This window comes from Pteronotus mesoamericanus, unplaced genomic scaffold, assembly GCF_021234165.1.
Source record: "Pteronotus mesoamericanus isolate MK-2021 breed Mesoamerican mustached bat unplaced genomic scaffold, CSHL_Meso_final contig_20, whole genome shotgun sequence".
NCBI lineage: Eukaryota > Metazoa > Chordata > Mammalia > Chiroptera > Mormoopidae > Pteronotus > Pteronotus mesoamericanus.
The window spans coordinates 15836118-16124475 of NW_026555085.1; the positions used below are offsets into that span (position 1 = coordinate 15836118).

A 288358-nucleotide genomic window follows, 5' to 3' on the forward strand; every position below is an offset into this window, starting at 1 on the left:
TTAAAGATCTAATTGGCTATATTAAGTGATTTATGAATTGGGCAGCAACCCAATCAGCACCTAGAGAGATGTTCCGAAGGGCTGTACAAAATGAAAGGTTTTTATAGGAAGAAGAGTGGGACAAAAGAATTATTAACAAAAGAAAAAAAGGATTATTTTTAGACCAGGACACCTTTTGGGGGTAATGGAATGACAAGGGTTTTTATCATGGAGATTGACACTTTTTGTTATGGAAGATAGAGAGGGTCCATATGACAGATTACTTCATTGGCATTGTAATGGAGGTGCAGAGTGGGGTCCCCTGAAAATAGCAGAACATATCCCCCACAACCCTCATTTGAGGGTAGGGGGAAGTGGATGATATGGTGTTTAAGATACTTTGCACAATGGCAAGTTAATGGCTGTGTATCTCCTTAAGGGAAGAGGACTGCCACCTAGGGCGAAAGGTGTGCCTGACTTTAAGAGAGTATAGTGACTTGTGACACAGCCCAGAGGAGCCAGATGCCCAACCCGGATGCCCCTATATCTCTGGTAACCCTTGCCCTGACTAAAGATGGCACCTGAAAAAAGGTAAAAGATACAGGGGAACTGGCAAAAATGGCAGATGCTAACACATCATAGGAAGAGCTAGATATGAGGTCACATAGGAAGTTCTGGGTTGAGCATTTAAAATGAGGGCAGGCTGAATGAAAAGAAGGAGAAGCCATGCAGTCTGGAGTGAGAGAGGAGATACTTCTGCTTCTCTGAAGGACGTATGAAGAAGCCACTCTCTTGGGACGTGTGCCTCCCTGGATGCCACCGTGATCCAGTGTAAAATGGCACATGTTTTCCTGAACCATTACGTGGAGGCTGAGAAGAACACACACCAGATCCTGAAGGAGTGAGCTGCTGTGAGAGGATGGCAACTTTGAAACCCACAAGTGCACATTCCAGAGAGGATGGAGACTTGTTTGTGTGACCAGCTGATGGACAGATAAGGATATCTGGGCATGGTTTTGGTTTTTTGCCTTTTGGGAAGCAAGTGAGGCTCTGGGTCTTGTGCAAAAGAAGGGCTCTGAGCAAGAGTACCCTCAGCCCCCCAAGGTTGGAATCCTGTTAATAAAGACCTCTTTTCTTTAACACTAATTGTTGCGTCAAGTGTTAAGGCACCATGTGGTTGAGCCCTGGTTTGCCTGGTTACAATTTGATCAGAAAATTCCACACTAGTTGATTAAGATTATATTTCTGGGAGAGGTTGAAACAGCAAGTAGGTCAGATATTAATTCTAGGTTTAGTATCAAGGGCTTTAACATAAGTGATGCAATTTTGGGCCTATAATTTCCTCTTTAACACTTCATAGCCCTCAGATGGCACTAATTCTGCTGACAGCTTGATTTCAGACTTCTATCCTTCAGCACTGTGAAATGATACATTTTTGTTGTTAAAGCTACCCAGTTTTTGGTACTTTGTTATGGAAGCTCCTGAAAACTCTGCAAACTAATACAGAAGTCTTTTAAATGACAGCATTTGAGATAGTTAATTCTATGTGTCACCTTGACTGGATTGAAGGATGCCCAGATATCTGACTATCCATTATTTCTGGCTGTGTCTTGAGGGTCTTTCTGAAAGAGGTCAACATTTGAATCATGGACTCAGGAAAGCAGATTGCCCTCTCCAACATGGTTGGGCATCATTCAGTCCACTGAGGGCTTGACTAGGACAAAAGGTAGATGAAGGAGGAAATCACCTTTTCTTTTTCCTGACTACTTGTTTGAGCTGAAACATCAGTCATCAGTTTTTTCATGTTCTTGGACTGGTATTTACCCCATCTACTCCCCTGGTTCTTCGGCCTTTGGATTTGGGCTAGAATTACACCAGCAGATTTCCTGGGTCTCCAGTTGGCTAATGGCAGATTGTGTCCTCTGAAATCTCATGATCCAATTCCTCATAACAAATCTCATAATAAATTTCCATATATCTGTATATAAAGTTCAGTGTCTCTGGAAAACCCTGATATAGTATTGATCATAGAATGAGGATATTCTCTGATTATTCACTGCCATGTCTCTAAACACAGTTACCTAGCATATCAGAAGGACTTAAATGTTTCTCTAATGGCACTATATTTTTTTTAGTTAATAAATTTTATTTTTGTCATTACCATTTAGTCCCCTTATACCTCCCACCTCACCATAATCACCACACTGTTGTCTATGTCCATGAGTCTTTTTCCTTTCTTGTTCAGTCATATGGTATTTATCTTTCTCTGACTGGCTTATTTCACTTAGCATAATGGTCTATGGATCCACCCATACTGTCATAAAGGGTAAAAGTTTCTTCTTTCCTATGGCAGAGTAGTATTCCATTGTGTAAATATACCATAGTTTTTTATCCACTCATCTACTGATGGACACTAATCATCAGAAAAATGTAAATTAAAACTGCAATGAGATATAATTTCAATGACACTATTAAATACAGTGTATTTTGAAGAGTAGACTCAAGATTATAACCCAGAGCTTTTGACTCTTAGTTCAGAGATATTTCCAATATATCAAAAGGATAAATAACATTGTATATTTCAATGAGCTTCAGCATAGCTATTAGGTTTTTATTTTGGCCAATGATTATTTGAATTACATGAAAGCTCTTCTGGCTATGGAAAATTTTTTACATCTTATTTTTATAAATCAGTATTTTTTTAATACATTCTAAAAACTGTACCACAGGACAAAGCATTCAGAGTATATCTCCATAAAATAAAAGCAACTAGTTAGATAATGCAATCAAGAATCTTATTGTGGGTATGGGGGGATAAATGGTGATGGACAGAGACTTGACGGAGTGGTGAACACACAATACAGTGTACAAATGATGTATTTTAGAATCATGCAACTGAAACCTATATAATTTTTGTTAACCACTGTCACCCCAATAAATTCAATAGAAAGGAAAAAATAAAAATAAAAAATTTAAAAATTTATCAAAAGAATCAATGCAAGCATAATTTTCTTCTCTGAAAGTTCTATGACTTTTCCATTAAGGTAAAATTGTTCTTGCATTCTTTGTGCTCCCACTGCATTTGTGCCCAGCTCATTGGAGTCAATATTATTTAATTTCCAGATTTAGGTGAATTAGCTACAAAAATAAAGAAGTGAGTGTCTAAGAATATAACTGTTAGATATTATGGCAGGCAGCCTCAAAAATGGCCCCAAATAACCCTGTCTCCTGATATTCACATCCTTGTATAATTTTTTCCCCTTCAACGTGGACTGTACTTACTGAGTTGTTTCAAATGAATAGAATTTGGCAAAAGTGTTGAGATGTTATTTCTGAGATTAGATTATAAGAAGACTGGGGCTTCTTCTTAATTGACCTCTCTCACTCACTCACTCTGAGAGAAGCCAGCTGCCACTTTGCAAATGCCCTTATGGAGAGACCCACATGGCTAGGTGCTGATGTCTGCAGCCAACAACCAGCAAGGACCAGAGGCCACGTGAGTGAGCTTGGAAGCAGATACTGTCCACCCCCTAATCCTCCCATCCAGCCTTGATATGATTTCAGAATGAGACACAGGGAAAGTCAATAAATTGTCAAGTTCATATACCTAGCAAATACCGAAGCCAAAATTTCTGTCTCTTCTTTGCCTCTCAATCCAATTGTTTCTTGCATGTCTTTAGTCTTCTCCTCTTCTTATTCTCTCTGTTCCCTCTCCCTTGGTTATTTCATCCATTCCTATAGAATTATTTGACAAGACTATTCTTATGACTTCAAAATTGGTATCACTAGCTTTCTGTCATTAAAGTCCAACTATGAATGGTCAAGTGCCTCTACTAGGATGACCTGTATCATCTCGAACTCAAGATTTCTTCATTTATAAAATATGATAGCTATTCCATGTGGCCTGATACAACGTGTCATTTAGCTGTGAGATTCAAAGGAATTTAGGTCCCAAACTAAATTCATCATTATCCATTTCTTCTCCCTAAATTCTTCCTCCTTCAGATTCCCTGCCCATCTTCTTGCTATAAGTCTCTTATCAGCCAGGTTCAAAATTTTGTAAAATTCTCATCCTTTCTCTTCTTTACCACCCTCATACATACAACAAGTTCTGGACCTGGAGAGCATTTTTCTAAGTGAAATAAGTCAGTCAAAGAAAGATGAGAGCCGTATCATTTCACTCATATATGGAATCTAATGAACAAAATAAACAACATAGAAACAGACTGATAGAGAACAGACTGACAGCTCTAAGAGGTGAGGGGGTTGTGGGGATGGGTTATAAAGTTAAGGAATAAAGAAAAAAAATTCATAGATGCAGACAACAGTATGGTGATTATCAGAGGGAAAGTGAGGTGGAGAGAGGCAGAAGAGGGTACAGGGAAGATAAATGATGATGGAACAGCCATGGCGTGGGGTGGTGAAAACACACAGTGCAATGTACAGATGACATATCATGGAATTGTGCACCTGAAACTTACATAATTTTATTAACCAGCGTTATCCCAATAAATTCAAAAACAAAGAAATTTTTTTTATTTTTTAATGACATTTATTTTATTTATTTTTTGTATTTTTATATATTATTTTTAATGTTTTATTGTTTATGCTATTACAGTTGTCCCAATTTTTCCCCCTTCAGCTCCCTCCACCCAGCTCACCACCCACTTCTGTAGTCAATCCCCACTCTGTTGTCCATGTCCATGGGTCTTTCATGTATGTTCTTTAAACTAAAAAAAGAATTTTATTGTTTGGTATTTATGATATTAAATATGTTGGTAGGATTTAATTGATTACATAGAAATTTTCACCCCAAAGAAGCAAAATACACATTCTTTTCAAATGCATATGAAACATTTTCAAAGATAGACCACATGGTAGGACACAAAACAAGCCTCAAAAATTCAAGAAAATTGAAATCATATCAAGCATGTGCTTAGATGACAACAACTTGAAACTAGAAACCAATATCAAGGAAAAAACTCAAAAACAGTCAAATACATGGAGACTGAATGATGTTTTTAAATAATGAATGACTCAGCAATGAGATCAAGGAAGAAATCAAAAAGTATCTGGAAACAAATGAAAATGAACACATAACCACCCAAAACTTATTGGACACAGTGAGGACAGTACTGGGAGAGAAGTTTATAACAATACAGGCCTACCTAAAGAAGATAGGAAAATATCAAATAAACAACCTGACCCTTCATCTACAAGAACTAGAGGAACAACAACAAACAAAGCCTAGAGTCAGTAAAGGAAGAAAATTATCAAGATAAAAGCAGAATTAAATGACAGAGAGATTCAAAAAACAATTCAAAGGATCAATAAATCCAGGAGCTGGTTCTTTGAAAAGATAAACAAAACTGACAAGCCTTTAACCACACTCATCAAGAAATATAGAGAGAGGACCCAAATAAATAAAATCAGAAATGAAAGAGGAGAACTTACAACCAATGTCACAGAAATACAAAAAAAATTGTAATAAATTACTATAAACAACTATGTGCCAAGAAATTGGACAACCTGGGTAAATGGACATATTTCTAGAAACCTACCATTTTCTAAAACTGAATCAAGAAGATGCAGAAAGCCCGAACAGACTGATGACAACTACTGAAACTGAAGCAGTAATCAAAAAACTCTTGGCACACAAAAGCCCTGCACTAGATGGCTTCATAGGTGAATTTTACCAAACATTTAAGGAAGCACTAACTCCTATCCTTCTTAAACTATTCCAAAATATTCAAGAAGAGGAAAGACTCCCAAACTCTTTATGTGCCAGTATCATCCTAGTTCCAAAACCAGATAAAGACACAAGAAAGAAAACTGCAGGCCAATATCTCTGATGAACACAGATGCTAAAATCCCCAACAGAATATTGGCAATCTGGATTCAGCAATATATTAAAATGATCATACAATATGATCAAGTGGGATTTATCCCAGGGCTGCAAGGACAGTACCATGTGCACAAATCAATAAATGTTGATATACATCATATAAACAAAATGAAGGACAAAAACCACATGATCATAACAACAGATGCTGAAAAAGCATTTGATAAAATCCAGCACCCATTTATGATAAAAACACTCAGCAAAGCGGGAATAAAGGGAGCCTACCTCAACATAATGAAAGCCATATACAAGAAACCTACAGCCAACATTATACTCAATGGACAAAACCTAAAAGCTTTCCCCTTAAGATCAGGAACAAGACAAGGGTGTCTGCTTTCACCACTCTTATTCAACATAGTAATGGAAGTACTAGCCACAGAGATCAGACAAGAAAAAGAAATAAAAGGCATCCAAATTGGAAAGGAGGAAATAAAACAGTCATTATTTGCAGATGACATGATACTATACATAGAAAACCCTATAGTCTCCACCAAAAAACTACTCAGCCTATTCAGTGAATTTGGCAAAATAGCAGGATACAAAGTCAATATTCAGAAGTTGATGGTATTTTTGTACACCAACAAGTGGATTTCAGAAAGAGAAACTTGGAAAAAAATCCCATTTACTATAGCAACAAGAAAAATAAAGTACTAGGAATAAATTTAACCAAAGAGGTAAAAAACCTGTATGCAGAAAACTATACAACACTGAAGAAAGAAATTAAGGAAGGTACAAATAAATGGACACATATACCATGTTCATGGGTTAGAAGAATTATCATTAAAATCTCCATTCTACCCAAAGCAATCTATAGATTCAATACAATTCCTATTAAAATACTAATAGCATATTTCATTGATTTAGAACAAATATTTCAAAAAATTCTATGGAACCAAAAAAGACCCCAAATAGACTCAACAATCTTGAGAAAAAAAGAACAAGGTAGGAAGGATCACAATATGTGACAACAAACTATATTACAAGGCCACTGTAGTCAAAATAGTCTGGTACTGTAGTAAGAATAAACACATAGATCAGTAGAACAGAATAAAGAGCCCAGAAATAAGTCCATGTCTCTATGGTCAATTAATATTTGAGAAAGGGGGCAGGAGCATAGAATGGAGCAAAAATAACCTCTTCAATAAATGGTGTTGGGAGAACTGGACCGGTACATGCAAAAAAAGAAAAAGAAAAAAGAAATTAGACAACCAGCTTATACCATACAGCAGAGTAAACTCAGAATGGATAAAAGACTCAAATATAAGTCATGGCACCATAAAAGTCCTAAAGAAAGACAGGCAGGAAAATTTCAGATATCCCACATAGCAGTATATTTGCCAATATATCTCCTACTAGCAGTGTCTAACTTTTTGGCAGCTCTGGACCACACTGGGAGAAGAGATGTCCTGGGCTACACATTAAAAACACAAACACTAACGAAAACTGATGAGCAAAAAAAAGGTTTAAAGTAGGTATATGACTTTGTGTTGGGCCACATTCATAGCCATCCTGGGGCACACATTGGATACCCCTACAGCTAGGACAAGGGAAATAAAGGAAAAAATAAACAAATGGGACTACATCAAACTAAAAACTTCTGCACAGCTAAAGAAAGAAATCATCATCAAATTGAAAAGGGAACCAACCACATGGCAGAACATATTTGCCAATGATACCTCAGACAATGGTTTGACCTCCCAAATATATAAAGAACACATACAACTCAACACCAGGAAAACAAATAATCCAATTAAAAAATGAGCAAAGGACTTAAATAGACACTTCTCCAGGGTGGACATCCAGATGGTCCATAGACATATGAAAAGATACTGAACATCACTAGCCATCAGAGGGATGCAAATTAAAACCACAATGAGATATCACCTCACACCTGTCAGGTTGGCTATCATTAATAAATCAACAAACAACAAGTGCTGACAAGGATGTGGAGAAAAAGGAACCCTAGTGCACGGTTGGTGGGAATGCAGATTGGGACAGCCACTGTGGAAAACAGTACAGAATTTCCTCAAAAAACTAAAAATGGAACTGCCTTTTTGATCCAGTGATTTTGCTGCTGGGAATATACCCTAAGAATCCCAAATCACCAATTCAAAAGAACCTATGCTTCCCAATGTTCATAGCAGCACTATTTATAATAGCGAAGTGCTGGCAACAGCCTAAGTGTCCATCATTAAATGAGTGGATCAAAAAACTGTGGTATATTTACACAAGAGAATACTACACAGCACAAAGAAGAAAAAACTCCTACCTTTGCGACAGCATGGACGGAACTGGAGATTATTATGCTAAGTGAAATAAGCCAGTTGGTGAAAGACAACTACCATACAATCTCATCCATAACAGGAATCTAATGAACAAAATGAACTAATAAACAAAGCAGAACCACAGGAATGGAAACATAGAACAGACTGACAGTGACCAGAGGGGAGTGGGGAAGAGGATAATGGTGGAAAGAAGGGGAAGGGACTAGTCAAAGAACATGTGTGAATGACCCACATACCTGGACAACAGCGTGGGAATTAACTGTCGGAAGAGGGGGTGGAATGGGTGGAGAAGGGAAAAGGGGGAAAATTGGGACAACTGTAATAGAACAACAGGAAAAATTATTTTAAAAAGATTTTGGTAGGATTTATTTTATAACAGCACACATTATTTGGTATTGCTTGAGGGAGAGAGTCCCAAATAGCTTTGTTTCTGCCAAAAAGATTGCTAAATTTTTTTTCTTACTGGTGTTCCTGTTGTTGGTGCAAAGTCTATGGGCCTGATACTTGAGAGGTCAAAACTTACAATATCAGAGTAAGCAAACTTATGGTGAAGGAACAATTGTTTATCCATACATAAGAAAAAATGAGCCTAATTCATAGTGCACTAAATATAAAAATATGAAAAATGAGTCATAGATTTGAAAATAAAGCTGATATTTCTATACAAAAAGGAATGTGGCTTTGGGTTAGACAAATATGAATTCCATGTGACTCTGACAGCATGATTTGTAATAGAAGCAGTAGTAAATAAGAACTGCTGCTATTCAAGAGATATATAATTGCTGATGTTCTTTCCAAACTAAACATTCTTGCACCTGCACAGAGCTTAGGATCAATGTAAACGTCTCTGGGGGAAAAAGAAATCTTTACTTTTATTAACTCTAACTGAAATTTAGCATTTCCTTGAACTATTAAATATGGGTAACAAAGTTCAAAAATATTAGCAGTTCCTGTGACTTTGCTGCACTCAGACATCTCAGATATCTTCATCTCCTGTTAACATGATATTACAAATCATATAAAAGATTATAAAATATTGGATAATATTTCAGATATCTTGAAATATCATCATGACTAATCATCAGATGGAAATTATGGTAACTATTGTAATTATCCTTGTGTCTAGTCATATAATATGTTAATAAACATAGCTATATCATAAATTATTTTTGAAATTAATTTAAAATTTTTGATCATTACATTTTAATAAAATTGGTTTCCTATGTAATTTTCTGCATTTTATTTTGTTCATTTAAAAACACTTTCTCTAGAAGAGGTACAATGCTTCACCAGATGGCCAATGAGGCCAGCAGACAGAATATTAAGGCACACTTATGGTAAGTCTTCCTGATTTGAAATGCAGTGGCTCCCAAAACTGCAGACACACCCATATTTAAATGAATACAGAGGGGGAGAAAACTAGTCTAAAGTACAAATGGTGACTGGGTTTTGGATTACCTAAGGTACTTCTGGTGAACCGTACCCCTCTGCTCAATCAGGTTTGAGCCAAGCTGACAGGGTAGTAAGCTTGGGTCTAGAGAGAATTGTAGATCAACAGTGTGTGTGTGTGTGTGTGTGTGTGTGTGTGTGTGTGTGTGTGTGTGTGTATGATACAAGCAATCCTACATCACATACACACTATGCAGCCTGGAGTAACTTTCTCTTACTATTTCAAGAGTATAACAAAAAAGAAAAGAAAAGAAAAGAAAGAAAGAAATAGCCAAGGTTGCAAACTAAGTCAAAGGCTTTGGTTTGTAAAAGCAATAGATATTGTGGAATACACACAAGCACACACGTACACACATGCACAAAACCAAATTAAATGTTAAGCTCTATGGGAGAAGGGCCACGTAATTTAAGTATCCTCTTTTAAGATACTGTATTTCTTGTTCTGGTCGTAGCAGAGTGAATAAACCCTGAGCTGTTTTTTTGGTTTTGTTTCTTTTGGCTATAAAAGATGTCAATTGCCTGTTGAAAAAAATGCCCTGTAGAAATAGAGGAAGATAGGTGATAGTGAAAACTGAATGCTCATGCTTTAGAAAAGTGCCCTGTCAGAGGGCTTTAGAGCACAAGGCAAGAGTCTAGGCTTTAGCCTGAGTGGGACATGGGCTCCAGTGCTTCCCTGCTAAGTGACACTGAGCCAGCTGCTAGCCTTTGTGAGACTGTTTCATCATCCATAAGACAGGATCCCACCTACTGCATTGGCAGCTGAGATGATTAAATGGCATGTGGCCAGAGAGAAGGATTGAGAAAGCCTGATGGGAGTGACTTCTCTCAAAAGTAATCAAAACCACATGATGCTACAAAAAATAAGATAGATTGATGGAGGAATAGAGGCATGGCTAGATGACTCAGTGTGTGACAAAGCAAGCAGTCAGGTTCAGTAGGACAGATATAAAGGTGTTCCTTATAAAACTCTATCAAGTTTCTGTGTGTTTAAAAGTTTTCTAAATACAAGGCTATGGGAAATCTAAAGGCTTTTCTATAGCAGTGAGTAGCCTTGGAGGTCTGGATGTTCTTCCTTTTTATGAAAATGTTAAGCTGCTATATAAGATTTAGAGATTTTTTTTTTTTGTCATCAGAGAAATGTCTGGAACTGGATGTCAAAACAACAGCAGACATTAGATGGGTTCTTTTTCTTTTTTAACAAATTTATTGAGGTACAAAGTACATGCCTTAAATGCTTTCATTAAATGTATAATTTAATTATTTTTAGTAAACTTACAGAGTTGTACAACTGTTATCATGATTTCAACTTCAGAGCATTAGATCCATCATAATGTTTAACCAAATATATGGGTACCCCATGGCCTGGTGGGCTTGACACACAAATTTAGCCATCACTTGAGTTAATTGGAAAGGTAGTAACTGGGGGTGCCATTTTATAAAGGGAGGATCAGGGGCGGTATCTCCAAGGAGAGGCCATATGAACAGTGACCTTAATTAAGTAAAAGCAAGAAGCTGTGGAGCAGGACCATTCCAGGCAGAGGGAACAGCAAATGCAAAGCCCTGTACCTGGGACCAACTTAGAATATTGGAGCTACAGGAAGAAGCCACCATGGCTAAAGCAGGAAGTAAGCAGGGGGTGCTTTAGGGAAGGAGCTGAGGTTGGAGAGTTGGGCAGCAGGAGGCTCATGTAGACTTTGAGGGCCAGGGCAAGAATTGGGCACTTCATTTTAAGCGTCATGGAAAACTACTGGAGTTTTAACTACATCTTTCTGGCTACTATGCTGTAAATAGGCTGTAGAGGGACAAAGCTGGAAACAGGGATACCAGTAACTGAACTTATTGCTGTAACTAGGCTGGAGATGATGGGGCTTGGAATGTAGTGGCTGCAAGGAAAGAGGTGAGAAGTGGCCTCTTATGGACACACTGTGGAGAAAGAGCAGAAGGCCGGTTGAGGAGTGAGTTGACAAATTAATAGATATACTAGTGAAAAATAGACAGATGCTCTGAATGTGCCCAATCAACCCTTTTCACAGACTTTGATTTTATTTGATGACAATTCAGCTTTCATGGAGGGAACCTTCCACTGGGGTGGCCTCTGTCAGCTGACTGTTTTTCTGAATGGTAATGCAAGTTCCCACTCTTCTGGAAAGTTGCTCCTGCTTTTGCATCACTGTGTACATCTGTCTGTTTGCCAGGGAGACTGTCTCTGTATGTGCTGCCTTCTTTATATCTTGGTAGCTCCACTTTGCTTTGTGAGCCCTTTTAGCTAAATAGCACAAATGTGTTGTTTCATTTTATCTATTTTTTTCAAAGAACTAAAATGTTATTGGGGCATAATTTACATAAGGCAAATGCAGAAAGTTTAAGTGAAAAGCTTCACATGTATACCTGTGAAATCTACCCCCTAAATAGGATTAGAACATCACTATGGTTCGTGAACGTTCCCCTGGGCCACTTTCCCTTCAGTGCCTACCATCCTGGTCCCTGTTCTGATTTCTGTCACCATAATTATTTTGGCCTCTTCTTGAACTTCACATAAGGAAATCATTAGTGTGCATTATTTAGTATCAGGTCTCTTTCATTCAACATAATATGTTTGAGATTTATCTATGTTATTGACTATGTCGGTACTTTGTTCCCTGGGTGAATATAGCACAATTTATTTATTAATTCACCATTTGATGGACATTTGGGTTGCTTCCAGTTTGAGGCCATTATGACTAAAACTGCAATGAAGCATTACTTACAATAGCCAAGATCTGGAAACAGTCTAAATGTCCTTCAACAGGTGAATGGATAAACAAAAGGTGATATATACACACAATGGAAGAGTATTCAGCCTTCAAAAGGAAGGAAATCCTGCCATTTGTGTCAACATAGAAGAACTTCAAGGATATTATGTTAAGGGAATCAAGCCAGTCACAGAAAGACAAGTGCTGCATACTTCCCAGTTAAATGAGACGTCTAAGAGAACCAAACTCATGGAAGCAAAAAAAATAGAATGGTGGTTGCCAAAGGATAGGGAGCGGGGGGAATGGGAAGTTGCTGTTCAATGGTAATAGTTTCATTTATGCAAAATGAATAAGTTCTAGAGCCTGCAGTACATCACGCCTATGGATAACAACATTGTATTGTACACTCAAAACTGTTAAAAGGATAAATCTAATGTTAAATGTCATTTTACAATAAAAATTGCAATGACATTGAGTGTGTGACTTTTTATATACACATATTTTCATTGCTCTTTGGTAAATACTTAGGAGTGGAATTACCTGGTTACAGGTAACTGTATGTTACACTTTTTCAGAGTTTTGTTTTTAATTTAGTTTTCATGCATGAGAAGCCATAAAAGCCTTTAGCTAGGTATGTCCACTTAAGGACTTGCATCATTAGACCTTAGAAGGAAATATTTGGTGATAATGATGAAGACAAAGATGATGAAGAGGAGGACAGGAGGATCATGATAGTGGTTGTGCTTTTGTAGTACTTACTGTGGGCAGCTTTATATGTATGAATTTGTTAAACCCTTACACAATACACAAAAGTACGTGTTATTATCCTCATTTCACAGTTGAAGAAACCAAGGTTCAGAGAAGTTAATTAACATTTTCAAGGTCACTCATACCCATGTTGAAAAGACTGTGTGCTCTTTCTACAAATTCCACAACCTCATGTAAGAAGTCTTTCTCATGGATACCATTTCTCACGTCTTCTCAGGGCAACCTGACCAGACTTCTGGGTGGCAGCTCTGCTTTGCATGACACTTTCTGGGTCCTCCTGGTGTCCAGTTTGCTTGACAGGTGTTCTTGTGGCTGAAGTGCTGACCTAATGTTTACCTATCTACAGGGTCCCTTTCACTATCAATTTGTTCATCCTTCCCCATGACCTTCCATGAAATCTCCCAACTCCTTTCGCTACCTTTCCCTTATCCCTGTCAACTTTGTCACATCTCCTTCATCTCCACCATTCCATCACCAAACCCTGTTACAGTTTACCCAAAGCCAATAAATGGACATCCTTGAATCAACTTCTCTCAATAAGTGGTTAGAAGAATCTTCTCTCAATACCAATATGCTCTCCAAAGTACTTTTTTTGGTTCATTTTTGTGAAAAATCTTTTTTGTAATGAAAATATTTGACTTGGTGTCCTTATTCTGATAAACCACATGTAGCATAAGAGTGAAGCAGTTGAGTGCAGGCATGGTATTTTTGTGGGTATCTTTCTTTTATTTGATGGGAATTTCAAGTAAATACATTTCAAGGAGAAAGATGTATCTTTTATTGTTTCATTTTATATTTTTCCCTTACAAATATCTAAGTATAATTACACATATCCCAAGTCCTGATTTTTTTAAGCAATAAACTTTTATCAATAACAATAGCTTACATTTAGATACTGTTTCAAATCATTTTCAAATACTTATTTTCAAATATTTATTTCCATACAGCCCTCTGAGGTAAATCAAGCAGAAGTAATTAAGAAGAACAGCCATAAAGTAGAAATGTGGTAAGTTAAGTAATTGAAAATTCTCTATAGTGTTGAATAAAACCTCAAGTCTAGCTCCATACAAATTTTATATATTTCATCATTCCAATATCATAGGTAAAATCACAAAGTCCTTTGTGGAGATTCTCCTCTTTTAAAAACTGAAATAAATTCGTACTAATAATTGTCTCTGAAACAGCTAAGTAAGTTATAAGTGCATTTTAAATTGTTTATAATCTGTGCTTGCTGGAATTTTCCTGAGACGAGAATGATTTTGGTGACACCAAGGCCAAGTATTGGTCCAATTTGTTAGAAAGTTGGCGCCCTCTTGTGGATCATATAATACCAAAGACAGATTTCTGTCGGGAAATACTGAACAGTCTAAACACAGTAATCCTCACCAATGTACACAGTGAGTCCCTAGCTTTGAATTATGAAAGCAAATAAAAGTGGATGGTAAGTTTATTCAAGACATCAGAGAACCCTAGAATTTGAGATGTCGCATCATCAAGATGTGACATCATTTTACAGGTAAGGAAACCAATGTTCAAAAAAGTGAGTTGTTCTCAAATCATAAACCATCACAAATCTGAGGTCCTGCTAAGAATTTAGGAACTTTCATGAAAACATCATTAACATGCTGAGTATCCATAAAAGGCCATGTAGAGACACGTGACAATGGAAACACATACATGTAGCATGGCAAATATAAACAACTTTTAGTAATCTCTTTCTGTTGTTCATTCCTTGAAACTTCTCGAAGTTTCTCACCCTACACAGAGTGAATTGATGGGAGGTTATTGAGGAGGCTGATGCAGTCCTGGAAGGGAGTGTTGATTGTGACCAGGATGGGATAGGGCCTATTGCGAAGGGAATGGTTTGGAGAGTCGTTTTTGAGGGTGAATCCACATAACACTGAGATTGATGTCTATGAGAGGGAAGAAGGAAGAACAGTTCTTAATTGTCTAGTTTGGGGCAGTTGGGTGAATGGTAACTGAGTTAGGGAATATGAGTGCAAGTGCAGGCTCAAATGAATGATGGCTGAAAAAGTTAACAGCTGGGTTGTCTATGTGTTTTTGTTTGTTTGTTTTTGATTTTTTTAGGATTAGAACCAGTGTGTGTGTGTATGTGCGTGTGTCCACACGGATATATATTTGATAACAAGGGGAATAGAGAGAGTCCATGCGTGGCTCCCAAGTGTTGGTGAGAGTTAAAAATAAAAACTTTAAAAGCATAATGGAGGCTTTGTTCTTCTCTGTCTTATATTTACCAGCAAACATTCATAATGCCCCCAGTTAAGAGATAATTACAGTAAAATTAAGTAGCTCTAAATTATGTAAGCACATTTAGTTTTAATTATGATCACTTATTGATTCCTTGTTTGATGTTTGTAACATAATCACATTGGTGGACAACTGATTAGGACTGATTGGTCTCTTTATTCATAGTCTAGGTAATTTGACTCATGTTCTGAAAATTTCAGGTAGGCTATACCTTTGGGAAGGGGGCTACATGTCAGATTCCTTGGCTTAAAATATCATTCTTACTATGGGTTTCAGAATTTTATAGGGGGTTCCAAAAGAGAAAGAAGACTTTAGAACACTGGGCAAAGATTCTGTAATGTCGGAGTTTCAGGAACTGAGACAGACAGTAAAGAGCATGTCTTGGGGTTTTGAAAGACCGCATAGAGTATCTCAAGTCATGCTTGAGACACAGCCACCAATTTTCCCTCTTGTAGAGTCAAGGGGATAAAACTGATATCAAATAGGCTGTGACAGAAGACATGGATAAATTTAAAAGTTAATTACCACTTACAGTGTGACCTTGTATAAATTATTAACCTTTCTCAATGTTTTCTTCTCAATGGGTATCACCATCATGTGGTATTAGCCTGCTTGAGCTGCTATAGCAATACCACAGACTGGATAGCAAAAATAACACACATTTATTTTCTCACAGTTTTGGAGTGTGGGAAATCTATGATCAAAATGTTGGCAAACATTTTGGCTTATGGTGAGAACTCTCTTCCTGGCTTGTGGGTGGCTGCCTCTTGCTACCACCTCACATGAATTTTCATGAGTTCATGCTTGTGGAGGGGAAGAGTGAGCTCTAAGGTGTCTCATCTCATAAGGATCAGGGCCTCATCCTTATGACCTCATTTAACCCTAACTATTTATTTAGGGGACCAATCCTCAACTGTAGCCACTCTGGTTGTTAGGGCTTCAATATATGAATTTGGTGGTGGGGTGGGAGGAACAGTGCAAAATATACAACACAGGGCTTGAGTAGAGATTAAGCAGCATAGTGATGCTAAAAACAGGCTCTCTTCTGGTGGTAGCATACAGTAACAAAAGTCAACTTCTTTTGCTTTTAAGAGACCTATCAGGTCTACTGTGTTCATAACCATTATTCCGTTTGAAGGATCTCCTATAGGAAGCTTATATTTTGCCCCTCTTGCTAAATGCATTATTGTTTGTATCACAGCATCTAACAAAGAATGGACATTGCTTTGTGCATGTTATTAGTTCAACTATCCCTCACTTTTGTGTTGTTTTGCCTTTTTTAATCTAACTTTTTATTTATTTTTAAATATTTTCATTGTTCAAATACATTTGTCTCCATTTTCCCGCCACCACTTTCCCCTGCCCCACCCACCCCCACCTCCCACCCTCAATCCTTCCCCACTTTAGCTTTGTCCATGGGTCCTTTATACATGTTGCTTGACTTGACCCTTCTCATTCTTTTCTCCATTACTCACCTCCCACATCCCCTCTCATTACTGTCAGTTTGTTTTTTCTTCCAGTCTTGTTGGTTATATTTTTCTTGCTTGTTTGTTTTGTTGGTTAAGTTCCAATTATAGGTGAGATCATATGGTATTTGCCTTTTGCCCCCTGGCTTATTTCACTTAGCATAATGCTCTCCAGTTCCATCCATGCCTTCACGAAGGGTAGTAGTTCTTTCTTTCTTTCTGCTGCATAGTATTCCATTGTGTAAATGTACCATAGTTTTTTGATCCACTCATTTATTGATGAGCACTTAGGTTGCTTCCAGCACCTGGCTATTGTAAATAGTGCTGCTATGACCATTAGGCTGCATAGGCTCTTTTGAATTGGTGTTTTGGGATTCTCAGAGAATAACTCCAGCGGTGGGATCGCTGGGTCAAAAGGCAGTTCCATTTTTAGCTTTTTGAGGAAATTCCGTACTGTTTTCCACAGTGGCTGCACCAGTCTGCATTCTCACCAACAGTGTACTAGGGTTCCCTTTTCTCCACAACCCCGCCAGCACTTGTTGTTTGTTAATTTGTTTATGATGGCCATTCTGACTAGTGAGAAGTGGTGTCTCATTGTGGTTTTACTTTGTATTTCTCTGATGGCTAGTGATGCTGAGCATCCTTTCATATGCCCCTGGTCCCTGTGAATGCCGTCTTTGGAGAAGTGTCTGTTCAGGTCCTTTGCTCATTTTTTAATTGGGTTGTTTGTCTTCCTTCGGAGTTGAGTTGTGTGAGTTCTTTATATTTTGGAAATCAAACTCTTGTCGGAGGTATCATTGACAAATATATTTTCCCATACGGTTGGTTCCCTTTTCATAGATGATGTTTTCTTTAGCCATGCAGAAGCTCCTTATTTGGATGAAATCCTATATGTTTATTCTTTCCTTTATGGCCCTTGCTCTAGGGGACATATCAGTAAAAAATATTGCTGCATGGAATATCTGAGAATTTCCTGCCTATGTTCTCCTCTGGGATTTTTATGGTGTAGCAACTTGTTGGGAAACGCCCTGTCTGGTTTCAGGAACTGTAACTCTGCTGACAAGCTAGAGGGCCCCAAGGCTGGAAATAATCAGGAGGCCTTGGAGAAACAGGCTCCTGAGGAGACATAACCTGTCGCCCCTGGCAGGGGCATAACTCTTGCCTCTCTGCTTTGCCCTGGATGATTGGTGATCCGTGATGGCTAAGTTATCTCGAGCTGAGGTATACAACCTAAGACAGAGGTCAATCGAATATTGGCAGCAGACAAGAAATTGGGGGACATGGAGAAAGGGCAAAAAGGGCCACACCCCTCGGCTCAGCTTGAACATGGCTGGATTCCTCATTCTATCCGAAAGAAGTCTCCTTGTCTCTTGGTGGCTCCCTCCCCCTGCCTGGCTCAGGATCGAAACAATACCGGAGTTTGTCCTAAACCAGATCTGGTGGTTCCCAGGGAAATCAGGCCTTTAAAGTGTGCTTTGTTCTTCCCTCAGAAGCTCTAACCATCTCATGCTGGGAAGGAAATTTACATTATTCACGGACCCTAACCCTATACCCTTAGGCACTCTAGTGTTTACTACACTCTCCTGTTTAGTCGCCTCTCTTGTTTACCAGTCTCCTCTCAGACCCATGTAAATTGGTGTGTTCCTGCCATTTGTTTTCTTTAAAACATCACCCATTCTCTATGAACATCAACATACTGATGTAATGAGATAACCTGTGCATTCCTGTTACCTAGCCCCACTGATAACCTTTTCAATAAAAGCCTTTGAACAAAGGGATTCGGGGCCTTCCCCACTAGAGAGGTGTGCCACGTCTCCGCTTCTGGCAAACAGAGAAGTGTTTGTGATGACTCATGTTTATTTCCCCCACCTGTGACAACCCTGGGATGGGCTCTGCGGGATTCAGAGCTCTGCTTCCATCTCAGCTGGCCCAGGAAGGTAACCTTCAGATCCGGGAGTGCCATGCTCCCTGCAGCACACTCCGTCCCCGCCCGCAGCAGTTACTGTCCTGGTCCAGGAATGAGCGGCGACCCGAGTGGCGCTCTCTGTGGCAGCGCCGTGCTACAACGACTTATAATTAAGTCTTTCATCTATCTCAATTTTAGTTTTGTGTGTGGTGTAAGTTGGTAGTCAAATTTCATTTTTTTGCGTGTAGCTGTCCAGCTCTCCCAGCACCATTTGTTGAAGAGGTTGTTTTTACTCTATTAGCTGCTTCTATCCCCTTTGTAAAATATTAATTGACCTATCAGACATGGGTTTATTTCTGGGCTCTCTATTCTGTTCCATTGATCTATGTGTCTGTTCTTATGCCAGTACCAGACTGTTTTGATTACAGTAGCCTTGTTATAGTTTGTTGTCAGGTATTGTGTTCCCTCCTACCTTGTTTTTCTTTCTCAAAATTGCTGCAGCTATTCAGGGTCATTTATGATTCCATTTAAATTTTTGAAATGTTTGTTCTATATCTTTAAAATACATCATTAGTATTTTAATAGAGATTGTGTTGAATCTATAAATTGCTTTGTATATTAACATTTTGATGATGTTAATTCTTCCAATCCGTGAAGACGGTATATGCTCCCATTTATTTGTGCCTTCCTTAATTTCTTTCTTCAGTGTTGTGTAGTTTTCTGAGTCTTTTACCTCCTTGGTTAAGATTATCCTTAGGTACTTTATTTTTCTTTTTGCTATAGCAAATGGGATTTTTTTTTCCTGAGTTCTGATTCTGATATTTCATTGATGGTGTACAGAAATGCCTTCGATTTCTGAATATTGACTTTGTATCTCACTATTTTGCCAAATTCATTTATTAGGTCGAGTAGTTTTTTGGTAGAGTCCATTAGGATTTTCTATGTACGCTGTCATGTCATCTGCAAACAATGAGAGTTTTACTTCCTCCTTTCCAATTTGGGTGCCTTTTATTTCTTTTTCTTGTCTGATCCCTGTGGCTGGGACTTCCAACACTATGTTGAATAGAAGTGGTGAGAGCGGACAACCTTGTCTTTTTCCCAATGTTAGTGGAAAAACTCTTAGTTTTTGCCTGTTGAGTATGATGTTGTCTGTAGGTTTTTCATATATGGCCTGTATTATGTTGAAGTATGCCCTCTTTATTCTTACTTTGCTGAGTGTTTTATATTGTAAATGGAAGCTGTATCTTATCTGATGCTTTTTCCACATCTATTGATATGACCATGTGATTTTGGTCTTTCCTTTTGTTTATGTGACGTATTATGTTTATTGATTTGAGAATATTGAACCATCCCTTCATCCCTGAGATGAACCCCACTTGATTGTGATGGATGATCTTTTTAATGTATTGCTGGATGCAGTTTGCCAACATTTTGTTCAGGATTTTTAGTGTCTATGTTCATCAGTGATATTGGCCTATAGTTTTCTTTCTTTGTTGTGTCTTTATCTGGTTTTGGGATTAGGATGATCCTGGCCTCATAAAAAGGGTATGGGAGTCTTCCCTCTTCTTGGAATTTTTGGAATAGTCTGAGAAGGACAGCAGTTAGCTCTTCCTTAAATGTTTTATAAAAAGCTCCTGTGAAACCATCCAGTCCAGGGTTTTTGTGTGCTGGGAGTTTTCTGATGACTGCTTCAATTTCACCAGCTGTTACCAGTCTATTCAGGCTTTCTGCTTCTAATTCATTCAGTGTCGGAAGTTTATATTTTTCTAAAAATTTGTCCATTTCAAATTTCTTGGCATATAGCTATTCATAGAAGAATTTCTTACAATCCTTTGTATTGCTGTGGTATCAGCTGTAATTTCTCCTCTTTCATTTCTGATATTATTTATTTGGGTCTTTTTCCTTTTTTTCTTGATGAGCCTGATTAAAGGCTTGTCAGTTTTGTTTATCTTTTCAAAGAACCAGCTCCTGGATTTATTGATCCTTTGAACTGTTCTTTTAGTCTCATGTTATTCACTTCTGCTCTGATCTTGATTATTTCCTTCCTTCTACTTGCTCTGGGCTTTGTTTGCTGTTGTTTCTCCAGTTTTTGAAGATGTAGAGTTAGGTCATTTATTTGAAATGTTTCTCTCTTTTTTAGGTATGCTGTATTGCTATGAAGTTCCCTCTCAGGACTGCCTTTGCTGTGTCCCATAGATTTTGGACTGTTGTGTGTTTGTTTTCATTTGTTTCCACAAACTTTTTAATTTCTTCTTTGATCTCATTATTGACCCATTCATTGTTTAATGGCATGCTATTCAGTCTCCATGAATTTGAATGTTTTTGAGTTTTTTCCTTGAGGTTGGTTTCTAGTTTCAAGCCCTTGTGGTCCGAGAAAATGCTTGATTTCATTGTTCTTGAATTTGTTGAGACTTGTTTTGTGTCCTATCATGTGGTCTATCTTTGAAAATGTTCCATGTGCATTTGAAAAGAATATGCATTTTGCTTCTTTGGGATGAAAGGTGTCATATATAAATATACATATAAATAAATATAGCTATATGCCAATTATATATATAAAAATATGTATATAAAATCAGTTAAGTCCATTTGATCTAATGCATCCCTCAGTTCCACAATATCTTTGTTGATATTTTGTTTGGAAGAGCTATCAATTGTTGACGGCGGGGTGTTAAAATCCCCTCCTATCAGTGTTTTGCTCTCTCTATCTTTCCTAAAGTCCTCCAAAGTTTTCCTTATATCTTTGGGTGTTCCTATATTGGATGCATATAGGTTTACCATGTTTATGTCTTCTTGATAGATTCTTCCTTTGAGTATTATGAAGTGTCCTTCTGGGTCTTTTTTTGTGGCCTTTGTGTTGAAATCTATTTTGTCTGACATAAGTATTGCTACCCTGGCTTTTTCTTTCCTGTCCATTTACTTGGAATATTTTTTTCCATCCCTTTACTTTCAGTCTGTTTATGTCCTTTGCTCTGAGGTGGATCTTTTGTAGCAGCATATGTGTGGATCATGTTTTCTAATCAATTCAGGTACCCTATGTCTTTTGATTGGAACACTTAATCCATTTACATTTAAAGTTATTATTGATAGGTATTTATTCATTTTTTCCCCCCTTTGTACCTGTGTTCCTCTCTCTCTCACTCTTTTCCTTCATATTCTTAAAGGGTCCCTTTAGCATATTTTGCAATGCCGGTTTGGTGGAAGTGTATTCTTTTAGCCTTCTTTTGTCTGGGGAAACTCCTTATTTTGCCTTTTTAATTGGAGTTTAATTTAATTAACTCCATTTTAATTGAGAGCCTTGCTGGGTAGAGCAGTCTTGCTTGCAGGCCTTTGCTCTTCATGACTTGGAATATTTCTTGCCATTCTCTTCTGGCTTATAGTGTTTCTGTTGAGAAGTCAGCTGCTAACCATATCGAGGCTCTCTTGTATGTTACTACCTCTTTCTCCCTTGCTGCCTTTAAGATACTTTGTTTGTCTTTGATATTTGCCATTTTAATTTTGATGTGTCTTGGAGTGGGCCTCATTGGGTTCCTCTTGAATGGGACCGTCTGTGCTCTCTGGACCTGTGTGACTTTTTCCCTCATCGAATTAGAGAAGTTTTCCATCATTACTTTTTCAAATAGGCTCTTTATCCCTTACTCCTCTTCTTCTCCACATGGTATCGCTACTACATGGATATGATTACGTTTCAGGTTGTTCCGCATTTCCCTAAACAACTCTTCATTCTTTTTGAGTCTTTTTTTCATTTTCTTGCTCTTTCTGGGAGCTTTTTTCTCCCTTGTCCTCCAGCTCGCTGATTCGTTCCTCTAGTTCATTTAGCCTGCTTTTGATTCCTTCTACTGTGTTCTTCAGTTCAGAAACTGTATTCTTCATTTCCTCTTGCCTCTTGTTGATTGTTTCTATGTCCTTTTTCATGCTGATATAGTTTGCAGTAAGTTCCTCATAATTTCCCTATAGTTTTTGGTAATTCCCTCTGAGTTCACTGAGCTCATTGAGCTTCCATTGTTTAGATCTCAATATCTGATAGCTTACTTGCCTGTATTTCATTTAGTTCTCTTTCTGAGGATTCCTCCTTTACTTTCAGTGGGGGGGGGGAGTGTTTCTTATCTTTCCTGTTGTTTGTGAGACTCTCCTTTTATGCTTCTGCTTCTTAAATTAATCTATCTTGACTTACTGACTTTGTGAGATTCATTGGTGTTGTCTCCTTGATCTCCTGAACTTGCTGCTCTTTGGCTGCCTTTTATGCTGTTTATGTTGGCTCTCTGGAAGTAATTGGGTTTTGACTGTTGTTTGGTCATTCTTTGGTGGGTCCCACCCACCAACTGGTTGACTCAGGGTCACCCTGCCCACCACATCTTATGTGTTTCTGTGCAGGTGCTGTCAGAACAAAACTACAAAGCCCAGGGAACAAACTTACATCCACAAAAATAACTCTCCCCTGTAATCCCACTATCAACAGCAAACATACCAATATTAATAAGGCTGTAAAGAGATTAAAACTATTATAAGAAAGGAGAGAAATAAACCATTAGTATAAAATCTAATGACTTAATATGCACACACTTGATGGACCTGAAATGGATGTTAAAAAGCTATGTAGTAAAGAAAATATCACAAATCATGGAGAAGACCACAGTGGATTTCATCTTGGTAGCCTCTAGTATTTACTGCTGTTTTTGTTTCTGGATCTACCTCTGGTTGTGTCAGATGTTGACCCTGATTGACCTTAGGCAATCTGTTAGAAACTTCCAGGAATCTACTGTCTGTGGCTGTCTCCTTCAGTTGTTAATGTGGTCACTCTGCACTCAGCAGTCAGGCTTAGGCACCACAGGGGGAACATAGTCCCTCCTGAGGGTGGGGTTATTGAGTCCTCTCAAGCTGCTGCTGCTCAGGGGAGTGGTCTGCCTGAGCAAGATGGCCACTGCCCTATGGGGCAGGAGTCAGCACCAGGATTCCACAAGCTACTCTCAGTTCTTTCCCAAAAGCCTCCTTCCCCAGTCTCTTCTCAGGAGTCTCCAGCCCTCTCTGCCCCCACATTTGCCAGAGCCCAGGGTAAGTGGCTGCAAATAAAAATTTATGCATCAGCCTTTAAATGGCTCTTTGTGTCTCCAGCCACCTGTCTCTGGCAGGGAGCAACCCTGCTGCTTTTCGCAGCTGGCTATTATCTATGTACTTTTTGGGCTCTGGTGCTGTAGGCTGGGGATCCCTGCTTATGATTTAGACCCCACTCTTTTCATGGGGATCCAATTAGCCACTTAAATATCCCTCTGGCTTTGCTGCCTGTGGGTGCCCAGCCAACCTTCTCAGTCTGTACTGCACTCCCTGCCAGTCAGGTTGTGCTAAAGCTGATTCTTCTGCCTGTCCGAGGTTATAAGGCTTCTCTTGCTATTCAGTTGTTTGTTCCAGGTGATTTCTCCACAATTTAGTTGTAATTCCAGATTGGCCTGGGAGGAGGTCAGTGTGACTCCTTTCACTCCGCTGCCATCTTGAAAAAGCCTGTTTTGCCTTTTGTTAGTTATCCAAACACAGTGTTTTGCTTTCCTCTGAAAGAGTTAATTCCTACATTATTACTGTCTTCAGCTAAAGACATTCAGACTCCCTGGACGTTTCTGTGACATGCTTTCAGAGGGTGGGGTAGTGAAGATCTTTTGTAATTGCACTTCTTTAAAAAAAGTAAAACAACTCAGTATGTTTTGACTCAGCGATTCCACTTATTGGAATTTGTTCTAAGGCAATAACCTGAGATATGTATAATTGCAAATGCAGTATATTTACTGTAACATTGCCTGTGCTAAGCAAAGTCAACTAAATCAGCTCTAGATCCACAAAAACAGGCTTGGCTAGTTAAACCCATTATACCATTATGCTCACTAAACGGAATTATATGTCATCACTGATAAGCCTGTTGTTGAGAAATATCTCAACATTTGGAAAAACATTTACAAGCCAGCCTATGTAACTAACATTTTTATGAAGAAGTATAAGCATGGGGGAGAAATCTAGAACCAAGATGCTAGCAGTTGTTGTTTTGTAGTGGGATTAAAGTTAGTATTTTCCTGCTGTGTTGCCCAGTGTTTTTTTTTTCTTGCATTGAATAACTATTAATTGTAAATATAGAAAAACTTAATGAACATTATTTTTTAAAAGATGAGGTATCCAAGGACCCACAGTGTTTTTGGTGGGGTTTTGCATTGGTGAAAGCCTGTTGGAGGAGGGTTGAGCACTGAAAAACATTCTCAGGAGGAATAATATAGGAAAAATAAATGACCTTTCTTCTCAGTGGTTCCATGAAAGCTCTAGCAGTCAAAATTTCAGTGGATAAAAATTTACATTACTATAAAATATGCATGTGTAAATAAAAATAGAAGGAAACTGTGTGTCAAGAAAGGGATTCATGGTGATTTTTCTTTTCTTTTTTATATGTTTTAATTTTTTAAAGATTTATCTATGTATGTATTTATTCTTAGAGAGAGGGGAACAGAGGGAGAAAAAGAGGGAGAAAAATATTGATGTGTGAGAGAAACATTGATTGACCCTGATGGAGGACCAGTTCTACAACCCAGGCATGTGCCCTGACTGGGAATCAAACTGGCAACATTTCACTTTGTGGGACAGACAACACTCAGCCAACCAAGCTACACTGGTCAGGGCTCTTCTTTATGTTTTTAAATTCCAAAAATATTTCATAATGGACACACTTTAATGTTATAAACATTTTTTTCCTGACCCAATAAATGAAGAGGCCAAACTCCCAGGAAAAGTTAAATTGTATGCCCTAGAGGACAAGTAACGTACAGTATCCTGGGCTTCTCTCTCAGCATTCAGCATGGGCTCAAGTGCATATTGGTGACTGGCTAAAATACTGGCTGGATGGTTAACATGTCAAGATGTATTATTTGTGCTACTCACATTTCTCTTTAGTGTGACTAGTCTCAAAATTGTTAACGTATTGAACTGTAAAATGAGTAAAATAAAATAACGATTTGTGGCCTAAAAATTGCTTTCAGAATTGAGACGAGAGCATTTCTGCTTTTTCAGGAAAACAGCCAGTATTGAAGAAATGGATTCCAGGATGAGAATCAAGGAGATTTTCTAAACACACAGTCAACCATCAATTGCTTATTTTGTTGTGACCAGGGTCCATGGATCCACCCTCAGCATTTGTCTTTCATCTGATCCAACAGGGGACATGGACTCGTTAGTTATGTGGGGATGTGTGATCATTGGCAAAAGCTTCAGAAGAAGATGTTTCCATCTGCTCAAGCAATTCATGGTCCAAATCCAAAGCAGATGGTCGGGTCTTCTGTAAAACATCCTGCCCCAGGACTGTGAAGCCCTGTCTTAACCTCCAAGGCTGCCCTTCCTACAAGAGGTCAAACCCCAAAATGTTATGAAACCTATCAAATTAAATTCACTTTAGGCTCTAAGAACTGAGATGGAATAGCCCTCAGTGAGGGAACAATAGCAGTGAAGTTCCACATTTACATAGCATTTAATTCATGGTGAAGTCTTTCTCCATCACTTTTGAAATTCTCTTGACCCAGTAATAAAAGAGGCAGAAGAGTTCTCATTATCCCTATATTATAAAGGAAGAAACCAAAACATACATTCCGTGTTTTGACCAATGTCACCTGATATGTCAGTGGAAGAGGTAGGATGTGGACCCCAGGGTTACTAATTTTTTAAGTCAGCCTTATTGAGGTGTAATTTATGTACAACAAAATTTACCAATCTTAAGTGTGTAATTCCTTGAGTTTTGGTGAGTTTATACAGTTACATAACCACCAACACAATCAAGCTATAGAATACTTCCATTACCCACCTCCAAAGTTTCCTCTTATTCTTTGTAGTCAGTCTCCTTCCATCCCCAGCTCTGGGCCTTGGCACTGCTCATCTGGATTCTATTATTATAGTTTTGCCTTCTTCTATTTTACATAAGTGGAATCACATAGAATATAGTCTTGTATCTGGCTTCTTTCACTTAGCGTAATGCTTTTGAGATTTGTCCGTGTCATGTGTATCAGTAATTCAATTCTTTTTTTATTTCTCAGTAGTATTCCATGGTGACAGTATTTTATTGTGTGTTCTGTTCTAGTAGGAGCCTATTGTGATCTATAAATATATCACAGTTTATTCATCTAAGTACCTGTCAATCTATCTTTACTTTGGAGTCTACTAAAATGCGGGCGGGTGCTTGCCTTTCCATGATGTCCACCTCTGTCTAAGGCCCATGAGAGCAAGGGCAGTGTCTGTCTAGTTCATGGACATTTCCCCAATGCCTATCACATTGCCTGGCCCAGAGAATGGACTCCATAAAAACTTTACAGATGAATTCATAGATGAACAAATAAATGAATTAATATACTATGTCAGTCTAACTAATCAACTAAGAACGAAGACCGCTCTAGAAACAGAAATAACATCATTAAGCTATTTTCTCCATTTTGATATTTTTTAGGTTCAGGGTACCATACAGGGTGTGGCAAAAGTAGTTTACAGTTGTTTGTATTAAAATAGTACAATAATATATGATCATATAAGAATAAACTCTTTGTTTCATGTATTTACAACTGTAAACCTACTTTTGCCCCACTCTGTACATAACCTCTCTGGGCTGAGTCTTTTACAAAATGAGGGCAACAATTTTTTACCTTATTATATTGTTACAGGAATTAAATGAAATAGCTTATGTAAAACATGTTATATAGTGCCTGCCAGGTAATAAGTGCCCAATAAATCATCTGGTTGTTATCATATAATTGTTATTATTTGAATAAGAAGCAATACCATTCAAGGTAGGGATCTTTCTAGGGAGTTTGCAAACTGCTCTTCCCAGACATTCAACTGAAAAACCAAGATGTGGCTAGTTTTCTTCCTTTCCTGTTAGATAGAGTCATTTAGCCCATCTATTCACAGGCCATCAGTGACTGACATTCTCCCTTGCATGTTTGTACAAAGCTATCCTCAATAGTGTGTGATACATGATGTTGTTTTGGAAAGTGGCTGCCACGGTTGTCTACCCACTCCTACCACTGGTATTAGAAGATAAACTTATGTTTAAAAATTTCATTCATCATGTGAATGGATGTAAACAGACCTACTAGGAATTCAGGAAGCTTTCTTAGCTAGTCTATTTACTTTGACCAATTACCCTTATGTAGAATATATATATATATTCTATAGAATTTCCAATAGTGCCCCCATACTAGTTGTTTTATTATTTGTCCTTGCACTAACTCAGAGTCCTAGTGAAGTGTCAGATAATGCAGCTGGCCCTGAATGGAGCTGCTGGCCACTTGCAGAAAAGAATCAGCTGTACCAAAAACAATTTTGAGGTTTTCAAAGGGAAATGGGATTATGATCCTCATTTATTTCCTAAGAGGGCTGAGCCTCTTGTTCTCTGAATCATGTTATACATGTGACTTACCATCATCTTGCTTCCATTAAATGGCCTCAAAACTGAATGACCTCTCCCAGGACAAAAAAAAAAAAAAAAAAATCCCGAAACCAAGCAACACTCATCTTTCTCCAACGCCACCTCATTCCTGTCCATGCATGCCGCCCCCGCCACCAACAGTCCCTTTGGCATTATTCCCTATGACTAATACTGCCTCCCTCCTTAAAACACTTTTAGGATCCAAGAATCCTTAGATGACCAAGAAGGTCTTTATATATAACAATTAAGTGTCCCTTTTGCTATTTAAACCACTTTCCTTGTACCCTTAGTTCAGGGACAGTAGTATTGAAATACATTTGTAGGCCCAAGATAGAGCTACTCCAGCAGGAGGCCTCATCTACAAACCCAAGTTGTATGACCCTGCTCTGCCTGACCAGAACAGAGTTCCATCAGTCGGCCAATTCCCAAATGCCAAAACAGCTCTTGGATCTATAAGGTACTTATTTTCTTGTTCCTTCATCTTTCTAAATAATGTGAAATACACAACCCCAGCCAGTCATGCCCTGTGCTGTGTTGTAGCTTCTAACGCTCTATAAAACTCACTCTTACACAAAATCCCTCAGAAAGAGGCCTCCACTGCTTGTGAGGCATGGCACTCCCCCAATCCATGGACTGTTTCCCCTTGAATTAAGAACATCAATGTCATTACTCCATTCAGTTAGCTTTGTCATTTGATAGTAGAAAACAACTAGACCTCTTCCCTTTTAGAATTATGTTTCCTTTGGGAGAAAAGCCCAACCCAATTGGGTCTTCCCTTTACTCTTTTAGCCTTTCCTCCCAGAGACCCTAGTCTAACTTGGCCTCTTGGGCATTGATGACGCTCATAATTAGCAGAAGTTAGAGACTTTTCCTGAAATCAGAAGGTAATCTTGTAGCTTTGAGATGAGTCAGCTTCAATTTCAAGTACGCTATGAGTGTTCAATAAGTAGAAAGAACTGGGAAAAAATGAAGTAAGCTTCTTTTCTGATTCTTCCCCACACCCTAAAAGATGGGCATACTAGGGCTGATACAGAAAACAAAACGTGTACCTTGCCCAGCAAAATGCATAATCTTCCTTTTATCTGCAAAGCCATAAACCCTTCAAATCTAGTATTTAAGGCTCCAGTCTCATTCGCTTTACATCTTGGGACATAAAGTGCCTAGGATTGCAAATAACTGGTGACTAATTAACATCTGCAATCAAGATCATGAAAAAAAAAAAAATCATCAGGGGCGAGTTGTGCCTGCTGAAGACCTATGCTCCCAGCAGCAGAAGTTCTGCAGAACAAGGAGTGTGCTGCATAGCTCTGTCTTCTTGTTGCCTATCTTTTGCCAGGAGGCAGTGTGTGTGAATAAAAAGAGCTACAGTGTACCAAGTGTTTCTTGTATCTGTGCTATACATAGGTTACCTCATTGAATCACGTTAGCCCCGTGATGTAAGCGCCCCTACCTATTTTGCACAAGGAAAGCGGATGTTCAAGATACCACAGTTGTTAAGTGGTAGAGATGGGATTTAAATTCCTGTTATCTGACTCCAAAGCCATCATTATAGAACTTTGTTCAGATATGTTTTAGAAGAAGGGGAAAGATAAAATCACATCAGGAGGCAGGGGAAATTGTAGAGAATTAAGCAGCCCTTCTGCTGCCTGTTTGAAATACTAACCACTGAGTTCTAGTAGGGAGTGGTACCAACTCAGGTGTGGGGAGGAAGAAATGCTCCTCTACTGCCCTAGGTACCTTCAACTGGTCTAATAATTAAATTGACAGAGCAGATTGACAAGAGAACCAAATTGAATCACATACATACACATGGGAACCCTTCATACAGGAGTAAGTCCCTACACATACGCATTTCCAAGACAGAAAAGGAAGTGAGGTGTACAGGCACCCTAAGCTAAGGATGAGGCAAAGCGCCTTGGGTCTCAAAGGGTCACGGCAGGACAGTAAGAAGGACAGATGCTCAGTAATTAGTAGTTTGCCCTGTCATATAGATAGTTATCTCTGATTATCTCTTACTATGGACAAGGTCCCTAATTCAAATTCTTTAAGGGAGAGGTAAAAGTTTCCAATGAGCCTGCAGGGTCTTGATTGCCTCCAGCTCAAAATAATTCACATGCTAAAGTGGTACATTTTGGGAAGGACTCTTTCGAACTTCCAAGTAAGAATATTGCCTTTTTCTTTAGAAAGCATCATAACACAGTCTTAAATCCTGCTTTCTGGTCTCCAGAGTTAAAAAATATTAAATTCTGTCATAATTATTTCAGAATTTAAAAAGAATTAAATAATGCATTAAAGAAATAAAACTCTCCCGTGTTTTATTGTGTTTTTAGAGGCAATTATTCCCATTAAAGTTGGTGTTTATCAAGTCCCTCCCCGCCCATTTTTTTAATAATAAAGATTATATTTGCTAACCTAAATCTAAGCCATTTTAGCTGTCAAGCAAGTTCCGATTCTTTTGGAAAACACTGGTGCCTTCCAGTGGTTAGAGAAGCTGAAACATGACTCTGCACCTCTTCTACAACCTCACCCACAATGCCTGAGATAAAATGGAAATCAGTCTGGCTGCCACACCTCCTCTTTTAGGTCAGGAAACCCCACTATCTGCCTCTAAAAATGCTTTTCTGATATGAAGTGCTCTCCTGTCAACAGAACAGGCCCACCTGCCCCAATAATGGATCTGAGGTGGAGATGTGCAGGCTCTAGACCTTGAGGATTGCTGATAACAAAAGATTCTTATACCTCAGGCATGCAAGAGCAGGAGTGTGTAAGTATATGCAGTACTGTGCTGGGGCATGTAGAACAATGGTACACATCTCTTCCCAGTACTGCATTCAGTGGCATAGTATTGATACCTTGAAACTGATCATGGTGGGAATATTTACATCATGGAAATTAGCAAACGCTGAGGGCTGTTTTTGCAGAGAGCTGGTTTTTAAACATTTATCCGCACATGACTAAATATACCCCATAATTTTTTCCAGTATAAATGTATTTTCTCAGTTCTTTATTATTACAAAAAAATAACACAATAAATAAAAATAAAAATTATGTGGTACAAAATACCACATAAATATATTTTATGTACCTATGTATCAATTTATTTAGGTTATATACCTAGAAGTGGAATTCCTAGGCTGATCAACTATGCACATTTCATTAAATGGATAGTTTTGAATTTCTCCCACTAGCAGTAAAATATTTTCTGTATCCTCACATTCTTATCAATACTTGGTATTGTTAGCCTTCTTCATTTATGCCAATCTGAGGTTAAGGTTGTTTCATTGTTATTTCAATTGATATATTTCTGATTACCTGTGGCTTGAACGTCTTTTTATGTGTTTATTGGCCATTTTGGTTTCCTCACTTATGAATTTTGTGTTTATATTTTTCCCCATTGTTCTTTCAGAAAATATCTCTCTCTTGCTCTCTTTCTTCTTATTGATTTGTAGGAATTCCTGTGTATGACCTAGATGACTTCCTCTTGTTCAATTATATGTAGTATCAATGTCTTCTTCCACATGTGGCTTGTCTTATGAACTATGTGTTGTTGTGTTTTTTGTCATAAAGAAGTTTAAAATTTGATATAGTCAAATTTATTATGATTGCTATTTTTTCATGTTCAAACAACATTTTCTGACCTCAAAGTTAAAAGTATTTCCCTATATTTTATTTTTTAAGAAAAGTTTAGATTTCAATATTTACATCTTTAATCCATTCAGAATTTATTTTTGTTAATAATGTGAGAATTTAATTTTTCCTCATAGAGAAATGTTATTATTTTCCCAATCGTTATTTTTAAACAAAATAAATTTTTCCTATTGATTTTTGGTTCTTTCATATATGAAATCTCCATATTTGCTTCCATCTGTTTTGATACTCTCTATTCCATTCCATAGACCCATTGCCCTTTTTTGACAATATCCCCCTCTCTACCATAACTTTATAAAAATTCTTGATGTACTATTAAGACAGTTTCTTTCTCCTTGTTCTTTTTTTTAGAGTTTTCTTATCTATATTTGGAGATTTATTCTTTCACATGAACTTTAGAAAATTTGTCAAATTGTCAAATTCCACAAAGACCATGTTAAGATTTTTATTGGAATAACATCAAATTTATAGACTTATCAAAGTAATAGCCATATTTATTATACTGAGTCTTCTTATATATGAATGTTTATAGAAATAAATATACATGTATCTATTGTATATAGATAAGTTAATTTTTTATGTCCTTTGATAATTGCTTTATCATAAGAATCTAATTCCACATTTCCATAAGAATATAATTCATTTTTCATTAAATTTAAGTCCTTCAAAATCATTTTATAGATTATTTTATTTCTCCTGTGAAACTGATCTTTTATCTGTTATATTTTATGAACAGCTATTGCTGGTATATATATATAGAAATGTTATTGATTTTTATATGCTCATCTCACTATTAACTTTTTCAAACTTTCTCCTGGTCTCTGGAGGTTGAGCCTTTATGTTAAATTTAGTATCTGTCCTCAAAGGGGTCAATGGCATTTTCATTGACTACTTTTTTTAGTGCTATTGTGCATATGCAAGGGTCAAAGTTTCCAATGTGATGGTCAGGGCAAGGTCCAAGAGGCATTTATCACAAGGTGTCTTTGCTAACATCTGTTCACTTGCAACGATGGTTTGGACTAGATCCACTTGTATTCTCTCTCTCATCTTGTTTTTTGCTCACATAGCAGCTGTATCGGTAAGTTGAATTTGCCCTTCTGGGTGTTTAGAAATATTGATTCTATTATGTGTTATCCATTTTCTGTATATTTATTTTCTTTCAGATTAAGCATCGTTCTAAAGGAAATGGTAAGGCTCAACTGAAATGCATAGAGAATGTTTCTGAACTTTCTTTTGCTCAGCAAGGCTAATAACAATTTCCCCCCCTACTTTTTAACAGTCCATGATGCAGATTTTGGTGAACAAAAGGATATCTCAGAAATCAATTTAGGTGGGTTCAATTTCTGCACTAGTAATGCCTTAAAATAATTTTAAATCCTGCGATAGACTTTCTAAAAATTCTGTTACCTTCATAATACAGTATTGAGTAACTTGGGGGGAGAATTATTTATTGGTCCTTCATTAGAATTTGTAGAGTTTCAGTGAAATGGAAATCTAGAAAGAGAATGATGATTAGATCAAATTTCCAAGGATAAATAGTATGTGCTTAATGGGTCTAAAAATATATAACAAGATTGTTGTTTATAAATATTTCATTTTACCAGTTTCCACTTTGAAAAAAGGAAAGAAAAAAATGGATGATTATTGTGTTTGCTAAAAAACATATAAGGAGCATATCTATGTAGTATTCAGTAGAGGGAGAAACCCAGCTCTTCTACTGAGCCATCGTATTCACTAACATCTGTTTACCTGGGACTTAGAGAAGGGTGCAAAGGTGTTTCTGTTTTGACATGTTGTCCACAAGCACATTTCTTAAAGAAATCCATCAGTCTCCCTGGTTACTGAGAGGAGAGAGAAGCTTAGTTATCATCTCTCTTTTTTCTTTTTTGCCCTGCTTCCAAAATCAGGGAGAAGCCTCTACATTTCTGGTGCTTTTAAGATTGGTGGGAAACAGAGGTACTCATGGTTGTAGATACCTGTAGTTTACAAAAGCTTTCAGAGCTAATTGCACTTTTGATTTGTCAAATCCTGTAGTGGAGTAAAGTGCTATTTTCATGTTGCAGGAAGGTACAGAGGGCTTTTTGGAGTTGAGGTGACTCACCTAAGATCACAGATGGATATTATGGTGCTCACCTCCAGGTCTTCTAACCAATAGCCCAGTGCTAGCTGAAGACTACAAAACTAAAATACCCCATACTAGGGGTTAAATTTCTCTGACCTTGTTGCATGCACAGGCAAGGCAGGCTAGTTGATATTTAATTGGAAAAGCTTGAGAATGACTGCATGGGCAGAATAGAAATAGTTCAACAAGGTAGGTGGGTGAATGGGTCCCAAGGCTTTACAATGAGGCAACAAATGATTGACTTCTTGTTAGAGTTAGGTAGTCAAGGTGTAGTGATTGAGAGATCTACTCTACTTGAAAACAGGCTGGGGTTAAAATTAGAGTTTCCTACTCTCATCCTTATTTATCTAGAAAAAATAGTTGTTTTACCTGACAGCCATTTCTCACTCTTCATCTCTACCACCACACCTGAACTATGACCCCAAAGAAGAAATTTTCCCATGTGTGTCCTTTCTCCTTTTAGGTCATTCCAACCAAGCTATCAAGATTCATTGGGTTAGCCATGTAGCCAGAAACCACAAATTGTTTGGGAAAATCATAAAGAGAAAAATTGTCACCTTTTTACTCTCTTCTCTCCCTGCCCCACGATGCTGATAATAACCTTTTTTACGCCAAGACCTGCTCCTCTCATTTCAGCAAACACATTTTCCTCCTTCTAGGTCTTTAGGCTCAGATCCTCAGAGTGTCCCTAACTCTCATCTTTTTCTCATACCTTATACACCATCTGTCAGCAAATGCTGTTAGATCTACTACCATCAAATTATGTCACAAGTCATCACTTCTCAGCATTGCCTCTTTTCCTGTCCTGGTCCAAGCCATCTCATCTCTGGCCTGGCCCTTGCAGTGGCCTGCTAACTGCTCTTCCCTTTCTGCCCTCCTCCCACCCAGGCTGTTCTTCACAACGGGACGGAGCTCCCCTAATGTCAGTGAGGCCATGTCGTTTCTCCCATCGTATTCTAATTGGAAGATTCCAATCTCTCAATCTTCCAACACTACCTAGAGTTAGTTGACATCTCATCTAACACAAAATAAAGGCTCTGGGGTCTTGACTCTCCAAGTGTGGTCCACAGACCCATATCACCTGTACAACCTAAGAGCTTTCTTAGAAATGCCGCCTCTTGGACCCCACCCCAGACCTACAAAATCAGCATATCCATTTGACAGACCTCAGACTCCCCTTAGGGTATTAAATCTTGAGATGACCTGACCCTGGCCAGCTTTCTCACCCCATTTGTAACTACTCCCCTCCCCCCCATCACCTTGACCTCTTAGCTATTCCTCTACAAAAATGGTTCTCAGTGTGTGGTCCCCCAACCAGCAGCATCAGCATCACCAGAGAACTTACTAGAAATGAAAATTCTCAGGCCCTGCCCCAGACTTACTGACTCAGAAACCCTAAGGGTGGGGCTCAGCGATCTGTTTGAACAGTCCTCCAGGAGATTCTGATGCTCACAGTTAGGAAGCAGTGCTCCAAGACAGCAAGGCTTCTTCCTGCCCCAGTGCCCTTCATTTGCTGTTGCCTTTGCCTTCAGTACTCTTCCTTCGCCCACTACTCCATCAGATTCTTCAGGGGGGCATTCCCTGATCATTCTTTATAAAATACCAACCCTCCCCGACTTCAGCACTCTTTTTCCCCCTTACTGTTTTATGTTTTCTTTCTATTGCCCTTTTCACCATCTGCCATCATCTACATTTTTGTTTACCTGTTCGTTTCCCCTCCCTTCGCAATCAAGAACACAACCTCCCTGAGAGTTTTGCGTTATTCCCTGTTATATCCCTAGCACCTAGAACAATGACTGGGATACATCAGGCACTGCTAAGATGAACAAACTGGGTGGTGATAGAGTGAGGCTGGCTTTCCATAGATATGCACTGCTTTGGGAAGTGCTCTTCTTGCTGCACTCTCTCATCCACCTGTGACCCACCTATTGGGGTTGCTGACCAACCATTGGGGCCCAGGTCTCAGTGGGCTTGTTCATATGACTCTGAAAGAAGGCCCCCTTTCCCCCACCCCTAACCTTCAGGCCAGGTGTCAGGAAGTGCATACTGTTTGTTGCTCATGACAAACCTAGGCAAGGGTGAGGCCAAACCAGCATGTAGTACCTCTACTGAGAAGGCAATTCAGACCCTGGGTCCCAGTGCTCTGAGGGGAGTAGCACAGTGAAACTCTGTTGTTAGGATTGCAAAAGTTAAGAAAATCTAAGGAAATGTGGAAAGGGGTTATGCAGGGACAGCCTTGTTGTTTGGCTAAGGAGGGTTCCATTGTTTTTCATTGGAAAGAGCAAAATCAATCCATTTGCCTAGGTCAGGCAGAAGGATGGTATAATAACAGAAAGGGCCCCAAGTGGGAAGTCAGGAGTTTTTTGTTTTGTTTTTAAGATTATTTATTTACTTGTTTTTTATTTATTTATTTTTTTAGAGTGAGGAAGGGAGGGAGAAAGAGGGAGAGAGAAACATCAATGTGTGGTTGCCTCTCGCACACCCCGTACTGAGGATGTGGCCTGCAACCCAGGCATGTGCCCTGACTGGGAATCACACTGGCAACTCTTTGGTCTGCTGGCCAGCTCTCTGTCCACTGAGCCACACCAGCCAGGGCGGGAAGTCAGGAGTTTCAAAGCTCAGGAAATGCTGACCACCTGCTACATTACTTCCTGTCTCAAGAATCAATTTCATCCACTGAAGTATAAGAAATTTAGAGTCAATAATTAAACCAATCTCTTCTAACTTATCTCTTACTTTTAAAATTCTTGGATAAACTTTCTTGTTCCAAAAATGAAAACAGAGGATGTGAGAATATATGATCTTTATTGGCTACATGTATCTACTCTATTTGAGGGAATTTTTGCATTGTTTTCAAAAGAGTTTCACCATGTAAAGATGAATAATTAAAGATTTACAATGAAAAAAATTAATTTTATGATAAGGGATGCCTTTTAATAATGTTGATTCAAATACTCCTTTTCTTTTTTTAAATCCACGTTTAGCTGCCGGGTTGGACCTCTTTCAAGGGGACATCCTCCTGCGGGTGAGCACCTGCCGTGACACAATACCATCCCTCAAGACTGAGGGTCACGTACTGTGCGCCTCCGCTCTGTGAGCCCCAGGAAGGGCACAATGGGGGAGATGAAGAAGCGAATCTATAATCTGTACCCACAAAGACTTCCCCTGTGATCACGGGGGACAAAAACAGATAAAAAATTAGCAAGCATCACAAAAGGATCTATAATCATTAAGATGCTTTGTCCACCCAATTTTCCTAATAAGTGAAGAATGGGAGAGAAGAAAATGTACTGATATATTTAAAGTGGGTATTTTGGATTTGGAGGAATTGCAAATCTCCTTTATTTTGTTCTTAATAATTTCACTCAAATTTCCAAATTGTCTGTAATGAACTATCCCTTTTGTAACCAGAAGACAAATACTAGAAAATCATTGACTTGTGTGACAGATTATTTGTGGTGTGAGTTTAGTGGAGGAGGATACCTGGAGGATGCGCGTGCCCAATGATTCTTGCCTTTGTTTTTTCACAGAACTCCAGGAATGGCCTGAGAGACCCCAGTGCCAGGTGGAAGTTCCCCATTCCTTATATCTTGGCGGACAATCTGGGTAATACTAATTGTTCTTCATTAGGAGCTTGGGTTTAGCTCTTCTCCCAGCCCCTCCCTCCTGTTCATCAGCTTCAGAATGGGAGTAGCCAGCAAAGTTTAAGAGGGTTTCCAAGCCCCGACGTTTCATCTCCTGGGGTGAAAGGCATGCTATCACATCCATGTGATGTAAGTCTCATCCTTCTTCTCCAGTCTGAGACAGAGTGTCAAATAATAATTTTGAAGAGGTAGAACACATTAACATGTTAATAATACCAGGAGCACCATCAAGAAGGAAAACACAATGAAATATAATGTGGTATCACAGCAATGAAAAATTTGCACTTAAATAATAGTTTGCTTATGTGAATCTAAATATGGTGTAAGGATAACAGTTTAAGCGTATTGATCTTCCCTTTTTTTTTATCCTCACCTGAGGACATTTTTCTCATTGCATTTTTAGAGAGAGGAATGGAGGGGAGGGGGGAAGAGAGAGAAACATCCATTGGTTGCCTTCTTGCATGGGCCGCGACTGGAGATCAAACCCACAACCTGGGTATGTGCCCTGGCTGGGAATCAAACCCACGTACTTTCAGTCTACAGGACAACACAGCAACTAACAGAGCCATACCAGCTTGAGCATATTGATCTTCCCTTTTTGTTACAAGACAAACATGCCATGTTTTTGAGAAACAGAAAAGTCTATATTCCACAATTCATAGTCCTTGTTCCTCAATATTAATAAATTCTATTCTTTTTTCTTTCTTAAGATAAAGGACTCAGTTATGTTTTACTCATTGTTGGAAATCATACTTGGTGGAAATAAGCAAATATTAGAAGCCACCTGTGGACACTGGCTGACCTCAAGCAGCTGACTGATCCCTGAGCAGCCACAGTGATGCAGTGCTTGCGAGGCCCCAGGGCTAGACAGAGGAAGATCAGAGGGAAGGGGAGGCTGGGGCAAGCCTGCTCAGTACTGATGGGCTGCTGGGCTGCTCCCAATCTCGGGAGATGTTACTAGGTTTCAGACTTTTTCGTCACTATTGTCAGGGCTGCCTCCAATCCCTTTCCTGGAGAAAAGTTTGATATAAACAAAAGGCGCAGTTCTCAGTTATCTTATGGAAAAGTGAACAGAGTTGTTTTTCCCAGGCCTTTGCCAACACACTTGCAAATGCATGGAGCACTCGTATTTATTGGAATGTGATTTAAGAAACAAAAGTTGCTTGTTCTGTCCCCATTCAGGACAGGTATGAGAGGCAACCAATGATGTTTCTCTCTCACATCAATATTTCTCTCTCTCTCTCCCTTCCCCTGTCTCTGAAATCAATAAACATGTCCTCAGATGAGAATGAAAAACAAAAGAAAAAATGCAGAATAGGTGTAGGTGGGGCCGAAGATTTTGCATGTCTAACACTCCTCTTGTATCTGGCTTCTTTTGCTTAACATGGTTTTATTTATTTATTTGTTTGTTTGTTTGTTTATAGCTTAATGTATTTTAATAACAAACTTACAGGAAAAGCACAGAGACGGAAAACATTAAAAACATGTACTTGCATGTAGGACAACTCAAAAAAGTATAGTGAATGGATGAAATCTACTATATGATAAAAATGCTACAAACACCATTTGGTTGCCATTAATAAGAAATTTACTTGTTTTAAAAAAAAATTCAAATGCTGACATTGTCCAGAAAAATTTAACAAGTTTATTTATATTGTTATAATGTGGAACTGCTGAAACTTGTTCCCTGAAACATGTTGACTTGCATTTATACTTTATGTCCCTGCATTTATATTTTAAAAATTCACACACAGATAAAAATGGAAAAACTGCCAATACCTGATTTCTGTCCTCTATTTTCTACTTGCAATCATATACTTAGGTACTTTTTGACCCCATGGAGTAAAAAAATCTCTAACATTCAGAACTACCAATAACAGGAAGAAGAGAATTTTTTTAAAGAATGAAATGTTTCCCATCACAGAGGATTCTTAAGCACATTCTCCATGTATGTGGCATGCTAGCTGGATGCCACAATTATGCTTTTGGCATAATTGTTACACATTTGGCATGGATAACATATAGGTTGGTATCTTCAAAAAGGCCAACCAGATAGGTTTACCTTGCCTCCTGCAAAGCTGTGCTCTGGAAATACCAATCTGTTTCGAAGCCCTGAGCAATTTCTCACACCAGATGCTGGAAATCAGAAATTCAGTGGAACTCTGATAACATTTAATTTCATTGAATGCCACAGTACCAGACCTGTAACAATGAGGTTTCTTCACCCCTTCAGTAGAGGGCACTCTCTTGTGAGCAGCTTTGGTAGCCAGTTTCTTCCTCAGGGCTTTACCACTCGTTGATTTGTGGGCAGTCTCTTTTGTACCAGCCATGCTATAGAGACATCTTTACTTAACCCCTTTCTCCTTTGGCTGGAGCTTGGTGAGCTAGAGGAGGCGCTGGCTTTAGAGAAAGATGGCGGCTGTAAACACAATTCGCTAAACATGTTTTTAAATTTTTTCCATATTGTTGTGGATCAGTAGTTAATTCGTTTTCATTACTCAGTAATATTCCTTTGTATGAATTTATTGCAACAATCCATTTTCTGGGAAAAGACATTATTGTTTCAAGTTTGGAGCTATTACAGAGAAAGTTGCTGTGATCATTCTTATACAAATCTGTGTGGATATATGGTTTTTATTTATCTTGGGTAAACATCTAGGAATAAAATTGCATGGCTATATGGTAAACATGTTTAACTTTAAAAGAAAATGTCACATTTCATTCTCACTAACCATATATGTGTCCCATTTGTTCCACATTCTCACTAACATTGGTGGTGTTAATCTTTTTAACTGTAGCCCTTTTAGTGGTTATAAAATGGTATCTCACTATGATTTTAATTTACACATTTTTTGCTTTTTATAAAAATAAATTTTTGACTTGTTAATTTTCTTCCTCTGCTTTCTGTCTTGTTGCTTTCTGCTCTTATCTTTATTATTTCCTTTGTTCTACTTACATCAGGTATAATTTGCACTCTTTGTTTAATATTTAAGGTAGAAATTTATATCATTGATTTTAAATCTTTTTTTCCAATATAATATAATGCTATAATATGGCATCTAAAGCTTTAACTTTTATTTGGAGCACTGGTTTTACTGCTCTCTATCAATTTTGATATGTTCTATCTTTATTAAAGTTTATTTCATATATTTTCTAATTTCTTTTATGATTTTTTAAAAAAATCCATGGGTTGATTAGAAATGTGTTTTTAAATTTCCAAATATTTGAGGCTCTTCTAGATAGATAGTCTATTTTTGATTTCAAGTTTTTTTTTGAGGTCAGAGAACAGATTCTATAAGAGCGTAATCTTTTGAAATTTACTGGGACTTGTTTCATGGTCTAACTTATGGTTTATCTTGGTGAATGTTGTGTGTGCCCTTGAAAGAATTTGCATGCTATAGTTTGCGGGTTACTATTATATCAGTGTAAAATAGGTCAAGGGGATTGTGCTGGTTATCTATTAGACATTACAAATACTATGTTTTAGAGATTCTGCATTCTGTTTTTCTCTTCTGAAGAGTGTTAATTTTTTGTTAGAGAGTTAAATTACTAACAGATCATCTTGGAGTTGTAGAGGTTGTTTTGATTTTGTTTTGATTTAGTTCAAAGCAACACCCTTTGTTTTTACTCTTAAGATAGCATGACCTCTCTGGAGTTTGAAAGGAATGCCTAATATTTTTATCAGCCCCTCTAATTGACATGGCTCAAACATCAGATTCGCTCTCCACTATGGTGGGAAGCCTCCTATCTGCCACTTTTCACCAAGCTCCTTGGCGACCTCTCCCATGCATGCAAATTTCATGGGTCAAAGGCTGGAGAGATGTTTATGGACATATTTTAGAGCCACCAGTCCCTTTTCCCGCCAATCAATTATGGCTCTTTTTTCCCCCTTGGATTTTCTATTTTGATTTTCAGCTGCTCAAGCAATCCCAAGCTCTCCCCTGTGATAGATATGTCAAAAAATACAACTGCAAATTTATGCTTGAGTTCTCTCTTTCTTGCACTAAAAGAATTGCAGTGTGCTCTCATGCACAAAACTGTGTAAATGTGATCCTTAACCAATGATATTTTCTCCTTACAAGAGTAAACTCTCCTACAATTTCTGTTTTAGTTATTTCCCAGTGCAAGTACTTTCTTTCCTGAAGTTTCCTAAAGTTTAAAATTGTTATCTGTGAAATTTAAGATCCTCCACCATTACATCATCAAAAACTCTCTGAAAGGATTCATAAACTGAAAATAGTTAGCCTTCCTATGCTCATCCTCTAGTGTGTGAAGTTAACTCTTCTTCTATTATTATTTGAACCAGGGTTAAGGAAGGCTAGTGGTTTTATTTTTATTTTAAAAAAGATTGTACTTATTTATTTTTAGATGGAGAGGAAGGAAGGGAGAAAGAAAAGGAAAGAAACATTGATGTGAGAGAAACATCAATTGGTTGCCTCTTGTAAGTGCCCCACCCAGAACTGAACCTACAACCCAGGCATGCACCCTGACTGGGAATCAAACTGGCAACTTTCTGCTTTGCATGCCCAACCAACTGAGCCACCAGTGGTTTTTAAAACTAATACAATTATTCAAGACAGAACTATGTAGAACTTACTATGTGGTGGCAATGTAAAGAACTGAGAATCAGGAATACAATGAAGCAAATGATAAGCTCTGTCCTCCCAGGGAGCTAACGGTGTCCTAAGTGTGGCAGAACAGCTGCATAAAGATGGCACACAGAACATCAAGTGTGGCTATCAGTGGAGGCATACTCAGAGCTGGCTCCATGGTGAGGGAGGCTTCATGTGGGCATCATTTCCACTTCTTCTTCTTTTTTTTTAGTGATATTGGGACAGCTTTTACAAAATTGTTGCAGACTTGTTAATTCCTTTCTGACAAGTTATTCAGGTGTAAGAGATCAGGAATGGTGTGATTTTGAAATTAACCACTCTCAGCATTTCCACTATTTGGCTTGATGGTAACAAAGACAACATAACCTTACAGACAGCATTAATGTAATAAAATCAAACTTTTTCCTCACACTTTTATGAATTCCAAGCTTTGTTGAGTACATATCTTGATATTATAGATGTCTGTAAGAAGAAAGAATAGGTAAAATCCATGAAAATCATCTAGTAAGTTTAATGCATGTTCTTGTTGTCTGTGTTGTTTCCACAATTAATTTCCTGATTTTTCCAATGACCATTTCTTTACTGACCTTGATATGACCTTGTGACATTTGAACTGTGGACTCTCCAACTTGTTTATTAAATGAAATTAAGGGCCAGGATAATATGAGAAAAGTACTTGGTAGACTACCAAGAATTATAAGCTTTTTGAGAGAATGCACAAAACAAAATGTGCAAGAAATGTAATTTAATTTTACATAACTTAGCTTTATTTATTTGTTTATATATCTTTTTTTTACTCCTCATACAAGGATATGTTTTTATTGATTTGAGAGAGTGAAGAGAGAGGCATCAATGTAAGAGTGAAACATCTATTGGTTGCCTCTCATACATGCCCTAACCAGGGATCAAACCCACAACCAAGACATGTGCACTGACTGGGAATTGAACCCAAGACTTTTGGTGTATAGGACGATGCTCAAACCAATTGAGCCACTGTGCCAGGGCACTTAGCCTCATTTTTAATTTAGAGACCTATCTTCAATGAGTTGACGGGAGAGAAAAACCACACACACAAAGTCAAATATAATCTTCATTCCTCTGGAGCATCTTTGTTTCCAGCCACATACTTGTCTTATGCAACACTAAAGTGTGAGCATGTTAAGTGAAAGGAGAGGCACTTGATCTTTGATCATCAGTGTACACTGGTTATTGGTGGGCTTCTGTTGTCCTTGCCTTCTCAGATTCACTAGGCTTCTGTTGCTTACAGCAACCTTTTCTAAGGCTGCCTGCAATACTGCTTGTCTAGCCAACTCTCCAGGGGTCTTTCAGGGAAGCAGGGTAATACACCCTATGCACTTATATTTTCTAAAACCCACAAACTCCTCTACACTCTTCTCTCACCCTCAGCAAGAGGGGATGTCTATTTAGACTGGGTAAGGAACACCATTATCATTGCTTCTCTCCTGAGACAATGAACCCTGAGTCTCTTAATTGCAGGAAGGAAAAAAAAGCAGAGAAGTTATTTTATGATTTGGTTTAGCCACATACACAAATATATATGTATTTTTATTTTGTAGTTACAGTTACATCATATATTTAAAGTATGCCCTAGACATTTATGCCCACAACTAATTTTTCAGTTTTACTTTTCAAGGAATCTACTTACTACCCAAAAAATCTATAATGAACTTCTGTGGATTTCATGCGGTAGCATGATCTTCTAAAAACTATGTTACATACATTATCCAAGATAAGCCATAATGCTTATTGATATTTTTACCAATTTCTGCAGAACTGAATGCCAAAGGAGCCATTCTCTATGCCTTTGAAATGTTCCGCCTCAAGTCCTGTGTGGATTTCAAGCCGTATGAAGGAGAGAGCTCTTATATCATCTTTCAGCAGTTTGATGGGTTAGTATGAAATTTTACAGAGTGAAGATCATGCATCTTTTGGTTTATAAAAGGTGACATATCTCTTTCAAATCTAAAAAAAGGAATTGGAAAGAAACAAATCAAATTCAAATCTTTTACTGTAAATTTTTTAATTAAACAAAATTTTTAACATATTATGCAGAGAAACAGCTGTTTGGATACCTCTGGGCCCAAGGGAGATTTATTTCCATTATCTCTTAGGTTTAGGTCATATTTTAGATCAGTGGTCCTGGCCAAGTAGCACAGCTAATTAGAGTGTCTTCTTGATAAGCCAATGTTGCAGGTTCCAAACCTGGTCAGGGAACATACAAAAAGCAACCAATGAATGCATAAATAAGTGGAACAACAAACCAATGTCTCTCTCTCTTTCTCCCTCTTTCTCTCTCTTCCCCCTACCCCTGACCTCTCTTTCTAAAAATCATTACATTTTTAAAAAGCTATAGTGTTACTCTTTGGAATACACTTTGGGTTTGTAGAGATGAGGAAGAATGCCCATTTTTACATCTTTCTACTTGATGCATTATTAGTAATAATTTGACACTTCTATGGTGGACAGTCATTTTTTGAGATTTTTTAAATTGTTACTCAATTACAGTTGTCTCAATTTTTTCCCCCTTTTCACTCCTTCACCAGGCCCATCCCCTGCTCCCATAGTCAATCCCCCCACCATTGTCCATGTCCATGGGTCATTCCTACATGTTCTCTGACTAGTCCCTTCCCCTTCTTTCCATCTGCCTCCTCCCTCCCCTCTGGCCACTGTCAGTCTGTTCCATGTTTCCATGTCTCTGACTCTATTTTGCTTGTTAGCTTATTTTGTTCATTAGGTTCAACTTATAAATGAGATCATATGGTATTTACCTTTCACCACCTGGCTTAATTCACTTATTATAATAGTCTCCAGTTCCATTCATGCTGTCGCAAAAGGTAGAAGTTCCTTCTTTCTTTCTGCTGTGTAGTTTTCCATTGTGTGCATGTACTAATTTTTTGATCCACTCATCTACTGATGGGCACTTAGCCTCAACAACCTTGAGAAAGAAGAATAAAGTAGGAGGGATCACAATACCTGAAATAAAACTGTACTAGTAGGCCACTGTACTGGCACTGGCATAAGAACAGACACATAGATCAAAGGAACAGAATAGAGAACCCAGAAATGACTCATGTCTCTATGGTCAATTAATATTTGACAAACAAGGCACAAGCATACAATGGAGTAAAAATAGTCTCTTCAATGAATGGTATTCGGAGAACCGGACTGGTACATGCAAAAAGAAAAAAGATAAAAGAAAAAGAAACTAGACCACCAACTTTCACCATACACCAGAATAAACTCAAAATGGATAAAAGACTTGAACATAAGCCATGACAACATAAAAGGCCTAGAGGAAAACATAGGCAGAAAATTTCAGATATCCCATGCAGCAATCTTTTTACTAATATATCTCCTAAGGCAAAAGAAATAAAGGAAAAAATAAACAAATAAAGGAAATGTTTCTTTCTTAACTAGTCTCTTATCATCAAACCATCAGCATATGAGAATACTATTGATAATTTCTTTTTAAAATTAAACCTAACTCTTACAATTTGTGTTCTGAAATCCTATGAATTACAGCCACCTAAGCATTATCTAAGAGACAATTTTCCTGTTCCATTTGAAGGTGCTGGTCTGAGGTTGGTGACCAACATGTGGGACAGAACCTTTCCATTGGCCAGAGGTGTGACCATAAGGCCATCATTGAACATGAGATCCTTCATGCTTTGGGATTTTACCATGAGCAGTCAAGGTCTGACCGGGATGATTATGTGAAAATCTGGTGGGATGAAATTATTCCAGGTGTGTATGAACCCAAGGTGGATGATGAAATGTGCTATTACCTTTATCACTTGCTGAGACCAGCCCTGGGATGACCAGGTCAAATCTGTGTAGGGACACATGCTTCAGATTCTCCAGTGGGAACACAGATATAAAGAGAGTATGATTTATTGACCTGTCCGATGGACTGTGCTGATCTGATCATAACTGATCCCACACAAGAGTCTCAGGAGATGGTATATGTTGAATAACTTTAAGTAGAGGTTAATTGAAACTCAATTAGAAACTTTTGCTTAGATTCAGTGTTTTTGTTGAAAATCTATCTAAAGTGTTGTCTATTTTCCTGTCTTCGTGAGTAGAGTGAATTGAGTCTCTGAGATGCTTGGACCATTTTTCCGGATATGAAATTTCATATACTTGTAGGAGCATACAGAAGGTTTAATTGAATATGATGGTCATAAGATATACTCAAGAATTTTCTTTGATGCTTTACCAATCAATGATAGGTGTTTAAAAACAAAGAAAAACAACAACAAAAGCAAATACTTTTTTTCTGAAATTGCACCCCAAATCCTGTTAATCCTGGCTAGTAGTCTGAGTTTTTGTTAATCAAAATTTACTGGTCTTACCTTTCTTCTTTCTAAGGACCCCTCTTCTTCTGCCGCAGCCCAAACTATACACAGGATAACACTGTTTTATTTCAGTACTATCATGCAGTTATTATCCTAACAATTTCAATGTTGTTTAATTTTTTTAGACTTCCTTGGATACTACTTTCCTTAATTGTTTGGGACAACTAAGTAGAGTGTTTCTGAGTAAACTAAAACATAATTTATTGAACAGTTTCCCAGTGTATGGGGAGAAAGAGTCAATGCTCTTTCTGAAAACACCAGTTTTTAGTCAGGAATTAGTTCAGGGAGTGGGAAATCATTACTTTTTGCAGCAATAGATTAGTGAAACTTTAATGCATGAGAAGTGTCTCAATTATCACCACACATGGTTTTTATGAAGCAAATAATTGCCTTGTAATTATCTATTTTTTTAGATCCCAGTTTCATATATAACTTCATATATTGAAGTGAATCTTTAACAATTTTACTTTAAGAAACTTGGGAGAACTGGTCATACTTTAAAATTAAATATGAATCCCCAAAAACTTTGAACAGAACTAGCTCATTCTGCAGCAAGATAGACCAGTGGTTCTTATATGGTGTTGGGAGAGAATGGCTAAAGCAAATCAAAGTTACCCATGGGTTTTCTTACTCTGTGTGCTTCCCAGTACCTCTTATCCTAATATTCTTATGCATGTGGAGTGTTGTAGGAGGGAAATGGGTATGATCTGTAAACACCAAATACATTTCCAGAATTGGACCCACCCACATTTTCACCCATCCTACCACCTAACCTCTGAGCAAGAGACCAGGTGGTACTCTTCCCTGCCTGCCAGTTCAATCTAGAGAAGTATTAGAGAGCTGACACATTTGCCATGTTACTCAGTACATGTTCGCTCATCTCCTGTCTCTATTTTCATCAGGTATAATTCTGTATATTGAAATTGCTTGCAATCACTGAAGAATGGTTCTCAAATGAGACATCAAATCCAATAGGATCATAAGCAAGGGCAATATTATTGCTCAGGGTAATTTATGAATTTTATTGCATCTCATCTTCAGTCAATGACACATCATTTTACTTTAAGAACACACTGTACTGGCAGTGTAGTTCTCACCCCAGATTCATCTCCATTTTTTAAGTCAGAATTGTGTTTTCTGGACCAGTTTCCTTCCATTAAGAAAAAAACTTTGAAGTCTACTAGGACCTCAAATGAGCCATATCTACTTTCTTTAAAAAATAAAGTTTTATGGGAACACAGTCACATCCTTTTATGACTGCTTTTGTGCTACAATAGCAGAGTTGTAACAGTGACCCTATGGTTTACAAAACAAAAAAATGTTTTCTCCTTGACCTTTTACACAAAAGATTTGCTGACTGACCTCTGATCACTCCCTCTTCAAAGCTCACAGCTGTGAGTTTGCTGAAGGCAAGACCGTGCTTGTCCTACTCACTGCCAGGGCTACCACCTAGCACAGCTCCCAGTAGATAGTGGGCATGAAAAAATGTGTTATATTAAAATTTTAAATTACTCAACACATTTATTTGGTAAAACAGTCTAATAAGAATCCTTGAATAATAAAGAATAAAAAGATCTATTCTAACCTGATGACTTGTTGAAAGTTGAGGAAAATATACCCAGTGAGTCAAAAGTGCCTCACTAAGGTGCCACCAAGAGTTACCAGGAGATCCCAGACCCAATGCCCAATCCTCACAGCACGTTGATGCTCTTTATAATGCCACCCGCTCAGCTGACATCTGAATCAAGTGCTCTGGAAGGTGTTACATTCCCCCTTCCCCGTTTGGGTCATTTATTTCTTGCAGTCCTGTCTCACTGTTGAAAATGCTTGGATCCCTCTCAAGTCCTCATAAAATTCCCATGATTTAGGAGGATGGAACATCAGTATTCTGGTTTTATAGTTAAAAGATCTTGATCAAAGGGGTTCACTGGCTTTTCCAAAAGCATTTGGAGATTCCCTCCAGCACCCGGTGGACCACCCATCAGGTCGGGCCATGCTCACTCAGTCCTAAATGTATGTGTGTGGAGGTCTTTGAGAGACAGCTACATTTTCTTCTTCCTAATTGTTTAAAGCAATTGAATGGCAAGCAACAGAAGGAGAATATGAAGGTGGGAAGTCATGAGCATTTTCATTCTGTTTTTCTATCACTCCCTAAGAAGGAAATTAAAACAATAAATTTCTGACAGCTGGTGGAGTAAAAGAACATCTGATTGGTTTCTCATTTCAGCATTTCACATTGCAGTGCATATAATATTGCTTGGGCTAATCTCAAAGAAAAGATTTTCCTTTCGTATTTTGAAAGAAAAGTCAATTTTCTTCTTCCTGTTTTATTTTATTTTATTTTTTTCTGGAACAGAAGGATGTAAGCTCTGATGGAAAGGATGCCTCTTTCCTGACAGCTGCTTATCTTTCCCCCTGACCTTGGATTCCCTTTTCCTAACCTGTGGGAGAGCTGGCCAGGTACAGCTCTTGGGGTACCTAGCTATTAGTAAGATGTATCAATTCTGAATATTTTTCTGAATCCAGAAATTCTGTTTTTTGCCATTTGGAATACCTGCCTCCACTTTGATATTTTATCTTCTCTTTCTTAAATATATATAAATATAAACATATATATATATATCTCCATTTATTTACTTATAAAAAGAATCTTTAATTTAAACATATACATATATTTAAAAATTATATATATTAATTATAATAATATTTGTGCATTAATTATGCTTTTAATATTCATTATTATAATTTTGCATACCATTATATAATATACGGTTATCAGTTAATATTAGTTAATATTATTAATTTTATATTGCAATGCTAATTTTAATATGTATATAATTTTCCTTTTTTTCTTGGTCTCTGGTTGAATATCTAGCCAAAGAGGGTAAGACAAGAAAATAATAGGACCAAACAGGACCTGTGGTTTCTCTCATTGACAGGTTTCGAGCACAACTTTAACACCTATGATGACAACTTCATCACAGACCTCAATACACCCTATGATTATGAGTCTCTGATGCACTATGAGCCTTTCTCATTTAACAAGAATGGCAGTTTTCCTACCATCACAGCCAAGATCCCTGAATTTAACTCCATCATTGGGCAGCGTCTGGATTTCAGTGCCACCGATTTGGAGAGGCTAAACCGAATGTACAATTGCAGTGAGTATTTCTGGGGCTGAGACTAGGTCAATCAGCCCCAACAGAGATTCCTGGGCTCTACAGGTTTCTTGTACATTTTTGTTTACTATTCTATCATGTTCTGGTTAAAGAAGATGGACAAACTATATAACCTTATTTCTCTATCTCTAGAGTGGAAAAATCATAACACCTATATCACAAGATGGTTATGACAATCAATTATGTGATTGTGTTTCGTAAAGTGAAAGTTTTGGAACAATTTAAGGAGCTGAAATTGTTCAACTTCTTTAACATTTTGAAGGGTGCATCATTATGTAAAGCTCAAGACAGGTAGTAGGCTTAAAAGTATTTTGTATCCTGCAAAATTCTTTGCCAAGGTAGTTGTTCTTAGAGTAATCTAATGCTCAAAGATGGGATATTTTATAAAATGACACTACTAGTCTTCAGAGGCACATTCTTTCATTCTCTCCCATGTACATAGAAAGGATCTACTAAATAGAAAGTTCAGTGTTATAGGTAGCTTGTTCTTGATCTCAAGTGTGGGTTGGCATTTATAAAAAAAACATGATGAGAGGCCTTTTTATTATTTAACTCTGTGACTCTGTGGTGGGTAGGACTGGATGTATGTTGGCATGTTCTAAGACCTAATGGATGACAGTAGGATTTGCATTTGAGAAAAAGTCAAGAAAATGAAAGGGTCATGTTCCAGCTTATGAGGTCTTAGGTGCCTAGGACATTAGGTATTTGGAATGAGATCCCTTTAGTTTGTAACCAGGTGACGAAAATGTCATTTGCAGCCACAACTCACACCCTTTTGGACCACTGTGCTTTTGAAAAGGCAAACATCTGTGGGATGATTCAGGGTACCAGAGATGACGCTGACTGGGTCCGTGAGGATAGCACTCAGCCTGGACAAGTGGATCACACCCTGGCGGGACAATGCACAGGTGGGTGAGGGCAGAGAATAAACAGCTGAGGTGGTTCATCAGGTTCAGTTGGTAATGGCAGCCAGCATGTTTTGCCTCAGTGCGAATGTTGTTATCAAACAAGGAATTCTAAACATGGACAAAGACCATTTATCTTTATTAAGCACTCAATAAAAAGCATTGAAGTTCTGGACATGCAAAAGAAAGGTGCATTTAAGTGATGGCAAAACTGATATGGTTGACAAAACATGACTTTGTAAATAAGGCTAATGTCTCTAAAGCAGTACCCTCCAATAGAACTATAATGTAAGCTACATAATATAAGGTAAAATTTTCTAATAGTCACATAAAAAAGAAACAAGGTAAAGTCTCTTTTATATTTTATTTAATCCAAAATATTTAAAGTATTAACATTTCAATGTGTAATCAATATAACAATTATTGTTGATCAACTTCACAGTTTTTCACATGAGGTATTTAAAATCTGCTGTGTAATTTACCCTTATAGCATATCTCGATTTGGACTGGCCACAGTTCAAGTGCTAAATAACCACTTACATTTGTAGCCACCATATTGGATAGCATAACTTCAGATAGTTCTTATGTATGGTTTGTGTATGAAAAAGCTATAAGTTCAGACAGACCTGGTTATAAAATCTGGCTCTACCACTTGTTCATGGTGCCCACAAGAAGTCATTTTTGTTTTCCAAGTCTTTGTTTTTGTAGGCTTTTCGGCCCAACAACATGTTGGTACTTCACAGTGAGGATGGAAGAAGAAGATAATGCAGAATCTCCAGCTGCAGCCAGCAGCTTCACTCCCTGTTTTTCTCCTAATCCCTTCCTCTCCAGAGGTTCTATGTGTATATACATGTTCTAGTTCAGCATACTTTCATTAAATGCCAGTCATTGAAGTCATCTCAACCTTATTTGGAAGTAGGTGGAGTTATAGATTATAATCACATTATAAAGACTGAACTATATTATAAAGTCCCTTAGTCCATGCCTGAATAAAAATTGGTTAGATTTCCTTCACAAAAGGGACCCAGCTTGTCACTCAGATTCCAGGCCACCAGGAAGAATATCCAAAGTTGTTCCTTTGGCCTTGGCAAAGGGTAAAAGTCTCTGTCCCACATCAGGTTATTAATACATATGATCTCAAGTACCCAAAGGGTTATCTAAGCCTAAAATTCTCATGAAATTTTCATGCTGGACTCTAATCTGACCTCTCCTCTGGGCTCGCTGCTAAGCTAGTACACAATTTCCGGATAAACAGAAAGGTGATCTTCATGTGCGAGGAACCTGCTAGAAGAATGTTCTAACACCTTAATATGAAAAGAAAGGATCACAGCGCAGAAGAAATATCTAGGAAGGCTTTATCAGGTTAACGTGACTGACCATTCTGCTTCTTCTACAGGAGGCTTTTCATGAGACCATGTTCCCTCTGCTGGTGAGCAATGGCATTGTTCAGGCAGATGCATAGACTCAAAGAGCTTGAGAGGAGAAGCCATCTCCCATTTAAAGTCCAGAAAGATGAATGAACACCTAGTTAGTGGCAGAGCCAGGGTGAGAATTCAGGCCGCTTGACTCCCAGGCCTGAGTTATTGGACTTTGAGCTCACACTTCTGAGCAGACCTGGGCAGAATTCCTAAGTAGGGACCATCTGGAGACCTTAACTGTGTGAGTTCTTGCTTTCCTTAATGCAAGCACTCTAATTCATAATGCAGGCTAGTAAGTTCAGGTATTGAGAAGAACATACAAGAAAACATGACTTTGTCTGGTATAATTTTAAAGTCATTACAACATTTTAAAACTACATGGAAAACTTATTTAAACATCGATGCTCACTGACAATCTGAAAGGCACATGCTGCATGTGGGAGGCAGCATGAAGCAGGAGCCCTACTGCCTCAGTAACTAGAACTGTTCTAGGTGCTCACTTCATTTTCACTTTGGGGGAATTCTGGAGTACAGTTTAAGTGACTCCTTAATATGCAAGAATTGCTCATTGTGCTTGACTTTGAAGAGTGTGTTGGTTTTTTAAGTGATATGTTCATTTAGCAGCCTGCTCATTTTTGGGGAGAAAGTTTTGAGATATCTTAATTGGGCAAACCCCAATTCTGCCACAGATGTAGACACTCTTCCCCCTCTCTTCCAGTGCTCTTTCAAAGCTGTTTTTTTTTTTAATCCTCACCAGGAGACATTTTTTTCTTTACTTTTAGAGAGAAAGAAAGGGGGAGAGAGACACACACACACATCTATTTGTTGTCTCCTGTATGCTCCCACTGGGGATCCGAACCTACAATCTAGGTATGTGCCTTGACCGGGAATCAAACCTGCAACCTTTTGGTGTATAGGATGATGCTCCAACCAACTGAGTCACCCGGCCAGGGTTCAAAACTTTCTTTATATACAGGAGAAATCCCCAGTTAGTCCCTACTATGATATGAATGCCCCGTCCTAGGATTCTTTACTACTGCTAATGCACCCAATTATTAGGCTAGACACAGGTGAAATTGAGTGCTTAACAATATGAATATTGAAAACACTAAACCTTTGAATCCCACAGTTTCTTATACAACTAGGAGACCAGCTCTTGTCCTTGAAATGAATCTGTAATTTAAACAATGAAGTCAATGAGGAAAGTAGAATTCTCTCATAGATAGTAAATTCCACCAAACTTTGCTTAAAGCCCCTATTTCCTTCAGCCAGAGGTCTACATTTCACCAACTTGGGAACAAAGTCAAACAAAAGAAGCAGCAGAGAGGCTGTGGCTCTAGCCAGCGAGTCTGTCCACAGAGACAAATGGAATATATCCTGACACACAACCCTCTTTTGATTTTTCCCTAGAAGAGTCTAGCTTGTATTGCCTGGATAGCAACTTTTGTTCACTATCTCCCTTGGCAAAGATAGAGGGCACCCTGCAGTGTGGGCACCAGAAATGGGACATCGGGTGTTCTCTCTGTAGGTGCTGGCTACTTCATGCTCTTCAACACAAGTTCGGGGCTGGCAGAAGAGGCAGCCTTGCTGGAGTCTCGGATTCTTTACCCAAAGAGGAAGCAGCAGTGTCTGCAGTTTTTCTATAAGATGACAGGAAGCCCCTCAGACAGACTCGTCATCTGGGTCAGGAGGGATGACAGCACGGGCAACGTTCGCAAGCTGGTCAAGGTGGAGACCTTCCAAGGTACCTGGAGGCATTCACACAAGGACTGATTTGGCTTCAAATCTGGGACCCTGATTCTTTTTATCTAAGCCCAGTGCTAGGGTACAGCCTGGGCACAGGGTCAAAGCAGGAGTGGGGGCTTTAGGGAACCCTGAATGGCTCTAGCCTAACAATTTCCTCTCCTTGCCCCTCAGACTCTTCTCTGGCTTCTCACGCTGCCCAGCCCAGGACCTATGTTCTAGAACAGCCTTCTCACTTCTTATTTCAGTTCTTTTTTCAAAATTCCTTCTTCCAGTTCAAGTTCAGCAAAGAGGTAGACCAAATTTTCACTAGAACGTAGATATTTGGATAGTGCTATCTCTTTTTGGATTATTTGTTTTTTAAAAGAAGATAGACTCCCTACTTGGTAGAATTTCAGGTACTATGAGGAAGTGGAAAAAAAGGAAGTTAGGGAGTGTGTCGATTGTGCACAGGGGAGATCGCGCTTGTCCTGTAAACAATCAGTTATGCTAGGACCTTCCATGTGTCTCTGTGGCATTAAGTCAGAGGTTGGACCATATGCATTTGCCAGTGTGGGAATTTTGGTTGACAAAATGACTTTCATAAGGTTAGGCCTAATATTTGGGTATTCAATGCTAAAATGAGGAGTTGGGGGTGTATTTTTTTATACTATCAAATCCAGGAGGAAACCAGAACCTGTAAAACTGAATGATAATGGAAAAGAATTTTATGATGAAGATTTGAATATGAATTTTAAAATAAATCATAGTGTGTCTTTTTATAGCTACTTTCTGTTACTAGATAATGTGACTTGGGAGAAGTTCTTTAATCAGTTTATAAGAGTCCCTATCCTGTAGGGTTGTTGTGAGGCTTCAATTAGATAATTCATGTAAAGTAATTGGCACAGTACCAGGGTCATAGTTGGTGCTCAATAAATGTTGGTCATAGTTGTCACCAATCTTATTCTCTGTCCTCAGGAGATTTTAACCAAAATTGGAAAATTGCCCATGTGACTCTCAGAGAGGAGAAGAAGTTCCGTTACCTTTTCCAGGGCACAAAAGGTGACCCCCAGAATTCGAATGGGGGAATTTACCTGGATGACATCACCCTGACAGAAACACCATGCCCCGCAGGGGTTTGGACAGTGCAGAATTTCTCCCAGATCCTTCAGAACACGGTTAAAGGGGACAAGGTCCTGAGCCCTCGATTCTACAATTCAGAGGGCTATGGTTTTGGGCTGACCTTATACCCTCATGGCAGAATAAACTCCAATAGCCCTGACTACTTAGGACTTGCTTTTCACCTGTGCAGTGGGGAGAATGATGCCATCCTGGAGTGGCCGGTGGAAAACAGACAGGTGATAATGACAATACTCGACCAGCAACCTGATGTCAGGAACAGAATGTCCTCAAGCATGGTGTTCACTACCTCTAAGTCCCAGACATCTCCAGGTAAGTAGCCCTAGGAGCTTCCCCTCAACATGGAGGGCTAACAGATGTGATTCTCCTCTGTGTAAGAGAAATGAACATTCCTCTCACGTTTTCTCCCTGGGCATATTAATAACATAGTCATGTTGGAGTATTTGGTTAACATTATTAAAGTCATCTTACCTGCCTTCTCTTTCCTGAATTCACTCAACAAGTGTCTATGAAGGGCTTGCAATGCACCAAATTCTGTGCCAGGTCCTTAGAATACAAGCAAATCAGGCAGTTCCTGCTACATGGAGCTCGTTTATCAGATACTCAGAATTTGCTAGGCTCTATGCAGAACCAATTCACTGTCTCCTAAAGTATTTCTAATCATCAGTACATTCATGAAACAAACTTGCACCGATACATAAATGGGCAAACTATTTTTTTTTAGTGAAGACCCTTAAGCCTTAAAAGGAAGAAGCTATATCTGCTCCTCCCTCTTCACTGAGGAATTCACTCTTTAGTGGACAATTGACCATTCAGAGCTGTGGTTCTCTGCCCTTCCAGCCCTCCAATTCTGAGTTTTAATTATCCTGGGAAGAGTGAATAATCTGAATTTTTCAACCTTCTTATTTTCTGATCAACAGAGCTTTATACGCTCATTCAAGGCAAATTGGAAAGTGAAGTATAAAGAGGTAATGTGATTTTGTGTTACCCATAACCTTGCAGCGATAAATGGCTCCGTCATCTGGGACAGACCATCCATCGTGGGATCTTATCATCAGGACTGTAATTGTTACAGAAGCATCGACTGGGGTTGGAGTGCTGTCATCTCCCACCAAATGCTGAAAAGAAGGAGTTTCCTTAAAAATGATGACCTTATCATTTTTGTGGACTTTGAAGGTACTTCTACTGATCTTCCTGAATAAATAACCCTATCTTCAAGGTGTTCTACTGGTTATATACTGATTTTTAAGCATTTCATGGAGGGTGAGGATTTCTTTCTTTCTTTCTTTCTTTCTTTTTTTTTTTTTTTTTTTTGAGGACTAGGTTAAAAAAAAAAAAAAAAAAGGTGTGCTCTAAGAGAACAACATTTTACTCTATTGGAAAAGTACTCCCATCTTTAGATTAACCATCCTTGGGAAAAACTAAGATTTTGGTGTCATCTTTTTTGATAACATCAAATAGGACAGTTCACTGACTTCATTTTAGTTCCCATCAGTCTATCAGTGCTAACTTTATATTCTTTTTTCAAGTTAAATAAAAATATGATTGGACTACTTTGAAAGGAAAATAACTAGCATTATGAGAGTCAGCTGTGTTCAAAGCCATTTTCATGTCATTAAAAATGATGTCCATGAGGGATAGAGGCCACCCAGAGGACTTTCTCCAGGAGTGGAAGTCAACTATAGTCAGATATTAATCATAGATCTTCCTCTTTAGATATCACTCACCTTAACCAGACCGAAGTCCCCACTAAAGATACACGGCTGTCCCCACAAGGCCTTGTTCTCCAAGGCCAGGAGAAGCAGGACTCAGAAGACAGCTCTACACAGGCCTTGTTAGAGAAAGCCCTCCCCAGCAACCTGGGTCAAGGGCAGCCGGGCCGACGGAAGCGGTCCGCAGACAACACGGGCCCCATGGAAGACCACAACTGGCCACAGTACTTCAGAGACCCGTGTGATCCGAATCCTTGCCAAAACGAAGGCATCTGTGTGAATGTGAAGGGGATGGCGAGCTGCAGGTAGGCTTCGCGGCTGGGGAGGCAAGTCGGGGGTCAGCAGAGGAGAGCTGAGTGCTTACCGTGGTAAAATGCGCTGCTCTCAGGTTAAGGCCAGGGCACCGTAGTCGACTGGACATGGATGCCCTTGTCTCCACAAATCCCTGCCCTGAATGGGTGGGTTTACGCTGTCATAGCAGAGGCCTCCCAAATCTCCTATCACTCAACTTTTTTCTTTTTCCCACCTCTGGGACATTATCAACCACATGAATGCTGATTGGACGTGGCAACTTCACCACAGCCTCACAAACGACCAGAAGCTTTTAGGCCAGGGGCTTTCCGCCCCGTGACCTGCCACAGCGGGATTCAAGACCGAGCCCCCATCTTCCCTGACTGCCAGTGTTCTTAGTTATGACTTACTATTTCTATTGTATATCAGTTCTGTTGTACTATTATTATAGTTATTTTTATTTTAGTAGTAGTAGTAAGAGTACCTGATACTTTGGACTGCGTGCTATGTGTCACATGCTCCCTGGAGCAGTGTGCGTGCATCACCTAAAGTGATCCTCACAGTCACCCTGTGATATGCTGGCCCTTCTTATCGCCACTTAGTGCATAAGGAAGTTGAAATGTGAAAGGTTAAGGAAACTGCCTAAATTTACCCAGGTAGTAAAATACTGGAGCTGGGACTTGTGTCCCGGTCTGTCTGCATGGTTTGCTATATTTAAAAGTTCTGTTTGTAATGTTTGTTATTTGCATTAAAATACTTCATAAAAGGATTTACATGATGACAGAAATGTCAGTTTTATGTGACAGAATAATAGCAGATGTAGGAACCATTCTCCTTGACTCAAAATATCTACAATTCTTCTGAGTTCTTTTTGATTTCCAATTGTTTTTTTCTATTTTTGACCTTTATTTTGAAATTATTTTAGACATATATACATTGCAAAAATACTACATAGTTCCCCATACCTTAATGTTAATATCTTATCTTACATAACCATAGAACATTCAGCAAAGCCAAGAAATTAATGAATATTAATGAAAGTACAATAGATATTATTAACAACAGTATTCACTAAACTCTAGCTCTTATTCAGATTTTTCTGTTTTTCCACCAATGTCCTTCTTCTCTTCCAGGATCCCATTCAGGATACTACATTACATTTAGTTTTCAGTCTCCTTAGTCTCCTTTAATCTGGGGCATTCTTCAGTCTTTCTTTGTCTTTGATGGCCTTGATAATTTTGAGAAGTACTGGTCAGTTATTTTGTAAATTATTCCTCAATTTGGGTTTATCTGATGCTTTCTCATGATTATATTGAGGTTGTACATTTTGGACAAGAATAACAAGATGAAATAAGCCCTTCTCAGTATATCATGTGAGGGGTATCTGATGTGAAAATGTATTACTACTAGTGATACCAATGTTGGTCACCAGGCCAAGGGGATGTCTACCAGGCTTGCCTCCTGACAACTTAACCATTTTTCACTCTGTAATTAGTGGATATCTTGAGAGAGATACCCTGAAACCATATAGGCATCCTAATTTTCCTCAAATTCTTATCCACTAATTTCAGCATCCATTGGTGGATCACGCCAGAATAATCACCACTTCAATATTTTAATGGTGATTTTCTATTTTTTCCATTCTCTCATTTATTCATACAATTATTTATTTATATCCTTAAAGATTCATAAATACTTATTGTATCCTCTGGGCTATATTTCAATATACCATATTTATTCTGTTGCTCATACTGTTCCAGATTTGGCCTCTGTGAGCTCTTCCAGACTGGCTCCTGTGCCCTTCAGCACAAACTCATTCTTTCATGAACATGGTATTACTTTCTGACATCATAGGATGTTCCAGGCTCATCTTTTATATGCCCTGCTCCAGCTCCGGAATCAATTACTTTTCCAAAGAGCTTTTTTCCCCCAAAGTTCCTGTTATTGGAGAGTGCCTACCTTGTTTCTTGAGGGCTCCACAGACATGGGGCTGCACCTCTGTGTGGATAGGTCCTTGGGTACCAGATTTCAATATGTGTCTGATGGGCTTCATCCTTCTCAGGGTAAAGAAGGTCAAGGGTTTCCACTTTTGTGTCGGCCTCTCATCAACAAAATTATTCCTCTCCCACAAGCCTGCAGCTTGGAGTTTTTGTAAATAATCTCCTCTAAGGTAATACTAGGGAATACAAGGTCTGTCTAGGACAACGTCCAATCATTGTTAATATAATGAGAACAGTTTGCACAACATTGATGTAACTTGGCAGCCAAGGAGAGTGGACTAGAATGTGCATGCATGAACATTGATGACTTTACTATAGTAGTCAGTGGGGGGAGTAGATGCCATTGAGTGAGCGTGTGCACAGTGTGGCTGTAGCATTCAAAATGGCTGAGTAGAGCGACGAATCTGCATCACATTTTGTGTTAAGCTTGAACATTCCTCCAAAACTATTCAGATGATTCAGAAGACCACAGCTATGGGAAGCTGGTGATTGTCACCTTCATCATGACAATTTGCCCACTCATGCATCATATCTTGTGCACAAAGTTTTTTGGTGAAACATCAAATCACCCAGGAGACTCAGCCCCCCTACAGCCCAGATTCAGTGCTCTGTGATTTCTGGCTTTTCCCAAAACTAAAATTAACTTTGAAAAGGAAGAGATTTCAGACCATTGATGAGATTCAGCAAAATATGATGGGGCAGTTCATGGCAATTGGGGGAACTGTGTGAGGTCCCAAAGTGCCTATATTGAAGGGGACTGAGGCATCATTGTCCTATGTACAAATTTTCTTGTATCTTGTATCTTCTTCAATGAATGTCTCTATTTTCCATATTACATGTTTGGGTACCTTCTAGACAGGCTTTATATAACTGAACTGTATTTGAAGGAGACTGGGCCAAAGAAAAATTGCACAAACTTGCTATTATTCACTGATTTTTAAGAAGCCAATTCCTAGGCTAGAGATGAAAACTTTAAAGGTGAAATCATTCCAGAATTAATAAAGGAAACCTTAACTTCTAATCATTTCATTCTACTCTGGGGTTAGACTTTGCGACAGGAATGTTGTTTGACACAAAGGCTAGAATTGTACGAATGGAAGAAATGAAACACCACCCTTAACACTCTGGTTCTGAGATGAGTTGATTTTAATAACAGATAACATTCCTTTAAAAGGAGCACCAAGGAACGCATATCTGTTACATGCCTATTATGTGCCAAACACCTCACCTTACATGAACACTTTGATTGATTTTGTCTAGAAGTTGTCAAAGTCCAACTAATGCACTGAGACTCTATCTGAGATTTTCCCCTGAAGCTCATAGTCTGGGCCAGTGTCAAGCAGCATATTCTTTAACTACCCCAAATCTTCCTCCTGAACTTTGTACATGTGGGCCAAGAGTACTGGGTCTGGAGACAGACCTCCGGGATTAAACTTCATGTGCAAAACACTAACCTTGTGACCTTGAGCAACATATTTTAACCTTTCTGTAAAGTAAGGATGGTAAGAATGGCCTGGTAATAAATGCTGCCTCAAAGGGTTGTTATAGGACTCGATGCACTCACCCATTTAAAGCACTTTGAATGGGGCTAGGCACGTGGAACCACTCAGTAAGCGTTCACTGCTGTTGCTGATGCGTTGGTGCTTGTGGCTGGGAAGTGCTAGAAGCTCCAGCGGCTCCCACATGAATCCTTGTGTCCTGTTCCCCAGGTGTGTCTCCGATCACGCTTTCTTCTACACGGGAGAGCGCTGTCAGGCCATGCAGGTGCACGGGAGCATCCTGGGCCTGATCATCGGAGGCACAGCTGGTGTGATCTTCTTGACCTTCACCATCATCTCCATCCTTTCCAAAAAGCTGAGGCAGTGACCCGCCTGCTGACATCAGCCAGACCAAAGCTCCTCCTCTACTGACACCTTCTGTTCCTGTGCTGAGCACGGCTTGGGATGGTCTTTGACAGCCTTGTTTAGAATAGGCCTCCGAGGACCAAGGTCTCCAGCCTCCTATGTGACTGGTATGGTTTTTCTGCCTCCAACCCTCACAAGGTCCTGTTCCCCTATGTGCTCTGAATGAACCTAGTCCTGTGGTAGCACTCACTCCACTCTTTTGTAAATCACTTGTGTAATCGACTCCCTTTCCCGTGGACTAAGCTCCCGACGGGCAGACCCTCATTTATCACACCAGCTCCAATGCCTGGAAGCATGTTGGGCTGGGCCATTGTGGGCATTCAGTGAAAGTGAATGAATGAACCAATAGTTGAATAAATAACTAAGACATCTAAGCTCTCTCATTCCTTCTGTAGATGAGATACATACAATAAAACTCATATGTCATTTGTATTAAAATTAAATACTCACAGTAACGTTACTACTCTTTTAAGGTCTCCTGTGTTGACGAGTTTCAAATAAAGATTCCTTCTGAAAGTGGGCTTCTCAGCATTTGCTTTCCTCCTCTAATTCAAAGGAAGGGTTTTTAACAAATTCAATAAATATTTAGTCAGTACTTTTTATGTGTTCAGCATTGTGTGTTTGTGTGTGTGGAGATGGGTGGGGGAGGGTGATCCAAAGCTCTTTCTCAGGTCCTTTTAAATTTTAAAGTATATTTTGTATGATATTCATATATAAAATTATTATATTAGTAAACTGAAAGTATCATATAGAAGAAAGTATCATTCAGATACACATCTTTTCCACAGTTACTAAGGAGGTAAAAGTCTAGCCAGGGCAAGAAAGTTCCAAGATAGTCCAGCCAAAGGAGGCTGAGGCTCCCATTCCCCCTGGGCACGGAAGAGCTGGCTCTGGAAGTTTACACAAAAAATGTTTTAAGGATCCTGAGCAGTCCAGGCTTTAGGAGATTATATATACTTTATGGACATTCTGGAAGCAAACAGGAGGGACCAAAGAATCGCTTTAATGCAAAGGTGTGGGAAGCGTTTGTAGCAGGTGCTAACAGCACCCATCAGGCTCTGACTCCCCAGCCTGGGTGCATCCAGACCCCCTGGAAGGCTGGTTAGAACACACATTGAGGGCCCCACCCCCAGACGTTCTGACTCCGTGGGTCTGGGGTCTAAGAACTTGCATTTCTAGCAAGTTCCCAGGTGATGCTGATGCTGCTGGTCTGGGGGGGTGGAGGTCACACTCAGAACCGCTGGTTTGGTGGATGGAAAATGGATCTGAAAGTCAGGTACCCTGGCTGCAGGCTGGGGTTGACCATTTAATAGCTGTGCAGGTTTAGTAAAATCACTTAAGCTCTTAGGCTCAGTTTACTAACCTGTCAAATGGAGGTAAGAGTCGATTATTTTCTCCCGCCCCACCTTAACACCTACAGGGGTTCAGGGTAATGAAATAGGATAAAAGGTAAGAATATATTTTACCTATTATGTGAGTAGTGCTGTTAAATTTTCAGACTTGACAAGAAGCTCTCCAGCCACTGCCTAGTCTTCTATCCTAAAAGACCAAATCGGAAACAAACTCCAGCTCCACTTCTCCATGTACTTCCCAGCCTGCAAAACCACGGCTGATGCCAAGTGGGGCCTGCAGAGCATTGTTCCCTCCATACTCTGTCAGTGTCCTACCCAATAAGGGGCTCTAGACATTCTTGCCATCGCTGTTGTTTTTCTTTTATTTTATTAGAAGGACACGTGCTCTGGACCACACTTAGTTTGGACCTATCTGGTACAATTCAGAGGGAGAGGTCCCATCCCAAAACAGGACAACATTTCTTTGCGCATGAGTTCTGTCTGAAGGAAGCAGAAGCCTGAATTTCAAGGGTAACCCAGTATTTTGACCTAGTACTATAAATTAAAACTGCTAAGTCGAAATAATGATAAGGAGACACCAGACTGTGGGTCAAACATTTCGATATTTCTCTGTAGGTCCTCAGCTCTAGCACTTCAACCTAATCCCTAGGGGTCTCTCTGAGACGAATGGCAGTCATCTCTGTGGATGAATTAAGAATCTGGCTCATTGCTCTGGCTGGTGTGGCTCAGTTGGTTGGAATATCATTTCATAAACCAAAAGGTCGTGGGTTCGATTCAAGGTCAGGGCACACGCTTAGGCTGCGGGTTCAGTCCCCAGTTAGGGCGTGTATAGGAGGCAACTGATTGATGCTTCTCTCACATCGAGGTCTCTCTTTCCCTCTGCCCCTCCCAGAATCAATGAATATGTCCTTGGGTGAGGGTTTAAAAAATTTTTAAAAAGAGTCTGGCTCATCAAAAATCAGACATTACATTCAGCTTTTCTTTGAACCTGAAGCCCTGAATCATTCCATGAAGCTTAGCAGATTTTTTTTTTTGAGGTGTTGGGGTGGTGATAGAGGAGTGGGCATATGTGATGGGGAGGGAGTAGAGAAATAAGCGTTCTGTTATCCCTAGGCAGTGTGTGATTTGGGATTTAGATGAGCAACATGAAAAAGTGGAAAATTCTCTCTGTATCTGGTACTTGGGTTCCTTGGTCTTACACCGCAGAAAGAAGTCAGAACAGTTTGAAAGTGTGAACATGTCTTAGGCCTCCCTCATCCTATCCCTTGTCCTTTCTCCTCTGGTTCATTTCCTTCTGAGAACTGACCTAAGCCACACTGGCCATTCACAAATGTCAGGGGCTTTAAATAATATCTGGAACCTCTGGTTAGAAGTGGATGGGAACTATAATCCCCTTGCACACAATGTTAAAATAAATCAAGATTCTAAATTCTGCCTCACATTCATGTATTTTTTAACTATCTAGCCCCCCCAAAGTCATTCAACCTGTTTTATAAGTGTACTAGAGCCTCTATTCTGTGATTTTAGGCTCCCCAGCAAACATCTTAGGTTAAAGGTTTATTCCAGACGTGCAACCAAATAATCTGAAGGCCTGGATCAGACAATTTCCTACTCCAGGGTCTGTCAACCTTGACACTTGCTATTTTGAACTCAATACTCTGTTGTAGCGGCTGTTCTGTGCATTGTAGGGGGTCAGCAGCATCTCTGCTCACGAGATGCCGGTAGCACCACCTCCCCAGCTGTGAAAACCAAAAACATCTCTGGATGCTGCCAATGTCTGTCGGGGGCAAAGTCACCCTTGCTTGAGGACCTCTGATCTAATTAAAAAGCCAATGGATTAACCCGGTATGTGAGGGAAGTCAGGACCAAACAGACTTCTAGTTGAAGATTCTACCCCCACATTTAGTCCACTGGGCCTGCCCGAGTTTTGTATCTATAGCTGTTTGAACATTCCATTTTACTAATGCAAAGACGATTCCTATCATCCTTTATACAATAAGAAACCTCTGGTATGGCTTGAGATAGCAATTTTAAAAGTGTTTGCCATAGGTATTTCTGCAGTACAGACTTTTGAGTAGGATTGTTCAGTGCTAACTGCCTCATGGTTTGGGGTACTTTGACTTCCTTCTAACTTTCCCTAGGGGTGGAGTATAGTCAACCTGCCCACAGCCTCCAGTGCGGCATTGATGCTGATGTTGTGTACAGGCAGATTGCAGACAATCCAACACCTCCCCTTCCCAAGTGCTTACTTCCTGATGAATTATGTCACCCACTTTTTGGCTTAAAGGAAACCCAGAGATCCTGACGTTCAACTCTGGTCTTTGAGTAAACTGAGGAGATTCTGGAGAGAATGGGTGCCTTAGGAAGGTCAAGAGTCACTTAATAGCAGGATTTGTTATCTTTTTTTGGCAGCTGGGGAACCTTAATAAGGTTAGTGGTTGGGGGCAGGGAGCTATAAAATGCAGGCTGATCTACACCTAACACTGTGTAAAGACAATTTGTGCTTGGTTCTCTTTATTTTGGAAATCATTTTGTATCTAATTAGTCACCTACTCACATTTCCATGTGTTTATGACTATGGCTAAAACAACACTCTTAGGTTAATTAAACATAATATACTTTACCAAAACCTTCATGCAAAAATAATTTTCAAAGGGACATCTTACATCTATTCTATAGTTATGAGTGCTGTTTAGTGAACTTTTGAAAACCCTAGTGGTTGGGGTGTGAGAGAGAGTGGGGTGGGATGGAGGTACCCTCCCATGAGTACTGACGTGGAAAAAAATAACACAGATTCGACACAGGTAGGGGAGCCCAACAGAGTGTGTGGGTATATGTGTGTATACACGCGTGAATGTGTGTAAGAGATGAGGTTAAAATTGAGATGGGACAAGGTAGTGAAAACAAAACTCATCTCTCTCCATCTCTCGCATTTTGCTAAGCTCTGGTCCTGGAACCCTAGAACAGACTGAGGCATGGCCTCATCCAGGTCACAGCTTCCCTCCGGGTCAAAGCCAGTTTTGGGCAACTTGACCCACATGTGACTCAATAGCTAAATGAAAATCATCAGTAACATTTAAAGATTTCTATCTGCTCAAGAGCATAAATAGAGAGTGGGGGGAAATGTGGGAACATGAGAAAGGTAAGAGGAGAGACTAAAAGGCAGGAGAGACATTCAGATTACCAGCCTCAAGCAAAGATGGTCACCAATATCCATTCTCTTTCTCTCCACTCTTTGTGACAGAATCTTCAAGTCCCAGCTGGTCCAATGGCTACCCAGAATCTGGCTTACATTCTCCCCTTCCCTTGCTGGTAGGTGGGGCTGTGTGGTCAAGTTCTGACCAATAGAACGGAAGGAGAAATGTTGAATGACAGCTTCTGGGAACTCCTTTTAAGAAGCCTTGGCACACACATCTTTAGTTCCCTCCTCTGTTCTAATGACTGATAAGGGGCCATGATGGCCAAAGTAAGAAATGCCATGGGGAGCTATGAGGTATCCCTGGGAAGAGAAGAACAGAAAGAAATTACTGGATCCCTGAGAACTATGTGGAGCCAAGTCTACTATACCAGTCTCGAACTGCTTATCGACACAGTTTCATGCACTAAAATAATAAATTTGTTGTATAAGTCCCTGTTATTTTGAATCTCTGTAGCTCACACTGATATGATGGTTTCTGCAGGGTTTCCATCCCCTTCTGGCTTCATAAAGGGCATGAGTTAAAGTCAAGCCTTGGTAAAATGACAACTTAGGTTGTCATGTACGTTCAGGGTTCCTTTCAAAGGCTCTTAACTTTGAATTAAATGCAAAAAAGTCATTCATATAAGTATTGTGATTCTGAGTAGAGGTTGTGTTTTAATCTGGTTCTGTAATAGAAAATAATGGATAACTTCATTCAATAATTACTGTGGACTTTTACAAGGATAACTCTTCACAACAACCTATATCATTTTATCTTCTGTTATGTTGTGGAAATTGAGTCACGAAAGAGTTACTTTATCCAAGGTCACAAAACAAGAAGTAGCAGGCTGACAGTTGGAAAGCATAAGATCTGGCTCTGGAACCCACACTCTTAACCTCCTCTGTATCTTCAGCAACTGGCTGTCAATCAGTTTTAAAGACAACCCAATGAGCCCACCCTTGCAAAGTGAAGCAGAGCCTCCAAACAATCCAAGTAGCCAATGAGCTGCTGCTTCAGTCCTCACATCACAAGAGATATCATGAAGCAGCCAAGTTTATTGGGACAAATGTCTCAATTCTCCACTTGTGTTTAAACACAGCCTTAGAAATACTTCATTTCTGGGAAATCATATTTTCCTCTTTTGTGTCTAAATGACATCCAACAGTCTGAGAATGCTTGCTGGATCTCTGGCAAGAACAATAATAACACTACCAGTGATTGGAACCTCATGGAAGCTCATTTGGATGAAGACTAAAGATGAAAATGACATGTACAGTCAAGCTCCTCCATTTGGAAAGTCAACTAGTGGCCCATGTGAGGTCTGCTTTCAATAAAGCAACACAGCAGGAGTCCTTTCATGCTCCACTAGAGACGAAGAAAGGAAGTGGGCCGACTCCACCGTTTGCCCAGAACACAGGCCGTTATGTTCTGGGCTGCCCCTAGGAGCAATTATAAAGTGAGATGAAGATTAGAGATGGCTTAACTTCTCCACCCTTTCTGTTGCCACTGTTCTCCCTCTGTGATTTTGTGTACTTGGAACCCTCCCCACCCTGGAACTCTCTATGCCTCAGGTTGCATGGAGAAGCAGTAGAGTGAGGTGGCGATGTGTGTCTGTTCCAGGTCAGACACTCTGCATTCAGCACCTGGCTCTACCATGCTGGAGCTGTGTGACCTTGGGCAAGTCATTCACCTCTCTGTGCTTAGTTTATTCATCTGTAAAATAAAGAGAAAAAGGAAATTAACTCAGCTGGGGTTTGTTGTAAGGCTTAAATGAAATTATATGTATGAAGAGCTCAGGACAGTGTCAAACATATGGTAAGAATGCTGTAAATGGTAGTAAACATAGTTAAATAGTTATCAGTCATTTTCTTTAGAGGGTAAATTGCATTTCATTTGCCATGTACCTATCCCAGAAGTTTTTGCATGTTAAGTCCCAACCCACCTTGAGGTTTTATTTTCTGTTTGAGCAGCAATTTTCATCCTTTTTCATCCCACAGCACATTTTACCTGATTACTAAAATTCTGCAGCACATCAAAAAACTTATTATATTTTTTTCTGATCTGACAAAAATAAGTACAGTTTTGCTTCATTCACACTGAATGGCTATTGTTGTGTTGGCTGTCATTAGTTTTTGTTGTTGTTGTTGTTGTTGTTGTTTTTAATTTGACAATCTAAAGGGAAAGAGGTCGGTGCCCCTGACTACATGGTCAGGTATTGCCTGTTTTAAAAATGTTTGCAGCGTACCTGTGTGCCTCTTGAAGCACACTTATTGAAAATCACTGTGTTAGAGGAATGTCCAACATAAGGGAAAAGGTGTGAGGGAGATTTTGAGGGGTTGTGAGCAATATCCTGAGGCACAAGACATTCTCCCACAGTGAGAAGTTAGTTGTATGCTACTTGCCACAAGGCCAGGTCAGCTTGTCCCTCTGCCCAAAGGCTGGCCCTCCCAGTGTCTGGTGCTGTTTACTTCTCCTGGGGCTTCTTGGACCACACTTTGGCTGGCATGTGTGTCCTGAGGCCAGACTTACCAGCTGGTCTCTCTGTGGGCTGGTGTGTCAAACAGCCCTTGGACAGCTGCGGATTCAACATGCATTGCAAAAGAAAACCCAGCCCAGCAGTAGTTCTCTATGGGCGAGTTAGAAAAGGAATCAGACCATCCTATTTCCTCCTTTTGAAGGTGTGCTGATGGATGGGAAAAGTGTTGAAGTCCTATGAAACACAGAAGGTTCCCATTTGTTTCTTCAAACTACTTTATTGACCTTGTCGGGAAAGGGGGATCAGGTAATTTCCGGAGCTGCTTTTAGCTTTGCCTTTGGTTCCAAAACAAGACTCAGCCAGTGAGGAAAGAAAGAAACAGGCAGAGGCAGCTATTCTGGCTGGTACGCCTCAAAAGGGGACATGTGCCTGGACATTAATCTTGTTCCGGGAACTGTGTGACTGGGATGCTCGCCCGCCCCGTGTTTCTAATCTCCCTTTCTGACTTCCCTTTCTCCTGCCAGGCCCGTACTGTTAACGGGTCCGGAGGTGGGGAGTGAGAGTGATTCATTCCTGGTTTCCGTCATCGAACAGGCCTCGATTCCACCTTCACTCTGTTCATACCCCGCGCCGCCTTCCCGCCCCGCGCCCCGCGCCCCGCCGCAATTACTTCTCTGCACGCCATCCATGGGTCTAACGCTTTGTGCCTTTGGTTTTCTATCCAGGGGGACCCAGAGGAGGCGCCTCCTCTTGATGACCACCAGGTGGCGATCAAGCCTCAGGAGAAGCCCGCGGGTGTTGAGACTCGGAGCCAGAGGCCAGCGGTCACTCATTAGCCCAGCTGGAGACTCCTGGCCAGGACCGTTCTGTCTAGGACAGCTGTGGCAGTGGGAAACCCTTACAGCTCCAGCAGAACAGTAAATGGATGTTCGATTTTCCTCGGTTAATCAAAATCAAACATGTCTTTCCACCACTACTCGGGGTGGGGTGGCGGACGATGGAACCAATCAAAACTGGTTACAAAATAGACCCAAGGTCATTCTTGGGTTCTGTTGTTGAACGTCGGAAGTAGGCTGTGACTACAGTCTTCCCATGACTCCCCCCAATCAGTTCCTGTTGCTCTTCATGCTGAGAAAAAGCCTTTTTTCTGGACTCCTGGGTTTGTCTGTTTAGATTTGAATAGTCACCAGCATATGTCAGTGGGAACTTGGCTCTGGATTAAAGAATAAAAACCCTGGGGTGTGAAAGGGCTCACGTATTCCCTGCCCACAGCCATTTGTGCAGAGGCAACACTCATGACCTTTGAACTCTTCATCTCAAAGTTTATGGATAAAAGAGAAAGGACAGATTCTAGAAAATCATTTTTAAAATACACAAGAGGACTGTCTAAATCATAGGAGACCATGCCCAGCCCACACAGGAAAATGGTATTTGGAGGTAAATTCTAGGGCTCTGGCATAGGGTCGCTCCGGCACTGTGCCCACCTTCCCTTCTTTCTTTCTGCCTGCTCCACATTCACTAAAAGACTTACGGGAATTGTTTCCTCTCTAGAGTGTGCTTGAGAATAAATTTAGATACCCATCTATACAGGACAGAAGGAAAGACTGGGGGCGGTGGAACCCTAGCCTTCCGAGATTGGTGAATAGGAAGGCCCAGGTGCTTCACAGCAGCCCCACGCCTTCAGTACCACTGACGGGCACAGAGAGAGGGTCGGGACATCACAGCCAGCCCGGGGGCCAATTCCATGTCTTTATTTGGGCCCACTGCCTGGCATCTGCAGGGATGAGTCCCCTGGGGGTCCCGGTGGGCTATGAATGCTGCTGTTGCTGGCCGTCTCTGGAGGAAATGGGCACCTGGAAGTCTGCCATGCAGACCTATTTGGTGCTGGGGAGGTATCACTCAGAGAAGGCCTTCCCTGGAAACCCACTAGTCACAGTTGTGAAGTTTTCTTCCTCCCCAACACTTTCATCCTTTGGGGACATCTGGTCTCCAGGCCTGAACTTGGAGGTTGCTGACGTAGTTGTAGCCAGAAGCAGATCTCCAGGAGCTCCGCATCCTCAGAGGGGTTGTGAAGGAACCTGGGCTGTGCGACAGGCCTGGGTCTCTGGCAGTCCTTCCTATGCCATTGGGCAATGGGGATCTGATCCGTGCCCTGGGGTCCATGTAGCCAGAAGCTGAGTCATGCCCCATGACTCAGCATTCTGAGGCAAGGAAGAGGGGTGGACTCTTCTGGGAAGCACAAAAGGTCAGGGTGAAGGCAAGTCTTTGGGAACAGTATTAAAACTCTGCCACTTTACAGATGTGCTTTGGGGACTTGTAAGAAAAGTCATCTCGTCACATACTGAATTACTTTGAAGGAAGTCTTCAAAGCCAACAATTCTTCCAGTGCTTCCTCATTCCTTCAGGGGTACCTGATGAACTGTCCCACCCTCCCTGATCCAGGGCGCTTCTGAAGACCCCAGGAGGCAGCCGGAGCTTAAAGTGACCCATGGAATCCCATTAGAGTCATGGGGGCTTAATGCCCTTTCCCCAAAGCTCCCCTGGGGTCAACCTCTCTGCTTTCAAAGAGATACAGAAATAATCTTCTATTTGCACACTACTTAGTTTACAAAACATGTTTGTATAAACTATGCTTTTTGAGCTTGACAACAGCCTTGAGGGGTAATTAGAATGATTCTTATTTTTCACACGAGCACATCAAGGGTCAGAGTTTAGTGAAGGGCCCAGATGAGTTTGGAAAGGCGTCTGCCCTGTGCAGGAGCCTTGTTCCTTCTGCTTCGCCACATGAATAGTCCTCCAGGACGGAAAGCTGATGGGAATCCCCAGGCACTTCCTCCTTCCTGGAGAAGATGTGGAGCTGTGATTTTCAGGGGCCAGTGCCCTGTGCGAGCCAGCGGTCTCCGAGGAGTGCTGCTATCAGTGCGGCTTTCAGGCCAGCTCAGAGGGCAGGGCTTCTATGTACAGAGCCTACACTTGTCCCAGCCCAGGTGATGTGATACAGGCCTTGTTTTCATTTTATTTTCCTACTCTGCTGTCAGTGTATAGGAGGCAGCAGAAGTAAGTAGCAGGAAGCCTTTGTATCTGGTTTGCACTCTGGAGCTACGTTATCTGATGCACTGGCCTCTGGATACGGGGGTCTGGTAAGACATGGGAAAGAGGCTGTGGCAACTGAGGTGTGCTAGGAGTGTAAAGTGCGCTCTGGATGTAGTACAAAAAAAAGTAAACCATCTCATTAAGTGTACATTAATGATACACAATGTACCGGGGCAGTGCCCTTCGCGCCCAGCGATGATAACTTGTTTTCATTTTATTTGGAAACAATATTTCATATTTATTTCATATTTATTTCATATTTATCTTGGAAAGATATCTTGGAATAATGATGTGGATATTACTGGGTTAAATATAATGCATTATTAAAGTTAATTTTATCTACTTTTTAAAACTGTAACTACCAAAAATATTAAAATGCACGAGGCTCACACTATAGTTCTGTTAGGTAGGGCAGCTGTCTAGGCCTTACCAAATCGTTCAAAGAAAGCTGCACTCACTTCCATAGAATATATTCATAGGAAGCATGTTTTTCTCCCTGTTTCTATGAGTAAAGTATGAACTTCAGGGAAACGGTTCTTCCAAATACAAAAATACACATCTTTCTTCTTAGTGATTTAATATTATTACACAGGAAAAAAAGCACAACAACCATCAACTCAAAAGAGCAGAAAACTTCAGACAGGCAAGCATAGGATGGCAGAGGTTGAACTCCACGGTAGACCCATGGCCTATTGAGGTGTGACAACTCCCCAGGTGTGGGCATGAAAGGCAGACTGCAGGCGGCAGCATTTCATGGGGCGATCTGAAAGGTGAGAAGCCTCAGCATGAGAGGGACATTTTGACTTTATTTTTAAGGATTGTAAGGTCAGATGCACAAAAGCTCAGAACATGGCTGGGAACTGTGTGCTCAGGCCGCTGCTCTGTTGGCCTGAGTGTCCAGGCCACATCATGAGCCCCTGGCCTCACTCCCCCGGCACATCGGACACCCACTGCCCTGGGAGAGGTTGTCAGTCCTGGGTCGCTGCGCCTCTTGTCATGTGAGTAAATCAAGCTTTTCAAAACTGCACCCTTTCCCTGAATTTCCACACAGCTGGATGTCATTCTCACAGCACAGGCGACTTCTTTCTCATTTGCATATTCAGCAGACAGAATATTTGCAGCATGAGAGATTTACTACCGATGCTGCCAGGGAGACCCTTCTGAGTGTGATTACCATCACAGGTAAAGGAATATTTACAGGCCACATACCCACAGCTAATGCCTTGCACGGATTCTGCAGAGCAGTAGTAGGTCCTTACCTTTGTAGTTTGTTCAAACAATCTGATGAAATATCCTGCATAATTTTCTCCTCTTGACTGTGGACAGGACCTGTAACTACGATATCGCTCGCAAGGGTAGATTACCGGTAAATTAAATGGCAAAGGTGAAGGGATTTGGCAGCTATAATTAAGGTCTCTAATCACCTGACTTTGAGTTAATCATAAGGGAAGGGCCTGCCCTAATCAGCTGAGTCCTTTAAAAGACAGTCTAGAAGTCAGAGACTGAAGAAGTCCGAGGGATTCCAATCAGCACAGTTCTCCTACTGACTTGAAAGAAATAGTCATATTGTGGAGAGGGACCCGTGGCAGGAGACGGCAAGACACCCCTAGGAGCTGAGGGCCTCAGTCCCACAACCCAAAGGACTGAAATTCTGCCAAAAAAGCCATGAGCTTGGAGAAGGACTCCCTGGTGAGACCCTGAGCAGAGGACCCAGTTAAGCCATGCCCAGACTTCTGACCTACAGACACTGTGTAATAACAAATGAGTGTCATTTTAAGCCTCCAAGTTTGTCGTAATAAGGTACACAGCAATCGAAAATGAATACAGGAGATACGGGCTGTGTTGCCAAAGCTATCTGTGGCTGACAACCCCTGGGGCTCTGTTTTCATCTCTCCATAAGAATTCCAGCCAAGCCACCACAGTTGTGAGAACAAACATTTGTTTGTCCCAGAAAATTAGGTCCTAAAAAGCTTTACTTCAAGGACCCCTGTTTAAACCTCTGCAAACTTCTGGGTTCCACATGCTGAGGGGCAATGTGGATGATTGAGGAGAAGCATCAGCGTTATCAGTCAGCCAAGTTCAGCTGTGAGCTTCTGGCAGCCCCCACCCCCACCCCACCACAGACCTGGGGAACGGGAGGGATCATTCACTGTTTGGATCATGGAGTTAAATTGTGGTTGACAGTGGGGGAAGCCTGAGACAGCAACAGTAGCAGATTGCCAAAAGAGCAGACAATTTATATATTTTACCAGATCTTATAAAATATTTTATTGTTATAAACATGGAAAAGAACCGTAGATGTATACTGGCATATGAAGACATGATTTTCAATTCTAAGTTCTAATTTTAGAAACCTATAGCATCTCATTTCAAAGCTAACATCTTTGAAATGTTGAGACAGTATTTTCACCGACTTTTAAAAATACATCAGAAAGATCCACCAGAGGCCCCTCTTTCACTGTGCACACTCAGGGAATCCAGCTCCTGTTGGCCTCAGTCACTGGCTTCCTGTCTGGGATACAGAAGTCCCTGTTTGACGTCACCATCACTCGTCACAAGTAATACGCATTCCACCTTCTCAGCATTTCTACGGCCACCCTCATTTCCTCCCTCATTTCCTCTCGTCTTCTCAATGCTTGTGACTTCCCGTTCCACTCCTCTCAGAATAACTCTACCCCCTGCTTCTGCATTTACCGGTTGCTATAATCTTTCTCATCTCTATGTAACTTTTTCTTTAACCTTCCAACGCAGACCCCTCTGAAGTTTTCTACACAAACCACCAAAGGCTGTGACTTCCCATAGTGTTTCTTAATTTATGGACTGAGTAGCCTACATCCCCCAAAATCCATTCATCTTTATTAAGAAACAGGGAAGTGGATGGCAGACAAGTGTTCCATTCGAGAGCTGGTGTGTTCCACTGCACTTACAGTCTTCGCAGAGAATATTTCTGTAGTTTATATTAATTGCTTGCTTGTGAACGCTTCAATCTCACAATCTCTGAACCATTAGCACAGGTCCCTTTGCAAGAAACCAACTTAATGGATGGTCCCCTTCATGCAAGAAAATTTAGTTCAATGCAACTGACTTTACGCACTGAGAGAGTCAGGAACCTGGGGAAGCATGGGGCACTTTATAAGTGAAGTAGACAACACAGCTCACTTTGCACCAACATGAGAGTTAATGTTCCCTCTTCCTCTTCCTTCCCTGAGGAATTGCTGATTGAGAACTGGTGACCTCAGGGCCAAGAGGGGCCCCTGATTTCGTAAACTTTACAGATTCATGGATGGTCTCCCTTAGAGTTTTGAGTTCCACTGCTTAGTTTAAGATATTCTTGGCAAAGAGCAGAGGTTGAACTATGTGTCTTGTGGGAGGGCAGACAACCAACAAGTATTTCTCCAATTTTTTTTGTTTTCATAGCTTTCCTGGAATTTGCATCCAGTGGTGTGGCTCGTAAAGTGGGAGGCGCGCGCATGCCTGCGTGTGTATATGTGTGTAGTAAGGGAACGTGCCTCCATTAACGAATATGGGCAGAGGGCCAGGATCACATTCTATGGAACTCTGCCGAAGGTTCCTGCCATTGCATGGGTTCCTTTCACAATATCAAACACAATAATTCCCAAAGGACCCTTACAGAAGTGAGTGGAAGTTCAGTGTTTTTTGTCCCATTGTGTTTCTGAACATGAGAACCACAGCCTCCTCCTGAGTACTGTGCTTTCCTTGGCCATGCTAATGTTGTGCTATGACCCTGCCTCTGTTCTCCCTGGTCCAACCCCAGGAACCAGATCAGTCAAAGCTAGTCTTTCCCTAATGCCTAACTCTACTTCAATGGGTTCTCCAGGTTCTCAGTACTGAGCTCTGCCCAAAATGATCATGCCCTGGAGAATATCATAGCCTAACAGTCATTTCCTTTAGGGACTTTAAATAATGAACTCTTCAGTTAGAATACTGAAGTGACAATTTTCAGGCACATGTGCGAGTCAATGTCTATGTCATTCTGACATTGCAGAAATAAAGAGTTCATTTACTTTAAACACTGTCAATATTTCTATCTGTTCTACCTCTCCCAGCCCCCATCCCCCACAAAGAAAAAAAAGCCAGGGTAGAATTTAGAATTAAAAATAAAAGGAAGAGATTTTTAAAGAGTTAAAATATTAAAAGAAAACCCCTTTGAATCTCAATAAATTAATGGTTGTTGAGTTTCAGCCTCTTTTGTCCTACCTCCTGACAGGTCAGCTCTCAGTCCTTACAGAGGGCACCCGACGCGTACTTCCCAAGTGTCCCCACGTTCCTGTTGTCTCATTATGACTTTGGTTTGGAATGTATGGCTGCTGTAGCTGCAGTGCCTGGTTAACTTTAATATGGATGCAATTTTAATAAATATTTATATTTGTATGAAAGGCGCACACACACATAAATCACAAATAATCAAATTCTTGGAAAAACCTCCATCGCCTGTTCATCAGGGGAAAGTGTCACGTGAGCACAGACAAGCCAGCTGTGGCACTGCTTTCTGGAAGATCTCCAAGTGGCTGCAATCAACACAAGTTGGACCGAACAGAACTCTAAATGTATGTTGCTCTGGGAACTTAAAGACTGAAAGAGCTAATACATAGAGAGCTCTACAACATGCCAAGGCCCACTAACTCCACAGTAATAACAATAGTAATACACAATGCCATAAATTATCCAAATCTATTCTATAATGCACAGAGAAGTACCTGGTTAAAGCTGTTACATACAATATAGACAGTTGGGATCTGTTTTCAGTGCAATATATCACATTTGACAATTAATGGATATAAAAATGTGTATTTTTTGCTTTCCAAACATGGAACAAACCAAAAATAAGGCTTTTCTGATAAACTATAGAAATGTAATCGGCAGTTGGATTTGCTTGGAACTCATAAAGGATGGTTATCTCACTTCCTTTGCATATTCATCCTACTTAGCTCAAACCTTAAATGCAAATATATATATAAATATATATGTATATATGTGTGTGTTTAACATCAGCAGAATCATGTCTCCTTTGATGCATTTCTTGTAAATATTACTACCCACTTCAAAGCATTCTGATGATGTAATTTTCTCCCTTTTTTTTTCCCACTGATTTTCCCCCTTTCCTTGCTGAGAAAATACAGGGAAGATATTGAACTTTCCCCATGGCTTATTTTCAGTTTCCATTTTTGAGCCACTTTTTAATTCACAATGTTGCATTATCTGAGTAATTATATCATGAACATGGAAATCTTAAAATGTGGTTCTTCATGTTATTTTTCTCTCTTTTCCCCTTCTCCCCTTCCTTCCTTCCTTCCTTCCTTCCTTCCTTCCTTCCTTCCTTCCTTCCTTCCTTCCTTCCTTCCTTCCTTCCTTCTCTCCTTGAATTCACTGAAATCTTTCCTAGGTATTAGCCTTTTACTTATTATTTTAATCAAAGCTCATCTTTGTGCCCAACTTGTGAAAAGTGAAAATGTCTCTTTGAAATTCTATTTTACAATATAGACAGGTAAGTTGGGCGTTGGGAAACTTGAGTTTCATTTAAATACTATACATGTTTGGTATGACACCAAGGGTGGGGGTGAGGCAGCAAAATAAATGGAATGATAACTTTTACTCTATCTTTACAAAAGAAAGCCTCTTTCCTAATGAAAAAGTCTCTTCAGTGTTGCTCCCAGAAGTCTGTGGAGGAAACATTTTACCCAGGGCTTTGATGGGATCTCTTTTTCACAGCACATCCACTGCTCCTCAAGAGTCACATGGGTTGGCTTTTCCTGTTTTTAGTTGAGCAATGAATAAGCACTGGAAGTGTTTTCCATGGAGGTGCTGGTTGTTTCTGGGGTAGAAACATTGTACGTTCCTGAAAAACAGAAGAGCAGCTTAGCCTGAGGACCAGCCTGCATGATCACCTGGGTGTGAACCTTTTCTAAAGATCTAGGAGGAGCTCTAGTCCAAGAGCCGGGTAAGCTTGCCATGCCCCAAGGCAAACCCATGCCTGCCCTCCGCCCCAGACCCAGAGGTGCTGGAGAACAAACAAAGCTGTCTTTCTCAAGCATGCGTGGCAGCCGACAAGACAAGCACTAACTACTTCCCATCAAACCAGCAGCCAGATTTCTACAAAGGACAGAGGGGTCTCAACATGGACAGCCCTCCACATGCCACCACATGCATGGGCCTGGGGATATCCACATGAGGGAACCTCCATGGTCCCCTTGGGTTGAGGTGACTTGGGGAAGCTCTTGGGGAGGGCCTGGAAGCTGAGCTGAAGGTGAGGAGGAAAAGAGAGAGATGGAAAGAAAGAGAAAATTACAGGGGAAGAAAAGGTAGAAGAAGAAATGAAGCAGAAGTCAGGAAATGCCAACAGAAGTGCTGAGAGCTAGGGCGGCAGGGAGGACAGCCCTGGGGCTACCATACAGGCTGTGCCAGCAGGAAGGTTGGGGACTGAGCACAAGCACAGTAGGGAACATGTGTCGAGCAAGGGAAGGGATACAGTGGCCACCCTACCATCAGATTGCTGAACTGCCACTGCTAACAAGGTTTCCATCATTGCCTGGGGGGCCCCGTGGGGCTGCTGACAACATAAACCAAAGTCACAGTGATTACGGAACCCTTAAATAGGCCAGCGTGGATCCATGTTAGTGATGCTGAGAGTCTATCAAGCAGCAATGACTGGGAATGTCAGGCCCTGGGACATTAGAAACAGAGCCCCAACTCCAACTTTTATCTGAGTGATTCAGAAACAATGAACACCTTTTCTTGGCCTTACATAATGCGTATAGTCATTTCATAGATTTTTCACTATTTTTATTTTAATGCAAATCACAAACATATTCCAGTGATAATGATGGTCAAGTGCAATAGATCTAATACACCCTGAAGATCTCATCATATCACAGTAGGTCCAAAAGCCATGTCCTCCAGTGTAATGCTTCAGAGAGAATCCCAAAACACCAAGTCTCTGGAGTTTTAACAAAAAAGAGGCATTTTTAAAAGCCGTGGTCCAGAACATTGACATAGTTCTACATCCCACATTTGTGAGACCTGTTTGGTTTCAAGAAGCTGAAGGGAACTGTGGTGCTTATTTTCCTGAAGCTGACAGTGGCACGGGACAGGAGTTTTGACTTGCCGATGGCCAAGACTCATTGCCCAAAGCCATCAATGTTATTTATTTTGTACCTCCAAAGGTGGACATTTTAACTGTCCATGTTTCTGACAGAATAGTTAACTTGGGTGATCCCTCATATATGTATGCCTAATTTTAGAAATATCAACATGTAAAACAAGCATACTCCACAAAGGGGAAAGGAAAAGAAAACCAAGGGGGTAGGAACCCAGAGCATGGCTCCTATAGTATGTTTTTTTAAAATGTATTCTTGGCTGCATCATAACCCAAAAATATGACCCACTTAGTTGTATTTCACATGAATAGAGAAGGGCTCTGTGCTTGATAAGGCCAGCTGTTTATAGTGCCCATTTTTACAGCTGACAGGCCGCTCTCTGTAGGCTTTTCTAGATCCTCTAAAGCTGCTTCTTCCTAAGTTATTTGTTGTCCACTGGAGGCAGTTACCCTCTGTACCAGCCTCCTGGTGGTTTGTGAAAATATAAGCAAGTTCTTTTATTTAATATCTTCCCTCAATGAGGTCATGAAGGGGGAACCAACTGAGAAAATAGCGTCTTGAGACTCCCCATCAGGGAAATTTTGGGGGGTCAACACAGGGAGATCCTAGTGTTCACTACATACCTGTTTTTCCAAACAAATTGTTAAATCTTCTTGATATTGGAGAACTCATGGAAAATACTGGTGTAGATGAGCCTAGGGATGTTGACTAGAAAAGAGGGAAAAAGACATTTAGATGCTAAAGTGTTAGAGCAGGCCCCTGCTTGGTCTAGTAGGACTTACTTTCTGCCCCCTAGTGGTCACTGTCTGACTAGCTCTCAAAGCACTTTAAGGTGAGAGCCTGGATAAGCATGAATTTCTACTTCAAAGAAATTAAGCAGAAGCACCTTGAAACACTGGAATCTCATCATCAGCATTAGGAGAATAACTTCCAAATATTTTTTACTGTTATAGAGTTTAGTATCTTCCAACATGTCAAAACAGTGAAATATATTACTATATTTCAGAAAATTCTATTCCTTGTTATTTCTCAAATTGTGTTCTCTACTGCCTTGTGTTTCATCAGAAACCTTTTGTTTATTTCTTACTGAAATTTTATTTTAGCTTCCAGTTGACATTTTCTGTGTTATTTGACCCCGTTTAAAGATGTGGGGACAGCATCTCTTTTAAAAAATTATATTTTATTGATTATGTTATCACAGCTGTCATAATTATTTCCCCATTTGCCCCCCTTCACCCAGTATACCTTTCCCTCCAGCAATCCCTCCCTTAGTTCATGTTCATGGGTCATGCATATAACTTTTTTGGCTTTTCCATTTCTTATACTATCCTTAACATCCTCTGTCTATTTTGTACCTAACAATTATACTTTTTAACCCCTGCACCTTTTCCCTCATTCTCCTCCTTCCTCCTCCCAGCTGATAACCCTCCAAATGATCTCCATACTTAGGATTCTGTTCCTGTTCTGGTAATTTGTTTTGTTTATTTGTTTGTTGTTTTTTAGATTAAGTTGTTGATAGTTGTGAATTTGTTGCCTTTTTAATGTTCATAGTTTTGACCTTTTTATTAAATAAATCCCTTTAACATTTCATGTAATAATGGCTTGGTGGTGAACTCCTTTAGCTTTACCTTATCTGGGAAACACTTTATCTGCTCTTCCATTCTAAATAGTAGCTTTGCTGGATAGAGTAAACTAGGTTGTAGGTCCTTGCTTTTCAACACTTTGAGTACTTCTTGCCAGTCCGTTCTTGACTGTAAAGTTTCTTTTGAGAAATCAGCTGATGATCTCCTGGGAACTTCTTTGTAGGTTACTCTCTGCTTTTCTCTTGTTGCTTTTAAGATTCTCCATCTTTTACTTTTGGCATTTTAATTATGATGTGTCTTGGTGTAGTCTTCTTTGGGTCCAACTTATGGGATTCTCTGTGCTTCCTGGACTTACATGTCTATTTCCTTTCACAAATTACAGATGTTTTCTTTCATTATCTTCTCAAATAAATTTTTGATTTCTTGCTCTTCCTTTTCTTCTGGCATCCCTATGATTTGGATACTGGCGTGTTTGGATATGTCCCACAGGTTCCTAAGCATATCTTTGTTTTTGTTTTTGTTTGTTTGGTTTTTTTTAATTCTTTTTTCTTCTTTCTGTTCTGGTTGAATGTTCATTTCTTCCTTATGTTCCAACTCATTGATTTGAATCCCAGCTTCTTTCCCATCACTGTGAGATCCCTGTAGAATTTTCCTGTATTTCACTTAGTGTATCCTTCATTTCTTCCTTTATGTTGTTGTTGTACTCGAGTTCTCTGAGCATCCTGATGACCAGTGTTTTTAACTCTGCATCTGACAGGTTGATTATCTCTGTTTCATTTAGTTCTTTTTCTGGGATTTTGTTCTGTTTTTTCATTTGGGCCATATTTCTTTGTCTCCTCAATTTGACAGCTTCCTTGTGTTTGTTTCTGTGTATTAGGTAGAGATGTTCTGACTCCCTGTTAAAGGCACCTATAAATTGTGTGGGGTGGAGCCACAGGTAATCACTAGGGTAGAACAATCCACTTCACCACTTTGTGGATCTGTATGGGGGAAGACCTCAGAGAGGGGACTGTGCTACTGCCTGGCTTTTGGGAAATTGCTCAGCATTTGCTATTTCCAGTCACTTCACCTACTCCCTGTATGCAACTGGTACCCTTCCAGCTGTTGCCCTGGTGTTGAATTCCAGAGCGGATGGGTTTGCATATGTTTTAAGACTATGTGGGCTCTTCTAGTGGAAAGTCCTGAAAATTCAGCAGTTTCTTCCATTGCCCCAATTCCCACTGGATTTTATAACCAGAAGCTATGGGGATTTATCTTCCAAGCACTAGAACCCTGGGCTGTGCGGTCTGACCTGGAGCTGAGATCACTCACTCCCAAGCTATCCCTCCTGATTTTTATCTACCATATGTAAATGTGGGACCATCCATTCCACAGCTGCTGCTGCCGCCTCTCCATACCACACTGCATCTCCTCATCTCTGCCCCATCTCTGCATCTCAGCCCCTCCTACCCATCTGGATGAATGTGGCTTCTTTAAATCCTTGGTTGTTGGAATTCCATACAGTTTGACTTTCTGACAGTTCTGGGTGTTTTGAGATTTAGTTTCAATTCTTTTTCTGGTTGTACACGGAGGCGAATCATGTCTATCTATACTGCCACCTTGACCAGAAGTGATAACAGAATCTTAATGACAGTTCTATAACTGTGTTTAGTAAGCCAAACCAGGTTAGAAGCAAAAACATTGGGATAATCTTTGCTAAAACTGGTTATAGAGAGAGAGGGTTTTTCAAAAGTCTCTACAAAGGGAATAGTTACCTTTGAGTGCTGTGAGGACCATCTTGACAGTGAAAACTTTTTCAGCAAAGCTTCCTGTACCTGCATTTTTTAAAAAAAAAACCAACAAAACTACTATAAATTCAACATGCCATGAGCACTTCACACTTTTCTAGGACCATAAAACTGTCATGTTCTTACCTTCTGATCCCAGAGGCATCCAAAGAGTAAAATGAATAATCCCTGAAAAAAATAATTGGGAAGAAGTACATTTTAATCATATTCTATTGTCCAGCAAAATAGGAAGTATTGTTAACCTGGTATTGAATTTTTACTACCTCTTTCCACATCTGTGTTTATGGAATGAGTCCAGCAGATGATAATGTTAAAAAGGATGCAGTAGGTCCTCACCAAGGGACTTTAAATGTTTGAATGTTATAAGGATATTTTCTATTCCCCATTTTCCCCCGATTGTGAAGTAGAGGTCTGCTGGTTGTGCTATCAGACATACCTCTTATGTCTATAGTAGTCTTCACATAGTTGTGATAGGCCATGGGGTAGAATAATCAGTCCCTTTTAGTCAAAGCTTATTAAAAATGTCATTATACATGAGCCCTATGATCTGGAGCCATGGGTGCAGTTGCAGAAATTAGAATTTTCATGGTCTTTGTGTGAGCATCCAGGGGGCAATGAATGTCTCAGCTTCACCTCCAGGCCCCCTGCCACCTCACCAGCTCATGGGGAGGTCCATGTTTTCTACCCACCTACTAACTAAATCAGAATTAAGCACTTCCTTCCTTGTGCTCCAAAGTCTTGTTGTCTGTACCTTGGCTGAAGCTTTTCTAACAAATCTGTTTATATTACAATGACTTATGTGCTTCAGGAGAGCAAAGAGGGCAGCTTTTCCATTTTCGTGTAATACACTAGAATGTGCACCTTATGTAGGACACTCATTCTTTCATTCTTTAGCAAATGCTTCCAGAGAACATACTATGTGATACAGCATTCATTTCATTCAACAAATGGTTATTGAGCACCTACTTTGTGCCAAGGTCACATTTAGGCACTAGTGATAAATAAGACAGATGCTGTCCTTGACCTCTCAAAGACAGAGCTCATTTAGTGCTTGTGAATATTAACTGGAGAGATTACTTGGTAATAGGTGGCATCAAGATAATGTTGGGTAAATAGCAAATCCAGTGTAGGGAAGGAAATTTCCTCCTACTTGGATTATCAGAGCATTTAGTAGAGAGTTGCGTGTGCAACTAAATTATGATGTCGGTAATAAGAGTTATGAGGTTCCATGGGAACAGAGGAATGTGTGCTTTCCACCTCACTGAGTTCTCATGATTACTGCTATTTAGGGCTTGGTCCTCCTCTGAACTAAAATCCTTCCCCATTCCTACTCCTGTTTGTGTTTCTATCATTAATTTACCCATGTTCATAGATACTTTCTGCAAGACTGGCAATACAGAACTTACCTGGAAGGCATTGAGGAGGGTAAATACAATATGGAACACAGCATTGCTTCCCTGGAACACAGTGGCAAGACCAAAACCCCAGGTGAGCCCCAAGAGTGGCGTGAGGACCCCGATGCTCTTGCTGATCTGAAATAGGCTGCTCTTCTCCTGCTTGTTGGGCTTGTCTCCAATGGAAGGTCTCAGGATCTTGGTAATGACCACAACCGTGATGGTCATGTTCACCACCACGATGATCAGTGCTGGGATGACGAAGGCTAGTAGGGCCTTGGTATCCTCCCAGTTAAGCCAACAGGCATTCTTTCTTGTGTAGACTTCCTGGGGCTGGGTGACCCCCACTGTGATGACAGAGATGATAAGAGGGCAGCCATAGCCAAGAGAAAATGCAATAGCCTTCTGAAAAGACTTGCTTGCATCATGCAGGATGAAAACCAGGCGGTAGAAGAGCATGAGACCCAGAGTCAGCATCCAGAAAAAGACACTGAGGTAGAAGAAGTGGATGAAGAAGGTGGCGGCTACACAGGCTGTCTCATTGAGTACATAGTGATGGTCCCGGATGGTGGAGGCCACAATGAACCAAATGTCAGCGACCAGAAGGGAGGCAGCAATGTTGACTATGCAGATGTGACGCATATAGGAAGTCCTATTCTTGGTCACTGACTTCCATACCACAGCTTCCACAACTAGACAGGCTGCTAAGCTCAGGATGGAAAAGCACAACCCAATGTAGGAAATGATATCCAGTAGTATTTTCAGGAGAGAATCAGGGTCTGGAGAGTCAGGAGACATGAGGATGGAGAATGATGTCAGGTGGTCACAGCTGCAGAAGACACTATCCCCATCAACTTTCATATAGCACCCACTGCTATCCCACCCGCCTGTGTGGTTGGCTAGGGCAAAGTTCCAGAAGACACATTGTGGTCTCCCACCTAAGGAGTTGTTGTTCTTAAAAGTCATTGAAATCCTGAACGACGTGGTTATTTTGTGGCTGACAGTGGTTGTCATCACTAAGCTGTTTGCAAAATTGTTTCTCTGAGCATCCCGGGCAAGGATGGTTTTAAGAGTTGGAAACGCCACGGTGACAATAGATGTATCTGGCTGCAGGTGTTCCAGATGGCACTTGTCAATAGCCACTTCACCCCTGAGGTCAGAGTCTGAGAAAACAAAGGTCTGCTTGTAGGGTTTTGGGGAGCCAGATTTTATGACCATGCTCCTCATCTGTACATTAGTTTGGGAGATGGACAGCACGCTGCTTCCTTCTGGCCGTAATGCTCGGGAAAATCTTTCCACTGAATCCAGTAGCTGAGAGCTGTGATTGGTCTGTTGCTGTTGTAACACCTTCCACGTATTCAGAACGGGCTTGTCAAGGATGATATTAATCGTAGAGAGAACGTGCTGTAAATGACATGACATGGGATCAAACCACACAAATTCTTTTGATCATAAGAGAAAACAATACCATCTCCCTGGAAACTGGTTGAGTGGGTACAGGTAAGAGGAAAAGAGAAGAGAAAAAGGAGGCATCACAGGCTGTGGTGATCTGGGACCCACCATCTGATGGCAGGGAGTTAGCAGAGATGGGTTGGTCCCCAAGACAGTGAGACTTGCTTAAATGTTTAGCAATAGTGACAGTGAGAACCACCCACAATCACTCACTAAGGCCAATTCCACAGGCTGGACAAGATCTTCATTGATTGTTTTATTTTATTTTTAATCCAAAGCTTGTAAAGGCTTTTTGGTGGCTGGTCACCCACATGGTGGTCACAAAAGACATTCTCAAATACTGAACATCAAATGAGCAATGCCATTGTTGTCAAAAGCATCTTTCTTTTATGCTAAACACTTTGATTCTCTATCACAAATTTGGGCTTGTCATTTTCCATTTTTGCCTTCCATTGATAAAATTTCTCTACCCTTTTTCACCTTGTTTCGTTCTCTGAAATTATGAGCCCTGCAGTTAGTTGAATGGTTGATCCCCAAAATGACATGTTCTGTACACAGACCCTGTGAATGTACCCCAATTTGGGCTTTGTAGATGTAATTAAGTTAAGGATCCTGAGGAGAAATCATCCTGGATTATCTAGGTGAGCCCTAAATCCAATTATAAGTATCCTTTTAAGAGACAGAAAAGAAGAAGATAAATGGAGCAGAGGCGGTCTTGTGAAGACAAAGCTGGAGATTGGAATGAGGCAGCCACAAGCCAAAGAAAGCCTGGAGCTACTAGAATCTGGAAGAGACAAGGAAAGATTCTCCTCTGGAGACTTCGGAGGAAACATGGCCTTGCAGACACTTTCAATTTGGACTTCTAGCCTTGAGAACTATGGAAAAATAAATTTCTGCCATTGTCAGCCACCCAGCTTGTGGCAAGTTGTTATAGCAGCCCTGGGAAATCTACATAACCCTCTTAGACTCTTATTCCCCAAAAGGCTTGCCAGTTGGCCTCTGGTTGAGTTTGGCCAATGGGAAGCATTGACAGGGGATGGGATAGTGGGAGAAGAAAAAAGTTGAAATATATTTTTCTACTACCCACCATACCTATTCCCTCATCTACACTCTCTAAGCACATCTTTGGCAGCAGCTATGATGCCTCCTCCAAGGATTCAGCTTTCCGTCAGCTGTGGGTACGCTATTTCCTCTCCTTTTTCCTTTAGTACCAGGGGTAGTAATGACTCCTAAATTTGCTGGTCTCTGAATGCCTCACCACCTATTTTTTAAAAAATACTGGCTTTATGTCTTTAAACATCCTTTCATTAAAGTCTCTTCTTAAATATTCTTGCAGGTGAATTCTCTTTCTTTCCAGAACCCTGACTGCTTCAAAGTTTGTGTTTAGTGCCAGACCATTGAGAATCCTATTCTGAAAATCTTTAAGTTTTACTTTTCCTAGAAAGAAGATAAGAATTCATTCTACTTTAATGAAGTAACTGAAGCAGAGATTCACTAAGGAAATCTCCTTAAGATCCCAAAATGAATATTGGAAACACTCCCTGATATCTTAAAAGCCATACATGGCAAAGCATGTTATGTGATTCATACCTAGGGCATTGCTGTGGAAATGACAGAAGTTATATTGGGAAGGGGCTATTTTTCTTGACCACAGGTCTTAAGGGGTGAAAAGAAGAGACCCCCAAACTCCTGCAAGTCTTAAATAAACTCACCTTCATCATTTCTGAATTCACTTGGCCCGGAATTGTTGAAAACAAATCGAGGATGTTAATAATGGCTCCCAGGTTCCCAGGACATGAACTCACTTCATGTGCCACTTTGCCTGTGTTATCAGAAAGATCCTTCAGGTATGTAGGCAGCTTCTTGTCCTGAGAGGGGCTCTTGATCAAAATCTAGTAACACAAGCCAACGCAAAAAAAAACCAAAAACTTGCCAATCAGTCCAGTCAACAAATCCTGCCAGTCCATCCATGACAAAATCTTTCATACCTGTAATCACCATTCTTTATCCATTTCTATAATTATATCCCATAAAATAACTAACTTTTCTCTTAAGCTGGGTATATTCTTCAGAATAGAATATTACTTAATACCTCACCCACAGGAAAACAGAAAAATATATGTCAATCTGGTGACTAATTTTTTTTTAAAGGAAAAGTAGATGTGATTGCTAGTGAGTTACATCAGAGTTGAGTAAAACTGATACTTAAATGGTCTGTATGGAAGCATATTTGCTACTCTTTCTTTTTTTATTATTACTTTGTTAGGTGTTAGGGTGACCATCTGTCCCAATTTTCCTGGGACAGTTCTGGCATGTATCTGCTGTTCCTGTGTAATTATTAACAGTACCCTCTTTTGTTTTCAAAACATATCCTGATTTTGATGATAAGTAATGTTGACACTCTATCTATAATGAGCACACTTATGTTTTCTAACTCATGGTTAAAATTAAAGAATAAACTCAAGTTTGATCTTCTCTATGAAAACCTTTGATGAATGTTCTGACCCAAGGGAATTTATTCCTCCAAATGCCTAAGTATTCATTTTATTTAGTATACTTCACATCTGTAATATCTCTACCAAAGTCATCTTATGTTCTTATTTCAATGTCTCAAATTAAGTCAAAAGCTCCTTAGTAATGTGAACCATGTGGTATATTTTTTTCTGTTTTCTCATATACCGTAATACCTAGCATAGTACAAGTCATCTTACTTGGCACATAGTAGGTGTTCAACTGTATATGTTGAATGGATAAATCAAATGGACCATGAGAGGCCAGCTTCTCTCTCTTCCATTGAAAATGTATATAGGTGTCTAGACTTGGGACCACTGCCCACCACTGAGTTCAAATTATAATTTCTGTCTTCCCAGTTAGGATAATTTATATCCTCAATGTTTTGTCCATCATGATCCAACTCAGATGCCATGTTTTTCAAGCAGAACTTCCTGATTATCCTAGCCAAAATTAATGTGTATTTAATATGTATATTTCCTATCAAATCAGATTTGGCCTCTTTACCCTGATAGCACCTATAATAATGTTTTGCACATAGTAGGTATTTTTAATGAATTTGGTAGAAGACAAGAGGAGACACAGAAGATAACTAGATAAAAACAAATTCAATATCACCTGTATTCCTCTAAGAGTAAGGAGATTTGGAACCAGTTGTCTGAAGAAGACACCATCTGCTATAACTCCACCAGTTGCCTTATCAGTATTTATTTATTGCAACTCATGGAATTCTAGGAGTCTCTATCTTTCAATGACTTAAGTATGAGGTGGCATTTATCTATTTTGGTAAAAAGAAAGGAATTTTCCCTTACCACATGGCAGTAACCTCTATTCTAGGGCAGAGAGGCAGTGAGTCCCTTCTCTTGTAACTATAGGTTACTTCTAAGGACTGAGGAAATCTCAGACCTGTAAAAGCATAATGTCCAACTTTTTTCTTTTACAGTGAACACCATTTTTTATGTGGTTCCTCTTTCTGAAAAGATGAGAGCAATATGCTTGATATGAAACTTATTCAAAGAAGAGCAAGTAGAGAGGATGATACTACTTGCCCCTTACAGGAAATGGATACAAGAGAAGGCAAGGTAAAGGTATACGGCTGATTTTACAGCAAAACGCATATTTTGTTATCACCCTATTCGTATTTGAGCAACTTTTAAAGGATTTCTAGTGTTGCATCTTTTTTGGAAATAAACAAATAAAAGAGTTTTCAAGAGCAACTCAAACCAGCTCATGGCCCATTTTCCTAAGTGCTGAGAAATATGATAAGCTACAACCCACCACAAGCACAGAGTCAAAGGTCTAAGGATCACCTTGGCCTGCTGGAGCAGATTGTTTATTGGTGCAGAGATGCAGTCGCTTCTCTTCAGCTGCCATTGGGAACCTACACATTTGTAAGTCATGGTTCCACCCATGGGACTTCCAGGGCTGCTGGGCAGGTGTGAGAACTGGCAGAGCTTCTGAATAACTTTCCCAGGCTCCCCAGCACCTAAGATGGGATCTTGGCATGTGACATTCTCTCCTGCATTGGAAACATGGAAACAAAAGGGATATCTGAAAGGAGGAAAAAAGACAGTGGAAATGGGGTCTGGCTTAGGTAGGATTTTGATGTTTGATGTTTGAACTCATCTTTCCCTTTATTTTCAGTGACCTTTCTGGAGGTAGCCAATTTCTTCATTTTGCCCCTGATTCTCTAAAGCCTCTTAGTGTTTTCCATACATATCTGACTTTTATCTACACTTACTTTTCCTAACAGAATTTATATCCCACCTCCAAACCCCAAGAATCTTCTCTCTGCTGTCTGGAATACCTAAGTCATGGAAAATAATGAGCTTAATATGCACTTGTCCAAAAAAGAAAAAAAGATATTCAGGTTTCCAGGAGTCACAGGGACATAATGCTTCATTCAAGGGATTCTCCACTTTCTCCTGTTAGAATCACCCGGGGAGCTGGGTCAAGGCCCACGTTGAGGCTCACTCCAGTCCAAGTAAATCCGAACCTCTGGGGCCTGAATTCAGGCATTAGCAATTTTCAAAGCTTCCCCAGTGATTCCAATGTGTAGCCAAGGTTGGGAAGCATGTGTTTGATCCAAAGATATAGTTAGTAGTAAGTATTCCAGGCTCCACAGCCTGAATATTTTGGCAATATTTGTGAGAATTCGTTCCTTCTGGTCTCCCACAAGGGTGACTCTATTTCATCTCTACTCAAGACAAGATGTGACTGGGAAAATGGCATTTGTCACAGAAGCTTTCATCTCCAGAAGACCCTGATTCTCTAATGAGCAGATCTTTGTCCCACTAACTTTTAAATTTATCATTAATGGAGTTGGCAGCCATTGTATAAAATCATGGAATACGTGAGTAATGTTCTACTTGAGAAAGAAAGTGATATCAGACTGGGTATGAAGAAAGAGAAAAAGAACAAAGGTCAGTGAATAGAACATGGTACAGTCTGGGCTAAGCTGGGGAAGTGAGGAAGGGACTTTGGCCACCCCTGGAAGAGGTATGCTCAGAATGATCCAGGGACTGTGACTCAGAGAGACAGGGGACTCAAAATGGCTTCCTGCTTTGGTTCCAGGGCTCAGTTAGCAACACATGTGGGAATAACCATAAGTCACTCAAGGAACTCAAATAAGCTTGGTAATAAAGACATGGATCCTTCTCATATCAGGGGTCCTATTACAGAGAAGGTTTCTGGGGAAGGGAATTGCTTAGGATGGAAGCCCAGGACCATCAGTTATCCATTTGTTCTTCTGTTGCTACAGAGGAGAGCTCTTTGGAACAGGCTATTATGAAATGGTTCCATAGTTCATGACCTTTTACACTGAAAACATTAAGTGAGGGTGTATTGGCTCAGCGATAACAAAGGAAAGACAGTTACCTACCTATTTTCAGATGGATTCTTTTCATGTAGGCCTGTCTTAGGGAGACAGTACTACTAGGGATACCTTTCCTTTGCTAAAATCTCAAAGGAGCCTTAGCTCCACACAGACACTACCCATTCTTATGCACCCAGCGCAGTGTGCAGCCTCCCAGACTCAGCTGAAATATGACTTCATCTGCAAGGCTTTCTTGATCACTTTCTCCCCACCTATCTAGAGCCCTCAGGATACCAAGCAGCCTCTTCTGGCCACCCACAAAGTTTAGCACTTGCCCCATTATATGTGATAACATTCTTTATCACATCTATCTCTCCTCTAGTTTGGGAACAGGAAACTTGGCATATTTCTTTTCAAATTTCCATAATTAGCCTAAGGCCTGCAATGTGAAGGTGCTTAACATATATTATTGAATAGATGAATGAGGGAGTGAATGGATAAATACATTCCTGCTCATGATTACATTTTAAAATAATTGAAAATGCTCTCACCAGGCACCAGATTAAGCTTCATAGATGGACTCTGGACTGAGTCACCAGCGACATTGGTAAAGCGACAGAACACATCAACATTTTTTGGACACCGGGAAACTATTGAGTTTGCCATGAAATTGAATTTGTAGCACACTTGCTTTCCATTAACTTCTTTGGCTAAAACAGAATTATTGGAAGAACCGAGTCACAACATGAATATCCAAAGCACAGATTTTGTTAAAATGATTTACTATGGATACCCTCGTCGAGCCTTTTCCCAGGAATATGCCACATTCATTCTTTTATGTGGTTTTAAAAATGCTTAGTAGTAAGTAAGCCCACATTTGCATGCATGCTAGCCAAAACATCACCATTCGTGACTCCAAATCTGTGTCCACACAGGTTTGGACAATCAGAATGGCTTTCAGAATGCCTTCTGCCTATCTAAACCTCATCAGGCCCTGTGCATTTATCCTATATTGCCTTCACCACATTGGTTTAGAGTCACCTCTTTACAGGTCTGCCCCTCCACCAGATCATAAGGCCTTGGAGAGCAGGTACCTGGCTTCATTTATCTTTCCATCATCCACTTTCTAAGCACAATGTTTGGCACATGGAGAGAACACTGAATATATGCATGCGGAACAAGGAATGTTGAAATGTTAGAATGTTTCAATATCCAGACTGATTCAAGATTGATACCATGCAACCCCCTCTAAACTTTCCAGACTTTCTGGGTCCCTACTTTCCTGAACTTCCAGTGTTCTTTTGACCTATATTGCTCATTTTGGATATTTAATGTTATATGCATTGTCCCTATGACATGAGCCCTTCTACATATTAATATATGTGCCCTAATTCCTTTTTCTCCTTTTCATTACCTACTTTGGTGTTTTGCATTGAGTGGGTCTTCAAGAATAGTTCATGAAAGAATAAATTAGCATGTAAGTTGCTTATGATGATGTCTGTGTTTTGACATTAGGAATGAGAGCTCACGTTTGTTTGAACTTATTCTGTAGGAACTTGAGGAATCTAGACTAATGGTACATTCTACCAGAGAGGAATTAATTTTTTTTTTTTAACCAAGTGCCATAGGGCGTTACCAATGGACCATTTTACCCTGAGTTTGAAGTTCCTGGAACACACAGGTAGTATAAATTCAAACCCAATACCTGAGTGAGGGCAGGACAGTTATCATTCTCAGGGAAAATTTTTGTCCACCCAGAGACAAGACCAAGTTCTTAACCTGGCAGGTGAATTTTGCTTTTCTGTTCTGTTTTTAAAATGAGCATGCCACCTTCTGAGGACCCTGACATTGTGCTGGTGGGTTGGGGTTGCCTTAGCTACTGCACAGGTGGAAGACCTTTACTTTCATGGCCTTCAGCATCTTAAAACCCAAGGTTTTGGGTTCCTTATATTGGCAGATGCCTTCAAGGAAGCTCTAGCATTAACTAAAACATTATTTTTCTTTTCCTCTATGTTTGGTGCTTGGATATTTCCCTTATTTTCTTGCATGCTCAGCTATGCATTTAAGAGGATTTTTGTGGTACTGTCATAGCATGCTGATTCGTAGCTTGGAGGGAAGTCCTATTAGAATATCCACTCAGCTACAATAAAGAAGTAGAAGACCTGTGAAGGTATCTTGACACTGTCTTCAACAGCGCCCATGAAAACCAATGGGCTCCACTATCACAGACTCTCAAGAGGTTGCCACAAGCCAAATATAGCAAAATAGAAGATAATAATGGCTTATGGGATTCACTCTGTTATGTTCTGTCTCTGAAGAAATGCCTATGTCTACTTTAAGACTAAATTTTTAGGCTCCACATGTAGGAAATACTATGGCCTAAGAATTCAGCCGCTGGCATCTTACCAGCAGGAAAGGACAGGAAATCCACGTGGAAAGTTACTCTGTAGTCTTCATCTTCCTCGACACAGCACTTGAGGGGATGGGAACCTTTGCATGGAATTGCAGCTTCCAAAGGATCAACCATGATGTTCGGCTCCAGAGGCAGCGGGTGAATAGTGACATCTTTGGATGCAACACTGTATGAATTCTTATATCTAAACACACAGTGATAGGTTCCTGAGTGGAAGGAAGCAAAAAAGAGATGCAATTAAATCATCATGCCACAAAGGCATTTGCTGGGAAGGTTAAGAAGAAGCTTAGTTGACCCTGTCAAGCTTTCACAAGGGCATACCACACCTTCCCAGGCAGTGGGTAAGAAAATGCTTGATAGATTCCCCTCCTGGGTGCTCCATGTGTTAAAAAGACTAACCAAGAGCCACCTACTTATTCACTCACTTTCAGATAAAATTAAGTGGCTTATCTGGAGTCATACAGGCTGTTAGGGTGGAATCAGTCTTCAAATAAGTTTTCCAATACCTACTCCAGGCTCTTTCATTAACCAGGGAAGAAATGGGGATGTCGGTGTGTGCTGGGATGGGAAGTTCTTTGAAGAAAGTTGTCACGCAGGTGGAACACTGCGATGAGATGCCCCCTCTTTCCATCTCTAAGCGAGAAGGCTCCTCAGTTTCCAGTAGCACCCCCAAGGAGTGTGTGTGGGGGTGGGGAGAGAGAGAGATTCTTGGGAAAGCTTGACTTGTGGACCCTGGAATGAGATATTGAATGTCTCACTTTTACCTAGAAAAGTCTAAAGATAAGCGGCTGGCTGACCTTGCTGGAGTAAGAGAGAAGGCAGCAGCAGGAGTAGCCCGTATGCCTAGCGCTGGGTGAGGCAGAGTGGACTGTGGAAAGTCCTGGGGCTGAGCTTCTTGAAAGGACCTTTTCCTAATGAGTATTATACTAGGGCACATCAGAGGATGAGCCACCATTTAAGCACCTGCCATGGGGACAGTGTAGGAAGATGATAACCTACAATTTAGTAAGAGCTTTTGATTTTTTTTTTTTAACATTTCTTCTCTTTGCCCGAATTCTGGACAAGCCAGAGCAGCAAATAGCCAGAGGAAGCCCAGGCAGAACAAAAACAGACAAGAGACTCTTTTCAATTGTGTTGGAAGGGAAAGGAAATTTAAATTTAATATTAAATGAAAGTGTAGTAGTTGATTTTAGATAAGACTAGGTTATTTTACTACTTGAGTGGGAGAATGTTTACTAGGTGAATGTGATGGGGAAGCTATGGCTTCTCCTAAGTAACTGCTTCATGGAAGGAAAGAGCAATTTGGACAGTTAGGTGTGAATTCAGCATCAGAGAAAAATATTCTCATTTCCTGATTTTTTACTACCAAGTCCAGCCAAACAGTAACGTGTTCTGTTTACAATGTTGCCTGGTCTAATGAAAAAAAGAAGGAGAGCTGGGACTCACAGAATCTGGACTGATTAACCTTACAGTTAATGAGAGACCTCAGAGTGAAGTGGTTCAGGGGCGCCCACAGAGCCAGGCAGGCTCAGTTTCACCCTGGTGCTGTTATTTACAAGATATGTGACCTCAGGGAATGTATGTAACCTCACTGAGCCTCAGCTTCCTCTGCAAAAATGCTTCCCCATCAGCAAAATGGGGATAATAACATCATTATCCTCTCATTTTATTGTTTTAAATGAATTAACACACAATACTTAACACCGTGTCTGTCCCATAGGAAGAGCTCGAGAAATGTCAGCTATTATTGCAGTGGTTCAATCAACTTCTCTCTCTTCCTCCCACCTAAAGATTTGCATTTCTTTCAGACATGGCTAATGTATAGAAATAAATGGGAAATAAAAATGTTTCTTTTTTTGGAATCAGGCATACAAACTATTTACCTAGATTTTTTTTGATACCACAATTGGGCGAAACACTCCCAAGAATCTGATAAAAGTACCTTTAATAAATATCCTCTTAAATTCCTGTCAAGAACACAGGCTCTAGAATGAGAGAGAAAAGTTCCGGTCCTGGCTTTGCAACTTAAGGTGTAGAAGCTTAAGTGTATTTATTATAGTCTCTGAGCCTCAGTTTCCACATCTATAAAATGGGTATAATGACATCTTGCCTGAAAGGGCTGTTGCATGAAATGTGATGCCATACTTAAGATGAAGTGGCTGGCACAGACAGGTCCCAGGACAGGCCCTCCATGGACGGTAACTACCGCAGTGTGTTTCCAGGGCTCCAGGCAGCAGAGTAGGGTACCAGCCTTTCACTCACCATTCCACTCCCTTGTTGAGGTCTTCACTGTCAGCACCGACTCTGCTCCATCAGGATACCTTCTCATGGTGTAAAACTTTTGGTATATTTTAATTCCAGCAGAAGTGTTCCAATACACCTCATCATAGTTACTCACATCACTGATGCACTTTATAGAAAAGTTTTGTCCCTCAGAAACAGAAATTGGGTCCGGGGTTATTGTTATGTTGGCTGAAAGAATGCAAACAAAACAGACAAAAGAAAACCGACAACAAGTACAATGTTTAGTCTTTCTGGTGCCATCGACACAGGAGTGAAATTTAAGATAGAGACAGAAAGTGTGGACCATCCTGACTACTTGTGTCAATGCGGGATTGGTACCTTGCTGCTCCTGGGCTTTACTTGTTTCTAGGCTGTTCCCGGTGGTGCTCTGAACTGTACTCATTTCCATCACATGCCTTAGGAACTCGTGCACTTCCCCTTTGTGGCTGGATTTATCTCCTGATGATCAGCAGAGTGAAAGGTTGCAAACTTAGGGATGTTGACTTAACCCAAGCTCCCCTCCAATCTCTTCCGTTACACCTCAGGGGCTGCTAGATGGCTCAGTTTGTATAACAAGTTCATTCTTTAGTTTTTAAAAATACTTGAAAACAATTATACCACTTTGTATTTTAATTTCTCTCTTTCTATAATTCTTCTCCATAAAAATGTGAGTCCCTCAAGAGCAGAGCTCTCTCTTCTGCGTCTTGGCATCCCCAGCATTTAGCACCTAGGCCTAATACCCAGTCAGTGCTTACTAAGTAGGAGAGATTTCTTGGAGCTACATTTTAAGTAGGGGGATCACAGAGTCTACTGCTCAAATAATTACACCATGATTGTCTCAGGTGAATCGAACCATAGAAATACCCTAACTATGTCCCTGTATAATTACTTGTTTTTCTGAGAATTTCCGCCTATGTTCTGAGGATGTATTCACTGAGAATGTTAACAAGACCTCTACAAATATAAAAACTTATATGAATGTCCCACTATTTTTGCCTCTGGATCTTGGAGCATGTCTTTTATAAAGTTGACATTTCAAAATGCCATTCACTTCTGTCTGCAATCCGTGAACAAGTTCATGCCTTGAGTCCACTGAGGCTGACCTACTTTTCCAATCAGTATAAAATCTTATCTTTAGTCATAATCAGAAAAAAAAAATCAGGGTTTTCCATAGTGGTCTTTAGAAGCTGGGATTCAACTGGTCAGCTATAGCTCCAAAGTCACACAAGCATGGATTAAAGTGCCCCTCGCGTTGACTTTACTGGCTGCAGGGACCTTGAGATGATGTTCAAAGGTTTAGTGGATTCTGGGAGAGAAAAGGAAAAGGCTCCTGGACCCATGAATCCTGTTCTCTTGATTCTCAGATGAGGTCCAAACTACCAGACCAGCAAAGGCTACACATGTCCCTAAGACAACCAAAAGCCCACCTAAGGACACAACTCTTGAGTTAAAACTTGCTGTGTACAACTGTGCACACTACTGACAACTAGTCAGTAGTTTTTGGACAACTGCAAGTTGCTCAAAAGATCTATGATCCTATGACAAGAATGTTTTCAGATAGTCTTGCTAATCTTGCTCTTTGTAAAAATGCCAAGTCACGATAGTAGAAAATGTAAGAGTAACAAGTATATTTATATTAGTCCTTTCTCCAAATTGTTCAGGTGAGGTGGTCTTATGATATATTGTAAAACTCATTTTTGTAAGATGGGTGGAAAAACAAATTTGACTGCTCTATTTTTGCAGATAGAGCTGAAGTTATAACACTTTATGATATGAGAAGAAATGCTATTTTAAGGGGCATAAATAAGCTGAATGAATTGAAATATTTAAAAACACTTGTTATAACTGTAACACAACTGTAACAGGGCACATCCAGGGCCCCTCCAAAGGGTATTTGTCACGTGGTCCAGAGATTGGGGTGTCCAAGAAAAATATATTCTCCCCACCCCAGGGCAGGCCGCCATGGGGGATGGGAGCTTTGAGCAGGGCCATTGAGAGTCATTTTGTATGTCAATAACAGTATAGCTTCATTCCTCATATGCAAAGAGGATTATGGAGACTGTAACTGGGAGAGGAAGGAGAGAAAGAGGCTTGCAGGAGAGACAAAGAGACATAGACTCTGGGGAACAGTGTGAAGACCGCGCGAAGAAAGAGGGGAGAAAGGACTCTTGCTAGTGGGCCCTGAGAAGGTGCCACATGGTTATGGATTAAGAGCTGGAGATCACAGCGACACAGTAGATGGTGCTGAGACCCGAGAGAGGCCGGCCTAGCCGAGCCCCGGACTTCTCTTCTTTTTCTTCTGAAGGATGGTATCCCTGACTGGCCTAACTGGGCAAAGCTGGGAAAGCAGGATGGTGTGTGTGCTGGTGATTTAAGGGGATTTTTGAGATTTAAGAGCTACATTTAGCCATTAATCAAACCTGTATAACTTTTGAATAAATAGTGCCTTTCCTTTTCACCAAACTGCCATTCAGAGCCATAATTCCAAGGGCGGCGGGCAAAGGACCTACAACCGAGGGACCCCGGGGAAGCTGCAGGCGGGGGTGGGGGGGTGGGGGAGGTCATTGTTTCAGTAATAGCATCTTGACACCTCCCCCCTCACGGGTCCATTTATTTGGTAATGCTACAACAAAGTATGAGATTGTTAAAGCTTCCTGCAGCATTCTTTCTAGAATAGGTGAAATGGGAGAGAAGGGAGGACAGAGAGGTGAAGGGTGATGGGGACTGAGTCAGGCTATTGTAATTCAAGGGAGGAAGAAGAAAATTATGGGAGGAAAAGGGGGAAAATTAGGAGTGTTATCCTCATTTTAAACTCAAGATTAAATAGGACTAATCTGAGTGTGAAGCTACTCTCAGTCCACTTCCAGCCCTACCAGAACAGGCAGACTGTGCCTTCCCTCTAGTCCGATTCCCACCCTTCCGCTCCCCTCCCCTATTTTAAAGACTCCATCTGCACTTAAATGGGAGAGAGGGAAGTCCTCTACTGTTTCCCATTTTGTGACTCACCCCTACCACACTCCAATCATTAGTGAAGGCCCTGCTTTATGGCTCATGAATATTCCCAATTGATTGGCAGCCCTTGTTTTGAGGTGCAAGGCTGAAAATCCCAGTAGGAGTCCTTACCCACAGATGTGAATGTCACTTCTATGTCCTTACTGCCTCGAGCTCCATGGGCGCTGATGAACTCACACGTGTAGACAACTGTCCTTCCGGCCGACCCACTGGAACACTGAGTTCCATCAGCCTGGAGGGTGTACCTGCTGCAGCTTGAATCTGAGTCTGTTTCAGAGTTTCCTGCAATGACAAACCAGCTCTTTTGCTGTCACAGTTGGCTGACTCTCTGAGGCCAAATTAGTGAAAAAGAGTTGTTAATTAAATTAGATTTCTTCTCTTTGAATGAAGAGGTGGCAGGATGTATAGTGGTTAAGGCTGCGGACTCAGGAGACAGTTTGCCTGGCTACTGGTCCCAAACAATAACTGGCCATGCATTGTTGAAAACGTCACTAAACCATTCTGTGCCTCAGTTTGCCCAAATGTAAAATGAGGAGAAATAATAGTACCTCCAGGATTGTAGTCAGGTAAAATGAGTCAATACATAAAAACACTTAGAGCAGTGCATGGCTTGGACCTGCCCCATTACTGATGGTCATTAGAATGTGAAAGATAAAGAAAAGCAAGGTCTTCGGACATGGTTTTCACTAGAAAGAAAAAACTGTCAGATTATTTAGACTATTATTATTATTAAAAGAAGAAACAAGACTGGAACATCTGATATTCATCTCGTCTGAGAAACATTTACATCACTTGTTCCCTCTTATTAGCATATACGCTTTATTGGAAGCTTCAAGTTCATGCTTTCTTGGGCTACCAGTTGTTTCCCTTTCAAAACAGCTCCTCCCAGATGCTGTGCCCTCCAAGCCATCTTTACTTCTTGCCTATGGCTCTGTAACACCCTCCTGATGAACATTTTCTACTCCAGTCCTCTCCTCTAACACTGCCTATGCCATGAACTCTTAAGGCGTCCTTCAAACACTGTCAGTCTTTCAAAAATTAAAGAAGAAGAACCCGATTAGCTCTAACATGAATGTATCCTTTTTTATCCTTGGCTGGATAATTGGTGACATTTGAAATATTTTGATTGATAGGTAATCAGCTTTTCTCCCCAGTCCCCAAAATGGCTGTTCAAAACATAAAATTGATTTCCAACTTCACTCACTTGGCTAAATGACCTGCTAGCTCTTAGACAAAAATGTCCCTACTTATTTCTACAGCTCACCCTTCCACTTAATTTTTGTAAACCTACCTCTCCCAATTCTCCCAGGCTATATGCTATTCTTTATCTTTCCTGTCCCTTGTGTCTTTAATCTTTCCTCAAGTTCTTTCATGCTAACCAACAGGTATATTTGTCTTCCCTTCCTAAAATAATCTTCTTAATCTGGAAGCTTCTTTAGCCATCACTGAATTTCCTTCCACTCTTCACACCACAATGCTTCTGCATTCACCATCCATAGTCTTTTACTCTTTATATCAAATCACTGTCATTCACCTTCTTCCCTATACTTCACTTGAAGTGTGATTCCCTCTTTCCCAGGTCCAGTGGCTTCTCAGGCTACCTAGACAGCAGCAAGCCATTCTGCTGACCATCTTCTCTGTGACCTGGCCTGCTCAACTCCACAGGTCTCTCCTGGTTCTCTTCTCTCTTCATCCCTCCTTTAGGGTCCGCTTTCCAGGCTCCTCTCCCTTTGTCCCCTTCATAAATACTGGTGTTCCCTAGGACATTGGCCTTGCCCTAAGCACTCTGACATTGATTCTTTCCTATCCTTCTCTCTACTGTCTCACTGGACAATGTCATCTATACCATGACTCCTATTATATCCTGTATTTGGATGACTCTCCAATCTAAAAGAAACAGTCTTGCTAGAAACTCTGCAAGCAAATTTCCCAAGTGCCAATTTGATATTTGAGGTACCTCCAATTCAACATGTCCTACTGGAACTCATCTTTCTTCTCCCCAGAGAAATCTGTACAGCTTCTAATGTTTCTTTTCTTTCCCATTTGCAGTTCATGGAATTAAAAATCTTAAATTGATTTTTAATTACTTGCATTTCCTCACATTCCATCTCAATCAGTTGTAAAAATTTTTAGGTTATACTTCCGAAACATCTCACAACTGTCTCCTCCACTTCAACTCATGGTCAGTAGCCCAGACTCCATTACCTGTTATTTCCCAGTTGCAGACTATTGTAACTTGGTCTCTGTTTTGGGTATTTGGTCCTTCAATCTATTGGCTACACTACCTCAAAATTTATTTTTAAAAATTATTTTTATTTTTTAAAATTAATTTCTCTAAAGTTCAGCCCTGATTACCTGACTTCTCCCTCCTGTTACCTTTAAATCTTACGCTTGCCATTTCCAAATCTTAGCTATTGTAAATAGCACTGCTATGAATAGAGGGGTATGTAAGTTCTTTTGAATGGGTGCTCATCAGTAGAGAAGTGTATAAAAAAACTTAAATACATTTACACAATGGAATACTATACAGCAGTAAAAAAGAAGGAATTCCTACCTTTTACGACAGCATGGATGGAACTGGAGATTATTATGCTAAGTTAAATAATTGTTGAAAGACAAACACCACATGATCTCACTTATAATTGGAATCTAATGAATAAAATAAACTAACAAGCAAAACAGAACCAGAGGCACAGAATCATGGAATAGACTGGCAGCTATGAGAGGGGAGGGGGGAGCTGTGGACTGATTGAAAGGAAGTGAAGGGATTGGTCAAAGAACATATATGAAGGACCCATAGACATGGACAATGGTGTGGGGACAGGCTATGGAAGTTGGGGATGGGCTGGATGGAGGGAGATGAAGGGGGGGTAGAATTAAGACAAGTGTATTAGCATTAACAAAGTATTTTTAAAAAATTTTTTAAAATGAAAGTAAATCTTACCCTTGCTTACAAAATAAACTAAAATCTCCTTAATGGAGTATATGTATTTATTCACAGTATGATTTCAATCTGCCTCTGTACTCTTTGTCTCATCCTATATCATTCTCTTAAAAACTAGGTCAAGTCCTTCAGCATGCCTTGTAGCTTCATACCCTATTCCTGTGTTCACACCTGGAATATCCTCCTTCCCTCCTCCTGTTGACTCTTACTCATCCTTCAAGTCCAGCTTTCTCGCCAAATTAATGTGCAAGAAAATGAGCTATGCAAGATGGGGTATATAAAGACATGTACAAAAATAATTATAATATACAGTAGATAAGTTTCATAAGAGGAATAAATATAGTGTGGAGATTAAAGGAAGAAAGTTTTAGTTGGAAGATTTCAGAAAAGAGGGAAGATTTGCTTTAAGCCTTGAAAGACATAAATAGAAATGGTGGCTGCGGTGTTCTGATGTGCAGTTGTGGTTGGATTGCGTGTGTGTATAGACTGGTACTCCCTGGAGAACGTAGTGTTCTGTAAACCTGCTTCAGGAACTGAGGCTCAGCTGGAGGATGGATGGGCAATAAGCCATGTGGGCTCTAACCACCACTCCCCATCACTTTTCTAACTCAAGCAGCTCCAACCTTGACACATCAGACATGAGGTTCTCAAATGGGGATGATGTTGCCTTTTGGGGGGACATTTAGCAATATTTGGGGACATTCTTACTGTCATAACTGGGGGCGTTATTGATATCTAGTAAGTAGAGACCAGGGATGCTAGTAAACATCCTGCAATCCACAAGACAGCTCCCCTCAGCAGAGAATTATTTGGCCCAAAATGTGACTAGTGCCAAGGTTGGGAAACTCCACATTAGACAAACACACAGATTGTGCTTGAAGGGAAAATTCTACAGGTAAATCAGAAACCACTGGTGGAAGCCATAGCACAGAAGGAACTGCATCCTGGTCATGTTTGGGTGGAATCAGCAATTCTGTGAGGCTGAAACCTGCAGGGAAAGACTGGAGATGAGGCCCCAAAGAGATGGTAAAGTCAGAAAACCAAAGTGGGAACTCAGACTTGGAACTGTTCACACTGCATTTCATGCAGCATCCCTGGGACTGTGCACCTCGAGGTCCTGCCCAGATGCTACTGAATGCAGCTAACAAGCTGGTGCTGTGTTCTCTGGAGAAGAGATGCTACGCAAGTAAGGGTTGCTACTCAAGGTTAGATCACATCCAATGAAACTTTTTCACCAATCACAGCAAGGAAAAGTGAGGGGCTAGCTTTTAAAGCTATTGTCGCAACCAGAAAATAGTTATTGTGGCAGCATTAACGTATTCAGGTCTGTTTTAAATATTTATATTGATCACCCCAGTGTTTATCCCCCGCAAAAGTCTTGCAAAGGAGGTACCATTATCCCTATTTAATGGATGCAGTCTGGGAGTCAATGAGGTGACCTGGCTTGCCTGAGACTGTGCTGGGATCACAGCTTTCCAAGACTAGATACAGTCTTACTGAAAATCACAGGTTGTGAGGCTAATTTTTCCAGATGGGGACTTGGCTCAGGTTCTTTCCTGTTCTTTTTCTCTTTTTAAATCCAATTTTGTGGGAATTCCTTCAAGTAGAGGACTCACTATGTAAAATCACATGTGCTTATGGTGTTTCTGGGAACCCAGAGAGGGAGACATGGGGGAGGAGAAAGACCAGAGGCTGTGGAGGGGAGCCCTTTGCCACAGTCATGGAGACATGTCCACGTGTGTAAATGAGGGGTTTGACTAAATCCAGGGCTCTCACTCCCCTCTGCCCAGTAAAATCTCCTGGGACACTTCAGAACATATGCCACTGCCTAGAGCCCAAATCTGGACATTCCGATATAGTTGCAAGAATAAAGACTTGACACCCAGCCTTTTTAAAAAAACAAAAAGCGTGACCCCCATGGGCAGCCAGGATGGAGAATGTTGCCTCTAGCAATATAGCTCTAGCAATGCTCCTCGCTACTACAAGTTGCTTTTCTACTTGGGTCTCACCTCAGTCTGGCAGGCCGGCTTCTAGTAGCATTTTATAGAGGGTAGATGAATGGATAAGAAAAAAAGAGTCATGTATATGCTGTCCAAAAAAGACCAATCTCAGAACAAAAGTTACACACAGAAGGGGCTGACACCCTCTTGTAAAGATTCAATTGTTTTATGAAGAGTCTGCATGACATCAGGCCAAGGAAAGAGTCGGCAGGGCCAAGAAGAACTTTACGAACCCATATGAAAAGTGTTCTAGCTTGTGGGCAGAAAGGGAATTAAGACTTCCTTATTTTTTATTATCATGCCACATATGAAGAGCTATGGTGACACTAGAAACTCTGTAACCCTTAAATTGCCCCAACTTGTCAATGCATCCCTACGCTCTCAAAGCTAGTATTAGATACAGAAAAATGAGAAGCTGCACTAATAATAATAATAACTATTGGTACCTCTACTATTACTGTTAGTGTAGTAGCAGGATTAATGCTACAGTAGTCCCCTGTTATCCGCAGTTTTACTTTGCTACTTAAGTTACCTGCAGTCAACCGAGGTCTGAAAATATTAAAAGAAAATTCTGGAAACAAATAATTCATAAGTTTTGCATTGCATGCCATTCTCAAGAGCGTGATGAACTCTCATGCCATCTCTCTCCATTCCACCCTGGATGTGAATCATCCTTTTGTTCAGCATATCTGCACTGTATGTACAGTACAATTAGATATTTTGAGAGACCACATTCATACAACTTTTATTGGAATATATTGTTATAATATTTCTATTTTATTATTAGCTTTTATTGCTAATTTTTTACTGTGCCTAATTTATAAATCAAACTTTATCATAGGTATGTATTTAGAGGAACAACAGTGTACCTAGGGTTTGGTATTATCCACAGTTTCAGGCATCTGCTCGAGGTCTTGGAACATATGCATACCTTGTGGATAAGGGAGGACTCCCGTATTACTTCTGCTACCATTATCATTAATATCATAGCTGGTGCCCCTTGATTTGAAAAACTGCAGAAATCCCTCTCTATTCAAGAGACCCCCCCCCTTTAAGCTAGAAATTTTATTATTGCTGATTACTTCTTTCTGTCTTACCCCTTGCCCAGAGTGTTTTGAAAATTAAATGTATCTGTTTCTGAAATGAGGTAATACATTCGGTTCCATGTGTTTTGGGTTAACTATTTAGCTAGGTTATTTCTTACTGACCTGGAAAAATGGGTGCTGAAGCACCTGTGGAGTTTGGAGCAAGACTGTTGCAGAGAGCGGGCAGCAAGGGAGAGGGAGGAAGGGCAAGGTGCCCCGAGCAGAAGATAAATTCATCAGAACTGATTTCTGCAGGAGGCCAGCCCTGTGACAGGAAACCCATTGTTCTGAGGGTCGGTTCAGCCCACACAGGGCATCAGGACTGTCTGAAGAAACAGTGGCCACAGAGAGGTCTCTGAGCATCTGCGCCACAGACTTCCTGGTCCCTCTGCCAGAGGGCGAGATTTTTCACCTCTTAGAGTTGAAAGCTTAAGGGCTTCCATGGGAACTTTGCAAGGTCTTTCTCCCATCTGGCAGTTCCTTCAGGATGCCTACACCTCCTCTTCCTTAAAAATCAAGGAAGTGACTAAACATACCATGTGTCAACACTTTCGCAGCTACCAGATGCCTTTCCCATTCTTCTGGGTGCTTTAAAGTCAAAGACAAGTGCTGCAGCTGAAATGTGCTTTGCAAAATAGATGTTCTCAGGAAAAGGTGCATGCAAATTGTTCATTATTTTATTTTTTATAAGTTAATATAGTCTGATAGCAAAGCCTTTGTAAAATAAAGTGCCACATCCTAAGGTATTTCATGGGTAAAGCCATATTTTATTTTAATGGGTTTTTTTTAAAAAGATAAAGATAAACATAATCTCTTATTTCTTAACGGAAGGATTGGATGTTGTTATATGAGGGCTCTAGGCAGAAAGCAGGTTTGTGCTTCTGTATACACTCTGCCAGATCAGCTTACTCCAATACTGGCTCACCAGGCATGGTAATGTAGTCTGGCCAAAATAAATTATCACTGGTCTTAGGACACAAGGCTTGAAGTGAGTCCCAGTTCTTTTTCTTTTCCTATTGTGACAACTTTGAATAAGTCATTTAATTTGGACCTCAATTTCTTTTTGAAAATTAGATGGAAAAAACTACTAACTTCAATCTTGGGGTCAAGTTTAAATTGGATTAAAAGTAATAACATGTTTTTTTTTAAAATTAGGTAATCACAAACTGTTATACCAGAGTTTTAATTTATCATCATCATCATCATCATCATCATCATCCACCAGTATAAACTGGGGGGGAGGGGGACTTCTAGTATGATCTCTGTTCTTTTTTTTTTTATCTGTTCTAAAATGAAAGCAAATGGGATCAGAAATTGACATGAGACAACTGAGAGGCAAACACATCCACCCAGGGAAACAAAAGAAAAGCAAAAAACCCAGAGACAGAATTAGATAACTAGAAGAAAGTGTGGATACAAAGGCAGAGAAACGAGAAGGACAAACAGCAAGAAAAGAGACACAGAAACGGGAAGTACCAACTCAGACTCCAAAGCAAAGGCAATGGCTTCATCCTTAGCTCTGTGATGAAGACAGAAAGGACAGGAAGTTGGGGGTGAGCTTTTCTGTAGGCAGGAGACACTATAAACCTAAGTTGTCAGGTCACTCCCTCTTGGGTCTTCTCTGCCAGGATCTTGTCTACAATCCAAGTATGACATTTTTGGAATTTTGTTCTAGAATGGCTAAGCTGGGGCTGGCCTCAAACCTAGTACTTTTTCATAGTCTGAAGTCTAGGAAAAAAAACAGCCATCTGACATTCCATCTTCTACCCACAGCATCTCCCATATTCACTTGGACAAGAAGGAAAAGCCTTTTTGTGAAAGGGCATTTAACATTCTTACCTGGAATGGTTATTTCTCCCTCCTGCTTCCACTCCACTTTACTCCAGGTAACATTGATCTCACTGCAGCAGTTCAAAGATACAGGACTGTTGTCACATGTCACCTCTACTTTTTCAGTTGAGAAAATTCGGATGGGTGTGACATTAATTTTTTTTCTGGACTCATATTCAAAAATATCTAATGTCAGTTTGCAAATATATTCACCTATATAGAATACACAAAAGCATTTATTATTACTACATGTGTGTATCACCTTAGAAGAATGATCGCCTCATCCTGTGTCCTGACAGTGCTTCAAGAAACATCATTTTCAAAAGCACCTGAGACTTGGTATAAACAACCCTAAAGGAACATTCAGGAAGTGAGATGGTCAATGCATATATTTCTGAAGACACAAGGTAAAGCATAGACAGGTGTTCTAAGGAAACAGCAGAAATCTCAGAGTCTTGGTTAGAAAGTAAAAGGTGTAGGATGAAAGAGGTAGAAGGAAAATTTATAAAGCCTTGGAGAATTAGAAGATTGTGGATAATTTTGGCATTCTACCTAACTCTGTGGCAAAATCAGAATCAACAAAGATGTGATAGGACCTATGTGTTTGCAACGCAACTTCATTCAGAGAAAAAGATGCCTCTGTTGGCCTGTGGATTACAATGGGGTTATTAAATTCTAGAATGTCAGGTTTAAGACTTATGCTTCTGTGGTTGCTGGGGGTGAAGGGCAAGGAGGCGCAGGTAGAAGAGATTACAATGAGTACAAGACAATTGGGAGAGGGGGATGGAAATGTTTACTATCCTGATTAGGGTGATAGTTTTAGATGTAGGCATATTCTGAATTTATTAAACTGAACACTTTAAATATGCACAGCTTATGTCTATTCTATCTCAACAAAGCTGTTTTAAAATTAAAAAATTATTAAAAGCATAAGTCTGCTTTTTATCTCAGGTTATAACTCATAAGCTTCAGTAAATGTGGAAAACCATATTAGTCTCCCAAGACTAATTTGCTTGGCTGATATGCCATGGGATTAATTTCCAATTTGGAAAAGCTGAGCCTGGTGACTTCTTTTTGAAGATGAAAATGCTATGTACACCTTCTGTACTCTGCCCCTGTGTGAGTTCTTGATTCCGTTCCTCCCACCAGTTATTGGCTGGAAACTCACCCTCGTCCCCCTGAGTGAAGTTGTAAATAGTGAGGCGCGACACTGAGGTCATATTGTTGAGCACGGTGGTGGCAATCCAGAATTTGCTGCTGTTCTGGATGTCAGAGTGCCTTCCCACATGGTACCAGGACACATTGAAGGACGAAACTTCATTTTCACACATGAGGGTGACTGTATCCCCTTCAAAGATGATTTCCGGTGTGACAGAGAACTTAGTTTCATCTGGAAACCCAAAGAAAACAATTATTGGGATTCCAAAGCAAATCAATGCAACTGATGCTACTCACCTGATGCTACTACCACAAGAGTTGTCACACAGTGGCCACAGCATCTGTGGTGCTCTCAGGAATGAGGCAACCCATCCTCTTCCCTCCATCCCTGGCAGCTGGTACCTGGGGCCCAGAGTCGGAGTTGGCCATATACGAGGGACATGGTTTCCAGTCTGGGGTCTTTACGTATTTAGGAGTCCTCAGTGGTAATAATGGGCAAACCGAGGCTATTTTTAATATTTCCAATAGTCTGGCAGAAAATTGCACATTTGTTTATGAAAAAGCCACACCAGCCAACTTAAACATCAAATTTCTTTGCTCTCGACTCAGATAACATCACCTGCTTCTCACTGATAACTGATATCTCATGCTGACTGGAAGCTCTATTCTATGTCTTTGATGAGTTAGAAATGGGAAAACAATCATTTTAAATAATCAAGTCTGCTTGGGAAATATTTTTTTAACTCTTAACATCCATGGGTCCTTAAGTGTTGGAGGTTTATAGACACTCAGGTCTGGATCAGAATCCTGCTTCTGTGCCTCAGGCAGCTGTGTGGCCCTGGAAAACCTGCTGGGCTGCTCTGAGCCTCAGCTCCCCTGTTTGGAAAGCAGTGCAACCTACCTTCGGAGGTGATTTAGGGGAAGAGTAGCTGTTATTATTGTTTTCACAGTAAAATTCTGGAGAACTACTGCATTAAGTAATCTCACAGATAGAAATAAAAACACGATATATGTTATTTTTTGTATGCCTTTTTGGGGTTGTTCTTTGCTTACATACTCGCAGTTTTTCCCCCTCTCAGCTGTGTCTTATGCTATATCCTTCATGAGGTCCATGTAGTGAGGAAGTTGGGGGAACTGGGTAAGGAGACTATGAGGCCTCTTTTGCACAGGGCTTTATGCTCAGGCCAGACCTCTCCACCTGGTAAACATGGAACTAAAGCACCATAACATTAATTTGGGGAGATGATGTTCCAGTCCAAATATCAAGGTATTTAAATATTTATCACTTTTTTTAGGTTCCTGAGTAAACTAAGATTTTTAAAAATCACATTCGGCAATTAGAAATCAAGGCCACCTGTGAGTATTTAATGACGTGAACTGGCTTTGAAATCACACAAACTTGTATTACTTACTATGTGTCCCTGAACAAACTATTTACCCTCTCTAAGGCTTCATTTCCTTAACTGTAAAATGAAGATAATATCTATCTTTCAGATTATATGAAGATGAAATATGTGGAACACACGGTTTAACATAGAAAGATACATTAATAGCACCCTCTTTTCATTACCATTGTTGCTAATAACGATGACTAGTAAAACGGCCAGCATTACAGGGTTGTATGGAAGTGATCATAAATTTATTGGCAGTGATTAAAGAAAGGGGTATTTTAGTTAAGTGGCTCTGCTGATTAAGCAAGCATCACCAGAGGATTAACATACGACAAAATCAATGGACCTGTTCTGAGGAGTGCCATGTGCTTCTCGTGTTTCATAAAGAAGGGTTTAAAAATAAGTTCCTGACACCAACTCATTCATTCAGCATTTTTCTTCCTTATTCTCTTCCTCTTCCCTGTCCTTCAAATATAATTTTTTAGAAGCACTCAGTCAGTTGAGTTTTTTGAATATTTGTATTCTGCATAAACACCACCAGCACCATGGAGAGCAGAGCGGTGTCTGAGTTCCCTGTGATACTGCACAAGACATAAGGGCGTGTTTAGTGGTCTAAGGCTGAGTACATCACAGAACCACACTCTGGTCTTTGAAGGAGGATGGAGCAGAGTGTAGATCCTCTGCAGAAAGGGGGATAGAGGACTATTCACAATGATTTTGGAAGAATAAGCCACAGATACTAAAGCACTTTTGTGAACCACACTGCAATATCATCATTTCTGGACTGACGGCCACCGATCAGTAAAACTGCTGGATACTTAGTCAATCAACTGTCTGACTATCCTCAGCACAACTGAAATTCTGGGGAAAGAGGAATCATAATTTCAGCTTACCTGTGCTAGAAAATACTACTCTCCTATGCCCTCAGAATGATTTTTTAAAAAAAGAATTTTTCAGGGCAAAGTATTGTTGATTAGTGAGGTGTTGTTAGGGGTGAGGGTGTGGCATTGCTAAAGTTTCTTCTGAGTCTATATTTTTAGGCCACTTATTCTCCTTTCTTTATTTTTCCAATTTTCATTAGTTTCTTGCTAACTTATTCATTCTGAATTTTTATTTTGCTATTTTATCTTGCTTTTGTTGTAGCACTTTCTTACCATTGTGTAAGAAACATCTCAATATTTTATTTTTCAAAAGATTTGCTGTCTAAAAATACCATCAGAGACTGTAAAGAAAAAGAGCAAAAACCCTCTGTGAGGATGGCCTAACTGCTGAGAAGGGTGTCCTTTCTCAGGAGTTGTGCCTGCGACAGTCCTTGCCGCATCCTCCCGCACTGTGACCACATTGCTCCAAAGAGGAACCGCCTTTACTTGGGAACCATGAGCCTGAGTTACCCAGACATCTGCTGGCCAAATCTCTGCCTCCCTGGCTCCCGGTATAGCCCCCAAGCAGCAATATAGGTCCACCCACCTACTAACACAGCAGAGCCCAACCCTGTGCCCCACTTGTAAAATGAGGGAGAACATCTAAAATCCCAGGATTCCTACAACTGTAAGATGTAATCCAAAGCAGTGGTTCTCAAACTTTCTCATGTATCACATCACCTGCAGGGCTTGTTAAAACACAAATTGGCCCCCGTTTGGTCTAGGGTAGTCCCGAGAATTAGCATTTTTAACAAGTCCCCAGGTGGTGATGATGTTGTTTGTCTGGGGTGGGAGGAGGCACCTTTGATAACTATTGCTCTAAAATAACAGTGGCCCCCTATTTAGTATCAGTGCATTTCATGAATATCCCAACCTAAACCACAATGGCAGTTTTACTTTTTTGGATGTTTTGGTCCTGCTAATTTTTTTAAAAATCTCTAAACACAGGTGGCTCTGTGGCCCCCTTGCAAAATCTTCCCCCTTGCAAGCCCCTCCCCCAACTGCAATGGCAACCGTGGGGGCAACCTTAGGCTGTCTGCACCAGCCTAAGATGGGGAAATGGCACAGAAACCTCTGTGCTGGGGCCTGAAGACTCTCCACAGGGGACATCATAATGTAATTTCTTAGGTTTAAGCATACCAGTAAACATCACTGCCACATCTAAATGGAATCTGTGTATAGGAAAAATGTAGCAATATTCTACTTACTACTAGTAGTTGCTTGGAAAGAATTGTAGTCCATTTTGTAGGTCTGATTAAGGTTCTGTGTTACTAGATCATTCGCTTTACGCATTAATTCAGATGATGGTGTTGTAGTCTTGACTTCATATGACACAACCACACTTCCGGGCCTGGATGGAGACCGCTCAGTTCAATAAAGCAGTAACTGACCTGGAAGAGTCTAGACCTTTATGGTTCATTTGTATAGGAAAACAAACGGCATGAAGGGTTCACTGAAATCAAAATGTTTTCAAGCTCTCAGGGGTGTCCAACATTTTGGAGTCTCTGGGCCACACTGGAAGAAGAGTTGTCCTGGGCCACACATTAAATACACAAACACTAATGAAAACTAATGAGCAAAAAAAGGTTTTAAGTAAATTTATGATTTTGTGTTGAGCCGCATTCATAGCCATCGTGGGCCACATGCGGCCCACATGCCGCGGGTTGGACACCGCTGCCTAGTTGAAAGCCTGAGGCAGGGCTTGCACACGCAAATGAATGCAGACAGGTAACACAAATGACCAAAGTGGCCAGACAGAGATGAGTAAACAAATCCAATAAGCTGGCCATACAGTGGCAGCCACAATGCAGAGACTTGTCATATGGCCATGCTGGCTCAGGGTTACCAGAGAAGCTTAATATCAAAGGAAGCCAAAATCCTGACTGTTTCTGTAAACATTCTTAATTTTTAACATTGGCAACCAACTTTTAGAAAAACTGTGCAAACCAACTCATGGCTGCCAGGGTGCCAACGTCCAGGGGAGCAATCCACATTGCAGCCTGCGTCTGCAGTCCTGGTTAGCCAGCTTTTCTTGCATAAAGGCATCATTGCATGACATTAACTCACTTTTCTATTTCTGAACTCCTTAAACTACAAACTCATCCCATATCTTTGCAAAATTCTTATGTGCATAGGGTGAACATGAATCTTTTCCTCACCTTCCTTCTAAGTAGATACCTCTGTAAGGAGTGAACTATAATTCTCAGTATTTCAGCTGCTTTATGGCTGAGCAATCTGCCCCTGTTGAGCATCCTAGGGGTTGCCCCTTTGACACTTTTCCTCCTTCACTAATGTGTTGGTCTGTGCCACTGGATAGAAATGACTCAATTATGGCATTCTTACCTGAACCCTGTCACAGTCACCAATATGAAGCCTGGTAAAATACTGTACCCTTTCTGGAACTGGAAAATAAAGCAAGTATCGTGTATCAACAACCAGTGAAAGAGAGGACAAAGGTTAGAAACAGAGTAAAAACCACATATTCCTTATTACCCTGGGTAAAATTTCGTCCCGCATATTTATTGCCATTGGCATCAGCAGATCTTTGAAGAATTCATTCCTATCTACCTATGAAAATCTGGGCTCTCTAAAAAGCAAATACAAGATTAAATGTGTAAAAACTTTACTCAGGGAAATAACTAGGAAAGAATATGGAGCGGCAGCAGGAAAGCAGAGAGAGCCATCTGACCCCAAGTGGAACAGAGCAGGAGTGATGGTTGGATGAAATCATCCTAGACTAGACTGAGCCTGGGAAGCTTCAGGAAAGCTTCCAAAGGGGTTTCGTGTCTGCCAGACACAGACCTGTTGAACTCATTCATTAGCAGCCAGCAGCTGTCATGGCTCTCAAGAGACAGCAGTGGGGCCCTTGGTCAATTCCATTCCTTGTGGTTGGAGACCTACCGGTGTACTCTTATGGCTGCCACACTGCCTAGCACATTGCAGTTAATATAATGCAGCACTAGTTGAGCCAGTGTGGTTTCTGATGACTTTTTTACTTCAGTTTGTTTCTCTGAATACCAACCCTACAAAAACTTCAATTTGATTCAAGTCACATTTACAGGCAAACCCACATGCAAAGAAAGCACTGTGTACCACATACCTGGATGGATAGGATCCAAAGATTACCATATTTTGCCATGTATAATGTCCATATTTTTGAGGGAAAAATAAGGGTGTGCATTATACATAGGTAGTATCTGAAATACCTTGTACCTGTTCTTGCATTTTATAATTATTTGTTAAATAAATTTCTCATATCATAATATATTCAAAAATAAATGCCAAAATTCCTTTATAATACAAAAACAAGTATCTAAATATAAAAAAATAAATAATTGAATTAAAACAAAAGATTTTATTTTCCTCAAAGTTTGGGCCAAAAACATGGGTGTGCATTATACTTGGCAAAATATGGTAATATGTCACTCTCTTTCCTCAAAAGTACATGATTTTGTGTATGGCTGTGTGTTTGAGGAGGTTTCTCATGTTGTGCAGAATACATTACATGCCAGATAGGTAAATCAGATGTCCAAGAGCTCTACTGTGTCAGCATGTTATCATGGCACCCATGGAAAATGGTAGTATCTGTGTGGCACACTCAGGGGAGCTCCTAGCTTGCTCCTGCCCAGAGAGTTAAGTAAGTCATTATCTCAGTCTACCTGTAATATGTGCCACATCAGTTGGGAAGATCTATTCCAAATAAGCCAATTCAAGTAAAGCATTTCAGTTTCGATGGATCGATCCAATGTAAAGAACTTACGATAGTGTCTGGCACACAGTTAACACTCAGGGAATATTCTCTAATATTACATAAGTAAATTTAAATCTGTCTTAGGTGTGAATGCCTAGGGACCACTAGTGTAGAATGATTTGGAGCCCTCTGTGCCAGCCTTGGGCTGGTCTACCCAAGAGATGTTAAGGGTTTCATCCATGTGCTCTGTGAAGACAAATAGGAATGTACATCTGATACTTCTAGATACTTCTTGGGCCTCTGAATAGGTTTCAGTGAGTTTATGTCACCAAATCTTATCTGAATCAATTCTATCCTGGGAAGAAGTCCCACCTATAGATCAAGATGATGTCAAATCACCCCCTGAACACTGTTTGATTTGAGCATTTTTTAATTCATTATGCCAGAAGTCTAGGAAATATTTTGACATACACATTCATAAATTCTGACAGATCCAAGCAGACTATCCATAGTTAATGTGACAGATTTAGTTCAGCCCAAAGAGTGTTTGGTTAAGAGTTTCCTGAGGCCAAAACCTACCGCTGTTTCCAAGTCAGTCTTGTAGGACCTGTAGAGGGCAGAGGAAGTGTTCCTGAGCTCTTCTTGAAAGCCCACATTGAGTCTGACTGACATTCTCAGGGTTACAGCTGAAAAAAGGGGCAACACTTTAAAATCTCATGTTAGCATTTAAGCACACACAGGACAGAGAAACATTTACTTGATCTGACATGAAATAGCCACTCAAAAAATGAACATTTAATGAGGAGCTACTTACCTCCTTGGAGCTGGCAAAAAGGTCCCTTGGGGGGCAGTCCTTTAAGGCAATTGCAATGATGCCCTGCAGGGGAGTTGTCCTGATCTTGACAAATGAGATTTGGAAGACACTGTTCTTGAGGCCACCTATAGCCTGTCTCGCAGGAACACCAGATTTCATTTCCAGTGGGTCTGCAGACTAGCATCAACCCGAACAGTGAGGAAAGAGAAGGTGGTCACCACGTTTGCATTTATAGATTATAGACTATAGGTAATATTTATAGGCTAACTTGACTCCATATTGCCCTCTGGGAAGTCAATAGTACTACATGAGGTTTTCATGCAGTACTATTGCATGCATCATCATACTATTAGGCATGGGCATCTAAAAGACAGCTACTTTAACTAATCCATGGGATGTCTGCAATGATATTGTGATAAACAGGTGTCTGGACATATAGAGTATGAGAGCTAGCCTCCAAGATGGCCTCTGACCATTCCTGTCTCTAGGGGTATTCACACCCTTTTGCAGCACCTTCTCATATTGTACCGAGGTTGGTCTGTGTGACCAATAGACTATAACAACAGTGATTTCTGGTTCTCCAAAACTGTGTGATATATTAAATGACTGTTGTTTAAATACTAAGTTTTGGGGTAATTTGTTACACAGCAATGGATAACAAATATCCTGTCAAACATGAGTCTATTCTCACAGGGGCATTGAAAAATATTCTGCTCTCATGGGGACATTGAAAAATACTCTGAAAACAGAGAGCTTTGAATTTATTTCTAAATCTGGACCAAAGTAATATCATTGGGAGCTGTTTGTTCCACACATGGGCACATGGGCAAAGGCTCAACACAGTGACTATCCAAAGGAAAGCCACCCAATAATTGTTCCTGAAGTAAGAGGAACAACTGAATTCCAGTGGCCCTGGACATGAATACAATCCTGTGCTCCAGACATCGCAGGAACTGAGCAGAAGCATAAGGAACAGAGGAAATCCAGGCTGCTGGTGAGGGTGGTGAATTGGGAGGGGAATTTGAAGGGAGCCAACAAGACTCCCTCTGTCAAAATCCCCTACTGACCTGAAATTTCACGGCTAAAGTATGTTTTGTTTTGTTTTTGTTTCTTCATTTTTTGACAGGGGAATGGAGGTAGTATTTAAAGAACTTTTAACTCCCATGTGAAATACAAATGTGCTGTAAGAAGGCGACAAAAGCTCTCATCACCAGACCACCTACTGCATTCCAGGCATATTTGGTGCTTTGCATACACTGCCTGGCTCTTAATTTTGTTTGCTATTATTAAAAAGTGTCTTTCTTGAGAGGTATTTCCTGACCAATGATTCCAGAAAGAAGGGAACTTGCTACTTATTGATATCCTGAACCAGTACTTGTTATACATACTGATTGCCTAGTATAAGAGAATCCAGGAGTTTGTCTTGGCCATATCTTGGGGCCACTTTGTAACAACCAACAAACAAACCATCAAATAAATATTTGGCCACCATATAAAATAAGCAAACTGGCTGCAGAGTTTACCAATAGGGACTTCATCTGGAAGGCTACGAAATCGTAAAATCACATTTCAAGCCCGTTGGGTCATTTCACTAGCCTACTAAGTATATTTTGCTCTAATTGTAAGGAGCTCAGACAGCCTTTCTCCTGAAATGCCCAATCCTTCATTCTAAAGCAAAGGATCTTTTACTTACCTGTTGTCACCTCTATGCTCAAAATGTTGGCAGCTGGGTCAGTGTCATTGCCTTGAATTGGAAAATTGAGGCTGTTCAAGTAAGCTCTGATAGGCTCCAGCAAGGAGGCATTTTCAAAACTGATCTCAATGTCAACAGTGTACTCTTTAGCTGCAGGACGGCTCATAGCGACTGAAATGAAAACATATAAGGGCTGTGAGAACCTACCATTGGTGGTGGAGGGAGAGCACGATAGACATTTAAGCACTTAAAGGCAATGACAGGAACCTGTGGGTACTGGATACATCATTCTTTAAGAATTTGTAATGAAACTTTTTTGAGGAAAAAGAAGAGTTTATGTCCTGACCACCACCAATTCCCTCTTCGTGGTGCTCCCTCTCTCTGACTTGACTATTTGAAGGAGCAAGGCAACAGATCTGTCTGGGCTCAGTGCAGTGGTCTCTGGCTATTTGAGAGATTCACTGGCTAAGCCCAGGACTTATCCTTCCTCCCCCTTCTTGCTGTCAAAGGCCAAAAACCTCTTTGTGGAGAATGGACCATAATGGGACAAGAATAGAAGCAGAGAGACTTAGCAGGAATGTTTTGGCAGCAGTCTAGACAATAAATACCAATAAATGTCCTGACTCACCAGGATGACTCAATATATTTCAAACACCATTCAACTGACATGCAAGTGTTTTTGAGAGCTGGACTATGCAAAACTTGAAGACATCTGGGAAAAGTCATTTAGTTAATTCCCTTTGCTCCTAGCCTGTGCACCTTAGCATGGTTCTTTGTTTTTACTCTGTATGTCCAGTGTCCAGAATATGATAGATACTCAACAAAAGTGAAATTGGCAAGTTGGAAAGTAAAGTAAAAAAGATCTTTAGCTCTTCATTGCTCTTCCAAAATGTCTCTAGGCTGCTTGTCTGGCTATCATTCTACATGAATCTGCTCCCAAACACATGCCCATGGTAGGCAGGGCAGATTATATATATATATATATATATATATATATATATATATATACATATATATATGTATATATATATGTATATGTATATATATATATGTATATGTATGTATATGTATATATATATAAAATTCCTGGCCCACTAGCTGTAAGCTTCTCAGGGGAAGAAACAATTTCTTTCATTTCTCATGGCCTTGCTTACTTCACCTGGCATAGAGCTTACCATACAATAAATTAGTGTCCAATTAATTTTCGTTCAACCTGTGACTCTGGGTTGAGTCACAGTTTCACTTCTCTGTCACTGCCAGAATCTTTGGCTCATTCTTGGCTGATGTATATAACTGGAGCAGAGGCCATGGACAATCTTCAAAAATTAGGAAAATTTTTTTACACTGACACATTGAGAAAGCAGGTTGTAGCCTATTTTATTTTGTCCGTTACATACAGAAAAGATAAGTGAACGCCTACAAAACTATCACCTTAAAATTTAAACAAAATCTGGACCTATGATGCATATTTTATCATACAATTAAAATTCTATGTTTATTTTCTAAAAGAGCAAAGAATGTCTCCCATAATATTGCAAGATTTGTTTTAAATGTTCCAAGGATTATTTACGTGAAACACTAAAATTGAGTATGTTTACTATGGGAAATTCCAATTGATACGTTCTTATGGTAGAAAACTATAATGTTTCTTCACTTAGAGTTGCAAAATATGTTTGTCTTAGGATGTTAGTTTAACTCATTTACCTTGTTGAGAATTATTTTATTTTTGGCATCATTCAACTTAATGTAAACTGTAAAAAAGTCTGTGCAGATTCTTCAAATTAAGAATGCCCTGAAGGTGTATTTTGCTCCTCATAAAAATAAATTTACTGTAGAACAAGTAACTCTCAAGACCCAATGGGGAATCTCAGTCTATCATGATACTGTGCTATTGCCTCAAATTTCCTGTTTAGTTTACTTTTGTTTTGTTTTGTTTTCCCTGATTCTCAAATGGTTTTGTGATAAAAAGCTGCATGGCGAGGGCAGGTGAAACTGCTTACTTTAATTCATGTGATCCGAACTCTAGACATAGTACTTGCCCACTGGGAACATTTGCAAAGGGGCAGCTGCATGACATTTACAAGATCTGCCTTAGAGCATATTCTTTTTGCTGCAAAGTAATGTTTATACTCTCAGGAGGATACCTCTTTGCTGCAATCAGTCTCCTCTCTTCCCATGAATGTAAACAGGATTTCCTGGACGGGAGCAGCTTTTGAGATGAGTGAGGTCTGTAATAATCCAATATCACCCCAGGGTAAGTTAGCAGCATACTGTTAATGCCTGAGGGTCATGTCTCCCACCCATCCCTGAGCCTACCACTCTGTGCTCTTTACAGACATAACTGTAGAACAAGCGTGTGCCTCGAAAGCACATGATGATTCATGGATGTCATCATTCCTCACAAAAACCAAGGCAGTTAGTTCCTGCACTGAGATCTTCCAAGGAGTTGAGCCAAAAGCTTAAAATACTAAGAGGGAAGTTCCTGTGACTTTAGCAAGCTCCATTCTAGAGGATTTGTGCAGCTATTAATAAAAGCACCAGCCTCTAAGGCCCTCTTTTCTTTATCCACTTTTTCTGTTCTTCAATAACTTCTACAGGGATTCCAGACCAGCCCTCATCCTGAACATCACTTCTCCCTAGAAACTGAGGAGGGGAATCTCTATTAGAAAAGGAAATGTCTTCTTAAAAATGGCTCTTCCAAACAGGCTCAAAAAACAAAACAAAACAAAACAAAACAAAATACCATAGTAACTCAGAAGGCTGCAGGCTTGCAATAGGGAATCACCTCCTCTGGGGGCGCCCACACCTGACTGATGATCACGCACACCTAGGGAATTTACACACACAGGTGTTTTGGAACTTCAACTGATGTGAGCCAAAGTAGAATGTTTATGAGTTAGGCCCAGAAATCTGTATTCTTTTCAGTTCCCACTGGCACTTCTGGTGATCAAGCACATTTGAGATCTAACATTCTAATCCAAACAAGGAAACTGAGAAGGTAATCTTGGAGAACCTGTATTAGCTCATAACCTTGTTTTCGGCTTTAGCTTTGCTTTTTGTTTGTAACACCATCTGCTGGTGCTCCTATGGGGGCAAGCAATCATGTAGTCTCCAAGCATATTTACTTACTCTTATTTTCCCTCTTTTGCCTTGAGGGAGCTGATATTCGCTAACCTCTTTCTTCAGGGATCCCGAAATCCTTGAGGAAAGGATCCCATGTGATCATAATGGAAGCAACAATAATGACAGCAGCTGTCATTTACCCATCCATTACCTGATAGGTTCCAGGGCCATGAGAACAGTATGCAGACCCCCATTTTGCAGATGACAAAACTGAGGTCTCAAGGGCCGAAGCCGCACGGACAGCAAATGTTAGAGCTAAGATTTGAAAACACATTTTTCTGACTCCAAAATCCATTTTATTTTAACCATACCCTGCCGTGACTCAAATAAAATGATAGTGACCACTCTATAAATCCTAAAGTACACAAAAATATAATGTATTATTGTTAAATGTGGCTTTGAAACATGGTGTGAAATTCTCAAAGTACATTTTAAAATAAGTTAAAAGGCAAAATTATTAATAATAAATGGGAGAATTATTTAAAACTTGTTCAATTTGATTCAACATGATAAATGACTTAGATATCCACAGTGCAGAAAAATACAGTGACCCACTGCTATTGACAGTCATGGATTTTGACACGAATTCTTGCTGAGATTGTTTGTTCCTTGGTTTATTGATTCATAAGTAACTTTACTATTTATTGAGTGCCTACTTCCCAGGCATTCACTGTGCTCAGTGCTGGAGACACAGGGCATACTGTGCTTACAGCCTCAGACAGGCCTACAGTTTGCAATAAAAATGCCAAAGCTACCCTTTTATCTCTCCCAAACCTGAGGGCTTCAGTGCTTGAGAAAGTGATAGTCCTATCCTGCCTCCAGTGACAAGGGACCCAGGAGGAACAGAGGACTATTCCCTCACCTCTCTGCAAATGTGTATTTCAGAGACCTTCCACTTTCCTCTGCTGCCACCAGACCACTGATTCCAGACAGTTTAATGTGTTTTATTTATCTTGGGTTCCTTTGCACTGGTGGTGTTTGTCTGAATTTCTCTGACTCACTGATACCCCAGTGGAAGCAGCGCATTCCAGGTGTCATCGTGTCACGGACGGAGGCCTATCGGCGGGCCCAGGAGGCCCAAACCAACCAGGATTTCCCCTCTCCTTCCCCATAAATCACTGCCACCACTCAGCACTTATCTTAAAGAGACATTTCTGGAAAGTTGGACACAAACTGCGACAAGCAGTTCTATCTTCATCACAGCTGTTAAAGCAAACAATAGCGCTTTGCCCAACAACTCTAATAGGAGTTATGGCATCTCAGAAGTCGGAGTCTAAATGGACCCATAAATTAATTTCCCACCTGCAGAAGAATGAAGGCTGCTAACCTCACCCAGGAGAAATGAGGTTGGGTGTGGCTTTCTCTTGACCAAAGGGGACAACGCTTCTTTATCACTGGATTTGGCTTTCCTTTCTCCCTCATAGTTCTGTAGCAGGTAAATATTAAAGCTGTTTTTCTGCTTGTTTTTCTGTTTTGTTGGCATGTTCTAGCAGGTAGCAAATTGCCAGCATCATAGTCAAAGGATCCTGCTCTCCCTTTAGGTTTTAAAAAGGTTTGTTCACACAGGGGTAAGCACCGGAACCCCTGGCTGGGGCTTACCTGGCAGGTGTGGATGGAGGACAGCGGGGAAACACTGTGTCAGAAAACACTGTTTCCAGGGCTGTGAAGTCTGGGGGGCGGGGGTGGGGGGAAGCAGCAGTTCTTCTAACTTATCATATACGCAAAGTATCAAAGTCAGCCTCATATAAAGTTCTTTTCTGAGTACAATGAAGACAGTGGTGCCAGTGCCCCTTGCTCTACAAAGCTGCTCCAAGAGTCATGGGATGCAATCTCACAGCCCAGATACACATGTTGAAAACTATGATTCTTCACTTTTAAGCATAGACTTTGAGTCAGTGAGAGCTGGGTGGAATGCGTTCTTACCTGAGCAGACCATTAACCTGTGTGAGCCATACAATTGACTTTGTTGTTAATAAAAAGTTATAAAAACAAACAAAATACAAATAACCCCATTAACATTTTTCAAAGTAATATGTACATAACAGTATCTAATCCTCCCAACAACCCTATAATGTAATAATATATATGTGTGTGATATATATGTGACACATACAAATATATATACTATAGATGCAATATATTATTTGGTATAGATGTGTATTTATATGTATATATGTGGTTGTGTGAGACAGATGTGATATATATGTATATATTCACGTATACATGTGGTTTTGTGTGATATATGTGTTTATACATATAAATATATATATTACAGATACAAATATAGATAAAGGACCCAAAGAGCTATATAACAGCAGTGACTTAGGAAAAAATCCACTGTGCTCTGAGAATAAATATGATTACTGATCCTACCTTTAAAGACAAGTCTATCCCAAACCCTAAAAACTTGGTCCAGTGTCTCAAAAGAAAATTCCTTTTGAGAATTCTCTTTTTCTCAGAACCACTGTTTGATCCTTTCTGGTGTTAAGGCTCCAAAAAGGGAGCTACATGTGTACGTGAAAGAGGATACCACTCTAAAAATCAGAACCCAATGCTATCACGCCACTTACTTAACACGCCAAGCAGAACACAGACCACTCTGGGTGGCCTCTGTTGCACGAAACCCTCCTACTGCTTCCTTTCATAGTTTCCCTGAAGAGTGACACTGTTATTACAATGCACGTTCCAGGTATCTGCAGCCTAGTGTCTGGGCCTTCCCACAGCCATTTCTTACTTTAATAATGTTGTAAAAATACCAAGGCCAATCCATCTCCTGATCTCCTGTAGATGGTGAGTTGAGTGATTAACAGATCCAAAATGACACTGGAGGTGCAAAAGCACAGAGGGTCACATATAATGAATGGAAAACAAGTTTTCATAGTGATTTATTATCATCATGAGCGTTTTCATCAAAGCACATCTGGAAAAATTTTGGAATATCAAATCCTCCGATGTAGAAGAGGTTTCCCCCCCTGCTGTTGCCAGGGGTCACAAACAGCCCTCTCGGGAAGTGCAGGAAGACGATACTTTTACAGCTGTACAGTCATCAACTGCCCCTGAGGGAGCCGGCAGCCTGAGCCCTAGAAGAAGCTAGCAGAAACGCAGAGCTAGAACTCACCCACTTATAGTTTGATTTTAAAAGAAAAGTCTTTCAAAATACTGCACGGGGACATCCTGGCCCTGTTCCTGTCACAAGGTACAGGAAAGGAATGGGGAAGAAACAATGACACTTGTTTCAAAGCACAGCAAATGCCATCGGTGGTACAGACCATTTCAAGCAAGAAGGGAAGAGAAGCAAAGGGGAGTGAGAGCCCCTTAGGGTAGAAAATAAGGCTAAAACACAAGCAGAAAGAGAAGAGACGAGAAAGGAAAGGGTAAAAGAAAAGGAAGGAAAGAAAAAGAAAATCATCAGTGGTAAGACCTTCCAATGAGGATTTTGAGAGCTTAATAAAATGTGGTCAAGTTCTCATTTCACAAGAGTGAATCTGGTTGCTGCACTGTGAGGGGCTGTAACAGGTCCCTCTACCCAGACCTCGGGACAAGCCTACTCCCTTTGGCCGCCCAGCATCTCTTTCAGACCACAAGACAGAGTGAGTAGACCAAGTCACAGCAGGTTTGGAAAATGACTCCATCACAATGCTATAGTTAAAAAGTTTTGCCTTCTACACAGTTGGTACAGCCACAAGGCCAGCAGATTCAACAATAGGACCTTATGCTCTGAACCCACAAAGGGGCAGCTGTGACAGAGACATGCGCTCTCTTCATTGGTTCACTCAGTTATTGAGAAACTGGGCTAGAGGCCAGGCTACAGAGAGGAAGAGAGTTCAAGGGAGCTCATGTCTACTGGGGATGACAAACAGGAAGCAAAATAATTACAATACATTGGGACACTCTTGTGCTATGGAAATGTATCAAGGGCAATGGGAACCCAGAAAAGCTGCCCCACCCTGTCTGGGGATTTGATGGAAGGCCTTACATGGGCAGGAGCCCATGTGAATTGAGACTTGAGTCAAAGTCCCTTAGACAAGCAAAGGAGGAAGGGGGAGGGCACTGAGTGTGTGAAAGGGAACAGAAAGAGAACAGGTGGGAAAAGCAGGCAGGGTCTGGTAGGACTCAAGCAGATGATTAGATTTCATTTTCAAGACAATTGAAACCCCGTGGATTTTTATCCAGGGAAATAAAAGCATCAGATTGATGTTTTTGGAAGATTCTTATGAGGGCAATAAGAGAATCTGGTCCTGGGAAAAGCCGGCCAGCAGATGTACACCAACACCTGCCCAGGTCCCGCACGTGAGACAGGGCACTGAGGATTATTGTACTCATGAGTGTTCACGGCTCTCACCTGCCCTCAACCCTCCAAAGGGCAGAGCCCTATATTTTCCAGACCATCTTTTGAAATTTGGTGGGAAAATTAAAGTGGGAGACAGAGGAGAAGGACTTGAGCCTAGTGGTTAAGCTGATCCACCAAATAAAGCAATAAGTGAGATTAGAAGAGGTCAGAAAACAAAGGCTAATAAAGGAAAGGCTGCTGGGTTGAGAGTGGTGGGTGGAGGGCAGCTGAGGAGACAAGCACGTGCTATGGGAGAGAAAAGGGGGATTGCAACGTTGCTAGGATTCGTTTAACGCCATTTGATAGAGAATGGAGTTCCTTTGTAATTACTTCTAGATATTGAACCCTAATGTGTTTAGAGACTGAATTATGTGGATCTCAGTGTTTTGAAAAGCCAGAACAAATGTCATTGAATCGGACTCACTAGAAGTGATTGCCAAGCAAAGAGTTTACATACCCGCTCGTTTTTGCCTTAGTGGCTCCTCCCCTGCTAGTTCATGTTCATGGAGATTCTGAAAAAACATTTTAGAAAATTGTCAGTTAGTGGTAAAGACATCCTTTCACTACGGTTTTCTGATCACATGCCCCAAATGTTAGAACTGAGTTGAGTTTAGGGCTGCAGATTCAGGGTTAGCACCTTGTGTTTAGGGTGGGGTAGGCAAGCAGCAACTCAGTGATAGGAAGAATGATGTGAAGTCGACTCTGTACTGTTACGTGGGAATTCACTTTTTATAGACCAGTCTCTAGATCCAGGAGTAGAAGAAGTTGCCGTATCTGAGTTTCTTAGGGTTCCTGCAGTTTGAGTCCTGTCAAGAAGTATAAATTATGGTGTTCTCAACTTCTGCACTCTACCTAGGACTTGAACCCTGAGTCATTCCAGTGACCTTTTCAACAAGTCTCACGACCTGTTCTTGGCACTCCGCCTGACCTCACACCAGTATTTCTGTGGCATTAGGGCCATTTAGATTGTCCAGGCTTTGGAATTACTTTCTCCTTCCCTGGTCCTTTTTCTCCTGGATGGTCGCTTTCTGTGGCAGGAATCATGACAACCAGCTCCAGAGTCAGAATGCCTGGGTACAAGGCTGTACCACTTACTAGCTATGTGACCTTGAGGAATTTATTTATCCTCTCTGAGCCTCAGTTTTCTTTTCTGTAAAATGGAATAATAATGGTACTGACCTTACAAAATTGTTATGAGAATTAAGCAAACTCAATATGGCACATAGTAAGCTCTTAACAAATGTTAGTTATATCATATAGTACAAAAGTTAATAACAAGGACTCTGAAGACATTGAATTCAAATTTGAACTCTGCCATGAAATGGCTGTGTGACTTTGGGCAAGTTACTGAATCTCATTGTGCCTCAGTACTCACTTACAATACAGGAACAAAAATAGCTTGCCTCGGGAGGGTGTCAAATGCTTAATAAATATAAAGCCCTGAAACTAGTTTTGGTGACAAAACAGGGCTTCACATTGTTCTGGGAGCATCACTCCCATAGGCCCCCCTTTCTGCACACTGCCTCTTGCTTCATCTCTATAATGCTTCATCTTCTGCCATCACGTGGCTTCTTGTTTAAGAACTAATTGATTGGCTCTGCTGTTGGGACCACTGTCAGCTCCAAGGCTGGTAACCACACCTTCATCTGAAACATGTCTCCTAGCTCATCCCTGCCTCCAGGTGGGTTTTCCTATGAGGTACTTCCCCATCCAAACTCCCTTCAAGGCTCAGTAGAAGAGCTCCACCTTTATGAAGTCTCCCCAGATAACTTCTGCCCACAGAGGAGTATCTTTTACCATGAACTCTACACATCCATGAACATCACCTAAGGCAAAGCTCATTCTGCTGTCTGTGGTGTCTACTATTATTTTCTAGTTATCTCACATCATAATGAAAACAAAAATAATAATTACTAAGATGTATTCAACACCCTGTGCTAGTCACTGTTAAGTATTTGATATGTGCTAACTTATTTAATCTCACAACAGCCTGAGATGTAGATATTGCTATTATCCACATTTCACTGATGAGAAAACACAGGCACAATGAGGTCAAATAACTTGGTGAAGGTCACACAGCCTTTAAATAACAGAGCCAGGATTTAAATCCAGCTTGCCTGGCTCCCAAAGCCTGCAATTGTTCACATAAGCATTGCATCATTTAATCAGGAGATACCCCAGGAAACTGTGGTTTGTCTCAGGGACCCAGTCTCTCTTTATGTTGTACTTTTTCTCTTCCTTTCTCTAGTGCCTTCTCCCATTCCCTCCTTTTCAATGACTAGTATTAACGACCATAGGTACTGGGGAGAAACTGTGAACCCGATAGTTCATAAATGCTCTTGAAGAAATGAACAGAGCAGTGAAGGATGATAGTTGAAATTTCAAAAGCCCAGTTGCTAGCTACTTCATAGGCAGTGAGGCTATTCCAGCTGTACTGAAATATGCAGGAACCAAACCAAGAAGGAACAAAGTCAACGCACAGGGCTGGTTCTTGCCCAGCTTCCCCAGGGGCCTGCTTTGGCTTTGCTCCAGGCACAAGGGAAGGGTCTTCTGCTACATTCTCGCCTCCATCCTCCCTGGGGCCTGGGGTGGGGAGTGGGGAGCCACCAGAAGCCTTCTCTTTCCCCTCTTCAAGGACTGCGGTTGAGGGGTTCAGCTCTGGAGAAGGGGACCCCTGGCAGTCACCTGTGCTCAGCTCTCCCAGGTCCAGATTTTATTTTCTCCATTTCCCAGTAGGGCTAAAGTATTGAAGACTTGCTGTTGGAAGTTGTGTGCTGAAATTAAGATACATTACAATTCTCTCCTGTAAAGTGTTATATTTTAAATCTTCATGACCATAAGAGTAACTTGCCTTTCCTCTCCTCCCTGCAATCTGATTTAGCAGGTCTGGTTCAGGGGTCTGTGTAAAGAAAACTACCTTTTGAACCAGCACTTCCAGCACAATGTGAGGCTGTCTTTTGAGATAATGCTGCTTCTTAACTCTTTCCTTAATCTTTATGGTAATTATCTGGAACCTTCAGGGAACATCTTTGCAAAGGGCTGCTTCTACAACTCTATCACCTACTGTCTCTCCACTGTCCAATGAGGATTCAGAACATTTTTGTGAGAATAACCTACATTTTATTTTGAGCCCTGCAATAGTTGAGGAGAATGAAGGGAAAACATACTTAGAGCATTCCCAAATGGTGACTACCCATGGCCCTCCCAGATTTGAGAAGGGACAAGGAGCGGGCTACCAAATTATGGGGCCTGGACTTCAATAAGGCAAATGCTGGAGTCATGCCAAGAACCAAATCCCACTGTCTCTGGCTCTTCCCACATTGGAAAAGTCATGCACTCACTCTAAGAGGCAGTTGCTTACATTGTGAAAAATAATGTGCTGAGACACACCAAATGCTTGTGTAGTCTCTAGCAGAGGTGTGTGCCCATGTGTTCAACTGGCCTGGGGCTCATGGGGGGCAACTTTGTCCTTCTGAGTCCTCATGTCACCCAGTTCTGAGATCTCTAAGGCTCCAGAACTTAAGAAAAAAGTCCCTTTTTTCTTAAACTTTGGGTGCTGAGGAGAACTCATGAGAGAACGTAGATCCTGCCAAGGGCTCTCAATACTCAGCTAAATATTTACTTTAGACAAGATAACAGAACCTCCAACCAGGCCTCCCTTGGCTTGCCCATATAGAAGGGCCCAGATGAGTGTCTGAGCAACAATGGCCAGCTCTGTGCAGAGGGAATTTCCTGAGGGCCAAGCTTCAGCCGGAAGACACAAGGCCACTAATTCCAGGAAATGCCCCACCTGTTGGATATGATGACTTTACAAATAACCATGGAGGTGGGGGCAGTGGCCTGAAGTGAGCCTGGAAAATCAGTCAGGAATGAAAGGTGACATTTTACATGTAAAAAAGAAAATTCCCATGGAACCTGACTACAGGGTGGTCCTCAAAAGTCCCAGCTGTCACCAGATCTCACACCTCCTCTTCAAGGCCCTGTATTCACTCCTCTCTGTTTTGACCTAGCATCCCAGCTTTAAGATCCTTGGCTTTATGTTAAATAATTATCTCGGCAAGGGCCCTGTTGGAATGTCTCCTCACATAGGCATGGTAATTAACACAGGTTTAAAATAGCACAAATAACTACCAAACGTTAAGTACATGCTCTGTGCTAGTCATTGTGCTTGGGCACACATGTATGAGAACGTTTAATCCTCCCAACAAACTAATGAGGAGATACTATTTATTCTCATGTTATGGTAGAGGGAAGAGGTTAAGGGAGATAAAGAAATGTGAGTAAGTTTCCAAAGCTAGTGAGAGTCAGAGTTGGGCTGAGGCCAAAGTTGAGAGTCTACAGTCTTGGGCTGAAAGTGTGGTCTTTGGAACAGAGATAAAGGCAACTTGTCAGACACGCAGCATCTGGGACCCCATCCAAGACTTCCTGAGTTGAGATCTGCATTTTAAAAAGTTCCCCAGGTGGATTCATGCACACACTGACGTTTGAGAAGCTACATCATCAGACTTTAAAAACCCATCACCCCATATTTGCATGCCCATGTTGATAGCAGCATTATTCACAATAACCAAGAGGTAAAAACAACCCAAGAGTCCATTGATGGATTAATGAATATAGAAAACATAGGATATACATACAATGGGTCATTATTCAGTCTTAAGAAAGGAAGGAAATTCTGATGCATATTACCACATAGCTACATTTTTAGGACATTATGCTAAGTGAAAGAAGCCAGCCACCAAAAGACAAATACTGTGTGATTTCACTTATATTAAGCACTTATAATAGTCAAAATTATAGACAGGAAACAGAACAGTGGTTGCCAGGTTCTGGGGGAGGGGGCAATGGGAAGTTTCTATTTAATAGGTATAGATTTTCAGTTTTGCAAGATGAAAAAGTTCTGCAGATTGGTTGCATGACCCTGAGTATATTTAACACTACTTAAACATTGTCAAAATGGTAGATTTTATTAAAACAGCTACAATTTTTAAAAAAGCTCATCACCATGTAATGTATTAAGCATGGTAGAAGGTCAGCCGTGGGAGCTGGTGGCAGCTTAGGGCAGTGTAAACTGATCAGACAGGCTCAAGGGCATTGCTCCTGTGGGGGTCTTCAGCCTTTAGGCTATATGAAGATATATCTTGAATGTAGATCTAGGGAGGAAAAGTGGGACCTTTTTGCGGTAGTGGTGGGACCTTCCAGAAAGACCAAGTTCAAATTCTACTAGCAGTTCTGGGAGGTGAGTGGCTTATCTCCGACAGCCTGTGCCACCAGACAGATGGAGAAGCTTTGGTAGGGCCACTGTGATGAGGGCCAGACAGGCATAGGGGAAGGGCACAGCTATAGTCATGACACTAGGACACTCTGGAGTGCAGGTAGAGCTAACACTGTTGCTGAGATCACCTCATGCTCTGGCTTTCTCCCCACAGGCCTGGGTTAACTAGAGCTCTGCACTGATCCTGTGAATCCACAGGAAACGTAAGCATCTGCCTCCTCTCAGTCTATGAGCAAGTTGCTGCACCTGACTGTATGGGGTAGAGCCTGGGGTACATACAGAAAAGACATTGGGAATCTAGGTGAAACTATGAAAGACACAAAAACAGAAAAATAGGAAGTGCATGAAGTCATAAAACAAAATCCTGAGAGTAGGTTCAAACATTTTAAATATGACATTAAATGCGAATAAATTATACTCCACAATCAGTCAGATTTACTCAGATTCTATTTCAAAGGGAAAAAAGGCCTTAAAGACATGTTGTTTATATAAGAACTATTAAAGCAAAGCAATATATTAAAGGTTAAACAAAAAATAAAGGACAAAGATAGGAGAACACAAATACAAAAACAACGTTGACAATTGGAATAGAAGACAATGAATTAAAACTAAAAAGTACCAAGCACGGCAAAAGGACATTTTCAATGCAAAAATGAATAAATGAAGCTGTGACAATGGTGACAGATTAACATAACACTAAAATATCTTTTTAAAAAATCAGCAGAAAAAAAGAAAACATTATAATAGGAGAAATAATAATAGCAGAGATATAACATTTAATATGTGCCAGGCCTGGTTTTAAGGCAGCTTAAAATGTTAACTAATTTAATTATCATAGCAATCATGGGAAATCAGTACTACTATAATCATTGTTTTACAGAGGAAGAAACTGAGACACAAAGAGAATTACATCAATCTCCAAGATTTCATAACCCCCCCTAACATACTTTGTCTCTGGTACGTGGAGTAGGCTAAGGAAGAAATAAACCAATAAAATAATAATAATAATAATAGTAATAATAATAGAGTACTTATCTCCCCATTAGTTAAGGTAAGCTCCCATTAACTTCCCAAAGCCAAAATGACTTGGATAATTTGTCAGGAAAAAGCTTAGATAATATCTATGACCCATTTAGCTGTATCAGTTTGTGATTATCATGCACACTCAAAGTAAAATGAATCCTTTGAGAACACCCATCCTTCTCAGTCCTCAAAATCTGCCTTATAGTCATTGTTGGCTGTTTCACAGAGCAGATCTCCAGACCTAAAGGTGGCAATATAGTTAAGGAAGGAAGCCTGGGGGATGTTCTCTTGATTTCAGACAAGTTGTGACCCAATAGATATATTAATATCTGTTTATGTTTATTACTCTCTACCCCCATTTGTAACATTTTCTCAAAGGTCCTAAAAAAAATTTTAACACAATTTCCATCTGTGATATTCCCAGGAAATCAGAAAAATGTGACAAGGAAAAATATCACAGATGTGGATTTACTCACCAAAGGATGAACAATAGACTCTAAATTCAAGGTCATTGTAATGTGGGAAGAATAAATCACAATGATCATGAAGCACAACGTGGTTCTCCTTGGATATTTCATTTCTTCAAGTGTGGGTTGCTTTGCCTGAAATGGAAATGTGATGGTTTAGAGATAGAGCAAGTTATTTATAAAACAATGGAGAGAGCTTGCAAAACCCTAACTCGAAGGTTGCATTGGAAAAGGACCTTTTCAACAGGGAATAGAAGGAGTATAAAGGTATCAGCTCTAGAGTCCTGCTCCAGACCCCTGGGAGAGGAAATGTAAGGAAGGATGGGGGATGGTCCTTGTAAATAGGACAAAGGTGGCTGACTTTGGGGTTCATTTCCTATTTACATAGAGAAGGAGAGAGAGAAGGAATGAGAAAAGAGAAAGAAAGAGAGAAGAGGGAAAGCAAGAAAAAGGAAAACATTATTCAGTAAGAAATACTTTAACATTGGGATCCAGTACACATAATATATGAACAAAAGGATTCAGAGATTAATACTTACCTTTGCTACATACAACACATTCTGATATTTTCAAGTCTAGTCTATCTTATCTTACCTTATTTTTTTCTTTTAATTCTGGTAGCAACCAGAATTAACTTCATGACCCATATTAATGGGCTACAACCCATAAATGTGGAAAATCCTAGACTTAAGTCATAAAATTATAAGTTGTATTTTGTAGTCTTTTTATAGTCAAAAAGATGTTAATTTATAGTATGTAATGGAGAATATTAATATCACACAATATATTTCATCCTATCTATTGATCCTTGGTAACTATCTTTTTATAACATGGCATTTAAAAAGTAGGGTATCATATGGAAGGCTCCCTACCCTTGTGGGTCTGGGGACCCAGACAAACTATCTTGTTGAAACTCCTTTCCCCACTGACTTTTCTATGTCAGGTAGGGATTAGGATCCAGGATCACTATAAACTGTGTTTCCTTGAATAAGTCATTTCTCTGAGTCCAAGTCCCCAATCTGTGAAATGGGGATAATTATGTAATACCTCCTCTAATTCTCCCACAGACTTTTCTGAGACTCAAACACAATTCAAAGCCATGAAGAGCTCCAGGGATGCAGTCTTCTGTGGGTTTCACCCTGGTTGCTAGTGGAATCCAGAGGGCAACCATCAGGAAGGGCAGTCCTTGGCCCAGGTACGGAAGACAGGGCCTAGGGACCGTGGCCAGGATAATACAGAAATGACAGCCAAGACTTACATGCTGGGGAGAGTTGTGTTTCAATCACCAGCTGCCAGATGCCTCCTTTTCCTTTTCCCCATTGAAAAGAGGGAAGTATAAGGCCCTGGAAAACTGACCCAATTGGCAAACCTGGCAATCAAATACATTTTTAAAATTCTGCAACTCAGTGTTGTTTTGGAAAGTGCTTTGCAATGTAGGTTATAGGAACACATATTTAAGACCAGGTACATTTACTGTAGGGAAATCATAGCAACTGGTTGCTTAGTTCTCTATTAGAGGTTTTTTCTCCTTTGTTGAAAGGGAGTGCACTTTTGTGGATATTGAGTAGACTGATTTAGCCTGGTGATAGCAGCTGTTCCTGGGATGAACTGAACATGTAGGAGGCAACCTAAGTTTTTTCAGGCCCCAACTTAGAGCGCTGTATTAGCTGGTTCCATAGTGAGGCAGTTAATCAGCAGATAAGACTCAGTAACTGAATGGTTAATGAGTTTCCTTTAGCATTTGACACCCAGGGAGGGACTTAGGTATTAGAGGGACTCAAACTGACTCCATATCTTTCCACCATTTCCTAATGTTCTTGTCAAGTTAGCAAGAACTATAATGTCCCTAAATGGTTATGCCTCGTCCTTTCATACAGGCCACCAGCCATGTCAGCTATCTCCATCTTCCTTCCCCCAGACTCCCCCAGGACAGCTCCTGATTAAATCAACATTCTTTTATCAGTGGATGTATTTGGTGACAACAAAATCACAAGTCAACAGAAATAGAGATGAGGGAAGCCCCTGCTGTGGGGAGGGGGTTCCCTGGATGCAGAAGAATGACAACAGCTACGTACGTATAGTCATCAGTTACACATAAGTGTGAGGGGTTCACCACCTGAAAGGAGAATGCCACCACTTTGAGAGGGAGGTAATCTCAAAATATTTGACAACCAGTATGTCATAAACCTGACCAACCTGAACAGTGACACCAGTTGAAAAACAGTACAGCTTTTGAAGCTACTACATTTAGGAGGAGATCTGAAGATAAACTGTTCTTACCTAACCCTCCAGTTCACAGCTGTTCTTGTCTGTGAGGGAGCCAGTGGAAGCTGTTTAACTTGGCTAATGGAGGCAGAATCTTAATTTATCCAGTTAAAAGCTAGGAGCATTAATCCACATTCAAGGCAATCTGTCTTCAGTAGGGCTCCCTTAATCACAAATCCCCTAGTAGTACATTTTTATTACAAATTCCTGGAGTAAAGGAAAGACAATTACTAAGAGATACAGAGACAAACAGAGGCAGAGACAGAGAGAGAGAAGATGATCTGATGTCATTCTCAACTTCTTTCTCTCTTAAAAAGATAAGTCCTAAACACTCTGTACTTCAACTCACCAACCTGTGTGAGCAAGCTGTATCTTAGAAAAAGTTGGGAAATGTGATCTCATGACCAGCCTAACCCTGTGGCGATGACCAACTTCCTGTTCTCTGACTCTATATTCCTGTCTGTGAAGTTAGAAGAGAGGGAGAGGGAAGTCTAGCCCACTGACATCATATGCCAAGAATAAGTCATCAGGATTCTCAGGAGCATGGCGTCTGGAGGATGAGGGTCTAGGTTCCTTGAAACAGTCGATGATGACGTTCTCCTAGAGAGTAATTATGTGTCAGGAGCATTATTGTGAAATGGGCCTGAAATGCATCATGAAACCATTCTCACAAATCTTAGAAATAACCAGTGCTTAAGATGAACTGCTCTTTTGGACATGTTTCATCAACCTTGACCTACCCAGTCTGCAGTAGGAAAAGGACTGAATGGGCTTGCGTATCTTGCAAGTTCAAAGCATGTTCACCAGATGACCACATCTGTGCGGCCATCATCAAATTGTGATTCCAAGCTCTTTTTAAATAGGGCAATAGTAGGATTCTTTCCTGGAATAATTTATTTCCTAAGCTATACACTGTTCTGTCTTCCCATGCTTCCCTGGAATACTTGTCTCTTCTCTCTTGGGGAGCCCAGCCTTGATACTCTCCTTGGTTCCTCTTGGGGAATAGGAAAGTAAGAGGTGAAAGTGAGCCCACATTTGACCAGCCTCTGGACCAGGTGTCTTCTCCTTCCTTCTTCTTGGGGCTCTGCGTCTGGCTCTAGCCTAGCACACAGCCCCTCTCCAAGCACTGCCAGGGACCACCACCTTAGAAGGCAGTTTCCTAGAGCATTTGTGTAACATCTGTGTCAGTAGTTTTTAATCCCTGGCTGGGCATCAGGACCATCACCCAGGGAATTTCTTTTGTTTGTTTGTTGTTTCAATATAATCCCAGAGCAATTAAGTCAGAATTTCTAGGGAATAGGAGCTGAGAGTCTGTATCCACCCCAGCTGCTTCTGATGCATATTGGGGTTGGGGTCTCCAGATCCACATCTTCAGCATTCCATTGCACTTTCTGTATTGCCCTTCATACTCCTAGTCCTTCCCATCACCACCCTATAGTTCTCCTTCTACTTAAGAAACTATGTAGAAATAGGATCTTCAGGGGGATGCATTTAGGAGGCAATCAATCAATGGTGGATGAATGAATGGATTAATGAGAGTATGGACTCAGAGGTGATCTACCCAATAGTTTTGATGCAATTCAATAGCCCACAGGAGTTATAGAACAGAAGCCACAAGTGGCTCATGGGACTGCTAAACATCACCCTTTGGGCTGCTTTGTTCCCTTTGAAACAGGCAGCTGACTCGTTCCCTTTGAAACAGGCATATGCCACTCTCCTTTGCCTGAAATTCTCTTTTATATGATATACTATATCCTATAGTATCATATGTGTTGTGCACTTACAGGCTGACAAATATAGGCTACTTTTTACTGGCCCAAAATTATGCTATGCATTCACAAATTGAAATGAGTCATGGCCCTTGCACCCAAGAAGCTCTAGATCTTGTTGGGAAGACAGGAAACATACATTTAGGAAATATGGACTAAAAGGAAAACATAGCTTGAAAGACACAATAAATGCCTGGTTTGTACCAGACACAGTGCTAAGTACAATAAATGTTAATTCACTTATTTACCACTCATAATAACACTGTGAGGTAAGTATTTTAATCCTAATTCATAGATGAGAAAATAAAGGTCCATAAAGCTTACAGAACCCAGGCCACCCAGCTAGTAGGTATCCAAGTCATATCTGCCTCCAGGTTGTCCTGTGGCCAAAGTGACTTGGAGTGTGCAAGTGATAAGCATGACAGAGTTGAGGACAGGGGGAAGTTGGGTGAGCTTTGGAGTGACCAGGGTCACTGGCCAGGCCCTGAAGGATGATGGGCAATGTTTCAATGTCTAACAGAGAAAGAAAAGAGTGTTTCAGGCAAAGGAAGCAGTGTGAGCAGAGGCAGCTATCTCTGTTTCAAAGGGAATAAAGCAACCCACAGCGTGCTTTGTGGAAGCAGCCCCATGAGCCACTTTTGGAAGTTCCTTTGAGTAGCTTGGCCAGCCACTATAACACTGGCTCTGACTTGGTGCTCGGGAGGACACTGCTCTCCTGAACAATCACTGTTACCAAAGAAGACAGAGCTTTTTAACTCTAACTTGGAAAGAGAATGAATGTGATGGCCTAAAGCTCAGGTGATTCCCTCCTTCCTGTAGTGGAAAGAAGAGCAACTTTGAAGCAAAACAGGCTTGTGTTCTGATTCCAACTCCACCATTTATAACTATGAGAGAGACATTTAACCCTGCTGAGTCCCGGTTTCCTGACATGAATAACAAGGGTCACAGCACCTGTCTTGTAGCAGCGTCATAAAGATTAGAGGTCATGCCTAGAAAGCACAAAAGGGCTTGGTCATAGTTAGAATTTGTTATGGGCTGAGTTGTGTTTGTTCAAAATTGATATGTTGAAATCCTAACCCCCAAATACCTCAGAATGTAATCTTATTCAGTGACAAGGTATTTAAAGAGGTAATTACGTTAAAATGAGGTCATTAGGGTAGACCCTAATCCAATATGACCAGTGATCTTATAAGAAAAGGAGATTAAGACACAGACATGCACAGAGGAATGAACATGTGAAGACATCAGAGGAAGATGACCATGTATGGACCAAAGACAGAGGCCTCCAAAGAAATCAACCCTGCCAACATCTTGATTTTAGAATTCTAACCTCCAGAATAGTGTGAAAATTAATTTCTGCTATTTAAGCCACTCAACCTATGGGACTTTGTTATGGTAGTCTAGCAAACTCATATAGAATTTTTTTAATTATTACCTCTTAACTTTTTATCCTTTACAAAGCCTAAACATGACCCTCTGGTCAGCTGCTCAATATTTACTGTTTATTCTGGGTATGTTTTATGAAAATTGAAAAATGGATTTTGGTATGTCTAGATAGAGCATAAAAACATACAGTCTGATTTAGATGACAAGTCAGATTTCATCTCTAGTTCAAGCTCCCCAACCCCTGACACACACACACACATACTTTAGTTTTTCAGATGAGAAAACTAAGGTCTAGCAAGGTCTTTGCCTCTTAAATACAGCAGGGGATTGAGTCAGTCAGGACTCAAGAGATCAATCAAGTATCCTTAAAGTTCTAGACAATAATACTATCCTACAGTCAGGAAAGCCATTTTTGATAAGCTTGTGCATAGCAATTGTCAATGATGATGATGGTGATGATGATGACAGTGATGAGAATGATAATGATGATGTATGACAATGATAATGGTGATGGTCTGTGTCATTTACTATGTGCTCACTATGCTTCAGGCATGGTGCTAAGCTCTCTCCAAGATTTATGTCATTTAACTCTCTCAATGACCCTATGGTACCACTAAATTATCATTACTTTTCAGATATGGAAATAAAAGGTTAAAAGAAAGCAAGTCTTCAAGGCCACAAGGCCACACAGCTGACACATGATGGTAACAAAATTATGAAGTAAGCAGTCTATTCTACTGGGGTAAAGGTACCATTTGGGCTATGAGATCTTTTTAGGGGGATACTAATAAGAATAAAGGAAAACTTTCTCTGTATGGACACTAGACCAAGCAACAGGAAACATGATTTCTAGTTTCACTTTGCCACTAATTATTTGTGTGACTTATGGCAAGTCACTTTACCTCTCTGAGTCTGTTTTCTTATCCACAAAGCCAGGGAGTTGACTGTACTCAGTGATTTCAAAATTGGGGTGTAGGAGTTGATCTCTGAAGGCTCCATTACTGTTCAGAGAGTCTAAAATCCCTCACAATTTTTCAAACCCAATGTAACTTCACTTAGACTTCTGAGTCTAATCATAACTCTCTATTGCATTTATCCAACCCACTTATGACAGCCCACCTATGACTTACTACAATGTTCGGGCCTTCACTGCCTGTCATGTGCACCATTGCATTGGCTTCCATTCTTTTCCCCTCTGCCCCATTCTGCATAAATGCAAGGCTGAACTTCCAGAAATATTCTTCTCATGTGTTAGCCCCTGTTTATCTTCTGCTATCAGGATAAAGGCAATCACTAATACTCAAGGCCCTGTATGACCTCAACTTTATTTTTCAGACCTGGTATATTTAATAAGCATCTATCATATTTCCATTACTGAAGCTGGTTGCTTTTTCACAACTTAAAATAGTGCAATAAAAAAAAGAAAATTTCCCCTTTGCAACAGCTTGGATGGACCTGGAGAACATTATGCTAAGTAAAATAAGCCAGTCAGAGAAATATAAATACCATATGATTTCACTCATATGTGGAATCTACATATGAACAAACTGAACTAACTAGCATAATGAACAAACTGAATTAACAAGCAAAATAGAGACAGACTCATAGAGAGCAGGCTCACAGCTCTGGGGGTAGGAGCTTGGGGTGGAGGGATTGAGCCAAAAATAAAATAGACTCATGGACATGGACAACAGTGTGGTGATTAAGGGGGGGTGGGGAAGTGGGTGGAGGTGGAAGAGGGTATAAGGGGGATGAATGGTAATGGAAAAGAATACAATAAAAAAATAAACTATTAAAAAATAAAATAAAATAGTGAAAGAGATTTTCCAGTGTTCACATAAAACTAAAAATATAAAAACTAATACTTGAGAATTAATTAGGTCAGAGTGGACAGGGAGTAATTATTATTGCCAAACTATTTTTCAGTGTTTGACAAAACCAAAATAATCCTGCCATTTACATGATTTGTTATTCTCCACCTCTTCCTGCCCCTTAGCCCCAGGATAACCACGCATATTCAAATTCTATGCACCCTTCAATGCCCAGGCAAAAGGTTCTCTGATCTGCTCAGCATAAACAGTACCCATTCCTTCTAAGCACCCACACTTAATCTAGACTCTTAGCCTTCTTCCTCATATATATTTATTGTTGTATTACATGAAGCAAATCTATTTATCCCCTCACCCAAGTATTCATTTGTGTATTTGTTCACTAGACAAACATCTATCAAGTCCTGCTAAGTGCCAAGGTGCTCTGCTAGGAGCATGGGAAATAGGAGAAAAAAAGAGCATGGTCCTTTATCTCCGTGGAGCTTACAGCTTAATGGATTAGATGAACTTTATTAAAGACCAGAGAACCACACTATCAATTACTCAATTTACTGTTTTACTACAACTGTGAAAGTGCTACCAAGTAGAAAAATCAGAATACTAATATTTGCTTCGCATTTACTATGTGCCAAGCACTGATCTGAGCACTGACTGTATTAAAAGTTTTAATCCTCACAATTCCAATGAAGTGGTTCTAAGATGATACCTAATTAATCGTATGATATCAAATTAACTGAGCTAGTGAGTGGTTAAATAGCTTGTCCCAAATCTCACCGCTGGTAAGTGGCAAAGCCAGAATTTGAAACTTGAAAGTTTAACACCAGAAGCCATCATTTTAACAACTGTGCTGAACTGTCTAATAATGCCTATTAAGAGAAAAATATGACCTAATCTAGGGAATTTGTGGAAGGTGTCCCAGGGGGTGTATTAATATTTAATTGAGCTGAAATCTGAAGCATGAGTTGGAATTAGCTAAAAACAAAAGAGGCAAGAGGGAGAGAAGGAAGAAGGTTCCAGGCAGAAAGAAGATCGTGTGCGAAGGCCCTGAGTTGGGAAAGCACGTGGCACAATTAAAGAGCTGCAAGCAAGCCACAGTGGCTGGGACGCTAAAAGGAAGCAGGACACAGTGTGAGACGGGGCTGGTGAGGGAAGCAGAAACCGGACAGAAAAGCCTTGTAATTGCAGTCATGGGAGTGGGTAAGATTGAGTAGGAAGAAAGCAGAGAGCTCCACTTCATCAGTAGTCCCCCTTCTGAATTGGAGATATACAGATCAAAAATTCTCAAGTACCACTTTAAGAGCTTGCCTTCAAAGGTATGTATTTTCAACCAAGACTTACAACCAAGGCCCACAGAATTTCAAAAATCAAAGGTCTTTTCAAAAGAGACAATAGAGTCCTGACTGATGTAGCTCAATGTGTTGGACATCACCCCTCAGACCAAAAGATCATCAGTTCAATTCCTGGTCAGGGCACATGCCTGGGTGGCAGGACAGGTCTCCAGCTGGGGGCGTGGGAGAGGTATCTGATTGGTGTTTCTCTTGCACACTGATGTTTCTCTCCCTTTCTTTTATCCCTCTCGTCCCCTCTCTGAAAATAAATAAATAAAATCTTAAATAAAAAAACAACAACGAAGACAATTGAGCCAAGATATTTGGGGATGAGAGGCTAGAGAGGGAGGAAGGAAAAAAGGGTAAAAGACAGTCTGGAACTAGGGAAGGTCAAGTTTCAAGGAGCAAAGATCAACTTTGTTCAAAGTGCTGAGAGGTTCTGCTAACGGGAGGATTGAGATTGCTCATTGGATCTGGAGACATGATGTGTTCTTAGCAAAGGGAATCACTTTGGGGTGATGGGGAAAGAAATCATATTGGGAAGAGCTGTAGAGTATGAGAGGTAAGAATTTGAAGATGATGAGCACATAAAACTCAAGAAATTTGATTGCAAGGTAGAAGAGAAAGAGTGAGGATTCATCCTACATATAAACTATTAACTTTGATGTCACACACTGTTATATGCATGGCTTTCTTTTTAAGAGGAGAACTAACTGCATTATATGCTAGGACAATGAAAAGAAGCCATGCCTCTTACTAAACTTTGGCCTGTGGCTGGCTAAATAGACAAGTTATTGTATTCTTTAAAGCAGGCCAAAGCATATTTCCAACTCTCCATGTGCAGGGGTAGAGACTATATAGTCAAGTGGCTATATTTGAAACATGCACTTCTGAATCAAAATAGAATTAGAATAGGAGAGACTGAAAATAAATATGCATATATACCATTCTACTACTAGACAATAATTCAAAGCAGAGTTCCTTCTGATGCAAATGATGGATATGAACACTGAATTTCAGAGGACTTCCACTGCAAATATTAGTGTGATCATTACTCGTTGCTCGTCTCCATGAGGCATAGGGCTGCAATAAGGATAGAATGTCATCAGTAGCCCCATTCTGAATTGTAGATGTACAGAACAAAAATCCTCGAGTATAACTTTAAGAGCCTGCCTTCATAAGTCTGTATTTTCAACAACAGAGGTGATAAGACTTATCTTTGCTGACCTTATTTAATTAGATGATTCATCCCTCACACATGCAGAATTAAAAACTAAATATTTATTTAACACAAACGCGAAACACAATACCAATTAAAGACCTGCCTTGAAAAACTTTTTTCTGTTTCATTTTCCTTTGCCTTGAAATAAGGTCCTGCAGCAGCATTGTGTCGGTGGCTCAGTGCTATCAGATTAGAGAGGAACATTTGTTTGTACACAATGGGGTCAAGTATTCCAAAACACACTGCACATGTGTGCAGCATTGATAACCTTTTATCCTATTTTCCTTGTTGTAAATCTCTGGAAGATTTTAACATTTAAGCAAGAGATTGCCATCTTTATGAAAACATCAAGTTCCTAACTCTGCTGTTATCTCATCTATCTTGCTACTTTCGTTTACCACTCAGAGGGGTCTCCCTAAGCCCTGGTGAAACAATGCTGGGGTGCATTCCAATTGTCGTGGAGGGGAGCCCCATGGTTGGCTGCACTCCTGTAGAGCACATGGGCTTGGGTGTGAGTCCAAGCCTTTCAGTTCTATGGCTCTATCCTTTACTAGGTATGATTCAAAATAGCACTGGAGTATTTTCATAATAATCATAATGGACCATTCAGAGCCATTGCTGTGCAGGAGCAAGGGCCTGGAGACCTTCATTGCTAGATAGTGGGGAGGTCTGTGGAGGGGTCCACGGTGGCTAAAACAGATGTGGAGGGCACTCTGGGCACTCCAGGGGCTCGGGGCAGCAGTTACCACATGGTTTAAAATATTCCAACATTTTAATAATGAGCAGGGCCATCTTAGCCCTCTGCTTCTCCCTTTCACAGCCCTCGTCCACTCCATCCCCCTGAGACCAGGCATAGGTGTCCTGGTCGTGGACCTCGGTATTGTGAAATTTTCATTTCCCTCTCTAGGGATTTTGTTTGACTTTGAGAATGATGTATGTGTGTGCTACTCAAAATGAAAAAAGTTACTATTTATTCTCTCCCCAAAATGCAGTACCCTGAGAAGTCATGGCCATTCCAAGTTTTCCTTAATCTGGAAGTCTGACTTTAGTCCTCGCCTCATTTTGAAAAGTATTTTATAAAGACAAACCCAGTAACATTCTTCACTAGTCCTCCTTCCCCCTGGTTACCTCTTGGTTTCTGACGCCATTTAGCACGTCCTCCTTCCTGGTACCCCTCCCACCCCACCCCTCTCCTGGATCTCTAATTGCTCCACTTTTCGCTCCTTTCCCTCTTCCTTCTGTTATTCCATCCTCCTCGTTCTACCACCACTTCATTGTGAGCCTGCCAGGATCCTTGGTTTCTCTCTCCTGACATCCTTTCTCTTAGGGAGCTTGTCCACTTCTACCATCTTAATTATCAATTTATGTGACAATTCCCAAAACTGTATTTCCACCCTGATCTCTTTGCTAAATATTAGGAGCTTCTCTCTAACTGTGCTATTTCCAACTGGGCCTAAATTCAACTCATCTAGCACTAAACATGTCTTCTTCTCTCCCACTGCTATCTCCTAACCCACCTGTTCTCGGATTCACAACAGCTGGCTTCATTCTCCAGCATCCTGGCTCACAACCCCACAGGTGTTCTTGGACACAATAATTGAGGGCACAAGTTAGGGCAGTAAATCTACCAGTCACTAAGTCCTGTTCGTGACTCCACTGCTCCTTTTCCTTGGCCACAACATTGGTTTGGATATTATCATCTCAGACCTGGATGATTGCAGCGATCTCCTCAATGGACTCTCTCCCTCCTTTCTTTCCTGCACAATAACCCAACATACCACCAGCTGATTAAGTTGTCTAGAGCACTCTTTTCATAGATTGCTACTATACCACATTCAGATACTTTAGAGCGTCTCAAATGGCATGGGAATATTTGGGCCAATTCACCTGGCAAGCATGACCACCACGACCTAATGTAACCCCAGATGTGTCACATTTTTCTTGCATAACAGTTGGATACAGAACAGGCTGACCCACTCACAAATTTACATTGTACCTTCCTTTGCAAAATATGTCATAAATACTACTAATAAATATTGGTTGAATGGGTTGCTCACTTTCAGCTTTTTCTCATACTCTTCTTGGTAACCGGAATTCTCTATGCCTCCTTGCTGAGTCTCACCTGACTTATCATTTCAGGTTCTGCTCACTCAGTAAGAACAATCACCATCGCTTATCAAGCCCTTGCTGTGTGTCGGGCATTAGGCTAGCACTCTGCCTGCACAAGGCTCATTTCATGCTTACAATCCTATATTGTTAGAGCTATCATCCCCACTTTACCGAAGATGAAACTGAGGTTTGGGTAAATTAAATAACATATGCAGGTCACACAGTAAGTAGCTGAGTCAGCTGCCAAATCCTGAACCCTCCACCTTTATAGCATGCTGCTGCTTTTCCGGTCTTCCCCAGAGATATATCCTTCCCCCGAATATACTGCATTTCTCTTCTCAGATGCAACTCCAGCCCTGCCATGTGGATCTCTCTGCAGTACTGTTGTGGTTTTTATAACACAGCATGGTCATTAGGTGCATGGACTCAAGTCAGACTGTCTGAGCTAGAATCTTGACTCTACTCTTTGCTAGTATTGTGTGTCTCATGCAACTTAAAATTGTGTCCCTGCATCTATAAAATGGGGATTGTAACAGCACTTGAGACATAGGATGACTGAGATAATTAAATGAGTTAATCTTGTAGAGTACTGAGCACAGAGTAAGCACTCAATAATTATTATGTTATTAAAATGTTCAATACCTGTGCCATGCCTCCTATTAAGAATATAAGCTAATTAAAGGAAAGGATTCTTAGCCTTTTTAATTCTACAGTCCTTAGCAAGTCTCTCCAGTAAAGGTGCCTCTTCTAAGCTGTGATTGTAAAGATTTCACTGTTGTATTTACTTTTTAGGAAATAGGCAAGATTCTAAATATTCTAACCCTCACAGCCAGAGTCATACGATGTGGGCTGAAATGCTGAGCTGGTAAATGACTCATGAGTTCATAACATAGCCACAGCAACACAGATATTTAACTCAGCAAGCCTATCTTGCAGCACCTAGTCTGTGCCAAAACACACTGGCTCAGGGGGAAACTCAGAGAAGCCGAGAGAACCCCTCCCGGTGCTTCCACGAAGGAGGCAAAAATTACACCAATGAACCATACTAACTTAAACTACATCAAGAAATGTTAGGGTGGAAAGATTCTAGGGGCACATTTTATGATTAAAAAACAGCCCTGATTGATTGTCTATCCATATTTAAATCAATTCAGAAAGTGGCAGATCAGCAAAGCACAATTAATATTTCTTTTCCCCTTTTTTCTTGGAAGTGGGACAAAACTTGTTAAAGTGAGATCAAGTAAAATCTATAACCTCCATAGTCATTTGGCACTAGAAAAGCACATCCTGTTTACCTAGAACATTTAATCTGATTTTGTAAAATCCTCAAGTAGGAGCCAATGCATCTGCAGTGAAGTCAGTAGGATTGTTCCAGTTTAAACTCGAAAGGCACGGCCATCCTTGGTCAGGGGAGCTGGAAAATTCATTTCTCACATGCAATTGTGAGATGTGTCTGCTCCTTTCATAAACAGCAGCAACTAGAATCCTAGTACACGCTGCTCATAGCTGCTGGCACTTCTGGCCCCAACTTGTGGGCCACATGAACAGGTATTGTTTCTGCTTCTCAATTAGGCCATTTTATCTCCTACAGTTAAGACTCAGTGGTTCTCAACTCTGGCTGCATAAAAGAATCAGTTCAGAGATTAAAGTATATAAATCCATTTTCATGCCCCTTCCCTAGATAGTCAGATTCAGTTGCTCCAGGGAAGTTCCTGGGCATTGTTCTTTTTGGAGAGTTCAGTTTCTGCAGTGATACATATAGATACCAGGTGTTAAAATCTGATAAAATCTGGACCTGGCAATAGTTTGATGAAGCCACAGTTTCCCAGCAAAACTGAAGTCTGTGTTGCTACAAACCTGCCAGAATCCAGCCAATCACATTAATTCTCTCTTCCACAGGACTTTTATCCTCATATCGCTGACCAAGGATGGGGCTACAAAACCAGAGATCTGGATTTCTTCTTATCTCAAGTGTCCCAGAAAGATTCCTTGTATGTCACTGGGCAAACAACCTCCAAACCTCTCATGTTTTTATTCCATAAAATGGGAACAAGTTACCTGTTATACGTGTGATATAGTGAAAGAAGAGGAAATCTCTATCTAGGGCTAGACCTATGCAATAAGGTGAAGTGATTAATCATATTAGCCAGGGATTGGGAGAAGCACCAGGCAGGCAAATTTAACAGGAGGGTCAAAAAAGCACCACTGATTGTCCAAAACAGGCAGGGCCAAGTGACCCTTGAGTTTGGGGTAGACAAAGCTTGATAAGGACAAGAGAATACTAAAAAGCAACTGAAAGTATGAGATAATTATCCTTGGATTTGGCATTGCTTATTTGTACTTTCTTTCCATGAGCCATATCAACTTGTTCATACTGATATTTTTTATTCACTTGTCTCATAACAATCTACAGGGTAAAGAGGGATAAAAGGCCCCCTTTTTTCAAAAAAATAAAAGAGATAAAAATAAATCCATATATTAAACCCATTTATTATTCATTAAATGAAAAAGGAGTGTCTCCCATCCTCACCTTATCTTCCCTGAGCCAACCACTTAATCTAAGGATCTATCTATCTGTCTATCAATTTATCTATCCATTTAATTTTCTTTTCTTTGATTTTTTCCCCCTTTCATTTCCAGAACAAGCCTGCCTTTGATAATTTTCAAGAGAGAAGCCCAAACCTCAAGCTGGCAAATTTAGAGTTTAATCCATGGGAAGTTGCTATTAACATTATTAATTGCCAAAGCCAAAGTCAACACAAAATAATAATGGTAAAAATGAGTAAAGCTTTTTCAGACTTTTCTAAGTGTTAAAAGAGTTTTTCATACTCCCCATGTTTCAGTTTATCTTTCCAGTGAGAAGAAGGTATTTTTAAGGATCAATACATAAATTTGACATTGTAAAATTTATTGTACTCCTATGCCCTAAACTCTGGGAAAAGAGAAGAAAAAGTCATTTAACTGGTAAAATACACAGCAAACTATTGATGGATTAATTTGGGGGATGGGGAAAAAGCAATGCATATTGGGGATGGGGAGCTTGAAAAACTGTTGGAGATCTTCTGTTAGAGTACAGACACATTCATGTACTACTTGTATAAATCAAAAATAAAAGACCAAAAACATTAGCCCTTTATGAAAGGAAAAACAGAGCTGCAGTGAAGTGGTATGCCCTGGCATTCTACAATGTTTAGGAAAACATGGTTTAAACAAGCCACACATCAGAGAACTTTTCTTCCCTTCCGGAAAGCTCAAGGCAGGCCTACCCAGCTCTTAATCCCAGCACTTCTGACTTCCTTCCCTGTGCTGACTCTGAACCCCTGTCCCCTCAAGCAATGGGTGGGAGGTACCCGCAGACGTTTTACATTTCAGAGACCATCCCTGGCCCTGGGGTGAGTTGACCGAATATCCCAAGCTCTGGCTGTAACACCGGTGCAAGCACCCCATGGAGACGCTCATGGAGCGATTCATGAACGCTCTGGTCTTTACGCTATTTTCTGGCTCAGAGACAGGAAGATTCATTAACAAAAAAAAGGAGGAGGAGAAAACTCTATTATAGAGAAAATCCTAAAAAGATCCCAGTTAATTTCCTGATACTCAATCTCCCTAACCAGTCCAATGGGCTGCACAGTGCTCTTGACCACACATGATTTATGCTCCCAACATTCATGCGACAGCTGCACATATACCATAAAACAGAAAATCAGACAAAGAAGTAAGTAACTGGAAGATGCCTTAAAAAGGAGTGCCAAAGTGACTGAGATCTTGCTGCAAAGGGAGACAGACCACACGAGAAATTCATGTTACCTGTCCAGCGCCGAAGTCCCCAGACGGGCTCCTGCTATAACCAGACTCCTAGAAGCTTTCAGATCTCCCCTACGAGGCCATTTGCCCGTCAGTCTCCTCGAAGGCCTCACACCCGCTGAAGAAAGAGCCAAGCAGGACTCATTGCAAGGCGTGGGCAGCTCCCCTCCCAGCTCGGTGTCCCTCCTGACCGGTGCCTCCCTGCTCTGGTCCTCCGAGCCTCACAGAGCCATTCCTGAGAGCCTGCTGTTTAGAAAACAAGAAGTGATTTCCTGGTCTTTTCCCCGGATGGCGTGTGTGATTTCCCTCACGCCCATGGGAAGTCCTTCAGATCCTTCTTATCTGGAAACCTCTCCACTGAGTGGCCGGCCTTGTTTGGCCAATGTCCCTACTTCTTGCTTTCCTTTCTCCAAAGAAAAAAACCCAGAAAACTGAAACCAAAGCAACCCAAATGGGTTACAGCTAATGATGGGTGTAGATGCTTTGTTGGAACCTTGGAAAGATGTCTGCCTAATTAGACTGTGATTTCAGAGGGGAAAGAAAATTAAAATTATCGATGAGTTTCTTGTCCCTAGAAGTGCCTAAAAGTCAGAGAATAAAAAACTCCCAAGACTATGGGGAGATCAGAAGTGGCTTAATCCCAGCCCAGGGCTTTAGGGACAGCTAAACTTCCAAAATGCTACATGAAAGGACAACTAGTACTTCCAGATTTCCAGAGAAGCTCCATGAAAATTTGTGCATCAAAGCATAAACTGTGTGATACTTAAAATATCATCTTGATAACGTTAATATATGAAGATAAGAAGGTCCATGGAAAAGGGCCAGTTGGTAGGCTGCAGTCATGTATTTAGGATTCAAGATGAATTCTAATTGGACTTCTTGAACTGGAAGTGACCTAATCATCCTCATTTTACAAGTGAGGAAATTGAGGCCAAAGGAGGAACAAGGACTTATCCAAAGTCAGAACACAGATAGGAAGTCATAGATTGCCATCCCTTGTTCTTAAACTTCAATATGGGAAGTTTCAGTAGGGGAATGCTGTTCAATTGCCTGCCCTTGAGCCTTGTCCACAGAAAGTTTGAACAATGAGGTCTGACCTGGAGCTGGGAATCTGCATTGTAAGTAAGTGTTCCAGGTGGTTCTTATGCAGATAGTCCCTGGACTATACGTAGAGAAGCCAGCATGGTGACAAAGCAAGGACATCAGAATCAGACTGCAGGGATTCAAACCACAGTCCCACCGACTTCCCCTGGCTGAGGCTCAGTTTTGCTGTGTACGAAAGTGGATAATAATACTGCTGAGCTTACAGGTGCCATTGAGAGCTTGACGCAGAGGAAGAGCTCAGGAACTGTCTATTAATATCTGGAGACCTGGGTTCTGCTCCTCTAAGCTCTTAAGTCATCCCTGTTCCACACCGTCTCCCTCTCTCCTTGCTTGTCTTCCCTTCTGACTGAAGCTATCACCCTTAGATATGTCAGCAACCACCAATAGAACTCAGGCTTGAGATAAAAGTTAAGTACTTTGATAAAAAGAGGATGAACCTTCAAAATTTTCTTTTACTTCTTGGTACTGATTAGCCCTTTACAAAAGAAAAAACTGAGCTGCAGTGAAGTGATGTGGCCTACTCCATGCACTTATTGGGAGGGAGACAATGGTTGTTGTCCAACCACAGTTGACCCTCTTTGCTGTCATCCCAGGTATGGCTGGGAAACCCACTAGTGTAACTAGTCTATGAGCTGAGGGGATGAATGGAGATTGGCATAAAGCATGGTGATCTCATTCTCCTTGGATGACACTGGGGTAAGTTTAGACATGTGGCTGATTGTGGATGCACATACCTCTTGATTTACTGTTAGTGGCACAATAAAGCTTCTTGTTATTATTCCAGCTCCAGTTGGGTTTTCTGTTGTTTGTGAAAAGCCACTGTAATAAAGTGGTGAACCACTACAAGAAATAAATCTTTTGATTCTATATAAGATACTACCCTTGGCCTAAAAAAAAGTAGGAAAAAAATCAAAACATGCACACAGAGCCAAATAACTTAAATTGTATTCTAAAATATTCCAAATTAATTTCTTATGCTAAATATATGTGGTTTTGACTTGTTCTATAGGAAATGGACTAAAATACTCCAGATTTTTTCTTACACTAAAAACACATAATATTAAATATAAGTACTAGAAAAGCACCTGGGCCCTGAAAACCCAGAGCAGCGTGGGGGTTAAGAGTAGCAGTAGACTCTAGATGGACCAAATGGTAGCTCTGTGGACACTTAGATTATTTAATATTTCTGGACCTCAGTATCCTTACTCATAAAATAATAATAATACCTACCTCAGGGTTGTCTTCAAGAGTAAATACATTAAGTACATATAAAAAAATGCTTAGAACGGTGCTTGGCATATAGTGAGCATGTGTGTTAGTGATTGTTATTTTTGCAGAGAAACTTCTGCAAAATAGTTGCATATGATTTTGCATATGGTTTTTATAATAGTTGTATATGGTTTTGGTGTTGTCTTTCCTTTTGTGTGTGTGTGTGCGCGCACTAGCTTTGTCTCAGGTGCAGCATGAATTGATTGTCACGTTGCAGATGCTTCCAAAATATATCTTATTCTCTCTGTTGTGAGATTTGGTTCTTTTGGCGGTAACTTCAGTGGATTGGTATAAATGTGGACAAGTTCTGGCAGCTGTGCTGGGGAGGAATGAAGAAAATGTAGGAAGAAAATGACGTTGCCATTAACATGATTGTCAAGGACACAAAAAGAACTTTGCAGGCTGACAGCTTTGGGAAGTAAATGTCTGGAGGCAAAGATAGCCCACAACTGAAGAAAGGGAAACTGCAGACCTTGATACTTACAAAAAGATGAACAAGTGGAGGAACCTGACTTGGACACATCTTGCCTTAAGAAATACCTTGCTGTCAGAGTAGCTCCTGGGTCAAGCCTTCTTTTACAGCTGTGCTTTTTTCCCTTCTTGCTTTGGGTAGTCAGGTGCGGCTGGCTCTCTAACATGGAAAGGGGCGTTGTCAAGGTGACTGCCCGTCTGCTTCCCTGAGGAGCAATTTCTCTCACCCACAGTCCCATTTGTTGCTAGGAACACCCGGTGCTTGTTGCACTCACGTTACAATGAAATCAAAGACCAATAAAAAATGGAACCACCGTATGGTCTTGGCTGCAACTCGAAATTAACTGCTGATGGAGAGACTTTGTTCTGTCACAGCTACACATCACATGGTCTGTGACAGAGGTCTTTCCCTTGCATTTTAAGCTGTTGAAATTGGTGGCAAGTTGACCCCAAACTTCTTTGACCAGACTGCAGTGGTGTAGCCAGAGTAACTAACTTGTCAACTGTGTTATCTCTGTGTTTGGATGAAGTACCCCTTAGGACTCGAAGGCAGTGTTATTTTCATAGGCAGGGATGTCAGCACCAAATAAATGTGTATTTCTCAGCATGTTCCAGACTGTTTTACCCTTCTCTCCTTCCCCCTTCTTCAACTAGCTAACTTTTGATGAATCCTTAAATTGCAAGTATTATTTCCTCTAAGGACCCTCGTAGCCCTCCCAGCCTGGGAGTTCTTTTTCCCTGGTTCCATACTACCAGGTGCATGTTTTTTTGCAGTTACCATGCTGCATTCCAATGATTCTTTTAATACATTGACTGTGAGCTCCTTGAGGGCAGGGACTAGTCTCATTTGTTGTAAACCCAGCTCCTAGCCTAGTGCTGGTATATGGCAGGTCATCAATAAAGAAAGACAAAATGAAATTGATCCATCTTACTTCATTGCTGGTTCATCCTCTCAAAGTCAAAATGTCCCACAGCTCGGTCACTGGAACTCTTTGTTTACACTCATTCCCCAGGTGATCTCTATGAGTTCCATGGTTTAAATCCTTGAGCTGATGACCTCCAAATGCTTATTTCTATCATGGACCTTTCACCTGAATTCCTGGCCCATATAACCAACCCCCTACTTAATACCTCCACTTAGATGCTCAATATGATCTCACACTGATCATGCTCAAAATTAAACCTCTAATTTTCCCTCCCAAACTATTCTAATAGTCTCTCCCATCTTAGTAAATGGTGTCTTCATCCTTCCAGGTTACTCAGACCAAATGCTGAGTCATCTTTGAGTCTTCCCTTGCACACTTTATGTTTAATTTGCCATTAAATCTTGTTACTTCAAAATATATGTGTATTTGGGCACCTCTCACCTCTTCCTCTGCTATCATTCTCATTCAAGCCATCACGATCTCTTGACTAGAATGTTAGTCAATATTGCCTCTATATGATCTCTGGGCAAGACTGCAGCTGGATGGTCCTCATAAAACATGTTATATAATGTCCACCACCTATGCTCAACCTTTGGCACTCCCATCTCACACAGTCAGGGTGAAAACCCTTTCAATGGCCTGTAAGCCCAGCACCATCCATCCCATCGGCATCCCTGCTCCTCCTACCATTTCTTCCCTTAATTCCTCTCTTACTTCCCTCCCCCTCACTCATAGCACTCCAGTGTGCTGACCTCCTACTAAGCCAAGCACAGGTTCAGCTCAGAGGATTCACACTTCGCTTTTCTCTCTGACTGGAAAGCTCTTTGCCCAGATATCTTTGTGTCTCAACCCCTACCTCTTTCCCACCTTTGCCCAAATATCTCTTTCTTAGTAAGGACTTAGCTGATGGTCATATTACACATTTCAGTCCTCTCCTTTTCCTTGATTATTTTTTTCCATATCATATACCACCTCCAATATACTATAATGTACTTATTTATTTTGTTTATTGGCTATCTACACTTTCCATACCCCACTGGAATATAAGCTCTCTGAGGGCAGAGATGCCTATTTGAGGCACTAATGAAGAGAATTTGGAGTGCAACACACAAGCAAAATTATGAATGCCACAGTATTAGCATATAAGGAGCAGCAGTATATGCAAAACTACATAATGGTTCACTCTCAAAGCACTCTGACCTCTACATATTGGAAGGTTAATTACCTTTTTTTTTTTTTAATCCACAACCAGATGTTGGTAACCCTTTTGACCCAAAGTGGCCCAGGGTAAGCTCTCTTTTTGTATTTCTATTTTGAAGCCATCAAAATTACCCTCTGACACTGACCAGTCCTTATGCAAGGAAGGAACCGACAAATAATTGGGCAGTTTTGTAGTATACAAATGATCTTATTCTTATCTTTTGTGTGTATATCTTGGCAGAGTCTCTACTAATTGAAGTTGGTCATACTTGTGCTCAGCTGCAGGCTCTCTAGTTTTATTTGTACTTGCTGTCACTGGGCTCATTCCACCCACAGACAGTTATTATACCTTGTTTTTGTACATGTCTTTCAGATAATCGTGTTATTTTGCTATGGAAGATCCCAAAGCTTCCATCTTTGGAACCAGCTAAATACAGTTGACAGCCGCATTCTACCCACCTTCTTATGCCTCCAGTGACAGTCCCAGCTTTGGGCAGAAACCCAAAACATCCTCCATGTGGAATTCTGCCTGTTTGGACTCTACCCCGAGCATTATATTCCCTGCCTTTTCCAGAGAGATAGAAGCAGAGTAGAGGGGAGAAATGGAGGCAGATTTAGGACATGTTTCCATGGAGGTTATCATCAATAGCTCTTTCTTGACTTTCATTGCTCTTTTAATGAGGAAGACTGACTATCAGCAGCCTGTGAGCAATGCCCAGCCTTCAGTTTCCATCTTTAGTTCTTACAGGTGACATGCCATCCATGTAGCCAGAGTGCTTACTAATGCTCACAGTATAACATATTACACATTTGTATGTATAACAGTATAACATATGTCACCCACAGGCTGCAGCCGTGACCCGCATGATGTCAGAGTTATTGATTGACAAAATATGTCATTGACTTCTCCTTCTTCCCCTCATCCCATCAGTATTATGGAGAAGAGTAGGATATTTGAAGACATGGGTATTTCTTCTTGACTTTGTCTGGGAAGGACTCTATTTAGAATGAAGCTGCATTTCCTCTGAACGACACATGTTTTTTTGTCTATGAGTTCTGGATAGTCACTCCTACTCTAACCTCTGCTCCCTGACTGTTCATTCTGGGTGCAAGTCCTCTGCACTGGCAGGTATTGTATACCTCAGGTAATAGGAAGTGGAATCTGAAAACATCTGTCAGATCTTAGTTTGGGCCTGCAAAACCCCCTCCCCATGAGGGCACCTCTCATTTAGATTCTATCGTTCTCTATGGATTTGAGGTCTTCAGCATTTCCTTTGACCTCAAAAGAAAAACCCCTATTTTTGCTTCTGATTATAGAGATAATATTATCAGAATTTACCAAGTCAACTAATGAACAACCATGCAGCCAAAACCACTAGGCAAATATGAGCTGAAGAGTCATCCATGCCAAGAAAAATCAGCATCAAAGAGAATAAAGAGGACCTCTACTCATTCATTCCAGCTACCTTGTGTTAGAGGGAATTGAAAGGTTTAATCCAGGTCAAAATACCCATTAGTGTCAGAGGCAGAATTAGAATTTATTTCTTCTGTCTTCCTATGCAGTATTCTTAACATTATGCTCTGGGTGCCTGGCCCCTGCTGCCATGGGCCCCCAGGATACTGTGAGGATAATTTTCCTTTTACATCTAAATTGGGACAGTTCCACAGGTACAGATAAGGTATTTATCTCTCTACTTAACGTCTAAGATGGAGTAATGATTTCTGAGTAACAAAAGAGACAATATTAAACTTGTGTTAAACTTGGCTTTTTTTTTAAGTGATGCTTCGTTCATGACTTAATTAGTGCCATAAATGATGCTTTAAATTAATTAGCCTGATTTTCCCAGCACCTAAATTCTCTCATGGAAGAAAACATCAGTAGTATGTGCTGTCACCCCTGTGGCAGGATTTGAGAAGCAAAAACAACAACAAACAAAATGTCCTCCTGCCAGTGCTTCCTGAAATTACACTTTTAAAAAGAAATTAAGTGAAGGAACAGCCTCTATTCTGACTCAAATACCTTTGAAAGGTTGACATATTGTCCATTTCCAATGAGTTGTATATAAGCATGATTTATTTTAAGTCATCCAAGGGACTTTTATATGTGAGAGAGTAGAGATAACAGGAGTGCAGTGAGATTAGAGAGAAGTGGGGAATAGTAGAGAGGGGTTAGTATTGCAGAGAGCAGTTCTCAACTCTGTCTGAGAGCAGACATACAGCTTATTTATTAAAACCATCACATAGCCTGACAATCCCTTTATTTTAGTTTTCTCACCACTCAGAATGACCATTTCACACTTTCTCTCCCCTCCCCAGTTTCAGCAGCAGCCTTGCCTCATACTTCATTGAGAAAACAGAATTAGCCAAACAGGAATGTCTGTGCACCTATACATGAACTTCCAACCTTCTTATACCTGCTCCGCCCTTTCTGACTTCCCTCTGGTTTGAGGGGACGACATGACCCTGCTGCCCCTGATGGCTTGCCTCTTCTTCCACTTGGCTCTCAGTCTCATTTCCTTTTATTTCTGCAGCATTGGATCAGTCCCATCAGCACACAAACATATTCTAGAATATCTCTTGAGAAGCCTTTCTTTGACAAATGTCTTTCTCTCTCCCCCCTGCATTGACTGCAACTGTCTTCTGCTCCTCTTCACAACAAATCTTGAGCAAAGAGCTGAAGGCATTTGTCTCCACTTTCTCAGCCCTCTCCTCTGGCTCCGGAGTCAGTCAGATCAGTGCTCCTTCTCTAGCATTGCACAAAGCGTCTCTCATGTTGTCACCATGGTGTGACCGTCATCAGTGGTGCATTTTCAGTTCTTGTCTTCCTTGATCCTGCAGCACCATTGGACAGAATTGGCCACTCCCTCCCTCCTGGAACCCCATATTCTTCTGATTCTGTGACACCCACTCCTCTGTTGTCCCTCCTTCCCCACTAGCCCCTCCTCTTAGTCTCCTCCATGCCCCGTCGTCCTCTACCTGATCTCTAAAAGTTGGTGTGCCTCAAGCTTGGTTCAGGGTCCCACTGCTCTTTTTCATCTGCTTCATTCCAGGGTGACCTCATCCAATTCTGTACTTGGAAGAACGTTCATGGATGAGAGCAAAACAAAGGTATTTTTAGACGTATAAAGACTGAGAAAGCTTGTATCTCACTGGCCTTGGCTGAAAGGACTACTAAAAAAGCTTTCATGCCATGGACTCCATTGGCCATCTGGTGAAGTCTATCAGCTCCTTAGGATAGTGTTTTTAAATGCATAAAACAAAATACATAGGATTACACTCCACTGAAATATAGTTACTGAAATATTAAAACAGGATCTGATGTAGTATTTACTTCTTTATCAATCTATTCAAATAAAAGATTTAATGAGGCAGGTTTAATAACTATAACAAGTTTTAAGAGGTGATGGAATAAACTAGATTTTTGAGGATCTGCAACATAGAAATGTGATAGAAAAATATCTGTGATTTCTCTTGGTGACAAAGCATAGTTTCTGCTAATACTGCTGTGTTTCATTACCTGTGTTCTTAATTAAAGGAAATTACAAACCCCACTTAGAGATTAGTGAATAAAGGTGTATTTTTTTTCTACTTAGAATTCATGTACCCACTGAATTTTACTCATAGGGTGTCCATTAACTTAGGTTAAAAACTTTATTTTATTTTATTTTATTTTATTTTAAAACATATTTTAAAAAGAAGGAAACTGAACACTTGAGAACCAACAATTTAAAAACTATTCCTTAACTATTAACTTTTAAATTATCAGTTTTTTAAATTATTTGTTAATGACTAATTTTGAGTTGGGATTATAGAAAAAAACATGAACTAAAATACTAAGTAACTATGCAACAGGACATAGTAGCTATTCAATGAATACTTTTTTTAAAAAAATATTTATTTATTTTTAGAGAATGGAGAAAGGAGGGAGAAAGAGAGGGAGATAAACATCAATGTGAGAAAAAAAACATAGATCAGTTGCCTCTTGCATGTACCCAGCTGGGAGACTGAACCAGGAATGAACCAGTAACCTTTTGCTTTGTGGGGTGACACCCAACCAACTAAGCCAACCAGTCAGGGCCAATGAATACTTTTTAGGTGAATAAATGAATTGAGGGGAGATTTTGCTTTTCCTCTCATATCTTTTTCAGCTGGCTAGGGTATACACACCGTGAGATCAGTCCAGTATTTCCAAAAGCACAGTCACAGCATGATTTTGATTTCTAACACACTATGCACACTAATGTCCCCTGCATTCTTGTTAATAATAGGGTTACAGGAGCCCCCCTCTACATGTATGGGGAGGTACCCCATCATCTTAGCCAAAGAGTGGAAGTAATTTCTGAGGTAGAGCTAGATATCCCCAGGACATAATAGATGCTCGATAATTTTCCAAGACCTACAATGTGAAGGTAATACTCATAGGTCAATATCACCCCCTGGTCACCCAGAGATGGCCATCCTTGTGGTAAAAATTGCCACCCCTGAGTATGCATCACACCTCCCTCCAGAGTCACTGCTCTTTGATTTCTGTTATATGTCTAACAGTTATGTCCCTGTGCTAACACTGCTCTCAGTTCTTTGGAGAAATGATGTAGTCTTTTTTAAATGCCCTTTCAAGAATATTCAGTATGTCAGGCAAAATGACAATGTTTGCTTGAGAAAGAAATCAGAAAAAGACTGGCTAACACCTGTGTCTATGAGGAAGAACAATGGCTCTGAAATTTAGCTCCAAGGAGGGGCCTGAAGTTAGCTCTTTGAGGACAAGCATAAAATTGGGGGCAGTGGTGGTGAGAATGGGAAATGAAGCGCAAGTAAAAACTAATCAAACTTTCTGAAGTTCAACTCCTTGGGGAGAAGGAAGAATGTGACTTTTAAAAGCATAGAGATATGGAATGTTGAAAAACAACAGAGCTTGTAACTTAGCTTTGGGGAAATTAAATATTTGACAGTCAACAAGATCTTGTTAGACCACAAACACCACTTTACATTTTACCTATAGCCAGTCACTTTTAAAGAAAATGGAAGGGCATGAAATTTCCGAATACTACACATATTACTTGGTAAACTAGCACCTGTTCAAAACAACTTGCCTGTTTTATTATTGGGGACAAGCATTAATTGTTCATTCCAAGTGGCTTACCTGTAGATTTATTGTCTCCTCAAATCTGAGCAGTGGATGGTCCATTGCTCTGGCACCTTCTTTATTGGTCTGTTCTGTTTCATACTTAATGGCCAACTCTGAGTCTGTCTGGCCATCCAGTCAGCCTGGTGACCATGCTGGTAAACCCAAAGGCTAGCTACCCTGGGTTCTGTACTTTTTGAGTTTCTCAGAAATAGATGAGGTAAGAGATGAAGGGAAGCATGTTCACAGTAGCTGCTACTGGCCCTTGAAGCAGTGCAGCATCGTGAAGTCTGTGCCTTGGTGCATGGAAGTTGCTCAGCTGTCCACAGCTCCCTCTGATGGCCTATCCCAGGACAATTAGGGGTCCCATTTCCCAAGTTCAAGACTATTTCAAATGACATTGCCTTCTATAATTCAAAGTTTGCCTTCCAGGACCTTGAAACTATTTTTAGACCTGAGACATAGTACATAAAACACAGCTACATATCAACAATACATGATTATTCCAGGCCCACGCCCCTTGAATTCGCCTCATCTGACCTGAAACACTGAGAGGAAAAACCACATATATTTTTAGTCTCTTCCTGAATTCCTCAAATGTCATTCCATTTTCCATTTTATTTAAGACCATTATGATCTGGCCTTTGTGTTTTACATGGCATTATGAGCACACTCTCAGTATGTACCTCTCTGCCTGGGACCCTTTATTTGAACCTGTTGGGCTCTCACTAAATACGGGCACCCTTATGAATAACCTGTGGCCCTTAGATTACTTACTAGTCTAAATTTAAAATGCTCTCTTATCGTCCCTTCTTAAGTGCCAGAATCACCTTACACATCAGGTGCCCAGGGATTATTTATATGAATAAATATATTGCTAACAAGAGCAATATGTAAGTGTACTTCTATGTTTAAAATCATTGAATTTTACAGGAATTGTGTAATACCTTAAAGAGAGAAAACCAGGTTGGTTTTAGCTCAAGTGGTTACTTCATCACGACAGATGCTAAAGAGAAAAAACTGGTTTCTCAAACCCACTAATACACATATACACACATGTGTACACTTGTAACACATACTCATATTTCTCTGCATTGCAAAATCGGAGGAGTAAAGAAAACAGCAACCAGCACATGTAATTCTGGACCATGGAAGCATCTAACATTTTCGACATCTGGACCACATCTTTTATTAACTTTCTTCGCTCTTATATGAGAACACTATCTTCAGTAATAATCTTTATTTTCTTAATTAGTCTTTACATTTAAAACAACTAAAAAATAAAAAATTTCACTTTGAAATATTATTAAAATTCAGTAAAACATTTAACTGTAAACTAAAATTTGTACTTGCCAAGTAAAAAGGGTACACATTGAAGTGCACTTAAACACAAATAAAAACTCTACATGGTCACATAGAATGACAGAATTGAACGAACTCCTGTTTGGTTTCTTTGTTTTTATAGTCACCTGCTAACATTGCTTATTATTAAGATTAAGGCCAAAGCCAAGGACATGTCATAATACCTCAGAGGCCAGAGACACTTCAAGCAGACTCATACATTTGCAAGCCAGTAGGAACTTATTCTTGAAGTAAGCACGTGTAGCTGAGTCCCTCCGTGTCAGGTATCAGTATATAACTTAGTTTTCTGATTTAACATCTATGGAGAGTATAATATTCATTAAAAGATTAGCAATAAAAATATTAATTATGAACTTATGTTGTATTACTGAAACTCACCAGTGAGGGCAACAATTGTTTAAACTTAGATCAACAAAGATATTTTTAGGAAGAGTATGTTATCACAAACATTGTTTGGAATTGGCACAACGTGATAATTTTTCTTTTAAAAAAGGAACTTTAGTTGTTTTTATCATTGATTTTAAGTTCTTTACAGACAAGTACCACTTATTTCATGCACCCAGAAGGGCCTCTCCCCACACTCCTCCCTCAGTGCCACCAATTTCAGATTGTCTCTGCTAAGCTTGTCACTCCAGCACGAGAGAACTTTGTATTGGAAGGTCACCCCATTCCTCTTAGAGCAGTCCTTTAGGGATACAGACTAAAGAGTAGGGAGGAAGGACTTGACACTGGCCCTCTGAAGTGGAAGTGAGTCCTTGGAAAAGGTAGCCACATGAATGCCAAGACTCACTAATGCATTTCCCATCTTCACCAGGGGAAGCTAATCTTGCCTTCCACTTCACCAGGTTCCCACCTGCTTCTCATTCAGCCTTCTTTGGAAACATCCCCCTGACCAGAGGAAGGAACTATTGCACAGCTCGCTCACTCTCTCGGGATACTTCTAGGCCCACCAGCCCACCTGAAAGAAAAATAATAAGTGTGGTGTGTAGCGCTGACTGGGGGTTACAAGGGAAACCAGCTTTCCCTCCGCTTGACCCTGAAGGAAGGAAGCAGGAAGCCCTGCTTCGGGACAGACTGTGCTATTACCTCCTGACCCTCTCCCTGATCGAGAACACAGAGCGAATGGCAGAAAGCGGGGCCTCTGCAGCACTTTCCACACCTCTCTTAAGATTAGAGACTTCGTCATGGACAAGAAGCAGTCCTGATGGCTACTACTACGTGTTTACACCATGCCAGGCTATCGGTCAGTCCTGACTGCACCTCCTCAAAACTGTGTGAGGGGAAAAGAACTGTCATCTTCACTTTACAGACAGGAAACTCTGTCATGGAGCAGCTGATGTGGGGAGGATGTAACCCAGGACTGCCTCATGTCCGAGGCCTTCTGTTCTGCCCGGGGAAGAGGTAGCTAGAGGTTGAGCCCTCCCATAACTGCAGCACCTGTAGATACCGGAACACTAAACTTCAGACCACTGTGGTCGTGCTGTTGGATGTACAGTACAGTATTGCTAAGCAAGTCCAACTGCTCATAGAGCAAGAATTAGAAATGTGTAAACTGGGTATCCAACCTACGGCCTGCAGGCTGCATGTGGCTCAGGATGGCCATGAATGAGGCACAACACAAAGTGGTAAATTTACTTAAAACCTTTTGAGATTTTTTTTGTGATTACGTGTCACAATGTACTTAATGTGTGGCCCAAGATAACTCTTCTTTTTCCAGTGTGGCCCAGAGATACCAAAAGGTTGGACAACCTTGGCTGTAAACTGAGTGTCTAGATAACTTACGCATATAGAATGGGGGTGATCAGGTGCCAGGTATCTTATTGTTTTCATCCAGGTCTGCCTGCTGTGCCTGCCCCTTAAAATAATCCCTTCTCATGAAAGCAAATAATCCCTTCTCATGAAAGCATTAGGAGAAAGATGAACTTAGTTAAATATGGTAACAGTGGGTGGGTTTGTGTCATCACCTGCCTAACTGCTTAAATCCTCCTTTAATGTCTGTTCATCCCAATCATGCATCATTCATTTTTTTTTTACCAAATATTTATTGAAAATCTATGTACCAGGCACTAATCTAGACCCTGAAGATAAGCAGTAAGTAAAACAACTGTCCTCAGATGTTCACATTCTAGCTGGAGGAGAGTACTGGCTGGCCTCCAGGCCCATCTCCGCCCTTGTCCGCCAGCTCTGTGCTCTGGGAGGTCAACCCCACATCTCACATCCTCACCGTCTGGGAGGCCAATGGGAAGGAGGAGCAGGTGGAAGTTCCCAGCAGGAGACAAGGATGAAGGAAAGGGGCACCAGGTATTTGCTCCCCACTCCTTCTTGCCAGGATACAGTTTGGGCAATGACTATGTTCCTCCACTCTCAGCCACAGATTCTGGGGAACCCCCTCTCCCACATCCACAGATCATTCCAGGCTCTCTGACACCTCATCCAAACGTCTTGCCCCTTTCTGCCCTAGGGAAGGTGATCAAGGGCTTCGGGATGCTGCCAACCTCCTGTTAACTTGATCGCCCACACTGTTTCAGTGAACCTTTGAGAGTGTAATGGAGGACTTCAGCTAAAATGCCCATGTGAAAATTAAACAAATGAGGGGAAAGAGCAAGCTAATAAAAGTGGATTGTTTCTTGGGCTCAGTGAAAGTAGTTTTCTGCTTATTTCCTTTTTATACAATCACTGTTAATTCCAATTATTTTTAGTAACTTCCCTTCGAACCCATTGTTTCGAAATTCAAGTCACTTTCAATAAAAGTTGAATTTTGTTATGAGGATACAGAATGGGGGGCCCACTAATTAATTTCACTGGTAAACTAAGGTGAAAAACTGGAGTATTGGAAGATCCTAAAGCATATATTTAGCTCATTTCTTCAATAAGAAACATAGTTAATGGAATTGAATCCTCTTTGGATGAATGAGGATTTCCTGATGTATCTAGATATTCAGAATGGTATTTACATTTCAATGCTACAGACACAGGAGTTTAAGTTTCCCTCACAGGAACTTGTTTTCTTTTTATGATTTGTGGTTATTTCTGCTCCTAGAAGCCTCATTTCAATTCATCACTTTTTGTGGCAAGGAATGTTACATTGGCTACTTGCTGTTTTTCACATAAGTCTTTTTCTTCTGAATCTTTGGTGTGAGAAATTTCATTTGTGATCATGACATTGAAAAGGTACACTGTTTTTTTTAGGCCAAAGAAAACATTAAGTACCAGGATCTTTTCTTTTCTTCCTACCCATCCTTTTATTCCTCCCCTGTTCAAGGTACTTTGGATTTCCAGTTTTTTCCTGTTTTATCTATCAAAGAGGAAATAACAACTCTAGGCATACAGTTTGGCCTTCACCACTTGGTCACACTCGAAGACACCAATCTCATGTTTCCACATTCACTAAAAGTCTGTTCTCTAAAGCTTCATATTCCAATTATTCTGAAATGTAGAGAAACTTGCTCAAAAGCCACAGCTCTAATACCCTCTAAAGGGGCAAACCCTTGACTCAAGTGTTTGCTCTGGATAACAAGTGATTTCCTGCTTCACAAATAAAAATTTCAAAGGGCTGATTTTTAAAATTCCAAAGAATCCTACAAGTCCATATTTTGACCATTTACAGGCAAAAGTGAAACAGAATATCAGGAATATTTGGGTTAGAGTTTCTTAAACTACATAAATATTTAAAAATTAAAGGAGCATTACAGCAAAGAAAGCAAAAAAATTAGTCATTCTTCTTCCCAGGGATTTTCAAATTTTAGTGCAGCTCAAGAATCACCCAAGTAATTTTGGCCAAGTTCCTGGCTTCACACTCAGATACTTTGCTCTGTAGAGAGCTGCGGACCAGCACTAGCACCACCTGGGAACTTGTTAGAAATCCAAATTCTTGAGCCTACCCAGACCTTTAGAATCAAGAATTCTAGAGGTTGGTCCCATTAATCCATGTTTAAACAAGTTCTCTGAGAAGTGATTACAATGCACACATAAGCTAATAACCACTGAGATATATACAGCATGATTATTTTTTAGCATAAGATTCTCACTTTGAAAAACCACCAGTTGAATCAGAAGCTCTGAATACATTTAGAGAAACAATAGCAGATAGATAAGCTGTTGGGTTAGTTCACAGGGAGTCTGTCCTCTTTCCAAAATGTCACAGTTATCTTCAGCTCAAACTCTTAATCATTAGGGTTTCCACCTACACATCCATCCTCACCTCTTTCACTTTCTTCTCATCTTACTCTTCCCTCTCTGAATCCCCGTGTGCCCTGTAAACACCACGTTCTCCAGCCTCTGCCTGAAACTGCCTCCTTCCTCCATTGTCATGTGTCTAACTCCCATTGTCCTTCAGGGCCCAAGTCAAGGTCAAACCTGCTTTTGACCCACTCTGGTTGTGTGTGCACTTCCACCCCTCCCTTCCCTCTGCCAAAACATTTACCAAGCTGTATTATAATGGCCTATTTGTGAGCTCTTCTGCTATCCTATGATTTCCCCACTGTCCACCCTCACCCCCACAGCAGGACCTTGTTTGTGTACTCTTCTGTGCCCTGTACCTAGCTCCGTGTCAGGCACAGGTGCTCAATCAATGTTAGTTACAGATAAACCCTAGAGGGGGCACATTATTAGAGGTTCTACATGAGGTGGAGGGCATGGACTATGGCATCAGACTGCCTGGGTTCAAGTCTTAGTTCTACCATTTACTAGCTATGTATGTTTGGGCAAGTTACTTAATTTCTCTGTTCTTCAGTTTTCTCATGTATAAAATTGAGATAGGGGTACAATTATCTCACAGAATTGTTGTTTTGAGTACTTAGAGCAGGACCTGATGAGTATTAAAGTCTCAATGCAAAAATGCTAGCAACAAAAAGGATCAAGGAGGGTTCTAGGATACTTCTGTATTTAGAAAGGAACTCCCCCCTTCTTTCTCCAAATTTCCTTTTTTTTTTCCCTCTAGGCTGACAATATTTCTTTCTCTTTTCTCCTCTTTTTTCAATATGGTATTCTATAAGTCTACAACAACATCCCACGTTTATAACCACTGGAAGCACTCACGTGTGTGTGTGTGTGTAGATGTAGTTCATTAGTTTAGTTTCTGATGATATAAACAAAATTAAAGGATATCAGGTAATAGCAAATAGGTATTAGCCAATCTTAAAATTAGAGGTCTTATTTTTGAAGGATAATTTATAACACCTACACGTTTTTGAAAGTTGTCATTTATGAAATTATTCATTTAAAATGGATCTCAAGTAAAAAGAGAAAAAAACCAATTTACTGATTTATAGCAGATAGCAACCTTAACAATACAAGCAATAGGCAGAATTGCCTTGGTAAAGTAAAGAGAATTTATCAAAGCAGATTTATTTTTGTACAAAATTATTTAAGTTTTATCAAGAGTTTGATCTCCAGTTACATATCTAGTTACATTAGCAGTTTGCATACATGTTTACATTTTTTTAATTCTATTTTTACCAATAAATTACAACATATTCATTTACTGGACAAATGTTTTTGAGCCCCCTTATACAGAATACTGCAGATACTATGCTAGGGGCTAGAAATACAGAGAATAAGATGGCATCCTTATATCCTAGGAAAGAAGTGCATGTGAACAATTACTGAGAATATAAATACAAAAGGCACTGAAGCAGGGCCTGGATATACCACTGTGAGGACACCTAGACAAGAGATCAATTCTGCACTAGGATGAGGAGATATGTAAAAAGGAAATCACCTGGTGGCATTTAAAATGGGCTTTGGAGAATCAATAGTTTACTTGACAGAGAAGGCAGAAAAGAGGACTCTACACAGAGGAGTGACTTGTAGTAGGGAGATGCTGTAGATGGAGTAGAGGCAGACACCCAGGTAGTGGCCATCAGAAGGTTTTGGGATGAGCAGAGGGAAAGGAGCCTGCAAAGAAAACTGAGAAAGTGCAGCAAGAGAATATGAGGAAAACCTGGAAAGTGTGGTGTCCCAGGCAGCAGGGAGAAGACTAGAGGAGGTAAGAAGTCAACAGTATCAAATGCTATAGACAGTGAAGTGAGATGGATTTAAACACAGAAGTCATCAAGAAATTTGTCAAGAACATTCACGCAGGTGCACTGGGGGTTTGGACAGACAGGGAGACAAAGCTGAGTGGTTTGCAGTGAATGGTTGGTAATGACATGATTGATATTAACACCCATAATTCTTTCAAGGATTTCTTGGTGATGAGGAAGAGGACCTGTCGGCTTGGGAAAGAGCTGCCGTTCCTATTGTTTGAGATGAGAGGGACCTAAGTCTAATTAAATAATAATGGAAAAGAGCCAATCAGAGAGGAGTATATGAGACCATTAGGAGGGTGGGAGGAGGTGAGACCTGAGCTCTGGATGCAGGGAAGGGCCATCTCTTCCTCAGAGACAGGAAAGGAGGACAGAGATCGGTGTTGAAGCAGATGCTTTCATGGAGTTGTTGGTGAGGGGCCAAGAGAGCTATTTCCTCTAAGAAGGCAAAGCTGTCTCCTGAGATGAGGTGTGTGTGCACATGTGTACATGCATGTGTTCACATGCAGGCATGGACTTGGCCACACTACTGTTGGAGGTTTAAAGACAGGGGAGACACCATGAAAATGTCTCTGGATATGGTTAGTCTGCAGTCGGGTGAGGTTCATGTGTCTTTTCTGATCTGCATGCATTTAAAACACAGAGTTATCTGGCTTCTTTCCACTGTTACTTAACAATGCATGAGTGTGTGTATGTGCGTATAAATATATCCTCTGTTCTTAAAGTTTCTTGCAGGTTTTCCCTTAGTGCCTAGTAGACCATATGTAGCATATGCTCAATAAAGAACTTTGTTAATTGAAAGATCTTTCAACTCATTGTGCCCTGCTTAGCTACTAAAAGCAGACTCCAATGGGGAAAAGCAATATCATTCTAGGTGCGTCCTGCCCTGGGGACAAGGCACTGAAACTAGATCAGCATTTTTAGTGGGAAAGCATATATGGTAAAGAACGCAGAAATTTTACCCGGTCTGAACAGTGGCTGGGTGCATGTTATGATATTTAACTTACGCTTTCTTGCCTATTTCTTCTCCACTCATGCACACACACTCACTCACACACACAAGCCTGTGGTGCACACACCACCAAAGTCTGAGGTCTTTCTACTTCTAAGAAGGACAGAAGCAGGATTTTTCTGTGATATGAGTACACAGGAGCACTGGCCAGGAGAAAGGGTTAACTAAGGATCCCTAGTAATGCTTCTACTTGTTCTCTAAGGAGTAACAAAGAGAGGAAGCACAGCCTTTGCGGAAGGAAATTCCCAGGCCCAACTTCGGACATTCACAACCTGCCCTGTGAACCCCTGAGGAGTTTCTGATGATAAACACTTGCAAACAAAACAATCCATGAAGGCATTTTTACTAACATTCTTGCATTTTCACCAAAGGGCTAGAGCACATTTTCCTGCATCTGTGGACCCAGAGGGGGCCTGAACATCCACCTGCTGGCAGAGCCATCAATCCTGTCCCAGCTCGGGGCTTGCAGGCGTTTGTACGTGCAGGTGTTTGTACGTGCAGGCCCCTTGCCTCTCCGGTCTTTGACCTGCAAGGGCCCGTGTTCACATGGGGCCACCAGAATGTAGACTGCAGATCCTTTATGGGGGTAGGGGAAGAGGGAGTGAACTGTCAGCAGTGTGCAGACCTGAGACCCACATTTGCACCTTCTTGAGTGACTCCCAGACACAACCTTGAGCTTTGCAACCTTAAGCAATAAGGCAGTGATGTTCTCCAAGAGTGGGAGGGCTTGACAAAGATAAGAAAAGCTCTGCTAATAAAATGTGCCAATTAAGTAAAAAATTAGACCTCCTTCTCTGCAGTGGCAAAAACACACACAAACCCCCAAACAAAAACAAAACAGCAACAAACATCTCTGGAGTCCTGCTAAATATTTTTACAGTAATTTTCCATAAGGAAACGAAAGCATTCTAGGCCCAAAATGCAAAATCTTATTCAAAAATCTAGTGTGGGTCAGTTTCTTGGTAATAATGTACCTTATTTTATGACCAAACTAATAGAATATGAGGTTTGTTACATCCATTCTGCAGATAAAAAGAAACAAGAATCAGAAACCAGCCTCAGAAATGTTAATAGTGAAGATCTGGGTGACTCAGGAGTCTGATAGCTGTTTGTGGTGTGTGTTGTGTGCACAGTGTGTGGTGTGGTGTGTATGGTATGCGGTGTGTGGTATGGTGTGTGTGGTGTGTGGGTGTAGGGGCTTTATGCATGTACGTGCATGCTTTTATTACTAAAATATCCTTAACAACCCTTTACTAATTGCAGTCTAACCCAGGATCTTCAAATGACATTCTTGTTTTTAGGCCAGACCAGAACCCATTTCATCGCATGGGTAAGGGTTAGATCTTCAACTATCAATGGAAAGCTGAGCTTTCATTCTTGAAATGCCATCACAGGTTTCTGGGATATTTTTAGATATAAATTATCATACATGTCTACTCATTTGCATCTGCCCAGAGCTGGTAGGTGACCTCCATCTTGACCCCAGCACTCAGGACCCCGTAGACAGGGCGAATGACAGGTTCCAGATTTCACTCTAGGCGGGGTTACCATGAGCCTTCCACTCAGACCTCCTTCTGCTCTTTGTACTATAACAATGCTCGGAAACACAGGCTTGTTAGAGGAAATTCCCAGGGCCATGGTTTGGACATTAGGAGTTGCTTTGCTCTGCTGGGCAGGCTGATGTGCACCTAAAAATAAACATGCAGGTCTTCATGGGGCTCTATGATTTTGTCTTGCACGGTGGATTATATTTCAAAGGGAGCTTTTTTTTTAAATGTTTCTAAGAAAGCAAGTCAAGATAAATGTGAAGAATAAACTATATCATGGTTTTGTTTCGATTTGACAAAAGGTACCATTTGCTGATACCCATTTCTTTGAAAGGGCGACTGCTTTTTTTGCCTTAGGATTTCAAAACAAGATTAAAGAAAACAAAGGCAAGCTGAGATGTTGCCCAAGTAACTGGAGAAAAGTGTAAGTACTCTAAACCACAGAGCAACCAGTTCTTCCCAGTGTAAGGAGGATAAAGGATTAGCAAAGAAGCCTGGGGCAGCCTGGAGAAGTGGGTGATGTGTGCAGGACCCATTGTAAGAAAATTATCCCTTCCCTAAATTCTGCCATCCTTAGCTGGCAGAAAGGCTGTTACTAATGTGGCTCATTTAACAGAAAAGGAAATGTGAGTGAACAGTGGCTGATGAACTTGACTCAGAGCAGGCAGACAGGTCCAATCAGCTTTCTTCTCTCCCTCCCAAAATCAAATATCTCACAGTCCCTGCAGTTTAGAAGATGATAGAACCATTTATTTTTGCACTTTTAAAAACTGGATTTCTGAATGGCTAGGAATACATATCCCCATAGTAGTGTTTCCATTTTATAAAGAGAACACAGATCAGAGGCATGGCTCTGAATCTTGCTGTTACTTGCCTGACCCTAGTTCGGCTGAAAATGTGCCAAATTGCAGCAATTTTCCATCAAATAGGAATGTGTTTGCAGTACAAGTAACCCACAATCTAGTTAAAGAGTAACCTAAGAAGAGTGGTTTGGAGTGAACTTCTCCTGCCTCATTGTTCTCATTTCTTCTTTGCTTTTTCCTGGAAGTCCAACCTAACTCTATTGTTGCAAAGACCCTAATTTTAAAATGGTCTAAGCAGATAGGCAGGGCTAGTTGGTAAAAAAGCAGCAACAGTCACTCTGTAGCCTGATGATTTTTTTTGCAGACCTTCATTTAGTGGCTTGGATTGGGGACCTGACATCATAAGACTCTTGGTGGCTTTGAGCAGGAAGGACTTTGAGGTCGTCACCCGAACCCCACCCAGTGCGGGCATTCCTTTAGGAACACCCCGGCCGTGCTCTTCCAGGGTGCTGGCTCAGTGCCCAGGACAGGACGTTCGCCGCGCAGCGAGACAGTTTTAGGCAATCCTGACGGTGGGTCAATCTTTCCACACATTGAGCTAAAACCCATTACCCTATAATTTCCACTCATTGATCCATTGTTGACCTCTTTTCTCACATAGAGCAATCTTTACATATTTGAGGGTAGCCTTCATGTGCCATGAGACTGACTTCTTACATCAAATGATCTCTGGTTCCTTCAAATATTCTGCAAATGACAATTTTCTTATCATTTTACCATCTTGGCCAGCCTCCTCTTTTAAGACCTGATGCATTTCTTGAGGCAACATATTAAGTACTATAGCTAAATTTTCCTCTCCCTAAACTTGTAAGTTCAGTAATATCTGCATTTGCAGAAACAAAACTAAGGCTTGGCAAGATACAATTACTTATTCTAAGACATGGAAGACGGGGGATTCAAAACCAAGTCTCCCTCTTTATAGCCCACCACACACCTCTGATTTAAAAAGAAATGTTGAACCAGGTATAGCCTGGTTGATCTCAGATACATTCTGAGATCTGTGACCACTAGATATCTCCCACGCATGGTAACATTCCTTTTGTTGTTACCACTTGTGCTTACTAATAGAAATTAATGGGCTTCTTAATTTTTATTGAAGTATAGATGACATATAAAAATATATTAATTTTAGGTATACAATGTAATGATTCATTGTTTGCATACACTGAGACACAATCACCTCAATAAGTCTAGTTACCATCCATTATCATACCAAATTACTTATGTCCCTTTTGTTGTATGTTAAGAACTTTTAGGATTTACTCTCTGGAACTTTAATTACAATATTAATGACTATAGTCATTGTGCCATACATTATATCCCCATAACTTATGTGTTTTATAATCGTAAGTTTATACCTCTTAACCCCCTTCACCCATTTCCCCCAACCCTAAATTCCCCTCCCCTCTTGCAACCACTGTTCTGTTCTCTGTCTCTAAAGGGATATTTTAGATTCCACAAAAAAGTGAAATCATATGATATTTGTTTGTGTCTCTATGCCTTATTTCACTTAGCATAATTCCCTCAAGCTCCATCCATGTTGTTCCAAATGGCAAGATTTCATTCTTTTATTTTTAATCCTAACCCAAGGATATGTTTATTGATTTTTAGAGAGAGAGAAACATCTATGTGAGAGGGAAACATCAATCTGTTGCCTCCTGCACATTTTCTGACCAGGAATCAAACCCAGGGTATGGGGCAACACTCTAAGCGACTGAACAACCCAGCCAGGGCAAGATTTCATACTTTTTTATGGTTGAGTAATATTCCATTGTGTATGTGTACTACATATTCTTTCTCCATTCATCTATAAATGAACACCTAAGTTGCTTCCATATCTCAGCTATTATAAATAATGCTGCAATGAACACAGGGGTGCACATATTTTTTTTGGAAGAAGTGTTTTCCTTCTCTTTGGATAAATACCTAGCAGTAGGATTGCCAGATCACATGGTAATTTTACTTTTAATTGTTTGAGGAACCTCCATACTGTTTCCAAAGTGGCTGCACCAATTAACATTCCCATCAACAATGCACAAACATTCCCTTTTCTCCACATCTTCAGCAGCCCTCGTTATTTCTTGTCTCTTTGATAAAAGCTAGAAATTAATGTTAATTTGAGTGGTTAGGAAGTGACCAGGAAAAAAAACACTTTGGCTGCTGAAGGGCAGCTATAGACAAGGTGGGTATGCAGAAGGTATGGAGGTCAAGAGATACATGAGTAACAGGAAGCAAGAAGGAATTCAGGAGGCCCAGGAACATCTTGTTATGGAAACTTCAGGAATAGGGGATCAAGACAATAGTGCTCAAAGAGGGGAAAGTGGTTGCATAAGAGTGCCTAAACAGTTTGCTTTAGCCTAAGCCCTGTGTTTACATCTACAGAATAAATAGAAAACACTGGTTTTCCCTCAGCTGACTATGCATCCCATGAGAGTACAAAGTTTGGAGAAAAAGGATACTATGCCCGGCCACAGCATCTGATTCTAGGTGAAATCTGGTTAAGTCACACATCTTTAGGTGGGAAAAGAAAAAGGCACCATGGAGTCTGAAGCAGAGTCCTTGCCACTCTGCCACAGTGAGGGTCAGGGATTGACTATATGTCTGTAAGCTTCTAAGTTTTTCCTGCATCGCTTGGTAGAGCTACTTCCTTCTCTCCTCCTGCTGCTCTCTGAAAGCAGAGATTGCCTGAGGATGACAGAGCCTTCGTTTTAACCTGCCCCACTTCAAAGCAGCTCTACACCCAACAAGTAATGCCAAGTGGATTGAAGTGAGCTGTAGGGCACTGCTCCCTAGGAGCCACTGCCACGCTGTACTTGACAGAAAGTACTGAAGGGCCACATTAATGTCTATGGCTGAGCACATGGGCATAGTAAGGAAATGACTGCCCTGATATGTCTTTGCCAGTTTGAGTCAAAAAACTGCAGAACAACGTCCTTCAAATAATCATGCAGCATGAGTGCAGAGGCTCCCTGGAGAGCACCTTCTCTGTGCACTTATGAAGGCAGAGGTTCTTCTTCCTTGAAGCTCTCTGTCTTGTCCACCACTTAAGGAAAATCAAGGTTCAGAGGATGGATGTGGATTCCCCAAGTTCACGGGGCAAGTGAGTGACAGATGCAGGGCTAAGTCAGGGCCCCAAAGCACAGTCCAACTTGCTTTTCAATAAATCACCCTTCAAGCTCCAGATGTCTGTACTTGGATGTGCCAACATGTATTAGATAGAGATCAGACTCCTTTCAGTTTTCTTTAATGCTTTTTAGGTAGAAGCAGGACAGGGGATGGAAAAAGGTACATCTTCTCTATGGGGACTTGCATGGAGGCAGGACTCACATCTGTGTCATTTGCCATCATATCCCTAGCAGGTGGCACAGAAGTTGGTGAGTGGGATGCCCTCAGTATGTATTTGCTAAAAAGATACATATGTCTCTGACTTGGAGGGGTAGAGCACGAGGGGTACTGACAGAGAAACACCTAATGCAAGAGATTATCCACAGAGTCATAAAGGAATGGACTCTAAAATTTATGGTACATGGTAGGTACTCAAAATATTTGGTGAAGAAAAATGAATCTAGCCAAGTCTCATAAAGGAGAGTATGGGAAAATGTTATAGGGATTAGCAATCTCCTTATAAAACTCCAAACTGCAGTTCTCGATCTGATGATAAATTTGGATTCTTCAGACAATGGATCCATTCATTTGTTCATTCATTTGTTCATAAATTCAATAAACGTAAGGAGCACAAACTGTGTACCTGGTGCTGTTTCAAGTACTATGGATTCAGAAATCAAAGACTCATAACTCCTCGAGGATGAAAATAAGCATAGCAACCATCATTTAATGTGCTAAGGGCTGTGACAGAGCATTTCATGAAGTGCTGTTAAACCACAGACGGGAGGAACACTTAGTATGAGGTGGCCTGGATGAAGGGCAAGGTGGGGGAAGAAATCAGGCTGCAGTGGGTAGTTGGATGGAAAAGATGACTGGAGGTATCCCGGACAGGGAGAACAGCACTCATGGACAAAGGTAGGCATAGAGTTCTCATGTCCTGGGGAAACCAAAGGGATTCATTAGAGCTGGAAATTCCGGTGGGGAGAGGTGAGGATGATAAGGAGCAGACCTTGAAGGCCTTGTTTACCTTCCTTAAGTAGGGGCTTCTCAAAGTTTAATGTGCAGATAAATCACTCAGAGACCTGGTTAAAATGCATCTTCAGGAAGTCTGAGGAGGGAATGGAGAACCTGCACCTCTCACAGCTCCCAAGGGATGCCCGATGCAGGTGATTCCATACTGCCCTGTAGACGGCGAGGCTGTAACAATGGCATGTGAGGCAAATAGTTCACTGAGGAGAGTGACATTATCAGAACTGCATTTTCCCAAGAACCCTGCTGCAGGACATGGAGAATCAAATGGAGGGAGACTGTGTTGAGGCAAAATATTGCTCCCAGAGGAAAGACTAATTGTGAGAACAAAAACAAACAAACCGTAAGAGACAAAAAAAGAATTTCAGGGAAATCTGTAATGCTATTTGAGTGTCTTGACCCCACTCCAGGTCTCAGTCAACATATTACCTAGAGCCCCAGTAGTGACCCTAAGAAGCAGCCAGCTAAGGCGCGAACACATTGCCTGCAGACAATGATCACAACAGTAAATAAAGTCATTCTCCTCAGACACCAGTTGGTATATGTTGTCACTACTTGCATGTAATTTCAGGAAACTTCAGGAAGAGCAATTGTTTCATAGCAAATTCTGGAAAGTAACATGGAAGTCCACAGGATCCTAAGCAAAGCACTTGTTCACTTATCTATAACTCATAGGTATCCTAAATTAGAAACCTCTATTTCTATCACTGTTAGAAAATCTTGTCAGCTCAAGTATACCTTTAACTCAAAGGAAAAACTCAAAGAGGAGTAAAAACAAAAATCAAGGGAAGGGTCTACATTGTTGAAAAGAAAAGGCAGGTGGTAAATTTTTTCCCTTCTGCAGAAGCAAAAAAAAAAAAAATGCAACTTTTCATGAGATTTGCCCTCCAAAGAGGATAATAATCAGCTTCAAGTTCCAGGTACTATGACGGTTGGCATTCTTCATCCAAAGATATACAAATTCAGAACATCCAGATATCTTCTCCCCTCTCCCTATTTTCCTCACAGTCCTGTTAATCAGTAAGTCTCAATATGACACAGGTTGAAAACACGCAGCCAAATCAAGAAGCCATGTGGACAGACACAACTATTTCAGAACAGCCCAAGTCACATTCAACAAAACACACTAAAGCAGGGACCTACCTTTCTCCTCTGTGGTTTGCAGTCTCCTGAAATTGAACCCTGTCCTGTAGATCTTCCTCGGACCCTCTTATGTGAGATGAAATGTAAGGGCCCCCATTCAGTCGCACAGCCACAGGAGGGTAGGGTTTCACGAAACCAGACTTCAGGTCCTCAGGGTGCCCACAGACATCAGGGAGCAGAGGTGAACTGCCTTCTGTGCTCTGCTGCAGGAAAAAGCTGGGAGACACAGTGTGGCTGGAGGTGGGGGCGGAGGCTGGGGGAAGGGAAGTAATATGGGAACTGTAATAAATAAGAGATCCTCTCCACATGATTTCCTGTATTTGGTGCCTGTTGCCTCTCTCCAGGCTCCCTAGAGGAAATAAGACATTTAAGCTTGTCCTTTGGCCACTGGAAAGAAGAGAATAAACATGGTAAGAACCATGAAAATGAGAAAGAGCAGCACAGCAGACAGGGAGCTGACCCGCCAGCTAGCTTTACATTTTACCAAGTGCTTTCTTCCTGAAGTTTCTCCAAGTGTTTAACTCTGCAAAAGTCAAGAACACCCTCATCCTCTTCCACTGAAGCATTGTCTGGCCACTGTCCAGATGTCCTGCTGGCGAGAGGCAAGTCAGAACAGATCTGAGAAAAGTCGGTTTGCCAGCCTGGGACAAGACCCTCTGGGTTCCATCTTTGGAACCGCCGATGACATTCTGGGTCTAATCTTGAAACAGCTCCTAAAGTCCTCAGTCCATTTTGCCCTAGAGTTTAAAGGATTACTTAAAGGTGCAAAATTAAAAATGCAATACCACTTATTCAAACATTAAGGACTTCAAGACAGTGACAACTGAACATTAAGTCAAAAGTGGGGGTCCTTCTTCCTTCTGTATGGGACTGTATGCAACTGTTCAATTTGTACATCCCTGAAGCCAGTCCTGGTTAGAGGAAGAGGGGTAGAATTTTGGGTGTGTTAGACTATCGCCATTCTGTTCTGCTGGGTGACCGTCAGCCCTTAAACTGCAGTGCACTTTGACGCTGGTGCAAAACGGGGTAATGCTGGCTTGGGGGTGTGAGCAGGCACAGACCACAACCATATCACTGACTGAAAATCCCACCAGAGGCCTCTACCAGTTTTCCGCTCACCTCCAATTCATTCTTGTCCCCACAGTCAGGACAATCACTATCAAATGCAACCATCATATGATTCGCATGCTTAAAATCTTCCAGTAACATAAGAATAAAGGTCAAACATTTTGCCATGGCTTCCAGCCCCTTCAGGACCTGGCCCTGGCTCACCTCTCCCGCCTGACCTCAGAGCCCTCCTCCACCTGCTCTCTCCTCACCTACTTCTCCTTCCCTCCTTCCCCAACTTTCTCATTCCTGGGAATCACTCTGTGAACAGTGCTTTCCCTCAGTCCCCAATCCTTCAAATCTCAAATCCTCCAGAGAATATCTCCCAGATTCCTGGGCCTCTTTAGTATTTCTCCTTAGCAAACCATGCTTATCATATCTCTCTTAACGTTCATTAACTCAAAGCAAGGGAAACCAGTCCACTTGTCCTGGTCTTCTGCCAGACTAGAGACTTTGAAAAGGATGGACTGTGTATGTTTCAGCGTGATGCCCCTTGGTCTAGGACCCAGGAGGGTGGAATCTGCATTAGGTTAGTGTTAGGAGCAGAAGCATTAATGACAGTTATCCCCTTTTTGGCAAAGGGAAAACATATGACTCAGAACAAAACATAAGATTGTTGTTATAGTTTTACAGTTTAAACTCTGGCAGACAGAGTGAAGCAATTACACAGGCAATATTGCAAATGATTCTTAGCCACAGAACTACAAATTAATTTTCCTCAGTAGAGATACATGATTGATTTCCACCCTGTAGAAATGATTATCCCAAGTGTTACATTTTAGTCCTCTATATGACATACATATTTGCATATTAACAAATTCAATTCAGTATTCCTAATTGCCTATGTAAATGTATACTCTTGAGATTTTCTTTTGAACTAGTTTTAACATCTTACAATCCCTTCATTAATTAATGAGTTAAATAAAATCTTCATCCTTGTTCATTTTATATTTGTATGACAGTGATGATTTCACATTTTGAAATGATTTTTAAACAGAAGTCAGGTAATAAACAGTGACTATAAGAAATTCTAGTAGGAATTTGCAGGGACAGAACTGTTTTTGTCATTATTTTGCTTAGTTGATTATGCAAAGTGAAAACAGGAAATAAATGAAGCATGGTGATTATAAAACTAAATAACAAAACTGCCTGTGCTGTACAATTAGGAAGGTACAGATTTCAATCAGGCAGAAGTACGGACAGAGCCCAAAGTGTACAAAACCATAGCTGGCTGGGGGTTACCAGGTGGGCAAGTGCCAAGCCTCGGACTCACTGACACAGGCACTTTGTTGGTGAAAAGAGCTTGATAAGCAAAGGGTATTTCAGGTGCTTGATGTTTTCTTTCAAACAGTATTTTTGGGAATCCTAGTTGCACAGACAGCCTTCTAGAAATATCTTACTCTCAGTGAGCAACAGCAAACCCTTCCACAAAGGGGACAGTGGCACTTTGTCAGGAAGAACCTAGATTATATCAATATAGTTGTGTGGTTTGGTTTCTCCTTTTTTTTCTTTTTTTAATTATATTTTATAGATTATGCTATTACAGTGGTCCTAGTCTTTCCCCCTTTATGCCCCTCCACCAAGTACACACCAGTCTCTCAGGCAATCCCCACAATATTGCTCATGTCCATGGGTCATGCATGTAAGTTCTTTGGCTACTCCATTGCCTATACCTTGCTTTACATCCCCGTGGCTATTCTGTATCTACCTGTTCATACTTCTTAATCCTCTCACCTCTTCACCCGTTCCCCTACACTCCCCTTCCATCTGGCAACTGCCAAACTCTCTTCATATCTGTGATTCTGTCCTTGTTCTTCAGTTTGCTTAGTTTGTTTTTTAGATTCAATTGTTGACAGATATGTACTTATTACCATTTTATTGTTCATAGTTTTGTTCTTCTTTTCTTAAATGAGTCCCTTTAACATTTCATATAATAATGGTTTAGTGATGATGAACTCCTTTAGCTTTTTCTTGTCTTGGAAGCACTTTATCAGCCCTTTAATTCTTTGTTGAGTATAGCAATCTTCACTGCAAGCCCCTGTTTTTCATGACTTTGAATATTTCTAGCCAATGCCTTCTAACCTACAAAGTTTCTTTTAAGAAATCAGCAGTCTTATGGGAAGTCCCCTGTAGGTAACTAACTGCTTTTCTCTTTCCATTTTTAAGATTCCCTCTTTATCTTTAACCTTTGGCATTTTAATTATGACATGTCTTGGAGTGGGTCCTTTTGTATCCATCTTGTTTCCAATTCTCTGTGCTTTCTGAACTTGCATGTCTTTTTCCCTCACTAAATTAAGGAAGTATTCTTTCATTATTTTTTCAAATAGAGTTCTAATTTCTTGCTCTTTCTCTTCTCCTTCTGGCACCCCTATGATGTGAATGTTGGAACTCTTGAAGTTGTCCCAGAAGCTGCTTATACTATCCTTGTTTTGTTTTGTTTTTTATTTTATTCTTTTTTTTTCTTGTTGTTCTGCTTGGTTGTTTTTTCCTTCCTTATGTTACAGATCATTGATTTGTTGTTTTCCTGTAAATTATTCTTTATTTCAGTTAATGTATCCTTTGTTTCTGACTGGATCTTTTTTTATGTTGTTGAGATCTTTAGTAAGGTTCTTGAGCATCCTTTTAACTAGGGGTTTGAACTCTGGATCTGATAGATATCTTATCTCCATTTTGTTTTTCTGGAATTTTGATCTGTTTTTTCATTTGGGCCACATTTCTTTGTCTCCTCACTTTGGCAGTCTCTCTGTGTTTGTTTCTATGTATTAGGTAGGGCTGGTTTGACTCCCTGTCCCAGTAGTGTAGCTTAATGTAGTAGGTGTCCTGGGTCCAGTGGGACAGCCTCCCCTAACACAAAAGCTGGGCACTTGAGGTTTGCCCTTCATGTGGGCTGAGTATACCCTCTTGTAGTTGAGCCTTGGTTGGTGTTGGCAGATCAATGGGAGGGATTTACCCAGGCCAGTCATTTGCAAGGATTGGCTGTGACTACCAACCACCAATCTCTACTATCCATGGAGGATCAGCTGTGCAGGGGCAGGGTGGTGGTGTTCCAACATGGTCTGTACCTGTCCACAGGGTACACAGGTCCTGGGGTTCCCCAGGTGATGCAGGCCAAGGTCAGGGCCCACCTGTGTTTTGCACAGGGCCACCCTGCCAGAGATATAGAGCAATCTGAGATGGTGTTGCTTGTGTTGAGTTTGGAGATTCCAAGGGGAAGCCAAGCAGTGAATCTAGGCTGGCTGCTGCTAGTGCCATGCTTGGGACCACTTAACAAGAGGTAGGAGGCTGGGGGCTCACTGAAGTCAGCTGTTGTTTACTTCAAAGGATTTAGGAAGTGTGAAGCTTAATCAAAGACCAGCCATTCATATGGAAAAGCTACGGTTAACAGCTACAAGTTGGGTGGGACAAACAGTGTTAGCCAGGTTGATGGAGTCTAAGATATGGCACCCACCTGCCAGCTCTGGCTCTGCCTGCCTTTCTATCTGGAGGAAAGCTGTACCCTAGATCTTGCCTTGATGCCAGACACTTCAGTTTCTCCCTGTATGCCACTGGTACCTCTCAAGCTGCTACACTGGTGCTGGAGCTCAGAGAGAGTGTGTCTGAGTAAGTTTGTGTGTGGATTCTTTAAGAAGAACAGCTTGGGGCTCTAGCTTCTTCTACCAACTCAACCCTTGCTGGTTTTTTTGCAGCCAGAAGTTGTGGGGACTTATCTTCCTGGCACTGAAACCCTGAGCTGTGGGGCTCCTGTGGGGCTGGGACTCTTCTCTCCCAAGATATCCCTCCTGACTCTTTATCCACCGCACTTGGATGTGGAAGCAGCCCATTACACATCTATGCCCCTCCTACCAGTCTGGATGGATGTGGTTCCTTTAATTCCATATTTGTCAGACTTCCATTCAACTCACTTTCTGCTGGTTCTGAGTGATGGTTGTTCTATAAGTTAATTGTAATTTTGATGTGGTTGTTTGAGGAGGCAAGCTGTGTTTACCTATGCCACCATTTTGACCATTGGTTTCCCTTTAATGTTGATTTTTTCTGTTGTTAATTGATGTGACTTGCAGTATTTTTTTTAAAATATCAAAGACATAAAATATTTATCTTTAAGGAATGGCCTGGTCAACCAGTGCAATATGTTTCCTAAACCACTTTTACCAGAGAAGCAAAAAACCTTTAGTTGTTTTTTTTTTTTTTTCTGGTTTGTTTTTCTTCTTTTGAAATAAAATTTGTAATTAATTCCATTTAGAAGGGGGAAAGTAACACACCTAAGAGTTCAATGCAGAACTGTTTGGATGTTTTCCTGAGAAGAATGATTCCTGATTTTGAAGGAATTATGAGAAATATAAATTATCATGGCAAGTAACAGAACAATTGTGATCTTTTAGATGCTCAGAGATCATTTCACACAGACATGCAGTACTTAATGCAAATGTGGAGCCCATCTGCACGAGTGGGCAGTGCCTCAGGGAGAGACAGCCAGTCTCACCAGCCTGGCTCCACCTACATCAGAGGCGAGGCTAGTTTTTTTCCATTGGCCATTTTTGTCTTTGCCAACTACTAACACCACATCTGTCAGTAGAAAGAGAACACTAAAAGAGGACTCATAAGGAGGTCTAAGAATTTCCTTATTTTATCGAGAGATAAAGAAAATGTGTATTCCGTAATATCAAACCTGTCAAAGAGGAAACATGTGCAAAAAACAGGAGAAGGATTGTTCTTGGAAAGAAATGTTCACCTTAAGACAGATCACTATGATATACTTCCTTGGAAAATGAAGGTGTTAGAAAAAAATAAGAAGGAAGGAGAGAGAGAGAAAGAGAATGGAGGGAAGGAAGGAAGGAAGGAAGGAAGGAAGGAAGGAAGGAAGGAAGGAAGGAAGGAAAGAAGGAAGGAAGGAAGGAAGGAAGGAAAAGAAAATGAGAGAAAGAAAGACGTAGTCCAAGTATTTGGGGAACTAGTAATCCTCATATTCACTGGTGAATAGTTTGGGGAGAATTAGGAACTCATACTGCTGAGAGAGTGTTACTTGGTTAATCACGATGGAGAGCCATTTGGCAGCATCCAGGATAGTTTAAAATATATATATATATATATTCTAGAGAAATTCCTGCCTATATATACAAGGAGAAAATACAAGCAGGTTCAAATGCATCACTTTGTTACTAATTAGAATCTGAAGGACATATATATGCATTAGTAGGGAAGTGACTAAAAAATTTCAGTATTATTACAGGAATAGTGAACTAGATCTATATGTATCAACACAGACGGACAATATTTTTTTGTGTGGGGAAAAAAGGCAGAAAGAGGGATGTTCGTTGCAGAAAAATATACACATAATGATACATAATTAAAAAAATACACAGTGCAGTCCAGGAGAAGAAAGGTATAGAATAGGACTAAGCAGGGAATAAAGGAGATTTTCCATTTTATTCTAGGTCTGTGGTATTAAAAAAAAAGAATTAAAAATGACAAAATATCAATAATTCAATTTTGTTTAGCATGCAATACAGGTGCCTGTTTATCCCTATAGTTTTTCTTTAAAAAAAAAGAAAGAAAAGCAAAGTCATGAAAATATTATTTTAAAAAAATAGAGACATTTTGAGTCAGAGATTAAACACATTATTTTCCCATTCTCCACCTGCAACAGTGGTAGGAAAAAAAAAAAGTTATCAGGAAAAGAACTCTAGGGAAAATCCTAATTTTCTTAAATCCTTGATAAAATAGCAGTAGTATTTTTGGCTCAATCTCAGATTTGCTCACGTCTTCCAGAAGTGACACCTGGGTCCTCAGGCCCTTTCAGGGGCAGTATTTTTCACTGTGTCCTGCATGTGCACTGACCCTCCAACATCCTCTGCTCCATGTACTTGTTGATACACTTCACAAGTGAATTTGTAAAACCCAAATGAATATAGCTAAATATTTCCCAAAGACAACTTGCTTTAAGAAAGTATGTCTTTTAAAAGTTTGAAAAATAAATTGCTGTATTTAGATATGTAAAGAGGAACTTTTTTAAAAAAATTAAACTTAGGCATCTGAGTATCAATCTTGTTTTATTTGGTTGGTGGAGTTTTAGTGACAAAGGAGTGTAGGTTGAGAATACACTGAAGGACATTTTGGGTTGCTTATTCATTTGTTTTTGTTATAGCAGAGATAAAGGAAAAAAATGTGGCTTTGATAGGAATGTCCTAAATTTCTCTAACCTCTGGCTTTCTATTAGGTCAGACTCACTCCCAGCCTTGCATTCAATATCTCAGATGGAAAAGTGATTAAACAGAGACCACCCAGTGTGGGGAGAATAGATCTTTTTTGAGGTCTGAGAAAAAGGAGAGGATAATTGCATTAAAACTCAAAAAACAATTTCTATTGGCCACTGAAATCATCATCCTCACGTCCCTCTGCCACCACTCCACAGGGAATTTTTCCAGCCAATTTCCCTTGGAGCTCCCACCTACATCATATGCTTGGGCTCTGCTTCCTTCCCAGAGCCCCACTTCTCCCCTCTCCTTCACTCCCAGGTCCCATCTTCTCACTGCGGTGTAAATTCCTAATTCTTCTCCCTTCAGGAGGAAGAGAAAGTCATCTCTCTTCTTGTTTTGTTCCCACTCATCCAAATGGAACTTTCACCTCCAAAATGACCCATGTGAGGTATCTTTTTAATAAACATCCATCTTTATGCTACTCCTTTTAAATAGCAAGATTTTATTTTTCTTCCTCATCTGTAAATATCTTCCTGATAGATGCATGTTTTATTTTTATACTATGTTCTAAGCATCTCAGCTTTGTTTTTCTCTCTGCCACATACTTGTTGAATAAATAAATTACTGAAAGAACGATAGGACGCTTGAGGTCAAGGTCTTTTAGGGTGGATAGAGAGAAGGGAAGACTCATCGCTCCCAAAGACTGGGAAAACTTATTCATAGTTGCGGGTGACCTAAAGCTGGGAGATAGAAAATGCACAGCAAGGAAATTAAGCAAGGTCTTAAAAGCTCTGTACTAGTATTTGCAAAATGCACTGCCTGTTACTAAGACCTAGATTGCAAAATGTTTTCCATAAAAACTGACATCTTAGAAGATGATGTGAGGTATTCTCCCTCAGATCCTTTTTTCTAGAGTGAGAAATGTAGGAAAAACAAGCTGCCGTCGAGGTCTCCATGGACTGAATCCTCACACCAGGGCGTGGGCGGCACTCAGCTGAAACCACTTCCTCTGCTTTATCATTGTTCATTCCCAGGGGGATGTCTTCCATTCTCTTTGTGTCAATAAGCTCTTACTTCTTCTCACAGAAACAGTCATTTTCCCAGCTATTAATTCTTCAAATCAACTGGAATTTATTAATAAAAACACATTCTTTATTCCTCACTGACAATCACAAAGAAGCTTCTGCATTTGCCATGCTTCATTACTAACCATCCACAGCTGCCTTGGAACAAAATCTGCCAACACCACCGAAGATGTGACGGTCCTATTCCAGTTGGCATCTCAGGTCTGTTCCCAGCACTGAGACCCAAGCAGCTCACAGCTTCAGCACTTCATAATTTCATAACTATTTAAGTTTAGAAACACTCAGAATGTTAACCTCATTGAGAGTTTGAATACAACTGTAATGTAACTGTCCTCCCTATAATGCCATATCGGATAGAAATGGGATAGATGTGAGAATCGGGTAGTTTAAAAATCACAATAAGGCTCTATTCCAACACATAGTCATTTATTTGGCAATACAGTATTTTTTAAGAAAAAAAAAAATTCTAAAATAAGAACAATATTTGCTATCAATTATTGAAGACTTACCATGTACTAGATACAATGCTAACTTAAATGATAGTTCACACAATTCTGATAACAACGTCAAAATGTGGGTATGAGGACTTTTATCTTTCATTAAAAAAAAAAACTTAAGTTCAGAAAGGTTATGTAACTTTGTCATGGTCACTTAGCTGCGCTTTAAAAATATAAAGTCACCTTTTGGTTTACATAATAAATATGGAATAAGTGAATTAGGGAAACAATAGCTAAATAAGCGAACCAGTGGCTTCCTGAAACAATCCACACTGGCTATATAATTGTTCAGATGCAAAGAAAAGTAAGCACAAATAATAACTCAGTAATTTTGGATTTAAAAAAGATTTTTTACATCGAACTTTTATATTTGGTTTAAATAGAGGGAGGGTATAAACTTTTTTTAGGAGATAAATCTGGTTGATAGAGGAACTAAAGAGTTAAAGATTAAGAGATGCCCAGTCAAGATGGTGGCAGAGGCAGACATGGCTCACTTATTTGCACAACCACATCAAAATTACAACTAAACTATAAAACAGTCATCTCTCAGGACCATCTTAAACAGACTTGAATGGAAGTCTGACAACTATGGAATTAAAGAAATCACATCCATCCAGACTGGTAGGAGGGGCGCAAACATAAATAGGTTGGTGCCTCACCAACGTGTGGTAGATAAAAAATTTGGAAAGGATATCATAAGAGCAAGGAGTCCCAGCCCCACACCAGGCCCCCCAACCCAGGGTTCCAGTGCCAGGAAAATAAGTCCCCACAATTTCTGGCTATAAAAACCAGCATAGATTGAGCTGGTGGAAGAAACTTCTGGAGTCCCAAGCAGTTCCTCTTAAAGAACCCACACACAGACTTACTGAGGCTCATTCCCTCTGAGCTCCAACACCAGGGTAGCAGCTTGAAAAGTCATGAGTGTCATAGAGGGAGAAACTGAAGTGTCTGGCATGAAAGTAAACAGAGGTCAATGTCCTATTCCTAAACACCACCCAGAGTCACAAGCTAGTGCCATAGATGAGACTCCATCAACCTGGCTAACACTGTTTGACCTGCCTTAGAGATCCCCAGAGACTCTGTCCCACCCAGCTTATGGACTAGCCCAAGCTGCTCTTCCATATGAATGACTGGTTTTTGGCTCATGCTTCATAATTTCCTAAATCCTATCAAACAAGCAACAGCTGGCCATAGGGTGCCCCATGCCTGGCCCCATCAGGAGCCAGCCTAGATTCACAGCTTGGCTTTATCTGGGAATCTCCAAGCCTAACAATTAGCAGCCATCTCAGATTGCTTTATAGCTCAGCCAGGGTGCCCCAGGCAAAACACAGGTGGCAGTTGACCTTGGCCTCAAACATCTGGGAAACCCCAGGGCCAGCACACCCAGTGGACAGCTACAGACCATGTTGAAGCACCACCAACCTGCCTCTGCACAGCTGATCCTCCATGGATAGTAGAGATTGGTGGTTGGTAGTCACAGCCAATCCTTGTAACTGACTGGCTGGGGTAAGTCCCTCCCATTGATCTGCCAACACCAACCAAGGCTCAACTACAAGAGGGTGTACTCAGCCCACATGAAGGGCAAACCTCGAACGCCCAGCTTGTGTGTTAGGGGAGGCTGTCCCACTGGACCCAGGACACCTACTACATTAAGCTACACTACTGGGACAGGGAGTCAAAGCAGCTCTACCTAATACATAGAAACAAACACGTGGAGACTGCCAAAGTGAGGAGACAAAGAAACGTGGCCCAAATGAAAAAACAGATCAAAACTCCAGAAAAAGAACTAAGCAAAATGGAGATAAGCAATCTATCAGATGCAGAGTTCAAAACACTGGTTATAAGGATGCTCAAGGAACTTAATGAGGACCTCAGCAGCATAAAAACGATCCAGTCAGAAATAAAGGATACACTAATTGAAATAAAGGACAATTTACAGGGAAATAACAGCAGAGTGGATGAAGATGAGAATCAAATCAATGATATGGAACATAAGGAAGCAACAAAACAGCTAATGAGAACAACATAAATAAAAAAGAACCCCTAAAAGTGAGCGTGTATAAGCAGTCTCTGGGGCAGCTTCAAGAGGTCCAACATTTGCATTATAGGGGTGCCAGAAGGAGAAGAGAAAGAACAAGAAATTTGAAAAATATTTGAATAAATAATGAAAGAAAACTTCACATTTGGTGAAGGAAATAGACATGCAAGTGCAGAAAGCACAGAGAGTCCCAAATAAGATGGGTGCAAAGAGGCCCACTCCAAGACACATCATAATTAAAATACCAAAGGTTAAAGATAAAGAGGGAATCTTAAAAACAGCAAGAGAAAAGAAATTAGTTAACTTCAGGGGAGTTCCCATAAGACTGTCAGCTAATTTCTCAAAAAAACAAACAAACGAACAAACAAAAAAACAACTTTTCAGACTAAAAAGGATTGGCAAGAAATACTCAAAGTCATGAGAAACAGGGACCTACTGCCAAGGTAGCCCTACCCAGGAAAGCTGGCATTTAGAATCAAAGGGCAGATAGAGAGCTTCCTAGGCAAGAAAAAGCTAAAGGAATTCATTATCACAAAACCATTATTATATGAAATGCTAAAGGGACTTATTTAAGAAAAGAAGATCAAAACTATGAACAATAAAATGGCAATAGGCACATATCTGTCAACGATTGAATCTAAAAATCAAACTAAGCAAAGAAGACCAAAGAGAGAATCATGGCTATAGAGAGGGTTTCGATAGTTGCCAGGTGGGAGGGAGGTATGGGGGAATGGATGAAAACGTGAAGGGATTACGAAGTACAAATAGGTAGCTATAGAATAGCCATGGGAATGAAGTACAGTATAAGAAATGGAGTAGCCAAAGAACTTGCATGCATGACCCATGGACATGAGCAATGGGGTGGGGATTGTCTGAGGGAGTGGGGGATGAGGGGTAGAGGGGGAAGAAAGGGAGATAAATCAGGACAACTGTAATAGCATAATCAATAAAATATAATTTAAAAAATAAAAATAAAAATCAATGAAAATAGAGTTTAGAGTTCAACCTTAGTTATAGTTGATAGGCTTAAGGTATTAATGCATGTAGAAAGATGTTATTCTAGGAACTGGAATGTGTGACCTATGTGATTCCAGGAGGTCAACAGGCAATTCAGTCTTCGTGTCATTGTGTTCCAGAGAGGGAAAGCCCTTGAGGCAGATAGAGAATTGTTGATCAACAGATAAAGAAACACTGGGAAAACCACTGTACTGCAATTCTTACCTGATTTACCTTTTTCCAACCCCTTTACTTACCCTTTTCTTCTCCTTATAGAAAGGTCTACTTGAAATTAAAGGTTAAGACAGGTTTTAGGGTGCATACCTGCCATCTGCTTAGATTATCACCATCTAAATAAAGTACCCACAAAGCTTCAATCCTTCTCTCTACTTACTGGCTGGGCAGTGACAGTCAGCAGTAACGCTGACTTTCCAGTTTCATAGTCACTTTGGAATTTTACCTGAAGAGTTTTTGTTTCACTATTCCTTGGTAGTAGCAATTCTCTTCTCTACTTTTATTTTTACCATCACTATAACTTTCATTGCCATATGGAACAAAATGGCTTAAAGTAATTATTATTGCCCATTTCTAGGTGTTCTCTTAACCAGTTAGTGAAGGTGGGATGATTAACAAAATAAAAAAATATGTAATTTGTAAATTTTATATTTCATAAAATTTCTTTTTCTTGCCTTAATTTCAACAAAATTAGTAATTACGTCATTATAATCAAGATTTGTTCTGTTGATCTATTGTCAACTTAGATAACCTTCCTGAATCAGTATTCTTCTGCCTGTCACTACCAGAACCAATAAGTAGAGACAAAGATTGACTCTTTATGGGCACTTTATTCAGATGCCAGTGATCTGAGAAGACTGTGTTTACGTATCCTCAAAAACCATCTTAACATCGCTTCTCATGTTGACATTTTTATAAGGAGAGGGAAAGGGTAGGTAAGAAGTTTGGAAGAAAAATAATTGGATAACAGTTGCAGTCCTGCAATTTTCCTAATATTTCTTTACCTGCCGATTAACAATTCTTTATCTGCATCACTGGTGATTACTCCCTGGAACACAGTAGTTTAGATACCATCTCCAAGGCTTGCTGACTCTCTGGGGCACAAAGGATGAATTGCTTGTCGACCTTCAGGAGTCATGTGGTTATTCATTCCAGTTCCTGGAATAACATCTTTCCACGGGTATTAGTCACTTAACCCTATCAAATGAAGTAAAAATCTTTAATTCTGGAGTTCCGTATCCATTTTATAAATTAATTTAAATTAGGAGAGATTTTGCTCTGCAGTGGAAGTAGCAACTACAATTATCAATAAATGTTTAGAGAAATATTTAGACTGAGAAATAAGCATGAAATCTGTATATCCTGTTCAAATATTAATATACTCACATGATAAATTAAATTTATCAGAGAAAATACTATATTTTAATCTTATCGATATGTTAGCATATATTGTAATTTTTAACCATCACTTAAAGCAGAATTCAGATCCTTACGATATTTTAAAATTTTCTTTTAAGTTTTTCAAAGCTGAGATTGTAAAAGAAAACTGAAAATAGCATCATGTTGCTGTATTCGTTCAAATCTCTCTTTAATAGAGAACATACCATGATTCATAATGAGCAGAAAATCACCCTTACATAAATTTATTTTGGAATTACTTGTACATGAGTCTTCTTTATATTCATATATGTATTTTTGTTTCCTTGTTCTAATTAATTTGTATTTTCTGGAATGTCACTTTGCTGTACAGCTCACATGCAGTTTCTTTTGATTTACAAAAATGCTTTTTTAAAACAAAATTCTAAAAATATTTGTGACCATTCATAAGTGAAATGACCAAACTCTGATACTTTCTTTTTATATTTTGCCTGTTTATACCAAATAAAAAATATGCATTCCAAATAGTAAAATAACATGGGCAACTCACGTTCAAATTTAATTTCTCTGCTGAACACCACAGTTTGCAGCTTATCTGAGGCTCTTTTGTTGCTTCACTTAACTCTCCTTGTCTTGTCTGAGTTAATCCTACTGCTTTAAACAATAGTCAGCATTGCCATGACATGTTTAAGAATGGGTGCATGGCCAAATTTGATATTGGTTTCTTCAACTTCCCATCTTTTGGTAGATTCATACAATAACATATATAATCTTTAAGTTGTTCCATAGAATGCCATTGTTATCCACAAGTTCACACCTTGTCACCTGGCAAGAAATTGAAACTACAGGGTCCAGCACAAATAACACCTCTTTTTTATTACAAAATCTTTTATTATAAAATCATAAACATGCAATTCTATAACATAACAATGTCACACTCAAGCACAACATATGACATTTTAGGTAAGATTAAAACTATAAATTATTACAACCATATCATTACCCTGACAACCATACTCAAACAGGCATTGCTTCTGCTGGACCCTGTATGTGAGTCGTGTGGTGTGTGTGAGTGTGTGTGTGTGTGTGTGTGTGTGTTTTAACCTGAGCGCAATTCTCAACAAAATTTTAAATCAATGCCTAAAATTTGAGGCTGTTCTTAAGTTTTTCATAAAATTCAAAACTTACTTTTTGCAAAAGATGTTAAAAATTACAAAACTTTGTAAATGTTGGCTTCTTTCTTCATCTGGAAGTTTTTAATAATTTGTGTGATAAATGTGGGTTTACAAAGACACCTTTATTACTAATATAATCCAGTTGACCTGAGATACACACACTTAAAATTATTTTGTATTAAATATTCTTATTTTGTTACTTATAATTTAAAATCCCTTCTAAATGTTTCCATTCTAGATGGTGATCATTTGTTTCATTATTTGTCATCTGTGTTTTAATGTGTTAGGCCATTTTGGCATCAAATTTCAAAATCCTTTCTTCTTAACCTAGAAATTTTCCATTGTTTTCTATAAATATTGTTCTGTTATTGCCATAACATCATTATGCTCAGATAATGATTGGATACAATATTGTTCTTTTAATAATATCACCCAATGCCCAATGTTCTATTTCAGCAATTAAATATTATCAATTGTTTTTCATTTACTCAGCCTTTTTTTTTTCAGTTCTAATAACTGCTATTCATGACTTACTTTTTTTGGTGCATCATTTATGCTCTCTTTATTGAGTGCTAAGAGTTTCCTGTCACAAATATCTTCATTAACCAAATTTGATCTTGAAAATAGACTAAATAAAACACACATCAGTAATATCAAGACACTTTTTCTTTGAACTTATGATATAAAAACCAATTAGATTGTTAGAAGACAAAAGTTTTATTTATTTTTTTAAATGCCCAGAAACATTCATGCAAAGATGGCTGTAAATAAAAATGTAAAGGGCATTTCTAATTGGATACATTATGATCCAGCCCAATATTTAGATATGCAAATAACTATATTTGGAAGATAAAAGCCATTTAACATACCATTCAAATGATCATGGACTAAGGCAAAAGTTATAAGTGTTTTGCAGTGGTAGTTCTGTTGATTCACAAAGATCAGAAGACCTTTTTAAAAATTAATTTGCCTGAGATGCTGAAATTTCATCCTATTTCAATGTGTAAATGAAGCCACCTTCTCTGGGTATAGCACTTTTGCTAATAGTATGGCCATTCCTCTGGTCCCTTGGGCGCATACTTAGTGTGGTCTTCGGCTCATTCTTCTTCGCTTTATGATGGGTGTCAGCTGCCAAGTCCTGATAGTCTTCCCTCAGCAATGTCTCTCCTGTTTGTCCTCTGCTTTTCAGTATCTATTAACTCTGCTCTAGTTTGGGCCCTCATTACTTCATGCCTAGACTTTTAAATAGGCTTCCAAATTAAATACCCTTCTCTCAAGTTCTCTCCTGCTCAAGTCAAACCACCTGCTGCTACCACATTCATTTTCCCAAATCTCAGTCTGATTTTCATTTTTGAAGATCCTACACTTTCTTCAAAGTCAAGTTCAGTTGCTCCCTCTGCCATTAGCTTTACCCAACCCTCCCAACCAGAAGATACCTTCCTCTTTGAATCTCCTAGTCTCCTCTGGGAAGAATATTCTTGCTTTGCTGTTGTCTGACTATTTTTCTTACTCCCTTTACTAAACTGTGAGCTTCTTGTAGGCCAAGTTTTGTTCTCTCTATCTCCCTTGTATCCCTAATATGATACCATATATGCAGACAATGTCACTAAACTTTTGCTGAACTATATTAAACAAAGATTTATGGACATCTCTCTAAGTTAGCCAACTTCAATACCTATTCCGATTGAACTTTTCATTAAAACTTTTCTTTGTCTTGAATATCCAGACATTTATGGCTCTAATAGAACTTCCTCTGAGGAATTAAAGGCAATCATTTTGTACAGCTCCCCATTGTATGTATGAGTAATGATTCAAACACTAGATCTGTGGACAAACCCTTTTTAGCCAAATGTAACAGGGTAACTGTAAGGGTTAGGAAGCATCAGACAGAGACATAACCTGGAATAGTCTTTCCTTCAACATTACAAAAAGGAAAAAGAAACAAATGACATACTCCTGATTTGCCCCGACAGAGTTTCTCAGTCTTCTATATCTAAGGGCATTGGCAAGATAACAGTAATACCTTCTAATTCTATCCCATTTAACAGCTCCCAAGTATTTCCTTATACATGTGCTGTTCAGAGCATCTGTATGTTAATCAAGTCAGGTATTATTAAACTAATTTTCAGAGAGTAAAATTGATCAGTAAGTGGAAAAGTGAGAGTTCTATCCATCCATCTACTGAGTTAATATTTTTGATTGCCTGCACTTTTTGTACTATTCCTTATATTTAAGGAATACACTAAAACTCCCATAGAATACACTAAAAATTTTCAAAAGATTTATTCTGTTAACAACAACATCAACAAAGAATCCTGGACTGGAAAGTTCCTTAGATAATATCTAGCCCTGAAGAAATAAATAGGTTACATCTTAAGCATACCAAGTCTACTCAATTACTCAATTGGCAACAGCTGCCTAAATGATTTAATTGAGAAAGATTGTAATAAAAATTCAAGCATAAATGAGAGTGAGATCAGTGATGGAGCTGTATCTGCCAACCACATGGAAGAAGGAGGGACAGCACATGTACAGCATACCTGATGAGCCTAATCTAGTTCAACTTTTCTTGTCTCATAAGTAAGGGAACTGGACCTCGGAAAGTGGGTATGACTGGTTTTAAGACACATAGCTCACTGAGGATGGAAACTGCACAATAACGCAGAATTTTGGATATACAGACCAGTTCCATGCCTACTTCAAGGAGCTCGTATTGACATACACAGTTATGCCTGAAGCCAGTTTGGGGAGACAGTGACTCCAAAAGAATACACACTGGGGTAACAATCTGACTGCTGATTCGGGGAAAGGTCTTTCAGTCTTCATGAGTGAAAAACACCTGCAGAAAAAGGAATGGCTACTGCTGTTTCGGGGGTTGGATATGGTGGAACGCATCTCTTTTCAAACCTTCTGTTTGAAAGATCTCAACCAGAACGACAACACCAGACAGAAGAAACTCTCTCTGAACATGTTTGTTCCTGTTTGTTTAAATGAGCATGTTCTCAGATACTTGGCTACCTGGTCCACTTGTTTCCATGCTAAGGGACATTCTGTCCCCTGGAAGGAGAAAGGAAAGCACAGAGCTTAAGCCTGGGAAAAGTGAAGTATCCTTTTCCCCAAAGCTAATATTCTTGCCAACCCATAAATATGACATGGTAATGGAAGATAATTAATTCCTCATAATATTGTTCTTATGTCCCCAGTGTAGGTATTTTCTCCAATGCTATTATTTGCCCCGAAAGTACAGACACCTCCTGATAATGCGTGTATTACTTGATGAAACTAAGAGAAATCCCTGCCTCAAGAAAGCAAACATTTTGAGAAGTACTAGGACAATTCACATTGAAAATAAGTGATAGATTGATTCCAATATTTTGCTCCTATTCTTCTGAAACATTAAGGTAAATAATTTAGGAAATATGCCATCAGGAAATATGACTGCAACCTTCACAAAACTGATATTTCACATACTTATCAATCTCAGAAAGGAACGTTGTAAGAGTTCCTTTCTCTTCATAGGTACATTGGGATCTCTGTAAAAATCTAGAAAGGAAAGCAATTTTTTCTTGTTCAACACTCTTAGTTTGAGGGAAGGGGGTTTTCAAACAGCATGGTATATGATTTTAAGTATAAAATGAAAAACTAAAATGTCTATAGTCAATTATTATCTTGTGTGAATTATGCTTGACCACATCACACACAGTTCTGACATAATACAAAATATTTGCAGAAACAACAGTATAACACACCTGTAAAAAGCAATGGAACAAAGCAAGAACATTATAACCTTGAACTGTTCTACAGTCCTTGACCACCTTGGGAACTACTAGTAACCACTAGCCCTTGATGTGAGAACCCTGGCCTTAAACTATGACAGGCTTTCTACCATTAACATCCAGTATCCTCTGAACTGGGGATAAGGAGGAGTGGGGAGATATAATAAATATTAGGAGGGAAAAAAGATTTGTTAGTAAACTGGTTGGGAAAAAACAGAATAGAAGAGGAAGGAGTTGAAGATAATGTCCCAGTTATCTAGAGGGACTGATAAGATCAACGATGGGGATATTTGCTGAGACAAGGAATATAAAAGGAAGATCCTGTTTGGTGTTTAAGATCAGAAAAGAATCACAGATGCCTCCACTCACTACCAAAGGCTTCCTCCACAGGGTGTGAGGGTGGAAAACATTCTACCCTCAGAATCTGGAAATAAATTGAGATCTCCACCATTCCCTACACTTCAGACTCCACCTGCCCCACTAATTGTGCCCTCAAACTAGTCATAACACATTTAACTGCTAAAGTTAAGCTGATTCAACGATACACCATCAGCAGAGGAATTTAGAGAGAAAGAAATTTAAACAGCTGAGGGGATTCTGCCTGCCACCTTACTCAATCAACAAAGATCTCCTTAAGCCAGAGATGGGCAGGACCACACCTGGATCTGAGAAGGTGAGTCTTGTCTAACCTCACACATTAGATGCATCCACTTCTGGCTCCCTCTTGCACCACAAGGGGTCTCATGCATAGGGGTATAAGCATCCCTATGGAAGGGTCAGCACATTTAAATTCTACCCACAAGACCTACAAACAACCACGCTTGGGTCACTCTTTGGGGTTAGAGTTGCGCATGCCATTGGTACAATCCATTCCAAGGAAAAAGTCTACACAGCCCCAGGAAACTTGACTGGGATCTCTGGCAGGGAGTTGCCAGGTAAGTTCTAGAGCAGGGAGGGGCATGGGCTCTGAATGGGCTTGTGCCTTTGGCCCTGTGAGGAGAGGTATAGCTGGAGGGTGACCTCTCTTGGCACTGTTACATTCTGGCACAAAATTACAAGGAATTTGAAAAAAATCATAATTTGAAACTGCCCTTCCAGGCCACTGTGAAAGTCTGTTGATCAAGGAAAAAAAGAGGAAAAGCATTTTAACATTTTAATTGCTTGATTTATAATTTCAAAATATATAGACTCTGTGAGGCTTTATTTGTATTCTTGTCCCAGTTTCCACAAATATTCAGGGTAGGGTCTGAAGAAGGGAGATTTCAGTCAGTTATTTTCTCAGATGGGCCTCGTGCCCATGTTCCTCTCACACTGAGAGCGACTCTTGCCACACTGGGTATGTTTTCAGGATTGACTCACATCGTATAGCCCTTAAATGCAAGGCAGCTTTGTCATCTGGTACCAACTAGGACTCGTGCAGCCCTGAGAAATTGTGGATCATGTTGGACTTACTAAGTGACAATATGTCATATCTGTCTCAAGTCTGACCTGTCAGTATGAGTACCTATGTAGCTACCTATACCTTATGAAGGGATTTTTCAAAGTTAATTTTTACTATTTTTTATTTCCCTCTACTCGCATGTACATGCTGATAGAAATGACTACCTGGCATTCTGGTGAAGGTAGCCCTTACACTAGCCATTGAACTGTGAAGGGAAAAAATGTAGGTGAAATGATTTTGGTATGATTTCAAAATGGGAGAAAAATAAAAGACAAGGGATAATTTAGACATTTTATTCCTTTGCCCACCTAAAGGCAAATGGGCTGGTAACACCCATTGCTCTTTTGAGAATGACGAAGGCATCCAATATCAACTCTCTCGTTTATCTAATTTCCAACTGATTGACTTGTGCAGACAAGCAAGTGCTTCGAGCATAGGAGAAATAATTCTATTTATAGAGAATGGGAAGAAAATACAACAAAAAATCATGTCCTAAAATCCTATTATAAAAACTGGGTCCTCTGCTGCTTGATTAAAAAGTCACAAAAGAACCTTCGTACTCAGCCTTCACCCCAGCAACACAGTCCCTGTGCCCCAAATCAAAGACTTCTGCAGGAGGCTGTGCCACTTCTGATGAAACTGGGTTATTCTGATGCTTCCTAGACCGTATCCTGGGACCTTGCTCTTAGAGGGAGTTAGTGTCACCGAATCTCAAGGCCTAATTTTCAAGGACTAGGAAAAGCAAAATTACTTTAAGAAGGAAGACATGGCCAGTAATTGAGATTTTCTGGGGGAGATTTGAAAAAAAATAGAGCAGCAAACAAAGAGAACTAGGCCTTCATTTTAAGACTATGCACATGCAATTGAAAACATAAGAACCGTCTTTTCTGCCTGAAGGGTGGATTCAGATGCTTTTATTTCAGAAGAAATGCCAGCTGTTGTTTGGGCTCTGCTGATTATCTGGTTCAACAGACATAGAAAAACCAGCGTTAACAGGAAATGAGACCATGAAAAAAACCATTGAAAAAGAGAGGACTGCGTGTCGTGGTGGTAAGTAACTTTCAAGGGTGGGATAAACTAGAAGTACAATAGAGTGGGGAGGGTCGCAGGAAATATATGGACAAAGTATAGGGGGACACCTAAAAGATTTTCAGACTTAGGCTACATAATCACTTATTGGGACTACTAAATATATTTCCTTAAAAATCAAAATTTTATCCTAAACTAAAATCTAAACTTAGCATTGAGATAAAGCCAATTATTCAAGAACAATACCTTCATATAAGGTACAGGCCCTGACCTCAGAAAGTCTTTTCTACCTCAGAAGACTGTAAAACCAAGATTGTGGACTGAATTGTATAGACAAAAATAAAGAAGTTGGCTATCAGGTGAACCCCACTTCTGCATCTGATCTATTGGGCAAGTTTCTCAACCTCTCCATGCCTCAGTTTTCTCACCTGTAAAATGAGGGTAAGCATTGTATACCTCTCTATGGAGCTATTGTGAGGATTAAATGAGTTAAAATATGTAAAGTGCTTAGATCATTTTTTAGCACATAGTAAGTGCTCTATATTTTTTTTACTATTGTTATTATATTTATCATTTACTTTTTAAACAGACTTAGAGACATAATATTTAATGTAATTTTTTTAAACATTCTAAGAATATGTTTCCTGCAGGGTAGAATAACATATTTTTGAACAAAAATTGAAAAATTATGCTCCATTTTCTTTTAATAGTAATTATTGCAATTTAATGGTTATAATACAGTGTGTACCAACCACTGTGATAAGTACCTCACATACATTTTCTTCTTTTGTGTTCATAATGACTTTTAAGATGGGTGTGAATATATGCCTTTTCATTGCATCTTAAAGAAGTTAAAATACTTGCCCAAAGTCAGTCACACGCAGTTAGTAAGTGACAGAACTGGTTATCTGAAGCATGCTGTTACTCTTAATGGAAATTGGGAACCATGAGGCTATGACACTTTCTTATACAAGGCAGTTGTATTCTGCACACAGCCCTCATTTAGCTATCACTACTCAAATCCTTTGAAATAAATTCAAGTGAGAGAGCTGATCATGAAAACGAGAGAGGAGACTGAGATCTTGGTTAAGGATGCATATGCTTGAGAAGAGCATGTGTTTCTCCCTGGTTACTTGGAAGTACAAAGTAGAAGCATTTTAAACTTGACCCAGGTTCCAGATGTGCTTCCAGCCATCTCTTCCTGGATCTCAGGGTTGCAAATTCCAGGAGGAGTGCAGTTTGCTGATGACATTTTTATTCTCTGTCTCGTCAAGTGGGGAAGTATTTAGTTAAGTCGCTGTTCTGGAAAACTCAATTGAATGAGCTTTTGTCCCTATAATGCTAACAATGCAAAAAAAAAAAAAAAAAAAAAAAAAAAAAAAAAAAAGTCTGTCTATCCAAATAATACAATGTAATAAAATACATTTTCTCCTAGTAAGTTTTGCTTAAAACATTTATTTTCTTGACTCTAGTGTTTCTCACACTTGTTAGTCCCAGGAACTCGTTATTCTTTGTCTTCATGTTATGTTATTATACTGTTAACATTTATAAACATTAGCCATATTAGGAATTAAGTTAGAAATATTTAAAACTACATTTAATAATTTTAAATGGCTGTAATAAACCCATTACATGGTAATAAAAATAATATTTTTGTAAGAAATAATTATGCTTTCCAAAACAAAAACAAATTGACTGACCAGGGTGGCATTGTTTTACATTTTTGCAAACTTCTGTATTATCTGTAATAGAAGATAGCTGAGTCTTCATCATTGCTTCCATATTCCATCTGTGCTGCGATCGCACACACTGTGCATCCTGTGGAAAACCTCATTGTACACATGTGAGAAAACAAGAATAAAAAGGGCAACATATTTTAATGTTATTTTGAAAATGGTTTGGGCCTTACGGACTTTTCAGGGACTGTAATAATTGGACCGTTCTTTGAGAATCTCTGGCTTACACTGCCAGTCTTTGTACATTTGTCTCTTGGGTCCTTCTCTGAACAGGTTCTAGTCTGCCCTGTGATAGACTGAATTCTAAGGTTACCGCCATGATCTCTACTCCCTGGTGTTAAGTCCTGTGATTAGATCACTTTACATGGACAAACCTTAAGATAGGAAGATTTTGCAGTGCACTTAACCTAAGGGCATGAACCCCTTAAAAACAGAGTTTTCTTCAGCTGGGAGCAGAAGAGAAAGTCAAAAAGATTTGAAATGTGAGATGGAGAGAGCCCTCCAGCAAGGAACTGAGATAGCCTCTGGTGCTGAGTAATCCCCAGACACCAGCCAGCAGGAAAATGGCAACTTTTCCTTTGAAGGTCATGAGGCTGCATCTAGCTAACACCTATCTGCCTGAGCAGAGAACCCTGCCTTGCCAAGCCCGACTTCTGACATCAAGAATTATGAGTTAATAAATGCGTATTAGTTTAAGCTGCTAAATTTGTGGTACTGTGTAATGAAGTGATAGAACACTGATAGTATCTAATAACTCATTCTTTATGTATCTTTCTTTCAGAAAGAGGTAAGATATGAACTAATATGCAAAGAGACAATATTATGTATTTCCTCTAACAAATATATTCCTCTAGAAAAGTCTGTATTTGGGGTTCTAAAATAAAACATCTTTATCAAGAATTGTGAGATTGTTTAGCTTTGCTTTGAATGTTTATTGTTGTTCATGTTTGCTCTGTATTGTTTTTGTTTTGTTTTAGTTCAGGTCCCAAATTTAAACAGGAAAAAATATAGTTGAGTGTCATATGATAAAATATTATAATTAAAGTTTTTATGGAATCATAAACACATAGAATACTAACTTACCTATTTAAAAAATAAAATGTTATTTAAAAAATAAAATGAGAGCCCTGGCCAGATAGTTCAGTTGGTTGGAGCATCATTGCATACACCAAAAGTTTGTAGGTTCAATCCCTGGTCAGGGCACATATCTAGGTTGTGGGTTCAATCCCCAGTCGGGGTGCTTATGGGAGACAATCAATTGATGTTACTCTCTCACATCTTTCTCTCTCTAAAATTCAATAAAATCATCTTCAGTGAGAAATAAAAAAAAATAAATAAGCATTAATACTTTCTTTTAATAAATTTAAATTTAGTATTAAACATAGCTTTTTTTTAATCACTATAGTAAAGGCAAGAGTGAATCCTAAAAGCAGACATATAGAGAAGAGGAAAAGAAAACTAAAAGAGCTAAGAAGGAAGACGAAGGCAGATCTAGGTAAGAACAGAGTGAAAGTCATTCAGATACTAAGAGAGAGTGCAGTGAAGAAGGGGTGGAGGGACCTATAATGGGTTTTGAAGTGTTAACCTGAGTTAAGAAAACTGCTTTGATAAGATCTTATTTTTTCCAGATGATTATAGCAACTTTGAAACGTTTATTAAGAATTTAGCCACTGTTGACAGCTTTTCAATTGTTCTTATCAGTAAAGCTTTTGGAGGATAACCTCTCAGTAAGAGCCAGGATTCGGTGCAGAGCCCAGTGCAAAATAAAAACAGGGCTTATTGTTCAAAGACTTCAAGACAGTGGTAGCAGAGCTAAGCATGGGTTCTTCTGAATGGAGGACCCTGTGCTTCTTACAGTTCGCACACCCATGAAGCCAACCCTGATGGGGGTACTCAGAGCAGATTTGTCTCAATGGCTACACTGGCAGTGAACAGGGCTATGTTATCCTTGAGGATACACCAAATTGCTGGAAAGGCACACAACTTTTTCCTTTCCCTTTCTAGGCCCACTGAGCAATTTCTTTCAAATGCAGTAGTAATTTCCATCAATCTTTCCAAAGTATCTAGAAAAGAATCTTTGGAAATCTCACAATATTTGAACACTATGCTTTTGGAAGGAGAATATTTCCTCCCTGATACTAGGTCTAAAATTTGGGTAATAGTTTCCATCCATTTATCCATCCATTTATTATTTGATACAGCATTTATCAAGTATCCACTATGTGCAAAAGCCTATCCTGGGAGCTGGGGAGCTAGCTGGAATCTTCCATTAAAAATGTTAATACATCCCTGGCTGGTGTGGCTCAGTTGGTTGGAGCGTGGCCCCATAACTGAAGAGCTGTGAGGGTCAGTCCCCAGTCCAGGTGAAGGCACGTGTGACCCAGATTCAGAGGCTTATGATCCCCGGTGCAGGCACCTTCAGGAGGCAACCAATCGATGCTTCTCTCTTGCATCAATGTTTCTCTCCCTCTCTTTCTTTCTCTAAAAGCAATGAAAAGAATGCCCTCAGGTAAGGATAAAAGAAGTGTTAATACACTTCATAGCAAAGTTTTAGAACCATTTTCTTACTATTATTTTTCAGAAGAAAGCCTAGCATTGTTTCAAATTACATGTAAGAAGTATAAAATTTTTGAATTCTTAGTAAGTACTTTTACATTAAGAAGCTTCTGAGTGTAGACTCTGCCCATATGACATATGATCTGCTTACTACCTATTTCCTCTGGATGCTCTGAAATGACTAGTTTTAAATTCAGCCTTTTATAGGGGTTTCACCTCTTTCAAATCCTTTGTGGAATGAGATTTAATGGCATCTAGCCTTATAGAAGTGCTGAGAGTCTTAATATCTCCTGCTTTGCAGACCTGTTTAAGTATCTTGGATGATTTTACTTTCATAATCCATTTCCTCAAATACTCACCTTTCCAAGGTTTCATTTTGTTCATCCCAGATCATTCTCACTGACCTCCAAAAAAGTGTATAAGTCCCCCCACCCCACCTCTGTGCATTTGCCTCTTGTCCTTGGCCCACCTGGAAGCTCTTCCCTCCTTTCTCTTATCTCATGCTACACACACAAATGTTGTACACCCTTCAAGCTTGATGTCCAGGCCTTTTAACTCATTAATCCTACTTTCACTAATTTAATAAAAGGAAATGATCAAAGATACATATATAGCCCTGGCTGGTGTAGCTCAGTGGATTGAGTGCAGGCCTGCAAATCAAAGGGTTGCCAGTTTGATTCCCAGTCAGCACGCATGCCTTGATGGCACGCCAGGTCTCCAGTAGGGGGCACATGAGAGGCAACCACACATTGATGTTCCTCTCCCTCTTTTTCTCCTTCTTTTCCCCTCTCTCTAAAAATAAATAAATAAAAGCTTTAAAAAAGATACATATACATGTGTATATTATATATTACTATATTATTTACATTATAAAAATTGAAACAATTTGCCTTATTTTTTAATCCTAAGAGCCATACTTTAACACACTTACATACATTTAATGCTTATTACAAATAATGTATACTTAATGTAGATTTTTCATTATTCTACAAAATGCTATTTTTCATTTAAAAATCATTTACAACTTAGAATAAAGGAAAATTAATTGATGGTCCTGTGAAGTTATAAAGTACAGTTCATAAAACCATCCTGACTTTTGATGCCAAATGCAAAGTTTGGGGATTTGCAAGGACACCCTCGAGTTTGACAATTCACTAGAAGTACTCAAAGAGCTCATTGAAAACTATTACACTTTTGGTTATCATTTATTAAATGAAGGAATGTAAGTTAAAATTGGGCAAGGGAAGATGTGCATAGGGCAGAGTCCCAGAAAATTCTAAATATGAAGTTTTCATTGTCCTCACCCACTAGAATCATGGGTAATGTGAAGTCCCCTGGCAACAATGTGTGTCAATATGCACAGAGTATTGTGAACCTGGGAAGGCCACTTGAATCTTGGTGTCCAGAGTTTTATTGTGGTTCAATCACATAGATACAGTTGACTGCCTCTGTGACAACTGTATGTCATATCCTACACCCCTCTGGAGGTAGAGTAGAGGCTGCATGGCCCAAAGCCCCTGCCATCAATCCCATTGCCCAACTGTCCAGTGTGGCAAAGGACCCTGAGGTAAATAAAGATACTTTATCATCCCAAAAGGCAGAACACCCCAAAAGCCAACAGAATAACCTCCCAGTAGCCAAAGTCAAGAACCAAACTTCTCTTTGAGTAAGATTAATGCTTTACTACAGAGATTCCTAAATGAGAGATTGGTTAAATAAAATCTATTAATTTATTTATGTATTTATACACAATGGTGGAAGAGCTTGAAGCTCATTAAAATTATTTTGAAACTTATGTCATGGGAAACTTTGTACAATAGGACAAAGTTTTATGTATATCTTTTAAATTGTGCGTGCATGTGTGTGTGACGTCTTTCAGCTAACCAGCAATGTATTTACATTCTTCTGCTTTAATGATGTTTTCAATTGTCCAGATTATTTTCCATGAAATGCATTTTTTATTCTCCCATTCAGGTTCTGCATTTTCTCACAGAATAGCAGACGCTTCTCTTCCTTTTCTATTACCTTTATCCCCAAAGCAGGACTTTTAATATCAAATAATTAAAATTCACCTTAGAAAGTCAGTTATAGAAAGAACAGAGTTGCTTAGTAAGAATCCTCTTGTTTCTCTGCTTATTAAACGTACTCTTTCATTCATTCTTTCATTGAATAAACCTATTAGAATTTGTGCTAGAAATAGTAGAAATGGGGCCATAGAGATGAGTGAGCCACGTGGTCTTATACTCAAAGCATGGAGAATCTGGTGACAGCAAGGTACATGTAAAGGGTAAGCTACCATTATACAGCAAGGTGTCCTCTCACCCATGAAAATCCAAAGTGCTCCAGCATGTTCCTATCTAGAAACTTAGAAAATCTATAGAGTTTTACTCTGGCTGGAGTCATAGGGGTAGGATATTCACCATAGAACTCTTCTTTCTCCATAGGTCCTTCCAGGCCACAAACAGATTTGGGGGTATGGTAATAGAATGAGGACTCCCCGATCTGTCACCTTATGGACTCAACATCCCAATTATATATTTTTTTCTTCTGTTTACTTTGAAATTTGACTGTTTGCTCCCCTTTCACTCTCATACTCAAAAGACACATTACATTACTATTCAAAACATTAGAAGGTCAGGACAGACATCTAAGGAAACATCTCAAGTGATTCCAACACTTCCACACTTAAACTTCAGTGATTTCACCATAATTTACATGGAACCATTTCTGGTTTTGCCATTTGTTGTAAAGCAAAGCAAACAAAGACAAAATAAAACATGATTTTTTTCCATCAAAATAAATCATTGACTGAATGAAATAATAAATTATAAATATTTTTAAATATATACAGGTATACACACAAAGTAGAAAATACTGTAACATCAGAAAAAAGAATATAGAAATACAGAAACAAAATCAGCATAACTCAAGGAAATCAGACGTTACTCCCCATCCTCTTGAACACTGAATCTGCCTCAACCCCCAATGTTATTTGGTCTTAGGACAGACACATAAAAGTTGACTTTGACTCCATTTTAATGACACTCACAGTTGATATGTATAACATGTAAGTGAGATGTTTTTGATGCAGCTTTAAGTATTTTCTCAAATGCTCCATAAGTCAGCATTGTTATTACTAAATTAAAAAAAAAAAAAAAGCCCCACCTTTTTGCTCCATTCAAAGCCTAGGGGCATGGAGGAGATCCAGCTACCTTCAATCCAGGCAGTGCACAAACATACAGGTCCAAAGACCAAACAACCACAAAGAAGGAAATCCATTTTATTTTGGCTTGCCCTGAAGGGCTTGGAGAACAATGGAGAGAAGTGAGAAGGGGAAATACCAAAGAGCTACTTGAAGTGCTCATTAGTCTGTTTAAGAGAAAAGAAAGGCGATTATGAGTGGCTCTGGATCATGGTGTGCGGAGATCTATGCAAGATTTGTCAAGAAGGTATCCAGCCAGGTGATATGAAAAATTGAGAAATTTATCAAAAAAGATGCAAGAAATGTTGTACGTAGAACAATGATGCTTCAGTCTCTTTTAAAGTAGACATGTTGGGGCCTCACATCGTTCTCCCAATCTCCATCAACTGCCCCATCATATTTCCCTGAATCTCATCAATGATCTGAAATCCCTTCCCTTTCAAAGGTGATTTTAGTTTGGGGAAAAGATAGGAGTCATACACAGGAGGCTGAGTCACCTGGGTGATTTGATGTTTTGCCAAAAAACTCTGCATGAGACCTGATGCATGAGCAGGCATGTTGTCGGGATGAAGTTGCCAATCACCAGTTGCCCAGAGCTGCAGCTTTCTGAATCATCCAAATAGTTTCTGCAGAGGAATGTTCAAGCTTAACACAAAATTTGATGTGGATTTGTTGCTTTACTTGCTCAGTAGAGTTTTTGAGTTCAACAACCACACAGTACACATGCTCACTCAACAGGGTCTGCTCCCCACACTGACTAGTACATTGAAGTCATCATTGTTCATACATTGCATTCCAGTCCACTCTCCTTGGCTGCCAAGTTACATTGATGTCACACATATGTTCTCATTATATTAACAATGGCTGAACTTTTTCTGAACAGACCTCATACAAAGTCATACTAAGTGAATGGGCCCTACTATCCTCATTGCCTCCAACTACATTTTCTCTACCACATCCAGAGCTACTTTTACCTTACACCAGATGTACAAACGAATGATATAGAAGGCAAACTTGTTTTGAGCAGAGCCATATCCATGTTTCAAATTGCATGAAGAGGATAATGTTTGTTAACAACTGATGACTTAGAAGTAGTTCACGAATTAATTGGTAATTTTTAAGAAAATACAAGTTAATCTTCTGGTGGTTTCTTCTTTTCTTCCCTATACTTTCAACAACTGAATGATATACTAATCTCTTTTAGCTTTAACTCAATTGTCTAGATCTCCTGTGGACAATTTTAGCATAATATAAAAGTTCTCTACGATATTGGAAAGCTGAAATTTCCTCTCAAAAGCAGGTGTAGTACATATAGGCAAGATGGTGGAAGAGTGAATGGAAGTCACACTGATGTCCTCCCAGCACCAATCTAGAATTATAACTAAATTGTGGAGAAATCACCAGGAATACACAACTGAACAATAGCGGGAGAGAAGACTTACAACCTCGGACAGACAAAAGAATCAGGTTTAGCACAACCCGACTGTTAAGGAGTGCAGTGGAGACTCAAGAAGGCTGGCTGGGACCCCACAGGTAGCAGCACCAGAGCGATATTTTAGCAGCCAGTTGGATCCCCTGAGAAGAAAGGGGTCTAAACCATCAAGAGAATTCCTCAGCCTACAGCACCAGAGCCCAAAAAGTACACAGATAACAGTCAGCTTTGAAAAGTGACAGGGTTGTTCTCTGCCAGAGATGGGTATCTGGAGACTCAAAGAGCTATTTAAAGGGCCAACACATAAATTTTCATTTGCAGCCACTTACCCTGGGTTCTGACAAAGGCGAGGGCAGAGTGTGCTAGAGGCACCTGAGGAGAGACTGGGGATGGAGGCTTTAGGGAGGGAATGGAGGCAATAGCGGGCGAGATCCTGGTGCTGACTCATCCCTCATACAACAGCAGTCATCTTGCTCATGCAGACCACTCCCCTGAGTGGCAGCAGCACGAGAGGAAACAATAGTTCCACGCCCAGGAGGGACTCTGCCCTGGCCCTATCATGCTTAAGCCTGACAGCTGAGTAGAGCGTGGCAGCCACAGATAGTCGATCCCTGGCTAAAGGGGGTGCAGAGTGGACTGGAGACACTTGAGGAGAGACTGGAGACAAAGGCTTTAGAGAGAGAACTGAGAGAGTAGCCACCAGGATACCAGCGCTGAGTCATCCCCCATACAGCAGCAGCCATCCTGCTTAGGCAGACCTTCCCCCTCTGAGCAGCCTGAGAGGAGACAATAGCCCCACTACCAGGAGGGACTCTGCCCTACCCTATGGTGCCTAAGCCTGACTGCTGAGTGCAGAGTGGCTACATTAACAACTGAAGGAGACAGCCACAGACAGTAGATTCCTGGAAGTCTCAAACAGACTGTCTAAAGTCAGACAGGATCAACATCTGACATCACCATAGGTAGATCCAAAAAGAAAAAACAGCAGTAATACTAGAGGCAACTGAGACAAAATCTACTGTGGTCTTCTCCATAATTTGTGATATTTCCTTTACTACACAGCTTTTTAACATTCATTTCTGGTCCACAAATTTTGTGCATTTTAAGTCATTAGGTTTTATACTAATAGCTTATTTCTCTCCTTTCTGATAATAGTCTTCATCTCTTTACAGCCTTATTAATACTGGTTCATTTGCTGTTGATAGTGGGATTGCAGGGGGAGTTATTTTTGCGGATGTGCATTTGTTTCCTGGGCCTCGTGATTTTGTTCTAGCAGCATTGGCACAAAAACACACAAGACATGGTAGACAGAGTGACCCTCAATCAACCAGTTGGAGGGTAAGACCCACCAAAGAATGACCACAAAACAATAAAAACTCAGTTACTTCCAGAGAGCCAGCATAAATGGCATAAAAGGCATCCAAAGAGCATCAAGTTCAGGAGAACAAGGAGACTGCACCACTGAATCTCACAGGTCTCCTACCATAGAAGTTCACACCACAAAGTCAGGAAATCAAGACAGCAATTTAAGAATCAGAAGGAAAAAAAGAAGAGCCTCATAAATAATGGGAAGAAAAAGAAAAACCTCCCAATAAAAAGGAAATGAGGAATCCCCAGAAAGAGAACTAAATGAAATACAGGAAACTATAGATATTGAGTTCAAAACAATGGTCTTAAGGACATTCAATGAGCTCAGTGAGCTCAGAGAGAATGACCAAAAACTACAGGGAAACTACAAGGCACTTACTGCAAACTATATCAGCATGAAAAAGGACATAGAAACTATCAACAAGAGGTAAGAGGAAATGAAGAATACAATTTCTAATTGAAGAACACAGTAGAAGGAATCCAAAGCATGCTAGATGAAGCAGAGGAACAAATCACCAACCTGAAGGATGAGGTAGAAGAAAGCTCCCAGAAAGAGCAAGAAAGTGAAAAAAGACTCAAAAATGAAGAGGCATTGAGGGAAATACAGCACAACCTGAAATGAAATAATATCATATAAAAGGGATACCAGAAGGAGAAGAGGAGCAAGGGATCAAGAACCTATTTGAAAAGTAATGATGGAAAACTTCCTTATTTAAGGAGAGAAAAAGTCACACAAGTCAAGGAAGCACAGAAGGTTCCATTCAAGAGGAAGCCAAAGGGGCCCTCTCCAAGACATATCATAGTTAAAAGGGCAAATATCAAAGACAGAGAATCCCACAGGCAGCTAGGGAGAAACAGGTAGCAACATACAAGGGAAGCCTGATACAGCTAGCAGCTGACTTCTCAACAGAAACACTACAAGCCAGAGGGAATGGCAAGAAATATTCCAAGTCATGAAAAGCAAAGGCCTGCAACCAAGACTGTTCTACCCAGCAAGGTTCTCAATTAAAATGGAAGGTAAAATCAGGAGTTTCCCAGACAAAAGGGCTAAAATAATACACCTACCCCAACTAGCATTGCAAGATATGCTAAAGGGACTGCTTTAAGAAAATGAAGAAAAAGAGTGAGAAAGAGGAACACAGGTACAAAGGGAAAAATGAATAAGTATCTATCAATAATAACTTTAAATATAAATGGATTAAATGGCCCAATCAAAAGACATAGGTTACATGAATGGATAAAAAAACATGACCCACACATATGCTTCCTACAAGAGACCCACCTCAAAACAAAGGACTTACACAGACTGAAAGTGAAGGGATGGAAAAAAAAAATATTCCAAGCAAATGGGTAGGAAAAAAGAGCTGGGGTAGCAATACTTATATCAGACAAAATAGATTTCAAAACAAGGGCCACAAAAAGAGATCCAGAAGGCACTTCATAATACTCAAAGGAAGAATCCCTCAAGAAGACATAAACACTGTAAACCTATATGCACCCAACATAGGAGCACCCAAATATAGAAGGAAAATCTTGGAGGACTTCAAGAAAGATACAGAGAGCAATGCACTGATAGTAGGGGATTTTAGCACCCTGCAGTCAACAATGGCTAGATCTTCCAAACTAAATATCAACAAGGATATTGTGGAAGTGAATGGAGCATTAGATCAAATGGATTTAATGGATATATATATAGAACCTTTCATCCCAAAGAAGCAAAATACACATTCTTTTCAAATGCACATGGAACGTTTTCAAAGCTAGACCACATGATAGGACACAATACAAGCCTCAACAAATTCAAGAACATTGAAATCATAACAAACATTTTCTCAGACCACAAGGATTTGAAACTAGAACCCAAGCTCAAGGAAAAAACTCAAAACCATTCAAACTCATGAAGACTGAAGAGCATGCTATTAAACAATGAATGGGTCAATTATGAGATCAAAGAAGAAATCAAAGTTTGTGGAAACAAATGAAAACAAACACACAACAGTCCAAAACCTATGGGACACAGCAAAGGCAGTCCTGAGAGGGAAATTCATTGCAATGCAGGCCTACCTAAAAAAGAAAGAAACATTTCAAATAAACGACCTAGCCCTACATCTTCAAGAACTGGAGAAGCAACAACAAACAAAGCCCAGAGCAAGTAGAAGGAAGGAAATAATAAAGTTCAGAGCAGAATTAAATGACAGAGAGACTAAATAACAATTCAAAGGGTTGATAAATCCAGGAGCTGGTTCTTTGAAAAGATATACAAAATCAACAAGCCTTCAAGCAGACTCATCAAGAAAAAAAGGGAGAGGACCCAAATAAAGAATATCAGCACTGAAAGAGGAGAAATTACAACTGATACCACAGAAACACAAAGGATTGTAAGAAATTACTATGAACAATTATATGCCAAGAAATTTGAAAACCTGGGTGAAATGGACAAATTTATAGAAAAATATAACCTTTCAACACTGAATGAGTAAGAAGCAGAAAGCCTGAACAGAAAGCCTGATAACAGCTGATGAAATTGAAGCTGTAGTCAAAAACTCTGGTACACAAAAGCCCTGGACTGAATGGTTTCACAGCAGAATTTTACAAAACATTTAATGAAAAGCTAACCCCTGTCCTCAGACTATTCCAAAAATTCCAAGAAGAGGGAGGCCTCCCAAACTCTTTTTATGAGGCCAGCATCATCCTTATCCCAAAACCAGATAAAGACACAACAAAGAAAGAAAACTACAGGCCAATATCACTGATGAACATAGATGCTAAAATCCTCAACAAAATATTGGCAAACTGCATCCAGCAATACATTAAAAAGATCATCCACCATGATCAAGTGGAATTTATCTCAGGGATGCAAAGATGGTTCAATATTCACAAATCAATAAACATAATACATCACATAAACAAAGGGAAAGATAAAAAACACATGATCATATCAGCAGATGCAGAGAAAGCATTTTATAAGGTACAGCACCCATTTATGATAAAAACACTCAGAAAAGTGGTAGTAAAGGGGCATACCTCAACATAATACAGGCCACATATGAAAAACCTATAGCCAGCATCATACTCAATGGGCTAAAACTAAAACCTTTCCCACTAAGATCAGGAACAAGGCAACATTGTCCATTTTCACTACTTTTACTCAACATAGTATTGGAAGTCCTAGCCACAACAATCAGACAAGAAAAAGAAATGAGGCATCCAAATTGGAAAGGAGGAAGTAAAACTGTCATTGTTTGCAGATGACATGATAGTGTACATAGAAAACCCTATAGACTCTACCAGAAAACTACTCGACTTAAGTGAATTTGGCAAAGCAGTGGGATACAAAGTCAGTATTGAGAAACCAAAGGCATTTTTGTATACCAACAATGAAATATCAGAAACAGAAATTAGGAAAAAAAATCCCATTTGCTATAGCAACAAGAAAAATAAAGTACCTAGGGATAAACCTAACCAAAGAAGTGGAAGACCTGTATTCAGAAAACTACAGGACACAAAAGAAAGAAATTAAGGAAGATACAAACAAATGGAACCATATATCATATTCATGGATTGGAAGAATTAACATCATCAAAATATCCATACCATCCAAAGCAATTAATGTATAGATCCAACACAATCCTTATTAAAATACCAATGACATATTTCACAGATATAGAACAAAGATTTCAAAAATTTATATGGAATTGTAAATGACCTCAAATAGCAGCAGCAATTTTGAGAAAGAAGAACAAAGTAGAAGGGATCACAATATCTGACATCAAACTATATTACAAGGCCACTGTAATCAAAACAGTCTGGTATAGGCATTAGAACAGACACATAGGTCAATGGAACAGAATACAGAGCCCAGAAATAAATCCATGTTACTATGGTTAATTAAGATTCAACAAAGGGGGCAGAAGCATAAAATAGTGTAAAAATAACGTCTTCAACAAATGGTATTGGGACAGCTGGACAACAACATACAAAAAAATAAAATTCGACCACCAGCTTACACCATATGCACAAAAAAGGGTGGATAAGACTTAAATATAAGTCACAACACCATAGAAGTCCTAGAGGAGAACATAGGCAGGAAACTCTCAGATATTCCAGGCTGCAATATTTTCACCGATATGTCCCCTAGAGCAAGGGACATAAAGAAAAGAATAAACAATGAGACTTCACCCAGATAAGGAGCTTCTGCATGACTAAAGAAAACATCATCAATGAAAAGGGAACCAACCATATGGGGAAATATATTTGCCAATGATACATCAGGCAAGGGTTTGAGCTCCAAAATATATAAAGAACTCACAGGGTTCCATTCCAGGAAGACAAACAATCCAATCAAAAAATGGGCAAAGGACCTGAACAGACACTTCTCCATGGAGGACAGACACAGGGTCCAGAGACATATGAAAGGATGCTCAGCATCACTAGCCGTCAGAGAAATGCAAATTAAAACCACAATGAGATACCACTTCATACCAGTCAGAATGGCCATCATAAACAAATCAACAAACAAACAAGTGCTGGTAAGGTTGTGGAGAAAAGGGAACCCTAGTTCAGTGTTGGTGGGAATGCAGACTGGTGCAGCCACTGTGGAAAACCATTTGAAATTTCCTCAAATAACTAAAAATGGAACTGCCTTTTTACCCAGCAATTCCACTGCTGGGATGATACCCTAAGAATCCTGAAACACCAGTTCAAAAGAACCTATGCACCCCGATGTTCAAAGCAGCACAGTTCACAATAGCCAAGTATTGGAAGCGACCTAAGTGCCCGTCAATAAATGAGTGGATAAAAAAAATATGGTACATTTACATGATGGAATACTACACAGCAGAAAGAAAGAAGGAACTCCTACCCTTCGTGTCAGCATCGATGGAACTGGAGAGCATTATGCTAAGGGAAATAAGCCAGAGGGTGAAAGACAAATACCATATGGTCTCACCTATAAGTGGAGCCTAATCAACAAAACAAACAAGCAAGAAAAATATAACTGGCAACATTGAAAGAAAAAACAAACCAACAGTAAACAGAGAGGAGGACAGAGGCGGGTAACCGGGAAATGAAAGGGGAAGTATAAGTCAAGTAACATGTATAAAGGACCCGTGGACAAAGCCAAAGTGGGGAAGGATTGAGGGTGGGAGGTGGGAGTGGGTGGGGCAGGGGAAAGTGGTGGCGGGAAAATGGAGACAAATGTATTTGAAAAAAGAATTTTAAAGTAGATGTAGTACATACCACACGCACTATTGAATGTATATTCACACACACATATACACACAAGAAATTTATAGTAACTGAAGCCAAGAATTACAACATGGTGTTATTTTTAATATCAAAATTACTGAATCTTTTTTGGCCTTTCTTAGTTCATTTAGGACAAAATGAACACCTCAAGGTTATATATTGTTTTCAACTTCCTTTCTATCTCCACAGCACCACATTGTTTTGGACATAATAAGAACTCAGAATATGTTAATTGAATATATACATATGAATGACTCAAAATGTAATCAATGATTAAAAGCTTTTAAAGTACATATTAAAAAGTGTATTTCAAATGTATACAATTCATATTCAAGTCTAATGCCATTGAGCTAGCTACCATCAAAGACTAAAACACAGTCCTTACTGATAAGAAATACACAATCTAGCAGGTGAAACAAGATTGGAGATGAAAAACAACAAACAACAGAACAAGTATTCAGTCAATACCTCCCTGTATTATCTTGGTGGCTACTTAAGTACTAGAAGGTCCAGAGGAGAGGCGAGTTGATGGAGGCAGGAACAGAAGGAATGTCTTCAGTGCAGGACATAAGATCCCACCTGAACCTTGAATAGCCGGGGAGATTTGCAAATGGGGAAGAGAGAGTGGTGGGCTTTCAAGGTGAGTGAAATAACATGGTGAGTGATGTTTCTTTTCTTTTTTGGGGGGAGGAGGAGTGAACTAGAGAATAAAAGTGGATGACTACCCAGTTATTTATTGACAGGACCTAAGTACTCCAAAGAAATAAAAATTCCACCTTGAAAGATAGCAGAGGTCAGGAGAGAGGAAAGAGCAACTGACTGAGCAAGCCAAAAAGTTGTAGGCTTGTGATGTGTCTGTAATCACAGGGACATGCATGATGGGTGAGAGACACATAGGTTCCATATGGACAGGAACCTCATCTGCCTTGTTCATCTTGTTCCCCAACACCTAGAACAGTGCCTGGCGCATTGGCAGTTACCTAACAGATTTTTATTTGGTAGAGGAATGAATCTTGGAATGGCTCCAAGTGAGACCCAGGCTCATACACTCCCCAGCAGAACCCTTTCAGAGACCTGCAGAGCTAATGCTATGTTTGTTTTCCTGAATGAGTTGATCTCCAGTAGTGTTTGCCAAAAATACAAGCCCATTTCCCCATTAGAGTAAAGGTGAAAGAACTCAAGGAATGTTTTCTTCCCTTCAGAAGTGTGTGAGGGTAATGTTCTTTATTAAGCCCAGCTGCTCCCTGTGCAGACCTAGAAACATGAAGTGTGATTGCTCATTCCAAAGTTTGCATGACTACCAATGTTAAAGGTCACAAATGTGTTCAGCCCTTTACAAACAAGCCAGGTGTTTATTTTGCCTGCCTCATCTGTGCACTCTGAAGATTGACTAGGTGTGGTAGAGTTTATTGTCCATAATGACTTCAAATCTAGTCAAACCCTTGATTTAGTTTCAACTAAAACAAAGAATGGATCTGTCCCAGGGTTTATAGTATATATTCAGGAGGAAAAAATGCTCCAACTAAGAAAAAAATGGAATGAGTTGAGATGTCATTTCATATGATGAAAATAAAAAGGAGCATATGTTCTATTCTTTTTCCTATAATTAGGGGTATCTGCGATATTTCAGTTTTTTCTGAGTGGCACTTTCCTCTTATGCTTTCTCTTGAAGCTTTCCTCTTCCACCTTGAAGTTTTACTTCAGACAAATAGAAGAAAGTAAAGAGATTCTCCTCAGTATGCATCTCTTTTTTCCCTTGTGTGTTCTCATAAGCCCTTCAGGGAAAAAGGAAGGTCAATATCCTTCTGACAGTAATCCTTACTGTCTGTACTTTGTTTTCCTTCTAGGAATATAAAACCCTTTGGAATTTCTCCACAACATGCTTTCAATAACAGTAGAAATATAAATTATTTTTTTCTCTCCCATTTTACTTTTTTTCTTCCCCTCCTGCTCTCATGCTTGCCAACATCCAATAAAGGTTTTGTTCTTTTTCAATTTATTTGTTTGTTTGCTGGATAGGTCTTCCCTGCCCCCCGTTTACCCTGTGGATGGGCTGAGAATGAAAATGGAGGATTTCTAAGTGGCTTCTCATGTGGTTTGACTTGACTTCTCCACTATGGGAGAAAGAACAACAGTTATCCTCCCATTCAAGAAATTCAGCCTGGAAGCCTGGCTTCCTGAGAATGTGTATTCACACTCTTAAGAGGTAGTTCAACATTCTTGACATTTTTGTCCATTGATTGTGGGAGTCAAGTTTGGGAAAGCAAAGATTGGAGCCTGTAAGGCCTGAAATAGCTACACCACCTGCAAAGGATGTAAGCAGACCCAGCAGAAGACCTGTCAGCCATGAACTCCATAACCTGTATTGTAATGGCTAAGTGATGACATTTCCCGATAAGGCTAAATTAACAGGTAAAGAGGAAGAAATTAAAGTAGAATACTGTGATAGATACCAGGTGGCACCTGGTAATCCCTCCCTCACCAACCTTTCAGTGACTCTCAGGCCTTGAGCAGTTGTGGAGCAGACATAACACAGGCTTTGGAGCGAGAAACACCTGGATTTACTCACTTTTGTCTCTTTATAGGTGAACTTGGCTCCTGTTTCCACCTCAGTAAAACTGAGAGGGTCATTATAAAGAAGATTCCGTGACATTCTCTGTGTAAAGAATCTAGTACTGAGGCATGTAGCTGGGACACAAAAGAGTTGTAATAGAAGGCTTGTTGAGCCTAAAAGTCACTGATTTTCAATAAGATGTGCCTTGACTGTACTCCTTCTGAAAAAGGAGGAGATGATAAACATGAGCATCTAGTCACTGGTAGGACAAGAAAAAGGTACCTGTAACTTCGCCAACATTTAACCAGGAACCAGGAATGTGTTTTAAAGTGGTATGTATGGATGCTAACTATTGGACTCCTTGCTACCATTCCTCCTCCTGGGAAAGTTTTAAGATAACTGAGCCTGCGTAGGAACCATATGTTATAACATATTTTGTTTAGCAGGAAAAGCATCTGCAAAGACAAAGCTGAAATTCAATAGTGAAGTCTCACCTCTTGGGAGTGGGAGAAGGTGCTGATCCCACACCAAGGTGCAGATAATGTCAGATTCTGAACAAAGTTGCTCATGGCCCATACCTGTGTCTATTGTATATTTTTGCACATGAGGCTGCATTGGTTGGCTGCACTTAGGGGAGAATCCCAGAGTTAATACTGAGATTTGGGACTATACAGCACTGCTGGGCTGGCAGGGAGATGGGGCAGAGGGTGTGTGTATGCAGAGTGAACACAAATCTTCTAATGACCTTCAGGACCAGTGTTGCCATCTTCTGAATATTGGCTGTGATGACACTATCAGGAGCCTTGAGAGACTTTGAATTTTTTGAGAAAGTAAAATTCATCCAGACCCATTTGTGTATGTGCATGTATAGAAGTAACCCTGTAGAACAAGGCAGTTTTTATTTTGAAAATTAGGTATAATGTGCTAAAGTTTTTAAATCTGTTCCCTCTGTATTTCATACCTCATTCAATCTCAGAAAAAGTTTTCTAATTTCTTTTGTAAAATTTTTAAATAAACATCAAATGTAAGTTTACAAGAGAGAATACATACATGTATAAAGTGGGCCCCATTTATGTGGAAGGATAAAGTCTTGAAAGATATATTTCAAATGTTTAATGAAGATTATTTATTAGTAGAGGGAAATGGAGGAGGCAAAATATAATAAAAAGGGAATTTTTATTTTCTATCTTATATACTTTTATATTTATAATACAATAAAAGTGAAAAGGAATAATAGCTAGGACATATAGAGCACACAATATAATCTAGGAATTTTGCTCCATGTACCATTTCATTTAATTTTCATAACAACCCTGTGGGCAAAAACTGTCACTGCCTCAATTTTACCATTGAGGAAATTGAAGCCTTGGAGGAACTCAATCACTTGCCAGAGGACGTTAGGCAAACTGGAAGGGCTACCGTGCAAGTATGGTGTCCAGATTCTATATTTCTGGCCACTATACTAAACTTCCTCAAATGAATAAATAAATAAAACTTCAAGTTCCTTTTTGAGAGACAGAGTCAGTCTCACTACCTCGCAGTCACACCTCCTATACATCTTGCGCTTATACTTGGAATGTAAACTTTGGTTCATTCAAACACTCAATGAAATGTATATTACTGTCCTACACAACCCCTTCCAGCAGCTGCAAGGCCAGGATGAGGAAATGCATACACACTGCAGGGGGGGCGAAGCAGAGAGAAAGGAAGACAGGCCGGAAAAAGACGTCTCAGGCAGGAGGCTGGTCTTCCTTAGAGTAAAAAACAAAAGGCAGAGGAAAAGAGGGGCCAGAACAGGATTATAATTTAGGAACCTGAGAGTGCTGTACAGTTGGAAATGCCCTCGGTAGAAGTTAGAGCAATGCTTTTTGAAATATTTTAAAGTCTATTTTATATTAATAAGGAAAAAATAATTAGAAATTCCTTTTGGTTTGCCACTCTTCAGTAGTCTTCCTTTCAAAAATTCTTTTGCCTGGGCTATTTTTCTTTCTCCTTGTCAAGAGTCCCTAAACTTTTCTATACGATAGTGACCAAAAAAGAAAAAGAAAGAAAGGAAAAGAATATATTAAGGGGTTCCTTTCTCCTTTGCAGCCCTGTATAGTCATTCCCTCACCTTTTAACAGGTATTTTCGAAGCCTTTTGGATAAAATGTTCCAATATGGTTTGCTTCATTAAATCCCTGACATATGAACCATCACACTCCTGAAAATATGGGTATATTTTCCCACTGAAAAAGAGGAAAAGAAAAAGTTCCCAACATCTATAATATTCAGACACTAAACAAGTTGCTTTACTTCTCCATTTAAGCCTCCCAGTGAGCCTGGAAGTTGACTGTCATCATTCCCATTTTACAGGTAGCGCATCTGAGGTGGTCAGTAGCAGAACTGAGATTTGAACCTTTGTCTATGGCCTCTGAAGATTGCATCTTTCCACGAAGCTCACTGCTTTGAAACAGTAAAAATGTCCTATAGAATTCACACATCATTATTAACATTATGAATATTATTATTGGCCACCATTTGTTGGACGCTTACCAGGCAGTATGCTCAGTATTCAGGCTTCTCTCATGTTCTCCCAGCAATGACTTTGTAACGAGTTCTTACCTTTGCTGACAGATGAAGTGACTAATATTTGGTAATGCAACCAAGTGAACACATTTAGTAACTGCTGGAGCCGGGCCTCAAGTGCTTTCTTTCTTAACAGTTACATTACATTGCCCAGAATACTCATTCAGCTTTGAACACTCCTTTGCTCACACCTTCATACAGACTTTCTTGGTTCCTCAGGCTCACGGAAGCGTTGACAATAGAAAATGAAACTTAAAAATGTCCTCACTCCCACACTCTTTATCCTTTCCCATAGGGCAGGCTGCAGAGCCTGTGAGCTGAATTCCCTCTCTGAGTTCCCTAAGTCAGTGGTTTTCCAAATGTGAGCGTGCATTAGAGCAGCGGTTTTCAACCATTTTCATCTCATGGCACACGTCACCTAGTTTTTTGTCAATCTGAGGAAAAAATAAATATAATTTTGATTCATTCACACCAGATGGCTACTGTTGTATTGGCTGTTGTCATTTTTTTATTTGACAGTCTAAGGAAAAAGAGGTCGGTGTCCCTGACTAAATAGTCAGGTATTGCATGTTTTAAAATTTTTTCCTGGCCGGGAAGTTAAGTTGCTTAGAACGTTGTCCTAATACACCAAGGTTGCAGGTTCAGTCCTCAGTCGGGGCACATACAAGAATCAACCAATGAGTGCATAAATAAGTGAAATAATAAATCAATGTTTCTCTCTCTCAAATCAATATAAATAAACAAATTCTGGCAGCACACCAATTGAAAATTGTTTCATTAGAGTCACCGGAGGGCTTGCTAAAACAAGGTGTCCCTGGGCCTCACTCCTGAGTTACTGATTTAGGAGGACCGGGTGGGGGAGGAGGCGGGAGAGGTGTCTAGAATTGGCATTTCTAACAAGTTCCAGATCAGGTTGATGCTGCTGGTTGCGGGGAGGGGGGTAGACACACTTAGAGAATGTTTGCCTTCCTCTAAGAGAAAGCAGGGCATGAGCAATTCACCTGGTGCAGAGTATGCTATGTAAACGATTGTCAACATAAATTCTGGGAGTGACTCCATGAATGCAACTTCTTTTTTATTTCTTTTTAAATTGATGGGGAGGGGAGCTGTTTAATATTTTCCTCAATCAGGCGAAATGGAGAACAGGTGGGGCTGGCTTCCCTGCCCAGCCAACTTAGGAAAAACAAAATCTTATTATCACCAGTGCCAGGAGAAGCTTTCACGCCATTGTCCTTGGCAGTGCCCGGCTCATGTTGTCATGGAATTCACAGCTGCCTTGCCCATGCCCTGTTGGACAACATGGCTAAGATCTAAGAACCAGGAAACTTTATCCACAAAAGCAATGTGTCCCTTGGCAACATATCACACTGGGGCGCTCCTTGGCTCTGGTTTCAAGCATCAGGTCAGAATTCCGAAGGGGTGTTGCCTCCCATCTGGTTGGCATCAATGTAGCTGTTGGCAATGCTTTATCTATGATTCCTACCCAGCAAGATAAGGTCTTGCCAAATCTACTTGGGCTGGTACTCTTTGGTGATAAATTTCTCTTCTCCCAGGGTGTTAACCTATGAAGAGACACAGAACCAGAGAAAGTCAGGCCTGGAAGAGATCTCTGAGCTTATCTAATGAAAGCAGGTCTGCGGTTCTCCTGATGAGAAACTGAAGAGCAGAGAAATGACTGAGTCAGGGCGGAAGCTGGGCCGTCCAAGGATTCCATCCTGGAGAGAACTGTCCGCATTAGCCCCACGGGAGGCCAGTGAGGCACATGGGGTTAGAATTAAGCCAGCTGAAATGCAGACCAATTCTGGGAAAATCCCTGGTCAGTGGGCTATGGGGCTCTTCATATAATGAGGGCCAAGGAGCAAACTGCAAACAGCCCTGATTCTCCCAGACTATGTTAGAGGAGCTACTAAATCTCTGCTCTAAATGCAGTCATTGATTTATGTTTTTCACTTTGTTCTCTCCATTCTTAAGACATTGTGCACAAAATGGAATCTCTAAAGAGTTTGGGTAACTCAGTCATTGAAGTGCAGCTCATGTCTGACAAAACTGGATAAAAGTTGCCGAATTATTTCCTCCCAAATGAAGAGATGTATCTAAAAAAAGTTAAAAATAAAAAAAATCCCAGAATGCTTCCAAGCTATTTTGTACCACGACCTTGAATTAACTGGTTTTCTGGCAGGTGAGAATTCCATACCAACCATGGCTAATTCCTGCTTTGCTTAGAAACAACCTTTCTGCTCACCAGCACCCTGAACATAAACCCAGGAAACAAAAAGTCTTACCTGCTGTTCTGAAACAGAGCTATTATGTTCTTAACTCCCTAATCTTTTTTACTATACAAAACACAGCAGGAGCACTGTAAAATATTCCTAATTAGGGTAGTTGGATTAAAATGTATTTCAAACCTCCAAATTCCCAAGTGGATCTCAGGTGTGTTTCAGCTGCCAGCAATTTGCCTGGGACTTATTTCTTGGTCAGAGTCTGCCCCCTGAAGTTTGATAAAGGTAAGTACAGCACAGCTCTGCTGCCTTCTTATCAAAAGGCAGTTGTCTTTCCATTTAAGAATCATTCAAAAGGAAATAGATTTGAGGCTCTTATGAAAATCTGCATCAGTCTGAAAAACATTCTAGGTGCTACCAAATGACCATGCCTCAGCCCCTTTATTTATTTTGGGAGTATAAGAAAAACTTGAAATTAATCTCTCTAGAATAGCTCTGGAAGAGCTTACCTGATAAAAGGCCAGGCAAAGTCTAAACCTGATTTCATTCTATTGTGAAACATTTCAACAGTGAGATTTCTTACTCTGAGCGCCTTTCTTCACCTATCAAAGATCTTCACATTTCAAATTGAGATGGGCAGATCGGGTACTTGATTTTTCCTGACTCAGCAGTATTTAACTCAGGTTCTATCCTGAAATCCTTCCTAAAATGTTCTTCTTAGCCTCTGGGACAGCATGTTCTCCTGGTTTCCAACCTACTTCATGGGCTGCTCCTTCTTGCTCCCCTCTACTAGATCCTCTGCTCCCTACCTCATGATGATGGGGTGCTCTCACTCAGTGCTTGGAGCCCCTCACTTCTCTCCTTGTATTCGCTTCATGCTCTCTCATGCCATGGCTTTAAGCACCATCTCCTCCATCTAGAAGCTTGACTGGGGAAGAATCTACTGACAGTTCATTCAGGTTGTTGGCAGAATTCATTTCTTTGCAACTGTGGGATTGAGAACCTCGGATTTTTGCTGACTATTGGTTAGAGGCTCCTTGAAACCCACGAGGCCATCTAGACTTCCCTGTCACATGGGATTCTCCAACATGACCAGTTATGGCATAAAGCCTGCAAAAGCAGTCACTTACTCCAGCCTGCTTTTAAGGCAACCTTGTGTAAGGTAATCAGGGGAGCGATATCCCATAACTTTTGTCATAGCCTATTGTTAGAATTACAATGCCCCTAGGAGTGTATCTTTAGCCCAGATCTTCCCTTGACCAGTAGATTAACATACCCAGTGGCCTCCCTGACATCTCAGATTGGAGTTCTCAGAGCATCACAGAGACCTGAAGCAGCTGACCACATAGGCTCGGAGAGCATTTCCAAGTGCAAGCAAATGAATCAAGGGGACTTCCAACTTTAGGATGTCCCATGCTCATGCACACACACAGGCACAGCCAGACACACACGTTTATTTATAGTTAACCAGTTACATGAATATAGTTTCTAGAGTCAAATAATTCTATAATCCTCTACTTCTCAGAGATAATCTCTTCTAACAGATTTAATTTATTCTTTTGATATTTATTTCTGCATTTCTAAACAATATGATTATAATGCTACTTCTTGGCTTCTCAGTTTTATTGATTTCCAAAAACAAAGAATGAAGATTTAGACCTCCTTTGCCATCCCCCAAGATATACTTCCTATTCTCCACCTTCCCGATATACTTATATTATCATCGTTTGGTTATATCAAAATCATTTTACATTATTGGTACACTGTATACTCCATTCTGAGCTGAGGTAGGTAGGATGTTTCATTGCTTTTCCTTTTCTGTACACTTTGTTTCTGTTAATTTAACACTTTTTTGTTTTACTTTTTTGAATTTCTGTGTTCTTATAAAAAATTCCTCTCCAATCCACCCCTGGGTATGTAAATCTCTTTATATTACACTCAAATACATCAGGTTCCCTATCTTTTTCATCTTCTGGAGAATCTCTGCTGCAGGCCCAGTCTGGACCAGCCCCACAGCTGCTGCATGGGTAGCAACTCCCTTTACTTCCCCTTGGAGATTCCCTCGGCTCTCTTTGCTATTACATCTTTTGTTTTGGGGACCCAAGTCTTCCTGTTTCTGCGTTATTGCCACATTTGGTGACGTCAGATCTCCAGAGCTTCTGGGAAAGCATTGGAAGAAAATGTATAGAGAATTTCTGTCTGAAAATATCCTGATTCTTCTTCACACTTAATTGCTTCTAGGTGGCAACCAGTTCTTCACAATATTTTGAGGACATTCCCCACTGCCACCTAGTTTACATAGTTACTGTGAAGAGAACTGATGATATGCTGATTCTGACTCTTTACATAAAACCTATTTTTTTCTTTCTGATAATTTCGGGGTTTTCTTTTCTTGTGCCATGACCTGAAATTCTACAATGACATTGTCTTTGTTTAGGCTGTTGTAACAAAATACCATAGACTGGGTGCTTTATAAGCAACAAACATTTATTTCTCACAGTTCTGGAGACTACACGTTTAAGATCATGGTGTCAGCATGGTGTTGTTCCCTTGAGGGAAGCAGACTGCCACCTTCCTGCTGTGTCCTCACATGGAAGTGGGTAGGAACCTCTGTGCGTTCTCTTTTATAAGAGAACCAATCCCACTCATGAGGGCTTCACCCTCATGACCTAAGTACTTCCCAAAGACCCCACCTCCTACTACTCTGAATTTGGAGGTCAGGATTTCAACAAATGAATTTGGGGGGGACACAAACATTCAGATCATAACTGAGGGTCTATTTTCATCTATCATCCCCTTGACTGTGGCCAGGACCTGTGACTTATTTCTAACAATAGAAGATGACAAAAGTTATGGAGTATTACCCCCCACCCCATCACCTTACATTATACATGTCTCCCTTAAAAACAGGCTGGAGTAAGAGGTCTTCTTGCAGGCTTAATGACATAAATGGTCATGCTGAAGAATCCCATGTGACAGGTAAGTGTAGGTGGCTTTGAGTGCCTCAGGGTAATCTCTAGCCAATAGTCAGTAGAAGTCCAAGTTTTTTATTCCCACTACTGCAAGGAACAGATTTCTACCAACAACATGAATGAGCTAGAATTAGATTCTTCCCCAGTTGAGCTTCCAGGTGAAAATGCAACCTGGACAGGACATGGATTGTAGTCTTGTGAGACCCTGAGCAAGAGACTCAATTAGCTGTGTCTGCATTGCTGAACCATGGGAACTGCGAAATAATAAATGTCTGTTGTTTTAAGCAAGTAGTTTATGGCGATTTTTAAACACACAGTAGAAACTACTAAATGTCTCTCTTTTTTATTATTTTCTTGTTTTTTTATTAGCACTCTGGGAGGAAGCTGAGGTGAATATGTGTGTAATCAGCGCATTAGAAAGCATGGCATGTTTTATGTGATCAAACACATGTTTTTGTTGTCTGTCATCATTCTTATAAAATTTATTCAGTGTGAAGAGCCAGATCTATTCTAGCTATGTGAAAAACATGCTCATGTAATAGCAGTATTTTGGTCACTTTAAATACTAATGTTCTCAGGTTGATAATTAGGATGCCCAGTCTCATGTAAAAATAATTTAACATTAAATTATTCTTCTCCCCCACTGAGTCCTGCTTTGGGTTGGCTGCTCACAATATCACATCTTCCCTTGCAGGCAGACATTTTTGCTTAGCTTTCTCCTGCCTCTTCTGTTCCATCTTGGTAACTGAGCTATTAACCTCCCTAACTCCAAATCCAAGGAAGGGAGGTTTGTCTTATGAAATGTAGTCACCTTCATATGGTGCCGGGGCTCTCTGGATAATAACTGGATAACAAAGGAGGGTTCGTTCAAGAACGTTTAAGAAATTTTTGTATCCCTGATCCGTCTCACCTGCAATTCCTTTAACCCATGCAAATTCATCTGTATTCTAGGTGGTCACTGGTGACTCCTTCCTTATCCCCTAATCTCATTTCACCTAGAACTTCTTGCTGCTAAGATCTTTTCATTACTTTGGATGGGCTTATTACGCAGTACCCAGAACAGCCCCATATTGACTCTCTCTTGCTTGTCTCCTCATGGTCCATGGAAAGCACACACTTTTGCCCTAACAAACTCTAAGTATGTAGGAAGGTCTCAGCACAGAGCCCCTTCAGGGCTCCACCTCTAGATGTGCGGCCACAGTTCCAGGCAAGAATCAGACCCCCATCAGCCATGTACCCTAATGGTTCTGGTCCAATAGAAGGCTGAGGCATCTTCTCTTATTAGGAGTGAGGTCAGGGGGCAAGCATCCCTCCTTATCTCACCTTTGGGGTAGATGGAGTGAGGAGACTCACAAAGAAGCTTTCTGCAAGGAAATTCTCATAAAGTTCTCTTTTGTCATGTATATCTTTGTGAAATATGGAACCCACTGGTCCCTGTTTAATTCCTTTGAACACTTTACTTTGGCAATTCATGTGTGCTACTTTCTAGTGCCTCATATAACCTTACATTCTAATTTGCTGTTTGCACACCTAATTCCATCCACCACCATGAACTAGAAGTTCCCTTGCTCTCTTTATTTGCATATTATGAAGGCTGTTCATGTCAGGAGGTTATCAGACACTATTGTTTCTATAACAACCCATTCAGAAATATGTTTTATGTCCTACTTGAACATGTCTGCTAATGTTCGATATTTTCATGGAATTGAATCCAGGTCACTGCCCTGAGTAGGACATGCTATGACAGAGAGCGTGGCCTGATTAACAAATGGTTGGCACAAATCCACATGCTCTACCCCCTTCCTCATGTATGAGCATCATGACAGTACATCTACATCTCTCTCTCTTATCAGTGGAAAGGTGAAAGTATGTGGGGCAGGGAGTGTCCAGCCTCCATTGGCTTTCTCTTTACTAACAGCTGGCACTCGCGTGTGACTTCTCTAGCCTAACTGTTGACTGTGGGCTCATCCAGATGAAGAGACTGAAAGGGGGCTACTCAGAACCATTCTGATGCCATGAGAACTGGGAGCTTTAGAAACATCTGGGCTCAGTATTCTTGGTAGGGGCCTTGGCATTTCCATGATAGATAGGCATGGGAGTGAAAATTCACCAAGATCAGTCAGTAAACAGCAACTGTGGATGTATGAGAGCAAGAGAGGGAGGCCAGGGCGAAGAGGCCCAGTCAGGGTTGTCACAAACGACTATGCAGATTATGGCATGGACTACTTTAGGTGGCACCTCTTACTGTGCGGAGTGTAAGAATAGAACCCTCTTGAGTGCACAGCCCTAGTGACCATATGCAGTAGCCCTGGAAAACTGTGGTCACTGTCCCTGTGAGGTTGTCCTTCACCATTCCCTAGGGGACTCCAAGAAATAACTGAGAGGACATGTTGAAAAACCCTAATTTCAATTAAAAAAACAAACAAACAAACAGGCAAGCATGCATTCTAGCTACTTGTTATGAACTGAATTGTGTCTCTGCAAAACTGATATGTTGAAACCCTAAGCTCCAATGTGACTGTATTTGGAGAGCGAGTGTTGTTAGGGAGATAATTAAGGTTAAATGAGGTCATAAGGGTGAGGCCCTAATCTTATAGAATTGGTGTTCTTGTAAGAAGAGAAAGAGACACCAGGAAGCTCTATCAGAGGAGAGGCCATGTTAGGACACCTGAGACTGGATGAGCTGTCTGACAGAAAACTACCCTAACAGCACCTTGATCTTGGACTTCTAACTTCCAGAATTGTGATAAGATGAATTTCTGTTTAAACTGCGCAGCCTGCGGTGTCCTGTTACGGCAGTCCAAGGTGACAAATATACTGCTATAGAGAGCCTTTAAAAGTGGACATGACTTCACAGGCTGCTGAGATTTAGGACATCAGGACTGCATGTAAGAAGAGTGACTAGGTGATGCCTGAGATCCCTTACAGACCAGAGCATCCAGGATTCTGATTACAATTAAATAAACAAATAAACAATGCCATTTCCTTCTAGCCTGACTTAATTACCCTCTTCTTATTGTAATTTCACTTCTGTAGCTATTATCCCAGCACAGCCACTTCCCTCCATCTTGCCCTCCTCACATTATGAAACCTCTCTGTGCTTAGTTTCTGCAGCTGTAAAATAATATCCCTCACCACACAAGCTGACAATTTTTTCAAAAGAAAATATATATAAAAAATGAATAGTCCCTGGCACATACTGAGCGTTCTATAAATGTAGGTTCATCTTCTTTGACTTCTTACCATTATCATCATCACCATGACAACACCACCACCACCACCACCACCACCATCATCATCATCATCATCATCATCATCACAATTATTGCTGAGAGAAATCAGCTCTTGCCTTAAAAACTACCAGTGCAGATCTTTAGGAGACTCTGGAAGCAAGGAGAAATCAAAGGCTTTGGCTGTTCTGGGCACAGTATTTGGGGCTGATACTCAGGGGGACCAAAAGAGATGGAAGTATGGAAGTCAAATGTCCCTTTGCACAGTGTCTAGTTGCCTGCTCCTCTGTATCACATCTGAAAGTGGCACTGACTATGCATGTAAATGACTTCCAGAGAGAACCTACCATGTATTATGAAAGAAATCCAGGACGTTTTAGGGCATCTCCCTGGAAGGTGACAACGAAACTCTCCCTCACTTTGCCACTTACACAGAGAGAATTCTGGGTGTAATGAATCCTATGTATAACTTCCTAAAGCTTTCTTAGGATTTCAGCTAATTTTCAAGGCTACTATAGGGCTGTAGAAATGGTCTAGGAACCAAAAGCCCTAAAAGTCCCCAGAAGCCTGTTATTGGCTTTGTACTCTTTGGCAAGTCCCTCCACCTGTCCAAGCCCCCAGCCCCTCCTCTCTGCACTAGGTCTGCGGGTATCCCTCTCTTCACTGGACTGGGGACCAGACGAAACTGCCTTGTAAACTCAAAAACACTACATTAGATATGAAATGAAGTTTTCCCTTTATCTCTAATTAACTTTAGAAGTTAAGTAACTAAACCTAAAAAGCAAAACTAAGCATAAGATCCAACTGGAAAACTGGGGAGGCAAATGACTTTTTCTTAGAAAATTTACACCAATGACTTTTTGATAAGGAAGTGAACAGGGTCCCTCAATTTATCTAAGGCAATTTCATGAAATTTTCTTACTCTTATTCAGATGATTGAAAATGCCATGTGAATAATGCCATTTTATGAAAAAGGAGACCATAGTTTGCGGCAGCGAGAGGCTGGTACAACTGACATAATTTCTGATGAAACCTATTCTTCTACATTTATATAGCAATCCTTTGAATCAAACCACATGAAAATCTACTTTTTCCATTTAACTGAAGATAAAGAGGGCAGAGATGAAGCCATCAAAAACTCCTTCTTTTATTCCCAGACTTTTAAATCAGAAAAGTCCATCTAATATTGCACTAATTTCTTCACTGACATTTATCTCTAAATGTCAACTTGCTCCAGAAAAGTTTTTTTCTTGATTTTATGGTGCCCAGCCTTATTAAGTGGATAAAAACTGAGTTAGCCTGATGTCATTTGAGGACTGTCCACTATGAGAAAATGCATTGGCACCTAAGAGAAGGAAAAGAAGGTTAGAATTCTGGCTACTACATTAGAATCAAGCATGAGACCAAAATGAAAATAAGCATATGCAATTCCTTAAAATTCTGGACAGTTTTAGGAAGACAGTAGAGAGAGATCTAGAATGTAGCTGGTCAACAGGAACAGCAGTTCATTAATGTCACAGAAACTTGCATTTGTCAGACAACTCTCATTCAAGAAGATAAGCACCAATTTTTCAGATATTGCTGGGAAATGAGATAAAGTAGATTTGAGATCATAGAACATTATTGCTGGAAGGAACTTTAGTGATCTCTTAGTTTTGTTTTGGGTTTCATTTTTTGGGGTTTTTTTTTTTTCATTTTACATACAAAGAACAACATCCAAAAAGGTAAAGAGGTTTGTAAAAAGCATTCAGGCTGGTTGGTAGCAGTGATAACAGGACCTGAGGCTTGTGGATGAGCACATTGAACATTTTGAGAGGGAAGTGTTTTTTCAAGTTCAGCCCCTTGATCTTTATCTGGAAATCAAATAATTTTGATTGGAATCTAAAATGAGTTGCCTGTTTCCCTACCTTAATAAGATATTAGTGTAGTTTAACGTGAAGTGGACCTCTTAAGTATGACTTCCATTTAACTTGTAATGCCATGTGTCTTCCTCAGCCTCCGTGCTGCATGCACCCTTCTGCTCAGGTGATGCAGCAACTATTTACAATGCTTACAAATCAGTCTTCTGATGGTTGAATATCATTGACGTGAGCAACAGCCAATATATGAGCATAGGAGCAAAGCATGTCACAGGCAGAAGGGACGTGCTCTCTCCCCCATAGCAGATGGTCGCTCCTCCTTTTTCAGAAACACTTTAGGGGAAGGATACACCCAACACTAGGGCACAAGCACCTGGCCCATGCCCACTGCTCAGCAGCTGGCGCAAAAGGAGTGACTCTCTAATAAGGACACTGTGATGTTGCTCTAACCACACTCCTTCACCCCATGGCCTCATTGATCAATGTCACAGATTTATACACTATCTAGTTGAGAAAATGCTAGTAATTTGTGATAAAATTAAAAGTGATACTCGCTGATCTCCATGAGTATCAAGTCCCAACATTATTGTGTCATCCTTGAGCACCATTCAGATGAACTCCAGACACAGCCAGCAGATACTCTCACACTTATCACATGAATATTTTAAAAGTTGCCATTGAGTTTTCCTTATATGACATATTCATGGTCTCTCTTCCTACCTTTTATATCCTTTGGTTTATTGCGACTCACCTTTGTGTTGCAATGGGTTGAAAGACTTGGGTTTAGCACATAATTCTGATGAGTTTTGCTGCACAAAAGAAAAACAAGTCATTTGGACATTAATAGTATCCTTTTGGTGATCGTGTACATTTTCTGACTTCTTGATGTCATAACAATCCTTTATTCTATCTACATAGTGTGCTATTCTCCATTCAAGAAATTAGAGTACTCACTTTTTTATTCTTTCTTCTGCTTTAATCAATTTAAAATGTCTAAGAACTTATTCACTTAGAAATAAGTTCTTGTGTTCCTGTGTATTCTTACAACATCTAACAACCAACTGGAAAAAAAAAACAGATGTAAAGGAGGTATTATCCTTTTTCTTGCCTATCTTACATTTCTTGCTTCACACATTTATCACTGGAAGAACCTATGGAGGAAAAATAATACTTCTAGTAAAAATGGTCTTCACTAAAGCTTTGCTTTATTCTGCTCCCTCTTAATACTCAAATCTCATTGTGAATAATCTTTTTGTCATTGGTGCAGAGTCTAAACAGAATTTAAAATTTTGAAAATTTAGTTATCAAAATAAAATATAATATTTAAAATAAACAGCATGCACTTACTTGGGAAAGGTAAAAGTGTTAACTTTTCTGTCTTTTTCTCTTTCATTAATTAATTTATTATTTAATTTAACATCTCTTACTGAATGCTGTTTTGTACCAGACATTATTTTAGACACCACAAATATTTAAAGGAATAAGCTTCATTTCTTGCTACAGTTCATGTCACAAGGAAGCTAAATCAAGATAGGAAAAATAGGTTCTTATGTTATGCAGTAGATGGCCCAGTGATAGTCTCCTGATTTTCACTGAAATATAAAAGTGGTTAACCCAAATAAAGCTCTGAAAAAAAAATTATCAAAGAGCCAGGATGAGAAATGCCTGAAAAAGTTCTAAAGCAAAGAATTGATTTTCTAGAATTCAGAGTTCATAAACATACACTACTATAACCCTAAAGAAAAATTCTAAGGTCATGATCATTGCCATTTAAACTACATCTTGCCCCATTTGGAGAAAAGAGTCTTAGATTGCAACACACTCAAGGACTCTACATGGTCTGGAAAAAGCAGCCTCTTAGGCATGTACGGTTATGTGCATTTAAGCTGTTGCTTGAAAGCAGGACCTGAGTCATTGGAAATAAGACTAAATAAACCCTTCTTTGTGGAGAGGGAATCTGTAGAGGTCACTAGAGTCTGCCCCTTGGTTCAGAATTGTAGAGAATGTGGGTAGGGACAATGGAAGGCCAAGGAGAGGCCTTAAGCCCTCAGCAGGGAGAGGGTTTTGAGGGAAACTTCATCATGTGTCCTCACAGAGTTATGTTGGTTTGAGGGCTGATATTTGCTGAGAACATTGTTGGCTTCTGCCTTCATTCCCTTCAGCCAATTATCCAAATGTTCACTGCTGTTTTCAGGATACCTGCTTCACTACCCCTTTGCCCATTGCTCAGTGGATGGCTTTGTCTCCTACTTAAAAAAAAAAAAAAAAGTATCCAGGTCTGAATAGTCCCACATCATGTGCTCAATCTGCGCATGTTGCTCTGCCTGCACTAGTCTGAAAGTCCCTGTGTCCAGGGAAGAGGCTGATTCCTCCACCTGCAGTCAAGCCATTCAACTGCACTTTCCAAGACTCTCTGCCATCAATTATCCTTCTCTCATTTGTTTTCAGACTTTCTCTTTGCTGGTTCCTCTCTCCCAGCATGTGAACTTACGCACTTCCTGGCAACTCAGCTCTACTCTGTCACTCCTGGTCCTGTGTCTGCATCTGGTTACCACCCTCTCTCTCTCTTCTCTCACAAGAGAGAATCTGGACAGGAGCGTTCATTCCCCAGTGCTCGTTCTTCTACTTCTCATCATTCCTCAACCACTGTAATCTGGGTTCCTGCTTCTTCATTCAGACTGCCTCAGGAAATTCCAAATACTCATCTTTTCTTGCCAAATGTATTTTTGTTTTAATGCAAAAGAGCCACCTAACCAGCCAACAAAAAGCCATTTTTATCATCTGGTTTGAAAACACACTTGGAGACGGGGGACACATCCAGAAGATGAAGACCCCTCACGGACTACTGTGGCCTTCTTGAAAAGTGTAAACACTACATTAGAAATGGGGACAAAAGACATTGTCATGCCTCTTTGCTTTTGATTTATTTACTTTTGGGTGTTTTTCTCTCCTTGGTTTTCAAATGAGAAAAATTCTGACACTCTGCTTTGTAGGGTAAAGAGTGTCCTGTCTCACTTTATTCAGTAAGGTTTTTCTTTAATGCAGTCACATGTGCTGGGGCTCCCTCCTTTTCTTAAGAGTAGTGCACTATTCATTAGTTTCATATTTTCTGGTTCAAGGGATTTTAGTCCTTCAAGACATAAACTCAAAATTACAGAATGTTAGAACTTCTGCTTTGAGTAACTAGTCCAAAACTTCATTTGCACAGTTGAGAAAATTGAAACCAAAAGGAACTAAGTGACTTTCCTAAGATCACACTGCCAGTTGGTTACTGAGTCAGAAATACAAGGCACACCATCTGAAGTCTAGTCTCCATCTGCTACCATATATATGAGCCCCCTTAGGGGGGTGAGCACACAATGCAATACACAGATGATGTATTATACAATTGTACACTTGAAACCTATATAATGTTATTAACCTAATATTTTTAATTTAACAATAATAATAATAAAAATAAAACGGGGGGAAAGAAATACAGGGCACGTCTGCTGGCTCAGGGGCTACTGATCACTAATTTAGAGCCGTGTTTTCTATCTCCTATGAAATGCACACTCAGGAAAATTTTTTAATATCAGGGGTTCATTTTCTCCCTGTTTTTTATTTCAAAAGGTTATATTGTCCCTTGTAAAAATCTCTAAACATCCATGTACGTTTTCATGCACTTAAGTCAGTAGACTTTTATCAAACACAGAAACCCTTACTTGAGAAAATTTTCTGAAAGTCCCTCATTGTTTTGCTGAAAGAGAAAAGTCTAAATTGACATCAAAAATACAAACTATGGGTGCAAATACTTTCATTTCTAACTATACTCTTCTTATGTGAATTGCACTTTTGTGGAGAAGAATGAAACAGGATTCCTGTTTCCATACAAATGGCTGCTTGCAACCTTAAAAGCTAAAACTGCATGAGACAAGTCAGTTATACCAGCTTGAGTGAGAAAATTCAGAGACTGTGTTTTGTATATTGGCAGTTTTCTGACAAAGGAAAAACCGTCTATAGAAGAGCAAAAAGTCAAGCAGAGGAAACGGACTTACCTACTCTAGCTGTTGGGTGATAAGTCAGACTAAAGCAAATGATATTGTTCAAAAGTATTTGCTCACAATAGCACCCACAGACTTGGGTGCCTGAGTGTCCTTGAAGCTTTCCATGCCTTCTCATTCATTCATTCATTCACTCATTCACTCATTGATTCATTCATTTACCTCTCCCTCACTCAACTCTTTACTGAGTATTCACCATGTGCTGGGCACCGTGACAGGTAGCCAGAATATCATGGTGACAGAAACTGAAGGGATTTACACAAAAGTGGTCTTTCTGTGGAGCTGTATAAAAATAAAAATGGAAAACTAGAACTTCATGCTTTGGATGCATAGAAGTGTGAGATAATTACCTTTGATGGTTGTTTCAAAGAGCTTAAAGGAGACAACTTGTTGAAGAGCAGTTGCCGCAGCTGTAAAGGCAACAAAGAAATACTGAGATACACATAGTCAATCATTCACAGGCAAATACAGAGTAAAAGTGCAGACTGAAACTGTTATTTAACAGTTGTAGTTCCTGGAAGTTGATAGAATGTAAGTATAGGTATCTGATGAAAGGATTTCTTCTTTTATTTCTTTTCTGTACCTACAAACAAATCTAGAATTAAATGAAAAACAGCAGTATCAAAAGCCTTAATAATTCAGATTCTAAACATTAGTAATTGGCAAAAGTTGCTAAATTGAAGATTATCTTTGAAGTGAAGAGTTTCCTAACCATGTGATTTGTACAAATGAGAGAATTATTTAGGCCAATCAAGAACAGAAAATTGCTTCTTTGTAATCAGGGGTTTTGTGTTTGTTCAACAATTGTGTTAATTATAAAATATTCTTGTGTTCTTATTTTTTTTAAAGCCTATATTTATTAGCTTATTGCCTTTACCTCTCTCAACAGCACTGCTCAATGCTTGGGAAAAAATAATAAAATGAGTTTATTTAATTTTTTTCTATTATCTTTTACTTAACATCATTGATTCTTTTTAGGAATTTAACTGTAGAAGCTATTTACTATATAAAACTACAGAACTATAGAAGTAGATATGTCTTTTGGTATATTCTAAGTAAATGGATAAATTAAAGAAATAAAAAGCAATTCACCCATAAGGAAAGTACTTTTGCTCTTTAGTTATTGCCAAACCATAACATAAGGTAGAAAAATTAAAAGTAAAAACACTTTTCACTTTCTTTCTCTAACGTCACATTATAGGTTGTGATTAGTTCCACATAGTTTACCAGCAGTGAGTGTTTAGTTCCTTTGTCTCTTAGCCTCTTCTATATGAAAAAAGGTCTCAGAACTGAACAGGAAGGGTTAGGTGCCTGGTTTGGGGGCAAAAGAGAGAAATGAATCACATACCTTACTATCCAAAAGCATTCCAAAGCATAAGATGAAAAAACCCTTAAGAAAGAAAGAAATCACATATTTTATCTTTTCCAGAAAAGAAAGCATTTGTAGGTAATACTATTCTGTTCTATCACCCAACATTGGAGTTGTTTTCTTGTCATCTCCCTACTGGACTGTGGGTTCCTTGAAGGCAAGGGTACCACATGACCTCTGCGATACCTGACGTTACACAAAGTACTCAAAAATGTTTTCATTGAATGCATCAATAAATTACTGAGTCAATAATGTTTTACATGCATGTAGGACTTCATTTTTCCCTTTGTGTCATCCTAAACCCCAAACAAATAAATTCCATTTGCTTCTATCTCTCAGCCTTTCTTTAGGACAGGCCTTAAATGAACATTTACTAAAGCGTCTGTGATAGTGGAGGCACTGGGGTCCAACCCTAAGGCCAAGTGGAGGGAGTTGACCTCTATCGACACCCTTTCCAGCCCTTGGGGAACCCTTGGCAGAGGCTTTCTGGGACATTGAAATCCCAGTCAGAGCACCCTCAGTCGGTACCTGTTCAGGGTATCACCATGTGTTTGCCCACAACAGAAGCTCCCTAAACCTGTCACCATTAGGTGCGTGCTGTCTGTAGATGCCATCTGTGTCACCACACGAACATTCCCTGGTATGCTGGTGTGGGTGAAGAACCAGGTACTTTTAGGAGACAACTATTGAGCACTTACTATATGTCAGGCACTGTGATAAATGCTAAATTATCTTATTTAATTCTTATATTTACTCTGATATGAATAATAGTATTATCCCTGTCTAACAGATGAGAGATTAAGTAGTTTGTTAAAGGTCACACAGTTAATAATGTGACATATTCGAGCCCAGGTCTATTTAAGTCCTGAGCTCAAAGGTTTCACTACCAGTCAGTCCCCTGCGTCATTGTGCAGAGGTGACCCAGCAAACCGTCACTGACCCTACTCTCCAAACGTTCTCTGACTGTGGCACATAAAACCCATTCTTTGCCGCAGGGTTGGAAAACTTTTCTGTAAAAGGCCAGGTAGTAAATATTTAGGTTTTAAAGGTCACCCAGTCTCTGTTGCAACTGCTCTACTCTGTTGGTGTAAGGAAAGCAGCCACAGAGCACATGTAAACAAGTGGGTGTGGCTCTGCTCCAATAAAACTTTATTTACAAAAACAGCACTGGTTGCAGTCTACCAGCTTCTGCTCCGTTGCACTCTGGGGATTACATTTGCACCATTCAGAGTCAACAAGTCCTCTTGACTTCTTTCTCTTTCCCTGTGTGCTTTTACAGAAGTCTGCTCTAGAGAAGAAGGGCTGAGTCAGCAGCAAGAGAGATTAACATTAACTATGTGAAGACTAGCAGATTTAAAACCTTGGAATGGATTACCAAAGAAGGCTAATATTCTGCTTCCCTATGAGAATAATCGTTGGGAAAATGGACCTGATTTTTTTTTTCTATTCACTGTCACCAGGCAGTTTTGGTTACAGTCCCACTGGAGGCAGGGAGATAAGATAGCCTCTAGAGTTGTCTTACCAACCTCAGTTCTCTATAATTATTCCGGTTACCTGATGGTATGATAATAGGTTATTCTTACTGTCCTCACCTGGAATGCATTGAGCAATGCAAAAATAACATGCCACACCAGATTCTGGCTGTCCACCATTACTGCTATGCCAAAGCCCCAGGTGAGCCCCAGCAGAGGGGTCAGAGTAAGGAGGCTCTTCCCCATGCGGACGATAGTGGCCCTGTCCTGACTCAGTCTTTCTCCAACAGCGGGCCTCCAGAGCTTTGTGAGAACTAAGACCACCACAGCCGAGTTCACAGCCACAATAGTCAAGGCAGGAACAGCAAGGGCCAAGAGGGGTTTGCTCCCACTGGACCAGTTGAGCCAACACACGTCTTTCCTTTTGTAGCCATTGCTAGGTTGTGTGACCGCAATGGTGATGACAGATATAATGAGAGGACATCCATAGCCCAGGCCAAACCCGATAGCCATCATCAACGGCATGGCCATGTGATGGAATACAAGGACAATCCGATAAGCCAGCAGGATGCCGAGCATGAGCATCCAAAAGAACAGGGAGAGGTAGAAAAAGTGTGTCAAGAACACAGCAGCTATGCAGACTCCAGAAGGGTTTACCGTGGTATCCACAGTGGCAGCAACAATAAACCAAACATCAGCTATCAGGAGGCACAGGGCTATGTTCACCATGCAAATATGACGTGTGTGCGAGGTTTGGTTTTTCTTGACCTCCTTCCAAAACAGAGCCTCAATGATCAGGCATAAGGTGAGGCTTCCAATGGAGACTCCCAGTCCCAAAAAGGTGATCCATTTCACAACCGCAATGATGGCAGGGGGGACAAAAGGTGACATTAGCATGGAAAATGAGGTCAGGTGAGTACACCGGCACATCACCGTATCTGGTGTTTCATTCACTAGGTGGCAGCCTGCATCGTTCCACTGCAAATGACGGAAATCCCAAAACACACAGTGAGGCTGGCTCAGGTTTGACTCTATCTTAGAAAAACTCAGGAAAACTTCATTTATGGAATAGTTTTGGATAACTGTGGAGATCACAGGCCCATTGACATGGGCATTTCCAGTTTTGGTAATGGGTAGAATGTTCCCCAGGGTCAGGGAGGCCATGCTGATAATAGTTTCTGGAAGGGACCCCTGGAATTGGTCTGACCCAATTAACACATGGCCTCTGATGGGAATGGATGTATTTTGGGGGAACATTTCCGTCTGATAGTTGTAACCTGTCTTATGTAGGCTTTTGGACACTGGAATCCCTTTCCAGTTAATGAATTCCCGAGAAAAATTCAGAGGCAGAGCTGTAGGAGGTACCAGAACGCTGATATTTTCCAATGTCTCTAGTAACCGTGAGCTGGCGTGCTGTTCTTCCTGCAGTAATACTGTCCAGTTGGTTACTGATGTTGAATTAAGGACATGGTCAGCTATGCTGATGACATCCTGAAATGCAAAGATGAGAGTCAGTTTGCATTTTGAATAAATAGATAAGAAGACTAACAGTAGATAGTCATTAGTACTAAATATAGGAAAATTATCCTGAGAATTGGCTCTGCTGAAGATCACATTAAAACTCATCATTGAAATTCAGCCCAGTTGCTCTGTTCAGTGGGAGCTTTGGATTAAGAAACTTGAGTTCATGCTTACATGCAGGACTATGTACGTTCCCGGGTGATCACCCCAGGGTGTTCACGTGCACACTGGGGTTTGAGCACGGAGGAGAAAGAATCCTGCGACTGGGCTGCAGTAGCGCGCATTTCCTTCTCCTGCGATGGCAAACATGGCTGCATTACTCCTCCTCAGCCCAAAGACTGCAATATTACTGCTTTTAGCTTTCCCCTGTTAGGCTTGTTTTGCTAATGTCAGGAGTCCTAAATTCACATCATGGATGTTCAAGTTTTAATTCATGTATATTTATTATTTTTGTTTAATAGAGAATATAAAGTAAAAATCCTTAAAAAACCTGAGGCAAGCAACAAGGCAGTTTTGAATTGTTGCCTGTTTTAAGGGTCAGTCTTAGTCTGAGAGATTCCTTTTCTGAACCCATGTTTGCAAACAATCCCTTTGTCCCCCCTAGTCCGCTGTCTTTCTTAGGAATCTGGTACCCAGGTATTCTGCTGCAAGCGTCTGTCACTTTGGCCTCACATTACACTAATCAAGCCTTCCGTGGCTTCTGGCCCAGAATCCCATAGCTCATTTCTTCCACTGCCTTCAGGAACCTCTGCCTTCTTTTGGTTTGTGTCCGCCTGCTTCATTTTGCTTTTTAATTAACTCTTAGCCTTTTTATGTCATTTTGTTTTAGATGGTTTCGTGCAAACAACACATGGTTGAACTCTTTTAAAAATAATCTGAGCATGTTTTCTTTGATTCAGGGAGTTTAACTGATAATATTTAATGTCATCGCTGACATACAATTCAATTTGCCAAAATATTATGTACTATTTAGAAAGGGGAAGGGAGGAAGAAAGAGAGGGAGAGAAACATCAATGTGAGAGAGAAACATTGATCTGTTGCCTCATATACGTAACCTGACTGGGGACTGAACCCACAACCTAAGCATGTGCCCTGACTGGGAATCGAACATGCAAACTTTCATTTTGTGGGACAATGCCCAACCAACTAAGCCACAATGGTCAGGGCAAAATATTATACTTTAACATAAAATGCATACACCCAAAATGTTTCAAACATTTTTAAATAAATGTTTGTTGAGTACCTGCTGCATGTCATTTGTCATTCTTCTAGGCACTGAAGGAATATTTAAAACACAAGCAGTGTCTATTCTAGACCGACCAGATTACAGATTTTTTTCTTTTCACTTATTTGCATTTCTTTTAGTGACCAAGTTTTATTTTTGTAATTTTAAGCTAACTTTAAAAAATTCAAACCCAAGTATAAATTTCCCAGTCAAAAAACAAAAGGAAATCTTAAAATATACGTAACTGAAGTCAGAGTTTGTGGCCAAACTTTGCAGACTGCAAACAGATATTAAAAAGTTGGCACCTGTGTCACACAGTGTCATCGGGTGCAGAGGCTCATCCCTCTCTCTAAGCCAGGTGCCACCCAGCCGACCTGCCTAGAGGATGCTCCCTGTTACTCTGAACGTACAGGATAGATCTTGTGAGTTCCTTGTGCAAGCGGAGGATGCAGTAAAAAAATCACACAAAGACTGTTACATGGCTCTTCAGTCTTTTTCAACAGTTTCTCCCCAACACAGGCTTTTGTCATTCCTCTCACGAGGCAGAGCATTAAAGTGGGCCCTTCAAAACCCTTGTGCACTGTTGGCAGGATTGCAAATTGGTGTAGCCATAGGAAAGCAGTGGAAAGCTGTATGGAAGTTCCTCAAAAAAATTAACAGTAGAACTACCATATGACCCAGCAATCCCACTTCAGAGTATATATCGGAAGAAATCCAAAACACTAATTCAAAAGACATATGCATCCTTACATTCACTACAGCATCATTTACAACAGTCAAGCTATGGAAGCAACATAAGCATCCATAAAGAGACTGTTGGATAAAGAAGATGTGGTACATATATAAAATGGAATATTACTTGGCCATAAAAAAAGACTGAAATATTACCATTTGCAAGAACATGGATGGACTTAGAAGGTATTTAGCTAAGTGAAATAAGCCAGGGAAAGACAAATACCATGTGATTTCACTTATTTGTGGAATCTGAAAAACAATATAAATTCACAAACAAAACAGAAATAAACTCATAGATACAGGGAACAAACTGATGGTTGCCAGATGGGAGGGGTTTGGGGAGCTGAGTGAAAAAGGTAAAGGGATTAACAAGTACAAATTGGCAGTTACAAAGTAGTCACAGGTAAATAAAGTACAGCACAGCGAATATAGTTAATAATATTATAAACACTATATACAGTGTCAGATGGGTACTCGACTTAGCAGTAAAATCACTTTGTAAGTTATAGAAATGTCTAACCACTAGGCTGTACACCTGAAACTAATATAATATTGTCAACTGTAATTAAGTAATTAAAACAAATTTTTAAATAATAATAATATTTATAATAAATAAAGCGGGCCCTTCAAGACAGGCAGACCATACCTCCATTGTTGAATTGGACACCCTGAAATGGCTTGCTAGCGACAGAGATGAGACATTGCCCAGAATCGACACCACCGAAGCCAGATTCCCAGCTGTGTTTGATGGGTTTTGCTGAATGACAGCTGAAAGATTTCGCACCAAGGACGACATGGTCGCCTCAGTGGCATTGCTTGCAATCACACTGAAATTCTACGAATAAAAATAGTTCAGTTTTAAAAAACACATATCTTCATGGTTCATCAAATTCAAGTCAGATTGGCCACATCACTAACCATTTGTATAGTGCATTATAATGTAGAATATTATATAATGATGATAACAACAGTGACTGTTATTCAGTGCTTTCTGTGTTTCAGAGCTGGTACTCTGTGCTACATGCTTTCGCAGGAATTCCTTGACTTCATCCTTACACCACACTTTGAGGGAGGTGCCATTAAGGAAAGTGAAACTTTAAAGGATTTATTTAAAGGCATTTTCATATAAGTTATTGTCCTAATTATATGGAGACATGTTCAGCGAGACTCAGTGACTTTCCAAACAGTACCTAGCTAGGAAGTGGCACTAAATCCTGTTATGTGCACACTACTATGCTGAGAAATCCTTGTAGGATGGGAAGATAGAGGGCTATACGTGGAGATTTGACTTCACTTTGTCACTGGGTTGGGAATTTTACTTCTTCCTTGAAGCTCCCATCTGCTTCCTCCACTCTGGGAGTGCTTGGAAGGCAGTCAAAAAGGGAAATTCCTTTTCAGTCAAAACAAGTCAGTCAAGGAACCCAGATCCTATATGGTTTCCTTTTTGCTCTTCTTGGCTGACAGTGCTGTTCTATGCCCAGGGCACCCGGGATCTGCCTGCCCTCACCCTCACAGCCTCAATAGACATGGTCCATGTCCATAACTGAGGAAGAGAAGGCAAAAACAAGGATGGACCACAGAAGCCATCTGGTCCAGTCTCCCTGCCCAGTTTACAGATGAGGAAACTGAGGTTCAAAGAGGGAGAAGTGAACACTCCACAGTCCTTTAACGAATACCATTGTGAGGTTCTGTACTGCAACAGCAGAGCTTCTGGTTGGGACAGAAGTTCTGCTCAGCATGGAGATCTATTTGCAGAACAGTGCTGTGAACTAGTCTTTTCTACGACTTGGGTTCTAATCCCTCACCATTTGTTCCTATCTATCTCCCTTGTCTTAAGTACTTGAACCTTCCAAAGAGAGCAGCATGTGAAGGTCACAGCACTGGACTGGGAATCAAATGACCATGTTTCTAGTTCAACACTATTGCTATTAGAGGGACCGTTAGCCACTTAGTATTTCATCTCCTAATCTGTAAAAGGAGTGTGATAAAACAGATGACCCTTAAGATCCATTGCAGTTTTATCATTCTATGTTGGCTCACCTTTGGCTGACCCCAACCCCTACCCTGGTTTCTGATATGTGTACGTTCTCACTTGTACTAAGTCTATAACTTTTGACTCATGCCTTCACATAGATCTTTGATTCCCAGGCTTTCTGGACTTCTGAGGCCAGTTTAGTTGCTCCTCTACCATCTATTATAGACTTCTTCAGCATTGATTCCCTCAACTGCAGCACCTCTCCTGACCAAAACCATCAACTCTGACATTTTCTGACCTTCTCAGCTGCCACCTCGACTCTGTTACCCATGCCCACACCCCTTGGGTTTACAGGGTCTAATGTCTCCCTCATTTTCTGAGTGCTTATAAATGAGACTAATTGATGTATTTTATCCTCCATCTAGCCATGCTCAGTGGGAGGTACCCATTGTGAAACTCAAAACCAGGACACGTCTGCAAGGTTGGAATGCTTTACCTTCTTCAGTTCTTCCAGCTGAACAAGCACACAGGTCTCCCTAATGACCTGCCACCCAGAGGGCTGGCACTTGGCTGTGATGTTCCCAGTGTAGCCGCTGCTACAGGGAAGAGTATACTCGTCATTCTTAAACCCAAATCCAAAAGCAATGCTGTTACACTGAACTAGAAAAGAATGAAAACAAAGAGGAAAAATGACTCTGACTATCCTGGCACTCTCTATAAATAGTATAGCTGTACTTTAGAAATCCTATTTCCAGATACAATACCCAGCAAAATTCATGAGTAGGAAAAGCTTATCTTTGATGCCCAGCTTCATTCTTACCAGCAGCCTCTTCTCCGTCTTCATGCCTTACTTTCTCTGAGGCTGGCCCTTCTCCCTCCAGGTGTCTGATCTATGCCAGCAATTTTAGTGGGCTATCAACTAATATGTATTAATACTAAGTGAAAATAAAACAGAGTGTGACACCTCCCAGGAAATATTTTTACTCTTTGAGGGAGTGCTAGAAAACCAGAAAGTCTTCCAAACGTTATGGAACAAAGCAGTAATGATATGGTTAAAAGATGGACAGTTGCTATTTGGGGGTAACATGTCCTACATTGTACCCCTTTAAAAGCTTCTCACATTGTGACCAAGACACTAGTTACTCTTGCAGCTGACCCTTAATAATATAGTCTGCCCATGATTGGGACTGGGTGAAGGAGACCTTGAATGGAAGATCCAAAAGAGCTGTGTTTTTTCATGTGTTTTCACAATGCTGTGTCCCAAGTGCTTAGACACTTTAAATACTTAGTAAATACTTGTAGAATAAGTGCTGTCAAAAGTGGCACAAATTTTGATGAGAGGTTTAAGACTGAATGTAAAGAAGTAAAAAGGAAAAAAAATACCTGAAGAAAGGAAGCAGTGTGTGTGTTTTTGTGTTTCTATGTGAGTGTTAAAGGCGTGGATATATGCATTCTCTCCTTGGTTTCTGGATTGTTACTTAGGAATACTGCCAGTCCCAGAAATATTTCAACATGTATACCAGTAAACTATTGCTGAATCATTTTCAACATAGCCTGCAGTGAAATCAGTCTTCCACAACATCTAAAGTGGAGATGAGATCACTGATTAGCAAGGGTCCGAATTAGTCAGCTGAAATTGAGTTTCATTGTAAACAGCTGCTGATGTCTACTGACAGTCAGTCTTAAAATAACTCTGAATCAGAAACCTCTCCAATATACCTCCTAAAGACAGGAATGAGCTACCAATTAAAGGATTCCCCTAACCTAAGCAGAGGATGGGAATTTATTGTTACCTTTTCCGAATACTCTGAAAGAGTCATCTTCTAGTGGAAACAGCTCCTGAAGGCCTTCCTGAGCCTTCTCAGCCACCTGCTCAATGGCTGACAGCAGCTCAAATGTGCTGCTGGAGCCAACAACTTCATACCCAACAATGATGCTTCCATCTCTATAACGATTTTGTGGAAAGAAAGAGATTCATTCATTTAGTCACTCAGAACCTACTCTGTGTGTGCATGGCATTTGGTCCATAAACATATATCAAACATATTAGGTCCCTGCTTTCATGCAGTTTACATTCTGGTGGAAAAAGCAAGGGAAATAAGAAACAAGTAACCACCGTGTGTACGTATTTTCATAATTATATAATATACACTTTGCATTTTGTTAAGTGTTATGGGAGACAGGCACAGTGATAAGAATAGCAGGTAGATATGGGGCCCTCTTTAAATTAGACCAGTCAGGAAAGGCTTCTCTGTGCAGAGGGTCTTTGCAACTGAGGCCTGAATAATGAGAAGAAAAGGCTAGTGACGCAAAGACCATTGGGGTAGCATGCCAGCACATACTAAGGGTCTGAGGCAGGAAAATGTCTATGAGTTTGAAAAATTTAAAGACTAGATGTCAAGTTGAGATTTGGGATTGTTTCTCAAGGCCAAAAGTTTCAATGTGTGTTTTAAGAACCTCAGGTGAAAATATATTAAGAATTGAATAAATCATTTTAAGTCAGAAAACAAAATAAAGAAAGATAAGTATAACTAATGTTCAATGAGCAAGAGAGTAAGGATAGGAGATAATGTTAGAAAGGTCACCAGGAACCAGATCACAGAGGACCTTAGTGTTTGAATATTATTTTTCATTAAAAGGTTTTATTCTTTATTAAAAGTTAGTGACACAATCAGATTTTTTGTTTAAGATCACTACTCTGGCTGTTGTGTAGAAAATAGACTGAAGGGAGGCAAGGAGGGAAGCAGAAAGACTAATTAGGAAAAAGGAGATGATAGTGAGAACTAGTTGGGTAGCAGTACATGTGGGAGAAGTGGCCAGATTCCTGTTGTATTTGAAGACTGAACCACAGGAATTGCTAATGGAGCAGATTTCAGGTATGGGAAAAAGAAACTAATCAAGGGTGACTGCAAGGAATTGACCAGTTGTAGTCTATTCATACATGGGGTGTTACTGGGCAATAAAAAGGAAGGAAGCACTGGTATTTAAAAAAAAACAAAAATGAATCTCAAACACATTATGCTGAGTGAAAGAAGCCAGACACACAAATGCTACACCCTGGGTGAAATACTACGCTATGTGCAGTTCTAGGAGAGGCAAAAGTAGCCCATGTTGACTGAGATAAGATCAGTGTTTATTTCTGGTAGGGACCGAGGTGGGCATGGAGATTGGCTGGAAGAAGGCAGAAGGGAACTTTGGGGATGATGAAAATGTTTTGTGATGATAGGAGGTAGCTTGTACGAGCATTTGGTAGAGCTTATTATTCTGTATATTTAAGGTTAGAACATATTGCTGAATGTAAATTATACCTCAATAAAAAGTTAAAGGACAGACTTCCAGCCAAGATGGAGGTATAGGTAGATACAGTGTGCCTCTTCACACAACCAAAAGAAGGACAACAACAAATTTAAAAACAAAAAAAAACAACCAGCACTGCCAGAAAATTGAACTGTATGGAAGTCTGACAACCAAGGAGTTAAAGAATAAACATTCATCCAGACCGGTAGAAGGAGCGGAGACGGGCAGCCAGGGTGCAGAGGATGTGTGGCAAGGTGGTAGCTGGAGGACCGGGCAGTCCCACATTTCTGTGCGGATAAACCAAGAGGAACAACAGGGGAGCAAGACAGGCTGCACAACCCAAGTTTCCAGCGTGGGAAAACAAAGCCTCAATATTTTTAACTGTAAAAACCTGCAGGAATTGTGGTGGCAGGAGAAACTCCCAGCCTCACAGGAATGTTCATTGGAGAGACCCGCAGGGTCCTAGAACGTACACAAACCCACCCACCTGGGAATCAGCACCAGAAGGACCCAATTTGCTTGTGGGTAGCGGGGGAAGTGCTGAAATCCTGCAGAGAGCCACGTAAGTGTCATTGTTCTCTCTCAGACCCCTCCCCCACATAAAGCACAACAACGCAATGACATGGGTTGCCCCTCCCTGGCAAATACCTAAAACTCCACCCTTTACAACATAACAGGTATGCTGAGAAAAAGAAATACGGCCCAAAAGAAAGAACAAATCAAAACTCCAAAAAAAGAACTAAGGGATAAAGAGATAGCCACCTATCAGATGCACAATTCAAACCACTGGTAATCAAGAGCTCACAGAAATGGTTGAGTATGGTCACAAGATGGAGGAAAAAGTGAAAGTTATGCAAAGTGAAATAAAGAAAAATAAACAGGAAGCAGCAGTAAAGGGGAAGAAACCAGGACTCAAATCAACAATCTGGAGCAGAAGGAAGAGATAAACATTCCACCAGAACAGAATGAAGAAACAAGAATTCAAAAAAATGAGTAGAGGCTTAGGAACCTCCAGGACAACATAAATGTTCCAACATCTGAATCATAGTGGTTCCAGAAGGAGAAGAGGAAGAGCAAGAAATTGAAAATTAATTTGAAAAAATAATGAAGGAGAAATTCCCTAATCTGGCCAAGGAAATAGACTGTCAGGAAGTCCAGGAAGCTCAGAGAGTCCCAAAAAAGTTGGACCCAGGGAAGCACACACCAAGACACATCATAATTACATTACCCAAGATTAAAGATAAGGAGAGGATCTGAAAAGCAGCAAGAGAAAACGAGAGAGTTACCTACAAAGGAGTTCCCATAAGACTACAAGCTGACTTCTCAAAGGAAACCTTGTAGGCAAGAAGGGGCTGAAAAGAAGTATTCAAAGTCATGGAAGACAAGGACCTACATTCAAGATTACTCTATCCAGCAAAGCTACCATTTAGAATGGAAGTGCAGATAAAGTGCTTCCCAGATAAGGTCAAGTTAAAGGAGTTCATCATCGTCAGGCCCTTATTATATGAAATGTTAAAGGGACTTATCTAAGAAAAAGAAGAAGATCAAAAACTATGAACAGTAAAATGACAGCAAACTCACAACTATCAACAACTGAACCTGAAAAAAAAAACCCAAAAAACCAAACTAGGCAAACAACTATAACGGGAACAGAATTACAGAAATGGTGATCACATGGAGGGAAGAGGAGGGGAGAGAATGGGGGAAAAGGTACAAGAAATAAGAAGCATAATTGGTAGGCACAAAATAGACAGGGGGAGGTTAAGAATAGTATGGGAAATGGAGAAGCCAAAGGACTTATATGTGTGACCCATGAACATGAACTAAGGGGGCAGTGAGGATGCTGGTGGTGGGGTGGGAGGGTATAAAGGAAAGAAAAAAATGAGACAACTGTAATAGCATAATCAATAAAACATACTTAAATAAAAAGTTACAGATTGACCCCAGGCTTTGGGTCTGGGCAACTGGGAAAATGGCAACACTATAAGTGAGATGGGAGAAGTAGGTTTAAGGTTATAAGGGGGCCAGTTGGAGGATCCCCTTTTTTGACACATTATGTTTGACATGCCTACTAGAAAATCAAGTGGAGACAATAATAGGCAGTTGGATATTTGTGTCCAAAGTTTAGGAGAGAGGCCAAGCTTGCATAATACACTTAGAAATGATCAGCTTACAGATGGTGTTTGAAGTCATAAAAGTAAGTGAGATTACATGTATTAATTAAGTTAATTCTGCAATAACTTCATGAGATAAACACCGTGTTATCCCCATTTTGTAGATCTGGAAGCTGAGTCTCAAAGAGAAGTTGAGTCAGGTAATTATTAATTATTAATCGATGGATTAGAATCTCTCACACCCCAAAGCTCAAATCTTAATCACTACATTGAATTACCACTCACAATGTACAAATAGATTCAAATACCCACTTATGTAATGATGGTCATAATAACTCATTAATGTGGCCCTTTTATATTCTTTTTTTTAAGAAAAAATTTTTTAATTGATCTGAGAGAAAGAGAGAGGGAGGGGAAGGAAGAGAGAGAACAGATCAAAACTCAAAAAAAAAAAAAAAAGAAGAACTAAGCAGTAAGTCAATTTGTTGTTTCCACATATTTATGCATTTACTGGTTATTTCTTGTGTGTGCCCTAACCAGGGATCAAACTCAGAACCTTGCCATATCAGAATGATGCTCTAATCAACTGAGCTAGTATTTTCCTGCCTATTATTTCATTTGATTTAATTAGGTTAAATCAGGTTCCACAAGTATAAACAGTCCTGTTCAAGATAAATAAGTTGAGACAATGAGAAATTTAATCATATAGTAAAGAGAAAACCCTACGTAGTTGTATTTTATAGACTTAATGCTTATCTTAACGGTGACTTTGACTGCAAATTGGTGGAGATAACTTATAAGATATATATGATGGAATATATGTTAGAAGTATAAATGGAAAACCAGGATCACAGAAAAGAAAAATATGAATATGGAATATAAAAATTATTGTGATTGAGTTTTAATTTTATCTATGAGTCCAATGACAATAAAGTCAAACAGGAAAATGATTAATTATATAGACCTTGATTTAAGAAAAAAAATGTTTTTCTTAGCATTGGATTTGAAAGAAAATTATACATGTGGGTCTTGATTATAATGACATTATAAGGTCATGAGTAACTAAAGGATCATGTCCAGGACAACATGTTTATAGCAAATGCTGTTGAAAATTTCCCGTGGTTGTTGTTCAAGTTAACTGTGAAAAAAATCATACAAGAAGTCAAGTTCTCTAACTTCTAAGCCACTTTCTCTTTCAAGCAGACTATAAACAGTTGGTAATCAATGCACACATGGTTAACTAACCAAGTAAGTTTGGAATTAAAGTATAAACAAAAGGATGATTTACTAAATATCTCTTTATTTGCTGCAGACAATGACTATGGGGTTTTGAATTATGGTACATACCCGATATCTACATAAAAATACACTATTTTATCCAAAGCCTCCCCCTGGCTCCCAAGTATACATCATACCTGCTGTGGTTATGGAAGAAGAAAACCCATCCCTCCACAACCCTCATCCCCACTCTTCACTCCTTCCCACAAACCAGGATCTCCTGCTTCCTTCCAAGTTCTGCCCCACTACTGGGGGTTTTCTTTTCTATTCTCTTCTCTGATCCATAGCTTTGAGAATGCCATTTAAGTTTCTAAACTCATTTACATGAGAATATAGGCTTTCCTTTTCATACTTTTTAAAGCATCATAGGCTTTTGTCCAGGCTTGGTAAGAATCCTACTACAAAGACCAAGTCTGACCTCTTTTCTGTCAAAGGCACTTGGCAACAGCATGAGGCATTCTACGGGGCTGATGCACAAACCTGGGAATGTCCTTGATTCGGGCATTGTGTTACTTACCGAAACTGAGTGACACGAACTGACTCAAAACCTTGAATTCTTTTGTATGCTTCTTTAAGCTTACAAAAAAAAAAAGGCAATATGTTGATCTTTGTCCCTACACAAGAAAAATATTGGAGCAAAACACGGATGCAAACAATGAATAAGCCAACAGAAACACTGAGCAAAGGAAAAAGATACAGCAGGAGGTAGTTGCACATTATAAAATGACAATTAAGAATGTACGCACATACATAATTTATTTTTAAGGTTGCTAATACAAAATAAAAAATCAACTGCTTAGACTCAAAAATGAATTGAGTGCCAGATAAAATAATACATTCACCCAAAATTTATTTTATCCTCCCCACAAATAAGCCTTTTTTATAGATGCTTAAACGGAATCTATCTGCAAAGTATCTGTGCACGTCTTCGGTTAGACCCACACCTGAATCATCTTCTTAGGCTGATGATGGTTTTATGGTTTTAAAACTGATCTAGTTTTATGTGACTTCATTATGAAGTCCAGAATTTTGCCCAGGAAGTCTCTTTAGCCTCTAACAAGAGAGACTTCTTTATAGAACAAATTCCAGATGCTGACAATTGAGCTTAGATCATGAAAAATTTCTTTTGACTAATATAAAAAGAGAAAATAATCAGGAAGCCTTGGCATGATATTACTCAAGTAAATGAACAAAACCAAATACATAAAAAATGAAAAGGGTTCAACTGCTAAACTTTCCTAGAAAGAAAATGTTCAAAGTACATCAGTTGCGGGCAGAGTGATTAACTACTATGCAATAACCCAATGAAAAGTAATAATTAAGAATATGTATTAAGTAAACATGTTGAATTGAAAACATCTGAACTTACATTTAACTAATAATTTCTCATGGCATAAGTAGAAGGTGCTTACTTGAATTTCGATTGCAGTGGTATATTTGGAGTATACAGCAGAAGATGAATTTAAAAGGTCTTCTGTAAATCTTTCATTAATTTTGAAAGTGCCCCAAACTTCTATGGGAAATAAAAAATATACAGATATAAAAATTACTCCCTTGATTTTATTAGCATAAAATTACAGAAGTACAACTTGGAACCCATTTATTCAACATCAGCCTTTCAATTTATTTTTATAATGAATGTTCACCTAAAGTAATAGAGGAGGTACACAACAAGAATTTTCAGTTGTGGATTTGGAACATTATGGGAAAGTGCTGGTAACCCAGACAACCTTATAATTAGGAAAACGTGTGGCTATCATATGTGATTTTAAAAGGCAGTCCCTTAACTCTGAAATATATCTCCATCTAGGCACTGAGCTTAAACATTGCCCTATTAAAAAATGTTAAAAACAAACCAAAAAATCACTACTTGCTAACTCCAACACACCCCTTGCTCACCTATCACTGGTGCTTTTCTGCAGTCGGACAGATAGTTTCCCATCTTCATGTGGACATAGTTTCTTTAGCCTTCATTCAGGGACTAGTCAAAGCACCTCCTCTCCATGGCCTTCCCTGACCCCAGATACAAAAATCTCTCCCTCCTTTAAACTTCTGCAGTGCTTTATCCATAGTTCCCTTACAGCCTCTTGTACCTACACACCTATTTGTAAACATGTCTCATGGATGTGTGCCTCCACTCTTTGGGAAGCTCCTTATGAGTGCAATTCCTGTTTGCTCCATCTTTGTAGCTCTGGACGATGGATAAGACGTGGACTACCTTTCAAACAGTAGGCTTTCATCAACATTGCTGAAGAAATTACATTATCTTCTTTCTTGTGTTAACACCCTGGCCTTCCCACTCAGCCTGCTAATTCATCGATAGTAAGAAAAATGGTTCATTGTATTCTCCCAGAATTTGCCCAGATCTGGCTATACAGATGATGCTTATAAATACATGTTGCCTTCACCTGAATTGCTGCAGTCCAGGGAAGGGGAGCCAGGGATACCCAGGAAAACTAGGCTATTTCAGGTCCTTCCTCACTCTTTGCTCAGCTCTAACAAAATCCAGAGCTTTAGGGTAACTGGACTAGTTTCTGGAAAACTCCTTCATGTCTGTCAAGGCTTAAGCCTATGTCATTGATCTCACGTCATCATCCACTGAACATAAACCTAAGTCAACGGGAGCTCCCTTAGCTTCCACTGATTCCTAAAGCTAGACTTTTGATTTTTGTTTTGTTTTGGCATTGCATTCTGTACACATATTCATCGGCAATTTAGAGCATTGCCTTCAATATAATCACTATGCATTCCTCCTTGCTTTCATACTGCTAGGCTTCTCTTTTCTGAAAACTGATGTTGACAAAAGTTGAAAAGAAAGTGGAAAGAAAAATTGTATTTACTCAAGCAGTTTTCACTGGGATTTCAGTGAATTTTGTTAAATCTCAAAAGGAGCATAGATATGCAGAGCTGAGCTGGAGGAACTTTGAAGCGGTGCTCAAAGATCGGCTTGCATTTCAGAATTGTCTGCACTAACGCGGCTCTCACTGTGTCCAGCCAAGCCCAGCAGACTGTGTCATCTCTGCCCTTCAATCTCCCTGCAAACACTAGCTCTGCTCAGAGAGACAGAGAAACACATGGGCAAAGAGCTAGAGTCCCCATTCTGTCACATGTTGGGGTGGGACAGGCCCGAGCCCAGGGCTCCCCTCCCGATATCCTCATGGGCTTACTTGTTCTCTCACAGAAATTAATACTCTGGGTGAGGTTACTGAGATGACAGTCACAACTCTGGAGAGATCCAGTTGTGTGAAGGGAGCATGTCTGGGGGTCAAGGCAGGAAGGAGGAAACCAGTAATAGCCATCCTCGCAGGAACACTGTAGGACCCCATTCTGGTTGCTGCAATCTGCACAAAAAAAAACAGAGCTTGGTTTCACAAGGCCCTGTTAATAAATTGACTAGTGCTGAGTTCTGATCCTGGGCTCTGACTTAGAATGTAAACCAAGGATTTCTCATCAAAAGCTGGAAGGATGGAGCCCTGATGCTGCTGCTGCTGCTGCTGCTGCTGACCTGGGCACCACACTTTGAGAACCCTTGCTTTTGACAAATCATTTAACTTCCCTAGTCATTGGTGCTGTTTGCCAGGTATCACATGCTTTGTTCCAGGATTGCATAACCTGGCCTCTGATGTTGCCTGGGGCCATGAAACCAGTTCTGACCAGTAAATTGTGAGCAGAATTAGTGTGTGTCACTCTTGAATTAGAAAATTCAACTGCCAGTGCCAAGCCTTCCAGCGCTCCTTTTCTTTCCCCTTTGTCTCTAAATGGGTATAACTGAGATAGCGTCTGGTTCATCAGCCTGGGTCCCCAAGTGACCACCACAAACTCAGCCCTCTGCAACCTGCAATGGACATGTAGCACGAAGAAGAAACAAACCATTTATTCTTGTAAGCTGAAGATGTTGCCAAGACTAGTGTTTTCATAGCATAATCTAACCTATGCCAACTGATATACCCCCCTTCCCCCTTTCCACTCTCAGTCCCCAGAAGGCTGACTTACACGTGGTTGCCTTTGCTCTGATAATCTTCATTGGCCCATGCAGCCACAATGATGGAGCCTTCAGAAGCTTCAAAAAATTCCTCAACTTTTTTTTCTCCTCGGAATCTCTGTAAGCCACCTGAAGCAGGAGCTCATACTCCTGCACTGGGCCTAAAGAGAGAAGACAATCAGAAGCCTCCTTTCTCAGTCTAGCAGGGAAACACTGCAGAGAAAGGGACCACAGGGCAATCATCAGATTCAGCCTGGACATCATGGATGATACCACACTCCTTGTCACTGACTTCTGCTCATCCAGACATTAACTAAAAATAAGCATCCAAGACAAGCGTATGCAGACAGCCCCACATGTGTCTGACACACGTCCACCCTCTCGCTTCTGCCAAGGCCAGCTGCTCGCACGCTCTCTGGCCCACCACTGCATCCCCCTCTTGACTTGACACACTTCTTCAGGACACATCCAGAGTAAAGTTTCAGGTATCAAGACTGAAGGGAGAAGAGATAACAAAATCCTAGTCACTCTTCTCTTCACCTCTCCCTGCCTTCTGGTCTCCTTGAAGAATTTTCCATATAAAATCCACATTCTCCCACTTCCCTCTCCAAAGAGCCTTTCTTCCACCTGTAAAAATGTTGTGTTAATCAGCTGAGTTTGAATATTACATCAAATGCAAAAGTAAAACAAACCAAACCTTTCTTGAGCCCTTACATAACCTCATCTGTACCTTATCATTTTTTAGGGTTTTTTAAAAATCATTAAAAAAACTGTTCAATTACAGTTGACATTTAATACTATATTAGTTTCAGGTATACAGCGTGCTAGTTGGACATTGGTACAACTTAAATAGTGATCCTCCCAATAAGTCTTGCACCCATCTGACATCATATATCGTTATTACATTATTTTTTTCAAATTTTTTTAGCCTCACCCTAGGACATGCTTATTGACTGTGGTGGGGGGTAGGGGGAGGGAGAGCAAAACACTTGTGTGAGAGAAAAACATGGATTGGTGGCCTCTCTCTCACACACGCCTTGACTGGGAACTGAATCCATAACATAGGTATTGGTCCTGACTGGGAATCAAACCTGCGACCTTTTGGTTTGTGGAACAACACTCCAACAAACCGAGGCACACCAGCCAGGAATAGTTATTACATTATTGACTATATTCCCTAAGCTGTGCTTTACACCCTCATGACTGTTTTGTAATCGCCAATTTGTACTTCACCTCTTCACCTTTTTCACCCAGTCCTTCAACTCCCCTCCCATCAGGCAACTATCTGTTTGTTCTCTCTATCTATAAGTCTGTTTTTATTTTGTTGGTTTGTTTATTTTGTTTTTTAGATTTCACACACAAATGAAATCATATGGTATTTGTCTTCCTCTGTCTGACTTGATTCACTCATCCTAATACTCTCTAGGTCCCCCTTATTTCTGAGCAGCACCTTTTGTTCCCCTAAGGAGAGGCCAGTAAGTATTTTGGGCTGGGAGAAAAGACGAGCCCGATGAGCCTCCTGCCCCAAATTCACTGAGGCACGTTCACATGAAATTCCATGGGATCTCAAGGTCCACTGAAGCTCATCTACAAACCCCAGATTAAGAATGTGAAGGACCTTAGGGAAAAAAGAGGCAAAAAGAGAACATCCGTTTATCCTGTTCTCATTTTATTGCCATTTGCAGCAAAATTTCTTAGAAATCTAATAGATTTCTCAGGACACCACCATGCTTTTGCAGGGACAGAGGACATGGGGAGCTTTTATGAGACTGTCCCATTTCTTAGAGGCCTTGTGGGGCTAGGCAGAAGGGAGATTTATGTGAAGAAGAGCAGCTGAATCAATCCCTAAGCTTCTCCTAAGGCAATCAAGAGGGTGACTGGAAGCGAGCTGAGGTTAAGGCACATTCCAGGACTTTTACAAGAAAGCCCCATCTGCTGTATCTCCCACTATCTCACACCATAGACCCTCAGCCCCATCACTTCTTGTCCCCATCCCCTTACAGACTGGAACCTCTGCCCAGGCCTTGTGAGTCACCCCACACAGGTAAGAAGTGGGCAATGAGGGAAAGGTTGACTCTGGCCACACTGTCAGGGGCTAATTGCAGTGGTTCGGGAGTCAGATTGACTGACTGGGTCTGAATCAGGTCTCCTGCCTCTTAGCTCTATACCTTAATTTCACTAGCTGTAAAATAAATTACCCCTGTACCTAATGCAGAGGGTCAGTGTGAGGATTTAATTCAACTACTGCATTTAAAATGATGCTTGGGACAAGTAACAAGTCAATAAATACTAGCTGTATTATTGCTATCAGGGAAAATGCATTCATGGCATTCCAAATTAAACTTTTATTTCATTTTCCTGAAGAATTGTGCATGGGGCTAACTTCTACGACACTATCAGTACTTCATTGTTTGGCATATTCACCAAAGAAAGGCTTGTGAACTGACACAGGAACTTAACAACCATCTGTGTGCATCACTGTTTCCATGAGAAAACATGTTCAGTGACTGAAACATCAGACCCACAAATTAAATGTCAGGCCACAGTCTGAAGGCTGTGCCCATTAATTACATTGTTGGGATCAAGATAAGGAAGGAAAGGAAGAATATGGAGCAGCTACTTGACATGTATGGTGCAGGATACTATGCCTTTATTATGTTGTTTAATCATCACAAGTATTTTGCTAGTAGAGATTATAGTTATTCTCATTTTACAGATTTGGGGTGTTTAATGAAGTGCCAAAAATCGTACAATGATTCAGAAGCACTACTGGGGTTTGAACCCCATTCTCATGACACCATTGTCTCACCTGGATGCTTTTTCTTATTCACTATGTGTTCTCTTTTTGTTCTGATGCCATCATTTCTCTGTTAAAAAGAAAAAAAGTATAATTTTAGCAGGGCTTTGTAATGCCTCATTGGATTTCCCAGATAAATTGAAATCATGCATCTAAAATCCAAGTCAAGGATGGTGAGGAGGTGGCAAGAGAAGGTCACACTAAGGCAAATTTTGAACACAAACCTGAAGGAGGTAGGGAAATGAGGATCCCAAGAAAAATAATTTTCTAGGCCAAGGGGACAGCACACGCTAAGGCCCTGGGATAAGAACATGCCCAGCATGTGAAGACAGAGAGAGGAGGCCAGAGTAGCTAAGTGAAGTGGGTGAGGGGAGAGGGCAGGAAGTAAGGTCAGAGAATACCTCTGGGGAAGCAGGTTGTATAGATCTTTCTAGGCTGTGGCAAAGACTTCGCTTTTCGGAACCCACTGGAGAGTACTGAACAGAGGAAAGATGTGTCCTACTTTATTTTTCATTTTTTATTTTTTCAAGATGTGTTAAAAATTTATTTCTTTTTAGAGAGAGTTGTAAGGAAGGGAGAAAGAAAGGAAGAGAAATATCGATGTGTTGCCTCTCACACACCACCCAGCGGGGGACCTGGCCCGCAACCCAGCATGTGCCCTGACAGGGAATCAAACCCGCGATCTTGGAGTTTGTGGGATGACACCCAACCCACTGAGCCACACCAGTCAGGCTCTACTTTATTTTGTAGAAGGCTCAATCTTGCAGCCGTATTGGGAATAGACAAGCACAAAAACAGTGAGAGCATTATTTCAGGAGTTATTGAAATAATATCAGGGAAAGATAATGAAAGTGTAGATCAAAGTAGTAGCCATGGAGTGGTGAGAAGCATTTAAATTCCGGGTATATTTTAAAGATAAAACTAAAACAAACAAATAAACAAAAAAGAGCCAATGGCTTAGCCACGGATTATGAGGAATCAAGCATAAAAATAAATGCTGTGCTTAAGCAGTTGGAGAGATGGTGATATCACTTGCAGAGACAGAAAAGGAGTAGCAGCTTTGGTGAGAAGAAAAATCAAGAGTTTAATTTGAGACATACTAAGTTGAGGGGCTTATTGGGCACTCCACTGGAGATACCAGATAGGTAATATATATGTGAATGTGGAGTTCAAGGGAGAGGTCTGAGATGAAAATATAAATTTGAGAGTCATCAGCGTATTGAGAACATTAAAACTGTGACCCTATATAAAAGCATCAAGAAAGTATGTATAGACAGGGATGAGACAGTCCAAGGATTACTAATGCCAATTTATATGTTTGTTTTCCATCAAAGAGGCCATAGGAGTGAAAGTGTTGAGCTAGAAGAGCTTTCCAAGGTGGTTTAGTCCAAGATCCTTATTTTGCAATCAGGTCATCTAAGCTCCAAGGCCACACAGCTAACGTTGCTAATATTGAAACAAGAACCCAGAACTTCTGATTCCATGTCTATTACATATGTAGTTTCAGTGTCCTAGAAAGTGACAGATTCTAGAAGTGCCAGAGGAGAGAGGAGCGGTGGTAGGCAGGGAAAACAGGGCATAAGCCAACTCACCCCCAGGAAACCATCACCACACTCGGGGACTGAGAAGAAAGAGATGAGCCACAGCACTTGAACTCTCATCTTCAGCAGGTCCCTCTCCTGTTCCTGCACTGGACACAAACAGCTGGGTTCACAGTCCGTGACTCGACAAATGGGGTACCATGCAAGGCTGAGGCACAAAAACAAGTAATTCAGACTAAAACTTTTAAATGCACACAATGGTAGTGCCTGACTGAGCTGATCACAAGTCCTGTTTAATTACTTTTCCACATTATGTATCTAGTTTGAGACACTGTGATGTCCACTCCTGTTGAAAAGCAGTAAATTTCTGTCTTTACAAACTTACTAGAAAATTTGTCAAGTGCTCTCCTCTAGGTGATCAAATTTAACTAAACATAGATTTTTTTTTTCTGGGCCTATTTGTATTTTTTTTTCAAAACAGTGATTTTGCCATTTATTGCAAAGTAATACATATTTACTGTAAAAAAGAATAATAGAAAATAGAGATAAACCAAAATAAGACAATGAAACTCAATTCATAATTCTAAAACTCATAAAAATTACTATTTATGTGTGTTGCATATTTACAAATCTGAGATGTTTATAAATATTATTTATAATAATTTTTATCTTTCAATTACAGTTTGCATTCAATGCATTTTTTTGTACTAGTTTCAGGTGTACAGCACAGTGGATAGACATTCATATAGGTTACACTATTTTAAAACCATGACTTGCTTAACTATGCAACTAAGTGTATTTAATATCTAGCCTTTTATATTTTACCGAGGCTTCCTTTTCATCTCAGTTTAAAATAAGAAAAAGAAAAACACATTAAGATAACCAGGGACCCTCAGCACCATTAATATAAGGATAGAATCTGAGTGTTTAAGCATAAAAATCATCATGAACCAATCCAGCAAGTTTACCTCTTTATAGTTAATTTATTTTGCAAAAAAAAAAAAAAACTCCTCAAGTTTATAGTTATTTCAGAATAATTTAGGCAAAACTCAGCACATAGTCATGGCTGCAAAATTAGTCACTGATATCTGAGTTATTTTGTGTGAACGGAAAAAATCCTGTTGTGTCCAATAGTAACGACTAGGCACATGTGGCAATCTAAATATTAAATTTAATTATAAGAAAGTGAAATTAAAAATTCAATTTCTTAATCTCCCTAGCCACGTTTCAAATAGCCACATGAGGCTACTGGTTACCATGTCAGTCAGCAGAGACACAAAACTCTTCCATTCCTACCAAAAGTTTTATTAGGCATGGACAATTCATCAGCCTTAAAAAAATTAGGAAGTCCTGTCCAGTACTACAACACGGGCGAACCTTGAGGACATTGTTTTAAGTGAAATAAGCCAGTCACAAAAAGACAAATAGTGTATGATTGCACTTGTACAAAGTATCTAAAAAGGTCAAACTACTAGAAACAAAGTATTGCAGAATGTTGGTTGCCAGGGCTGGAGGAGAGATAGTGGGGAGTTGTGATTCAGTGAGTATGAGTTTCTTTTTTGCCAGACGAAAAAGTTCTAGAAATCTGTTGCACAACAATGTGAATATTCTTAACGCCACTGAACTTACACAATTAAAAATGGTTAAGATGGTATATTTTATATTATGTGAGTTTTTTAGCATGACTTTTTACAAAAGGGGGTTTGGACATGAAGAATCATTTCTCTACAGCCTCTTAATGTTCCTTACACATCTCCATAGGAAAGGTTGAAAAACTGTCATTGCCAAACTCAACAAACCACCATGAGAACAAATGGCTTTGATTGATAGTATGAAATGCGGATGGGACCCTCCCTTCCAGCCCTCATCCTGCTTCCTGGGAGTGCTTTAAACTTCACACAAAGCCTGCCATCCCCAACAATGCTGCCCCTCACCTCACTTTCTGATCTACAAGAAAGGAGAAAAACATTAGAGACCAGGTTTTGGCTTACAGAGACACGGCCTACATGTCAGCAGAGACCTTTTCTGGGGCTTTCTAGGGACACATGGAAAATAAGCAATGGGACGCTTACCACTGGCATTTGCCTTCTTCCCTAAGGCCAACAACCCACTCAGGCCCCACCTCCCTGTTTGTCAAGATTCCTCCTGAGTCTATTGCTCTAACTTTTGGGGGGAAGCAGCCTTTGCACCAGATCTCATTCTCCTGGATCTGCCTTCCCAAAACTTAACAGTCCTGTGTCCTGTTCCCTCTGAACTATGCTTCTTGCTTTCCAAAAGTAATGGCTATTGGTCTCTAGAGCAGGATCTTTCCAACATTTTTGACCAGGCCCCATAGAAAGAAATATATATTTATACACACACACAACAAAACATGTACATATGTGTACACACATACACATAATACATGTTTATATATGTATGTGTATATCTATATACATATCATAAAATTTGTGTATATATACATAAAATAATTTATGAAACAGAACTTAATTCTTTATCTCAGACACGCCCTTGTATATTTTCTGTCTTGTTTTGTTTTGTTTGTCTTTTGGTAGGTTATCACACCCAACTAACTTGATTTCCCAATACCTTCTTGGAGCGCAGCCACATTGCAGAGGGAGCTTGTGCTCCTCCCAGCCCCTTGCCCATGTTTCTTGCACTTTCAGGTAAAAATTTTAATGTAAATTTCTGGGCCACGGTCTTGGTGCTGGAGCTTCCAAAGAGAGTAAAACAGTCTCAGTGCATGTAGGTGTGATCTGTTCTCTCTCTGTGCCAGGGCCTGCTTCCAAGTGGGATGCCAGCCCTCCTATGGCTCGTCCCCTTGGTCTCTTGCTCTCTGAAAAATCTCCTACATGCAGTCCACGCCTGAGGCTGCAACCCCAACTCAAAGAGGCCTGCTGACAGCTCTGGGCATCGTGAGGAAACTCATACTCTCAGCTTCTTAGGCCCTCTTCCTCCCATACTGGCGGTGGCGGGGAGAGGGGGGGGGCAGTGTTGTTCTGGGCTGTCTCTTTGAACTGGGTAGAAATGGGAAACTTTAATTTATAACCAGGGTTTCAGATCAGTGATCCCCAGGCACTGTTCTGTAGGTCTATCATGAATAGCTAAGCTATTTCATGATATATCCATATTTGTGTGTGTGTGCGTGCGTGTGTGTGTGCGTGCGTGTGTGCGTGCACGCGCGCACGCGCGCGCGCGCAAGTATATATTTATTTCTATGGGGCCTGGTCAAAACTATTTGAAAAATACTGCCCTAGAGACAAATAGCCATCACTTTTGGAAAGCAGAAAGCACACACCCAGAGGAGGAGGAGGTGGGGGAAGAGGAGCTAAAAAGAAGCCATTTAAGAGCTCAGTAGAAAATACAGATGCCCCCTTCCCACCCTAAACATACTAAACCTTAGACAGCCCAGACCCAGCCTTATTTATTCATCATTAAAGCTACCCAGGTGATGCTGACCTCCGGGTAGCTTTGAGAGCTGTGATTATAGATGGGTTCTTGGACAGGAAAAAAAGAGTTCTATACCTAAATTGACCCCCTGATTTGAATTCCCATTTGGAGTTGGGGACCCAAGCCTGAACTAATCGAAACCTTTTCTTCACTTCCTTGATGCATATAGATCCCTCTGGGATAGAGTTGGAAGACTGATTTTCAGATATATAACGAATAATTTTTTAGCGTTACACTAGTCATCATCCAGAATTATGCATTTTTCTAAAATTCATATAAAGTACTCAGGACAATACCTGATAGCTATGCATATTAGGATTACTAGCATTTGAACCTCCCCACAAGTTTTTATAGTTATTTGTTAGATTGTATCAGTATTTGGATTCAATTCTGAGTCAAATTAACTTATCAAATAAAAGCTGCTTCTGGGTTGTTGCAAACTCCATATTTTCAGCGTTTCCCTTTCAAGCTGAAAAGCTCTTAATTTTTTAAAAAATTATCAGAATCTGTGTGTCCTTGCCACGGATGAGGAGCTGTTGTTGTCATCAGAGTAAGCGTGTTTACATCACACCTCGCCCCGAGGCAGCGCCGGCCAGAGACGGCTGACCTGCAGCTGTGTTGGCACTGGCAGCTGAGGAGGCTCAGCCGGGCAGGACCAGCCCCCCGGCCCACTTCCTTCCATTCATTCAAGTAAATTCACTCCTGATAATCCCTGTCCTTCAGTTTAGAGAGAACAATCATTAGAATTTGCTATTAAGCCCCTGGAGATGGCTGACATTGTGTCCCCATTCTTCCAGTTATGAATTTATAGGCTCCAAATATCACTTATTTATGTCAACAGTGGTCTCCTTATCAACAGTGGTGCTTAGTTGGAACTGCTCACACCTACGCTTTTCAGAGTTTTTAGCAACAATCTAATCTTAGGCACAGTTGAACGCTTGGGTTACTTCCTTGGCATCATTATTTATGGGATCATTTTTCTTCCTCTATAAATAGGAGAATTTCCAGTAGAGTTGTCTCCCTCCTCTCTGTCTTGGACTCACATGTGTATATGTGCATCACACACACACACACACACACACACACACGGAAGGGGCAGGTTTCCAGCTAGCATCTGAAAGAAATAATGGCTCAAATAGAACTGATGGTTTTAGAGGCAGATGGCCTATAAAACCTTGGTTTTATTTTACCTGTTATAAGTTTTTGGTAACCTTTGCATTGAGATCTGTCTTTGTATAGAAATTCTTGGGCCATCACCTTTGAGAAGAGTTTTTTACGTAGGCAGACACAGTAGAGAAGACAGATGGAAAGCAGAAAAGATAATTTTATATCTGAAAACTTTTTTGGAAGTTTGGTAAATTGTATGAGCTAGACAAACTTCTTATGGAAGGACTATAATTGAAAGCTATTTATAATCTCAGTGAGTATGTGTATAAACATTTGTGTACAGTAAAATTTTAAATATATATTTTGTGTTTTAGCATATTTTTAGTATGTTTATGTAGTATTAACATAGCAGAAAGAGACCAAGATAAATTAGACCCTAACCCCAAGTCTGTCTGTCCTCTATGTGTTAGAGCTTATGGAAGTTAAAAATAAAAGACTCACTGGACACAGCTTCTTCCTCTATAAAATAAGGAGAGCTCAATCAAATCCATTCACTTTCAGATTCTATTATTATATGCCCATTTCTCAGTTTCTTTTTATATATTATTTATTTCATTGTTCTTTTCATTAACATTAATCAGTCATCAAATCTAAGCCTGGAAAGATTAAAATTTTTTGCTGGGCTTTATTCCTGTTTTCTCCTTAAATTGGTTATTATAATTCTTTTTTTTCTGGGATGTTTTTATTGGATTTATTGGGGTAACATTGGTTAATAAAATTATACAGGTTTCAGATGTATAATTCTATACTACATCACCTGTATATTGTATTGTGTGTTCACCACCCCAAGTCAAGCCTCCTTCCATCATCATTTATTCCTGCCTTTACCCTCTTCTACTTCCTCTACCCAACTTTCCCTCTGGTATCACCATACTGTTGTCTGTGTCTATGAGGTTTTGTTTGTTTGTTTTTTGTTTAATCCCTTAACCTTTTTCACCCAGCCCCTAAAACCCCTCCCCTCTGACAACTGTCAGCCTATTCTCTGTATCTATGAGTCTATGGTTATCATAATTCTTGAACATCTTTTGAGATAGGCTAAGAACCTACTGAGAATTTTAAGTCCTTGCTTTGAGAATAGAGGTATGATATTTAAAAATTCTAGAATTATAAGACTGAAAGAGACCAAAAGAATTACTTAGCTTACTCATCCCTTCCTTAGGACACTTTACCAATTTGCTCAACTCTAATTTGCTCGACCATTATATAATGAGAGCTTCCCATTTCCCAGGCGCTGTGTCAGGCCCGCAGTCATGCTGATTGTTCCTTCACTGTAGCTCCACCCACTAAGAAAACCCCCCAGAGCAGTCATCCAGACCCTCTTTTTGCAAACAAGTGCTGGTTGCTGGAATCTTTTTGTTCCAGGGTCCCTATTTAAACTATCTGATATTTCATTGACTGAATCTCCCTCAGAATCCAGTTTGTGACCCTACCTCCTCACCTGATTCTTTTAAGTCCGAAAACTGAGATACATATTTTACAAGTCTGTGTGGAGGTCATTCATTGTAACTTCAGCCTGAGCGCATTTCTCCTGCGGCAGCCTATCTGTTCCCCTCATTCCTAAAAAATCTAGTTAGTCTCTGCCTTGTAGCTTAGAAGAGACCCAGGATGATATTTTGTTCTTACTTTAACGTCCAGTACTTCTTCTAGTGTCCTAGTAGAGTTCATATCTCAACAGACGACAAGTCCAGCCCAGCTCCTTTCTAAAAAGCCTGATTGTCAGCTTCGAGGGTTGGCTCTGTTCCAACCCCTGGTACCTGAGGATTTTCTCCTGTGACTCATGGTTCAATAGAGCAGAAGTTACCGTCAAGCCCTAAAGGACAATTAATGGCATTCCAGAGAAGGTGCCAAGCTCTTTCTTCCAGCCAAGCCTTCAGCTTAGCATTGGAGACCCAGCCTTCCTGGAATTCCCAGGTCAGGTTTAATTCTCATCCTTCCCCTCTACTTTGCTTACTTAGAGTAGGTAAAATCCAGAGAATCGGAGCTTTCTTTTGGATTGTTTGCTAGAAAATAATACCTGAAAAGCAACTCAAGAGGGTGATAGTTATATAATAAGAAGAAATAAGAATAATTCTAATTTACAAAGCTTTCATGTGTCTTGGTTCTATTATTTTGGCAATCTTGTAAATTGAATGGGAATTGTTTCCTTTTTACACTTGCAGAAAATAGGAAGGAAAAATCTGAATTTATTTCCCTAAATTCCTTTCCCCCAAAGAATCTAATATTTCTCTTGGAATATTGCTTGGAATGTTGCTTGGGGAATGTTGTCTTGTTCTGTGCAAAAGTTTAAAATATTCATGAGATAACATCTGTTAATTTTTCTATGTGAATTAAATTTTTTCTATAACAAAATTGTAAAATTATTCTCCCATATTTTCTTCTAGTACTTCTTTAAGTTTTTTTAATGCATTTAAATTTTTAATCTTTCTGGAGTTATTTCAGGTTTGAAATACTGGTATAAAATAAGGGTTTACTTTCATTTTCCCCCAATGAATAATCAGTTATCCCAACTAAGTTTCTTAACTAAACCATTCTTTATCAAGACCATCTTGATTTTTAATCAATTTTAAAAGCTACTTTGTCATATAATAAAATTCTGACTCAAATATTTGTTTTATTTCTACTGCTATCTGTGTCATTTCTTTGCTAGTTACTAGCTTAATCGGTATCTTGGTCAAAAACACAGAAGAATGTTCTATTTCTAAGGGATCTATCATTAAGTTTCTTATTACAAAGAGTTAGCCTGATTCTCTAAGAGTTGAAGCCTAGGGAAGTCTTCAAACAAAATTTGGCTAATATACAAACACAAGTATAAAAGGTTTTCATGGAAAATATAATCTGCTCTGGGTAAAGAGACTGCAGAGTCTTCAAGAATTTTGAAGGTGTGAATCTGTTCCATTTTGACAGGCTGTTCTAACACCACAAATGTATAGTAAATGCCTGTTTATCCTTAAACAATGAAGGAACTCAGATTTTTAAAATATTTATCTTATGAGAGGAAACAAGTTATCTTAAAGATTTCATTTAAAGTCTTTATTTTAAATGGCTTTATTTAAACAGAAACAAAAAAAGAAAAATTCCAGAGTTTCTAAGGTTTGTGGCCTCTAGAGATTAGAACTGACATTGGCCCTGAGGACCCAGAGGCTGACGAGGAATTAATAACCCTCATCAACAAGACTGAGCTATGTTTTGCAGTTTTAAAGCTACATCTCTCATTGCTGCTGCTCACCTCTTTATATCTTATTTGTTCAACTGTGCACAGGGAATTTGCTATAATCCTGTGACATGCCAGCACTTATTAATTCTTATAGATTTTCATTCTTCGCTTGTCCAAGCCCAGTTTTCCATCTGCCACTGAACAGGGGTCTTTGTAAGGTCACCCCTGGCTTGCAGGGAGTCGGGGGGCGGGGGGGGGGGGGGGGCGGGCGGCTTGGGTGAGAAAGCCTGTTCCTCACTGGGTTTGTGCACGTGAGAGTGCATTTCAGGCTATGCTGCTATAAACCTTTTGCACTCTCCCTCCACATTTCTAGATTATTTTCACAGCTATTGCGACTGTGTATCTATCCAGTCCAGAATTGCAAAGGCCTTGACATCCCATGAGCACTTCGCTGCTCAAACACAGTCTAGGAGAAAACCATGATCTGCTTGGGAACAGGGTTTCTCTTTCTCTGTAGCTATGCATAGTCCCTGCCACAGAACTAAAAGAGAACAAGATATTTTCGAGTTGCATAGATAGGTTTAGACTGGGTGGGACATGGTTTTATAAGGAGTGGCCTTAGGCAAAACTGGCAACTCAGCGTCCTTTTTCCAGGAGATGCCCCTACTCTCCTTTCTGAGTTGTTCACCCCGGCAACACATACCCCAACCGCTACTATAGCCCCTGGACACCCAGTACCCTCTAACTCCTTCCTGTTTACACTTGCCAAAGTGCCAAAATCAGTCACGTATATACTAGTTTTAATGAATGTGTCTTTTTTTTTTTTCTAGAAGGATATTTGCATTTATTTAATTGTGGAATGAATGACATCAGAGGGCATATGGGTGCAAAAGTATGTGTTTTCTTTACCCGCATTCAGCACAGCACGAGATAAACCCTGAAATGTGGACCCTGTTCCTATTTTTTAAAAAATTAAAAAAATTTTACCATCTATTTAGAGAAGCAAGAAATAATAGCTGAGGCATGTCAGCAACAACTCAATATCAGCTTGTGATTGTGCACAAAATAGGAATGTTTTCAAGTCAGGTTTCTAAGACTCAAGATGTATACATTCCCATTTTATATCTTCATGCTTGTTGCAAATTAATTAGCCAGAGGAAGAAAAGTGAAATAATTTGTTCAAAATTATACTACTTGTTAATGGTTGAATAAAGAATTATGTACCCATTATTGTAAAACTGTTTTTAATTTGGTTATGGTTATAAATAATCAGTAGTGATTTTATTATAGAAGAGGAAACATAACAAAATTCTTGTGTTAATACCCTGACAAATCATCGAATGTATTTTTATCTGTTTTTTGTTCTCTGATGTCTGATCTCCAGCCTGTGTGTGTCATTATCACGTTCAGTTTAATGGCTTTCATTATGGAAGAGCCAAAGTCTTCCTTTCTCCACTCTTCTTCCACCTTGACCTTCTTTCTCTTTCTCCTTAAGTAACTTCTCATCCTTTAGTTTCTGGCATGAGAAGATTGCATAGGCTGTCAGATTTACATAAATGGATTTTTCATGGGAAAAAAAGAAAAATTATGAATTGTCAAAGCCTGTCAGTCAAAAAATATAGCATGTTGCTTCATATTTATGTGGGGGGATCAGTTTTGGGGACTTGTCCAGGGAGGGAGTGAAATTGGGAAATACTCCCCAGATTTATACTGGTTCAGTCAAAGCTTAAATCAATCCATTCTAAAGTGAAAACAAACTTAATTCTCTCAAGCATATTTTTCAAGAGATTGCTAAGGCTAATATATTTCTAATTAGTGGAAGCCTTCGGGTTAATATTTTTTTATTTTTCTTATTTTTTTTTGTGCTTTATTGTTTATGCTATTACAGTTGTCCCATTTTTCCCCTTTTGCCCCTGTCCACCCAGCCTGCCTGCCACCTCCATAATCAATCCTCACACTGTTGTTTGTGTCCAGGGGTCCTTCATGTATGCTCTTTAACTAATCCCTTCACCTTCTTTTAATCGGTCCCCACCTTACCCCTCTCCGTTACAGCTGTCACCAGCCTAAGGGCCAAAGATTAATATTTTTAACAAGTATCCTTAATGGAGCCTTCTCCATTCCAGTCACTCTACCTTCCAGGCGCATCCAAAGGACAGGGGGTGCTGCATTATAATTGATGGAGAGAAGGCTGCACTTTGAGAGAGAAAAGCTGGAGTTTGAGTCTCAGCAAATACCTCAATTTATATAGTTACCAAGAGACTGTCTTCTCTGCACATTACTTTTTCCAATCTCTGTTCTTTCAGTTAAACTTCTTCAGGAAATGAGACATTGAAATTAGTCTTCCCCATGGGGAGGGAAAAACAATCTCAGAATAAGAGCTAGTACCTGTGATAGTAATACGCATTCTGAGGAATCAAATCACATCTACTGGGCTTACCTGGTGATTTTCCTCTCTTCACATCACAGCCCGAGGCAGACCTTCCTCCAGTGTACCTGTGGCTCGATCACTTCTTAAGCTCTTTGGAAAGACAATCTTAATGTCCGAACCACAGGAGCTCTCTGGCATACACACAGGTCCACTGATTCATGAGCAATTCCTAGGGCACGGGCTGCTGCCCTTGCAGGCCAGCAGCCCAGGACACACCCCTTCAACAAGGAAAAGAGAAATGCATACTTTCTGCTGTCACTCCCCCGCCCCCGCCCCCTTTGAGTCAATATCAGCCTGGTAAGAGAGAGACGCTCAGAGCCCAAGACTTGGTGATTCTCTCAGCAGACACAGAGAGATTCTGAAACCATAGAAGGAAAATGTTCTAGGAGAATGAGGAACACTTCTGTCCTCAATCAGTTTTCTACAAAATGTCATTCTGTTGAGCTTCAGGTCCAGCCTCTGGATACCTAGGATCATACCCCATAAAACAAAAGGAATGCAGCCTTTGAACTATGATTCCAAAGAGGTGAGGTAGGTAGATCCACTAGGGGGAGGGTGGTGGCAGGTGCTATTTTTTTTCCAACTTTCTCACTCAAGGATGAAGAACCAACTTGCTGCTTTCCCAGACAAAGGAAACGGACTTCCCGGTAGGCTCATATGGGATGAAAGCTGGCAAGAGAGCAGCAGTGTGCACGTTTGCCCAGTGTGAACTCGGTATGTTCTTTGTCCTTAGAAAACCTCAAGCTAAGCCTTAGTAACTTCTTTAATAAAGGTGTCTTCCTTTCTAAAGAGTCATCCAGTTTGAAAATTAGCTCTCCATATTTTACAAGTGACTTGAGGTGGCTTACATTCTAATGCATAAAATAAAATTACATTAGAATAGAAATAAAAGAACTCAAACCATAAAAGTTCTAGATAAATAACAAATTATAAAAAGGGAAACTATAAAAGTGGAGAGTCATTTAAGAAAAAGAATGCACATAAAAACCTATTAGTTATCTATAGTGTTTTATGTGTTTGAATTTATGTATAGGAATGGAACTTCCTAGCAGTCAAAGGGGAAGCTGATCAGGTACATCATTCTTATCAGATAAGAGGAAGTATCCATCTTCTCAAGAAGGAGAAAATGGTCTTTGGAGCACAAAATTCTAACAGAAATTCCCTTTTTTAGAATGAACTACTAATAAGATTAGAGCCTGTAATTTCATGTTGAAGACCTTTAATGCCAAGGAGCCTTAAACACAATACAACCTTCTTGTTTCCAACACCAGCTGGGCCACTTTCTCTATATCATAACTCTTCATGTTCAGGTCTGGACCTGGTCCAGTGGAAAGTTTTCAAGAGAACAAAGCCTGCTTGACAACCCCTAACTGTTCAAGGGTATCAACCATTGTGCCTTTGTCCATCAACAAGGCTGGGCAGAAGACAGTTGAGCTCATAGTTTAGTCAAGTTAATTCTGTTCTCCTCATGGGCCTTTTCTGCTGGGTTTTGCCTGTTTTCAGAATTCACCAATTGTAAGTGGAGAACAAATATCCATCAGTACAAAGGGCCAAGGGCTTCTAGAAATACATACTCTCATTCAATTGATCCAATGCCTAAAGTCCTAGGATTAGATGCCATGTTTTCAGTTCAGTGCTGCCCCTTTCCTATTGTCTCTATTAAAATGCAGGTTCATGTAGGAGCACAGAAGTCATTGACACCTAAGTGGGGATGTGTTTCTAAAATGTGACTAAAAATTTACTAGTTACTTAGAGAAAAAAGTGGCTGTGGATTTAGGTGGGGGCCCAGGGAAGGAGTAAGGCAGTAGCGGGGCAGACACAATGGCTAATCAGCAGGGAGTTTAAGGTGGTAAGGGCTTGAAACTCGGATGGAAGTTCTGTTACCTCCAGCTCATTGTGCTGTGAAGCTCAGCAGTGTCCTAGGGACTGGCATGTGGCCCTCAGAACCAAAGGGATTCCTACAGTTTCTTATTAAACTAAAAACACTTTAGCAGCTACTACCTAATGAGGCAACCAACCAGTAAACATGAGGATACTGGTTGGGGGTGACAATCTAAATCCAAACAAATGAATGCATTTAATAGTTTGCTAATTCCATATTTAATAGAAAGAGATAATAGCATGTCCAATATTAGGTTTTTTCACACACAAAAAAAAGGTGTGCTTTTGCATTACTGGTGACTCACCATAAGCTGCTTACTCATCCCTTCTAGTTTCCTCCTAATAATTTGTTAATGTGTACAAAGCTGAATTTTTTTAATACTTCCTGGTTAGGTTTTGGGGCTCCCCAGGCCCTGCACAGGACAGAGAGCAAAGGGAAGCAGCATGGGTTTGAGCATGTGGCAACAATTGTGACATAGAGCAATGAGTCCAAAAAGAGCTAACCTCCTGCCATGGCAGAGCTGACAAGGCATTGCTCCTCAAGTGAGATTGTAAAGCTCCTTCTGCCACAAAAAACTCTCATACTCTATCCTGTAAAGCAGGAGCACGGTGCTCACCTGAGCACATGAAGGCAGCTAAATCAATGTGTTTTGGTCCATCTGGTCTACTTTCCATCTCTTTCAGTGGTGATCCTGACCGGAGTTTCCTCGGCGAGACCAGGTCCAGCATCTGACAGATGCCACAGAAAAACAAGAAGGAAGACCTGGGGCTGAGGAGGAGCGTCAAACCTTCCAACTTGATCTGTTTGTGTTGGATTCCTGAACAGTGTGATTGTTTGATTTCCCAGCAAAAGAGTAGAGTCACAGGAATAAACAGCAACAAACCTGAGGCCCAGAAGTAAGGAAAAGGCAAACATAAATATGTTATTGGAACTAGTTATCTGAATCTTCTCTCATATCAGCCAAGTTTCCCTGAGAGATTACTGGATGTGAGAAAATATCTGGATTAGACAGTTCAGCCAGTGGACCTGGGGAGGACATGAACCCAGCTGGGCAGATGAACCCTAGGTGGCAGTGTCTTTACCCAGAAATGCTGGACATTCTATGAGTTTGCCCTTAGAGAAGCTCTCTTCCAGGGGCTGCAAAAACAAATGGCTACCTTGAATGATATGGTGATTCAAGGGTGTAATAGGCCCTGAACTGTTTCAGATGGCTTTATTCCATAATTGTGAAATGGATAAATGAAATTTTAAAAAAATATTTCAGGTAAAAGTTTTAAGAAACATGAAAGGAGGAATAAAGAGGGAAAGAGTTAAGTATAAAACATAAATTATAGTGAGAAGAGCTTCCTAACTAATACAAGACAATCAAAACTGATGTAGTCTCTTAGCACACATAGCCTAACTAGGACTTAAAAGTGGTGGATGGCAAAATATTAGACTATTTGAAAGCAAACCTTGGTCAATGTAACTTAAAAACTCTTTGGGGGGTAGGATGTGATAGCATTGCATAATAATTGTATTTCTATTTAGCATTAAAATAAAGGCCATCCAAATGAACAAAGGGAGAGTTCACAAAGCTGTAGAAAATCCTTTCTGATCCATATCAGAGACAAGTGTAACAACATATAAACAAGAGAGCTGACCTAGACAAAGAATTAGAGAAAGAGATGAACCACCAAGCACTTAGCATCAGCTCACATTTACTGAGTACTTTCTGTGTTCCAAGTGCTGTTCTGAGCAGTTTCCACGTGGTTTTATACTCCCGGCAACCCGTGAGACAGTTACCATTATCACCCCAACACAGCCTGACCATCAGAGGCTCTGTTCTTAACCTGTGTTCAACTGCTTCTCCAAGACAGACGAGAAATACAAAGAGAAATACCTAACCTATGCCAAATAACCAAAGAAAAGGCAAAGGCAAGGCTGTGACTCAGGTACCAGCAAGGCATAGCATTATAATCATCAGAACCTATCATAATAACCTGGAGAGCCACCAAAACCCTACAGAATCCACATTTCCATTTCATTCAACATGTAAGCTTCAAATGTCGCTCAATTCAAGACCCTGGGTCAATTTAACAGGGCCAGGCAGGATTCCACCCATTGCCTTTAATCACTTCAGAATGTACAGTGTTTAAATGTCAGAGATGACAAGAAGAGAAAGCCATGGACTGTAAAAGTAATGAGCTTTTTTTTTTTTTCATTCTGCCTGTTTTTAAAATGAGAATTATACAGCACCAAAGAGGCCACCCTCCCAAGCTCTGACACCTTCCTGGGGTGGCATGAAATTCGCAACCAGAGGCCACTAAATACATTCCCCATGTTCAGATGATGCACCCAAGTCACATGGGGTCAGGGCAGCTTCAGCCAAGAAGCTCAGTCTGACACACCTGCTTTTACTACACAGGTTCTAGAGTCCCAGAGCCTTTAACAGCTGAGATGCATTTCTCCACAGTTGGCCTACAGCAGCGGAGAAAAGTAACACAAACAAGGCTTCTGGAGGACAGTCATATGTCTGCTGGATAAGAGGCTAAAACCCAGCAGACTGTGTCACTCGGTGCCCCCAGGGTGTGTTCCTGTGGATGACAAGCTCTCCCAGAGCAAAATAAACCTGATTCTGTCCCCGGGCACTTTTCCTTTGACATTGTTATTGTCCTCAACTTCCTCATGAAGACAAACATCTGAAGATGTGGCCTGAGATTAAGACGTTCTTTTTACTTAAGTATTGTTTCTTTTTAGCAAACCACCAGTGAACCCCAGGGCCTCTGAATGTCCTTTAAGCAAAGGGAGACATCTAGTGGCCAAGATTCACAGCGTGGAAGAGGCCAACTCTACTAACTCACTTACCTTACCTGCCGCGTCCCCCAGTACACCACTACCTTCCAAGTCCCCCAGTGGTCTAAACCAGGTAACCATTAAGACCACGAGCTACTTTGTCCATAGGTTTGGTAGGGATTCAACCCTAAATGGAATTCATTCATTCATCCATTTATTTCCTCAACAAGCATTCATTCACATTAAATATCTATTAGGTACAAGACACTGCTTGGCCCTGGGGACCTCAAAAGTCTATAAATACTGCTTTCAAAGCTCTTATAGCTTAATAGGAAGAATAGACCACCAAAAATCAATTAAAAGACATTGTGATAAGAGCTGACTACATTAGGGTATAGCAGCCCATAGAAAAGGCATATAAATGAATCTTTGAGGATGGGAGGAAGAAATGTCTAAACCACAGGTCTCAAACTGGCACCCTGTGAGTCTCATCTGGCATGCAGATGTGTTTTTCTTGGCCCATGCAGTGTTTTTAAAACTCTGAATTAGTTCCTAACATTTAAACATCAGGGGATTTCACATGAAAATCCAGATTTCGGCTTCTTTTGAAAAATGGAAAGATATGACAACACAGTTTCCATATTCTTGCCAAAATTTACTCATTTCAATTAATTTGGGGTAGATTTCACATGAACAGGTTACAAAACTCAAAATTACAGAGACACATTTATTGAAAACTTAGGTGAACTAACAGTCAAGATGGCGATGTAGGCAGACACGGATCCCCTCTTGGCACAACCACATCAAAATTACAATGGAAATATAGAACCACCATCACTCAGAACTGTGAGAAATCAAGTTGAGTGGAAGTCTGACAGAAACAGAACTGAAGAAACCACATCCATCCAGACTGGTAGGACGGGAGCAGACGCAGAAAGGGCTGGCTCCTCACCCACATGTGGTAGATAAAAATTTGGGAGGGATATCTCAGGAGTGAGGAGTCCCAGCCCCACACCAGGCCCTCCAGCCCAGGATTCCAGTGCCAGGAAAATAATTCCCCACAATTTCTGGCTGCAAAAACCAGCAGAGATTGAGTTGGTGGCAGAAACTTCTGGAGCCCCAAGCAGTTCCTCTGAAAGAACCCACACACAGACTTACTGACTCAGACTCACTGCTTCTGAGCTCCAGCATCAGGGTAGCAGCTTGAAAGGCACCAGTGTCATAGAGAGGAACTGACTTGTCTGGCATCAAGGCGAGCAGAGGCTATTGTCCCTTTTCTAAAGCCCCCTGCCACAGAGCCCACAAGCTGGTGCCATATCTGAGATTCCATCAACCTGGCTAACACTGGCTAAGGTTTGATCTACCTTAGAGATCCCCAGAACCTCCGCCCCACCCAATTTACGGATTCACCCGAGCTGCTCTTCCATGTGAGTGACTGGTCTTGGCTCCTGTGTCACAACTTCCTAAATCCTATCAAACAAGCAACAGCTGGCTTCTGTGAGCCCCAGGCCCGGCACTAACAGCAGTCAGCTTAGATTTACAGCTTGGCTTTGCCTGGAAATCTCTAAGCCCAGCACAAGCAGCAGACATCTCAGATTGCTCTATACCTCAGGCAGGGTGGCCCTGGGCAAAACACAGGTTGGGGCTGACCTTGGCCTACACCACCCAGAAAACCCAAGGACCAGCAACCCAGTGGATAGCTACAGACTACAGCAGAGTACCACACGCTGACCCTGCTCAGCTGATCCTCCATGGAGGGCAGAGGTTGGTGGCCAATGGTCACAGCCAATCATTATAGCTGACTGGCCTGGGTAAATCCCTCCCATTGATCTGCCAGCAGTAACCAAGGCTCAACTATAAGAGGCTGTCCTCAGCCCACACAAAGGGCACACCTTGAGTACCCAGCTTAGGTGATATGTAAGGTGTCACTGGACCCTACAGGGCACCTACATTAGGCCAAGCTACCAAGACACAGAGTCAAAGCAGCTCTACCTAACACATGGAAAGAAACACAGAGAGGCTGAGAAAACAAGGAGACGAAGAAACATGGCCCAAGTGAAAGACAGATCAAAATTCCAGAAAAAGAACTAAATGAAATGGAGATAAGCAATCTATCAGATACAGAATTCAAAACACTGGTTATAAGGATGCTGAAGGAACTTGGTGAGGACCTCAACAACATAAATAAAGACCCAGTCAGAAATGAAGGATACACTAATTGAAATAAAGAACAATTTACAGGGAATCAACAGTAGAGTGGATGAAGCTGGAATCAAATCAATGATTCAGAATATAAGGAACCAAAAAACAACCAATCAGAACAATAAGGAGAAAAAAAGAATCCAAACAAATGATGATAGTGTAGGCAGCCTCTGGGACAACTTCAAGAGGTCCAACATTTGCATTATAGGGGTGCCAGAAAGGGAAGAGAAAGAGCAAGAAATTGGAAATCTATTTGAAAAAAATAATGAAAGAAAATTCCTTAATTTGGTGAAGGAAATAGACATGCAAGCCCAGGAAGCACAGAGTCCCAAACAAGATGGATGCAAAGAGGCCCACTCCAAGACACGTTATAATCAAAATGCCGAAGGTTAAAGATAAAGAAAGAATCTTAAAAGCAACAAGAGAATTTAGTTACCTACAAGGGAACTTCCATAAGACTGTCAGCTTGATTTCTCAAAAGAAACATTGCAGGTTAGAAGGGATTGGCAAGAAGTATTTAAAGTCACAGAAAGCAGGGATCTACAGCCAAGATTGCTGTACCCAGCAAAGCTATCATTTAGAATCAAAGGGCAGGTAAAGAGCTTTCTGGACAAGAAAAGGCTGAAGGAGTTCATCATCATTAAAGCATTATTGTATAAAATGTTAAAGGGACTTAAATTTAAGAAAAAGAAGAAGATCAAAACTATGAACATTAAAATGGCAATAAATGCATAACTATCAACAAACTAAGCAAACAGATAGAACGGAAACAGAATCATAGGTATAGAAAACATTGGGATGGTGGCCAGTTGGGAGGGGGATATAGGGGAATGGGCGAAGAGGTGAGGGGATTAAGAAGTACAAATAAGCAGTTACAGAATAGCCGTGGGGATGTAAAGTGCAATATAAGAAATGAAATAGCCGAAGAACTTATACACATGACCAACAGACATGAACAATGGTGGGGGGACTGCCTGTGGGAGTAGGAGGTGCTGGGTAGATGGGGGCAAAGGGGAAAAAATTAAGGCAACTCTAATAGCATAATCAATAAAATATAATTTTTAAAAAAGAAAACTTAGTCTCCTCCTATTCTTGTTCTGCAACCAACAAATCATCACCTACAAAGGCACCCACTATTACCAGTTAAATTGTATAAACATGTATCCCTCCCTCACACCTACACCAATATTAATTTCATCTGAATTATAAATTTTAAAATAAAATATAAAACTATAAAGATAGGAGAAAGCAGGGGAGTTGTTGCCTTTGCATTCCTTAAATAATTTGTTGATTTAATAGCAAAGCCTTTCTAAAGTATGACCATAACCCAAACATCATAAAAAGAAAAAAATTGGTCAAAATTACAACAAAAATAATTAACTACATAAAAGGAGGAAAAATTCTTCATGCTAAAAAAAATACAGTGAACAGCATCCAAATATAAATAATTACCTGGAAAAATATTTTCAATTTATATCATTAATGATTCTTTTCTTATATATGAAAACAGTTCTTATACATCAACAAGAAAAAGATACTATAGTTGAAATAACTTTCTAGTCTTGGGTGCCTTGTCAGCCAACAGAAACTTTTTAGATAACTTTTACATCCCTGTAAATGCTCCACTTGATCAGAAATGCAGTATATCCAGTCAGCCAATTCCCAAACACCAAGCCAACCCTGGCTCTATGCTTATTTCCTTGTTCCTTCTTATGCCAAATACAGTCGACTATGTGGTCCCAGCCATATCAGATAGTTTGTAGTTTTCTCTTCCTTGTTCTTTATTCTTTATCTTATAAAAGACTTTTGTCTTTTGCCCCATTTTGCAGTTCTCCAGAGACTGCGTGTGTAATTAAGATTAAAGTTTGCCTTCCTTAGTCATTTTTTAACACAACCAAAGAGACATATGGATAAAGAGATATAAAAAAGCAAAAAAAAGAAAAAAGGATAAAATAGTTCTAAAATCTATTTAAAGCAAGAAAACATCTAGTATAATTTGAAAAATGAAGAATAAAGAATTGATAAAATATTATTTTTCACCTATCAGGTGGCCAAATATTAAAGGGGTTAATAATATTGTTGCAGATGGAAGGAAGCAGTCTCACATATAGCTAGTCAGTAAGCCTCTATCAAATTTTAAAATGTGTATATCCTTTGACCTAGTAATTCTATTTTCTAAAAATATAACTGACAGATATATACTTGTTCATGTGCAAAATGACATCTATACAAATATATCTGATACAGAATTATTTGCAATATGTGAAGATTGGAGGTGATGTATAAGTCTAACAATAGGTGTGATGGATTATATCTATTTAAAATTATGCATTTGTTATATATGCAAAACATAAACTTCTTTGTTCTAAGCAATTGAAATTCTGAAATTGTCACTACCTGTACCTCAGCTTAAGCTGAGTCATACAGAAATTGATACCAAAAGCAGGCAAAATCTTCCATAAGAGAAATCTGGAAACATGTGGCATTTGCTTCTGGTTAGGCCAACAGGCAGCAAGAAGACTCTTACCAGAGACTAGAAAGGAAGCCATCTCTGCAATGCAGTGAAACATTTGTGAGAACTTGGATAACAGATAATATGTTGAAAAAGCTGTAGCTTTAGATAAAGAAGCTTAAATTCATTTTAGTACTAGTGGCTTTCTTGACAGTACAATTCTCTTAAAAACATAGTTGGCTTTTTACCTGTTTTATTCCAGTTAACTCTATGGGCTGAAAGCTATGTTCCCAATTCTTTTCCAAGCAAGTACTTGGCTTTGGTGGGAAAGCCACACCTTTGGTCTCTTTGCTGGGAGCAATTTTGTCTAACTTATTGTGAGGCCCCTAGTTGTAATTGACCTTAATCACTCAAAGACCATCTCAGTTTAATTTTTACTAGTTACAGACAGGAATTAGTTACATCTTCTGTCTGGCAGGTCCTGGAATTTTTTCCTTATTTTTTTCCCTTTTTACTCCTGACTGAGAACCAGCCATCTTTTTCTTGCAGTGCAGAGTCTAAACTAGCCCATAGCAATGAAAGCATGCTAATAACTTTTTTTTTTTTTTCAGTTTTCTACCTAGTTGTTCCAACACCATTGATTGAATAATTCATCTTTTCCTCACTAATTTAAAATGTCATCGTTATTAAATATTAAATTCCCGTCTTTCCTTGGGTCTGATTACAAATGGTGGTTCTTTTCATTTATCTGTGTCTCTTCAAGAACCAGCTTGACACTATTAGCTGTAATATCATAATACATTTTCATTTCAATGTAACAATGATCCCTCATCATTCTCCTTTTAAGAACTTTCCTTTCTCCTCTTCCTGTCTGTGCCGTGGCCACACGTGATCCATGCAGAGAGACAGGGAAGCCCCGGCGACAAGCTCAGGATGACCAAATGGGAGACGCTTCACCTTCCGTGGCACAGACCCCCAACATCGAGCTCTTCGGGAAGTGAAACACTGACGAAGTGCAGATCAATGACATTTCCTTGTAAGAGATGGCATCGCGGTGAAGGAGAGGTATGCTAAGTACCTGCCCCCCAGTGCAGGGTGCTATGCAGCCAAGCACTCCAGCAGGGCCCAGTGCCTCTTTGCAGAGCGCCTCACCAGCTCCTTGATGATGCAGGGCCGCAGCAATGGCGGGAAGCTCACACCGTGGCCACTGTCAAGCATGCCTTCGAGATCATCCATCGCCTCACCAGAGAGAACCCCTGCAGGTCCTGGTGAAGGCCATCATCGGCATTGACCCTGGGAGGAATCCACCCCCGTTGGGTGAGTTGGAACACTGAGGGACCCGGCTACAGAGGTGTCTCCTCCACACCGTGCCAATCAGGTAATCTGGCTGCTGTGTAAAGGTGCCAAGGAGGCTGCCCTCTGGAATATCAGGACCATAGCCCAGTGCCTGGCAGATGAGCTCATCAACATGGCCAAGGGCTCTCCTCCAACCCCTACACTATCAACAATAAAGACGAACTGCAGTCTGTGACCAAGTCCAACTACTATGACCTCAATGAACCTGTTTGCCCTTTGGGGCAGAACCACCCCCCCCCAAAAAAGAACTTTTCTTTTTATTGTTGTTTATTTATTTCTTCATATAAACTTTAGGATCAGCTTGTCTCTGGCTCCTCTTCCCCACCCATGCACACCAAAAATATATTCTTATATTTTTTGAGATTGTGTTAAATGTCTCAGTAAATTCAGGGATAAAATAAATAAAATATTGAGGAATTATTCTAACAAATATACAAGATTGCTATGAATAATCTTTCTAAATGTACAAAGAACACAGAAGAAGATGCCCAGTTACATTCAGAGGCTGTGAGGCATGACTGCAGAGATCACTTGTTTCACTAACACATAAAACTGAACCAGGTGCTGAGAAACATTTTCACTTAGAATTTTAATGTTCCCTTATAATTTTACCATGAAATTGCAAAGAGGAGCTTGTGGGACCAATGGGCAAATGATACCCCTTTAAAAAAGAATAAATTTCTTTCATAAAGAAAGGGAGCAGAGTGGACACAGGAGGAGGAGGAAGGAGATAAATAAAAGACCCTCATTTTTGCACTAATTTTTCTGCTTTGGCTACTTATCATTGTGTCTGCCCCTTCTATATGGCCTTGAGGTATCGTGTGTATTTACAAACAGCTTCCATTTTCCTGCTCAGAGATGAAATTTAAACAGGGTCAGATTGTGCTCCGTTGTCAGTCTATCTTTGTTATCCCCTTTCTTTTCCTCTCTCGTCCACCTCTTCCTCACCGTGACAGTCCTTCTGCCTTGCAAGGACATATTGGGGGCAGGGTTCTAGAAATGATGCAGAATAAGATCCTTTCCTTAAAATATACAAAGTCTGTACAGAAAGTATCCAGCCATGTACTGTTAAAAAGAAGCACTTATTGAAGAAGATACATGATACAAGAAACATTGTACATAGGATAATGACACCTCAGTCCCCTTTAAAGCAGGCACGATGGGACCTCACGCAGTTCTCCCAGTCACCATCAGCTGCCCCATCGTATTTACCGAAATTTCATTGATGGTCTGAAATCTCTTCTCTTTCAAAGGTGAGTTTAGTTTTGGGAAAAGCCAGAAGTTGCAGGGCACCAAGTCTGGGCTGTAGGGGGGCTGAGTCACCTGGGTGATTTGATGTTTTGCAAAAAAAAACCTCTACATGAGACATGATGCGTGAGCAGGTGATTTGTTGTGATGAAGCTGCCAATCACCAGTGGCCCATAGCTGCGGCCTTCTGAATCATCCAAATAGTTTCCGTGGAGGAATGTTCAAGCTTAATGAAAAATTTGATGCAGACTCATTGCTCTGCTTGCTCAGTTATTTTGAATGCAAGGGCCACACAGTACACATGTTCACTATGTGTCTACTGCCCCCACTGACTAACTAGTACAATAAAGTTGTCATTGTTCATGTCTGTGTATTCCAGTCCACTCTCCTTGGCTGCCAGGTTACATCGATGTTGCGCAAACCATTTTCGTTATAACAGTGGTTTGACTTTTTACGGACAGACCTCATATGTTCAGTGCCTGAACAAGCATTGTTACTGATAATTGATAACGGAGGAGAAACAATGACATGAGCAAAACTGAAAAACATATTTTCTGAAGAAGCACCCAATATAGGCTTTGTGAATGAATTTGGAGTCCAGCTTCTGTAAGGTATAATATTACCCATGCATTATGAACACACATATTTGGGATTCTGATCAAGTAAAACTTTTAAAGATATGTGTGTGTACTAGGTTGATGATTTTTAATCATGTGGCATAGTCGTCTGCTTATGTAGCCCAGAACTTCCAAACTAACAATATAGAATATTGACATGGATGCTAAGCAACTAGAACAGTCCTACATTGTTGGTGGAGCTATAAAATGGTACAACCACTTTAGAAAGCAGTTTGGCAGTTTCTTATAAAATTAAACACCATGTGAGTCAGCAACTACACTTCTAGATGTTTTCCTAGAGGAAATAAAAATAATAATATACCCACACAAAGAGGTATATGCAATGTTCATAGCAGCTTTATCCATAGTAGCCAAAATCTTTAAACAACCCAAATGTCCATCAACAGGGACAAACAAATTGAGAGAGAGCCATGCAATGGACTACTACTCTGGAAGACATGTGACATTCTTATCAAGATATCTGGGACTGTAAGAAATAAGGACATTATGCTCTCTAGAAGAACGATGTTGTACAAATGCAATGCATGAAGTTCTTTGGTTTTAATCTGTACTCTTCCTACAGGTTCTCTGTTTCTGCTTTGGGTTATAGTACCTCAGTGCTGTTTTAGTAGATAATATCCAATTCTATCTAATAAATATATACTAGCACTATGTTAAGTACTGTCAGAGACCAGAAAGTATACCAGGTCCAAGGATGTAAGGAGCTGACATTTTTTTCATGGGAAAGAACAATAATAGATTTTTTAAAAATGAGAACAATATTAGGTATTACAGTAAACATTTTCAATGCCTAGTACCTGCTTATACTCAATAAAACATAAGAATAACCATAACATAAGGACTTAATTAAAAACTTAAGATGTGTCACACTTGCTTGTCCTTTCTCACTTTCATAATTGACACAAAGGGACATGTAATGGGACAGTTCATTTCTCGTGTGATGTCAAATTCCAGAGATTAGGGTTCCATGTTGGTTTTCCTTCTCATCTTAGTTAATAAACTGTCATGGTACTATCACATATTAAATATTTTACTCTTTGCTGAACTTCCTTTTTCTTCACCATGTAGCAGCAATCTCATGTAAGTCATTCTAATCTCTTAAATAATTCCTTTTATTTGACTTTAATTTTCAGACCTCAAAGCAGACTCTTATGTATAATAGTATCAAACTTACTACTTTTTTCACACATTCTGTAAGCCTTTATTCATAAATTTGATCAAATACATTCTCACACCTACATTTTGCAAGCTAGATACCTAATTTGTAATTTGTCATATGCAAAACTTTTGTATCAAAACTTTTAAACAAAAATCCACTTAAATGTAGTGGATTTTATGGGGAGGTGTAAATTTTATCTTTTTAAATCTATTTTTTTCTTCTTCTGGTTCTCTCACACAGCAGCAACTTACAGTTAGGCAGCAGGCCAGGGTTTGAGTAAGATACTTAAGTGTAGGAAAGCAAATTAAATGTCCCATCAAATGTCTGAGCATACCAGTATGTTTAAACTACCAAGTGTATTAGTCAGGGTTCTTCAGAGAAATAGGATCAATAAGATATATGTATGTATGTATATAGATGGAGATTTATTATGAGGAATTGGCTCACACGATTATGGAGACTGAGATGTCCTAAGACCCTCAATCAGCAAACTGAAGACCCAGGGGAGCCAATGTGTAAGTTCCAGGAGTCCGAAGGCCTAAGAACCAGGAGAGCTGATGTTTCAGTCCAAATCTGAAGTCTGGAAAACACCAATGTCCTAGCTCCCTCAATCAGGCAGGTGATGTTCTCTCTTTACAGGATGGTCAGCCTTTTTGTTCTGTTCTTGGTCTTTACTGATTGGATGAGGGCCACTCACATTGGGGAGGGCAATCTGCTCTATTCAGTTTATGAATTCAATTGTCAGTTTCATCCAAAACATCCCACAGACACATGCCTAACAAAATGTCTGAGCATCCTATGGTCCGATCAATTTGACACCTAAATTACCCATGACATCAAGCTAACTAGCCATAGACTATTCAGCCCAGAGTTCTCTAATCTATGGTTCTAAATTTTTTTTTCATTCTGCTCTTCAGGACTCCACATAATTTTCATCACTGTCTTTGAAAATCATAAAATTGTACTATTTTTTGGAACCCATTTATTTAATCCATCACACAGAAAAATTAGTGAGGTGTTAGGCATTACAGAGAAGCTACCAGTGGGTCAAAAGCCTGCCATTCTTTCTCAATGATGTAAAAAGAGTCTAGGACATCACCTAGATCATCTTGGCTACCCATATCCCACAGATGGCTCCAGGTTGTTGGTAGGTGTCTAGTAAATGGACATAAAACACATGAAAAACTCCATACTAAGTCCAACAGCCCCCAACAACCCTGACTAGCTACAACAATGTCTGGACCCTCAGACCCACTCAGCAAGAATCATTACTGTGTTTATCATGACCTAACGTCCCAGGAGGTCTCCAAACACAGCATCTATTGAGTGAACACTTATGCATGAGGAATATACTGACAGTTACCAACAAAAGTTCTTCTAGCCATTAGGGCACTTTAAGGTATTGGCTTGCATAGTAGATACAAGAAACCAAAGGAAAGAAAGGATGATTTTGCTTGTGGTAGACTATTTTGGGTGGTCTTTGGGAAAGAGGTGTTATGATTCACAAAACAAGTTTCTATACTAAGAAACAAAGAGAACTGCCCTTCAGAGAAAATGTGAAGATCCGCCTTTCCCAATGGGAAAAGAAGGGCAGTAAATTTTCTTCAGGCATAACAATACCTGTGCAATTCTGTCACCAACTCATTGAACCTGCTGACACAGCTTTTCCATCCCTTTGTCCCACAGCAAACACTCTACAACACTTCTTCCACCCACTCATCTGCTTTACTATGTACTCCTTCTTAGGAGACACAAATAGCCTTGAATGAAAATAAATGAGACAGTTTCAATAATTTATTTCACCACCTAACTTCACATTTATGAACACATAGTCATAATGGTGCCAGGAACTTTGCATGTATTTTCTCAATTAAATGTTACAACAACCACCTATGATGGGTTCTTTTTTTTTTTTTTTTTTTTCCTCCCATTTTGCAGACAATGAAAGCTAAGGCTTTGAAAGTTAATCAGCTCACCCAAGGTCACACAATTAGTGGAAAAACTGACTCTGGAAATCAGGTCTCTTCACCTATCTTTAAATTATGCCTTAGTGCCTCTTAGTCCACCTTTAGAAATCAACTTAAGTATATGGTTTAAATCAAACTTTATGAGAAGTCTTGGGACTTTTCAAAGAACAAAGTCTTCACCGCCACCACCACATGCCCAATGTGTAAAAGTTTCTGGACCTATTGGTTAAAGGAAATGTTATCTCAAAGGTTTTATTTGGATCTCAGAATATAAATTAAAACCATTGCTTTAGAATATTAAAAAGAGTTCAGCCATTTAAGAAGGATACAATGGAGGTGTTAAAGTCTAGATTTTTGTGACTCTATTCAGTCACAAGTCTGAAAATAAATTTTCCTTCTTTATTTCTTCCAGCTTTATTGTAATGTAGTTGACATATAACATTGTGTAAGTTTAAGGTGTATACAGTGTGATGATTTGCTATACATATATAGTGAAATGATTCCTGCAAAATAATTTTATTTAATTAACTGAACTTGAGAGCCAATGGAGTGGACTAGGGAACTGGAGAGAGTTTCTTCTATTACTGATGGACTTAACTGAGCTACATACTAGCAATTCCCACCTTCAAGGAGGATACAAATTAGTAAAGAAGACAACAAATAAGAGTAAAACTTTCTCAACTAGAATAACAGGAATTTGGGTCTAATAAGGCCAGTGATAAGCAGACTTTTTCAGGTCATTCATTAGCCACTCAATGACTTGAACCTGCATCATATAAAACAGAATTTGGGGGGTCCCATTTATAGGCTTACAGCAAATTTTTGTCTAACATTAATATAATAGCTAAGTGTTAGAAAAACAGATGCACAAGGAGTATTGAGCATCTAACCTATGTTTGACCACAGGAAATATATATTAATTGCACCCACTCTGCTAATCAAACTTCACTCACCATTTCTTCTCAGAACACCCTTTTGGCTCTCCTATTCCACCATAAGAAGCAGCATAATGTAGAAGCTGAGGATAAGAACTAAAGGAACTAGTTAGGGTCCAATCCAATTCCTCTTAGTCAGCTGTTGACACTGAGCAAGGTATTTCACCCCTCAAGCCTCATCCATAAACCTAGACCAATTCCTGCCTCCCTCATAGGTTTGCTGTGAAGATTATATCAGATACTGTATGTACAGTCCTTTCCTTTAAAAAAGAAAAAAAAAAAGGTACTTCCTGGAATGTCCATTTCCCTCATCTCCATCTCATCAAATCCTAAGGAGACTTTAAAGCCCGAATCAAGTTCTCTGCCCCATGGCTACTTTCTCCCTGACTATTTCAGCTCTTATGGAAATGGCTTCCTTAAAATAGTCAACACCAAACACTCAAGTGTTGGATTATAGACTTTAGACCCTAGTAACTCCTGGAACGGAAGTGGTGGTGTGTGGGTGGATCAAGGTAGGTAAGAGGCAGACAGGCAAGCGTTATTTCCACAGTGTTGCTCACGCTCGTCCAGGCTGGCCAGATTTGCCAGCGTGTCCCCAAAAGGGGAGCAGAGAGAACCAGAGACTGCATTCCTACCTTAGCCTCCTTTTCCCTCAATCTACTTTCTACCTGTATAACCCAAGGTAAGGCCAGGCCTTGGTTGTTTTATCTGTAAAATGGGCTGGATCCCATTTTCCCTAGTTAAAGTCAGAGAGATTAGCTATATCTTAATGTAAGACCTCTTCCAGCTCCAGCTCCAAGATTCTCCTGGCACATGTGGACCTGGGAGTGGGAGGGTCCCTCACCCTGAGCCCAGGTCACCTGTATATCTGGCCACTCTAGTGACCTCCATTCCCTCTGGATGAACAGGACATGTTGTTCTTATTTCTCTCCACACCCTCTAAAATCTGGAATTTCTCTGCAATCAGGCCATGAGCCAATAGCTACTAGCACCCAGGCTGCCAGCAGGGCAATGCCCAGGGCTTGCTGATGTCAACACTGATGAAGAATGATTGAAGTTTGGCTCTGCCTGTCCCTTTCTGTGCTCTCTTCAGCCAAAGGCCTACAGGCTGTCATCTGCTGAGCCAGGCAGTGTTGAACAACAACAGTATTCTTCCTTTTTCACTGGACTCCCACCCTTCCCTCTGGCCGCTGTCTCAAAGAAATTAACCAGCAAGAACCGGATAGCCCCTGCCATTTAGACTTCTTGTAAATGGGGAGGATTCTGGGTGAAACAGCCAGCTTCTCGGCTTCCTTTAATACTGACTGGCCGGGTGACTAATCTCAAGGAGAAATGAGAAACAGGCAGAATAGGGGACTGCAGGCATCTTTTGGCTGGGGAAGAGGTGGAGATTTTTGATCAAAGAGTCCTGACCCAACGTGTAAACAGACAAGGTCTGCCTGCCTCCAGGTCTCCCCTAGACATTGTAGAAGAAGATCCTTGGCGAGAGCCAATGGTGTCCTTTCCTAAGGGTATCTGGACAGTCAAAGCTGATACCCAGCCCAGTCTCTACTTGGCAAACCATTTGCCATATTTGTCCAAAGGGACAACATTTTCTGATTCTCACAAAGGCTCCATAAGGGGTAGCATGGGCCCTGCGTGCACTCATGCATCTGTGCCACCTGACAACCACACAGGTAGTTTTGCAAATAGGAGATCATGCTTACAACCAGCTGCCCTCCCGCATCCTTACCTCCTGGTGCCATGATTTCTCTCTCCTTCCTTTATTCTTCCTCCCTCTCTTCTTAGTCATTCTCCATTTCCTCCTCCCCTTTCTCATCCCTTCTTTTCATCCTCTCCCTTTCTCCTCATCTATGGTCAATTGCTGGATGTCCAGATTCTCCCTAAATCCTCAGAAATACCCTGGAAGGTGGGGGACAGGTAAAAGTGGAAGGAAGCCACAGGGAAGAAAGCTTTTGTATTTAGAATGCAGTCTTCTTTTTTTTTTTTTTTTCCTTTTTTTTCTTTTTAGGCTTAGGGCTAATGTCAGATCATCCTGGGAGATGGCAGAAAACATCGGAAGGGTGAATTTAAGAAACCTTGAGCAGAAAGAGCTTGAAGAGGTTATTTAGCTCTGCCCACAAATATTAACAGACACAAATGCTGAGAGCTAGCATACCTGAGTTCTGTTCTCCTTTCTAGTTGACCGCTGAGATTGGCAGAATTACGCTCCCTCTCACCTAGAAGGTGTCCATGCCCTAATCCCCAGAACCTGTAAATATATTATCTTTTCCATGACGAAAGAAACTTTGCAGGGTAATTAAGTTTAAGGCCAGTTTTAAGGTAGACCTTAAAATAGGGAGATTATCATGAGTTATCTGGGTGGGCTCAACCTAATTACATGAATCCTTGAAATCAGAGAACATTCTCCAGAACAGGAAGAAGATGCAGCAAAACAAGAAGTGAGAGCAATGTGAGGCGTGAGAGGAACTGTCACACCAGCCCCTGGCTGAAAGCCAAGTCCTGCAACCACAAGAAACAGAACTCTATCAACAACCTAAATAAGTTTGGAAGTGGGTTCTTCCCTAGAGCCTCCGTTAAGAACCTCAGCTCTGTCAACACCTTAAATTTAACCCAACGAGACCCATACAAGTCACTAGACTTGCAGTAATTTGTTGTAGCAGTAACAAAAACAGCTGCCAAAGACCTTTTAGAAAGTCAAATTGTAATAATCTCTTATTTTTCTGTCCCTTTAGGCAAATATTCTACATACGTGGACCTGAGAATATGTTCTTCACAGCTACCCCAAGCAGTGAGCTGTGTTTGCAAAAGGTAAAACAGCAGACCACACGTTCAAATTAGTTGTGTTGGTAGTACATGAATATCAACTACAAATCCATCTGTAAAACTTATAAATTCAAATCATTAAAGTGCTCTCTAAGTAAAAACGGTAATTTTGCCTTCAAAATGTTACAAAGCATTAAAGTCACTTGGTAGAGGGATTAAAGAAGTCACAACCATAAAAAGTGCAGCATGCAGAGTTTGGGATGAACTGAAGATGTCAAATATAAAGTATCCTTTAAAGGATCTTATCTGAGAAGAGAAGGGAAATATTGGGGAAGGAGGGGAGAAAGACACAGGTTAAGGGAAGGTGTTTATACAAGATTAGAGAGACCTGAGCATTTTCACTGGACATGACAATGAAGCTAGTTGATAAAGATAAGGATGATACAATACAAAACAGAAATTACTCGGAACGAGCTCCTGGAGGAGACGTTTGGATGAAGAACAGGTAAGAAGGGTCCACAGTCAACCAGAGAAAGGCTGTTTTTGTGTGACACTGGAGGAAAAGAGGGAAGTGTGGGGTGGCGGTGTCCTCAGCCTCCTCTGGTGGGTTGAGGCCAGTAGGTCTGCAAGCAGAGAAGGCTTGTGGGGAGTGGGGAAAGTTCAGGGGGACGGATGTGGAAGAGACAGCAGGACCATTGTCACGATGGTTGGAATGAAACCCCTGAAGAGTAAGAACATTCTGTTTGGAATGGAAAAGGAATTTGTTCAGGCTGCAGTCCCAGGAGGTGACTTTCCTCTGAAGAGATAACCAGCTTACTTGGAACTTCTTTTGCCCTTTATTTTTTCAACTTCTGTGTTCATTTTAATTAAATTGCCCTTTATTCTTGTAAATAATCAAGGAATATTCTGGGATGAAGCATGTCACAACATGCCAAACAGCTACACTCATTTCTCCCTGTGGATCAAGTTAGCAGCCACCAAGGTCATATCTGCACTCTATCTACCTCAGTGACACAGCTCCTTACGGTGGAGAATTACAGTGAGTCTGGGGTGGCAGCCGGAGAGATTGTTAAGGATCCTTGTGAAACGGGTGAGGGTCCTCGTACTGGGGCACAGGTCTGCTCTGGGTAACAGCATGGAGGCGGAAAAGCTCTGACAAAAAGGCACAAAGTCTACTTTGGTGACCAGTCCGCGGGGCTGAGCAAGATGCTATCTGCACTTGTCAGCCTCCGGAAAAAGATGGTCCTGGAACAGTTTGGGCAGGAAGACAATAGGAGTCTTTATTTTATTTATTTATTTATTTATTTTTGGCACAGGGATGAATAAATCTTTATCCCTAATGCAAAGCAGGCATTAAATCCAAGGACAATAAATGGTGAGACCAGCATTCCAGGAACAATCACAAGCTTTCTCTGTGTGCTCACTGCGAAAACAGTCCCACAGGGCTTCAAAGAGACATGTGGACTTCTTTTTTCTCTTCTTAAGTAAACAAAATTAAGAAAGAACAAGCTCTTCCTACAGCTGCGGATGCCCAGAATTTCTCCCTACCCGATCCCAACCCTGACCCCAACCCAAGGATCCCTCATCCTTTCTCTCTTCAAGTAGCATGTACTCATTGTGACCTTGAGGTTGAACTTGAAGCTATCAGGCTGCCCCCTTTGAGAGCAAATATTAAAATAATTATTAAACTATTCTTAAAAGCATAATAAACTTTCCTAAATCCCTCGCACATCTCAGCCTTTTCCCCATTCTTTGAAGATAAATATGTGTTTGTTTGGGGAAAAAACCCAATATTGATCACGTACATTCACAACCTGGATAAACATGGGCAAGGGGAAGTCAGGTAGTTCACACTGAAAAAGTGTGCATTGGGACACTTTGAATTACAAGCTCCTTGATACATTTTAAAAATTAGTTTTTATTCATAGAAATAAATGAATTTGTTCTTCTGGTACAAAAAGGCATACCAGTATTCTTTTAGCTCAGCTTTCAACTCCTGAAGGAGAAGCATTATGCTAAAACAGCCTGAAAAAACGTTGGTACTAGTCAGGATCAGACCTGGAGTCAGCCATCCGTTTGTTTTCCATTTCTTGTCAGGCTGGCAGAGTGCCATCCCCATAAAAAGTCTTGTCTTTCTAGAAGCCAGCAAGGCTCTTTGTGGGGTCACCTCTTGCCACTTCCCAGAAATCACTCCTGAGTCAGGGCATTGCAAATAAAGTTTGCTCCACATCACATGGCCCTCTCCTCCCACACACATCCCTCCTTGAGTCTTGTGGTTTACATATTCCCACAAGGTCAAGTCAAGGACATTTGGTCACACGCAGAGTCATGGAAATAGCACATGTAGGATCAACCATGCAACAAACTCAGAGATTAAAAATTCCTCTAATTCTGTGTAGGATTTCACATGGGACTGCTCCCCTTTGACAGAAATCTGTGCTTTTCCCAGAGCAAGACCAATGTGTGACTATTACTTTAGGGCAGAGAATTTCAGGTCAGTTCCATGAAAATTTTGCCTTGGACCTACCATTTTCTAAACATGAGGGTCACAAAAGACACTGAAAACCAAGGATGGGCTTCAAGAACTTCACAATCCCGACAAAAGACAGGAAGTATGCACGCCCATGAAATAGTTTGCTGACTGATTAATTCAATCAATGATTTTTTTAAAAAACTTTCTACTTTGTGCCAGGTACTATACAAGATACTGTAAAAATAACAAATAGATAAGGCTTGGACCTGTCCTTGAAAAGCTTGCAGTCCAGCAGATGGAAACAGGTGCTTACATCAGTAAGCATATGCTCTACTTATAGGGAACATGTCAGGGCCAGGGTGGCAGGACACGGTTAGGGGCAGAGATAATTTGGACTTTCAGTAAGTGCTGTAGGAGTTCATTGCAGAACAGATGAGCAAGTACAGCCAAGAGCAGGGAAAACTATATGGAGAGATAAGATTTGATGTGACTCTCCAACAATGGTTAGGATTTGACTAATTACAGGGGAGAGGTGAGGCCATTCCAGGAAGATCCATGTAAGATCATGAGTAGGGTACTTCCCAGGACAGGGAAGAGACAGTCGTAGCCAGAGTGGATCACTATGCAAACTTACAGTTCTTCCAAGTGCAGTGAAGTATCCAGCCCCACACCAAACCAATTGGTTACAATGAGGCTAAATAACAATATAATGCAGACGTATACATAATTCTTCCAGATCTGTCACTTACTTTCTCTATAGGGAAAAGGAAAAAAATCTCCGTTCTCTCCTCTGATTCTTTTTGACCAGTTGAATAATCAAATCTATATGAGACACTTTGACAAGAGAAAATAAAATTTAATTTCATGTATATAGAATGCACACACACGAGCGAGTCAGAGATAGAAAGGGAAAATAGAATATGCGTGACATTGTGTGTCAAGGATGAGGTAAGGCACCTTGGGGATTCAGTGGGTCATTGCAAGGTGTAAAAAGAGCAGATGTCCAGTAATTAGGAGTTTCCCCTGCCATTGCAGGTGCGTCAGCATAAGGTTATCTCTGATAACCTCATTTGTATTCTTCTAGGTAGTTAAGGGGCTGGGTCAGAAGTTTCTCTTGAGCCTGCAGGGTCTGTTTCCTTTAGCTCAAAATAGTCTGTGAGGCGGATGGCGGGCTCTGTCCCACAGAGCACTCTGGGTCATCATGGATGGAGAAATAAAATAAGTCATCCAGATACTTTTCTCTCAGTCTGCCAGGAAAAGGGGGTGGTGGTTCCCTCTAGTGGAGAAGGCCCCCGAGCCCTTCTCTTGAAGTGGCTTTTATTGAGAACCATATGCACAGGGGTAAACAGTATTGATGTAAAGCTCATCAATGAATGTCAGAAGGCTATGTTTACAGAAAACAAATAAAGATCATAGAGAACAATTGAATGAACACAAGAGATTTGCCTCAGGTCAGGGTGGCACCCACTCAGCCCTGAAACCTGGGAAACTGATCACATTCTATGCTTAATCCCAAACATCAGTACTCATTAATGAGGGCATTCTTAGCAAAGTAGGTTTCATAGGATTTAATGCATTCCTTTTCCAGGCCTAATTTGCCCTGGGATCCGTCCTATCCAGTTCAGGGCTCTACCTGCCTTTAGTATTGTTTCAAGCCTGAGCCAGGTAGGTGGGGCAGAGCCACCAAGAGATAAGGAGATTTCTTTCAGACAGAATGAAGCCTCCGGCCATATCAAAGCCAAAGGGTGAGGGTCTTTTTCCCCTTCTCCGTGCCCCCAAGTCCTTCCCTGATGGCCCCTTTGTGACCGTGCCTGTCTTAGGTTGCCCCTGTTATCGACGGATCTTACACATCATTGACTAACCAGCCATCCTCTGGGGCCAAGCAGGGTGATGTGAGGGAGGCAGGGGCCACGGGGACAGGTTTTGTCTCTTATTTTCCCAAGGCCTCCCGCCTTGGAGCCCTCTCACCTGTCGGCAAGGCTACAGTCCCTAAGACCAGGCAGGACAGTTCCCAGCAACTCTGCATACCACAGAGACACATCTGGGGTGACTTGTTCTGAACCTCTAAGGCTCCACATCCTTGGGTCAGTTATTTAACCCCTCTGATCCTCAGTTGCTCCATTTGTAATGATAGTGCCCAGTAGGTAGGACTGTTGTAAGGACTAAGTGAGTTCTACATGAGATGTGTTAGAACATTGCCTGACACATAGTATGTGCTCAGTAAATAGATATAGAAAAAGGACTGGTGGATATGATAATAATGCCTAACATTTATGGAGTGCTTACTATTTTCCAGGAATTTACTAAATGCTCTACAAGCATTAATTTTATGTACACCAGAATATTAACAGATATCTCTAGCGTAGGCACCAAGAGATGACTTGGAAAAACCCCCGCACCCCCACCTAGTGCCCAAAACTGTCATTAGTGCCTGTTCCAGGTCAGCTACCTACATGCAGAGCCTGAGACAGGGATTCCCAGTTGGGGCACATATGTACTTTGTGGGTTTGATCTTTGGGCCGGGCAGGTAGGGGAGGTAACCAAGTGATGCTTTTCTCTCACATTGATGTTTCTCTCTCTCCCTTTCTCTTTCTCTAAAAACAATGAAAAAACAATTTTTCTCTGGTGAGGATAAAAAAGTAAGTAAATAAATAAATAAAATGCACTGATAGAATGTGGCATTGGTAAAGTAATGCTTAAACTCTCAAATAGAATTCAGATTGTAATAAATTAAAAGTTTGCTCTACCTACTATATTTCAGGAATAAAGTTCCCTATGTTGGGAGATGGTTATCTTTAAAAAAAGTATATATTTTTTTTTTGCCTGATTAGAAATTAATGTATGCTATGGCAGTCAGCATTGCCTCTACAAAATTCCCTATCTTCTCTTTTCAAGGATAATTTTTTTTAAGTATTTTAAAATCAGGACTACATTTAAAAGAATGAAGTATAAAATATGTATACAATGGAAATCTTTCCACCTCTGTCATCTACAAGTTCCCATCAATTTCTTATCATCATTTCCCAAATTTGTTACATATCTAGCAAAAACAAATACAGTCTTTCCTTTTTTTCTCCCTTTTACAAAAAAAAAGTAGTTAATTTTCCACAATCTTTTACATGCTTTTATTATTTTATACCTTGGAGATCTTTTGATGTTAGTTCATAGATATGGGTATATCTATGATATACCTATGATACCTTTAAACATATTGGATTGCTCTCCATAGAGCCTTGCCAACAGAATGTGTTCCAAACTTCTGTATTTTTGCAGATCTGATTGGTTAAAAAAGTGATATCTTTGTGTACTTTGAATTTATATTTATATATTTAAATATATTTGGAATGATGATAACAATATTTTATATTTTTAAGAGATATTTGCATTTCTTATTTTCTGACTGCCTATTCTTTTTCCTTATGCATAATTCTATTTGACAATTGGTCTTTTTATTAATACATAGGAGTCCTTCATACATTAGGAAAATTAACCCTTTGCTGAGCATGAGAGTCCCATTCTGCTTCTAAATCCCAACTTTGTTCAGGTATTAGACTATTTCAAATATTCTGGTACAGGTTTACTATTAAAAAAACTTGGAAAATGGAAAAAGAAAAATAATCAATGTAATCCCACAGAAGATATCTCAATATTGATTTAAGCAGAAAACCTTTCTTGACCTATTTCTTAAAAGAGATGAGAGCTGCAGAAAAAAGGAAGGAAAGGAACACTTACTGAGTACCTACTAAATGTATTTCATTCACATAATGCAGTCATAGTCCTCACAGTTGCTCTATCAGGCAGTTTCCATTGTATAGCTTAGAAACTTGAAGTTTGGACAAGTTTAAAACCCAGACCAAGATCCCTCGACTAGTAAGAGGTAGACTGGGGTTCCAATCTGGATCTGTCAGGCCCTGGGATCCCTTCCTTTTCTATCGCTCCTGTTGCTTCACTTCCATCTGCATTTTAAGAATAGGCTGTTAAGTCCTTGAAGATACATAACAATTGAATAACAGCCACCATAATTGAAAGGCTAATAATCCTAATAAAAATGATGAAGACATCATTGTTGTTTTGAATACCACTAGGTCCCGGAATATTCACAGGTCTGGAACTGTCACATTAATCTGGAAGTGAGGCCCAGCTGGCTGCTGCTGGCTCCTGGCCATGTGTAGACAACCTCTGGTCATTTGTCAATGTTCCTCAGTGGTGCCTGCTTCATCTTAAAATCCTGGCCATATGCCCCATTCCACTGTATAATTGCGCTGGTCATAGTAAGGCTGACTAAATCCTTTTGATGCTTCTGCTAATTCCACGGGCCCTGCAGGCTACAAGGGTCCGGAAACAGAACAGGGCACACCCAAAAGTGCAATCCAAAGGCTGGAGGCTCCTCTGGTTTTTGGACACAAGTAAACACTTCATTGTTGAATTGTCAACATGCAAATACAGGCAGGGCTTTCTTCTGGGCTAGAATAAAATGCCAGACCTAAAATTGACATCAGAGATTTCCTAATACAGTTTTCAAATTGTGCTCTGAGGAGCCCCGTGATGGTGGAGGTTTCCATAGAGGCACCTGTGGGGGATGAGGTCTTGGTTTCCCACTCCAAGTTCAACCAGATCAGCAGTACTTCTATCTATGGCTTCCACTTTAGATCTGTTGGGAGAAAGGGTTCCTAGCTAGAACAAGTCTGAGAACTACTTTATTTTACTGGTGTGGAAACAAAGGCTCAGAAAGAGCTTGGTGTAGCCGGGTCACGTGGGAAGTTAGTGGGAGGACTCAGATTAGTAGCCCCTTGATCCAATTTCTCTCCACTATCTGGGCTCTATCACCACGCCCAGTCCTGATGTTTCCTTTGTTCCAGACCCTTATTCTTATATGAATTTGTAGCCAGCTATTCCTCAAAATCCTAGCTGTGAATCAACTCACCCCAAATTCTCGAAAGGCCCCCTGTGAAATAAGTTTTCAGTACATATTCCTGGCTTTTCCCTACTCTGCCTCATTCACAACACATCCTACTTTATGGCATGCCAGGCTGAGCCTCACTGGAGTCTGAGGCAAAGGATAAATGCATGTACCTTTGTATACTTATCAAAGCATCCTCCCAGACTTCGATCCAAGTAGAAATAGTAGTGAAAGCTCTACAATTAAAAAAGCAGAAGAAGAAAGAAAGGAAACTTACCTGCACATAAAGCCCTGTGATGTCCGATTTATTTGTCCGCCATTCTCACCCCTTATATGCCCGTCGTCCAGGGGCTACAACAGCACCGCAGCCCAAGAATCAAGGGCTGATTGGGACGCAGCTGTCCCTCTGCACAATAATACAGGGTCACAAACCAACAGCAACAGCTTGCTTTTATGTAAAATGTTCACATTTCATTCATCATGAATTTTTTCATTGTTTTAATCCTCACCCAAGGATATGCTTATTGATTTTTTTAAAGAGAGAGAGGAAGGTGGGGGTATATGGATGTAACTGAGAAACATCGATTGAACCCGCAACCTAGGCATGTGTCCCAACCCGGAATCGAACCCAAAATTCTTGGTGTACAGGACGACAAGCCAACCAACTGAGCCACCTTGCCAGGGCAAATGTTGGGGGTTTTCTTATTTTTTTAAAAAAATTCTCAATTAGTGAGTATTTTTTGACACTCTCTTAAATGTTATGCCTCACTCACCTGATCCTGTTCCCAGTACTGCTGCTCCCAGCAGCCTGACAGCTCCTCCCACCACAGAACTTCCCAGACCCTGTCTAGTCATTCATAAAACCCAGAGATACAACAGCTCGTAGAGCCAGCAGGTATTTTACCTCTTGTGTCATCCTTCAAAATCCTAGAGGCCCATATTGTTATTTTATTATTTATCTTAATCCTTTTCCCTCATCCAGCTCCAAATTAACAGTGCTTCCTCAAATCATAATTCCTCTTGGAAAGTAATAATGTTCTTACTCCTTCTAACAATTTCTCCTCCCATGGGTGCTGAATCAGAACTTTACCTTTAAGACTGAGTCAAATGTGCAGATTCCAGAAGACTGTATGAAAGCGTTTCAATAATGTACACAGATGATTTGGAGTTCCCAACTTAATTTGTATCCCTGAAATTTCTTCAGTCTTTGTAAGTTTTTATTTAGAAAAAATAATGTGAATTTGGAGCTGACAGAAGGGACTTTTCAGGCACCTTTTTTCCCTCACAGCTCTTGATTTTGACTCACTCAACATTGACTCCCTAAGGGAGTAGGTGGTAGGTGAACAAAATGGGGATCGATGGCAGTTAGTTATGCAACTTCCCCTGCTTTGTGATGCATCAACACAAACGCAAAACATTG

General features: G+C 40.2%; 3 protein-coding genes and 1 pseudogene across 8 annotated transcripts; 2 read left to right on the forward strand and 2 right to left on the reverse strand.

Moving 5' to 3' along the window:
* The first annotated feature begins 32848 nt into the window (after positions 1–32848).
* Positions 32849–60827, forward strand: MEP1A (meprin A subunit alpha). Its single transcript, XM_054568789.1, has 14 exons — positions 32849–32917; positions 33003–33027; positions 33119–33169; positions 36946–36986; positions 37492–37567; positions 44011–44128; positions 45808–45983; positions 49534–49755; positions 50532–50681; positions 53625–53840; positions 54797–55270; positions 55961–56134; positions 56675–56975; positions 60671–60827. Exons 1-14 carry the CDS (start codon positions 32849–32851, stop codon positions 60825–60827), a joined length of 2250 nt encoding a protein of 749 aa, XP_054424764.1.
* Positions 60828–73200: 12373 nt separating this feature from the next.
* On the reverse strand, positions 73201–171240 carry ADGRF5 (adhesion G protein-coupled receptor F5). 5 transcript variants are annotated; one of them, XM_054569466.1, is made up of 23 exons: positions 170966–171240; positions 129084–129209; positions 122767–122821; positions 114857–115027; positions 113164–113340; positions 112929–113035; positions 111002–111060; positions 109867–110009; positions 106358–106579; positions 105199–105402; positions 97442–97612; positions 94658–94777; positions 94298–94507; positions 92029–92241; positions 90174–90332; positions 88118–88326; positions 86009–86188; positions 82857–84248; positions 81577–81618; positions 81418–81477; positions 78704–78788; positions 77467–77533; positions 73201–76822 (listed from the first exon to the last, which is right to left on the reverse strand). In XM_054569466.1, exons 2-22 carry the CDS (start codon positions 129183–129185, stop codon positions 77469–77471), a joined length of 4146 nt encoding a protein of 1381 aa, XP_054425441.1. In that variant the 5' UTR covers positions 129186–129209; positions 170966–171240; the 3' UTR covers positions 73201–76822; positions 77467–77468. The 5 variants fall into 5 exon arrangements, with proteins under 5 accessions (XP_054425441.1, XP_054425438.1, XP_054425440.1 ...); XM_054569463.1 differs by lacking the exon at positions 77467–77533; XM_054569465.1 differs by lacking the exons at positions 77467–77533; positions 170966–171240 and adding an exon at positions 144790–145325.
* A 42674-nt stretch (positions 171241–213914) lies between these two features.
* Positions 213915–250121, reverse strand: ADGRF1 (adhesion G protein-coupled receptor F1). Of its 2 annotated transcripts, none has more exons than XM_054568791.1 (14): positions 250038–250106; positions 248458–248515; positions 245660–245809; positions 244834–245007; positions 243079–243179; positions 242184–242242; positions 236771–236922; positions 235474–235637; positions 233649–233837; positions 229642–231012; positions 228029–228070; positions 227031–227090; positions 223389–223446; positions 213915–213919 (listed from the first exon to the last, which is right to left on the reverse strand). In XM_054568791.1, the coding sequence occupies exons 1-14, from the start codon at positions 250104–250106 to the stop codon at positions 213915–213917; spliced, it is 2652 nt and encodes an 883-aa protein (XP_054424766.1). The 2 variants fall into 2 exon arrangements, with proteins under 2 accessions (XP_054424766.1, XP_054424767.1); XM_054568792.1 differs by lacking the exon at positions 213915–213919 and adding an exon at positions 222053–222123 and having other exon boundaries at positions 250038–250121.
* Positions 250122–270429: 20308 nt separating this feature from the next.
* On the forward strand, positions 270430–278039 carry LOC129066816 (40S ribosomal protein S5-like; annotated as a pseudogene).
* Positions 278040–288358: the final 10319 nt, after the last annotated feature.

Excerpts from the sequence above, each read along its gene's own strand:
- MEP1A (XM_054568789.1), top strand. The coding sequence starts at position 32,849 with ATGGTTTGGACTAGATCCACTTGTATTCTCTCTCTCATCTTGTTTTTT. Across the intron at positions 32,918-33,002 it reads CTCACATAGCAGCTGTATCG|ATTAAGCATCGTTCTAAAGG; the intron begins GTAAGTTGAATT and ends ATTTTCTTTCAG. Across the intron at positions 56,135-56,674 it reads CATTTTTGTGGACTTTGAAG|ATATCACTCACCTTAACCAG; the intron begins GTACTTCTACTG and ends CTTCCTCTTTAG.
- ADGRF5 (XM_054569463.1), bottom strand. The coding sequence starts at position 129,185 with ATGAAATATCCAAGGAGAACCACGTTGTGCTTCATGATCATTGTGATT. Across the intron at positions 113,036-113,163 it reads TTTTTGCCAGCTCCAAGGAG|CTGTAACCCTGAGAATGTCA; the intron begins GTAAGTAGCTCC and ends CCCTTTTTTCAG. Across the intron at positions 86,189-88,117 it reads ATCTGCTCCAGCAGGCCAAG|ATTTTGATCAAGAGCCCCTC; the intron begins GTGATCCTTAGA and ends TTGTGTTACTAG.
- ADGRF1 (XM_054568792.1), bottom strand. The coding sequence starts at position 250,106 with ATGAGAGTTCAAGTGCTGTGGCTCATCTCTTTCTTCTCAGTCCCCGAG. Across the intron at positions 223,447-227,030 it reads CTTTGAAACAACCATCAAAG|CAAAACTCATCAGAATTATG; the intron begins GTAATTATCTCA and ends TCTTTTGTGCAG. Across the intron at positions 222,124-223,388 it reads CAACCCATTGCAACACAAAG|GTGCCAATGCATTTTCTCAT; the intron begins GTGAGTCGCAAT and ends TCCTTCTCTTAG.